At 45.4% G+C, this 261,718-nt stretch overlaps 2 protein-coding genes across 3 annotated transcripts in view; both read right to left on the reverse strand.

Moving 5' to 3' along the window:
- Positions 1–81,370: 81,370 nt before the first annotated feature.
- On the reverse strand, positions 81,371–243,590 carry ahr1b (aryl hydrocarbon receptor 1b). The gene is made up of 11 exons (XM_060827514.1): positions 243,439–243,590; positions 242,073–242,260; positions 150,029–150,144; positions 135,912–136,001; positions 126,389–126,512; positions 121,951–122,081; positions 112,819–113,021; positions 108,428–108,537; positions 90,538–90,679; positions 87,330–88,722; positions 81,371–81,636 (listed from the first exon to the last, which is right to left on the reverse strand). Exons 1-11 carry the CDS (start codon positions 243,477–243,479, stop codon positions 81,463–81,465), a joined length of 2,712 nt encoding a protein of 903 aa, XP_060683497.1. The 5' UTR covers positions 243,480–243,590; the 3' UTR covers positions 81,371–81,462.
- Positions 243,591–254,569: 10,979 nt separating this feature from the next.
- ahr2 (aryl hydrocarbon receptor 2) overlaps positions 254,570–261,718 on the reverse strand; it is a 148,670-nt gene continuing 141,521 nt past the window's right edge. For both annotated transcript variants that reach the window (XM_060827515.1, XM_060827516.1), the window contains 2 exons: positions 261,032–261,718; positions 254,570–254,657 (listed from right to left, as the gene is read on the reverse strand). The exon at positions 261,032–261,718 is cut by the window's right edge and continues 1,072 nt beyond it. In XM_060827515.1, the coding sequence (XP_060683498.1) occupies positions 261,047–261,718 (672 nt within the window). In that variant the 3' untranslated portion in view covers positions 254,570–254,657; positions 261,032–261,046. The remainder of the gene's footprint in view (positions 254,658–261,031) is intronic.

The following is a 261,718-nucleotide window of genomic DNA, read 5'->3' on the forward strand; positions in this document are numbered from 1 at the left end:
TTTGACTCTAGGATAAAGCTAAGAATTTTGTTGCTGAATATGGTCCAAGCATGTCAGTAATGATCAATTCAGGGGTTGGGGGTTTCCTTAGATGCAGAGAAAGCATTTGACCGGGTGGAATGGCCTTATCTCTTTTATGTCTTAGAGCGGTTTGGGTTGGGTGGGGTCTTTGCTCGGTGGGTGGAGGTTTTATATCGCCACCCTCTGGCCACGGTCATCACCAATAGGGTGAAGTCTGGGAACTTTAGGATTGGTCGGGGTAGTTGTCATGGCTGCCCCCTCTCACCGTTGTTGTTTACATTGGTGACAGAGCCGCTGGCAGAGGCCATTTGTCAGAACATCCACATAACCGCTCCACAAGTGGGATTGAGGGCACACAAGATTACACTGTATGCAGACGATGTCTTTCTGTTTTCATCAAACCTGATCACCTTCTTACCCCAACGTATTAATTCATTTGGGGCTATTTCAAGATCTAAAGATCAACTTCACAAAGCGGCACAATGGCACAGTGGTTAGCACTGTTACCTCACAGTGTCAGAGACCTGGGTTCAATTCCCACTTTGGGTGACTGTCTGTTGGAGTTTGCACAATTTCCCCATGTCTGTGTGGGTTTCCTCTGGGTGCTCCAGTTTCCTCCCACAGTCCAAAAGATGTGCAGGTTAGGTGAATTGGCCATGCTAAATTGCCTGTAGTGTTAGGTGTAGGAGAATGGGTCCGGGTGGGTTGCTCTTCGGAGGGTTGGTGTGGACTTGTTAGGCTGAAGGGCCTGCTTCCACACTGTAAGTAATCTAATCAAAATCGGAGGCTATGCGTTTGGGGAACCTCAAGGAAGTGTCAGGTTGAAGGTGGCCCTAAGTTCCCATGTAAGTGGTCACAGGCGGGTTTCCGATACCTAGGCATTGTATTACCCCTATGCTTGATCAGTTATTTCAGACTAACTTTGCTCACTTGCTCAACAATATTGGGCGGGATCTTAGAGATGGGAGGCTGTTCCAATTTCATGGCTGGGCTGAATAGCCCTCATTAAGATGAATGTCCTTCCTTGTTTGCTTTATCCCATGCGTATGCTCCCTACAATGTTTCCCAGGTCAACGCTGCGGAGTTTATGGGTTGGTTTATTTCCTTCACCTCGCATCATGGACCCCTCATCAAACTTACTAAAAATTGCCGTTGCCTCAAGAATGGGGAGGAGTTGATTTCCCAGACATCAGGAGGTATCAATTGAGTTCTCTGCTGTCCTTTGTGTGCGATTGGGCAAGTAACGATCTGAACTCAATATGGCTGGATATCGAGACCTCCCAGGCAAAGTGTCCTCTTATTAATCTATTGTTCACGGATAAGATGAGGACAGTTATGGATCACTGCCAGAACCCCATTGTCATTAGTACGGTCAACGCATGGAGGGCGAGGAGTCAGAGTGAGGGTTGTTTATCCAAGACTTCGCCACTTAGTCCCATAGTTGGTAAGCTGGGGTTCCAAACAGGGATGGTGGACTCAGGGTTCAAATTATTGCCAGTGAGAGGAGCTTCCAGTTTTGGGAAACTTGTTTGAGGGGGAGGTTATGATGTCTTTTGAGCAACTGAGCAGCAAATATGGGTTGCCCAGCAGAGATCTTTTCTGTTTTTTTTTCAGGTTAGGGATTTCATCCAGAAGAAGATTACACTTCTCACTAAGCCCTTATAAGCCCGATACTGAGAGGTTGTTGCTACGTTCCACAAGCACCCACTCGGTCAGTGCCTTCTATCGCCTGCTGGGTGGCAGGGCCTGGCAGGATATTAACCGGTTATGCGAGGTTTGGGAGCAAGAGCTAGGAGCGGAGATCTCTTTTGATACTTGTGAGAACGTGTGAAAGATCTCAATCTGTAATAGGACATGCACTACGCAGTTAAAACTTCTGCACAGGGCTCATCTGGCACCAGACCGTCTGGTGAAGTTTAAAAAAGGGCACCTTCAGTGTGCCCCAAATGTAAAATAAATGTAGGTACTTTTACCCAATGCTTCTGGACATGCCACAGGCTCTGTCTTTATTGGAGTGCTGTGGCGGGAGAGATAGGGAGGGTATTGAGGACCGAAGTTAAAGTAGACACGATATCTCTCTTCCTATGTCTAGTAAATTTATTATCTTTAGATGGGCATGGGAAGAAACTATTTAATATTCTTGCATATTGTGGACAGAAGAATATTCTGATGAACTGGGTGTCTGAGAACCCGCAGGGCTTGCTGGGATGGCAGAAATTAATTATGGAGCACATTCCCTTGGACTTTTTTACAGACATGGTGCACCACACAACAGACCATTTTTTTAGAGGACATACAGTCATAGAGATGTACAGCATGGAAACAGATCCTTCAGTCCAACCTGTCCAAGCTGACCAGATATCCCAACCCAATCTAGTCCCACTGCCAGCAGCTGGCCCATATCCGTCCAAACCCTTCCTATTCATACACCCATCCAGATGCCTCTTAAATATTGCTAGTGTACCAGCCTCCATCACTTCCTCTGGCAGCTCATTCCATACACATACCATCCTCTGTGTGAAAAAAATGCCCCATAGGTCTCTTTTATATCTTTCCCCTCTCACCCTAAACCTATGCCCTCTAGTTCTGGACTCCCCAACCCCAGGAAAAAAAACTGTGTCTACTTACCCTATCCATGCCCCTCATAATTTTGTAAACCTCTATAAGGTCACCTCTCAACCTCCGACGCTCCAGGGAAAACAGCCCCAGCCTGTTCAGCCTCTCCCTGTAGCTCAAATCCACCAACCCTGGCAACATCCTTGTAAATCTTTTCTGAACCCTTTCAAGTTTCACAACATTGTTCCGATCAGAAGGAGACCAGAATTGCACGCAATATTCCAACAGTGACCTAATCAATGTCCTGCTCAGTCGCAACATGACCTCCCAACTCCTGTACTCAATACTCTGACCAATAAAGGAAAGCATACCAAACGCCTTCTTCACTATCCTATCTACCTGCAACTCCATTTTCAAGGAGCTATGAACCTGCACTCCAAGGTCTCTTTGTTCAGCAACACTCCCTCGGACCTTACCATTAAGTGTATAAGTCCTGCTAAGATTTGCTTTCTCAAAATGCAGCACCTCGCATTCATCTTAATTAAACTCCATCTGCCCCTTCTCAGTCTATTGGCCCATCTGGTCAAGATCCTGTTGTAATCTGAGGTAACCCTCTTTGCTGTCCACTACACCTCCAATTTTGGTGTCATCTGCAAACTTACTAACTGTACCTCTTATGCTCGCATCCAAATCATTTATATGAATGACAAAAAGTAGAGGGCCCAGCACCGATCCTTGTGGCACTCCACTGGTCACAGGCCTCCAGTCTGAAAATCAACCTTCCACCACCACCCTCTGTCTTCTACCTTTCAGCCAGTTCTCCCTGTATTCCGTGAGATCTAACCTTGCTCACCAGTCTCCCATGGGGAACCTTGTCAAACGCCTTACTGAAGTCCATATAGATCACATCTACTGCTCTGCCCTCATCAATCTTCTTTGTTACTTCATCAAAAAACTCAATCAAGTTTGTGAGACATGATTTCCCACACACAAAGCCATGTTGACTATCTCTAATCAGTCCTTACCTTTCCAAATACATGTACATCCTGTCCCTCAGGATTCTCTCCAACAACTTGCCCACCACCGACGTCAGGCTCACTGCTCTATAGTTCCCTGGCTTGTCTTACCACCCTCCTTAAACAGTGACACCACGTTAGCCAACCTCCAGTCTTCCGGCACCTCACCTGTGACTATCGATGATACAAATAACTCAGCAAGAGGCCCAGAAATCACTTCTCTAGCTTCCCACAGAGTTCTAGGGTACACCTGATCAGGTCCTGGGGATTTATCCACCTTTACCTGTTTCAAGACTTCCAGCACTTCCTCCTCTGTAATCTGGACATTTTGCAAGATGTCACCACCTATTTCCCTGCAGTCTATATCTTCCAAAGCCTTTTCCAGTAAATACTGATGCAAAATACTCATTTAGTATCTCCCCCATTTTCTGTGACTCCACATAAAGGCCGCCTTGCTGATCTTTGAGGGGCCCTATTCTCTCCCTAGTTACCCTTTTGTCCTTAACGTATTTGTAAAAATCTTTTGGATTCTCCTTAATTCTATTTGCCAAAGCCATCTCATGTCACTTTTTTTTCCCTCCTGATTTCCCTCTTAAGTATACCTCCTAGTTCCTTTATACACTTCTAAGGAGTCAACTGATCTATCCTGCAGCCCTTTTTGAGTTATTTGGACACAGATCTGTCTGCTATCTTAACTAGGGCGTTCGTTTGACCAGGACGGTTAGGTTTGATGAGCCCTGGGCCCTGAAGGGGGGACTCCTGAGTTAATGCAGGTATACATACAACGCTCCCATTCTTTTGTTTGGTGACTTTGTACCGAGCATTGCTACTTTTTATGTTCTTGAGTGTTCTTTTGTTTTTATTAGTCACTTATTTATTGGTGTTGTTTTGCACAGTGTTAGGTTTTGTTTTGTATTATAGAGGAGGTCAGTAGTTAGTAGACAGTAGTTTTATTGTAATTTGCGTTTTTTTATTATACTAGTATTTGTTATTTGTTATATTTTCAAAAACTTTATATTTTTGTAAAGTTAAAAAAAAATTTCTTGCTAATAAATATATTAACAAAAAAAGGAATTGAATAATTACTTGGAGGAGAAATAAAAATGCAGAAAAATGGGACCAACGGGATTGCGCTTGGAAAGAGCCATTGGAGACATGATGAGCCAAATGGTCTCCTTCTGTTCTGTGATACGGTTCTACATAAACCAACTTGACCTACCCAACTTGACATAAACTGGTGACCTTCAGCAAATACTCAGGCTGGGATGTTGAACACTTACCAGACATCCTCAAGCGTACCTGTCAGCCAACCTCAGGAATGGAATAAAGTGCCACGCTCATATTAAAAACTGGGCACGTTTGGCACCATGCCAAATTAGAATTTGCACAGAATACTTCCTCAGAGCTGTCACTCCTGCGTGTCAGTGTGATGATGTGCAGTCATTAAGGATGCAGCATGTATGTAAGTGATCAGCAAGAGGTTATGTTATCATTGCGAATAATACCTGTACAGTCTTCCCAAAGAAATGTCAACACGTTGCAGTATTGACTTTACTTTATTAACCTGCATTGAGGCAAGAGACAGCACCTTACACACAACCCTATTCCCTGTTCAGTTTAGTAGTGTTTACACAAAGTCATAGATTTCTAGTATGGTTACGTGACAGAAAGATGCCATTTGGCGTGATGTATCTCTGTTGGCTCTCTGAAGGAGCAATTCACCCAGAGCCACACACTCACCTTCTCTCCATAATCCCTGCATATTCTTCTTTTTCTTTTCCATCTTCAGATAATAACTCATACCCTCTAAAATGCCTGGATTGAACCTGCCTGCACCACATTCCCAGGCAGTGCATTCCTGACTTTTAATACTTGCTAAAAATGTTTTTTCCTTGTTTGGCTTTTGCATCGTTTGCCGATTACTTTTAGACTGTGCCCTCTAGTTCTGGAGCCTTCCATTGATGGCAATGTTTCCTCCCTATCTACTCTGTCCAGATGTCTCATGGTTTTGGAAAGCTCTGTCAAATCTCCTTTCCCAGGAAAACAGTCCCAATTTCTGCAATCTGACTACCTGATGTTTCCTATCCTTAGGAACATTCTCATGAGTCTTTTCCTCTCTAACACCATCAATCCTTAAAGGTAATGCCCAGAAAAAGATACAGTAGTTCAGTTGAGGTTAAGCCAATATTTTACACTTCCTTGCCTTTTTATTTTAATTCCTTAAGTTACAACAGTAGGCTTTAATCCCTAGTCTGTTAACATGGTGCATCACTTTCAATGAGTTCTGCCTATATACATCCTAATTTTTCTGTTCCTGCATCCTACTTGCATCTAATTCTTCATTTCAAATTGGCTTGCTTCATTATTTTTGTATTAAATCCCATCTGCCTCTTGTCTGCCCTTTCCATCAGACTGCGTCTTCTGAAGTTCTATACTATCATCTTCATGGTCCCCAGTTCTTCAAGGTTTTATATTATCCCCAGGCTTTGGATTGGTGGTCTGTGCGCAGTCATAGTCGTAATTTAGCAAACATGGCAGCCTCCTGTTGTAATCAAAGCCACCCCTCCCCCAACTATTATAATGAGTTAAAAATCACACAACACCAGGATACAGTCCAACAGGTTTATTTGGAAGTACTAGCTTTCAGAGCACATCTCTTTCAACAGGTAGCTGTGGAATAGGATCAGAGTCTTATGATCTTGTTCCACAACTACCTGATGAAGGAGCAGCGCTCTGAACCCTCGAGCAGCTGTCTGTGTGGAGTTGTCACATTCTCCCCGTGTCTGTGTGGGTTTCCTTCTGGTGCTCTGGTTTCCTTCCACAATCCAAAGATGTGCTGGTTAAGCGAATTGGCCATGTTAAATTGCCCATAGTGTTCAGTGCATTAGCCAGGGGTAAATGTAGGGGAATGGATCTGGGTGCATTACTCTTCAGAGGGTCAGTGTGGACTTGGTGGGCCAAAGGGCCTGTTTCCACACTGTAGGGAGTCTATGGTAAACCTGTTGGACTATAACCTGGTGTTGTGTGATTTTTAACTTTGTCCACCTAGTCCAACACCTGCACCTCCACATCATATCATAATGAGGTAACAACCAGATAATTTGTTATTAGCTAGTAATGTTGGCTAAGGGATAAATATTAGCCCATTATTGGAAAGAACTCCAATACTTTGCTGAACATTTCCACTGGATCTGTTACACTTATCGAGAAGTCTGACAGGGCCTTTTTTTTTGGTTTCTTCCGATAGATAACACATTCAATGCAGTGCTCCACTGCAGTGCGTAGGCTATGTGTAAAAAAACTGTCTGAGGTTAAACTTAAGTCCACAAGCATTTAGCTCCGAGGTACAAGTGTTAGCCACTGAACAGACATCTGCAGGTGCTCCCTTGAAGGAAAACTCTGCATTTGAGGATGTAAGCTGCTGTTACTTTTGGTGAACCCTATCAATTTGATGAGACATTGGGCAAGGATGGAAAGATAAAAAAAAGGGAATGATAGGAAGATTTAAAAACTATAACTATAACCAGGATCGGCAAGCTGAGATTTGGGGCACTGTACAGAATGATTGAAGCCTTTTGTCTCGGCTCAAGATTGTTAGTTAGGTCAAATGCCAAATGGAAAACTGGTGTGTGAAACCTTCTTACTGAAGGATTAAGACTGTATCATAGCCACTGGAATTTTGTAATAAACTCTGCATATTTTCAACTAATAATGCCTTTCTTTGAAGTTCAATCCTTAATTCTGAACTAAAATGAAATGAAGAGTGCAAATACTCATCAGAATCAAAGGCCGATATATACTCTTTTACACAGATTGATCTTTATTGAATGCTTTGCGACAGGAAAACCGAGGATTTTAATTACTCTCTCACCCTCTGAGCAATAACTGGTTTTGTTCAGGCATGATTTTGTTAGTGTCTAACCACACTGCAGACACTGGGAAACAAAGGGCTTTTATCAAAATTTGTAATCATAACACGTCCTGCCACCTGCTAAAGTACATCGAGTTTTCTGGCACCAACTCCTCATTGCTTCACCTCTCACCAATACCAGCAGCGGAAACAACAGATCAGCATTTGACTAAACTGAAACCTTGGAGATGTTCATGAGAGTCCGCAGATTGAATTCTTTAAATATATTTCCTTTCAGCAGCAGTAACTCTTGTTGAAGGCATAATACATCATTTTTCACTTTGAATTGTGACTCTTCAGGAAAACTGCACAATGTTTGATGAGACAAGATCTATACATCACAATTACCTCAATCGCTTCATTGGCATTTTTTTTAAGTGAGATTAACATTATCATATAAGATAATGCTCTTTAAAACTCCTGAGTATTACAACATCTTTGAACTGAATAAAAACAATAATCTTGTGAAGAGTCAGATTTAGGGTAAAAAATGAGGTCTGCAGATGCTGGAGATCACAGTTGAAAATGTGTTGCTGGTTAAAGCACAGCAGGTCAGGCAGCATCCAAGGAATAGGAAATTCGATGTTTCGGGCATAAGCCCTTCATCAGGAATGAGGAGAGGGTGCCAGGCAGGTTAAGATAAAAGGTAGGGAGGAGGGACTTGGGGGAGGGGCGATGGAGATGTGATAGGTGGAAGGAGGTCAAGGTGAGGGTGATAGGCCGGAGTGGGGTGGGGGCGGAGAGGTTAGGAAGAAGATTGCAGGTTAGGAGGGCGGTGCTGAGTTGAGGGAACCGACTGAGACAAGGTGGGGGGAGGGGGAATGAGGAAACTGGAGAAATCCGAGTTCATCCCTTGTGGTTGGAGGGTTCCCAGGCAGGAGATGAGGCATTCTTCCTCCAACCGTCGTGTTGTTATGTTCTGCCGGTGGAGGAGTCCAAGGACCTGCATGTCCTCGGTGGAGTGGGAGGGAGAGTTAAAGTGTTGAGCCACGGGGTGGTTGGGTTGGTTGGTCCAGGCGTCCCTGAGGTGTTCTCTGAAGCGTTCCGCAAGTAAGCGGCCTGTCTCCCCAATGTAGAGGCGGCCACATCGGGTGCAGCGGATGCAATAGATGATGTGTGTGGAGGTACAGGTGAACTTGTGGCGGATATGGAAGGATCCCTTGGGGCCTTGGAGGGATGTGAGGGAGGAGGTGTGGGCGCAAGTTTTACATTTCCTGCGGTTGCAGGGGAAGGTGCCGGGAGTGGAGGTTGGGTTAGTGGGGGGTGTGGACCTGACGAGGGAGTCACGAAGGGAGTGGTCTTTGCGGAACGCTGATAGGGGAGGGGAGGGAAATATATCCCTGGTGGTGGGGTCCGTTTGGAGGTGGCGGAAATGACGGCGGATGATACGCTGTATACGGAGGTTGGTGGGGTGATAGGTAAGAACCAGTGGGGTTCTGTCTTGGTGGCGGTTGGAGGGGCGGGGCTCAAGGGCGGAGGAGTGGGAAGTGGAGGAGATGCGGTGGAGGGCATCGTCGATCACGTTTGGGGGGAATCTGCGGTCCTTGAAGAAGGAGGCCATCTGGGCTGTGCGGTATTGGAACTGGTCCTCCTGGGAGCAGATGCGGCGGAGACGAAGGAATTGGGAATATGGGATGGAGTTTTTACAGGGGGCAGGGTGGGAGGAGGTGTAGTCCAGATAGCTGTGGGAGTCAGTCGGTTTATAGTAGATGTCTGTGTTGAGTCGGTCGCCTGAGATAGACATGGAAAGTTCTAGGAAGGGGAGGGAGGAGTCTGAGACAGTCCAGGTGAATTTGAGGTCAGGATGGAAGGTGTTAGTAAAGTTGATGAACTGTTCAACCTCCTTGTGGGAGCACGAGGCAGCGCCGATACAGTCATTGATGTAGAGGAGGAAAAGGTGGGGGGTGGTGCCAGTGTAGTTGCGGAAGATGGACTGTTCCACATATCCTACGAAGAGACAGGCATAGCTGGGGCCCATGCGGGTGCCCATGGCAACTCCTTTAGTTTGGAGGAAGTGGGAGGATTGAAAAGAGAAGTTATTCAGGGTGAGGACCAGTTCAGTCAGTCGAAGGAGGGTGTCAGTGGAAGGGTACTGGTTGGTGCGGCGGGAAAGGAAGAAGCGGAGGGCTTTGAGTCCTTCGTGATGGGGGATGGAGGTGTACAGGGACTGGATGTCCATCGTGAAAATAAGGCGTTGGGGACCGGGGAAGCGAAAATCCTGGAGGAGGTGGAGGGCGTGGGTGATGTCCCGAACGTAGGTGGGGAGTTCTTGGACTAAAGGGGACGGAACTGTGTCAAGGTATACGGAGATGAGTTCGGTGGGGCAGGAGCAGGCTGAGACAATGGGTCGGCCGGGGCAGGCAGGTTTGTGGATTTTGGGCAGGAGGTAGAAACGGGCGGTGCGGGGTTGTGGGACTATGAGGTTGGAGGCGGTGGATGGGAGATCCCCTGAGGTGATGAGGTTATGGATGGTCTGGGAGATGATGGTTTGGTGGTGGGAGGTGGGGTCGTGGTCGAGAGGACGATAAGAGGAGGTGTCCGCGAGCTGGCGTTTGGCCTCAGCGGTATAAAGGTCGGTGCGCCAAACTACTACCACGCCTCCCTTGTCTGTTTATACATCCCGTGCTGGCCTCTTAACCGCCCTCGATCTGTTTATGCACCCCGTGCTGGCCTCTTACCCGCCCTCGATCTGTTTATACACCCCGTGCTGGCCTCTTACCCGCCCTCGATCTGTTTATACCCCATCCACCTGGACACCCCGTGCTGGCCTCTTACCCACCCTCGATCTATTTATAGCCAACTGCCGCCGCGACATTAACCGACTCAACCTGTCCACCCCTCTTACCCACTCCAACCTCTCACCCTCAGAACGTGCAGCCCTCCACTCCCTCCGCTCCAATCCCAACCTCACCATCAAACCGGCAGACAAGGGAGGTGCGGTAGTAGTTTGGCGCACCGACCTTTATACCGCTCCATCCCATATTCCCAATTCCTTCGTCTCCGCCGCATCTGCTCCCAGGAGGACCAGTTCCAACACCGCACAGCCCAGATGGCCTCCTTCTTCAAGGACCGCAGATTCCCCCCAAACGTGATTGACGATGCCCTCCACCACATCTCCTCCACTTCCCGCTCCTCCACCCTTGAGTCCCGCCCCTCCAACCGCCACCAAGACAGAACCCCACTGGTTCTTACCTATCACCCCACCAACCTCCGTATACAGCGTATCATCCGCCGTCATTTCCGCCACCTCCAAACGGACCCCACCACCAGGGATATATTTCCCTCCCCTCCCCTATCAGCGTTCCGCAAAGACCACTCCCTTCGTGACTCCCTCGTCAGGTCCACACCCCCCACTAACCCAACCTCCACTCCCGGCACCTTCCCCTGCAACCGCAGGAAATGTAAAACTTGCGCCCACACCTCCTCCCTCACATCCCTCCAAGGCCCCAAGGGATCCTTCCATATCCGCCACAAGTTCACCTGTACCTCCACACACATCATCTATTGCATCCGCTGCACCCGATGTGGCCTCCTCTACATTGGGGAGACAGGCCGCTTACTTGCGGAACGCTTCAGAGAACACCTCAGGGACGCCCGGACCAACCAACCCAACCACCCCGTGGCTCAACACTTTAACTCTCCCTCCCGCTCCACCGAGGACATGCAGGTCCTTGGACTCCTCCACCGGCAAAACATAACAACACGACGGTTGGAGGAAGAACGCCTCATCTTCCGCCTGGGAACCCTCCAACCACAAGGGATGAACTCGGATTTCTCCAGTTTCCTCATTTCCCCTCCCCCCACCTTGTCTCAGTCGGTTCCCTCAACTCAGCACCGCCCTCCTAACCTGCAATCTTCTTCCTAACCTCTCCGCCCCCACCCCACTCCGGCCTATCACCCTCACCTTGACCTCCTTCCACCTATCACATCTCCATCGCCCCTCCCCCAAGTCCCTCCTCCCTACCTTTTATCTTAACCTGCCTGGCACCCTCTCCTCATTCCTGATGAAGGGCTTATGCCCGAAACGTCGAATTTCCTATTCCTTGGATGCTGCCTGACCTGCTGTGCTTTAACCAGCAACACATTTTCAAGAGTCAGATTTACCAGAGGGACACAGAATACAGGCAAGCTTAACAAGGTATTGGCAATAATTAAACATTGTTCAACAGATTCTCAGGCTATGCATAGTAGTCAGGACATTTCCACAGATCTAAACATATAGGAACCATTCTGAGGCAGAAGCAGCCCTGGTATTATTAGAAAACAGCCAATTGTATTCAAAAAGATTTTCCTTAGATTGAGGGTTCAGTCAATGAGTAGCTTTTTTGATATTTTGCACAGATTGCATTGTTAGGAAATAGAATAGTTTTCTACTTAAGCCACCTGTTGAGTGTATCAAGCACGCCATACATGACATATCACAGCTGGGGTGTTGAACAGGCTGCCTTCAGCTACATACTAACAATATACCCCGGTTTCACTCAATGAAAAACACCCTTATTACATCGAAGCAACATTTCTATTCCTATGTCAGCTATTCGCATGACCTTGCTTTCACTGAGTGGCAATTTACTATAAATTAAGTTATGGGTTAACTGCAATGTAATGAGCTCACACCCTGTTGGAACTAGTCAGTAGCTATTTCATAGCTATAGGAGAATAAAGGATTTGATTGTGATAAACTGGGATTAATTTGAAACCATACCCCATCAATGACCGGCAATGTTCCAGGTCATTGGAACATTACAGTCCCCAGTAAAAGTGGATCATCGTATGGTTGGAGCATTGCAAAATGGCTGCCAAAAGGGAAACTCAAACAGCCAAGAATGTCCCTTTGCACGTTGCAGTTTGAACATTTAACTCTGGCCATTGGGAATGATCTCTTGTGACAGAAAATGTACAATGCACACATTTCACAATGTATCCATGATCATCCAATACATGCACTCATGCAGAAAATGAGGAAAATAAGTTACTGCACTTAAAACTTCTTTCCTCTCTATCTGGGTTCTCTTAATCCAGTATCTTTGTGAACTCTACCCACTCCTCTGAGATGTAATTATTATTGCAATATTAGGGGTGGCTAGTTTCTCCATGTTGCTGATGTGTTAACAAGTGTGGTTTCTTGTTTTCTGCTTTTTTCCAACAGAGCACTGCTATCGAAGTAAAATATATCTACAGTGTTTGTCAGATCAGAAATCACTCAAAGACTGGAATTTGATGGTATAAAACCATAATATCATTTCAGTATAATGTCCAACACTAGTATTCCCAGTAAATTTCTTTTTCACTGATGTTGAAGTCTGCACACATGATCTAGTGTTGAGGAAAGCAGGGAACTGTAAAGCATTAGAGCTTCGACATGATGAGAACAGGTTATTGAGAGTTAGGCCTGGCCAAAATCAGCAAGTAAAATTGTTTTCAGTGGGCTGGCTTGGAATGAGTTGGAGCAGTTTTAATTCTGTTCCCTGTGGACGCGAATTCACACTGAAAAGATGTCCTTTGTTTCAATTCAGTTGATATAACACTCTTGTTCCAAGAGGCTACAGGGCTGAAACAGTTGGAACTCATTTGCACAAATAGACGTTTTTATTCCCTCACAGTCAGCTTGACTGAGACCTCAGTCCCAAAGGTCTAAAGACAGCATATTAACAACAGCACCTTCACACCTGGGATCCTCTCATTCTCAAAATGCAGGAACAGCCAGCAATTTTTTTGAATAACAGCCAGGATTGGAGTTTAATTATTTTTTACAATTAGAGTTCCAGTCATGTCTCAAGCAAAGCCACCTCAGGATGGAGCCTATACTGAATTTTAGATCTGGCTTGTTTTCAGACCAGGTGGATCAGGCCACACTGTGTCACAAGGCGGCACAATGGCTCAGTGGTTAGCACTGCTGCCTCACACCACCAGGGACCTGGGTTTGATTCCAGCCTCGGGCGACGGTCTGTATGGAGTTTGCACATTCTTCCTTTCCCGCCGTACCAACTAGTACCCTTCCACTGACACCCTCCTTCAACTGGCTGAACTGGTCCTCACCCTAAACAATTTCTCTTTCCAATCCTCCCACTTCCTCCAAGCCAAACGAGTTGCCATGGGCAACCGGATGGGTCCCAGCAATGCCTGCCTCTTCGTAGGATATGTGGAACAGTCCATCTTCCGCAGCTACACTGGCACCACCCCCCCAACTTTTCCTCCGCTATTCAGCCACATTCTCCCTGTGTCTGTGTGGGTTTCCTCCGGGTGCTCTGGTTTCCTCCCACAATCCAAAGATGTGCAGGTTAGGTGAATTGGCCATGCTAAATTGCCGATAGTGTTCAGGGATGTGTAGGTTAGGTGCATGAGTCAGGGGCAAATGTAGGGGATTATTCTCTATTCACAGTTCTCTATTTCCACATTCGTAGAATCCTTACAGTGTGTAAACGGGCCCTTCAGCCCACCAAGTCCACACCAACCCTCCGAAGAGCAACCCACCCAGACTCCGACCTTATCATCCTATATTTACCCCTGGGTAATGCACCGAAGCCGGTTTCCACACTGCAAGGATTCTATGATTTAATCGGATGGATTCGATGAATGTGGGAATAGAGAACAGTGTAAGAGGCAGAGAAAACAACGAACCTAGAGCCGCACCCTACCAATGCAATACATGGCTGAATGGTCCAGGTTTATACCTGTTTTACTTGATGCATGTCCTGTTTTAAACATGTCCAGCTTTTGAACAATTCTGTCATTTGGAGAGCTGGAATTGAGGTATTGGTTCTTTGCAAGAATTAAGGCTACAGTGGAAACAATCATGGTCAGAGTGCACAAACCATCACAGCATGCAATCCTAGGCTAACAGGCAAGGGCCACAAACTATTGGGAAGGCTAATAGAACGATAGCCTTTACCGCAAGAGGAGTTAAATACTAAAATAATAGTGTTACTTCACTAAATAAGTGAAATCTAACAGGGTAGATGAAGATTAAACGATCTCCACTGTTTGGGGATTCTACAATAACGGGATCTAAGAATTCAGACCAGATTGCTCAGGAGAGATGTTAGGAAGCATTTTTACACCAAGAGTGGTAAATGCTTGGAATGCTCTTCCACAAACAACTAACCTAGAGCCGCACTCTACCAGTGCAATATATGGCTGAATGGTCCAGTTATATGCTGAAAATGTGTTGCTGGAAAAGCGCAGCAGGTCAGGCAGCATCCAAGAACAGGAAATTCGACGTTTCGGGCATAAGCCCTTCCTGATGAAGGGCTTATGCCCGAAACGTCGAATTTCCTGTTCTTGGATGCTGCCTGACCTGCTGCGCTTTTCCAGCAACACCTTTTCAGCTCTGATCTCCAGCATCTGCAGACCTCACTTTCTCCTGGTCCAGTTTTACGTTTAACGCTCTTCAGTTGTTAATCTTACATCTGAATCAGATATATTTTTGTTAAGCAAAGGTTTAACGGGAAATGAGCCAGAGGCAGGTCTGTGACTTTCGGCCTCAGATCAGCCATGATCATATTGAATGGTAGAGTGGGCTTGAGGGGCTGAATGGAGTCAAGGGTGTGGTGCTGGAAAAGCACAGCAGGTCAGGCAGCATCCGAGGAGGCAGGAGAGTCGATGTTTCAGACAAAAACCCTCCATCAGGAAGGGACTGAATGACCTACATCTGTTCCTATGTTCCTAATTGTCCAGGAGCTTGTTTAGACTGCACGTGGAGTACTGCGTGGTTTTGGTATCTTCATCTCAGGCAAGGGATAATTACGATAGAGGGAATCCAACAAGGATTCTGCAGACTTGTTCCTATGAGAGAGATTGAGCAAAATGGGCCTGTATCCTCCAAAGATTTGGAGAATGAGTGGTGACTTTATTGAAACTGATGAAATACTTAAAGGGATAGACAGAGTAGATGCAGGTAAGACATCTCCCCTGTTTGGAGAGTTTAAACTCAGGGGACACAATTCAAAGATACCACGTGGCTGTGTAAAAGTGTATGTACCAACAGCAATTCTATCCTGATGCATCACAGCTTCGTTCAGCAACTGCACTGCCCAGGATCAGAAGAAAGTTGTGAACACAGTGAGTCATCTATGAATTGTGAACACAGTGAGTGCACTGTGAGTTGTGAACATAGTGAGTGCACTGAGTTGTGAACACAGTGAGTGATCTGTGAGTTGTGAACACAGTGACAGCATTGAGTTGTGAACACAGGGCGTGCAGAGTTGTGAACACAGTGAGTGAATTGTGAGTTGTGAACACTGAGTTGTGAACACAGTGAGTGCACTGTGAGCTGTGAACACTGAGTACACTGAGCTGTGAACACTGAGTGCACTGTGAGTTGTGAACATAGTGAGTGCAGAGTTGTGAACACAGTGAGTGAATTGTGAGTTGTGAACACTGAGTTGTGAACACAGTGAGTGCACTGCGAGCTGTGAACACTGAGTACACTGAGTTGTGAACACTGAGTGCACTGTGAGTTGTGAACACAGTGAGAGCATTGTGAGTTGTGAACACTGAGTTGTGAACACAGTGAGTACATGCAAGTTGTGAACAGTGAGTACATGCGAGTTGTGAACACAGTGAGTGATCTGTGAGTTGTGAACACATTGAGTACACTGAGTTGTGAACACAGTGAGTGATCTGAGTTGAGAACACTAGGTAAAAACAATGACTGCAGATGCTGGAAACCAGATTCTGGATCAGTGGTGTTGGAAGAGCACAGCAGTTCAGGCAGCATCCAAAGTGCAGTGAAATTGACGTTTCGGGCAAAAGTCCTTCATCAGGAATAAAGGCAGTGAGCTGGAAGCATGGAGAGATAAGCTAGGGGGGGGGTGGGGTGGGGAGAGAGTAGCATAGAGCATAATGGGTGAGTTGGGGAGGAGAGGAAGATGATAGGTCAGGAAGGAGAGGGTGGAGTGGATAGGTGGAAAAGAAGACAGGCAGGTTGGACCAGTCCGGACAAGTCATGGGGAGAGTGCTGAACTGGAAGTTTGAAACTAGGATGAGGTGGGGGAAGGGGAAATGAGGAAGCTGTTGAAGTCCACATTGATGCCCTGGGGTTGAAGTGTTCCGAGGCGGAAGATGAGGTGTTCTTCCTCCAGGCGTCTGGTGGTGAGGGAGCGGTGGTGAAGGAGGCCCAGGACCTCCATGTCCTCGGCAGAGTGGGAGGGGGAGTTGAAATGTTGGGCCACGGGGCGGTGTGGTTGATTGGTGTGGGTGCCCTGGAGATGTTCCCTAAAGCGCTCTGCTAGGAGGCATCCAGTCTCCCCAATGTAGAGGAGACCGCTTCGGGAGCAATGGATACAATAAATGATATTAGTGGATGTGCAGGTAAAACTTTGATGGATGTGGAAGGCTCCTTTAGGGCCTTGGATAGAGGTGAGGGAGGAGGTGTGAGCACAGGTTTTACAGTTCCTGCGGTGGCAGGGGAAAGTGGCAGGATGGGAGGGTGGGTCGTGGGGGGGGGGCGTGGACCTGACCAGGTAGTCACAGAGGGAACAGTCTTTGCGGAAGGCGGGAAGGGGTGGGGAGGCAAATCTATCCCTGGTGGTGGGGTCTTTTTGGAGGTGGCAGAAATGTCAGCGGATAATTTGGTTTATGTGAAGGTTGGTAGGGTGGAAGGTGAGCACCAGGGGCGTTCTGTCCTTGTTACGGTTGGAGGGATGTGGTCTGAGGGCGAAGGTGCGGGATGTGGACGAGATGCGTTGGAGGGCATGTTTAACCATGTGGGAAGCGAAATTGCAGTCTCTAAAGAAGGAGGGCATCTGGTGTGTTCTATGGTGGAACTGGTCCTCCTGGGAGCAGACACGGTGGAGGCGGAGGAATTGGGAATACAGGATGGCATTTTTGCAAGAGATAGGGTGGAAAGAGGTGTAATCCAGGTAGCTGTGGGAGTCGGTGGGTTTGTAAAAAAATGTCAGTGTCAAGTCGGTCATCATTCATGGAGATGGAGAGGTCCAGGAAGGGGAGGGAGGTGTCAGAGATGGTCCAGGTAAATTTAAGGTCAGGGTGGAATGTGTTGGTGAAGTTGATGAATTGCTCAACCTCCTCGCGGGAGCACGAGGTGGCGCCAATGCAGTCATCAATGTAGTGGAGGAAGAGGTGGGGAGTGGTGCCAGTGTAATTACGGAAGATCAACTGTTCTGTGTAGCCAACAAAGAGACAGGCATAGCTGGGGCCCATACGTGTGCCCATGGCTACCCCTTTGGTCTGGAAGAAGTGGGAGGATTCAAAGGAGAAATTGTTAAGGGCGAGGACCAGTTCGGCCAAACGAATGAGAGTGTCGGTGGAAGGGTACTGTTAGGGACGTCTGGAGAGGAAAAAACGGAGGGCTTGGAGGCTCTGGTCATGGTGGATGGAGGTGTAGAGGGATTGGATATCCATGGTGAAGATGAGGCGTTGGGGGCCGGGGAAACGGAAGTCTTGGAGGAGGTGGAGGGCATGGGTGGTGTCTCGAACATATGTGGGGAGTTCCTGGACTAGGGGGATAGGACAGTGTTGAGGTAGGTAGAGATGAGTTCAGTGGGGCAGGAGCATGCTGAGACAATGGGTCGGCCAGGGTGGTCAGGCTTGTGGATCTTGGGAAGGAGGTAGAACCGGTCAGTGCGTGGTTCCCGGACTGAGATTGGAAGCTGTGGGTGGGAGATCTCCTGAGGTGATGAGGTTCTGTATGGTCTGGGAGATGATGGTTTGGTGATGGGGGGGTGGGGTCATGGTCTAGGAGGCAGTAGGAAGAGGTGTCCTCGAGTTGGCATTTAGCTTCAGCGGTGTAGAGGTCAGTGCGCCAGACTACCACTGCGCCCCCTTTATCCACTGGTCTGATGGTGAGGTTGGGATTGGAGCAGAGGGATTGGAGGGCTGCGCGTTGTGAGGGTGAGAGGTTGGAGTGGGGGAGGGGAGTAGACAGGTTGAGGCGGTTAATGTCCCAGCGGCAGTTGGAAATGAAGAGGTTGAGGGCAGATAGTAGGCCAGCGCGGGGTGTCCAGGTGGATGCAGTGTGTTGGAGGTGGGCGAAGGGGTCCTCGGAAGGTGGGCGGGAATCCTGATTGTGAAAGTAAGCTCGGAGGCGGAGGTGACGGAAGAATTGTTCGACGTCACGGCATGTATTAAATTCATTGATGCGTGGACGGAGGGGGATGAACGTGAGTCCTTTGCTGAGGACTGATCGTTCATCCTCAGTGAGGGGGCGGTCTGGAGGGATGGTGAAAACTCGACAGGGCTGGGAGCTGGGATCTGATGTGGGTGTGGAGCTGGGAGTGGGGTCGGAGCCAGTATCTGGAGTGGGTGTGATGAGTTGAGAACACAGTGAGTACACTGAGTTGTGAACACAGTGAGTGATCTGTGAGTTGTGAACACAGTGAGTGATCTGTGAGTTCACTGAGTTGTGAACACAGTAGATGCACTGAGTTGTGAACACAGTCAGTGCAGTGTGAGTTGTGAACACAGTCAGTGCAGTGAGCTGTGAACACAGTGAGTACACCGTGTTGTGAACACTGTGTGCACTGAGTTGTGAACAGTGAGTGCACTGAATTGTGAACACAGAGCATTGAGTTGTGAACACAGTGAGTGATCAGAGTTGTGAACACAGTGAGTGCACTGTGAGTTGTGAACACAGTGAGTGCACTGTGAGTTGTGAACACAGTGAGCGATCTGAGTTGTGAACACAGTGAGTGCACTGAGTTGTGAACACTAAGTGAACTGTGAGTTGTGAACAGTGAGTGCACGGAATTGTGAACACAGTGCGTGCACTGAGAGTTGGGAACACAGTGAGTGCACTGGGAGTTGGGAACACAGTAGGTGCACTGGGAGTTGTGAACAGTGAGTGCACTGAATTATGAACACAGTGAGAGTATTGTGAGTTGTGAACACAGTGAGTGCACTGAGTTGTGAACACAGTGAGTGCACTGTGAGTTTTGAACACAGTGAGTGATCTGTGTGTTGTGAACACAGTGAGTGCAATGTGAGTTGTGAACACAGTGAGTGCATGCGAGTTGTGAACACTGAGTGCATGCGAGTTGTGAACACAGTGAGTGCATGTGAGTTATGAACACAGTGAGTGATCTGTGAGTTATGGACATAGTGAGTGAACTGTGAGTTGTGAACACTGAGTGCACTGAGAGATAGGAACACGGTGAGTACACTGAGTTGTGAACACAGGGAGTGCACCAAGTTGTGAACACAGTGAGTGCAAGCGAGTTTTGAACACAGTGAGTGATCTGTGTGTTGTGAACACAGTGCATGAACTGTGAGTTGTGAACACAGTGAGTGCACTGTGAGCTGTGAACACAGTGAGTACATGTGAGTTGTGAACACAGTGAGTGATCTGTGAGTTGTGAACACAGTGAGTACACTGTCAGCTGTGAATACAGTGAGTACATGCGAGTTGTGAACACAGTGAGTGCACTGTGAGTTGTGGACATAGTGAGTGAACACAGTGAGTGCGCTATGAGTTGTGAACACTGAGTACACTGAGTTGTGAACACTGAATGCACTGTGAGTTATGAACACAGTGAGTGATCTGTGAGTTGTGGACATAGTGAGTGAACTGTGAGTTGTGAACACTGAGTACACTATGAGTTGTGAACACTGAGTACACTATGAGTTGTGAACACAGTGAGTGCACTGTGAGCTGTGAACACAGTGAGTACATGTGAGTTGTGAACACAGTGAGTGCACTGTGAGTTGTGGACATAGTGAGTGAACTGTGAGTTGTGAACACAGTGAGTGCACTATGAGTTGTGAACACAGTGAGTACATGTGAGATGTGAATTCAGTGAGTGATCTGAGTTCTGAGCACAGTGAGTACACTGAATTGAGAACACAGTAATTGCACTGTGAGATATGAACACGATGAGTACACTAAGTTGTGAACACAGTGAGTGCACTGTGAGTTGTGAACAGTGAGTGCACTGTGAGTTGTGAGCACAGTGAGTATACTGTGAGATAGGAACACGATGAGTACACTAAGTTGTGAACACAGTGAGTACACTGTGAGTTGTGAACACAGTGAGTGCACTATGAGTTGTGAGCACAGTGAGTACACTGTGAGTTGTGAACACAGTGAGTGCACTGTGAGATAGGAACACGATGAGTACACTAAGTTGTGAACACAGTGAGTGATCTGTGAGTTGTGAACACAGCCCAGTCCACCACACAAGCCATTGATTCCTATTACACTTCTCGCTGCCTCAACATCATCAAAGACCCCTCTCTTCCAACCCCTCTCTTATAATCTCTTCCAACCTCTTCTGTCAGGCAGAAGATGCAACAGCTTAAACACATTAACCAATAGATTCAAGTGCAGCTTCTTCCCCGCTGATTTTAAACTTCTGAACGGAGGTCCCAAATGTTAAATTTAATGTTGATCTCACTCTTTATGCACCTTCTCTACAGCTGTTACATTGTATTCCTCACTCTGTTCTATTACCCTAACACACTTTGTATGGTATGATCTACCCGTACTGCACACAAAACAAAATGGTACACGTGAGAATGATAAATCTAATCAAATCAAATCAAACCTGATATGGTCTCCATGGGGACCTCTTGGCTCAGTTAGCTGAATGGCCAGTGTGGGTCAGATTGGGGCCACGAATTTTGTTTCTGATCAGAGGTGACTTCGGGACCTGTCTCCTTTCCTACTAATAGCGGCAATTGTGGTGCTGTGGATTAGTCCTACCTTCAGGCAGGGAATTAAAGGAGGAGGAACAATCTCTAACATAGCTGCAACAAATGAGGCTGTTCAAATGATGGCCCTTCCTCATAGCCAAGCTGCTTAACCTGTGTCAGAATAAGCTGACCAATCAATAATGGACACCGAAATCCGGATCTGATCAGTTATCAATTAAATACTGCATCGTATGCCATGATTTTAGATTTGGAGCAGACAGAAATCATTCAGAATATCCATTATACTAAAAGGAAAACCTGTTATAGGAAATTACATTTCTGCCCAGCCGTAAGACCCATGGGCACAGTACAGTTGCAATCTGGACTAGCCATCCATCGGCCTGGGGTAATGATCCAGATAGGTGAACACAAATCCCACCAAGGCTGGTGGAGAATTTAAGTTGTTAAATAAGTAAACCTCACATTAAAGAGCTACTCTCTTCTATGATTCAAAGTTTTTGAACCTATTTTGCCCACTAACACGAAGGAAATCTGCCATCTTTAGCTGTTCTGTATTTGAGCCAGTTGAGAGAAGGTTTACAAACTGATACCAGGAATGGACAAAGTGTAGCAGTTGGTCAGACAGGGTTGTCCCATCATACGGTGCTAAAACATATGAGCTCCTCACGATCCTGTATCTAAGAGCCGCATGTTGAGTTGCCCTATGGCCAATATCAGTTTGAAGGGCATCTAATACCGACCCCATGTTGCCGTACTGAAGAAGTCCATTCAACCCATCATGTCAGCACTGGCTCTTCAAACCAGCACCACTTCTTAACACTGATTTCCTGCTTTTCTGCCTTACCCTTACACTCCTTCTCTATCCAAGTAATCACCTAATACATTCAAGAATGCACACACATGACAATTTTCTTATACGTTTAATTTTAAAAAGAATAGATGTTAATTTTTTCTCAATGGATGTGGTCCTCCCAGGGCCTGAATGATGTGGGCTGTGACAAGAAATGTGGGAAAAACAGGTGGGATGACACAATGGGCCTTTTCAATGGACAGACTAAAAGGTTGCATTTTCCAACATAAGTCCTGGACTTTGAGAGGAAATTTTCACTTGTGAGCTGCGAACGGCCTATAATCATTGATTATCACTCATCACACTCAACACTGCCTCATCTCACTTTATTACATGCAGGCTCCCAGCTGCCGGATAGAGACGGGATGCTGAGACCTCCCAACCTGAAAGTCTGAGGGGTGTACCACATCACTCCAGCATATTTCCTCCAGACTCCAGTTTTGGATTCAGGCTGCCGACATGTCAGGCCACTCTCCACTGTCAGTGCCTGCAATGCACAACACATCCAGGGACAATGGCATCCAAAGTACACTAACCTCACCACATCAACATGGCATGCCTCTGATCAACTGACAGTCCACTTCTGCACACTTGTGCTGGGAGAAGCACTGGTCCCTCTCATTGGAATGCTGTTGCCAGGGCACTGTGTGCTATGCCAGGCACCTTGCTTATGGACAGGATCAGGCTGCATCTCAGACTTGCTTCCTAGCTCCCTTCAATCACACTCACTTTGAGCCTCAGTGGATGCCCACAGGCTTTCTCTGCTTTGTCCCCTCAGGCTGAATGTTTGAAGTCCAACAGTATTTCTGCCTTGCCTCGCAGTCCAGGCAGAAAGCTAGGCAGCTTGTCAACATCGTCAGCAGTCACCAGTCAAGAGGAAGGCAATTTCTACACGGTAACATGCTACTTCAATGCAGCCACATGGGCATCAATCATGGTCATGTCTCGAAGTTGTAGGATTGTGGGGGAGGGGAATCTAGTTCTCAGTCAGGTTCAGGGGACCTGCTGTAAACCAGGGGTTTCCTCACAGTTAGTCAGTGCCGCTGTATGTCAGGGGTTTCCCCACAGTCAAAGGGCTTCGTACAATGTCAATTCAAGGCATGCACACAGTCGGCTGCTCCTTGAGATGATCAGGGACAGAATGCTCTCCTCATAGCAGGATGAGGAGCCTGACTGTCAGGCAGCCCAACACCCATCTTGGTTCTATCTGCCCGTCTGTTGGCTGGCTGCCCCTGGAATGATTGTAAGGTGGGGGGGGTGGAATATGGAGAAGAAAGTGCCGGGCATTGCTGTTAGTGCTGGTGCCAGTGCAGAAAAGGTGGTGAGGTTGGGAAGAGCAGAGGGCATGAAAGGTTGGTGGTGTCTGGGGGTTGGGAGTGGCTCAGGAGGGATGTTGCAGATGACAGTGAGGGGGGTATAGCATGAGCCTTGGTGGGAGGTGGGTGCAGTAGATAAAGTGAGTGTCAGGTACCAGAGAGGAGGTAGTAACCACTGCTGATATTCACCCAGGCATCAAACTCACTACACTCACATCAGCAGATACATGGGAACACCAGGACCCTAATGTTCCCCTCCAAACCACTCACCATCCTGAAATGGCAATATCTCACTATTCCTTCGCTGGTGCTGGGTCAATATCCTGCAGTAACACTGTGATTGTACCTATCGCACACAGATTATAGCAATTCAAGAAGGCAGCTCCCCACCACCTTCTCAAGAGTAAATCGGGATGGGAAATAAGTGTTGAGCTTAGCAGTGTCACTCACATGCCACGATTTAATTTTAAAAAACAATGCAAAATAAACAAGATCACCTGAACCAAGAGTAGCATTTTAATCAAGAGGCATTGATTCTGGCAATCAAGCAACATGTGAACACACACTCATCTCGAATTATCAAGTTTAGCGTCAATTAATACAGACACAGAAATGTACAAAGTAGCTTGTATATCAAGGAACTGCGTTTTGCAGCACAGAGGAGATGGACCAGTGACTGTAGAACTGTAGAAAGCTGTCTCTCTCCCCTCTACCCTCCCCTCCCCACACCCTCCCCCACCCCACCCCGCCCCCACCTCTCCCTCTCAAAGGACAACATGCAGGGGTGTCGATATTGGACTGAGGTAGCGGACATGTTAAAAATGACACAACACCATGTAACATTTTATAAATTCCTACTTTAAAGAAATAGAACCAGTCTGACTCAAGATGAGGACACAGACATACTCTAACCTCATACCTTGAATGCACTGTCTGAGCTGAGATGTCACCTTTAAAGTCTTATAAAACTTTAAATTATCTCGAGAATGAGACTTAAAAGAAGTTCTGGGATTTACATATTATTGAACCGAAATCTGCAACCCATTCTAAAAGATGAAAGACTTAGCAAAATTCTAGGTTTGTTCAATACATCATTTCAGTTGCATGACTGTAATTTTTTGTTATAAATTCTGTGTAATATGATCCTGCTCCACAGCCACCTGATGAAGGAGCAGCGCTCCGAAAGCTAGTGCTTCCAAATAAACCTGTTGGACTATAACCTGGTGTTGTGTGATTTTCAGCTTCCTCAAAGGATAAGATGTGAGGGTGCCAGTGTTGGACTGGGATGGACAAACTCAGAAGTCACACAACACCAGTTTATAGTCCAACAGGTTTATTTGAAATCACAAGCTTTCAGAGCACTGCTCCTTCATTAGGTGAAGTGGAGAAAAGTCATAGACACAGAATTTATATGCAGAGATATAACAGCAAGCTCATTTAAGTTAATTAAGAGCATTGAATGATAAGTACAAATAGTGAGAGGAATGTCAACAGGTCTCTGTAGGTGATCAAAAGTATTAGATGGTGTGAGTAAAGTGCCAACAGCTGAATAGCAAGTGAAGGGATGACTTAGGATCTGATTAACTGAGGCAGAGAGATAATTACAAAAAGTCAAAAACAAGCTGGTGATAGAGACAAACCAAATGGTTGGAATAACAGTGGCATGACAAGGGTCCAACCACAATAACAAGTAATCCAAAACTGTACAAACCATTCATAACATATTATCAAGGTGATGGTGTCAAATTAGAACAGTAAGGAAGATTTTACATAGAACAGTGTGGTGGGGTTACAGTAGTGCATCATGAACCCAAGATCACAGGTGAGGCCATCCTCATGGGTACGGAACTTGGCTGATGTAAAAGCTTCTTTATTGTTCTGTTCTGAAGGGTCTGTCATTTTTATAAATTTGGAGCATATCTACATGAGGATAACCGCTCCAGAATTCTCTCCCTACACCTCTCTGCACATTACCTTCTTAGCAAAACTCTTTCATTTACCTCTCTCACCAAGCTTTTGGTTATGTGACCCAATATCTCCTGATGCGGATCACTATCAAATGTCTTTTTGACAATGCTCCTGTGAAACACACTGGAACGTTTGATTACATTACGTTAAAATTGCTGTATAACTCCAAATTGTTGTTTAATGGAATACAGTGTTGGCGTTGCTGACTTTTCAGTATTCAGTTCCACTTATGGAACAAGAGAGCTAACTCCTTCTTTACTATGGATTAGAAAAGCGATTAGGAAGGCATGTGATAGGCTTAGGCTGAAGACTTGAAGTTGCACAATGCTCAATATTTTAATGACTCACAAAAGGTCTCCTATTCTAGCAAATAGTCTAGTCAACCTGATGGGGACTGTGGCCAGTACAAATCCACAATGTTGAGAACCATCATAGGTGGCTCAGTGGCTAGCACTGCTGCCTCAGAGCACCAGGGTCCCAGGTTCAATTCCAGCCTCAGGTGACCGTCAGTGTGGAGTTTGCACATTCTCCCCATATCTATGTGGCTTTCCTCTGGGTACTCTGATTTCCTCCCACAGTCCAAAGATGTGCAGTTCAGGTGAACTGGCCATGCTAAATTGTCCATAGTGTTAGGTGCATTAGTCAGAGGGAAATGGGCCTGTGTGGGTTACCCTTCATAGGGTCAGTGTGGGCTTGTTGGGAATGTAGGGAATGGAATCTAATCTAATCATCACTCCACGTTTATTTATCCTGACTAAACTACTGAAATGAGAAACAACTGAAGCTTTTGTTAAATATCAATCTGAGATTTTTCACATCTCAGGCAGGGGTCTGGTGTTGGGCAGCCCTTGAGAGATACCTGGCTGAATTTGATCACTGTTCAAAATTCCAAATTTTGAATTTGATGGAGACACTGAGGTTCTTGGATTTCGAAGGAGCCATCCATTCCCCCTTGTGTAACTCCTCTCACATCTAACCACTGAACTCTCTTTGTCTGGAGCACCAGCACAATAACAGCTGTGCAATCTTTCTGAGGTATCAAATGCAGAATCCTGGTGAAGTGCCAGATTTCTGGAATAAAACTTCCCCAGGCACCTGGGCAGCAGTCTTATGTCAGACTCGTTTATCTTCAAAAGAACCAACATGAACCTTGCTAGCAGTTTGGCTGAAAATCTATTTCATGGAGATGAAAATTGAAGACAATCTCGGAGTGTCTCAACAGCTTGGAAAACCTCTTAAGACTGCCCCAGAAAGAAAGAGAAATAGCTGCTCTTGCTGTTGTTTACTGTCAGAACAAACAGGTTGATTAGAAAACACTCAGAAGGGGAAGTTATCCTTCACAGAGCTCTCATTCTGACAATAGTAGGTGTAGGCTCCTCAGACCCGCTCTCCCTGAAGGGGTGAATGTTCTGGCTGACAGACAGCAGCATATTTCAGGACGGTTCCGAGACTGAGGGAAGGCCGTACAAGTTCTCAGCCATGACCCTGGAGGTCCGGGGAAGGAGGGACGCCCCGTACCCACAGCAAGGATCCCACCACCCTCTGGTCTCTCTCTCTCTTTCCTGGTGCCGCTCTGCCTGGCCTGATACCCTCCTCCCGATCCTCATCCACAACATGCGGAATCCTCAGCAAAGTGCCCACAATGATGCATTCCGCTCCCTTCCTCCATTCTCAAAAATTGTATTTTCGCCTGGCAGGTATTGGACAGTGTTTAAAGAGCTGTGTTACTTTAAGAGCTTGATATACTAACAAGACTCATTGGGTGCAGGGGTGGGGGTGTTAGTTTATCACCATGACAATGTGATAGGCCTGAGACTCCGGAGATAAAGTGAGTGATGGAACAGTTAGATAAATGTGTTGGGTGCAATTGGGGTTGCAGGGGGCAGGGGAGATCAAAGCTAATGGGAGTTGATGGCGAAGGCTATCAAGATGGGAATATGAAGGTTTAATGGAGTCATATGATTCAAATAGCAAATGTGCAATGCAGATTATAATGGCTGCCACCACAGCCAAATGGATGGGCTAAACGCTATCTTCTTTGGTGGGGGCGGGGGTAACCTTTGTACAATATGTGGCCCTTCAAAAGGTCATAGCATTAAACAGACACCTTAGAGTACAGATGAAAGACCTAAATGCTGGATGTGAAACTGAGGCATGAACCTTCTGGGTGGAAGCCAGATCCTGGTCCCAAACACTCCCGACCACGTGCAGCATTCAGCAATCAGTCCCACTAATGGCTGTGATGCACAAGCAATGCACTGTGGCCTGGAAGGATTGAACCTCATTGACAAAATAGCAAGTGCTTTTCAACATCCTATGGCCTGCTCGTTTCTGGCACGGGTAGTACAGTGGCTCAATGGTTAGCACTGCTCCCTCACAGCGCCACGGACTCTGTTTCGATTCTACCCTCGGGCAACCGTCCGTGTGAAGCTTGCACATTCTCCCCATGTCTGCGTGGGTCTCCTCTGGGTACTCCCATAGTCCAAAGATGTGCATTGGCTAGGTGTTAGGTGGATTGGCTATGCTAACTTCCCATATTGTCCAGGAGGTGCAGGCTAGATGGATTGTCTGTGGGTATTAGGGGAGGAGAGTGTGTTTACGTGAGATGCTATTTGGGGGGTTAATGCAAACTTGATGGGCTGAATGGCCTGCTTTTTCACTGTAGGGATTCAATGATTCCTGCATTGCTGGGTGTTCCTCTGGCCTGTAGTTCCTGCACAGACCCAAGAAGCAACCTTGGACCAGGCTGGTAGGGTGCTGATCGTGTAGCCTCCCCTACCAATCGAGAGGGAAGAAGATGGCTCTCGTCTGCAGCATCACCTCCAGGCTGTCAATTTTCCTCTGCCTGCCATCTCCAGGGATCATTCACGCAGACCGTACTGACAGAGCTCGACCTGATTCACAAGCTCGGTTTAAACATGGCGCCAGCACTGGGAATCCTGGGAGGGCCCAGCAATGGTGAGTGCATACACCTGTGACAAAAGGGACAATGCAAAGAGTGGGGCAAAATGTGCAGAGGTCACGAGGCAAGTTGTAGAACGGCATTGTGAGAAATCTCACTGGGCCTCAAAAGGAGAGAGACCTTCCATGAGGTTTTACAGGATCGACACTTAGAGAAAATTTGGCCCAAACAGCTTTGAACACAGACAGAAAGCTCCGCCAGTGAAAATAAAAACCATGGACTCATTTGAACTGAAGTACTTAGTTTGTTGGACATTTCTTCTTTGGAATTATACAACAGAGTTATTGTTTCTTAAAATCAAAGCACTCCAATGAAAAATGACAAACTAAAAAATACTATTTCCTCTTCCAGACCTTCAAACTCATTTTTTTAATCTTCTATGTTAATCTCTTGACAGTTACATCAAAGGCCATTAGGCAAAGCCAAAGTGAATGAGAATTGTAAGTCTCCTCCGAGCCTGTAACAAGAGAAGATTCTAGCAGAATTCAATCAGTTCCATAAGTCAGCAGGCCAGAGCTGGTCAGCACTTTATCATTTTCCATTCAATTGCACCAGAATCCATCAACGGTAAACATTTGTAAAACTCCTTGTCCCACGGATTTGCAAGTCGAGTTTGGGAGTGCAGGAGTGTACGCTTTAGCTCGTGTGGAAAGAAATATTGCATCTCTCAATGGGACAACTAACTCAGCAATTGACAGCAGCTTGAACTCATGAGATCTGACAGCAGAGTGCTTCATACACCGTCTCAGGAAGCCAATTATAGGAAAAGTGTCTGTTTGCATTGCCAATTCATCCCCGCCAGCTAGGGCAGTGAACAGGGCTCTTGATTCAATGTCTGCATTAGAGTGTGACGATGCATCAACTCCTTCCTGCTCAGTCAGGTGAAAGATCAGCAGCAGCACAGACTGGCAGCAGCACCTCCGAACCATCGACATCCTCGAATGGAGCTTATAAAGATACTGTCTTTTATTGATTGTTACCTGTGTATTTCTGGACCATCTCAGCACTTGAGAGCTCGTGGCTTGCTTATTGCGGACGCTGTTCTAGGTTTTAGGGCTTGGATTAGTGTGCTTAATATCTTGTGCCTTCCACTTTCTTTCCTTTCAGTCCTGCCCCATCACAAAGTAAGCTTGTCACAACTCAATATTAGCCACGATGATAAATAAACTGACAGCATGTCTTATCCGCTGAGTATCTCTGCTTACTCAATTACTCAGCAGCTCCTCATTGGTGTATCAAACAGCACTGACAATTATATTTGTTAGACATTTTTCTAGTGAGCGCTCAGTACATCATAGATTCTGCATGACCCCAAATGTCGCGCTCACAGTTCAATTTAGCTTTCAAAACAGAAGTGGATAATTATCTGAAGAGAAACAAATTTGCAAGGTGTCATGTTCACAGAATCATAGAATCCCTACAATATAGAAACAGGCCATTTGGCCCAACGTGTCCACACTGAATAGCATCCCACCCAGATCCCCTCACCCAACCTTGTGTTTCCCATGGCAAACCTACCTAGCCAACACATCCCTGAACACTGTGGGGCAATTTAGCCTGGCCAATCAGTCTAACCTGCACATCTTTGGACTGTGGGAGGAAACTGGAGCACCCAGAGAAAACCCAAGCAGACACAGGCAGAATGTGCAAACACCACACAGTCACCCAAAGGTGGAATCAAATAATTATAGGCTGATAATCAATCACTCATTGATTAACTCTGGTGATTACTTTATCAAAATCAATAAAAAAAATTAGAAGTCAGAAAATCCAGTTCAGAAAAGATTTACAAGGATGTTGCCAGAGTTGGAGGATTTGAGCTATGGGGAGAGGCTGAATAGGCTAGGGCTATTTTCCCTGGAATGTTGGAGGCTGAGGGGTGATCTTATAGAGGTTTATAAAATCATAAGGGGCATGGATAGGGTAAATAGACAAAGTCTTTTCCCTGAGGTGGAGGAGTCCAGAACTAGAAGGCATTGGTTTAGGGTGAGAAGGGAAAGATATAAAACAGACCTAAGGGGCAACTTTTGCATGCAAAGGGTGGTGTGTGGATGGACTGAGCTGCTTGAGGAAGTGTTGGAGGCTGGTACAATTACAATATTTAAGAGGCATTTGGATGGGTATATGAATAGGAAGGGTTTGGAGGGATATGGGTCGGGTGCTGGCAGGTGGGACTAGATTGGGTTGGGATATTTGTTCAGCATGGACGGGTTGGACTGAAGGGTCTGTCTCTGTACTGTACATCTCTATGAGTTTCTCGTTCCAAAAGGGAGTGGTGCTATTTTCAAGAACAAGTGAGTGTCTATAAAGTATAGGTAATTTGATAGCATGTCCAGATCTTGTGACGGCGATTTTGTCTGGAGGTGCTGTCACTGAATCCTTACATTGCAGGAAAAGGCTTTTCATTCCATTGAGAATCGGCATCAACCCTCCATAGGGTATCCCACCCAGACCCCACCGTATCCCCATAACCATGCATTCAACATGACCCATCCACCTAACCTGCGCATCTTTCGGCTGTGGGAGGAAACCAAAAGAAACTCATGCAAGCACAGGGAGAATATACAAACTCCACACAGACCATTATCCAAGGGTTCTTGGTGCTCTGAGGCAGCATTGCTAACTAGTGAGCCACCATGCCACCCCAGGTTGAATGCCCAGAGACATCAGTAATATTGGAGTGGTGCTGGAAAAGCACAGCAGGTCAGGCAGCATCCGAGGAGCAGGAAAATCGACATTGGAATGGCACGTTGGAACTGGAGTAAGGTGGGGGAGGGGAAATGAGGAAACTGGTGAAGTCCAGTGAAATGCCACAATGCGCAGACTGATTCTAATCTAAAAAACAAATTTACAGAATCTTACATGGATTCATGCAGTTTTTGAGCAAAGTAAAATGTAATTCTGCAACTACAAATTCACCCTACAAACTTGTGTGTGTTTAGATTAGAATCAGTCTGACCATTGTGACACAGACAGTCTCACACAGGGCAGCTCACACCTTCGATACATTATCTGGGCCGACATGACACCAATTGTTAAAGTTCACTTGAGAATGCAACTTCTTAAAAAAGTTTTGTGATTTACATATGAAAGAACTGAAACCACCATGATCATTCTAAAAGATGAGAGACTTAACAAACAATCCCGGGCTTTTTCAATCTATAATTTCAGTTACATCACACTGTAAACTTTTGCTATAAATTCTGTGTCACACAATCTTATACTCCACAACCACCTGATGAAGGAGCAGCGCTCCGAAAGCTAGTGCTTCCTGTTGGACTATAACATGGTGTTATGTGATTTTTAAACTCAGTTCAGAGCGTGTTCTTGTCACCGTTGCTGATTGTTATCATGTAACTTCTGTGGAATCCTAAACACTAACCTATTATCCCTCTTGTAATTTTGGCAGTTCTGCAACCACACTTAAACATGCTTAAATCAGCTGCTGTAGTTCTGCAAGTTGATCTTGAGCTTCCAAAAGAACCCTTAAGTACAATTCAGTAAATTGGTACACACTGGCCTACGCAAAATGAGCTTCACTGGTGATGGAACAGTTGCACTCAGAAATATGGCTCTCAAATATAACATTACAGCATAAGATCTTGTTTGGTCTGTCCAAGGTTGAGGATTCGATCTTTGACTAAACGATACATTTAGCTAGACCAGTGAACCTTGGGCAATGTGGAGAAGAAGTCCTGTAATTAATATTTCTCATGAGTGTCCTGGATGGCTTACTAATAATCTGCAGGCCATGGCCTATAATGATCTCCACGTGAATGCCGAATGAACTATAAATGGAGCTGACAGTTGTGCTTAACATGTTGTGCCACTGACAAAGGATGGGGTACTTGGGAAAGATTTCAGCAATGACCATGTGGTCATTTCCATGGACAGGAAAAGGGTCAGATGCCAATTTGGAACACAGATGAGAAGGGACCCCTGCAGTATCAACAATTTGCTGCATTTAGTTGACACACGCTCTTTTCATGTTCTTATTCATTCACAGGGTATGGCTGTCGCTGGCTAGGTAAAGGAGTGCACGCACCCTCCAACGGGGGATAAAGACTCAGGAGTCTGGCAGGATTCAGGCAAGCTGCCAACCTTTATTCAAGCAGTAACCCATTTTTGCAGGGAGAGGGCCGAAGGATCTTCACTAATTCTGGCCTCAACATACGAACACAATTATTCCCTTAATCTTTGGCTCAGATTGGACGCAAGACCAATGACACTCACTGATTTTTACAGGGAAATACAAAACTCTTATACATTTTGCGTTATAATAATCAAATACAGTGTAGTCACTGTCCTTCCCCCTTAATTCCATACATCCAATCCTGTAAAATACCTAATCAATGACAGGCATCCATATGGACAACCCCAGGTTCCCATGATCTGTGTGTTTAACAGACATTGTAATCGCTGGGCCTTGGGATCTTTCTATGCATCCTATCAATTCACATTCCAAAGTTGCTAGTACTCTTTCTATGGGTCACCCCTACACTAGGCCAGCCTCTATGGACCATCCCTAATTGCCCAGAAGGCAGCTAAGAGTCAATCACATCGTTATGGGCGTGGGATCATGTCAGTCAGTTCAGGTTAGAACAGCAGAGTTCCTTCTCTACCAGACTTTAGTGAATCTGACTAGGTTTGTATACCAATAGGCAGTGCGGATATGGCTCCCCTTACACCTGCTTTTTATTCAAATTGCAGTGAGATTCGAATCCACATTACTGGAATATTAATCAGGGGCTCTGGATTGTGAGATTACCACTACATCACCACCGTCCCTTGCAGTTCTGAACAAGATGTCAATGTTGGTACCTTATAAACAAGGTCAGAGGCAAGATGTGGAACGATGGTTTAATGCAGGAGTTGTTGCAATGTGGAGTGCACTACCCCATGATGGGTGACAGAAGGAGATTCAAATGCAGTTTACAATAGGGAATTGTTCAACTTAGTTGCAGTGAAACAAATCGGAGAGCTCTTCTGAAGAGCCAGCATAGATATGATGGGCCAACTAACCTCCTCATCTTCTGTACAATCGTACGGCTCCACAGGTTATAACCATGAAGCTCTTCAGTTTTCATACCTATAAATAGTGTGATTGCATTGCCCGAAGCCGTTCTTAAACTGCAAATGGATAAATAACAGCACACAATCTGGGACAGAAAACCCAGGCATAGGGGAGCCAAAGGTACCATCTCCTGAGGGAATCCTGAAACCAGTTAAGAGCTTGCCATTACTGTTTGTGTGATTGTTGCAGAAGTCAAAACACAATAAAAACGTCCACCTCCACAATGCTGTCTACACAGTTGAAAGCTTTTACTAATAACAACTTGGCTCAGCCATCCCCTTCGGCATCAAAATTATATATATATATTTACACAAATATTTAGTTTCCCCAGCATTTTCATTCTTGCTGAAACAGCAAGCATTCCAGACTTTAACACTATTGCACTTTCTCTCTGGCTATCTGTGTCTGCCCTCAATGCACCAAACTCAAATGGAAATATCCCCTTGGCAGCTGGTGCCAACATTAATTCAGTCAGCTCAGATCTTGCAGCTGTGCTTAAAAAGGAAGGTGTCACAAAAAGCAATCTTCTTTGTATTTTGATTCTCCAATCATTCTTCCCTCTCTTTCTTGATCCCCTGTCTTAAGGGCTCCATCCCATGCACAATATTGAATTGCACTGGCGCCCCTCGAACATGTCAGCCAGTTGACCAGACTGTGTCAGTAGCCAAGCTGCTGGCTTTTGCTTCTTGATAGCAACACTGATAGTTAATCTGAATCCTTTCTTAAGGGATTTGATGGTTTTCCTCACTCTTTGTATTGCTCTAGTGCTGGTAATGAGGTGAGTGGGGGAAGGACCACAGTGGCTGAAACATCGCAGGGCAACATGGTCACATGGACACACTGCTCCTGGTAAGGCCAGCGATGTGGGCAGACCCATGGGATTTCTCAGGATGCATTCTATGAATAGAGTTATTATTTGATTCTCCTGGTGTTGAAAACCTCAGTGAAGCATTAAAATACTGCATCCTCTGAGACACTGAGGATGTCATCTATTTCAGGTAGAAAGGAGTCTGTGGTGTAAAGGGTAGACAGAATTACGGTGAATATATGAATACCACCTAGCCCATGCTCCTCCCAAGTTTCCTCTTCTGAATCTATCATCTGCTATTCCCTTCTGCCTTGTATGTTAGTCTAGTTGCCTTATATGTTTGCTATTCACATTATCTGCATCCTGTGGGAGAGAGTTCAATATTCTCACCACACTCGGCAGAATCGAATTCCAGATTGATTTTCCCTGTTGCCATCATGTATTTATGGCCCCTACCTATGCTCTTCCACAGAAATGGAAACATACACAGCCTTCATCCAATCTATCAAAATCTTTCACAATTTTAAAAATTTCTGTTGGGTCACCCTTCAGCCTCCTCTTTTTAATTCTGTTGTATTTCTGGTTGTATTGGCAGGTCGCACAGATCAAGTCATGTAAATTCAACTTACTTGAAAATCTTGTACAGGTTTACCAGCTCAGATTATAACTTGCAGTCATAGATAACTGTGTCCATTATGCTACTAGAATGCTTCTGCTGGTCTGCTGCATGGTAGCTGGTCATGTGGTTTCATCCTGGTCCTTAGCTCATTTGCATGCCCAGTCTTAAAGCAATAATACATTTCCTGATCAGTATATCCTGGAAGTCTTGAAAAGTTTCTTGGAAATCATTTTTGTCCCTTCTCCAGTATCTCTACTTTTTGTTATAGTATGACAAGAATTGTATGAGACTTTGGCTTGTCACCCTGCCCATGCTCCTCATGATTTTATAAACTTCTATAAATACCCCTCTCAGCATCCATTGTTCCAGAGGCTGAATAGGCTGGGGCTGTTTTCCCTGGAACATCGGAGGCTGTGGGGTGACCTCATTGAGGTTTATAAAATCAGGAAGGGCATGGATTGGGTGGATAGCCAAGGTCTTTTCCCTTGGGTGGTGGAGTTCAAAACTAGAGGACATAGGTTTAAGGTGAGAGGGAAAAGATTTAAAAGGGACCTCAGGGGCAACTGTTTCATGCAAAGGGTGGTGTGTGGATGGAACAAGCTGCCAGAGAAAGTCGTGGAAGCTGGTACAATGACAGCATTTAAAAGGTAGCCATGATGTGGAGGAAGCAGTGTTGGACAAAGGTGGACAAGGTCATAGGTCAGATAACACCAGGTTATAAGAAGTCAGAGCATTGCCCCTTCGTCAGGTGGAGAGAAAAGCACGCAAACACAGAATTTATAATCAGAGAAATCAATGAGCAGAGAGATCAAAAGATCAGACAAATGGTGTTAATAGAGTCAATAGGCCAAATAATAGGAGTCTCTGCAGGTGATCAAGAGCGTCAGATGGTGTGAGTAAAGTGTCAACAGCTGAATAACAAACGAAGGGATGACCTATAATCCAATTAGATGAGGCAGAGAGATAATTACAAAAATTAAAAATAAGGTGGTGCTGGAGACAAACTAAATGACTGGAATAACATGATAGGTATAAGAATTGCATGTCAAGGGTCTAACCAAAGTAATAAGTAATGCAAAGCTGTACAAGCTAAATAGAGAGATCACAATAATTTGTTAAGGTGATGGTATCAAAACAGGACAGTAAGGATGGTATATTAGCAAGACCATGCAGATGCCAAGACAATGGGTGAATGGACACCGCGCAACGATCTCCAGGCAGGAGTGATCCCTCCCAGTCGGGGAACACTTCAGTGGTCAAGGACATTCAGCCTCTGACCTTTGGGTAAGCCTCCTCCAAGGCGGCCTTCGAGATACACAACAACGCAGAGTTGCTGAGCAGAATCTGACAGCCAAGTTCCATACCCATGAAGACGGCCTCAACCGTGATCTTAGGTTCCTGCAGCACTACATGTGACCCCACCACACTGTTCTGGATCTGTAGCATCTTCCTTACTAACCTGCTTTGACACCATCACCCTGATAACTTACTATTATCTCTGTACCATAATTAGTTTGTACAGTTTTGGATTATGCATTACTTTAGTTCGATTCTCAGCATGCAACTCTTATGTTATTCCAGCCGTTTGGTTTGTGTCCAGCATTATCTTCTAATTAGGTCCCTGTTAAATCTTTCCCCTCTCAACTTAAATGTATGCCCTCTAGTTTTGGACCCTCCTATCCTGGGAAAAAGACATTGTCTATTCACCCTATTCATTCCCCTCTTGATTTTATAAACCCCATAAGGTCATCCCTCAGCCTGTGACGACTCCAGGGAAAACAGCCCCAGCCTATTCAGCCTCTCCCTATAGCTCAAACCCTCCAGGCATTTGGAAATTCATTTACTTAGCTTGAGTGATATACGTCACAGCAGTGAGAGCAGGCAAACAATTGAATCCTGAGGAAATGAGTGCACTGTTGTCAACAGCGCAATATTATGGCTTATTGGGAAGTGGGAAAGAGAGAGGAAGAGGAGGAGGAGGAAATATGTGGAGGAAGGGGAAAAAAACAGGAAGGATGGAAGAAAGGGAACAGCAGTGGGGAAGAAGAACTGGCTTTGTTTAAGAATCCAAAAGAATTGTGAACAAGGTTATTTGAGGCTATGGATCAGACTAGAGCTTGTGGTTAAAATCTCCCTGTGGTTCGTTCAGCCACGAAATTCAATCATTCTGATCAAGTAAGTGTTGAAACCACAAAAATAATGATCATGGAAACCATTGGATTGTTGGCCGAGGTTTCAAAGAAATCTAATATTTTTTAAAAAATGTTGTTTGCTGTGCCAGGAGGAGTTGAGTGTGTTTCTCAGGGCTCTGCGGATGAACTGTGAGCTGCTTTTGTCTCTTCTCTCCTCCGAGGCCAGTGTTTAAGATTCCACTAGGCCTTGCTTCTAGCCTGCCAGCTCAGGGTGGAATCTGGTTAAAATTTCCCACCAACCGGACTCCTGGCTGCAGTGGGCCTTCCCATGTGAGCTGATGACTCACCCAAGCCATTCCTGAATTCTAAGTGGAAGAAACGGCTGTCCCCAAGTTTAAACACAGCAACTCCTGGCCTGGAAGAAGAGACTCTAAACATTTTGCTGCAAGGTGAAGGGGCAGCGGGAGTGCTCTCAGCAGGAAACCGCTCTCCGCTCCCCCCTCCCCCACTCCCTTCACCCCCAGTCCCCCCCACCCCCTCTGTAATCCAGATGCACCAGACTTCCCATTTTGATCAAGAATGGCTGGAATGGAAATAAAGCCATTAAAATAGGCCAGATCTTCACTGCCCCCTCTGTGTGGGCAGCCTCACTCACACAGCCTCACCCCCCAGGATGTGGAGGTGCCGGTGTTGGACTGGGGCGGACAAAGTTAAAAATCACACAACACCAGATTATAATCCAACAGGTCTATTTGGAAGCATTAGCTTTTGTAGCGCTGCTCCTTCATCAGTTGCTGCATCATCAGTTACCTCAATCCCGGGACTCCTTCCCTAAACCCCACCCTCCCCACCCCCACCTTGTGACCTCTCACTCTTCAGTACTCCTCAGTCCCAACCTCTGAGCCCATGCTTTCTGTTGTTTGTCCCAATGGCTCTGTATATGGCTCGCTGCCAAATCTTTTTGGCACGGTTTCCGTGAAGCACCTTGGGAAGGCTCCTTCTGTGAAAGGTGCTATATAAATGCAGGCTATTGTTCCCTGCTCGCTAGCGTCCACCACTGAACCCTGGAACATCTACCCACGTCAAGTTGGAGAAAAAAATAAGCTGGACTGCTTTTGCACTGAATCCATTCCCCCTCCGTGCCAACACTCCAAATCTAAGGGCAGTGGAACATTTGCATATGTTCAGTGCACAGTTTCTGCACAGCAACTTTCATTCAGCACGTGGCCTGACCCACGTGAACTGTGGACTTCACCACTTTCCTCATTTCCCCTCCCCCAACCTCACCCCAGTTCCAACCTTCCAGCTCTTGCCCTGTCCCATCTGTCCATCTTCCTTCCCACCTATCCACTCCATTCTTCTCTCCGACCTATCACCTTTACCCCTTCGCCCGTCCACCTGTTTCATTGTCAGCTACCTCCCCGCCTTGCCCCACCCCCCCCTCCCATTTATCTCTCCACCTTCCTCCCCCCCCAACCAGGCTCCACTGCCTCATTCCTGATGAACGGCTTTTGCCCGAAATGTCGATTTTCCTGCTCCCCGGCCTGACCTGCAGTGCTTTTCCAGCACCACTCTAGTCTTGGCCCCATGTTGAACTCAGCCTTTCAATCTTAACAGGCACCTCCACCGCACCGATTTACAGGAGGTGGGTCATCTGCTCGGCAGTTAGGGTCGTGCAATGCAAGCTGTCTGAGCCAGCGATATCCACATTGCGGGTATGCATTTCATGTATAACCTGTTGCATTGACTTGGCTAAGTATGTCTGACAGTCTTCTACAACCAGTTAGGCTATTAACAGGCAACTTCTTTTGCAAAGGCCTGGATTGCAAAATGTCCGAGTTATAAAAATGCATAATATAAAGACGTGAAATTAATTGAGGGAAATAACTAATGGGCTCTCTTAAATATAGCAAGGATTGAACCAGGTTTAGGTGGAATGGCATTGTGCATCATCTATCAGCTTAGACATGCCTTCGACACAGCTAACCATCAAAACAACTGTCGACTTGCAACAAGTCACTTGTTTAAAACAGTGGCAACACTCCAATTGCTGTCAATGTTACTTACTCATCTCCGGTCTGTCACAAACACCTAGCAACTGACAGCCCAGCAAATTAAATTGCATGTCAATTTAATAAGTATGTGATTATTAAACAGCATTGAGCCTGTATCTTGCTGAGATGCATTGGTCTGCTGTGTCAACAGTGCTCCAAATAATTCTGTGGGTTAAGAAGCTTAGGGGTTTATGTAGGGTTTAAGGATTTGATGATACTATAATGTATAACACTCATAGTCCAGCATATTGCCACAATAAAGGAGTCAGACAGAACAGGGAACATCTTTAAAGGTGCTGGATATATGGGGATCATGCCAATGATTAATGCTGCTTTGATGAGGTGAAGGAAAAGAACTGAGTAAATACTTGTGCAGGGCAGGAACTGAAGGCTACAGGGATAACTGTTGACAGCAATATATAACTATATGATGAAGTACAATATTTCCTGAGCTTTCAACTGGAACATAATTGGACAGGGCTCAACCACACTGACTGCAAGAGTGGAACAATAGCTTCGAATTCCAATTTCTTCTGTGGGATGTGAAGCAAGGAAATGTTTCACAGAGCTTTCCGCTGGTTGGATTAGAAGGATGAGGAAGAGGTCATGGCGGAGCAGCCATCAAGTGGTCACAGGATGGAACTGCCCTATGGTTGACACGTTCTGTGTAAACTACAGTCACGTCTTTGGGAAAAATTAAACAAGAGCAAGTATGTTTGCTTTCCCCCCCACTGGTTTTGTTTTAGCCTAGGAGCCTGAGGTTATTGTAGGTCAGTGGGAATTATAACGTTCTATAAAAGAAACAGAGATGGCAAGGGCACCAGCTAGAATGAAAGAATTTTACATTTGTAAGTCCAGCAATTTCAACAGTTGGCACCGATCTCGGATGAACCAGGAGACCTCCTTTGCATCTTGTGAGCGCCTGGACCATCCATGACACACCCACCAAAGGACATCTGACTTTCAACCCATTCTAAGCCCTCTTCGCTAGCCTCTGGATTCCAACCTCCCCCCCTTCACCAATCTCAGGGTCGAATTCTCACCTCCAAACTAATGCTACTCCAACTGTTATATAGCTGCTGGACAGCCAGTGGGATGATGGGTTGGGCTTTCCCCCGCCTAATATGATAGTCAGAGGAATTCATGGGCAGGGCCTCTTGCACTCCATTGCTCAGTCCTTTATTTTAACATCACAGCCTAACAAAAATAGTTTATGCTTGGCTTTTCATAGAACCCCCACAGAGTGGAAACAGGCCCTTTGGCCCAACAAGTTCACACTGACCCTCCAAAGAGTACCCCAGCCAAACCCATCCCACTACCCTATTACTCAACATTTACTCCTGACTAATGCACCTAACATACACATCCTTGAACACTATGAGACAATTTCCCATGGCCAGTTCACCTGACTTACACATCTTTGAATTTTGGGATGAAACCCACGCAGACATGTGGCGAATGTGCAAACTCCACACAGAAAGTTGCCCAACGTTGGAATTGAACCCAGGTCCCTTGGCATTATGAGGCAGCAGTGCTAACCACATGAGCCACCATACCACCCCATATCACATTTACATTGAGATAATACCAATGGCTTTCAAAGGGAGTGAGGTCCAGAGTTCCATCATGTGTCGAAGTGCTTCTTAACATCTTCCTTGAATGGTTCAGGACTCTCTCACCGGAGGAAATAATTACACTGCATCAGCCCAACCAAATCGTTTAATCATCTTAATCACTTCAATTATATCATCCCTTAATCTTCTCGGTTGCCTCACAATTTCATCGATTTCACCCCAGTGTCATTCTGGTGACCCTGTGCTGCCCCTCGCTAAGGGCAAAATACCATTGCCAGATGAACACTTCCATCCCTTCATAATATTGCACTCCTATGATAAAGGTTTAATTATTTCATGTAGTGATCCACAGGTTTGAGTGATTTACGTATGTAAACCCACCCGCTCTCCTGTTATTCCTGGCCCCTCCCCATGTATTGATACGCTGAAGTGGGTGACTTTACCCTTCCCTAGGATGAACTGCATCGCTGGCTTGCCTCTTCCATCAGTGTTCCTTTACAACAGTCTGCAGCAGTCCTCTGAGTGTCAGAGACCTTCAGCAGAAACAGTCATGTACTCACCGGTTTGTGACCCCGTGTCTAATTGAGAGTCCCCGTCGAGGCTGCCACACGCAATAAAGTTTAAAGCATTGCTTCAGTGTTTGATTGTCTGGGAGATTTCTTACAAAGTAACCACATTAAAGCTAGCCTGTGGTGATTTTCCCCACAACACCACCAAACTGCAAAAAGGTGACCTTGCAGTTGAAGGGACATGGATGTAATTGCAACTGTTTATTCAGGGTAAAAATTTGAACTTTGGACTCTCACCTCATCAAGTCATCACACTTTGTCTTAGTGTCATCACTTCAAGGAGGAGAAGACCATGCCCTTGGAGTTTGTGGTAGGGGCAACAGATGATGGCTTCAGTCTTCCTGGTGATTTTCTGGACTGATCCACGACTTGGGAAATTGGTTGTCAAACATTGAAGACGTGAAGGAAGAGTTAAAGAGAGGGAGAGCACTATGGGTCTTCTGCATTCACCCAAACACTGACTCCCATGTTGATAGATATCATCTCCTCACGGAGATGTGTAAGAAATTGGGCTAAGGAGGATGTCCTAGATGATGATGAAATGTGGGACGAGAATCAGACAATGAGGTTCTAGCTCTAGTCTCTGAGGACAGAACCAAGCAAGGGTGGTTCAACAGGATTCTTCAAGAAGTTTCTTCAAGAATACTCAAGGAGTTAAGAAATAAAACCTTTGTGAACATAGTGTCTCAAAACTCCAGATGCAGTGGCCAAATGAAGGACAAGCAAAACGCGGAGCCCATCCATCCTTCCAGTTCAACCATAATTCAACAAGACAGTACATAAAAAATCTATTATGATATTTATTCACCGATACTGTAGGGAACGTTTTATTTCTTTTTATAGTCTCCCTCTTGTTCCCAATAAATTGACTAAGTATTAATTTGTGCTGTTTTTACAAACTCTGTGCTCACCGAAGTGAAAGGTGTTTTGTCCATTTTGAGTACTGAGTGCTTGCTGACTAGGAAAGAATTTCTCTTCTGCAGTAATGTCCTTCACACCCGAATTCAGAAAGCCTTGCAGTGTGTGATATTTCTCCATTCCCCACATTAGTCATCCTGAAGTCTCTCTCTCAGAAAGCCTAGTAACTTCACATCCAATCCCATTCTCTCCAGGGGCAAGAGTCACCTTGGTTTGACTAGGCCTAGAATACTGGAAGACCATAAGACATAGGAGCAGAAATTAGGCCATTCAGCCCATAGAGTCTGCTCCACCATTCAAAGTTTCTCAACCCCATTTTCCTGCTTTCTCCCCATAACCCTTGATCCCCTTGACAATCAAGAATCTATCTACCTTAGCCTTAAATATACATGGAGTCCATGTACATTGATTCCTGAAGGTTGCCACCCAGGTTGATAGTTCTGTTAAGAAGGCATACGGTGTGTTAGGTTTTATTGATAGAGGGAGTGAATTGCAGATCCATAATGTCATGCTGCAGCTATACAAAACGCTAGTGCGCCACACTTGTAATATTGTGTAAAATTCTGGTCGCCTCATTACAGGAAGGATATGGAAGCATTGGAAAAGGTGCAGAGGAGATTTACCAGGACGTTGCCTGGTCTGGAGGGAAGGTCTTATGAGGAAAGGCTGAGAGACTTGGGTCTGTTCTCAGTGGAAAGAAGAAGGCTAGAGACATACAAGATAAACAGAGGATTAGATAGGGTAGACAGTGAAAGTCCTTTTCCAAGATGATGATGTCAGCTTTTGTGAGGAGGCATAACTACAAATTGAGGGGTGATAGATTTAAGACAGATGTCAGAGGCAGGTTCTTTACTCAGAGAGTGGTAAGGACGTGGAATACCCTGCCTGCTAATGTAGTCAACTCAGCCACAGTAGGGAGATTTAAACAATCCTTGGATGAGCATATGGATGATGAGAGGACAGTGTAAGGGGATGAGCTGAGAATAGCTCACAGGCCAGCACAACATCAGGGGCCGAAGGGCCTGTCCTGCGCTGTATTGTTCTATGTTCTTTGTTCCTAACTACTGACTCAACCTGCAAATACCTTGAGAGAATTCTGAACAAGAACTCCCATGTCTCTTTGCACTTCAGACTTCTGAATTTTCTCCTGATATAGAATATAGTCCATGCCTGTATTCTTCCCACTAAAGTGCATAGCCTCACACTGTCCCCGCTGTACTTCATCTGCCACTTTTCTGCCCACTCTTCCAACCTGTCCAAATCCTTCTGCAGCCACCCCTCCTCCTCACTCTGTCCCTCCACCTATCTTTGTATACCTGAAAATGGAGCCAGAATGCCCTTTGTTCCTTCACCTCGATCATTCATGGGTAAGAAGCAGCTGAGGAAGGGGTTACTGGCTTTGGAGTGGAGCATGATTGGAAGGTACAGTGACCTTGAACCTCTGGCCCCACACACTGCAGGTTCCCTCACCCCATATCTCCTAATGGAGACTGATCATTGCAGGTAGTAATAACTCCATTTTCATGGGAGTACTAGATGGACAAACTTGGCTTCTTTCCAATGAGCATTTCCTGAGCTTCTAAAGTGGATCAATTGTGTATGTGAGTGACTGATGAGTGTGTGTGTCTGTGTGTGTGTGTGTCAGTGTGTGTGTGTGGGTGTGTCTGTGTGTCTGTTGTCTGTGTGTGAGTGTCCGTGTGCGTGGCTGTGTGTGTGTCAGTGTGTGTGTCTTTGTGCGTGTCTGTGTGTGTCTGTGTGTGTGTTTGTGTGTGTGGCTGTGTATGTGTCTATGTGTGTGTCTGTATGTGTGCGAGTCTGTGTGTGCGTGTCTGTGTGTGTGTGTCAGTGTGTGTGTGTGTGTCTGTGTGCGTGTCTGTGTGTGTCAGTGTGTGTATGTGTGTGTGTCTGTGTGTGTGTGTCTGTGTGTGTATGTGTGTCTGTTTGTCTGTGTGTGTGTATGTGTGTGTCAGTGTGTGTGTCTCTGTGTGTGTCAGTGTCTGTTTGTCTGTGTGCGTGTGTATGTGTGTCTGTGTGTGTGTATGTGTGTGTATATGTGTGTCTGTTTGTCTGTGTGTGTGTATGTGTGTCTGTGTGCGTGTGTGCATGTGTGCGTGTGTGTTTATGTGTCTGTTTGTCTGTGTGTGTGTCTGTTTGTGTGTGTGTATCTGTGTGTGTGTGTATGTGTGTCTGTTTGTCTGTGTGTGTGTCTGTCTGTCTGTGTGTGTCTGTTTGTATGTGTGCGTGTGGCTGTGTGTGTGTATGTGTGTCCATGTGTTTGTGTGTGTGTCTGCGTGTGTCTGTTTGTTTGTCTGTGTGTATGTCTGTGTGTCTGTGTGTGTGTCTGTGTGTGTGTATGTGTGTCTTTGTGTGTGTGCGTGTATGTGTGTCTGTGTATGTGTATGTCTGTGTTTGTGTATGTGTGTCTGTATGTGTGTATGTGTGTGCGTGCGTGTATGTGTGCCTGTGTGTGTATATGTGTGTGTGTCCTTGTGTGTGTGTATGTGTGTGTGTATGTGTGTCTGTGTGTGTATGTGTGTCTGTTTGTCTGTGTGTGTCAGTGTGTGTGCGTGTGTCTGTTTGTCTGAGTGTGTATATGTGTCTGTTTGTCTGTGTGTGTCAGTGTGTGTGCGTGTGTCTGTTTGTCTGAGTGTGTGTATGTGTGTCTGTGTGTGTGTATGTGTGTCTGTGTGTGTGTCTGTTTGTGTGTGTTTGTGTGAGTGTGTGCATGTGTCTGTTTGTCTGTGTGTGTGGGTGTGTGTGTGTTTGTCTGTGTGTTTGTGTGTGTGTGTCTGTTTGTCTGTGTGTGTTCGTGTGTGTTGTATGTGTGTCTGTGTCTGTGTGTGTGTATGTGTCTGTGTCTGTGTGTGTGTATGTGTGTTGTGTGTGTGTATGTGTGTGCGTGTATGTGTGTCTCTGTGTGTGTGTATGTGTGTGTTTGTGTCTGTGTGTCTGTGTGTGTCTGTTTGTATGTGTGTGTGTGGCTGTGTGTGTGTATGTGTGTCTATGTGTTTGTGTGTGTGTCTGTGTGTGTCTGTTTGTTTGTCTGTGTGTATGTGTGTGTGTCTGTGTGTGTGTGTCTGTGTGTGTGTATGTGTGTCTTTGTGTGTGTGCGTGTATGTGTGCCTGTGTATGTGTATGTCTGTGTTTGTGTATGTGTGTCTGTATGTGTGTATGTGTGTGCGTGCATGTATGTGTGTCTGTGTGCGTGTGTGTCTGTGTGTGTATGTGTGTGTGTCTGTGTGTGAGTGTGTATGTGTGTGTGTGTGTCTGTGTGTGTATGTGTGTCTGTTTGTCTGTGTGTGTCAGTGTGTGTGCATGTGTCTGTTTGTCTGAGTGTGTATATGTGTCTGTTTGTCTGTGTGTGTCAGTGTGTGTGCGTGTGTCTGTTTGTCTGAGTGTGTATAAGTGTCTGTTTGTCTGTGTGTGTCAGCGTGTGTGCGTGCGTCTGTTTGTCTGAGTGTGTGTATGTGTGTCTGTGTGTGTGTGTCTGTTTGTGTGTGTTTGTGTGAGTGTGTGCATGTGACTGTTTGTCTGTGTGTGTGTTTGTCTGTGTGTGTCTGTTTGTCTGTGTGTGTTTGTGTGTGTTGTATGTGTGTCTGTGTCTGTGTGTGTGCGTCTGTGTCTGTGTGTGTATGTGTGTTGTGTGTGTGTATGTGTGTCTCTGTGTGTGTGTGTGCGTGTATGTGTGTCTCTGTGTGTGTGTATGTGTGTGTGTTTGTGTCTGTGTGTTTGTGTGTGTCCGTTTGTGTGTGTTTGTGTGAGTGTGTGCATGTGTCTGTTTGTGTGCTTGTGTCTGTTTGTGTGTGTGTGTGTCTGTGTGTGTCTGTTTGTTTGTCTGTGTGTATGTCTGTGTGTCTGTGTGTGTGTATGTGTGTCTTTGTGTGTGTGCGTGTATGTGTGCCTGTGTATGTATATGTCTGTGTTTGTGTATGTGTGTCTGTATGTGTGTATGTGTGTGCGTGCGTGTATGTGCGTCTGTGTGTGTATATGTGTGTGTGTGAGTGTGTATGTGTGTGTGTATGTCTGTGTGTTTGTGTGTGTGTGTATGTGTGTCTGTGTGTATGTGTGTCTGTTTGTCTGTGTGTGTCAGTGTGTGTGCGTGCGTCTGTTTGTCTGAGTGTGTGTATGTGTGTCTGTGTGTATGTGTCTGTTTGTGTGTGTTTGTGTGAGTGTGTGCATGTGTCTGTTTGTCTGTGTGTGTGGGTGTGTGTGTGTTTGTCTGTGTGTTTGTGTGCTTGTGTCTGTTTGTCTGAGTGTGTGTATGTGTCTGTGTCTGTGTGTGTGTATGTGTGTTGTGTGTGTGTGTATGTGTGTGCGTGTATGTGTGTCTCTGTGTGTGTGTATGTGTGTGTATGTGTGTCTGTGTGTGTGTGTATGTGTGTCTCTGTGTGTGTATATGTGTGTGTGTTTGTGTCTTGTGTGTTTGTGTGTGTCTGTTTGTGTGTGTTTGTGTGAGTGTGTGCATGTGTCTGTTTGTGTGCTTGTGTCTGTTTGTCTGTATGTGTATGTGTCTGTTTGTGTGTTTATCTGTGTGTCTGTCTGTCTGTTTGTCTGTGTGTGTTTGTGTGTGTATGTGTGTGTGTTTGTGTCTGTGTGTTTGTGTGTGTCTGTGTGTGTTTGTGTGAGTGTGTGAATGTGTCTGTTTGTGTGCTTGTGTCTGTTTGTCTGTGTATGTGTCTTTTGTGTGTTTGTCTGTGTGTGTGTGTCTGTCTGTTTGTCTGTGTGTGTGTGATGGGGGGGGGGGGGGGGTGGTATTTGTCTACAGGTTCCAAGCAATTGTCACTCCTGCCCCATGACCTTTTAATAGTTTCAGTCAGCTCTCCCACCGCTCCTGTAAAACCAGAGAGGGCCCCCGAGAGACTTCAAAGTCGTAGCAGGGTGCTGTAACTGAGTTGGGATGTCAAGTTGCTGTGTAAATATCAGAGACCAGCTGGAATCAAAGCAGCAGCTGAGAGCAATGTTATGATTTAAATGAGGTGTGAAAAGGGCAGACAGTAGATATCATTGTGGACACCAACTGGCCGTGAGGGAGGATTTTAAGATCTAGCAGTTGGAGATAAGATTTGGAATGGGGGCCATTTAATATAAGAGCTAGGAATTATGATATTTTTGTTGCGATTTTGACAGGACTGAGTTGTTCAATACCCATGGATGTATGGATACCCATGGATTCCTCTGATGAAGGGCTTATGCCCGAAACATCGATTCTCCTGCTCCCTGGCTGCTGCCTGACCTGCTGTGCTTTTCCAGCACCACACTCTCAACTCTGATCTCCAGCATCTGGAGTCCTCACTTTCTCCATGGATACATACACGGTTAGAAACAAAAAAACTGCAGATGCTGAAATCCAAAGAAGAAAACAGGAGGCTGGAAGAACACAGTGACTCAGGCAGCATCAGGAGGTGGAGAAGTCAATGTTTTGGATATTAGACTTTCTTCAACATCTCCACCTCCTGATGCTGCCTGGCTCACTGTGCTCTTCCAGCCCTCTGTTTGTCTACCCATGGGTATAAGTTGTGTAGGAGTACAATACTGCAGAGGCTGGAATCTGTACTAAAAACACCAAATGCTGGAGATCACAGCGGGTCAGGCAGCATCCATGGAGAGAGAGCAAGCTGACCTTTCGAGTCCAGGTAGGCTGTGCAGTGCGTTCCCTTTTCTCTACTGAATGCAGCGAGTTGTGCTGGGACAAGCATTCATAAATGAACCCTCAGAAATTCTGGCTTAGTGGTTAATACCGCTGCCTCATAGGTCCCAGGTTCGATTCCAGCCTCGGGTGACTGTCTGTGTTGAGTTTGCACATTCTCCCCGTGTCTGCGGGGGTTTCCTCTGGGTGCTCTGGTTACCTTCCACACACCAAAGATGTGCAGGTCAGGTAAATTGGCCATGCTAAATTGCCCATAGTGTTAGGTGCATTAGTCAGAGGGAAATGGGTCTGGGTGGGTTATTCTTCAGAGAGTCAGTGTGGACTTGTTGGGTCAAAGGGCCTGTTTCCACACTGTAGGGAATCTAAAAAAGAAATAGTTTCACCTTCATGATTCGTCTTCTTGTGTGTATGAGGCAATTATTGCCAGCAGGCAAGCTGACCAATAGGAACCTCCCTGCTCACATTGATAAGTTTATTTCCTGGGACAGCTCATGCAGATAGCTCCAGGAGGTCAGTTTTGTGGAGCCGCTGAGTTCCCACCATGGTTCAGACCTGGCCTATCAGCAACAAACTGCTGACCAAGCCGAGGGATTGACCGGAAGCAGGGTGTCCATGATTTGAATTGACTCCTTGCCTCCATTTGAGAGCAACAGCTCCAAATCCTGCCCCACCGCTGGGTACCTTCCTTGGTGGTGGCACAGGATTGTGTCCTCTTCCCCACACTTTACAAGCCTCCCCTCCTCCCAGTCTCCCACCATAAGGAAGGGAAAAGTCTGCCCATCCGTGGCACAGATTCTTAGAGGACTCTGAGCAATGTCTTCTGGGATGGGAGAATGACAAGTTGGCTGTGATCTTTTCTGACATCAGGAGCAACTCATTGCATGTTCAAGTGGATAGATACTCACTAGAGAGCATCAAGTTGCCTATTAATGGCTAATATTGATTGTCATCAGCTTCATTAACAGCAAATCTTGCCTCATTACTCTGTACCTTCTTCTCCTACCATCCCACCACGAGGAAGCTAAGTATTGACATTTCCCAACATGAAAGTTGGAGTCGGTACCTGGGGACATCAGCTCACATGTGACCCCCAAGTCTGCCATCTTGGATACCAGGCAGTCCCAAACCCCTCCGTCTATATATGCCTGGGCTCCCCTCCCCCTCCCTAGTCCTGACAAAGGGTTTACCACCTGACTTTCCTGCTCCTCGGATGCAGTCTGACCTGTTGTGCTTTTCCAGCCTCACCATCTATTGACTCTGGGCCTTCCAGCATCTGCCATCCTTGCTGTTTCCAAGCCCCACCTCAAGGCATGCTCCAGGTCACCGGCTGCAGGCACACCTCCTTGTCTCGGCCTTTTTTTTCACGTTGTCCTTCCCACAGTGGGCGCTACCAGACTCAGGCATTCTGTCTGTCTTGCCTCACACAGATACAAAGCCAGGTTTGTATCTGTGTGATCAGTCATGGTTGTGAGCAGTCTTCAGTTATGTTCAGGGAGGCAGCTTTTAGGGATGGGATCCTGGTACAGTTGGTCAAGGTACAGCCCAGAGGCTTGGCCACTGTCATTCAGTCACCTGGGCTTAGCACCCTCTCCTCAAAGGTGAAGGGGGAAAGATTTAAAAGGGAAATAAGGGGCAATGTTTTCATGCAGACGGTGGCACGTGTATGGAATGAGCTGCCAGAGGAAGTGGTGGAAGCTGGTACAATTACAACATTGAAAAGGCATCTGGATGGGTAAATGAATGGGAAGGGTTTGGAGGGATATGGGCCAAATGTTGGCAAATGAGACTAGATTAGGTTAGGATATCTGGTCGACATTGACTAGAAGGGTGCGTTTCCATGCTGTACATTTCTATGACTCTATGAGTGGAGAAAGTCATTGACTCTATTCGTTTACTACGGGGCATTCTTCCACATGCAGGTCAGGCAACATCTGAGGAGCAGGGGGATTGACATTTCGGGCAAAATTCTCCTGCTCCTCGGATGCTGCCTGACCTGCTGTGCTTTTCCAGCACCACACTCTGGACTCTAATCTCCAGCATCTGCAGTCCTCACTGTCGCATATTCCTCCAGATGCTGAGACTGCTCTGAGCTGAGTGACAGCCTCGGATCAAACTTGCCACATCTGCTGGCATGGCCATCTCCTGTAAGTCTTGTGGGAAGAAGGATACCCCTGCTCTACACCACTCTGTCCACAAGGACATGCCCAGAAAACAGGGGGTGTTAGTATCCCATTCTCTATCCTGCCCACCATGAGCTATGGACTGATAGTCCTTTACCAGGTGCGGCTCAGATGTCAAGGATGCTGAGTTCTACCAGGCTCTGCTGTGGTGGGTTTGCGTGAATAACACAAGAATATTAGCTCGGCCTCGCGGAGAGGAACCCTCCTTGAAATTTGCCAGAATTGACAGTTACCCAAGTAGTTGTTAGGTTCAGCCCAACGTATCCAAACCGTAAATCATCGTCTGCCCAACACACTGGGGGGCAACACAGACACTGCAGGTAATTGTGTCAGACAACAATCACACAATTACAACACTCCACACTCCACAGCTGGTGACCATGTGATATCGCATGACCACTCTCACAATTCACCAGGACATCCCTGGTCCTCACCAGCAATTTGGGTCAATTGGCAGGAACCACATACGGCAGCTGTGGACCACAAGTGTTTCCAAGGGTGCACAGCTGACCTTTAAGGATGGAGATGGACCCAGGAATCCTGGGAGGTCCGGGCAGTGGGAAGTACTTCCACCTGTGACAAGTTCGAGAATACAAGTGGGACAACATAGTGGGGTGGTGTATAAGTTACTTTGACAAGTTTGGGAAAATAAAGTGAGAAAACTTGCTAAGACTCATGGAGAGAAACTCGCTGTGAAATGCAACCAAATTAGCGTCTAAGCGATTTTCATTCACAATGAGTTGGTTATTATTTGGACTTTAGTATTTAATATTGTTATTTATGGGTTTTTGTAAGTAACAGTATAGTGATAATGTTCAGACCATAATAAATAGGACCTGGAGTAGGTTATTCAGCTCTTCGGGACTGCTCCAACATTCAACATTCACCACATCCACTAGCCTGTCCTTAACCATTAACCATTGGTTTGTAGTCCGTCCATCCATCCATCCACCTATTTATCTATCTATCTCAATCTTAAATATACAAAGGACTCTTCTCACACAGCTCTCTGTGGCAATGCTCACAATTCTCTGAGAGAAGAACTTCCTCCTCATCTCAGCCTTAAATTGGTGACCCTTTATTCTGACAGTATGGGCCTCTGGTCCTAGACTGTCTCATGAGGGGGGACATCCTCTCACTACTTAGCGTGTCAAGCCCCTTAAGAATTCTATATATTTCAATGAGATCACCTCTCCTACTTCCAAACTCCAGTGAGTACAGTCCCAGCCCTGATTAGTCTTTGCTTATAATGCAATCACACAACACCAGGTTATAGTCCAACAGGTTTATTTGAAATCACAAGCTTCACTTCCTTCCTCCAACTCAATAACATTTTGTGCAAACAGTTGCTGTCCCAGCACTGATCCCTGTCGAACCCCACTGGTGCACGTTGCCAACCTGAAAAAGAACCACTCGCTGTCTCTCACTTATTAACCAATTCTCTATCCACACCAATATACTACCTCCAACACCATGGGCTGGTAACTTATGACTGAGCCTTTTGTGAAGTACTTTGTTGAACACCTTCTGTAAGTCCAAATACAACACACCTACTGGTTCCCCTCTATCCACTCTGGTTGAGACTTACTCAAAAAACTCTAAAAATTAGTCAAACATGATTTCCTTTTCATGAAGCCATGCTAACTCTGCTTGATTAGATTATGATTTTCCAAGCGTTCTGCTATTACTTCCTTCATAGTTGATTCTGATACTTTTCCAACAATAGCCACCCAACTTTTGCTTCCCCACCATTTTCAGATAGGGGTGTAGCATTGGCAGTTTTCCAATCCTCCAGCTCTTCTCCAGAATCCAAGAATGTTTGAAAAATTTCAACTAATACGTCAAATATCTGCATAGATACTTCTTTGTGGACCCTAGATCCAAGCTGTCAGTGTCAGGGGACTTATTTATACTTTAGCTTCATTAGTTTACTACTGCTCTATTGATGGTAATGGTACTTAATTCTTCACCAGTGTTCTTTGGTATTAGTGGGGTGCTCAAAGCATCTTCCACCATAAAGTCTGCTGCAAAATATCTGTTATACTTCTCTGCCATTTCATTATCCCCATAAGTATCTCCCCAGATTCATTATTGGGCTATTAACCTCATGCTATAATTCCATCCTGCTAGCTGGGACTTTAAATTTAGTAAATAAATGATAAAATAAATGAGAAATTAAGAAGTTACATTCCCGTACTGATGATCACAAAAAATGCCTATTTGTCATAAAATCCTGTTTGGTTCACCATTGCCCTTTAGGGAAGGATATCTGCTAACCCTGTCCTCTTTAACCTAGATTTGACTCCACACACAGGCCACAGTAATGTGCTGATTCTTCACAGCTCCCTGAAATCATCTCGCAAGATGCCCAGCGACTGAAAGTCGGTCAACAATGGTAATAAGGACTGGGCGTACTTGTGACACTCACAGCCTGCCAATAGCTTGAAAAGGAGGATTCCCTACTGTTCTTCACTAAAATATGGAGGAGGGGACCAGAAAACCTGCTCATGAAGCTCAGCAAATGTCTTTTGTGAATGAACAGCAAGGGGATTTGGAAAAATAACAAGCCACCTCTCCTGTCATGAGTGTCTAATAGCAACATTGATGGCAGTGCTCCTTGGATGTTATTTAGATATTCGCAATATTTGGGCATCAGTTTGGCGATACTCTGATGTTGGGGAAATTTGTACCATTTTGAAGATCGCTTTTTCTCTCTCTGGCAGCAAACAGCAGAAGGTTGGCGAGCAACTCGATGAAGGTCCTCAAGATGTAGTGGTAGTGTCTCTACCTCTGAGCCAGAAGACATGGGTTCAAGTCCCAGTTGAGTCAGCAGTGTTCCATAACATACCTGATCGAGCTGATTGTAAAAATACAATGAATATCCTTCAGCTCTGGAAATATCATGCTGTCCGGGAAGAAGAAATGAAAAGAAAATCAGTCAGAAAACTGAGTGTATCTTTGGGTGGCACTCTTGTGATAGTGACAGTGATAGTGTTCCCACTTGGGATCACGTCCCATCTGCTCCAGAGGTGTATCATAACATCTCTGAGCAAGTCTGTTAGGAGACACCTCGTTGGAAAGAAACCAATGACTGAAGATACAAAAAAGTAGTGGTTGAAAACAAATACAAATATCAGTTAAAGCAGCAAGTCAGGCTTATACATTGTCTGAGAGATATTGATTAAGAGCATCTGTAAATTCCTTGCATTCACTGTGCCCAGACTCTAGCCAACATTCAATTCAATCTTCAGTATTTAACTTCCTTTGGTATTGCAGCAATTTGCCAAGTATATAACCTTCTGCACTGCTGTTTACTTTCCATGCACCTCAATAAATATTTGTACCAGCTGACACCAATGTTTAACCAGTGTGTGTACAGCAGAATTATTACTGATCTAAGGGCCTTAAGACACCTCTCTGCTTTGCAAGGTATTGTAAATGACGAGGAAGCCAGAGGGGCCAACTAGCAGCTAAAGCAAGGCATGTTTTCAGTCAAATCAAGACCCTGTGAACTGACCATGTTGGCTACTTTGCCAATTCCACACAGACTGAGCCCTTGCCTCTGCTGAGAAACATGCTTCGGGGACTTGATTGGACCAACGCCAGTCCAGCTCAGCAAACAGCCGCCTGGAGACAGGTTGGAAGCAAACCAACCAGTTTCTCGAAATTCAACACTCAAAACACATGAAAACCTCCTCAGGGTCCTCAGATCCCGTCGGAATTTTTTTTTACAAGCTGCAAGTTTGACAACCAACAGTAAAGAGTGTTGTGCTGATACAAACACTTAGAAAAATTAATCCTTCCAAATATCAAACTGTCAGCCTTTCCCCCTTTTTATCTCTATAACAACAACTTGCACCATGAGCAGTATTAATAGCCCAATTGCCATCTCATACTTGTAGGAATAAATAGACACCTTTAAAAAGCATCAAAAGAGCAGTCTGGGAATTATTAGCACTGGTTTATCTCTGTTCTGCTCACGCACAGAAACCTGGCAACCATCAGGTTTCAGAGCCCCTCGAGGCAGGCTATTGCACAATCCCCATGACTGAGGATGCACTTGCCTGACACAGAATGTACAATCTCACTTCCCGAAATGCCAAGAATTCAGGATGAGGTCATCAACAGCCGAGATTTATAAATCACAGCTGGTGAGAATGGGTTAAGGTGGATCTTCACCCATTAAACCGACTTAGCATCGCAGAGCACTGCACTCCTGCTAGGAGTGCTCTCCTACTGGGCTCCAGGACTGAGCGATGTGTGGATGCTCATTCCACATCATTGTTGATGGCCCTGTCTCTACCAGTCTTTCCAGTGCATCAGTTACTCTGCACCATTTGTGATCATTTAACTTCCAGTTGTTAACTAGCCAGAGTATTGACTGGTTTACCATTCTGAGAGGATAACATTTCATACCTGGCTAACTCACCTCCCTCTGCATGTTGTGTTGAGGTCTGGCTATTCATTTCTTTACACGTCGAGGTCATACATATGGTTTTTAGGTCTTGTGATGTTACAGTCTGGGGAGAGGTCATGTCCTTGAGAGTTCGCCCCAGCCCAATCAGGACATTGACAATTGTATCGATTGAGCTAACCAGGTTGCGAAGTGGAAGTGGTCTGGGTTTCAGATTCCTTCATTACTGAAGCATCCTGCACTTCATTCAGACCCCAGCCGTGCTCTTCAGGTCATTGCCCTGCTGTGTTGGAGCTGTTCATTGCTGGTTGGGCTTTTCCAAGTTGCTCTGATCAAGTTAACTATGATGACCGCTCCATTCTGTATACAATGGTGCTCACATGTCCATATTGTTGAGAAAGCACGCACCACAGACACACAGACATGCACGTGCGCACACAAACACACTATATATACATACACACACACACTATATATACATACACACACACTATACATACATACACACACTATATATATGCACACACTATATATACATACACACACTATACATACACACACTATATATACACACACTGTATATACACACACACTATACACACACACTATACACACACACTATATACACACACTATATATACATACATACTATATATACATACACACACTATATATACGCACACTCTCTCTCTCTATATATATATATATATACACACATACACACACTGTATATACATACACACACTATATACACACACTATATATACACACTATATATGCACACACTATATACACAGACACACACTATATATACGTACACACTATATACACACTATATATACATACACACTATATACACATACTATATATACACACACACTATATATACACACACTATATATGCATACACACTATATATACATACACACTATATACACACACTATATATACATACACTCTACGTACACACACTATATACACACACACTATATATACATACACACACTATATACACACACACTATATATACATACACACAAACTATATACACACACACTATATACACACACTATAAATACACACACGCGCTATATATACACACACTATATATACACACACTATATATACACACACCATATATACACACACTGTATATACATACACACATTACATATACATACACACACTATATATACACACACACTTTATATATATACACACACTATATAGACATACACACACTATATATATATACATAAACACACACTATATATACATACACACACACACCCTGTTTTACTATCTGATTAAAAGTCCAGTTAACCACCACTGAGATTTTATCCAAACCTGGATTGCCAACCCATATTCCCTAATATATGAAACTGATGCAGCTTTAAGTATACAATTCAGGCATGCACAGGAGCGGGGCCTTCACTTGTCTAAAGGCATGATTTGTTCTTCAGTACAACATTGGAACAGGAGTAGCCATCAGCCCCTCAAGCCTGTTCCGTCATTCAGGAAGGTCATAGCTTATCAGTGGCCTAACTCCATATACCTGTCTTTGGTCCATATCCCTTAATAGGTTTGTTTAATATTAAACTATCTCTGTCAGAATTAAAACTAACAACTGATCTAGCATCCATAGCTGTTTCGGGGGACAGTTCCAAATATCTACCACACTTTTTGTGCTTCCTAACATCTCTCCTGAGAGGTCTGGTCCTAATTTTCATACTATGTCCTCTAGCTCTAGAATCCCCAACAAGAGGAAATAGTCAATCTTCAACTGCTCTGCCTTTTCCTGTTAATACCATATGGGTGGCATGGTGGCACAGTGGTTAGCACTGCTGCCTCACAGTGCCAGAGACCCGGGTTCAATTCCCGCCTCAGGCAACTCTCTGTGTGGAGTTTGCACATTCTCCCCGTGACTGCGTGGGTTTCCTCCGGGTGCTCTGGTTTCCTCCCACAGTGCAAAAATGTGCAGGTTAGGTGGATTGGCCATGCTAAATTGCCCGTAGTGTCAGGTGAAGGGTTAAATGTAGGGGAATGGGTCTGGGTGGGTTGCGGGTCGGTGTGGACTTTCACACTGTAAGTAATGTAATCTAATCTAAAACCATGAAGACTTTAATCAGATCACCCCTTAACTGTCTAAACTAATTTAAATAATCTCTCCTGATGACTTAACCCCTCATGTCCAGGTATCGTTCAAGACCAATGTAATCCTTTCCAAAGTGTGTTGAAATGCCCCAAATCCCAGCTGGTACGGAGAGAGCACAGTTACAGGCAAGTGTTTCATTGCTGCAGTGCTGGAATGATCCATCAACAACTTTCCAAACAGTTGGAACTCGGCGAGTTGTCACATCGGAGACAGTCAACCAATGTATTTGAGGAAGGAGACCTGGTGAGTTGAGATCAGAAGGTCTGAATTCTGACGGCTAATAATTTCTGAATCTGAGCTTGCGGCTGAGTAATATTAAAAGCGTGCATCAAAGGGCTCAGCTCATAATACTACAGCCCATGCCCTAACTCACACCAAGTTCAGCTCATCCATGGCCCCTGCACTTGTTAACTCTGAGTTTAACAGTTTTGGTCTCTTTGTTTGAAAAAAGTATTTGCTTTAGAGGTAGTTCAGAGAATTTGTGGGTTACATTCCTGGGATGAAGTGCTGGCCTTATAAGGAATATTTGAACAGCTTGGGTCTACATTCATTGGAATGAAGAAGAATGACGGATGATGTGAGGTCCTGAGGGAGCTTGAGGGGGTGGATACCTGGAAGATATTTCGTTTTGTGGCCCACATAGGTGGGGAGAATGTTTTTCCAACAGGGTGTTACTGGTCTCTGTATTCTGCTCTCCAGAACCAGAGGAGGTGAGGTCATTGAATTTAGGGGGTTACAACATAGTTTGATATATTTCTGACAGCCAGGAAGGGTCGAGGATTATGAGAGGGACTGACAAGATACTGGAGCTGAGACCACAGCCAGATCTTCTTGAATGGTAAAGCAGGCTTAAGAGACCGACTGTACCGCTTTCAGAGATACCCATGATCCTCCTGTGCTTCTGCATCCCAGATTGTAATCACTTCATTTCTCTAGCTGTGCCATCAGAGGTCAATAAGTCAGCGGTCACAAGGCAGAGCAAGTTGGGTCACAAGGCCCCAAGGCTGCAGAGGTAGCTGGGGAGTGCAGATTCAGGCTTGACATGCCCTTTCTGTTTGCTGGGCCACTTACGAAGGAAATGAGTCTGGACTCCTATTTCCATCATAAACCACTGTATAATCTTATAACGTTTCCCCCATCTCTCCTGCCTCACTCTGTGGTCATGCTAAATATCAAGCTTTAAGATGGAGTCACAGTTGGAAGGCAGCAATGGCCCTTTCATGTTCCCAAAGCCTCCCTCTCTCCTCCTGCTGTGACCAAGGCACCAAGTGACCTCATCTAATAGCTTCTTGTCATGTGGTGTCAAATTTTGTCTGCAGGGAGTGAACATTGCAAGAAGTGTCAATTGTGCAAGACCTTAGCTGGGAATGTGAAGCCAACAAGAAGGTTAGTAAGTAACATGCATCGTTGGCATCCAGTGTCTCTAACACACGCTGCCAGCAGTGAACAGCTGTCCTGCCACATATCTGGGGACCTATGTTCAAGTTTGCAGCACTTAATCCTCGGTAATTCTGTCACATGAACATTCCCCATTTTCCATGGTTCTATAATGGCAGCTCAATCTTCACTTGCTTGGGCCATAAGACCATAACAAATATGACCAGAATTTTGCCATATGGCCCATCCCATCAAGTCTGTTCCGCCATTTGATAATGGCTGATACGTTTCTCAACCTCATTCCCCTGCCTTCTCCCTATACCCTTTAATCCTATGACTAATCAATAACTTATCTATCTCTGTCTTAATTACACGGAATGACATTGACTCAAGGAGGCCATTTGGTCCATCGTACCTGCACTGGCTCTATTATCCAGTGGCAATCTCTTGTCTTTTCCTGTATCCCTGCACACCATTACTATCCAAATAACCAAACATTGCCCTCTCGAACGCCTCAAATGGAATGGCCCAGTAAAGAGTTCCGTTCACTGACAATTCAGGGCAGCAAATGAGCCCTTGCTAGCAAATCCCATGAAAAAAAATTGCATTCACAAAAGATCCAGGAGCTGAAACCCGCATTTTTCCAAGTGATTGAAATTCAGGTCACCACATTCCTTATACCAAGCTTCTGGTGGAGGGGGGTGTACCGGAAACAAACACACAAAATATAATCGGTCAGTTGTCTATTACATACATCAGTTGCTCACATCATCATATTTAGGAGTATAGCTCAGTTGGCTGGATGGTTGTTTGGAATACCAACAATTTTGGTTCAACTCCCATCACTAGCTGACATAACCACGAAGGACTCTCCTTCTCAACATCTCCCATTGCTTGAGGTACAGTAACCCTCAGATTGTATATCTTCATCAGTTCTCTCTCTCTCTCTCTCTCTCTCTCTTTAGACCATGGCAATACAATTGCCCAAATTTAGGATCATTCCAATTAATTTTTTTTGCATTTTTTTCTGGAATGAACACATGTCAGTTTAACCACTTACAATGTAACTTATTTAACATAAGTCATATAAAAAAAGTAGAACATTTTATGGTCTAATGAATGGCCTCAAGACATTTGAACTTGCTTAAGATCAACTAAGTTTTTCTTTGTTGTAATGCAGGAGACCTGGCAGATCCCTGAAAGAGTCATAAATAAATCACAAGTCCATTCGTTTTTGGTTTTGATGGATTAATCTTGGCTGGGGCATTTGACATTTTCTTGCAAAGCTAGATTTCACACGACATAGTCTGAATGCTTTAGTAAATTTTCTACAATGAGGCAGTTATGGAGTGCTTCCCAGTGTGTCATGTTAATGTTTGGTCATCAGCACGGAGGGCAGAACCAAAGTGTTGTGCTTTCATCTGCAATCTACACAACACTAATGAAGAAAGGCATCGTATTCTTACAGAACCTTTCAGCTCTTCAAGATATCCCAAAGCACTTGACAGCTATTGGATTATTGATGATATTGTTACACAATATTGTTATATAAACTAATGCAACACATTGTAACAGAGCAAGATCCCATAAGCAGCAACTGAGATTAATTAACATTTGTGCAGACTGAATGCTCATCAGGAGAGGTCCCTTATCTGCCTTAAATGGAAAGCATCCTCTCAGTAAGCAGGTGGTGCCTTGGTTAAACATGCCAGCTGAAGGACAATAGCTTCAACAGTGCAGCACTCTGAGTTGCAGCTTCACTGGATTGACACCCAAACGTTCTGCCTTCTTAGTCAGAGTAGAGAGTGATCCCAGTGAAGATACTGCATTGGTAATGAGTGCTGTCCTAATGTATTATGGCATCATCGCATAAAGCCAATTTAAAGTGCTTTCATCAACAATTAGTACAGCACCACTCTATCCTATCAGTAGCAGTTCTGTACTATAAATAACCAGTGAAGATAATGAAGAATCAAAGCTTGGTTTCATGGTAAAGCCAAGGAGAAAACCTGCATTTCAAAAAAACCTCATGAAAGGAAGATGGACTCATGCTGCAGCTGTATTCACTTCGAACAGTACAGCAAGCATATACCAATGAATCTCAACATAACCCCTACTGGCTGGCTGTGAGCAATAGCCTTAATGGCAAACAGACAACAGAACCACTAACAAATACCTATCGTGAAACATCACCTTGTCTCTGACAACAATTAGCCTCCCTGACAGGGCAAATGAAATGTTTCAGCTCAATGTTTTTCATCCCTTTGTAAATGCACAGGATAAACACTAACATATTAAAAAACAGAAGAGGTGCCAAATGACCATGACAGATAAAGTTATCACTGTGGCAAAAAGGATTTGCAACTAACACACAAACCAAATACACCCTTGTTTAAATAAACAACCCATGCACTGATTTTCAATAAAAGTGAGGTTTCCAAATATAATGAATTTAAAATCTACAACAAACAAACATGTGTTCAAACAACAAATAAAGCTGAGAATGATACCAGAGCCATAAATTATAACTATCAGGAAAGATAGAACAGGCTGGGGATCTTTTCTGTAGAATTGAGAAGGCTGAGGAATGACCTGATACAGGTCTGTAAAATTATGAAGGGTTCATTAAGCTAGATGTAGAAAAGAGGCTTTCAGTTGAGGAGGGGTCAGAAACTGGGGTTCACAATGATGAGGTATTCAGGATCATCAATACTTATAGAGTCATAGAGATGTACAGCATGGAAATAGATCCTTTGGTCCAACATGTCCATGCTGACCAGATATCCCAACCCAATCTAGTCCCACCTGCCAGCACCCGGCCCATATCCTTCCAAACCATTCCTATTCATATACCCATCCAAATGCCTCTTAAATGTTGCAATTGTACCAGCCTCCACCACTTCCTCTGGTACCTCATTCCATACACATGCCACCCTCTGTGTGCAAACGTTGCCCCTTATGTCTCTTTTATATCTTTCTCCTCTCACCCTAAACCTATTCCCTCTAGTTCTGGACTCCCAGACCACAGGGAAAAGACTTTGCCTATTTACCCTATCCATTCCGCTCATAATTTTGTAAGCCTCGATAAGGTCACCCCTCAGCCATTGCAATGCAGGAGAAACTGATTAAGCCAGAGCAGTTAAAATGCTTGACCCACTACCACAAAAAACAGTTGAGGCAAATTGTAGAGACGTCTTTAAAGGGAATCTGGATAAATATATGAAGGAGAAAGGAATTGATGACTAGCTATTGAGTTAACCAACGGGGAGTGGGAGGAGGATTGTTGGGGGAATAAAATAGTTGGATGAAATAGCCTGTTGCTGTGCTGTAGATTTTATGTAATTCGATGGAATGAGTTTAGTTACTCCATGATAGAAAATTATAATAAACTTTAAAAAATGTAGATATATATACTAAGCCTCAAAAAGGCTATAAGATCATTTGTTTGTTAACGGTTACATGACAGTACATAACCCAAACATTGCTTAAAAAGAGATGACTTGCCAAAGCATTTGATCCTGCACTCATCAGGATGAATTCGAGAATCCCGAATTGCAAACAATCACAACAATATACATAAGAAAAAAGGTATGGATTACTAGCGCACTCAGAAATGTTTGTCAAGTGTTGCCTTATCATAGAGTCACATCTAATAAGAGGTGTTTTGTTTTGCACTTTCCGGGTGCGGGCTGACTGAGTATAGTCTGACCTCTGCCGATATCAAATAACTGAAGGAACATGTTGGCTTGATTCAATCAGCGAGTCAGTGGAACATGCAGCCTACATGTCTTGCAGCGTGCTATACAAAAACATACACACCAATGTTGCTGAATTGTACATTCATTTGTTTTGTTTCAAATCCACAACCTATGAATAATATACATACATGTTTTACACAACTCATACACACTAATTCATTCATTTTTATTTGTCGTTATTCATCAATCGCCACATTTGTTGCCATTTTCTAATTGCCCACTGTGTTTTCCTAACTATTTATCTACAGATGGTCACACTGGTACAATGAAGCACTGGTCTATGGATCTTTCAGTCCCAACTGGAAAACGAAATATTTTGCATCTGGTTCACTGGAAATGGCTGGGAAGCCTTGATCCCTTCAGTGTGGATTCACAGCTCAAATCCAAACCCCAGCCAATAGTCACCTTGCATCACCACTGTGTATCCACCCAGGCTTTCCCCGTACTGCACAGGAGTTGGTACCTCACCCTAGAGGATGAAGGATGAGATGGGGATGGGGGAAGCTGGGTAAGGAGAATTTAAAAAGCTGCATGTGCAGTGATGGCTTTTCAGTGTGAGTCCACGAGATGATGATGGATTGACGGTATGGGATCACAAGTCTAAGGAGAGAGTGGGAAAGAGATCTCCTGGACAAGACACTCTGAGTAGATGTGGAGCTACTTATTGGGTATGTATAACGTCTGTAAATAAAACGTTCTCATCAGGATGAACACAGACTGCAGAAAAATCAGTTAAAAGGCCATCAGCTCCCCCCATACCAGCCCAAACAGATGACAAAATGCAGCACAAAGCAAGGGTTTGATTAAAAAACATGTGCTGCATGTTTAAATTGTAAATTGTTTAGCACCTTGCTTTTCTTATTCAGAGCTTTGAATAGAGGAGTTAGAATGTTATGTTGAGGTTGTACAGGACATTGGTGAGGTCTCTCTGCTACTCTGTGCAGTTCTGGTTGCCCTGTTATAGGAAGGATATTATTAAATTGGAGAAGGTTTTGAGGTGATTTACCAGGATGTTGCTGGGAATGGAAGGTTTGAGTTATAAGGAAGGCTGGATAGGCTGGGACTTTAACTAGAGGATGGAAGGTTGAGGGGTGACCTTAAAGAGGTTTATAAAATCATGTGGGCTATAGAAAAGGTGTACGGCAGATGTCCTTTCCCCAGGATGGGGAATTTCAAGACTGGGGGGGGGAGGGGTACTTTTAAGGTGGGAGGAGAAAGATTTTAAAAAGACACAAGAGCAATTCTTTTAGACAGAGAGTGGTTCATGTGTGGAATGAACTTCCAGAGCAAGTTACAATGCTTAAAAGGCATTTAGAAAAGGACATGAACAAGAAATATTTGGCAGGATGGGGCCAAGTACAGGCAGATGGGAGTAGTTTAGTTTGGAATTATGTTCGGCACAGACTGGTTGGATGGAGGGTCTGTTTCTGTGTTCTATGTTTCAATGGTTTATGAGCATTAACCACCTGCTAATCATGCCATGTGACATTGAAACTCAGTTTCTTTCTCCATCCTTAAGTGAGATAAGGTAAACAAAGGTAAAGTTGCCTTGGTCTTACTTTTAGAGAGAGAAACAGGATGAGAGTTACCATGTCTCAGATGAGGGGAGAGGTTGAGAAGGAGAGTCCTTCATGGTAATCTCAGCCAGTGTGGGAATTGAACCCATGCTGTTAGGGTTACAAACCAGCCAATGGAACTAAGCAAGCCCCTAGCTGCCTCCATAGATAGAGAGCAATGCAAAGTGTCCCACTGTCTCAGTGGACAACCTATGTGTACTCACACTCATGTGCAGGTCAATGCCTTGTGCCCTGGCAATAGCCATTATGTCTTTAAATTACACTGATAACATCAGCATTCAGCCATCACAAGAACCAACTGGTGGTGACTGGACAACCAGGGCTAGCCAATGGTGACTCCAGTGCACAGTGCAAACGCATTGCCACACCATGTGTAACCATTAGAGGTTCGGGCAGTATGCCATTGGCTGGAACACTCCGGAGAAGTCTCACTGTACTCTCCAGAGGCCAGCACAAATCGTCAGCTCTGTCATGGTCTGCACAAGACTCACCATCATGAGGACATGCACCTCAAATATAACAAGCTGCTGCAGTGCAAGAGAGGTGAAGGAAAAGGAGGAGGAGGAAGAAGGGAGGCAACCATCATCTCTTCTAGGAGAGCCCATCCACCTTGAGTATCACTGAGAATAACCACAACTCCCAACCCAAAAGCAGACCCAAACCCAACCTTCCTTCCAGTAGTGACCAGCACATGTCCTCCAGGCTGAAATATAAGCAGAACAAATATTCCAAACCAACTTTATCAATAAAACCATCTGATATTCCATATGGAAACCAACTAACCACCTGTATGCTCATCCTTGTACCTTTGCTTGTCCCGGCTTTCCCACACAGTGCTACAGTGGGGATGATGGGAAGATGGTTGACATTCAGTGAGGAAGGCTGCAGATGGCCTTGGAGGACAAACTCTGCCATCTGAACATGCAATGCCCACCAGCTGGATGGACTGCTACCACAATCCTTACCTTTGGACTGGGTTGACTTGGTCCAAAGTGGCAGCACGTTGAGAGATCATGTCTTCAATCTGAACTCGCACCGCAGAACTCAGACACTAGGCAACCACAGCTTGTGGTGCAATGGAAGCTGAGAGCTCAGCCGATGGTCGCTCCAATCAAAATATACCACCCCTCCACCAGGCAGACCCGGAGCCTGGCTTCAAGTAGTGTAGGATAACCTGAATTTGCTCTAGCCTCTCACAGCTTTGGACTCTCTCCCTCTCCCACCCTAATCTTCTCTTCAGGAGTGCAGCCGCCCAATATCCAGGAGTGATGGTGGTGTAAGTGGAAATGTTCCTGAACTTCCAGTCTAGAATCAGTACCTATACCAATGTCCTGGGTTTGAATCCCACCATGGTGGATTCTGAAATTCATCAAATTCAATCAAACCTGGAACTAAATGAAAGCTGGTCTAATGGAAGCCATTACTAAATGTCATAAAATTCCATCTGGTTCATAAGATAAAGGGGCAGAATTAGTCTGTTCAGCCCATCGAGTCTGTTCTGACATTCGATCATGGCTGATAAGTTCCCAACCCCCATTTTCCTGTCTTCTCCCTATATCCCTTCAACCCATTACTAATGAAAAATCTGTCTAGTTCCTCCTTAAACTTACCCACTGTCCCAGCACCCACCGCATTTTGGGGTAATGAATTCCGCAGATTCACAACCCTTTGGGAGAAGTAGCTTCTCTTTAACCGTTTTAAATTTTCTACACCTTATCCTAAGGTTATGACCTCTCATCCCAGAATGCCTCACAAGAGGAAACATCTGCTCCACGTCCATTTTATCCATATATTTTGTCATCTTGGATACCTCAATTTGATTTCCACTCATTCTTCTAAATTCTTCACTGATGTGCTCTTGGGAAGAAATTCTGCCATCCTTACCTGATCTGGCCTACACCCATGGCTATGTGGTTGGCACTTATCTGCCCTCTGAAATGGCCCAGCAACCCACTCATTTGAAGAGCAAATAGGGTCGGGCTATAAGTGCTGGCCCAGCCCACTGAAGCCCATACCCAATGCATGAATTAAAAGTGTGGCTCACCACACGTATACAAAGTTTATGTTCTGCCTGGAAGAGATTTTAGAAAGTGGTTCAGTGTGTACCCCAACAACCTCTTCCCCTCCCCACCTAAACCAGTGCTTTGGGCCTAATCCAATATCCCCCCCACATTTGAAAACTACTTGTTCTCTTCGTAGAGGTCAAAACATTTCATTTGGCTATAAATGATGCATTCTAAACAGACTGCAGCACATTGTTGGCAGAAAGAAAAAGTAGATGCCACATCACATTCATTTCTTATTTTTAAATGAATCTGGAAAGGAGTTTATTGAGGTCATTTGGGTGTTTTTCTTTGGCACACAGAGCTAGCACAGGCTGCAGCCTGGCCCAGACTAGATTAGATTAGACTTACAGTGTGGAAACAGGCCCTTCGGCCCAACAAGTCCACACCGACCCGCCGAAGCGCAACCCACCCATACCCCTACATTTACCCCTTACCTAACACTACGGGCAATTTAGCTTGGCCAATTCACCTGACCCGCACATCTTTGTGACTGTGGGAGGAAACCGGAGCACCCGGAGGAAACCCACGCAGACACAGGGAGAACGTGCAAACTCCACACAGTCAGTCGCCTGAGTCGGGAATTGAACCTGGGTCTACAGGCGCTGTGAGGCAGCAGTGCTAACCACTGTGCCACCGTGCCGCCCACTACCTGACTTAAAGACCAGATCCATAACAGCACAGTGAACTGAACTGTGGCCTTAACATCAGCCACTTGCCTTCAGGAGAGGGGGAAGGGAGGCACTCAGCCTCCTGCAGGTTAATGCATTTTTAAAAAGTAGATGATTTCATTTTAAATCGCAGTGGACATTACTGAGGTTAAAGCAGGCACGTGATTAATTTATGAGTGAGCTCATGGCTAAATGATGCATAACGTTGAAAATGAGGTAAGCTATTTTGCCTTGGAGTTTATGCAGTGACTTGACCCAACCTGGAAATCAGACAGCTTTGTTTATTTAGCTGTGCGAGCAATAATGCATTGCATAATCAAAACTGTGGTGCTGCACAGAGCAGGGCGAATGCACTTACCAACAAACGACATGGCCAACAAAGAAAGTCAATCAATATTTCAACATCTCACCCAGAATATGTTCATCTTGCCTCCATTTTCAATTTTCTGTCAGCAGATAAAATACTGGCTACAGAGAGTGCATTTGCTAATAAAATACACAGGACTACTGCTTACTAGCATCTGATGTAGTTTAATGCTGTATTTTATCTGTGACACAGAAATCAACTAGGATTTTCCCTTCTGACCTACATTCATGTGAGAGGAACTGGTTTAGCTATCATAGGAACACAGTGTCACAGGACGTGGGCCATTCAGGTAGTTGGGCCTCTTTTCTGATTAAATTATACTGAGTCTGATCGAACTGGATGACGGCTGAGCTGCTTTCCATTGATTGAAAAACCTATTGATCCTTACACAAGAGCAAGGGTCACTTAAAAGAGGCATCGAAAGGTTTCAAACAAGTTTGCAATCATACTTGTTAAGGATATAAGGTGAGGATGGAAAATGGATCGCTGGAATGTTTTCCATTCATTCACAAGGTGTGGGTGTCACCACTTGGGCCAGCATTTACTGCCCATCCCTAGCTGCATCCCTTGAGAAGGTGAGTTGCAGCTTGCACTGCTGCAGTCCATTTGGTGCAGGTAGATGCACAGTCCCACTAAGGACGAGTTCCCAGGATTTTAACCCAGCAACAGTGAAGGATCAATGATATATTTAACTCAAGGCGGTGAATGGCTTGGAGGGGAACTTGAAGGTGGCAGTGACCCCATGTATCTGCTGCCCTACATGTTCTGGGTGGGAGTGATTGTGGGTTTGGAAGGTGTTGTATAAGGATCTTTGGTGAATTTCTGGACTGCATCTTGCAGATAATACACACTGCTGCATCAATGGGAGAGTCAAAGACATAGAGATGTACAACATGGAAACAGACCCTTTGGTCCAACCCGTCCATGCCGACCAGATATCCCAACCCAATCTAGTCCCACCTGCCAGCACCCGGCCCATATCCCTCCAAACCCTCCTATTCATATACCCATCCAAATGCCTCTTAAATGTTGCAATTATACCAGCCTCCACCAGATCCTCTGACGGCTCATTCCATACACGTATCACCCTCTGCGTGAAAACTTTGTCCCATAGGTCTCTTTTATATCTTTCCCCTCTCACCCTAACCTATGCCCTCTAGTTCTGGACTCCCCCACTCCATAATTTTGTAAACCTCTAGACGATCACCCCTCAGCCTCCAACGCTCCAGGGACAACAGCCCCAGCCTGTTCAACCTCTCCCTATAGCTCAAATCCTCCAACCCTGGCAACATCCTTGTAAATCTTTTCTGAACCCTTTCAGGTTTCACGACATCCTTCCGATAGGAAGGAGACCTGAATTGCACGCAATATTCCAACAGTGGCCTCACCAATATCCTGTACAGCCGCAACATGACCTCCCAACTCCTGTACTCAATATTCTAACCAATAAAGGAAAACATACCAAACGCCTTCTTCACTATCCTACCTACCTGCGACTCTATTTTCAAGGAGCTATGAACCTGTATTCCAAGGTCTCTTTGTTCAGCCACACTCCCTAGGACTTTACCATTAAGTGTATAAGTCCTGCTAAGATTTGCTTTCTCAAAATGCAGCACCTCACATTTACCTGAATTAAACTCCATCTGCCACTTCTCAGCCCATTGACACATCTGGTCCAGATCCTGTTGTAATCTGAGGTAACCCTCTTTGCTGTCCACTACACCTCCAATTTTGGTGTCATCTGCAAACTTACTAACTGTACCTCTTATGCTCGCATCCAAATCATTTATATAAATGACAAAAAGTAGAGAACCCAGCACCAATCCTTGTGGCACTCCACTGGTCACAGGCCTCCAGTCTGAAAAGCAACCTTCCACCACCACACTCGGTTTTCTACCTTTGAGCCAGTTCTGCATCCAAATGGCTAGTTCTCCCTGTATTCCGTGAGATCTAACCTTGCTAATCAATCTCCCATGGGGGACCTTGTCAAATGCCTTACTGAAGTCCATATAGATCACATCTACTGCTCTGCCCTCATCAATCTTCTTTGTTACTTCTTCAAAAAACTCAATCAAGTTTGTGAGGCATGATTTCCCATGCACAAAGCCATGTTGACTATTCCTAATTAGTCCTTGCCTTTCCAAATACATGTAGATCCTGTCCCTTAGTATTCCCTCCAACAACTTGCCCACCACTGAGGTCAGGCTCACTGGTCTATAGTTCCCTCGCTTGTCTTTACCGCCCTTCTTAAACAGTGGCATCACGTTTGCCAACCTCCAGTCTTCCGGCACCTCACCTGTGACTATGGATGATACAAATATCTCAGCAAGAGGCCCAGCAATCACTTCTCCAGCTTCCCACAGAGTTCTCGGGTACACCTGATCAGGTCCTGGGGATTTATCCACCTTTATCAGTTTCAAGACATCCAGCACTTCCTCCTCTGTAATCTGGACATTTTGCAAGGTGTCACCATCTATTTCTCTGCAGTCTATATCTTCCATGTCCTTTTCCACAGTAAATACTGATGCAAAATATTCATTTAGTATCTCCCCCATTTTCTGTGGCTCCACACAAAGGCCACCTTGCTGATCTTTGAGGGGCCCTATTCTCTCCCTCGTTACCTTTTTGTCCTTAATATATTTGTAAAAACCCTTTGGATTCTCCATAATTCTATCTGCCAATGCTATCTCATGTCCCCATTTTGCCCTCCTGATTTCCCTCTTAAGTATACTCCTATTTCCTTTATACTCTTCTAAGGATTCACTCAATCTATCCTGTCTATACCTGACATATGCTTCCTTCTTTTACTTAGAGGGAGTGAATGTTTGTGGAATGATATTGGAGGTCGTGTGGCATGATAGGTCACATCCCTGCCTCTGGGTTCAAGTCCCGCTCCATAAGCAAGGAAAGAGTATTCATACATCACCATCATTAGTCATTGCTTTGGATGACATTTTGCCCGTCACATCATTGCTGGGCAGGAGATTGTTTTGATCAGTTGGCTAGATGGCTGCTGTAGGTCAGTTGGGTGCCAACAACTGGAGTGGATCTGACTTTTGTACCCTACCTGTGGAGGTCAGAGGGCAGCGATCCGGCCTGGTTTTGCAGATCATATCGGTATTGGTGACCCTGAAATGACTGTATGTTGTTGTAACGGCCCACTTGAGAGAAGGAGATGCACCATCACTCACCTGGGTTGGTATACATGGGATTCCAGACCCACAACAATGCATTGGCATCTTAACTGCCCCTTGAAATGACCAAACAAGCCCTTCAGTCAGCGCACAGAAAAGTTCTTGTAATTTCACAAATGTGGCTCACCCCTAATTAAGGATGGGATGGGCGACTAATGGGCAATTATCCTATGATACCTACATCCATATCAAATAAAACAAAGAGCAGACAATGAAGATGCCAGTTCACCATTTCAGCAGAGGTTTCATTATTCTGCCTATGACTATATCCAACAGGCTACCCTAATGTTTCTCGATTTCAGACATAAATGTGCTTGCTGTGTCTTTACAGCAGCTAGTGCTTCTAGTTCAGATTTCCTGCGAAATGTTCCCTGCCTAGTGTAGAGCTCCCTCCATAGCAAGAACAGCTATTTAATCTTTAACCTCAGGCAGGGTAGCAGTGGGAGGCACTGACAGCATGGTGATCTGCCTCAGAATGGATAAACTCATGTCAGTGTTTCGCAAGCACTTCCACAATACCTTCAAGCTCATCTGCATCGCTCTTGAGAACACTGAGATTAAATTACAAGTTAACACCGCGATTTCCACTCAGTTTGTCTAACAGGACAGCAAGGCTGGCAGGCAAAACACAAAAAATGAAAGCAAAGATACTGCGGGGTGTTGGAAATCTGAAATAAAAGGATTCAAGCACCTAGGGTGTTGGAAATGGAGTTAATATTTCAGGTCACTGGCCCTTCGTCAGAATTGACAGAAGTTGGGAATACGAGCAACTTTAAGCAATTGTGAGATGGAAGGATGGGAAAAAACAACTTACATTTGTATAATAGTCATGATTTGGAGATGCCAGTGTTGGACTGGGGTGTACAAAGTTAAAAATCACACAACACCAGGTTATAGTCCAACAGGTTTAATTGGAAGCACACTAGCTTTCGGAGCGACGCTCCTTCATCAGGTGATAGTGGAGGGCTCAATCCTGTACATTTGTATAGCACTTTTAATGTAATAAAACATCCCAAGGCTCTTCACAGGGACATCATGAAACAAATTATGATACCAAGCCACATAAAGGGAGATTAGTTGAGATGCCCAAAAGCTTGATTATGAAGGTTGTGCGGTAGACAGATGGCAGAGGTGGTATAGGTCAGGCAATGTTACGGAGATGAGAAAAACTAGGTTTAGCAATGGCATGGGTAGGAGGCCAGAAGTTCATCTTGGAGTCAACTTTTGAAGGGTAGATGTGGATGTAATGTAGGTAGTAGCCACAGAACCCGAAACAGAACACGTCCCAGTCCTACACCTGAGGACCAACTGCATATCCCACTGCTTGTCGTCTGTGATATTTACAGAGTCCCATCTTATACTGGACAAATGTTGCATAGGAGGCTCCCAAAATTACGAAGCAGCAATTACCTGACCAGTTCCACTGTTTTACTTCGAAACAATGAGGTAAATGGAACCTGATTAGGACACTTTTCCAGTTATACTTTGTGTGGGTGATGTGCAGGGAGATTCCTTAACTCATTAAACTTCAATTCTTCACCTCAGGTGTAAAGCTCCTTCTTCCATTCACATCAGGAGCATGGTTCAATCCAAACTAATTCGGTTGGAATACTAATCAAATCTCACCTCACTAAGACATCAGCCAAGCCGGCAGACGCTTAGTCGTTGCAGATCGTTGCATCTGACATCGGGTCACACTTTCTACAATTTTATAATGCTCAAAGTCAGTCTTGTCTTAATCTCATCAAATATTGTTTCACTTGCATTGACCTTGCTGTCTCCTCTTGTTCATGAGGATGGATATAGCTGCGCTGAGGTTTCTATCAGTACCAAAAACAAGTACCCCTAGTGATATCCTGAAACAATATCCTGACTCAAGCAAAAACCGAAAGAACTGCAGATACTGTAAATCAGAAACAAAAACAGAAGTTGCTGGGAGAAGTTCAGCAGCTCTTGCAGCATCTGTGAAGAGAAATCAGAGTTAACATTTCAGACCCTTCAGTACAGGAAGGGTCACTGGACCTGAAATGTTAATACTGATTTCTCTTCACAGATGCTGCCAGACCTGCTGAGCTTTTCCAGCAACTTCTGTTTGTTCCAAGCATTTACCTTCTCTGAGGAGAAAATGGGGTCTGCAGATGCTGGAGATCAGAGCTGAAAATGTGTAGCTGGAAAAGCACAGCAGGTCAGGCAGCATCCAAAGAACAGGAGATTCAACGTTTCGGGCACAAGCCCCCGAAACGTCGAATCTCCTGCTCCTTGGATGCTGCCTGACCTGTTGCGCTTTTCCAGCAACACATTTTCAGCATTTACCTTCTCTGCTCAGGTAAGGAATTCAATGTCTTTGAAATCTTTTTCATTGGCGCAAACTTTGAACAAATGTCGTTCTCTCAACAGAGAGGGCAACGTGCACAGGGCCAGCTCAACTGGAGATCTTTTGAACCTCAAAACACTTACTGAATCGGGGACTTGTATTTATACGGCACCATTCACACAACAACGTCTCAGATTGCCTTACGAGTTGACAGAAATTGTAAAACAGAAGAGAGGATGTTGAAGAAACAAGTTCAAAGAGAGTAGATTAAGGGCTGTTAAGAGCAGTGGCAAAAAGGCAGTGTTGCTTCGGGACAGAGTTCCAAAAAACAGGAAGACTGGCCTGGCAGCAATGCAGATGGACAATAACCAGGTTGATACTTTCTGGGAAGTGCAGATGGACAATAATCCAGGAGAAAATGCATAGGATTTGCAAATATTATGATAGTGATATTTACACTTGATGCATTACTGAATTGGGAAGTCATTAAAGGTCAGCATCAAGACAATGATGGGTCTCTCAACAAATAGTGACCCTGTCGCAAATACATGTGGTAAGAATCTGTTATTAATTTACTGTAAATTGAAAAAAAGTGCTTTATGTATAAAGAAGATTATGTATACTTGGATTTAACTGAAAAACACAAGAAAAACTGAGTGATAATATATTAAAGTAATCCATATTAAAGTTAAAGTAATGGAAGTAAAATGAAGGTATTGCAGTGCAACTCAGTTGAATGTGTGGCCTGTATTATATGGGAAGCCATGGACCCGACTGGTAACCTAGGAGCAAGTAAGGCCTGCAGATACTGGAGACTCAGAGTCCAAAAGTGTGGTGCTGGAAAACACTGCAGGTCAAGCAAGATCAGAGGAGCAGGAGAGTCACGTTTCGCACATCCACCCACCTCAGCTACTGTGTCCGTTGCTCTCAATGTGGTCTCCTCTACATTGGAGACAGGATGCCAACACGCGGAACGTTTCAGGGAACATCTTTGGGACACATGCACCAAACAACCTCATTGCCCTGTGGCTGAACACTTCAACTCCCCCTCCCACACTCTCAAGGACATGCAAGTCCTGGATCTCTTCCGCCACAAAATCCAAGCTACCCAACGATTGGAGGAAGAACGCCTCATCTTCTGCCTTGGGTCCCTCCAATCTCAAGGCATCAACATTGACTTCACCAGTTTCCTAATCTCCCCTCCCTCCACCCCAATCCTAGAACCAACCCTCCAACTTGACACCATTCTCTTGGCCTGTCCTACCTGTCCATCTTCCTTCCCACCTATCCGCTCTACCGTCCCCACTGACCTATCACAATAACTCCCCATTTGCATCCACCTATCGTCTTCCCAGCTACCCTAACCCCAGTCCCACTGCCCCATCTCTCAGCCACCTTCCCCCTTCATATTCCTGAAGAAGGGCTTATGGCCGAAGCATTGACTCTCCTGCTCCTCGGATGCTGCTTGACCTGCTGTGCTTTTCCAGCGCCACACTTTGCCACTCCCATGGGTAATCTGGACAATCACATGAAATGCTGCCAGCCACAGAAACTTGAGCTCTTGTTTTGGAGCTCAAACTGAGGCCAGAGTTGCTGGGGTGCATCTGGAAGGCTAAGAGTTACATAGATAGCACATGATGTGGAGGTGCCAGTGTTGCACTTGGGTGGACAAAGTTAAAAATCACACAACACCAGGTTATAGTCCAACAGGTTTAATTGGAAACACTATTTTTCGGAGCGCTGCTCCTTCATCAGGTGGTTGTGGAGTATTACAATCTTATGCCTCCGAAAGCTAGTGCTTCCAAATAAACCTGTTGGACTATGGTTAGCACATTCAGGGAGCTGGTCAAACCTTAGCTAAAGGACCTGGAGGCCGAATGGAAATGGATGGGAGCCAGACAGACCAAGAGAAAACGGCCAGGTAGTGCACGAGTCCCCTGGGGTCTCAATTACAAATCGAGCTTCTATTGTGGATGCTGGTGAGGGGGCAGGGGACTGTCCTCAGTGTCATGCTTGAGACATCACGAGCAGTTTGGCTTAACTGGACGGGGTAATAAAACAGTCATAGGGATAGGAAACTCAATAGCTATTGGAATAGGCAGGCATTTCTGTTGCAGTAGATGACTTCAGAGTGGCCTGTTGCCTTGCTGGTGCAAGGTTGAGAATGCAATGGCAGCGCAAGTAAACCTCCAGTATGGTCACCACTGTAAGGTGCTGTACTCTATCGATACGAGAGTTGGCTTCTGAAGAAAGAGGGTGACAGAAGAATCAGAGGATGATAGCAGCTTGTGAAATGTGGGTGTGGCTGAAGATGCTGAGAAATCAGCCGAGTGGACAGGAAAATCAGTAAATGGGTTAGGTCAAGAGTTGGAGCTCAACAGGGAAGATAACCAAATATGGACTCTGAAAAGAAAAAAAAACTCAACAGCCTATTCCTGGCAACAAGTGAAGGTGGAATTCAGAGTAAAAACAGTTGGGTGAATGACATTGAGGTGTGCACTGAGGGAGGGCGTGAAGAAAGCAGAGGAGAGGCAAGAGGATGGCAGTAGCCACACTGAGACCATGGTGAAAACTAATGAACAGAGAGACTGTATGGACAGATAATGTGACAAAAGAAACAAAGGAGACTGGAGGAATGTAGAGAGTTCAGTGAGTTGTCAAACTAAAGGAGACTATAGAAATAGTGAGGACAGTCAATGGCTTTTAGTGTTCCTTCATTGAGTGGCCTTGACTTAAACCCTAATTCCAAACGTCTTCACATTTTAACAGAAACAATTCACATCGCATTTTCTCATATTCAAACATTGGCCACCAAGTAGCATGAGCTTAATGGTTGGTCTTTCCAGTATAGAGTCATAGAGATGTACAGCACGAAACAGACCCTTCGGTCCAATTTGTCCATGCCGACCAGATATCCCAACCCAATCTAGTCCTACCTGCCAGCACCCAGCTCATATCCCTCCAAACCCTTCCTATTCATATACCCATCCTCTTAAATGTTGCAATTGTACCAGCCTCCACCACTTCCTCTGGCAGCTCATTCCAAACACGTACCACCCTCTGTGTGAAAAAGTTGCCCCTTCGGTCTCTTTTATATCTTTTCCCTCTCACCCTAAACCTATGCCCTCTAGTTCTGGACTCCCCAACCCCAGGGAAAAGACTTTGCCTATTTCCCCTATCCATGCCCCTCATAACTTTGTAAACCTCTATGAGGTAACTCCTCAGCCTCCGACGCTCCAGGGAAAACAGCCCCAGCCTGTTCAGCCTCTCCCTATAGCTCAGATCCTCCAACCCTGGCAACATCTTTGTCAATCTTTTCTGAACCCTTTCAAGTTTCACAACATCTTTCTGATTGGAAGGAGACCAGTAGATTAGAACTGAGGACAAAATCTTATTTGAATGGAACGTTAGTTGAATTGAACTTGTCTTTCCTCTTCCTTAAGCCGACTGAACAAATTAATTTGCTGAAGCTCTATCAGAGCAGACAGAATATGAAGGGAGTTGCTGTTAACTGGAGTTGCTGATGGCTATTGCAGTAATCAATTGTGTGTAGATTGCTGTGATTGTTTGTACTCTATACACCATCTGTTGTTGTCAATGTATTATTGAAAAGCTGGTCTCTTTGAACAGGGCAGGCCTTTTTGCTTCAGGGTTGACAGCTAGGAATTAAAGCACTTAGTTCTTGCGCATAGGAACACACAGGCTTCAACATACGCAGAAGAAAAGGCAAGAATCTTTCCACCAGATTCAAGAAAAAAATCCAGACAACTGACCAACATTAGCTAGGTTAATTTGTGCTTATTAATCTGTCATCTTTTCATTTCCTCCTCTCCCACTCTTAACACTAGTAAGGTGGTGGTGCAGTGGCATTGTCACTGGGCGAGAGCTCAGAGCCCAATACTCAGAGGATGCCAGTTCAAATCCCACCATGAATGATGCCAATGGAAATCTAAAGTCTGTTCTGTAATTGGGTGCAGAAGGGAACACTGTTCCAATATTTTGATACACGTTGTTAGACGTGTGAACGGTCCAGAGTAAAGCTCCCTTGGCTTTCAAGACTGGACTAACAAAGTTGGTCATCATAGCAAAGGATTTGCCTCTCAGAAGTTGAGTCCAGTGTGTTGCTCTGAATCAATAGCATCTCTTCACGCCTTGAGGTGCCTCCTTGTGAATTATTCTTCACCCTACAGGCTTGTGATTGATGCCATTTGTACTTTGTTTGTTCACATAACATACACCACAGTCAGTCAGATTCTTGAGTCAGATATCTCCAGTTTATTTACAACACTAACCATTTACAAAAGCTATGGAATTGTGGATTGGCACATAGTCTGGGTTCCAAACTTACTGTTGTCACTGTACATATACACATATAGGGTTGATTGACTCCGCTGATTCAATGACACAGATAGAGCGACTGAAAGGGATGGTGGTCACTTTATACTGCAATATCACATATTGAGATGTCATGTTGCTGTCTTAGATGTACAGGCCTGACTGATCTGAAATCTAGAACACGCCAATGATAGATCATGAAAAATGCACTTTGCATTCATATGTTACACTCTGAGGTGTTTTGCACATACAAGCTTCCAAGTGCTGCATTGACTGTAAGGAAAATAATTGTTAAAGTATCAAGTAAAATTCTAAAGTAACAGAATTGTATTTTGGTGTAGTGCAGGATAATGTCTGCATGTTCAACGTTTCCCCCATGTCTACAACTTATTCCTTCTTGTAAATGCAGGTGGATGCTGGAGTATAATTTGGAAATCCTCACTACCTCACTACACTATGGGAATTCTTCACAGAAATCTAAACAACAATGGAATGTGTCTAATCCTGTACTCACTGGACACCTAAACATGTTCTTTTCAGGAACAATTGCTGGAATGTTTCCAAGTTGACACAACAGATAAGAAGGAAATATATTTTCTATTTGTTTCAGGTACTACACAAACAAGCAACTCTATCTAGCAGTGTCCTTCAACAAGTTTGAATGATTTCTTAAATGCCTGTGCCCAGCACTTCACTTCGAGAGTTTAGCGTAGACTGAGTCCAAAGTAAGGTCAAACACTGTAGTAGTCACAAATACAACTATGCAACACACGCAGATGAATCTTGTAAATAATAAATCAGATTAAACAACTGAGGAAAATACAAACCAGTGGAAAACCCTGAAAGATTCTTGTGTATGAATAATATTCCAAGGTTTTTACACAAAGTCTTTATTATTCAGGATAAAGATTACATTTCGACAGGCAATCAACTGGCACATACAGATTGTGATCATCCAACAAATTGGATTTGTCTCATAAAAAAAGCGACAATAAATCTTGCCAAGCATTAACACATAATCGTAAAACAAAAATGTGTACAAATCTAAATTCTGTTCAACAAATATTCCATTCAACAAATTCAGAAAGCTTGATGCATAAATTAAATAATATAAATAAATGTCAAGCTTTCTATTTCTGACAGCAGATGCTCCAAAGTGTTAACAAGTTAGATTCTACATTAAGATTACACAACAGTTAGTCATACTATTTAACATCAGCATTGTACAGTAAAAAAAGTCACATCATACTAACCAACTGACCTACATTTGTGACCAGAAAAAGTTTCAACAAAGCAGTGCTTCAAGGTGTGCTCAATGCAAATCTAGAAATCACATATTACACTACTTACAATCGTATAGACTCTATATTTATGCTGAAAGTTAGAATTCACTATTGATTGTCAGTGCACTTAATTCCTCTACTGATTGTTTTCACTTAGGAAGAACTGAAATTAGTTTTTTTTTCTTCTCTATTCTTCTGTATTGTTTTCTTTTCCTTACCTAGGAGATTCCTGACTTACACCGACAAGTCACTCCCATAACCATCCAAGCAGGGATTCCTCACACATGATTCCAATATTTTGAAGAGTCCCCAGCTTTCATCATTGCACATCAGCAGCTATTCCTCCTGCCATTTGGCCCACAAGCACTGGAACTCCCTTCAAACCCCTCTTCTTCCCTCTCCTCTGTTCTGAGCATTCGTAAAACCTGATTGTGTTTTGGGTCATCTATCCCATTGTCTCCTCAGATGGCTCACTGTCAAATTTTGTGTCTTAGCACTTTGGGACAATTCACCAGTTTAAAGGTGCTGTATAAATAGGAGTTGCTCTCATCAATCCAGTCCAGGCATATCTGATGCTTCTTCTTATGAAGGGCCCATCTGTTGAGCCTGTTCTTTTGTGAACACAAGGTTCACATAGATGCACAGGAAGACTCACAGCTTGACTATCAGGTAAAGGAGTTCCTGCCAATCTTCTGTGTCCAACAGTGCTAAGGTGGAGAGGCTAATTAGTCTGGTTGAAATCTGTTTACCCAGCATGCTCTGTGAGGTGGTGGGGGGAAACAAAAATGGTGGCTGGTGAACATTGAAACCTGAAGACTGGTCCTTTGAAAACTTTTTTATGCTGCAAGTAGGAGTTAGAACCTGGGGATTGATCCTGGCACTTTCACAGAATCTCTACAGTGTGGAAACAGGCCATTCGGCCCAATAAGTCCACACCAACTCTCCAAGGTGCGTCCCACTCAGATTCCACCCTCTGCCATTATTCCTGTAATCCTACAGTTTCCCTGGCTAGCCCACACATCCCTGCAGACAATGGGCAATTTAGCCTGGCTGATCCACCCAACCTGCTTATCTTTGGAATGTGGGAGGGAACGAAGGCATCCAAAGGAAACCCACAGGGACACCATGCAAATTTCACAGTCACCCAAGGTCGGGGTTGAACCCGGGTCCCTGGCGCTGTGAGGCAGCAGTGCTGACCAGTGAGCCACCGTGCCACACCAGAATTTCCTGAATCATTCAGTTACAAATTTCCCCTGGAATCTGATGGTAGTGTGGCAGTATCACTTCTGTGGCTGCAGGCCTGCATATGAAAGAGCACCAACTTTTAAACACACCTCTATGCTGATGAGGCGATTATCTTTCCTCTCCTTCTAAAAATGAAGTACTTTTTATCACTGCTTTGAACCTTCAAATAGTAGTAAAGTTTCCATTGGTCAAGTCAACACTCTCCTAAGTAATTAAAATATCATCTCTTGGATAGTCTCACAAACACAACCAGAAAAAAAGATCACATAGCCTATAAATAGCTGCAGTTACTTTTCCATTTACTTAATTTGTGGTGAAAATATTGGAAATGGGGTAAAATGACTGTATTGAAAACACTCGAGGATGTATTCAACCAGAGTTAGCAGTCCCAGTGTCAAATCCAAACAAGGTAGGAGCCTCTGAAGCTAAAAATGTCACAAATTCTCATTGCTTTACTTGAGCAGTAACAGGATTTAAAACAAAAGAAAAAAAATCCCACTTCCCAAAAGTGATGCCCATTTTGCAAGTAAACACCCTGACCTTTTTGCTAGATTGCTTTCAGACTTTGTTAAAGAAAAAGTGGATCTGACAATGCCAAGAGAAACATTTCTGGAATTTTTCTCATGGGGTTAGGACAGGACAGTGCTGAGGCAATTCAATGAGGCTTTGTAGGGGAGGCCATAAACGGTTTTTTGTGTGTTTTATCCTTCATCACCTCCGTAACTATTGATGGAGTGGCCCCTCAATGTAATGAAACTTAGAGATATTAGCGACCCTATACCACCTAACACAAGCAAATGTGGATCCTTCACTTTGATGTGCGCGAACATAGTTCACTCAATCTGAATATTGGTTCAATGGAAAGATGTGACCTATGGTCCACTTCATAAGAGTGGTTTAGCCATACAGCAAAAGCAACCTGGATTTCTCTGGGGTAGAGGTAGGAGTATGGGGATCCTACACCTATGCCCTCGAGTTCTGGACTCTTCCACCTCAGGGAAAAGGCCTACAGCACAGTAAAGGCCCTTCAGCTTATTGAGTCTGCATCAACCTTACTACCAGTAAAGATGCGTCAATCCCAATTTCCTGCACTTGTCCTGAATGCTTGAATATTTTGATATTCCAAGAGCTTATCTAAATATTTGTTTAAGTTTTTTTTTTCTGGGGCCTCCAGCAAGGATTCTACTCAGGGTTTGTGAGTACCCAGTGATGGTGAGCTGATGGCTTGTGGAGGTGGCCTCTTCATCTGTAAAGGCCTGCGAATGCCCCACCCACCCACCAATAGGCAGCTGGGCTGCCTGATGATCACATACTTTGTAACAAGAGGACAGGGCCGTCAATATGTCTGCCGCTCCTTTTAGAAACATAATTCATCTCGATCTCAAACGTGTTTATACAACTTTTCATCGAACATTTCACTGTGGGGAAAAGTTTATTTCAACCTTTTGTCTCCGCGTGTTTCATCTCCATCAACTTCAATCAATTCCCTTTTCCTTTTCAAGACAAACAGGCAATTCCTTGGATGCATCCAGACTCTCATGATTTGGCCACTTCCCCACCTTTCTTTAGGAGAGGAGGCCATTCAGTCCCTTGAGCCTGTTTCACAATCAATTAGATCAGCATGCTCCTTCCATCTAATCCCACTGCTTCTCTAAGCCTCCAATCTTTGCCTCATAAAAATGCTCAGTTTGAAAAACTGCAGTTTTGAATTTTTTCTTAATTGACTTCCACCCTCACAAAAACTGCTTGTGGAATGAAGAGTGTGTATCAATACGTTTCTCTTCCACTTTGTGTCAAGAATTGCTTCCGGACATTGTCCCTGAAGAAGCTGGCTTTAATTTCAGGTTAGAACCTCTTCTTTTGGATTCTCCCACCCGAGGAAATAGTTTTACACATCTATAGACACAGCCAACTCCTTTAACCATTTTAAACCCTTCCATTACATCAGCCTTCGGCTTGTATACTCAAGGGAATATAAGCCTAGTCTGAGTGGCCTGTGCATGTAATTTAACCCTTTTAGCACCAGTATCACTGGTGAATCTGCATAGCCCCCCCCCAAGGCTAATGTATCCACCTTAAGGTATTGTGCCAAGAACTGAACACCATTTCTCCAGATGTGGTGCAACTAGAGTTTTATCCCAAATATTGCAACTTCAGCTCTGAGAACGTCTTCTCAAAGCTCAAAGGGCCCAAGTTACAGAATTGTCCTTGTACAGCAGGTTCCTTTCCCGAAGCAGGACATTTTGAGAAAGAATGAGATAAAGCTCGCTGCGCCAAAGGACTCATGTTGGTTGGGGTTTAAATACTGCTTTGATGGGTCATTTGCAACCTTTGTTCTGTCAATCCTGAGGCATGATGGTTCTGATGTGACTGCACTGAAATACCAGCGGAGAATCTTTGTCTGTCTTGGTGGAATTCCCCTTTGTTTCCCAATAACTTGTTTAACAAAGGTGTGCACTGAGGCACCATTTCGCAGTCACTCAGCCCAGCTATTTCACCGCAGCTCACGGGTGCAATTCCTCATGTATCTCGCTGCGGGAAATATTGAGCAGATGCCACACATTCATGGGCTGGTTAATGGTCCGGAATGGCAATGCTGTGGAATCCCAGATTCCTGTGCCTTTGTGCAACACAACACAGCCCAGCTTTTCGATGTCTCTGACTAATTCCAATCATTGAGAGAGGAGGTGATACAACGGGGGCAGTAGATCAGAATAACGTAAGCTATTGGCCTTCATAATTAACACTCTAGGAGCACTTTAGTCCACACATCTTTAACAAAACAAAAACACTGGTTTGTAAACCCACCCCTCCCATCCCCATAACCCACCCTGAGAAGACCAAGCAGGCATTGTTTCAAAAAGTGAACATGCCTTGTCTTAAACAGGAAAGCCTCCATCTTGTTGCGAATCTGTGTCCTGGTGCTAATCTTGAGCTGACCTCCCAGTTGGGTGTCCCTGAAGGTAATAGCCAGCTGCAGAGGGGTTTTGATGAATGCCCATACCGGGTTGCAGTCTGTCTGAGGGCACTGTACTCCCATTGGGATGGTCGCAACCAAATGCCAGCTCTCCACTGTCCAAATGGCAGCTGCTGTCCACCTAGGAACACGGTGAGAGAAAGCAGAAAGACAAGGGATTAGCGTGAATTACGGATATGAGCTTGCAATTGGAGCAACCCAGAAGGTGCCAGGCGCCACGGGAAGGCTGTTCTCGGAGCTGGAAGTGGGCTTCTCATTCTCTTGTAAACGCTGTATTCAGTCCCCACCTCCAAGAGAGCCACACCCTGTCATCCAACTGCTGGCACCTTCCTGTTGTCACCTTTGAGGCCAGTCTTCATGTGCTGTAGGGTAGATAAGAAATCTATTCAATGATTGGCACCATCAAGAAGGCCAATCCCCACCTTACCTGAAACAAGAACAGGAGTTGCTGGAAAGACTCAGCAGGTCTGGCAGCATTAGTGGAGAGAAAACAGAGTTAACGTTTCACATTCCATGACCCTTCCTCACAGCTGACGGTAGAATCAATCATCATAGAATCCCTACAGTTTGGAAACAGGCTATTAGGCCCAACAAGTTCACACCGACCCTCCAATGTGCATCTCACCCAGACCCATTCCCTACCCGATTGATCTATATTTAGCCTTGATCAACACACCTAGCCTACACATCCACGAGCACCATGGGCAATTTAGCAAGGCCAATTCACTTAACATGCACATCTTTGAACTGTCAGAGGAAACTGGAGCACCCAGATGAAACCCACACAGACACAGGGAGAATGTGCAAACACCACACAGTCGCCAGAGGCTGGAATCGAACCTGGGTCCGGGCGCTGTGAGGCAACAGTGCTAACCACTGAGCCACCGAAACACAGGCAAGTGGGACGAATTAAGATTGGAAAACTTGGTCATCATGGTCAAGTTGGACGCTAAGAGTCTGTTTTTGTGCTGTAGTCCTCCAGATGCAGGACCTTGATGAGACTGTATCTGGAGTATTGCACTAAATTTTGGTCTCTTTATCTGTAGAAAGATACAGCTGATTTAAAGGAAGGGCAACCATGCTTCACTAGAATGATTCCGGGGATGAGATTTTTTTTCTGACGACAGACTGAGTAAACCTGGCCTATACTCACTAATTTTTCAGAAGATCAAAAAAATGATCTAACAGAAACATGTGAGATCCTTCAGCAGCATGTCAGGGATGGGTGCCGAGAGGATCTTTTCCATTGGCTGGGGGACCTAGAAAACAAGAGCATAGTTTCAGGACAAGGACATTAGTCATTTGAGTTGATGAGTGATCTCTTCACTCAGAGAACTGTGAATCTTTTGAAATCAATAGTGCTTGACAGATTCTTAGGCACTAAGGGAATCCAGTGATCTGGGTATGAAGATGGTGTTCTAGCAAAAAAGGAGCTTTAATACTGTAAGACATAGGAGCAGAAATTGGGCCACTCGGCCCATTGAGTCTGTTCTGCCATTCATCCACAACATTACTGTATGCCAAAGCAGGCTTTTGTGGGGCTGAATGGGCTACAGGAGGCCCTATTTCATACCTTTTGTTTCTTTATTTAGCTTTACTTGCTGGACACAAATTTCTGATCTTAGCCACAAGTAGACAAGTAAGCACAGTTAGCATTGTTCCTCAACGGAGTTTGTCTGGGGACTTAGTAATGGAAAATTAGGGCCCTGAAGATGAATTGAGCAGATATTTTGCCTCAATCTTCACTGTAGAAGCCAACAACATCTCTGAAATAATCATGAGTCTGAAGGCGAAAGAAAGAGAGGAACTTAAAGCAGTTGGAATCACCAGGCAGAAAGGAGACTGACAGAATTATTAAAACTGCTAAAATAATAAGTCCCCATATCCTGATGGACTTCAACCACAGGTTTTAAAAGTAGCTGCTCAGACCGCAGATGCATTCGTTTGCATTTTCCAAAGTTCGCTCAATTCCGAAATGGTTCTGCCAGATTGGAAAACTGGGAATGTGACTTTTCTATTCAATGCATAAAAACACAGGGCCCATAGTGGGACTCTTGCTTCTCTGATTTGTCTGCGGGGACAATTTTCAAGTCTGCAAATGAGACAAAACTTGGAAGGGTTGTAAATTGTGAGATGGACGGTCTGGATCTCCACAAGGTGGAGTGGACAGATAGGTGGCAGACGTGGTGAAATGCACAGAAGCATGATGCACTCTGGTCAGAGAAAATTGGAACAAGAGAAAAGAGGGGTAAAATTCTAAAAGGGGTGCAGGAGCAGAGGGAGCAGGTTATACATGGGCACAGATCATTGAAGGTGGCAGAAGTGGAGAGAGCAGCAAATAAGCCATATAGTGGCCTCAGCTTTACTAATGGTGGGTAGAGTACAAGAAATGGGAGGTGATGTGGAATTTGTATGAAGCACCTGATAGAGCTGGAGTACTGCATACAGCTCTGGGTGTCACATTGTAGAAGAGACGTGAATGCATTGGAGAGAGTAGAGAAGTAAATTCCTAGAATGGTTCCAGGAATGATGAAATTTAGCTTTGAGGATAGACTGAGGAAGTTGGGAGTGTTCTCCCTGGAGAGAGGAGGTCTGCTTGAGGTTTGGACAAGCGAGAGCAGGCAGACTAGGGTAGGCAAAGCTTATTACGCAAGAACAAGAGGATATAAATTTAAAGTGAGGTGCACACAAAGCAAGTGTTAGCTGAGAAAAAAACATCAACATACAGTGAGTTGTCAGGGCTTGGACTACAATGTCGGGAAATGGTGGGACAGGGCAGGTTCAATCGAGGCGTTCAAGAGAGTACTGGATAGTTATTTGAATAGGGATGGCGTGCAGAGCTAGGAGGAAAAGGCAAGAGATAGACACTTTGGACTGAGTGTCATCCTTCTGCACTGTAATAATTCTGCGATTCTGTGAACATATTTAAAGTCAGGTCAGATAGATCCTTGACCAACAAGGGAGTCGGAGTCGGAGGGGACTGGATGCAGCAAAATGGTGTTGAGGCTGCAATCCAATCAGCTACAATCTTCTTCAGCGGTGAAGCAGGCTCACGGAGCTAAACACTGAGTGATTTCTCCCTAATGCCACAAGTATATGAGCAACCCGAAGCAGTCCGCTTATCTGTTCTCTTGTTAACTCTAGCCTGTTAACCCTCTGATCTATCTGCGTTCTCGTCCCATGTGGAACATGGACCCATGAGTCATCTCACCCTGTACCTCCCCCCCACTAGAGGCATCATAGAACATAGAATACGGTGGCACAGTGGTTAGCACTGCTGCCTCACAGCGCCAAAGACCCGGGTTCAATTCCCGCCTCAGGCGACTGACTGTGGAGTTTGCACATTCTCCCAGAGTCTGCGTGGGTTCCTCCCACAGTCTAAAGATGTGCAGATTAGGTGAATTGGCTATGCTAAATTGCCCATAGTGTTAGGTGAAGGGGTAAATGTAGGCGTATGGGTGGATTGCGCTTCAGCGGGTCGGTGTGAACTTGTTGGGCCGAAGGGCCTGTTTCCACACTGTAAGTAATCTAATCTAATTACAGCGCAGTACAGGCCCTTCTGCCCTTGATGTTGCGCCGCCCTGTCACACTAATCTGAAGCCCATCCCACCCACACTGTTCTGTGTACGTCCATACGACTTAAATTTGGCGAATCTACTACTGTTTCAGGCAAAGCATTCCATACCCTTGCTACTCTCCGAGTAAAGAAAATCCTCCGACATCTGTCTTATACCTATCTCCCCTCACTTTAAAGTTGTGTCCCCTCGTGTTTGCCGTCCCCATACTTGGAAAAAGGCTCTCCCTGTCCACCCTATCTAACCCTCTGATTATTTTGCATGTCTCTATTAAGTTGCCTCTCAACCTTCTTCTCTCTAACGAGAACAGCCTCAAGGCCATCAACCTTTCCTCGTAAGACATTCCTTCCATACCAGACAACATCCTAGTAAATCTACTCTGCACCCTTTCCAAAGCTTTCACATCCTTCTTATAATGTGGTGACCAGAACTGTACACAATATTCCAAGTGTGGCCGTACCAGAGCTTTTTACAGCAGCAGCATAACCTCCTGGTTCCGGAACTCAATCCCTCTACTAATAAAGGCCAAAACACTGTATGCCTTCTTAACAACCCTGTCAATCTGGGAGGCAACTTTCAGGGATCTGTGTACGTGGACACCGAGATCTCTCTGCTCATCTGCACTCCCAAGAATCTTACCATTAGCCCAGTACTTTGCATTCCGATTACTCCGTCCAAAGTGAATCACCACACACTTGTCCACATTAAACTCCATTTTCCACCTCTCAGCCCAGCTCTGCATCCTATCTATGTCTCTCTGCAACTTACGACATCTTTTGTCACTATCCACAACTCCACCGACCTTAGTGTCGTCTGCAACTTTACTAACTCACCCCCTTCTATACCCTCATCCAGGTCATTTATAAAAATGATGAACAGCTGTGGACCCAACACCGACCCTTGCGGTACGCCGCTAGTAACTGGACACAAAGATGAACATGTTCCATCAACAACAACCCTCTGTTTTCTTTCAGCAAGCCAATTACTGATCCAAACTGCTATGTCTCCCACAATCCCATTCCTCCGCATTTTGTATAATAGCCTACTGTGGGGAAACTTATTGAATGCCTTGCTGAAATCCATATACACCACATCAACCGGTTTACTCTCATCTACCTGTTTGGTCACTTTGTCAAAAAAGTCAATAAGATTCGTTAGGCATGACCTAACCTTCACAAAACCGTGCTGACTGTCCCTAATCAAACTATTCTTTTCTAGATGGTTATAAATCCTCTCTCTTATAACCTTTTCCAACACTTTACCAACAACTGAAGTGAGACTCACTGGTCTGTAATTACCAGGGTTGTCTCTACTACCCTTTTTGAACAGGGGAACCACATTTGCTATCCCCCAGTCCTCAGGCACTATTCCTGTAGACAATGGTGATTTGAAGATCAATGCCAAAGGCTCAGCAATCTCTTCCCTTGCTTCCCAGAGGATAGATCCCATCCGGCCCAGGGGACCTGTCTATTTTCACACTCTGCAGTATTTCTAATACCTCTTCCTTGTGAACCTCAATCTCTTCTAGTCTAGATGCAAGTATCTCTGTATCTTCCTCGCCAACATTTTCCTTTTCTATAGTGAACACAGTCGAAGAATATTTATTTCGTGCTTCCCCTATCTCCTCTGACTCCACACACAACTTCCCACTATCATCCTTGATTGGCCCTAATTTAACTCTCCTCACTCTTTTATTTCTGACATACCTATGAAAAGTCTTAGGGTTAACCCTGATCCTATCCACCAACAACTTCTCATGTCTCCTCCTGGCTCTTCTGAGCTCTCTTTAGGTCTTTCCTGACTTCCTTGTAACCCTCAAGCACCCTAACTGAGTTTTCACATTTTGCCCTAACATAAGCCTTCTTCTTCTTCTTGACCAGGGATTCCACTTCCTTAGTAAACCACGGCTCACGCATTCTATATCTTCCTCCCTCCCTGACAGGTACATACTTATCTGGGACACACAGGAGCTTTTCCTTGAATAAGCTCCACATTTTTGATGTGCTCATCCCCTGCAGTTTCCTTCCCCATTCTACGCTTCCTAAATCTTTCCTAATTGCATCGTAATTTCCCTTCCCCCAGCTGTAACTCTTGCTCGGTGGAGTACACCTATCCCTTTCCATCACGAAAGTAAACCTGACAGAATTGTGATCGCTGTCTCCAAAGTGTATCATGTTCCTTTTCAAACAAACTTATGTCAATAGGATTGCAAGCCAAGTACAGATTGGAGTTAGGTTACCTTGTGGGGATTGTCCTGAGGTCTAGAAGCTGGGAAACATCCATAAGGATCCACTGTGAGCGTGTGTTGCTCTGGACACAGGTCCACGAATGGGTTGCTGGAAGGATTTAGTGGCTGATACTGGCAGAGAGGTATCTCCTGAGCCTGCGGCTTCTCTGGGAAGGTACTATATGTGGACGATGTGGCAAGGAAGCTATGGTAATGGCCATCGTCGCCTGTTCCGTCATTCATCGTGAACTCCATACAAGGTGCCCCAGTCACGTGGGAATCTGTGCTGGGAGTGATCCCACTTGGACACGTAGACAGCAGCTGCTGATAGGAAGTCAGGCCCTGACCGTAACCAAGAATATGGTCCAGTTTGTCCTCCACTGGTTGATCAACTGCCGACTGGCGATGGTAATCCAACAACTGGGTGTTAGCCGGGCTATGGGAGAGCAAGGGCAGCTGTTGGTGGGGTTTTGGATGCGTGTGCAGATGCCCCTTCAGCTGCTGACGGCTGGGTCCCTCCTGGCTCACCTGAGGCTGCCCGTCACTGGCTGCGAAACACTGAGCCAAGGCCTGGTCGCTCTGGTGGGTCAGCAGCAGGAGGTCTTGCTGCTGCGTTATCGGGGGGTTATTGGATTGGAGGGAGTGCTGTTGTCGATGGAAATGCTGGGGGGGATACGGGGCCTCGTCGCCAAGGGCTTTGCGCGAATATGTCAAAGGGTTTGCGGGCGCAGCCTGGGAAAAGCCAGGAGTCGGGAAGGGTCGCTGGGCTCCGGGCAGCTCCTGGTCGTTCTTACTCACAATCGAGTGGTGGACGTAGGACAGAATTTCCCCGTTTGTCCAGGCGTCGCTCAGCGGCGGGATGTGTCCCGGATCCGTGTCCAACGTCACCGTCTTCTCGTCGAACAGGAGGAGCTGCAGCTCGTCTGCGCCAAGCCCGAGGTTTGCCAATGCGTTGAACAACTCGTTGTTCAGACAACCGTCCTCACCAGGCGGCTCGAGGAAGTCCAACGTGGACAGCAGGGGGTCGAGGTGCCCGGCGTTAACCCCCTGCTGGCTCACCTCGCCGGCGTCACCCGCAAGCCACTGCCAGTCGCCTCCAGCTGTGCCGATGGGCTCGCTGCCCTGGGGGTGCCTGGGATCTGGCGCAGGATGGCAGACGTACACGGACTCATCCTGGCACATCATGGCGCCCAGAAGGGAGCTGGGGTCCACGTTCCTCTGCCCCTTCTTGGACCTGCCAGTGGAGTCCCTCCTGCCCCTGCCGCCTCTCCCTTTGGCAACCCCAGGGTCAGAGGGCTCACCCGGGACGGAGCAGGCAGCCTGGTAGAGCAGCGCCTCTCCCGTGGCGAAGGTGAACGGTAGGTGGAGGGAGCGTTTCCGGAGCTCCTCCCCTCCTTCTTCATCTCTGCAGAGCGAGACCAAAATCAGTCACTTTGCCGTCGTAGATAAATATCACAGTGGCACTACCCCACCCCCACCTCCCAACTGCCCTGGGGCTTCAGGTGGAGGGATTGGTTTCATATTTCTCTCGGGGCATTGTGGTGCATGTGGAATTCTCTTGCCCAGCAAGCCAGGGCAACATGGAGGGCTGGGCCATCGGGTACTGTTAAGGTGAGTCAGAGAGGTTCTTGATTTTTTAACAAGGCACTCAAAGGGTGCCGGGGTAAGTGGAGCTGATCCATCATAACCTTTTCAAATGGTGGAGGGGTGCAAAGGTCTTTTCCTGCTCCTGATGTGTGTGCTCGGCCATATTTGGAAAACGACAAGGCAAGAGCTCCAGCTAAATAAACTTGGTAACCCGGGGATTATTGCAAGTCGCTTCAGTGCCCCTGACATGGTGGGGCGAGATCATAGCTGAGATTCATTCCCCACACCCCACCTCAGGAGAGCTCATCTGTGCTCCTTCCAGGACTGGTACAATGACAACATTGAAAAGGCATCCGGACAGGTTCATGATTAGAAATGGTTTAGCTGGATACGTTAGTAGATTAGTTTAGGATATCTGGTCGGCATGGACGAGTTGGACCGAAGGGTCTCTCTCCTTGCTATACATCGCTCTCACTCTAATGGCTTATTATCTGTGTTTCCATGAGGAAAGAAGTGACCATTTGCAAAGACGCTGAGCATGTCCTCAGCTGATAACCTCGCATCAGTTCAGCTTTGTGGAAGGCAAGCACCTGACAGCAAAAGGAATGTTCTTCAAGTCATCCACTGAGCATTCTCAGGGCTAGGGAAGAAGGAGGGGACAATAAGGGATGTGACACACCAAGAGCAGGGTGCTTCCCTGTATCAGGGTAGGGTTCTACCGGATCCTACGACCCTCTTTCCAGGAATTCCTCGCTATTTTCGGGACAGATTTCCACCCTCATGAGGGAGCCCACCACTGTAAAGGAGGGAATTCTAACCTGATCAGTAGAGGCAACATGGGACAGATGATAGTCATCCAGAGATAGCAGCCTTTCCGCAGCTAAGTGTGTAGGGTTGACTGCATGTTACAAACCCCACCCCCCCCAACTCTTCCATTAGGGGAACAACGTAGCTAAATGCACTGGGGAATCTGGACCCTGCATCTTTGAACTTCCCCACTCTTACCCGGCATATGGGATAGTAACGAGCAACGGCAACCAGACTGGGGAAGGGTGGTGGTGGAGTTGCATTTTCTGTAAAGAGCTAGGAACTGTATGTGGTGTCAGTGTTCCGTGGGGCCAGATTCATGACTGCACTGGAGTGTCAGTTTCTGTGTCGCACAACACCAGCCGAAGTCATCTAGCCAGCCCGTATGGCAAGTTACAATGTAACTAAGGGCTCTCATCTCGCCACACCTAGGAGTGTGATAATTTCAAATGTTTCATGAGCCAAGACTCCCTCACTCAGGGAGACTGGAACATGGAGGAGAAATCCCTCCCTCAGCCTGCAAACAAAATAAAAAACGAAATCTTCCATCGGGCACAGACTACAATAAAAGTTTCCGGAAAGCTTTATAATCCAGGGCCCCTCAGTCTCCGTGACACTGGGTGTTTTCACAGCTTTAATCAACCCCTTAGGCCATCTACTCGCAAAGGATTTGAACATGGGCAGTGCACTCACTGCTCGACATTAAAAGTAGGAGGGAATCATGTCATTTCAAAACTAGAGAAGGAGAGTACAATGCTGAAAACAAACAGCATCAAAGGAAAGGCGACAGAGATGGATTGAACAACCTTACAGTCAGATCACTCACACCAGGGGCCTCTGTGTCGCGATGATATAATCTGGCCTCCCATTTTTGTACACCAGCCTCGCATTTGCTTGAACCCAGGCCCATCGGTTGTCCTTAGTGAGCAGTCGGAAGACGGTCAGGCCACTCTCTCCTGTTTTAATCACTGAAACCCAAACAGAAGCAAATGTGAGCTCAGCCATTCTGGCCAAATGACCCTTAATAGGCAGGATACCGTGATAATCACTCCTCACCATTCAGGCCTGCAAGGTCATGATTTAATCCTTGCTGCATTCAGATTCCTGGACAAGGCACTCTTTGCTCACATGCTACTGACCCTAGATTCAGAGGGTAAAAAATGAGGTCTGCAGATGCTGGAGATCACAGCTGCAAATGTGTTGCTGGTCAAAGCACAGCAGGCCAGGCAGCATCTCAGGAATAGAGATTCAGAGGGGTCAGGGAGCGGTCAATAAAACAGGCTTAGTTCAGAAATACGCCCACCATAAATGGGGAGTTGTGTTGAGAATGTATCAACGATGGAGTGGACTGGAATGGCTATGGCAATCCTACAATTTTGAGCGCTCCATTGGCTGGTAAATCTCCCTTTGATACTAATTTCTAATCAACTGACATCTAAATATTCCAAACATCTGAATAGAAGGCGGGGACCAAAATCAAAATATTTTTCGCAATGAAACAAAACCAAGAATGATCAGGTAAGTTTGATTTGATGGGAACAAAGAACAAAACCTTTGATGAAATTAGAAAAGGGAAGAAGCGAGTCTAAAAATATGTAGAAGTCTTTTGACAAGTTATTGTTGCAATCGCACTTCAATGCATTACAGGCAGAGATTGGAAACCTTGAGGTAAAGTCGAGCCAACCTTGACTCGAAGAGATTCACGGAGGGTTTCCTGTGAATTTCCTGCAGTTTTCTGGAGCTCATCTTGTTATGAGTGCACTGTACCACCATGACGCTGCGATTGGGAACTGAGAAAGAATTTCTCAAAGCACAAAGGTGGAACAGGTAAAACTTCATTACAAATAGAAGCTCACATTCATAACTGTGTGCACTTCTACAACATCATCCGTCTAACCGATTATCAGTCTAACCTGTCCTTAGCACCACACCATGTTTCAGGCCTGTCTAAGGGAGGGCTACTGTTTCCCTAATGCCCAGCATGCCATCTTCACATTTGTCAGTGTGGAAGGCTCTCGAATGGCTGAAAACATTATATTTAATTGAAGAACAGGTCAAAAAGCGAAGAAGACCGACAATGAGAAAAACTGCATTTGCTTCTGGCGATATATAGGGCCCACTTACATTTGCAACGCGAACAAATTTACAGTCAATGTGTAAATACTGCATCCAGCTCACATTGGCAGGAGCTGGATGTCAGTTAACTGGCTTGTTGCATCTGATGCTGCACTGCTCTTTCAGGCTGGAGGTGATGCTCCCCCTGTGCAATGACCTTATCTTCCTCTTTGGAAGATCGGTGAGATGCAGTGTTTCGGATGTGGGTTTGCTCACTGAGCTGGAAGGCTCAGCAAGCAAACCTACATCCAGAACCTCAATCTGAGCTACAAATCTTCTCAAAACTCGTAAATGCAGTGTTTTGTTGAACAGCCTGCCAGCGCCTATCAGTGTAACGTTGAGATAGCATCGTGCTTCCCACCTACCTGTCCACCCTCTTACCTGACAACTGCTGACTGCCATGGCAAGTTACCTAGCTTTCTGGCTGCACTGAACAGGAAGCCCAGGACTGAGATACCGTGAGCATTTAAGATCTGGCTGAGGGATCAAAGCACAGAAAGGCAGCAGCCTTACGGTGAGAGGTGCCAGTGCATTGCAAACGTGGACACTGCCAATCTCTGTGGAGGGGAGGGGAGGGGAGGGAAACACCTTTGCCTGCTGCCCACAGAGTGTGTCCTGAGATGTTGATTCACGGTCTCCAAGATGAAGCCCAGAGGAGCAATCGGCAACCCGGAATTGCTCCGAATTTTACCTCAGGAATTCCAATCACCTGGTTTCCCTCCAGTGGTGGAAGAATGGGAGCCTCCATATTAACGAGGGTGGATAAGGTAGCAATAAGGGTAATAACGGTGATAATCCACTCGCCTGTCACTATCCAGGATCTCGACTCAATGTCCCAACTCCTCTCCTCAAAGGACTGAGCAATGAAGACAAGTTTGCCAAATGCCTTTGTAACCAACCTGTCTATATGTGACACAAATTTTGAAAAATTATGTACCTGAGCTAGGTACCCTGGAATTTACAAAACTACCAAGGCCTGGCCATTAATTGTATAAGCCCTACTCTGGTTTGTTGTTCCAAAATATAATACCTCACATTTATCAAGATTGAACTCCATCTGGCATTTTTCAGGCCATTGGCCCATTTGATCAAGATTCCTTTGTAATCTTAGAAAACCTTCTTTCATTGTGGTGTCACCTGCAAACTTACTAACCATGCCTCTATGTTGTCATCCAAATAATTTATATAAATGATGAACAAAAGAGGACCCAGAACTAATCCCTGTGGAAAACCGCTGGTCACAGGTGCCCAGTCCAAAAAGCAACTCTCCACCATTACTCGCCGTCTCCTGCCGTGAAGCCAATTATGTATCCAATTCATTCTGAATCCAATGTAACCTAACGTTACTAATTAGTCTACCATGTAAAATCTTGTTGAAGGCTTTACTGACATCCAAATAAACATTTACTGCACTGCTATCACCAATCCTTTTCATAATTTCCTCAAAACACTCAATCAGTGTAAACTCAATGGGCCGAAGGGCCTTTTCTGCACTGTATGAATCAATGAATCAAAATTTGATATGATTGGATATTTTCCTCAAGGGTGCGGGCTTGATGAAACTCAGACTAATCAATTTGGCAACTTTGTGATCTGAATAAAACTAGGAAGCGATGTTGGAGAAAATGCTATACTATGCCAAACCAAGGAAGATTGGCCATTGATGAATGTCTGCTGTTCACTAAGATAGTGAGGCAAAACTAAATAATAGTGTATCTCTCCTGCTGCTGTTATGGACCAACACTGAGGAGGGATGTTACACTGCGAGGAGTGAACTTGCCGTCTGGATTGGAAGCTCACCGAGGACATAGCTAAGCTTGTGGATAACTAATGTCCAACTCAGAAAGGTTGATAGATTTATTATGAAATTTAACTGGGCGAATGCACAGTTACTTGTGTTGAGGATATGATACCAGAAGCAGCAGCACTAAGACAGATCTGGTTGAAGTTTTAGAGAACCATAGCCTTCAATCTGACACCAGTAAACTGCTTCAGACAGTGCATCAGATTCCTTTCCTCAAATCCTTCTCCACACAAGGGGACTCAATATGAATATCACGTAGGAGGAATTCCAAAGTAAAATGGTTGGGGCTGACAAAGGGAAAATGCTTCCAGGTGGAGGCTGCTCACCTCTCTCCCACAGAGCAGGTTCAGGCACGAACTGTAGTTTTCCATCTGAGGAGCCCAACTGAGTCAGAGCTGTCCTTCTGGATATGCAGTGCAAGGCAGAAAATTCCAATTACAATCATAGGATCCCTACAGTGTGGAAGCAGGCCATTCAGCCCATCAGGCCCGCACCGACCCTCCGAAGTGCATCCCGCCCAGACCCACCTCCTTACCTTACCCCTGTAACCCTGCATTTCCCATGGCTAATCCGGCTAATCTACACATCCCTGAATACTATGGGTAATTTAGTGTGGCTGATCCACCTAACCTGCACAATCTTTGGATTGTGGGGGGAAGCTGGAGCACCCAGAGGAAACCCTCGCAGTCAAGTGGAGAATACACAAACTCCACACAGACAGTCGTCCGAGGGTGAATCAATGTTGCAGCCTCTCACAGGGTGGAGCCGTTCTCTCAACCAAATTTTCTCATTCTCCAGTCATCAATCTTACAGACTCAGCATGGTTGACAGAGTTAGTGCAGGACCTAGAATAATTTTACATTGCTGAAAAGAGACACATTTCATCCCGGCAAATTTGCAAGAATGACAGGTTTCAGTCAATTGTAGTAATTTACACTGCAAGGAAAAAGGGGGAACCAGCACAATGAGTCAGACTCTGGCAATTCAATGATGTGAGAACAGGAAACCACATCATACCACGGCCCATCCGCAGCATTTCAGTGACACTTTGCTGTGAGCAGGAGCTGTGGGCGCTGATAGAAGAATGATTTGTGGAGTGGCAGGGATAGCCTTGTTGTTTCAGCTCAGTGCTGACATTCCGACATATTGCAGTATGCAGCTGGCTTTGCACTCTGCCACTGGGTAATACCACCCTGCTTTCAGTGTATTCCCACATTGAAAGACTGAGCAGACTTGGGGACTTTTCACCACAAAAGAAGGGAGCGACTAATACGGAGTTCAAAAATTATGAAGAGATTTGCGAAAGTCCGCATGGAGATGATTTGGCAGTGATGGTGGGCAGGTTGCGGGGGGTTGTGGAATGTGTAAGTATGTAACTGGGTAGGTAGGAAATTAAAACTTAAGGCCCTAAATATGAAATAGTCATTAATAAATCCAAGAAAGAAGAACATTGGGGTGGCTCAGTGGTTAGCACTGCTGCCTCACAGCGCCAGGGACCCAGGTTCAATTCTGCTCTCAGGTGAGTGTGTGTGCGTGTGGAGTTTGTACATTCTCCCAGTGTGTGCACGGGTGTCCTCCAAGTGCTCTGGTTTCCTCCCACAATCCAAAGATGCGCAGGTTAGTTGAATTGACCACACTAACTTGCCCACGATGTCTAGGGATGTGTAGGTTAGGTAGGATTATAGGGTGGACCTGGGTTGGATGCTCTTCAGAGTGTTGGTGTGGATTTGATGGGTCAAATGGCTTGCTTCCATACTGTAGGGATTCTGGTTTAGTTATAGAATAGCGAGTGTGTGAATGCTTCTACCACAGGGAGTGGCTGAGGTGAACAGTATCAGGGCATTTCAGGAGATGTTAGGTAAATACTGGAGAAAGGAGGGATATTCGGGTGTTGTGAATTTAGGCAGGAGGATAGAGTCTCATCTTGGCCACAGATGATGTTATGGGCTGGTTAGGGTGAAAACCTAGGCAAACGTGAGGACTGCAGATGCTGGAAACCAGAGTTTAGATCAGAGTGGTGCTGGAAAAGCACAGCAGGTCAGGCAGCATCCGAGGGGCAGAAAAATCGACGTTTCAGGCAAAAGCCCTTCATCAGGAATAGAGGCAGGAAGCCTCTATTGGGGTGAAAACCTGCCAGAACAGTACATTATAATTTCCATCATCTTGCTGGCATTAGCTAAATGGGGCTAGGCAACAACAGAAAAAAACCATCAGAAAACATTTGGACAGCCAGGGTCAGGAGAGATTTTCTTTGGTTGCTATGTCTTTACATCATCATAAACAGAGCAGCAAGATTACATGTTTTGGCTATTTAAAGGCAAGTTAAAAGCTTAATAATTAAAGTTTCCAGTAAGTTTCCAGGAGTCTGACCCCTCCCTTAAATCGTTCCATGGATAACACGTGTCGGAACCAGAAAGGCTGATATTCTTAACTAGAGCTGGGTGATTTCATAGCTTACTGCTTTCAGAATGCTATGTCAGGAAAAGCAGAAGTAAATCAGATTACAAAAGAAAAACTGCAATTGGTTCCATAGTGGTAGAATTCAACCTGATATTCTAGCAAAACCTCAAATACAGGCTTATGGAAGTCTGTTCGTTTAATATACACTAAGTACCAAGATTCAAGGCAATTAGAGAAAGAACAAACAACAAGTTATGAAAACAGAAAATGTCAAAGAATAGTGATTATAAGTATAAAGTATGATTAGTAGGTTTCAACCTATGATTGAAAATGGCCTCAAACTTAAAATTCTTATCCCTGTTTTCAAATTGCCTCCCTGTGCACCCTTCTCTATATCTATAATTTTCTCCAGCCCCACATTCCTCCGAGATACCTACACTGTAATCCTGGCCTTTTCAGCATCCTCACTTCTCATCACTTGATTACTGGTGGCTGTGCCTTCAGTGTCATGGGCCCCATATGTGGGAATTTGCTCCTGACACCTTCCCATCTCTCCCTCTCTCCCTTGAAGGCAGCACTGTTGCACAGTAGTTAGCCCTGCTGTGTCTCAGCGCCAGGGACCTGGGTTTAATTCCAGTCTGTGTGGAGTTTGCACATTCTTCCTGCGTCTGCGCAGCTTTTCACTGGGTGCTCCGGTTTCCTCCCACTGTATCAAGATGTGCAGGTTTGGTGGATTGGCCATAAGAAATTGCCCATAGTGTCCAGGGATGTATAGGCTGAGTGAATTAGCCATGGGAAATGCAGGGATAGAGTCGGTGGGTGGGTCTGAGAGGAATGCTTTTCCAGAGGGTTGGTATGAGCTGAATGGTCTGCTTCCACACTGGAAGAATTCTATGATTTAAGATAGTCCTTAAAACCTAGAGATCTGGGTGTTCTTGTACACCAGTCAATGAAGGCAAGCATGCAGGTACAGCAGGTAGTGAAGAAGGCTAATAGCATGCTGGCCTTCATAACAAGAGGGATTGAGTATAGAAGCAAAGAAGTGCTTCTGCAGCTGTACAGGGTCCTGGTGAGACTACACCTGGAGTACTGTGTGCAGTTCTGGCCACCAAATTTGAGGAAAGACATTCTGGCTATTGAGGGAGTGCAGCGTAGGTTCACGAGGTGAATTCCTGGAATGGAGGGATTACCTTACACTGAAAGACTGAAGTGACTGGGCTTGTATACCCTTGAGTTTAGAAGACTGAGAGGGGATATGATTGAGACATATAAGATTATGAAAGGATTGGACACTCTGGCAGCAGAAAACATGTTTCCGCTGATGGGTGAGTGCCAAACCAGAGGACACAGCTTAAAAATACGGGGTAGACCATTTAGGGCAGAGATGAGGAGAAACTTCTTCACCCACAGAGTGGTGACTGTGTGGAATGCTCTGCCCCAGAGGGCAGTGGAGGCCCAGTCTCTGGATTCATTTAAGAAAGAGTTGGATAGAGCTCTCAAAGATAGTAGAATCAAGGGTTATGGAGATAAGGCAGGAAGCGGATACTGATTAGGAATGATCAGCCATGATCATATTGAATGGCGGTGCAGGCTCGAAGGGCTGAATGGCCTACTCCTGCACCTATTGTCTATTGTCTACCCCTTCAACCAAGCTTTTGATCAGATGCCCTGATGTCACATTGTGTGGCTTTTACAGCTGCACCATAGAAGGTAAACTGTCCGGGTGCATGATGGCCTGGGACAGCAACTGCTCTGCCCAGGACGGTAAGAAACTACAGAAGGTTGTGTGCATGGCCCTGACCATCAAGAAGCCAACCTTCCAACCACGGACTCCATTTACACTTTGTGTTGCAGTAGAAAGGCTGCCAACATCATCAAAACCCCCAGTAATGCTTTCCTAAAGCTTCTTCCATCAGGCAGAAGATACAGAACTTTGGATGCACGCACCAGTGGGTTCAAGAAGAGCTTCTTCCTGACCGTTATTACACTGATGAATGGACTGTCTAACTTCAAATAATGTTTTCTTGCCTCGTGCATGTACCCCGCAGTGTAACCTGTATGCCTCAATCTGTCCAAGACTTTTTCACTCAGTGATCGTAAGTCCTTGCTGACTATGACTGAGTGTATTGTTTGCAAACAAAACTTTTCACTCTACATGTGACAATAAGTCAAGTCGAAGCAAATATTGTTTTGATTCCACTCCTGCGAAGCATCCTGGGGTGTTAAAAGTGCCATATCAATCCAAGTTGTTGTTATATACATTGTAGCATGTATAATCGCCTAGGTTCCTAAAGTGGAAGAACTGACACATCCAAAACCACAAATGTGACCAGATGTTAAATCCACCCATTACATCACACCCAGCTGCACATTGAAGTGGCTTGGATGAAACCATTACTGGGCCTAATTTCGGTGAAAATGTTATTTTCCATTAATTATTTGAAATTGGGGTTTGCATTAATTTTGTGCTGCGCAGCTTCCCCACATCTATCTTCCTCGATTATTTCCCCTAATGTTGACAAAGGATCCACACATGAAATGCTAACTCCTTGGTTCTGTGCACACTGACTGCCTGATGGTTCCCAATATTTCCAGTTCCTGTTCCATAAGCCACGATACTCGGGCAATCCAATTTTCCTCACTCAGTCTTAGTAGAAAGTGCTATAGGTATGTCAGCATGTAAATTGTTTTCGTAGTATAGGCCAATCAGCCCAGAAATGGGAGTTGACTTGTATGTCGAGTATAAAAGTCGGCGTGGTTAATTGGTGCTCGGCAGTCTGAAATGTCATCAGCATCTGATACGGAAAAGAGCTTCTGTCCTTTGCTTATCTTTTACTCCTAAGTTATACTGAGAAATAAACCCTCTCTCTGTTGGGTGATAGGTTGAGTTTGACTTCCAATGTGAGTTGTAGGCTGAAAAAGAGGGCAGTGTAATTTACACACCCAGTGTAGGCAAAACCATGGCTTCTGAAGTCAGAAAATGGGGACATCTTAGCTGACTGTTCTGTAGCATTTGTTGTGATAAGCAATGACCGATCCTGGGTCACCCTTCTTCACTGCAGCTTACACGACCTTTTTTGTTTCCAATCCTCCAAGAACTGAATGATCAAATTCACCTTCAAAATCATGTCAAAACTGACATCTTGCCTGAAAGCATGGACTCACACCAGGGTACAGTTCATTCAGGGTTTGGGTGTTCGCTGGTACCTCCCATGAATTACTGCTCATATCTAACACTGAACCCTTGTATTCAACAGTGTGAGGCCTTGTTTGCAAGCAGAAAGCCACATTCATACACTGTAGCAAGGATCAGCAATTGGGATCTACAGGACTGTCATAATCCCCAGAGACTTGCTGCTGGAGGGCTGACGATATAGGTGGCACAATTAACCTCCATCAGTCCACAGTACACAGCAGGAGCTAAACCTTCAAGCTACAGAGCAACATCATATTTCAGATCTTGCCATCAGAGTCATCTCCTCCCAAGTCTTGATCAATTGGGCCAAAGGACTGAGGAATGGTCGACAGACTTTAATTCGGAGTTGGACCGAAAGGTCTATTTCCATGTTGTATGACTCTATGACTCTGTAGATCAGGTTACAGCTATTTTAACTTTGGCTTAACCATATATCTTAACTTCAATATTAAAAAAACTTCTGCCATGTACAAGTCAGTCTTAAGAAGATTAGGTATTGCATTTTGGCAGAACAAAGAAAGGCTGGACTAATACAGTTAATGGTAGCGCTCTGGGTAGTGTTGCTGAACAGAAAGACCTAGGGGTTCAGGTACGTAATTCTTTGAAATTTGCCTCACAGGTAGGCAGGGTGCTTAAGAAGGCATTTAGTGCACTTGCCCTCATTGCTCATGCTCAGACTATTGAGAGTTGGGAAGTCATGTTGCGTTTGTACAGGATGTTGGTAAGACCAGTTTTGGTGCACTGTGTCCAATTCTGGTTGCCCTGCTATAAGAAGGAAATCATGAAATTGGAGAGGGCCCATAAAAGATTTCCCAGGATGTTGTCGGGAATGAAAAGTTTAGTTAAACGGGGAGGCTGGGACTTTTATCATGGAACGTAGGAGGTTAAGAGGGTGACCTTAGAGAGGTTTATAAAATCATGACGGGCACAGCTAAGGTGATAGAAAAGGTCATTCCCCATGGTGGGGGAGTTCAAAATTTGGGACCATATTTTAAGGTAAGAGGAGAAAGACTTAAAAGAGACCTGAGAATGATTCGCAAGTGGAATAAACTGCCAAAGGAAGTGGTTGATGCAGGTATAGTTACAACATTTAAAGGACTTTTGGATAAGTACACAAAGAGGAACGGTTCAGAGGGATAAGGACCAAATGCAAACAAGTGGGATTAGTTTAGGATGGGAAACTTGGACAGCATGGACGGGTTGGACCGAAAGGTCTATTTCCATGCTGTATGATTCTATGACTCTGTAAATCAGGTTTTATGTACAGCTGTTTTAACTTTGGCTTAACTATATATCTTAACTTCAATATTAAGACAACTTCTGCCATGTACAAGTCAGTCTTAAGAAGATTAGGTACACAGTAGAAGAATGTGGAATTTGATGCCAGAGAACAGTTGAGGTGAATAGTATTGACGCGTTAATGGATTGATGTGGGAGCAAGGAATAAAAATATAGAATGAGATGGAGTCAGGATGGAGTGGGGGGATGCTTATACGGAACTTAAAGACCTGAATGGGCCATTTATCCCGAACGGTCCTTAATTTCGGTGTAACTGTAATAAACCTCACCCTAACTATGAATAAGTCAGATTGTACATTTGTGCCAGATGCATGTCGTTTTATAGAGCAGGCCCACTCACTCCAACCACCGAGTTAAGTCTGGACCAAACTCACTCGGAGGAGATAACAACCTAGTGGTATAGTGGCTGGATTGTTAACCCAGAGACCCAAGCAATGTTCTGAGGATCCAGGTTTGAATCCCACCACGGCAGATGGTGGAATGTGAATTCAATAAAAATCTAGAATTAAGAGCTTAATGGAGACCATTAATTCATTCTTTATTGTCTGGAAAAGCCCATCTGGTTCACTGATATCCTTTAGGGAAGGGAAGCGCTGTCCTTATCTGGTCTAGCCTACACCTGACTCCAAACCCACAGCAATGTGCTTGACCCTTAACTGCCCTCTGGGTAATTAGGGACTAGGCCGAGCCAGTGACACCCTCATCCTGTAAATGAATAAAAAGGGTTCCTTCCGTCCAGCTTAGGATGGACTTAAAACACAGGACTCGGGCATCCTGAGGCTGTGATCCCACCACTGGGATGAGAGGCAAGGCTGGGTGTCCAGCAATGGTGGGTGGGACTCAGACTGATTGTGAAGGCAGCTCAGTTGCCCCTGTCCAGTCAAAGGGAATGGGTGGACTTCCAATTCCATACGGAGTGTAGGTGGCCAACTGGCTTGACAGCTCAGCTCTGAAGAGTGCTTGTATGACCAGAAATCAACGCAGTTATCAGTGTATCACTGCAGAAGAGAAAACATTCCAGGTTTGATGTCACGAGGAATTAAGGGCTACAGGGAGAATGCGGGTAAGTGGAGTTGAAATGCCCATCAGCCATGATTGAATGGCGGAGTGGACTCGATGGGCCGAATGGCCTTACTTCCACTCCTATGTCTTATGGTCTTATGGCCACAAGCCTGTACCTCGGGCAAACCTGGCTGCAGAGGGAGTATTAAATTCAGGGAGGCAATGATTAGATTAGGTTAGATTACTTGCAGTGTGGTAACAGGCCCTTCGGCCCAACAAGTCCACACCAACCAGCCGAAGTACAACCCATCCAAACCCATTCCCCTACATTTACCCCTTCACCTAACACTACGGGCAATTTAGCATGGCCATTTCATCTAACCTGCACATTTTTGGACTGTGGGAGGAAACCAGAGCACCCGGAGGAAACCCATGCAGACACGGGGAGAACATGCAAACTCCACACATTCAGTCGCCTGAGGTGGGAATTGAACTCGGGTCTCTGGCGCTGTGAGGCAGCAGTGCTAACCACTGTGTCACCATGCCGCCCCCAAATGATGGCTGATTCCTCGCCCCCTGCCCCCCGATCCCTCCCACCTTCACCCCAGCTCTGGTCCCATGAGGCCTGCTCAGTTCATCAGGTTTTGGTCATATCTGGTAGGAGTTGTCAGCTTGGAAAATCTCAGACAGATGTGAATGCGTTGGTGTTTTTAAGTTGGTCTAATTGGCTTTCTGGCTGCTGCCAGGCAATTAACCACCAACACACTCCCCCCTCCCCCCACCCCACTCCCTTCAATCTGACCTCGATGAAAAATAACTGGAGGCTGAGTCATGCCAGGAGATCGGCAGGCCATCTGGGAGCAGGGTCAGCCTTCTCTGCTCCTCCCTCTGTATCCCAACAGAAAGGTGCCTCAACAGACAATGTGCTTGCTCAGGGTCAACATTTGCTACCCAGGATTTAGCTGGAATGCAGGAGAGTAGAGAGAATGTGTGCCAACAAAAGCACACAGCTTCCCGTAAATCCCTGCGGCTGATTTATTCGGCTGGATTGCAAACAGGTTTTCAGGTTAGGGACTGGGTAGTGTAATAGCCAAGTAGATGGAAAGGAATGGAAGCTGAATTTTTATTTCTTTTCATAAATGGCAGGCTATTGTTTTCATCGTTCTGGGTCTCGGTCTGTCTCGCTGACTATATGCAGCTGTTTTCTATTTAGATTAGATTAGATTTCCTACAGTATGGAAACAGGCCCTTCGGCCCAACAAGTCCACACCAACCCTCTGAAGAGTAACCCACCCAGGTCGATTTCCCCTACCCTATATTCACCCCTGACTAATGCACCTAACACGATGGGCAATTGAGTTCACAAAACCTGCACAGCTTTGGACTGCGGGGAAGAAACCGGAGCACCCGGAGGAAACCCATGCAGACACGGGGAGAATGTGCAAACTCCACACAGGCAGTTGCCCGAGGCTGGAATGTTGTTTGCTCATTTTCTGTGGCAGTATTTAACAACAGTAAACTTTAAATGTTGCTCCCCCACCTCCCCCCCCCCCCTCAAGGACCATCCCCAGATGTCAAGCCTTCACTGAGCTGTGGAGTGGGCTCAATGGCTTCGTCCCCAAGCCTAGAGCTGAACTATTGACAATGGGAGCAAACAGTAGATTTACTAGCATTCATCCAATCCCACACAGCTTAGCTTTTTGACAGTGACATTGTCCACCTTTGGGATTTAGATTAAACATGATGGTGCTACAGAACTTGGGGCCAGGCACAAATCAACATACTCTTTTCTCTGGCTTGAGTTGACACTAAGAAAAAACAAGTTAGAATCTTGTTGTGGGGGGAGGGAGGGTGGTTTCCAGGGTTGGGGTCCTAATAGAATGGAATGTTTTGGCCATGTCTCTCATCCCCGTGGTAGGATCAGAGCCTCAGGATAAAAGTTTAACCTGTTCATGCCCAGTACCTGGGTTTTAAGTACGTCCCAAACCAGAAGGGAAGGAGTCAGAAGTCACACGATGCCCGGTTCTCATCCAACAGATTTATTTAAAATCACAAGCTTTCAAAGCGCTGCCCCTTCATCAGGTGAAGTCACTGCCGACTCTGTCCATCATCAGCACCTCCACACAGAGGGAAGCAAGCCTCTTTGCCTGATAGCTACGAACACTTTTAAGGTGAAATGAGTTTGGTCCAGTCTTAACACAGTAGCTGGACTGAGTGGGCCTGCTCCATAAAACGACATAAATGTACAATCTGACTTATTCATAGGTAGGGTGAGGTTTATTGCAATTACACTGAAATTAAGAACCATTTGGGAAAAGCGGCTCATTCTGGTCATAATGTTCCATACAAGCATCACCCTCCTCCATCCTGACTTCATCTCACCCTATCCTTTTATTCCTTCATCCCACATATCCACCATCCCGTAGCCACATCAATAGCATTCACCTCAACTGCTCTCTGGTAGCACATTTCACACTCTGAACACTCTCCGATGAAAGAAATTTCTCCTGCATTCATTATTGCATTTATGAGTGACTCCCTTTCTTTTATGACCTATAATCTCCTTGCCGGTGGAATGACATTCTCTGTGTCTCCCCAGTCAAATAATTTAAAACCCACTATTATATTCACACCCCACCCACCATAGTTTTGTCTTCTCTGCTGAAAAAAAGTCTCAGCCTGGTCTACTGTTCCCGGTGGCTACAGCTTGAGTGGCAATGTGTCATTGAACTGAGATAGAGAGAGCTTTAATTCCCCTCTGAACTAATACACTTCCTCTCTATACCTGCCCTGAGAGTGCTAACTGAATGGTGTAAAGTGAAAGTTACCCTGGATTAAAGCTCACAGTGCTGATCATCGACACTGACTTCACAAGAACTACAAAAAAAACGTCCTGGTCTGCCAAGACGAGGAGGAGGAGAAAAACGGTATAAAATCCATTTAATCAAGCAGCTTTGCCTCTAATGACAACTTGCATTGAAACAGTGATTTAAGCAAAGACAGACCAACCTGTTTCACTTGATGTGTAATCACAGAAAACCAAAGCTGAAGAAGAGAGATAGTAGAAGCGAATGATCAAAAATGTAGTCAGAGATAGGTTTGAATGTGAAGAGCTGGAGAGGAATGCGTATAGAAGGAGGAAATGCAAGAACAAAGGGGAGATGGCTAAGGCACCACTGGTACAAAGGCAACCGGGAGATTGACAGACTGTCAGAATCAGAGGGCTCAGAGATTTCAGGAAGCTGTTGAGGTGGAGCTGGGGAAAGCAAGGGCATGGAGGGATTCAAACATCAGATTAGGAATTTCAGGTTTGAGGGAGGCAACGTAGGTTAGGAAGAAGAAGAATGAAAAGTGATCAAGGCTGGATGTGAAGGGGGATACACAGGCAGAGGTTTGGATGAGCTGAAGTTCACGGAAGATGCAGAACAGAGGTCTGGCAGGAGTTCATTGCAACATTTGAGACTGGTAATGGCAAAGGATAGATGAGATATTGAAAAGAAAACGGTTTGACCCTGTGGCAGAGATGGATCCTGGGGCGGAGATGGACATGTGATGGAGTGGGGAGTAGGTGTTCTTCATAATGAGAAGGGCTTGGACTCAGAAGGCCAGTGTGGGGATGAACTGGCTGACAGGGTTGCAACATTTCTGGTTCAGGATGTGGAGACTGGAATTGGTAACCACAGAGTTTTTGTTCAAGAGTAGGGGAGGTGAGAGCATGGTACCAAGGAGCCTAGCAATACAAGAATCAATGAATATCAGGGGTCAAACTCGGGGTCACACCTGGCACATAGGAAGATGGTTGTGGTTGTTGGAGGTCAGTCATTTCAGCTCCAGGACATCTCGACAGGAGTTCCCCTGTGTACTGTCCTGGGCCTAACCACCTTCAGCTGCTTCATCAATGACCTTCCCTCCATCACATTCCGACCTCTCAGACATTAAACAAGGCTGCACCCATATGGATCAAATCTGGACAACATCCAGGGTGTGGGTTGTTAAGTTGCAAATGACATTCATGCTACACGTTACCAGGCAATGCCTCTCAAACAAGTGAAAATCTAATAATTCCCCTAATCTAATAATTCAAATAAACATTCAATAGGATTACTATCCCTGAATCTCCTACATCCAACATCCTGGGGGTTACCATTGACCAGAAACTGAACTGGACTACCTCCATAAGTAGGATAAAGTGAGGACTGCAGAAGGTCAGAGTCAAAAGGTGTGGCGTTGGAAAAGCACAGCAGGTCAGGCAGCGTCCAAGGAGGAGAGTCGATGTTTCAGGCATAAGCCCTTCATCACAATGGCCACAACAGCAGGTCAGGCAAATGGAATCCTGGAGTAAGTCACCCACCATCACTCATCTCCTGACTCCTCAAAGCCACTATCTACAAGGCAGAAGTCAAAAGGGTGATGGAATACCCCCCAATTGTCTGGATGGGTGCAGCTCCAACAACACTCAAGAAGCTTGACGCCATCCGGGACAAAGCAACCTGGCTTGACTGAGATGTTCCCGGGCTGACCAATTCCACCATAGAAAACCCTAAATGGCCTCCTTCTTCAAAGACCACAATGTCCCCCCAACGTGGTCGATGATGCCCTCCAGCACATCTCCTCCACTTCCTGCACCTCCACCCTTGAACCCCACCCCTCACAATGCAACAAGGACAGAACCCCACCCCCTCTGGTCCTTACCTTCCATCCCACCATCCTCCGCCAGCTATAAATGGACCCCGCCATAAGGGATATATTTCCCTCCTCACCCCTATCAGAGTGCCGGAGAGACCATACCCTCTGTGACTTCCTTGTCAGATCCACGCCCCCCACCAGCCCTCACCCCACTCCGAGCACATTCCCCTGCCACCACAGGAAGTGCAAAACCTGCACCCCCCCAACTATGCCCCCCACCTCCATCCAAGGCCCCAAAGGATCCTTCCACATCCATCAGAAATTTAACTGTACCTCCACAGAGGTCATCTACTGTATCTGTTGCACCCGATGTGGTCTCCTCTACATCAGGGAGACAGGACATGAACTTGCAGATCATATCAGAGAACGTCTCTGGGACACCCGCATCCACCAACCCCACTGCCCTGTAGCTGAATACTTCAACTCCCCCTCCCACATCACCAAGGACATGCAGGTCTTGGGCATCCTCCATCGCCAAACCCTAACCACCTGAGTCCTGGAGGAAGGACGGCTCATCTTCCACCTTGGGACCCTGCAACCACATGGGATTAATGTGCATTTTACCAATTTCCTCATTTCCCCTTCTCCCACATTATCACAGTTCCAGGCCTCCAACTTGGCACCGCCCTCTTGACCCGACCATCGTCTTTCCCATCTATCCGCTACACCCTCCACTCCAACCCATCATCCTCCATCTACCTATCACATTCCCAGCTTCCCCCCCATCCCAATCCCCTCCCATTTATCTCTCAGTCCCCTTGATCCACAAGCCTCATTCCTGATGAAGGGCTTATGCCCGAAACGTCGATTTTCCTGCTCCTCGGATGTTGCCTGAACTGCTGCGCTTTTCCAGCACCAGACTCTCAACTGAGACCATAGCCGACAACTTCAACACGACTTCTTCTATCACCAATGTACCATCCATAAAAGGCACTTCAGCAACTCCCCAAGGTTCCTTGGACAGCACTTCCAAACCACAACATCTACCATCCAGAAGGCCAAGGGCAGCAGATGCTTGGGAAAAACCACTTTTGCAAGTTCCCCTTCAAGACTCAATTCTGAACTAAGAACCAGGTGGCTTCCTCTCAGAGGAGAAAGTGAGGACTGCAGATGCTGGAGATCAGAGCTGAAAAATGTGTTGCTGGAAAAGTGCAGCAAGTCTGGCAGCATCCAAGGAGCAGGAGAATCCTGCACCTATGGGGTGCAGGATTCTCCTGCTCCTTGGATGGTGCCTGACTGATTCTTCTGCTCCTTGGATGCTGCCTGACCTGCTATGCTTTTCCAGCCATTTCCAGCTTCCTCTCAGAATAAAGGACTGGCTGTTTCAACTGAGATGAGGAGAGATTTCTTCACTCAAATGCTTATAAATCTTTGGAATGCTCTACCCCAGAGACCTGTCGCTGTTCAGTCATAGTGGATATCCAAGACTGAGATGAATTAAGGGATTTAGGATAGTGCAAGAAGGTGGAGTTGATGTGGAATAACAGCCATAATTCTGTAGAAGGAGGAGCAGTCTCCACTGGTCAGATAGTTGACTCCAGCTCTTATGTTCTTAAGTCAGTGGGGGCAGGAATGTTAGAGCTCATCTGTTACACAGTGTAACTTCCTCATCCCTTGATTCAAGGAAGATGTTTACTCAGGGCTGTGGGTTTCTGCCACAGGCCAAATCTTAACCCGTCTATTCCAGTGATTCTTGTGCTTTGCTGCCAAAACAAAACTCAGATCTGGCCACAGTTGATCAGCTAATCGTTCAGAGGCTGCAGGGTTACCGTTCCAGAGCTGAGATGGAGGATCAGGCTGTGTGGCTCTCTCTGACCAGTGCAGGCACAAGGGACCAAATGACCTCCTTTTGTCCTGCATATTTTGAAAATGGAGGACATTAAGCATACAATCTGGGTTGGACATTTAATACAAACCCCATTTGTCTGTGGGGTCCATGCAGGAAGTGTTACCCACAGAATGTTGAACATTTCTCAAGCATCTACTCCTTCTCATGGACACGAATATAGAATTTATTTTTAACTTCACTGAACATTTCACCAACAGGGTACCAGCAAGTGTATCTTCCTCAGAACTAGGCCTGTGTAGAAGCTAGCAAAGCTGAAAGGGCCCCTCTGTGTTTTGATACTAGACATAGAGAAGCACTACAACACATGGAGAATACACCACATGTAGTAAAGACGGAGGCAGCAGTGGGATTTATAGGGTACTTACTCCGGACATGATTTTCTGCACAGTGAAGCATATCTGCCGCGTGAATAAACTGGTATCCAGTTCCTCGAGCCCGGAGCTCAGCCTCCGTATATCCGAGAACAATCTTCCCCCTGGCACAGAGAGGAAATGGTTAAGCAACGCAGACAGAAACCTGGGAAGCAACATGACTCTGCAAAACAACTTTGTCCCCTTTGAGATGCTGGGTAGTGAACAACTTTCCCACTGGTGAGAAAACCTCCAACAGAAATTGGCTCAAATCTGCAAGGGGCAAACCCTCAGTTAAGGGGTGGAGGGATTCAATGGAACAAGAGGCCCCCTGAATTAAATAGTTGGCTTGGAATTATTCAGCATTCGTAAGTTATAGCGAAGCTGGTTAGTTCAGTTGGCTGAATACATAGTTTGCAACATAGAGTGATGCTAACAGTGTGGCTTCAATTCCTGCTCCGGGCTACCATGAAGGGTTCTTCAGATAGGGAGCTGACAGTCTAGTGGTAGTATTGCTGGACTGTTAATCCAGAGACCCGGGTTCAAATCCCTGACAGTGGATGGTGGAGCTTTGATCCAAGTTTAAAAAATGTGGAATTAGAGTCAAATGATGACCATGAATCCATTATTGATTGTCAGGAAAAACCCATCTGGCTTACTAATGTCTTTAGGGAAGGAAACTCTGCTGTCCTTACCTGGTCTGTCCTACGTGTGACTCCAGACTCACAGACATGTGTTTGGCTCTTAACTGCTCTCCTGGAAATTAGGGATGGGCAATAAATGCTGGCCCAGCCAGTGATGCCCTGATTCCATAAATAAATAAGAAAAACCCTTGCTTCCCAACCCCTTCCCTTGCCTGAGGTATAGTGACCTTTGGATTGAGAGCAGTCCCACAGTCCTCTGGGACAAAGGGGACTTTAGCCTCACTGCAAAATGATCTGAGCATCCATGGTCTTGGCAAGGGGAGAGTAAATGAGAGCTCAAGGCTGCTTTGCTTGTGAGCTTTGACAGCTCCCCACCCCTCCAAAAGCCTTAACCTTCCCCTCGAAATGTGTCTCTGTCCAAAAGACGCCACAGGTCCAAACAAAATCTGTTTGCCAGTCACTGCTGAAACTCAAACACAAAGAGAATGGATGGAGCTATTATCTAAGAGTCAGTCAATTTGGGGAATTAAGAGAAATTCTGGCTGAAAGAAAAGGCAAGGATGAATGGGTCTCCCATCAGGAATGTGACTGTCAGCATCAATTGAACAAACCAGTTGGTTTGTCCCGATTGGACAATACCAGCCCTATTTCACCAACAAGAACTATTACTCAAAAAAAAAAGCTATTTCCCTCTTACAATCTATAACCGTGACCTTGTCAATGGCTTCCAGCGACATCTTATTTCCATTCATAACACAGGATGTAGATTACTGATCAGCAAAGCAGGCTGCACATTAACTCAAGTGCCTGATAAGGATGCTACTGAGCTGTGTCAAAACACTTCCGATTATTCAAGCTGCAGTACAGGATATCGACTGGATTGAAAATAACCTAACCCGTGCATTGTTGTAAAAGCAATTTTACAATAATACAAATCATTGTAAAAGCAAACCAATTTTCTGTTACCAGTCGATAATAACACCTAATATTAATCTTCGCAAATGAAATAGCTACTGCCTGAACTGAACTAAACTTCTACGTGAAGTGGAAATACCATGAGCACATTGAAGTGAGCGACTGGAGATTGGAATCATAACCTGGACTTCATGTGACTTTAGCATTTTCCACCGAGTTAGCTACTCTCCTTAGACGCAGGATTCCAGTCACTAACTGGAGGGCCACGTGATTCTCTTTGTAAATTCTCAAGTAAATTTGATATTGTTTAGTGTGGAAGCAGGAGATTGTTTTAAGAAACTTCAGCATTGACGGTATGTTGGCCATGACCTCAATATTCTCAGGTTTTGTAGCAGAGGCCCAGCTATAAAGGGGTGAGCAAGCAGGCAGTCCATTGTGTCCCACTTCATGATAAATGATGAATGAAGGCAGAGCTATCAGCATACCCCCACAGCTTTCAGAACATCAATACTCCTGTGAGTAACCACAGGGTTTAGCTGAATCACATAACCTCATCCTGATCCCAATCCTGACCCCGAGACTTCGGCAGGTCTTCAGGATGATGGAGTGAGACTTCAGACTTCCAGCTCCATGCCATAATGCAACCGAATCAGAGTCCATTCAAGTGACAAATGAAATTAACACATCACCATACATCTCAACTGGCTGATAAACACCCATCTTTACACATCCTGACTTATATGTGATTCCAGGCACACACCCGCATAGTTAACTCTTAACTGCCCTCTGACAGTAGTCCAGTAAACCAATCAGCAATATCACCACCAGATAACTAGCAGTGGGCCTAGCACCAGGCTAACCAGCATCACAGAATTATTATGACCATTCAGGCCATCGGGCTCTATTAACAAGTGCCAATCTCCTGCTTTTTCCCATTGTTATCAGAAAATCCATCCAGTGTTACCCTGAATGTCTCAATTGAACCGACCTGCACTATGTTTCCAGGCACTGCATTCCTACTTGCGGAACGTTTCAGAGAACACCTCTGAGACACCCGGACCAACCAACCCAACCACCCCGTGGCTCAACACTTCAACTTTCCCTCCCACTCCACCAAGGACATGCAGATCCTTGGACTCCTCCATCGCCAGACCATAGCAACACGACGGCTGGAGGAAGAGCGCCTCATCTTCCGCTGAGGAACCCTCCAACCACAAGGGAGGAACTCAGATTTTTCCAGTTTCCTCATTTCCCTTCCCCCCCACCTTGTCTCAGTCAAATCCCTCGAACTCAGCACTGCCTTCCTAACCTGCAGTCTTCCTCCTGATCTCTCTGCCCCCACCTCCACTCCAGCATATCACCCTCACCTTGACCTCCTTCCACCTATCGCATTTCCAACGCCCCTCCCCCAAGTCCCTCCTCCCTACCTTTTATCTTAGCCTGCTTGGCACACTCTCCTCATTCCTGAAGAAGGGCTCATGCCCAAAACGTCAATGCTCCTGCTCTTTGGATGCTGCCTGACCTGCTGCACTTTTCCAGCAACACATTTTCAGCTCTGATCTCCAGCATCTGCAGTCCTCATTTTCTCCTCTTTCCTATAATATCCAAAAAAGAGAAAATGCTGAAAAATCTCAGCAAGTCTGGCAGCATCTGTAAGGAGAGAATTAGACTCGAAACGTCAGCTCTTTTCTCTCCTCACAGATGCTGCCAGACCTGCTGAGATTTTCCAGCATTTTCTCTTTTTTGGTTTCAGATTCCAGCATCCACATTAATTTGCTTTTTTTTCGATAATATGATGTCCACAACTGTACATAATACTCCAGCCGAGGTCTAACAAATGCCTTGTACAAATTCAACGTCACCTCCGAGCTCATGTACTCTGACCTTATTAATAAAGCTGAGAATGCTGCATGCTTTATTTACTGCTCTGTCTGTCTCACCAGCAATAATCTGTGCACATAGACACCCAGGTCCCTCTGCTCCTGAATCCCTTTTATATTGTGTTTCAGTGTTCTTCCAACCAAAGTGCACCACCTCACACTTCTTTATATTAAACCTCATTTGTCAACTATCCGCCCACACTAACCAACTTACCAATATCTTTTTGGAGTTCCACACTGTCCTGTCACAGCTTAGAATTCTTCCAATTCTAATTCTTCTAAAATCTTGAAAATTGTCCCCCTGCACACCAAGATCCAGATCATTAACCTTTATTGAGAAAAGCAAGGGTCCCAATGCCGACCCCTGGGAAACTTCACCACCAACCTTCCTCAAGCCCAAGAAATACCTACTGGCCATTAATCTCTATTGCCAACCACTGAGCCGATTTTACATCCACGTTACTACTGACTCTTTTATACCAGGAACTGTGTAAGGAGGTCAGTTAGCTCAGTTGGTTGGATAGCTGATTTGCAATGTAGAGTGAACATAACAGTGTGGGATCAATTCCCATTCCAGCTCAGGTTACTATGAAGGACAGTCCTAGGTTAAATCATTACCAGTCATGTCTCTTGTGAGAGGGCAGCCCTAGAGTCTGATAAGACAATGTTGATTTTAGCATGACCTACAACTTTCATCACAAGTCTGTTGCGAGGCACTGTATCAAATGGCCTTCTTGAAATCCATGTATACTATGTGATAAGCCATTAAACCCTTGCCAGTACCTCTTCAAATAACTCCATCCTTGAAACTATGAAAAATAAGAGTGGCATCACTGACATAGATTTACAAACAAATGGCACAAAGGAAATTCTGGACCATTTCATCAACGGGAGACTATTTTTGGCAATACAAGTCAAGCACCCAAAGTCTAAAGGTGGTTCTTTGCCTTTGTTCCCAGTTCCTTACTTGGCATCGCAGGCGAGTGGTGTGAAGTCTAGCTTGTGCTTGGTCCTGAAGATCATGTTCCTGGTCCGAATCTCCAGGATGGACGGAGGCTGGAGAGGTGTTGCCACGGCGAACAGAGCCAGCTGAGGGGGGATAGGAGTACCATCCTCCGCTTTCTTGTTCTGCCCGTGTAGGAACTTCAGCCGGCCCTGAAAGTTCAGAGCCTGGTAAGAAAAATAAAAACATCCACCAGAAAGAATAAATCTTCAAATTGAACTGCAAATAATGAAATTGCTGAGCATTTGAACACCGCTTCTGAATCTGCAGCCTTTTAAGAAATATGTTCAAGGTGAGGAGAGGGTGTTTTGCTTATTGACTATTTTTAGAAATCATAGAATCCCTGGTGTGGAAACAAGCCAATTGGCCCAACAAGTGCTCATCAACCTTCCGAAGAATATCCCACCCAGGCCCATTCCCATACCTTATTAGTCTACGCTTCCCCTGACTAATGCACCTAACCTACACTTCCCTGAACACTATGTGTAATTTAGCATGGCCAATTCACCTAACCTGCACATCTTTGGACTGTGGGAGGAAACCAGAGCGCCCGGAGGAAACCTACACAGACACACAGAGACTGTGCAAACTCCACATAAACTGTCGCCCAAGGCTGGAATTAAACCCGGGTACCTGGCGCTGTGAGGCAGCAGTGTTAACCACAGGAAATGGAGAAAACACAACCTTCAAAAGCAAGTGCATGCTTCCCAGTAAAAGGAATGAAAAGAAAAAGAGGAACATCAAAAATAAAGGCCTCACACACTCATGGGTTCTGAGAACATAAGGTGACCATTTGGCCCTTTGAGTCCATCCTGCTGTTTAATAAAATTACGGCTGATTTGATTATGGCTTAATGCCACTTTCCTCCACATTTCCCACAACATGCAACTCCCTTGTTTTTCAAAAATCCGTCTATGGCAGCTTTACTAATATTCGATGATTCAGGCTACAATGCCATTGTAAATTTCAAAGACCAATATTGCTCTGAAAGAAGAAACTCATTGCCGTCTCAGCTATGCAACTGTTTATTCTGAAACTGTTCCTCCAGCTTTAGGTTCTCTATAAGAAGAGAAACATTATCTCAGCATCTCGCTGTTTAGCCCCTTCAGTATGATTCAATAAGAGCACCTCTCTAAACCCCAGGAAATACAGAATCAGACTGCCCTGACAATTAAATTTTTTTAGCCAGTAAATCTCTTTAAGCTGACTCCAATGTAAGTATTTTCTTCCTTTCATTAGGAGACTAAAACTATTGAAGTATTCGAGATGCAGTCTCAACAATGCTTTGCATAGTGGTTTCCATATTTTTACACTCAATACTCCTTGCAATAAAAGGGTAATTTTTCATTTGCCTTCCTAATTAATGGCTGCACCTACATGCTAACCCTTTGTGTTTCATGATTAAGGACAACTATATCCCTCTGCAGCTCAGCATTCTGCAGTCTCTCTCCTTGGAAATAATATACTGCTTTTCAATTCATCTTACCCACAGTTCACAGTTTTCCTCACTATATTCCAGCTGGCAAGTGTTTGCACACTCACTAAACCAATCTATGACCCTTTGCAGACTTCTTGGGTCTTCCTCACAATTATGTTCCCACTTCGCTTGGTATCCACAGCAAATCTGTCTACAGGACCCCCAATCTCTTCCTCCAAGGCGGTAACGTAGATTGTAAACAGCTGAAACTCCAGTACTAAGCCTTCTAAAACCAAACTAGTCACAGTTTGATGATCTGGAAATGGCCAGTTATCCTGACTCTCCCAGACAAACGCAAAGTGCTCCAGATGCTGGATATCTGAAACATCTGGACTCTTCTCTTTCGTGTACTTCGACAGTAGGAGGTAGCACATCAATGTGATAGACATTTCAGAACGGGTAGATATAGATAGTTACCACTCTGTTACCACTGGAATAGCCATTTACCGAAGGTTACTCGGACAGAAAGGAACTGCTAAAATCAACACAGGAAACATACTGTTTCAATACTATTGGATATCGAAGAGAAAGACAGATACCATAATTGTTTAAATTTAAGTCCACTTTTCACAATGATGCCCAACAGACAATGGGGGCTTTCTAACAATCTCTAAGCTCCAGAGACAATGATCTCACTAGCTCATCTGCTGCAAGTCGCCCCAGGAATAAACACAATGTTATGTGACCTGAGTGGCATCACTGAGAGTTCAAATGCCTTTCAGCAGGGGAAATGTCATTGCAAATCCATCAGCAGAGGTCAGCAATGATTAACCACAGTAATTGCAGAACTCCCACTGTAACTCTCAGATGGAATGTAAGAATGCAGGAAATAGGAGCTGTAATAAGCCACTCTGCTTCTGGAGCCTACTTCATCATTTAACAAGATCATGGCTGATCTTCTACCTTAACTCTCCCTCCTCACTCTATCCCCATCATCCCTGGATTCCCTTAGAATCCAAAACTAAACCAACAGCTATTTTTAACAAAGCCAATGATTGAGCATTCACTGATCTCCAGAACCGAGAGTTCTACAGAGAGTCATGGAGATGTACAGCATGGAAACTGACCCTCGACCCAACTCACCCATGCCGACTAGATATCCTGACCTAATCTCGTCCCAGTTGCTAGCACTTGACCTATTTCCATCTAAACCCTTCCTATTCATATACCCATCCGGATGCCTTTTAAATGCTGTAATTGTACCAGCTTCCACCATTTCCTCTGGCAGCTCATTCCATACACGTACCACCCTCTTTTTTTAATAGATATTTTTATTGAAAAAGAAAATTTTTAAGATTTTTTACAAAATTACAAAAACAATACACTAATCTAATCTAATCTAATCTAGTGTATTATTCCACTTTGCAATATAATAACGACACCAATATGAGGTTTAAAAAGCCTAACTTCTAATCTATTCTACAAAAAAACCAAAACATAAAAAAAAATCATACATTACTGACAATAAACAAAAGGAGAAAAGACAACAAATAAGTAAATAAATAACTAAATACATATTCAAAATAGATTTATATCAAGTCATAACAAAACCCATATTTATACGGGATTCCTCCTCTCAGAACCAGCCGGAACCATTACCACAGCTAAGCAAAGGCCCTGAACAATATATCTGTGTCAATGTAGTTCAAAACGGGCTGCCATGTTCTATAAAATAACTCCTTTTTCTGGTGCACTATATTTGTAAGGAAGTTAAGGGGGATATATTCCAATACTATCCTGTGCCAGTTTGAAAGCCTGGGGAACCTTCAGATACCCAATTCACTAAAATATTTTTCCTCGCACAAAAGCAAAGGATAGTGGATAATTTCCTCCTGTATACATCCAAAGAGGGGAAATTTGAGGAGTGCAAGAGTAGAGACACTGGGTCCAACCCAATCTCTGTACCCAAAATCTTTGTCAAGGCATTCGCTACTCTATCCCAATGCCTGCGGATCTTATGGCATGTCCACAGGCAAAGCGTGAGAGTGCAGACTTCGATTTTGCAGTTAGGACACATTGGGGACGTTCCTGCCTTGAACTTTGCGAGTCATTCAGGTGCCATGTGAGCCCTGTGAAGTATCTTCAATTGAGTAGGCTGAGTTCTGTTACAGGCATTGGGATAGAGTAGCGAATGCCTTGACAAAGAAAAATATTTTAGTGAATTGGGTATCTGAAGGTTCCCCAGGTGTTGGGAGGCCTCCCCTTACTTGCAGAAGCTGCAGCTTTTTAATTTGATAGGGACTGTCTATGACTCTAAATAAAGGAGCTGAGCCAGCCGTAGAGCTTACACAGCGCCTGTCTCGGTAGCATCAAGGGGAGCATTCTCACAGGATATAGAAGAAAAGGTAGAATATTCATTTTAACTAGGGCTTTTCGAGCTAGCCAAGATATCGGGAGATCCTCCCAGCATTGAGCATCCTGTCTTATTTTCTCGAATATGTGTGTACAATTGGCTTTATACAGCTGACCAAATGCCGAAGTAATAAAGATATCGAAGTACAGAAAATCTTCTCGAGACCACATAAAGGGAAAACAAGATCCATACGGAAAATTGGATATCCTGGCAAGTTCTCCCAACAGCATGGCCTCTGATTTCACAAAATTGATTTTGTAGCCTGAGAACATATCAAATAAATTGACCAGATGAATTAGGCGGGGCACAGATGGCAAAGGATCACTTAAGAAAAGGAGCATATTATCCACATAGAGAGTAATTTTGTGCTTGCCCGATCTAACCTCCAGAGCCATTATGTAAGGGTCAGTTTGTATAGCTTCCGCTCACGGCTCAATCACTCGCGTAAATAATAATGCTGAGAGAGGACATCCCTGGTGACAGCCTCTGCCAATGTTAAAGCTATCCAAACTTAAACCACTGCTTTGGGATCACTATATAATACTGAAACCCATTTAGTAAAGACTTCTCCAACACCAAACTGTTCCAACGTATAAAAGAGATAATAGACAATAGGTGCAGGAGTAGGCCATTCTACCCGATCGAATGCCTTCTCTGCATCTAGGGAGACAACTGATCCCGGTACCGCTCCCTGCTGGCAGGCTTGTGTTATATTTAAGAAACTTCTAATGTTATTAGTTGATCTGCGACCCTGGTCCTTTTTTATAATGAATGATAAAACCCTCTCCACTGTTAATGCTAACATTATTGAAAGAATTTTAAAATCCACATTTAACAAGGATATCGGTCTGTACGAAGAGCAGCCATCTGGGGCCTTTCCCTTCTTAAGAATGAGAGAAATATTTGCTTCTCTCAGAGAAGGCGGGAGGCAGTCCTGACTATGTGAATAATTATACATATTTATAAGTGGCCTGACCAATTCCCCTATAAAGTCTTTATAGAACTCAGCCTGGAATCCGTCTGGTCAGGGCGTTTTGTCACTCTGAAGCTGCCTAACAGCCTCCTGTACTTCCTGGATTGTCAGGGGGCCATTCAAGAGCGACATCTGCTCAGAGGTTAGGCCTGGGAGGGCCAGATTTTTAAAGAAAGACTCCATCTTCCACGTTCTATTCTCACAGTCCTGCGACTCATACAATTCAAAATAGAACTTTCTAAAGGCTGCATTGATCTTTTTATGATTACAAGTCAGGGTACCAGCACTCTCTCTAGTAGACGTAATGGCTTGGGGAGCCTTTTTCTTTCTGGCAAGGCTTGTCACCATGTTCAAATAGTGTCTGCATTGCGAATAATATCTCCCTCTTTGCTGTTTGAGTAAGTGCAGTATTCAAAGTTGCCCTAAGGGCTGTGATCTGCTGTAGCTTAGTAATGGACGGCCTATTGGCATATGCAGTTTCAGCTGCCTTCAGGTGAGCCTTGAGCAGATGCTGGTGCTCTCCATTTTGTCTTTTCCGGGTCGCAGAATATGAGATAACCAAGCCTCGCGAGTAATCCTTACCAGTCTTCCACATCGACAAAGGGTTACTGGCCGTGCCTGAGTTGATATCTCAGAAGGTTTTAAATTCCTGTGAAAAATATTTTATGAACTTGCTATCCTTCAAGAGGAAAGGGTCCATATGCCAATATCAGGAACTTATCTCATCATCACTAGTCTTAACCTCCATATATACTGCAGTATGGTCAGAAATAGTTATATTACCCATTTTACAGGACAGTATCGAGTTCAAAAGGATCAAGGGGACAAAACACATGTCGATTCTGGTAAGGCACTTGTGTGGGTTAGAATAAAAAGGAAAGTCTCTACCCTCAGGATAAAGACACCTCCACACATCTACCAGCCCCAGCTCCCTATTCAGCTCCACCCAACTTCCTAGATCTCAAAGGTATGCCCTCAGAACTCCTAGGTATCCTGTCTGTCTCTGGGTCAATTATACAATTAAAATCACCCCCTACAACTGTATGACGGACCCCGAAAGCCAACAACTTAGAGAACACTTCCATTACAAATTTAAAAGGGTGTGCCGGAGGGCAATAACGATTCAAAATCCCGTATTCCTCTCCATTTATTAGGGCTTTAATCAATATGTACCATCTAGACTCATCTTTTATCTGGCTTAGCATTTGGAAGGGAAGATTATTCTGGATAAGAATGGCTATTCCCCTACTTTTTGAGCTGAAAGCTGAAAAGAACACCTCGCCAAACCCATCCTGTTGTACCTTTGAGTGCTCCTTATCAAGTAGATGTGTCTCCTGTAAAAAAGGTACAACAACCCTTTCTTTTTTAAGACTTAGTAATATCTTTTTCCTTTTGATTGGCGAGTGGCTCCCCTTGACATTCCAGGTGCACCACCTAAACGAATGGCTAGCCATGATCGTCCCGAAACCCCCCAGGAGGAAGAACCCCAGCCAAAAGACATTGAATAAAGACCAAAAACAATTCACATATGAAAAAACTCTTTAAAACAGTTAAATCAAAACAACTCAGATTCTGGATTCACCGCTCCAGAGCCTGGACCTGACCCACAGATAACTCAGCAGCAGACCAGCAGACTCCAAGGCCGCAGCCCGTTGCTCCACTCCCCCACCCCCCCCCCCGACTGTCAGGGGGGGTCCTGTCTGCTGCGAACTGTGAGAGCCTTTGCCCTTAGTCATTCTAAAAAGCACAAACTGTTAAAGTTTGATGCAAATAGGCCAAGGGTGGTGGGCAAAAACTGCTTTAAGTAATTTAGCAGGTGAGGTGAGGGTGGGCACCCCACTTTGCCTGAGTCTTGGGCAGAACTCTGCAGACTCACACCTACTGGGTCGCCACCATTTTGTATCTCCCTTAGGTCTCTTTTATTTCTTTCCCCTGTCACTCTAAACCTATGCCCTCTAGTTCTGAACTCCCCACCTCAGGGAGAAGATCTTCTCTATTTACCCTATCCATGCCTCTCATGATTTTATAAACCTCTATAAGGTCACCCCTCAGCCTCCAATGCTCCAGGGAAAACAGCCCTAGCCTATTCAACTTCTCTCTATAACACAAGCCCTGCAATGCTGGCAACATCCTTGTAAGTCTTTTCTGAACCCTTTCAAGCTTCTGAATGAAGAACTTTCTCATCATCTCAGTCCGAAGCAGACGACACCCTTATCATCTCTGCTGTTGAAGGGACAATGATTTTGCCACCCTTTGTTACTCTAGGAACCATACACCTCAGACATCAACAGAACGATTTCAACAAAACAGATAACGGGTTTGTTGAAAATTGTGGTGCTGGAAAAGCACAGCAGGTCAGGCAACATCCGAGGAGCAGGAGAGTCGATGTTTCGGGCATAAGCCATTCATGAGGACCATTTCTTTGATGTCTGAGGAGCCTCAACAGTCTCATGCAATGCCATCTCACAAATAAACTTATTTTATTTCGATCACAAAAACTGTGATGCGAACCACAAGGTGCTGTGTGAGAAAAGGCAAGTGTGGTGTTTAAAGAGACATGTTGATCAAGAAACCAAGGACAACTCTCTGCTGTTAAAACATAGAAACTAGGAGTAGGAGTAGCTCATTCAGCCCTGTGCACCTTCTCCACTACTCAATATGATCATGGTTGATCCTCTTTTGCAATGTCTTATTTCCCCCTTTCTCCCCATACCTCTTGATGCCTTTCAAATCTAAAAATTCATCTCTTTCTTGAAAATATCCAGTGACCTGACCACCACAGCCTTCTGTGGAAGTGAAATCTACAGGTTCACTATCCTCTGAGTGGAAAAACGTTTCCTCATCTCAGTCCTAAATCTGTATCCTGAGACTGCCCCCTGGTCCCAGATTCTACAGCCAGGGAGAATGTGCTCAGCATTTTTAATCTGTCAGCCCTGTTAGAATTTTATATGTTTCAATCAGATCCCATCTCATCCTTCTGACTACTAGTGAATACACGCACAGTTGAACCAATCTCTCCTCGTCGGACAGTCCTGTCAAGCCCCTTATCAGCCTCATGACCCCTCCCCACCCCCCGCTGCACTCCCTCTGTGGCAAGTATATCCTTTCTCAGGTAGAAGACCCAAAATTGCACAGAGTACATCAGATGTGGTTCCACCAAGGCCCTGTACAACTGCAGCAAGACATCCCTACTTCTGAATGCAAATCCCCCTCACAATGAAGGCCAATATACTATTTGTCTTTCCAATCGCCCATCTACTTTCATTGGCTGCAGTACATGGACACCCAGATACCTTCGTACATCCACACTTCGCAAAATATCACCTTTTAAATAATAATCTTCCTTTCTGTTTTCCATACCAAAGGATATAACTTCACATTTCACCATATCTGCCATGTGTTTGACATTCATTCGACTTGTCAAAATCAGCTTGAAGCCTCTTCACACCCTTCTCACAATTCACAATCCCCACAGCAAATTTGGAAATGTTGCATTTGGTTCCTTGATCCAGGTCATTTATTTATATCATGAATAGCTAGGGTCCAAATACTAATCCTTGCGGTATCCCACTACTCAATGCCTGCCATTCTCTGTTTCCTGCCTGTCGACAAATTCAGGACGTATGTCAATGTATTATCCACTATCCCATGTACTTTATTTTGCCCACTAACCTCTGATCAGTGGCCTTCTGAAAATTGACTACTTATCCTATCTGCCTCTTCAAAAAAACACTTCTTTAAACCGTACTAGAGGATTGTTAATGATCAGATGCAACAGTACCACAGGCAAACTGGACCTCAGTTCACCGCCTGACTGAGGTTTGACTGCACTATACTGAAATACCAAACGTAGTCATGGATTCAAGTGCTGAAATGCAGTTTAATTACCCCCATTGCTCACTGATCCAAGAAGAGAGCACTTAATGCAGTCAAAACAAACTGGTTTAGTGCTTCAATTCCGTGACCTTTCAATGCTCTACAGACACTGTGAGACCTGTTTAGTATTTCCAGTATTCATTGTATGTTGCTTTTGTATGACAAACTGGAACTGCTAAAAAGACAAAAGCAAGTAAAAAGAGACAAAATATACTGGAAACAACGTGTGGGTTTTAAGAACTGAAGAATAGATTCCATTATTTCACTTGACTGTTTGGCTTCAGAGATTCTGTAAAAATATATTCAAATCACTTACTTTCTGCTGAAGTTGCATTTAGCAAAAGCCTTTCTAGCGAGTGAGAACACAAACATAAAACCAGTCACTACCATGTTAAATAATTGAAATCAGTAACCTACCAAGAAACCAGATGAATTATCCAACAAACAGCGAAACCTACAGACAAAATTTCTCTCGAGAAATGACGTGTGTTCTGGTGGTAATTGTTCAGGGTTGTAGCAAATTACAGCTGTTGAGGTAGCTTTCTCACCTGAAAACAATGTTGGAAAACAAAGAACAAATTAAACTGCCACATTAATGACACAGAGGCATGGCTGGAGGATGACACAAACTGCGGCCCGAACATTGCAGGACATGCCATTTAGAGAGGATGGGAAGCTAGGAAAATGTTACAGGGGCCAGGGCAGGGATGGCTATGCTAATTAATGATAGTCTCAGCACAATACAGAAAGATGATCGAAGTTCAGGACACCAGGTTGGAGAAGCTGTTTGGTTAGAGTTGAGACATTACACTGTCACGCTATTGCTTCTGGAGGTATTGTACAGGCTCCTTCACAGTAACTATGTGGTAGGATGGAGTTAAACACAAGAAATAGTGGGAGCCTGTCAGAAAGGCACAGCAATTATCATGGGGATTTTCATCTACATGTAGACTAGATAAACCAGACGAACAAAACAAGCCTCAGACAAGTTCAGAAAACACTTTGGAGATATTTTCTTAGAACTGCACATTCTGGAACCAACCAAAGAGCAGACCATAACAGACCTGGTATTGTCCAATGTAATAGGATTAATGAATAGCGAAGACACTCTGAGGGAGCAACAATCACAATGTGGCTGAATTTTACATTCAGTTTGAGAGACAGCATATTGGATCCAAAGTTAATATTTTAAACTTAAGTAAGAACTTGTATAAGTGCAAGGAAGTCGAGCTAGCTCAGTTAACTGGCATGTTGGATTAGAGGTTAGTACAGCAGACACAAACAGCGGACATTGAAGGGGGGCATTTCAGATTACATACGATAGAGACATTCCACTGACTAAGAAAAATTCCAAGGAGAGGACTCACCATTGATGGTTAGCACAAAAAAAGGTGAAATCTAATATTAAACTCAAAGAAAAAGAACTTAATTGTTCAAATGTTGATGGTGATGAGCTGGTTCAGGACTGATGGACTCTCTTCAAGCTATATCTTTCTGTTTTTTCCATTATTCTTAAATTATTCAAAATGGCACCCTATCATGGCGACAAATGAACGCTTTTCACTCTATTTTATTGTATTCTTACTGTAAAATACACGTGACGATAAAATCAAAATCAGGTAGCTGACAGATCATAGGAATGGGCAGAATATGCTTTAAAAAACAAAATTTGGCTAACAGATTATTAACTTGGAGAAAAAAAAATGACAAGTGAAAGACATTGGAAATATAAAAAAAAGATAGCTGCAGTTAGTACAGATATATTAAAAAGAGTGAACAAATTGAGAGTCCGATAGAAAGTGAATCCAGGGAATTAATGATGGAAAACAAAATGTTGGCAGGTGAACAGGTATTTTGCATTTTCTTCCCTGGAGAGGATACAAGTAAATCCCCAAGATGGGTAGGAGGAACTCAAAAGTTAGTCACCAGGGAAGTGTTACTGAGCAAACTGATGGAGCGGTGGGCTGCCAACTCCTCGGGATCCTGATGGATTTCACCCTAGTTTCTTAAAAGACGTAGGCAATGAAATAATTATATACTGATATTAATTTTACAAAGTTTTGTAGGTTCAGGGGAGGTTCCATCACATTGAACAACAACAAATGTAGCTCTTTTACTCCATATGGGAGCGAGACAGAAAGCAGAAAATGACAGGCTAGTTAGGTAAACATTGATGATGTCGAAGTTGTCAGAAAGGCAAAAACACGGAACCTGTTATTCAAGACAATAAATGAGGGCACTTAGAAAAATTCAAAGTAATCAGGCAGCGTGAGCAGGATTTCGTAAACTGAAAGTAATAACTAAACAAGTTTTTGGAATCTGTGAAGAAGTAATACAAACTCTGGATAAAGGGAAATTAGTGGTCGTATTGTGCTTACATTTTGAGAATGCATTGGTAAAGGTGCTCCGTTGGAAGTTATTGTGGGAAATAAAGGCTCATAATGAAAAGGGGTGCAGTGATAGAAATTCTCTAATTAACCTGCTCAGGGATGTTATAACACACCTCTGGAGCAGATGAGATTTGTGCCTGGGTCTCTGAGCTCAGAGGTAGGGACACTACCACTGCACCAGAAGAACCTTTAAACTTGCAGGGATGGAAGAATAGTGTGCTTATCAATAACAGACCGCAGACAGAAGGAGGCATTTTTGAATAGCAATTTGCAATGCATGGTGTTGCACTGTAATTAGCCCATGGCTACTACTCCTGAGAAGAGCAGGTGTGAGCATCAGGTAGATGTTAGAACTGGGTTTTGGTCTTCCCACAATGAAATAGGCCACTGACAAAATGCCACCAAGTCTTGTCGCTCTCCACTGAGGCACTGAAATGTTCCCACTACTAACTGGGATGTGGTGGAACTGCAGAGGTTAGAGATATGACCCTTTAGTTGTGGAATCACTTAGCTCTGCTTATGGCAGGCTGCTTCCATTGTTGAGCTTGTAACTTTACCAGGTTGACACTTTGGCTTGACAGTAATGCTTTATAAACCCAAACCTGAATGCTGTCCAGGTCTTGCTGAGGGAAGATACAGACTAACTGCCTTTTACTTTAGTAAATTTGTCTGGCCAATTCAACTTTTGGGAAAAGGTCCAAATATCAAAATCAATGGCTAATTTTCCCTCACCCAGTAAACCTTTTTGCTCGCATCTTAATGATATTTAATTGAAAGATGTGCAAATGTGTTATGACATGGGGTAAACCCTCCTGCTTAATTTAAACCAGCAACACAGAAACGATTTCTCCCGTGCAGTAATCTGTGAAAATCTGAGAGGCCAAGAGCTATTTAAAGTAAAAACTAACAACTTTATTTCTTTAAGTATAACACAGAAAAATTAACAACTATTTACAATGCCTTCCTCTAACTTTAATTTTTACTTTCCCTTCTATAATAATTGTCTGATAAAACCCCCGATTAAGATTTACTGAAAAATTCAAATTTTAAAACCAGCCAGCAGTTAAATCTTCTCATTATATCTTCCTCTGTAGAGTTGCTCTCCTGGTCTGTGTTGACGCTTTTCTCTGTGCAATCTCCTTCCCTTGACAGGTACCTCTCAGAGAGTTCTGACTCGCAGCCTACATCTGTTGGCCTTTTGGCAGTCCTCCCTCAACTGTTCAATTTTTCCCAGTCTTATACCCCCAAAGCATCGGATTGTGTCAGTGGCATTTAATATTGTCAATTTACTAAACTCAAACTTGAATGGAGTTTGATATTTTTTGGGAGTATAATTTAAACTGATTGGCCTAACACAAATTTGTTTTTTTCTCCAGGCAACCAGCTACCTTAGCTGCTGGACCAAAAGGTTACATTATATCTTTTTGGAACTCTTGATGCTGTGAGGTAGTTCTGCTTGCTTTTAACTTTTTTAAAGGCACAGTACACTTTGCACCTTCATAACACATTGACATTGACCTTGCATGCAGAATGTTTCTAATTGTGACACACTGACAGGTGACAGCATTTTGAGTGATAAAAGGGCACATCCATTTGTTTTAAACAATGGTTCATCAGCAAGGTGAGATAATAACATGGAAGCATTTTAAGGGTTAAATATTTGTTGAAATTACTAATTCCCCAGAAGCCCATTCCTTACAAATATATCAGTGAGACAGAAAATGCAGCAGTTATAACATTTTACCACAAGTACAAACATTTCATGTTAGTTTTTCCTATTATTTAATCTTATCCCACCCTCCCCTGATTTACTCCACCTTCACTGATTCTGTTCAGTTCCTTGTGCTGGTTCGGTGGCTGTATTGCTCAACCAATATTCGACAGCCAAGACTCCTATTACTGAAGCACTGAGTTCAAGTCCAATCATCGCTGATTAAGAATTCGGAAAGGAGTTTACATCAAAATCTGGGAATTACAAGGTGGCATTGATAAAAGTGGCCATGAAACTGTCAGATTGCCGACACACCCCAACCGATTCCGTGATGGCATTTTGGGATGGGATGGGACATCTGCAGATCCACTCACCTGGTCAATGTGAGATCAATCCCACACCAAGTTGGGAGGATTGTCTCAGGCCCCCCTGAAGTGGATTATTAAGCCATTTCGCTTCAGGAGAAAGTCCATTCAAAATGGACAATAAACACCAGCATTACCCTATATCCAAAGACTGAACCTTTAAAAATTATTGACATTCCCTTCTCATTTGTTCTAACTCATCCCACCTCGATCCTCTGCTCCTCCCCAAAGCTCTTAGCACTAAAACCACAGCATTGACTAATTTCCATTTTGTTAGCTTATCTTCAACTTTCTAACCTTGATCCCATTTTGCAACATGAGTCTCAACTGCCTTAGAGAGGGTCTTAAAAGATGGAAGAAATGGGTGAGAGGAAAGGTTCTCCACTTGCCTGTTAGAGCATCCCCTGCTTTGCTGATGCTGGGAGGGTTCAATGCCCAGTGGAGATTTCGGCGTATTTCCTGCTGGTCTTCTGTATGAATCAGCTCATACACACTTTGGTGCATGACATCAGTCTGACAATAGAAAATACATCAAATCCTTCAGATTCACCAAACAGATTTGGCACTGAGTCATTATTAAATGTTAGAAAAAAGGGGCAGTAGATAATTTGGCACCTCAGACCTGTTCAGCCATTCAGTAAGCTCATGCCTGACCTTCGATGTTAACTTCATCTTCCTGTCTGATCCCTGTGCCCCTTAATTCCCTTACTGCTCAAACATCTGCAATTCTCCATTTTAACTATACTCAATGGCTGAGCATTCACAGCTCGTAAGGCTAGAGAATTCCAAAAGAAATTTGTCTCTATCTCAGTCCAAAATGGCTACCCTCTCACCTTAGCCTGAGATTGTGACTGCAAGTTCTAGATTCTCCAGCCAGGAGAAACAGCCTCTTGGTACTTAATCTTGAAGAATTTTATACACTTCAATGAGATCACCACTCACACTTGCAAGATCCAAAGAGTATGGGGCCCATCAAACCCTCATCATAGGATAGCCCTCCCATCCCAAGAATCAAACCACTCCCTTCTCAATGCCCAGATGGCCCACATTACAAAGTTGCTCAAAATACTTTCACCCTGGAAAGGAGCCTGGAGAGCCACAGATACTTTCATGAACTCCACACCATGTACACACAACGTAATGGTATCTTTTTGAAACAATTTACATTCTGAGGCTGTTAAACAAGGAGGAATGGTTTGCTAACACTGTCCAAAATATTTGTAACACCCTCCATTTCAACTCAGCAAGTACCCTAACTCAGCAATCTGAATCCAATTATTTGTCAGTGAAATCCTTTGGATTAACAATAATGGGAATTCCTAAGATGTTTGAGTAGGCATGTGATGGGTGCCCTATTTAATGGGAAAACAGTTTAAGTGGACTTTGATCTCTCTTTTCCTGTGGCATGTGTACAACCACCATATTCTAATACATATGGCAAATAAAAATAACAGCAAACTTTTCCACTCGGATGCTATTTTCAGGGGAAATTTGAGCTCATTGAATCCAACAGTGCAGAAACAGGCCCTTTGGCCCAACACCAACCCTCTGAAGGGTAATGAAGGGCTCTGGCCCGAAACGTCGAATTTCCTGTTCCTTGGATGCTGCCTGACCTGCTGTGCTTTAACCAGCAACACATTTTCAGCTCTGAAGGGTAACCCAACTAAACCCATTCCCCTATATTTACCCCTGACTAATGCACCTACCCGACACATCCTGAATACGATGGGCAATTTAACATGGCCAATTCACCTAACCTGCACATCTTTGGACTGTGGGAGGAAACCCACTCAGACACAGGGAGAATGTGCAAACTCCACACTGACAGTCGCCCGAGGCTGGAATTGAACCTGAGCCCCTGGCGTGGTAAGGCAGCAGTGCTAACCACTGTGCCACTGTGCCATCCCCAAAGTAGGGATTCTACATTCTACTGGAATCAGGTCTTTACAAACATGAAGGAAAATTAAGGTTAAACAAGGCACAAAGGTATCGAGTTAAAGCCGAAAGATCAAACCTCATTAAAGCTACTTCTCACTCTCTCTATGAGGTGTCTTTTTAACAAAGGGGCCCTTTGCTCCAGGGAGGTTCTGCATGACAGCTTCAGCCCCTGCTCAGGCACTACCCGAGCTCCCCTGCTCAGGAACTACCCGAGCTCCCCTGATCAGGCACTACCCGAGCTCCCCTGATCAGGCACTACCCGAGCTCCCCTGCTCAGGCACTACCCGAGCTCCCCCTACTCAGGAACTACCCGAGCTCCCCTGCTCAGGAACTACCCGAGCTCCCCTGCTCAGGCACTACCCAAGCCCCCCTGATCAGGCACTACCCGAGCTCCCCTGATCAGGCACTACCCGAGCTCCCCTGATCAGGCACTACCCGAGCCCCCCTGATCAGGCACTACCCGAGCTCCCCTGCACAGGCACTACCCGAGCTCCTCCTACTCAGGAACTACCCGAGCTCCCCTGCACAGGCACTACCCAAGCTCCCCTGCACAGGCACTACCCAAGCTCCCCTGCACAGGCACTACCCGAGCTCCCCCTGCTCAGGCACTACCTGAGCTCCCCCTGATCAGGCACTACCCGAGCCCCCCTGCTCAGGAACTACCCGAGCTCCCCTGCTCAGGCACTACCCGAGCTCCCCTGATCAGGCACTACCCGAGCTCCCTTGATCAGGCACTACCCGAGCTCTCAAGCTCCCCTGCTTGGGCACTGCTCAGGCTTCCCTGCTTAAGCAGAGCTTGATCCCCCCTGCTCGGGGACTGCTTGAGTTCCTCTGCTGATGTAGTACTCGTGCTCCCCTGCTTGGGTACTGCTCGAGCACCCCTGCTCAGGGATTGCTCGAGTTGCCTTTCTCAGGGACTGCTTGAATTCCCTTGCTTAGGCACTACTCGTGCTCCCCTGCTCGGGCGCTGCTCGAGCTCCCCTGCTCGGTGCCCTCTGACACAGTCACCACCTGCTGTTGGAGGTCCTGTTACACCGTTACAAAGGCATGGAATTCCTGCAGCCTCAAACACTGCTGGGGGAGTGAACCCCCATCCACCCGCATTAAAAACTCCACCCCACGTCATCGGGACAAGTTCTTCAGCAGATTCAGAACAGGATGAACAGCCTTGTTCTCTTTTCTCCACGGGGTAAAAGATCTGATGGTGCCCTTTAAAATTATGACTGACTGGATACAGAGAGAAGGGATCAATTCGAAATGAAGAAGATTGCTTGAGGCCACCAACATAAAACCGGCACCAAGATGCCCAGTAAGAAATAAATTATTTTCCCAGAGAGCAATAAAAAGGTGAACCTCACTACCATAGTGAGTTTTCAAACTTAATAGAACAGAGGCATTTAAGGGGAAACGAAACAAGCACATAAGGGAGAAGGATTCGAGGATTATTTATGATGATAGATTTAGATGAGGAAAGATGGAAGGGGGGCCGACAGAACCAACACTAGCACTGAATGGTTGGGCCAAATGGCCTATCACGGTACTGCATACTCTATATATTCCTACGTAATAATCAGGTTGGGCTATTGATGCCTAAAATCCATATACTGACAGCGTGAATATTATCCCAACACTGTTTGGGTTTTGTAGGGTGCAAAAGAACCTTCAAAGGTTAAAGATTGAAAACAGAGTGAAATCCCTTCATACCACCACAATAATTTAATGAGAAGAAAAATAATGGCAATTGCTTCCTCCTGGGATTAATTAACCTAGCAACCGATCAATCCTGAAGCCTATACTGCTCTTCAGTGGAATCGTGGCAGCCAGTGTTGCACTCTTGGATGCACTGTATTACAGATGAGTTAATAAACTGAGGCCTTGCCTGCCCTGCTCAGGTAGACATAGAACATTGCAGGGCACATTCTTCCTGATCAGTACTTATCACTCAATCAACATCGCAAATTATCTGTTGGCATTATCATCTGCTGTTTTGTAGAAGCTTGCTGTACACAAACCTGTTCCTGCTTTACAACCGTTGAGATACTTCAAAAGTTCATCATTGGTTGTAAAGAGCTTTTTGAAGTCCAGAGATCGCTACAGCAATGTGAGTCTGTCTTTCACTGTGTTGACTGTGAGCACTGTCAGCATCAACATGGACAGAATAAGCAGGAAGTGCCACTCCTCAGCCAGGTTCACCATTTCATTGCAAAATGCAGTACCTCAGGGAGACTGCTGGCTTGGTTTTTATCCCACTCGCTTTGAGGGGCTTGCAAAATAAGGTTGAAGATCCTGGGGCTGGAAGAGTCAGAGGACCGGAGGGATGTGTGCACCAGAATGACCTTTAATCATTCTGATTTTCCATAATCACAAAAGGGGGTAGGTGAGGGTGAGCTTTTGAAAAGAAGTCCAGCTGCTGAGACAGTGAGTGTGAATTCAGTCATACAGCTGTACAGCATTGAAACAGACCCTTCGTCCAACCAGTCCATGATAACCATAATCCCTAACTAAACTAATCCCATCTGCCCGTGCTTGGCCCATATCCCTCCAAACATTTCCTATTCATGTACTTATCCAAATGTCGAGTCCACAAGTGTAGAGAAAATTTCACAACAACAAACCAAGGACCATTAGATTCAGAAGTCTAATGGCATGCTCAGCAAAGAGACCTTGGAGTGCAGGTTCATAGCTCCTTGAAAGTAGAGTCGCAGGTCGATAGGATAGTGAAGAAGGCATTTGGTATACTTTCCTTTATTGGTCAGAGTACTGAGTACAGGAGTTGGGAGGTCATGTTGCAGCTGTACAAGACATTGGTTAGGCCACTGTTGGAATATCGCATGCAATTCTGGTCTCCTTCCTATTGGAAGGATGTTGTGAAACTTGAAAGAGTTCAGAAAAGATTTACAAGGATGTTGCCTGGGTTGGAGGATTTGAGCTATAGGAAGAGGCTGAATAGGCTGGGGCTGTTTTCCCTGGAGCATTGGAGGCTGAGGGGTGACCTTATAGAGGTTTATAAAATCATGAGGGACATGGATAGGATAAATAGACAAGGGTTTTTCCTTGGGGTTGGGGAGTCCAGAACTAGAGGGCACAGGTTTAGGGTGAGAGGAGAAAGATATAAAAGAGACCTAAGGGGTAACTTCTTCATGTAGAGAGTGGTACGTGTATGGAATGAGCTGCCAGCGGAAGATTAGAAGCTGGTACAATTACAACATTTAAAAGGTATCTGGATGGATATATGAATAGGAAGGACTTAGAGTGATATGGGCCGGGTGCTGGCAAATGGGACTAGATTAGGTTAGGGTATCTGGTCGGCATGGACGAAGGGTCTGTTTCCGTGCTGTACATCTCCATGACATTATTTTACAATAATGTTACTTCGTAAAAATGTGTTCACGAGTTGTGGGTGGCTCTGTCTAGGCCACCATCTATTGCCGATCCCTCATTGCCTGATGATAGTTAAGAGTCAATCACTATGAGTCTGAAAACACATCTAAGCCAGACCAGGTAAGGATGGCAGATTTCCTTCCCTAAAGGATATTAATGACAAAATGAGGTTTTGCAACAATGAGAGTTGTCAGATCGTTGCTGTTCGGCAAGCATTTTATCCAGATTTGTTTTTATTTAATGTATTCAAATTCCACCATCTGCCATGGGGGGAGTCATGTCCTCAGAATCTTAGCCTGGGGTTCCAGATGACTAGACAAGTTAGTTTAAAAGGATTCCACCACCTCCCTTTAATGCAATTTGTTACAAAAAGCTCTGCTTCTTGTTTATGTGAACCATATGTAGAGCCACAAAATGATGAGCCTGATTTATACAGTCATACAGCATAGAAACAGACCCTTCAGTCCAACTCGTCCATGCCAACCAGATATCCTAACCTAATCTAGTCCCATTTGCCAGCATTTGACCCATATCTCTCTAAACCCTTCCTATTCATATACCTATCCCGATGCCTTTTAGGTGTTTTAATTGTACCAGCCTCCACCACTTCCTCTGACATCTCATTTCATACACTCTACACCCTCTTCATGAGAAAGCTACCCCCCCCCCCCACCCTCAGGTCACTTTTAAATCTTTCCCCTCTCACCTTAAAACTTATGCCCTCTAGTTTTGGATTTCCCCCACCCTTGCTTATTTACCCTACCCACGCTCCTCATGATTTTGTAAACCTCCATCAGGTCACCCCTCAGCCTCTGACGCCACACCCCAGGTTTTCTATCCCTGATGTTTGTTAAGGATTTTGAGGTAACACAACTTTCCCGAGGCACTGGTGAGATTTACCGGAGAGGTTTAAACTATCCATGTCATTCATCAAAGTAAGAGCCCCTGAAACGAGGATGCAGTGACCAGACATTCAAAAGTCAAGTCCTGATAGGCTTGAGCGAGCAGGTTTCTGGTAATTGACATGTCAGGCAACCAATGGCAAAAGTTTGGGGGGGGGGGAAGAAGGGGTGTGGGAGGGGTAGGAAGAAGTTGAGGGTCAGAGTTCATGGAATGACATCTCCTGGAGTGTGCACAGCCCGAGTTTGGGACCCTATCTATCCCCTATAATTGATGACAAGTGGCAGTGAACTGGACAGAATGCGGACTGAAGACAATGGCCGGGTGGCAGGGGCAGGTTCTGGGGTCTTGTGCCTGTGTGCATCAACACAGAGTGGAAGGAAGCGAGGGAGGGGGTTTGAAGCAGAGGTAACTTTATGTGGCATTTCTATCCATGAGATATCTTCCACTACAACAGTTACACAGTCGGCATCCGGGAGACAGTCAGATCGTTCATCATTTCAGTTTCACATGAAGGAAAACGTTGGTGTTGAAGTGAAATACTAAGCCCAATAACAGGATGTGACCATGGAGAAGTTTACAGAGTGGCACATTGGAACAAATACAGGCAAAAACATCAAGGTAAAAAGTTTAAAGTGTTAAGAAACGCAAAGTAATTTCAGCTCGCGTCCCTGTCAATGGGTGCACTCAGAGCTCCTTTGAACAATAAACTATAGATCAACAGCAAATACATCTGTGTCATGTTCCTGCCAGCGTGCAAACTTCATCATGATGGACTGAAACTTAAAGATCAAGTGAATATACCTCATACCAAACATGGTCAGCTTACCCAGATCCTAAACCACTTAACTGGCTAAGAACCAGAGCTTTGCCTGCATTTAGCTTCTGCGTTGTAGCTAATTTTTTTAACCATTGAATAGAACCCACTTGTCTTTTAACAACAAGATTCAAATCCTTCAATGTCAAGCTGAACAACAGACTTCCTGTGCCTGACCTATTTGTACTTGTCAGTTAGTGGGTGCAACAGAGACATGAATTGTTAATCGCCTCTCTACTCTTGCCTTTCATGGAACGTGAACATGTACTATGCATTATCGTGACCAAACTAACTGGATATTTTACTCCTGCTTGTTGATTCTACTCTTTAAAAGGATATAGCTGTCTCCACAATCCCTGACATGTCTGCACATTTGGAGTGTGGACGAACCCTTAGCCTCCAGAAGAAATTGGCGAATTCTTAAATTGGATCAAACGACATATCAGCAAGATTTTGCAATATTTGGGGCATGACATTGAGAGCAGATCCCCTTTCTTAGCGAATTTGAAAATGTAATGAAGTCAGACCTTTTGTCGTAAAGTATCATCGCTGGTCCTTTGAAAATTCCTTTTTTTTATTTCAAAGTGATTTCTTGCTGGTGTGGTAAGCATTAACGATGCAGACGCACAACTAATTGGACTGCACCATCAGATTAAACTGATGTATCCAAGAAATAACTCCGTTGGCAGTTCAGGTGTAATTACACTTGCCTGGACGTATGTTCGAGAATAAAGGATCCACTCAGTGAAAGGCTTCCTTGCTGGAACCCAACTCAATCTGGCCTCAAACACAGAGAGCCACGATGAGCCCTAACAATGTGGACAATGAGGCAGCTGCAGGAGCTTCTCTGGGGTCGTAAAGCCCCAGCTATAAGACATGTCCAGCTGGATTAGCCTGGTCAGTAGCTACCCGTAGCCCTGAAGCCCCAGTGTTGAGCAGTGGCCTTCCCAACAGCAGTACTCCCCCCAACCTCTCCCTCCGAACATCAAAAATCATTGCTCTTCCTGGCTAAAGACTGACTTTTGCCTTTTGAGTCAGTTCTTGTCCTACTCTGGATGAAGGCAAGACACAGGGCCTAAAATGCTCTCTCCAAGATGTTAGCCTGAGGGGAAGTCCTAATGTGCTGCAGCAAGGCAAAGGGAATGATGGGTAGCAAAACAATGGAGCTTTCACCACATGACTTGCCCCATTCTCTACCCACTGAGCTTTTAGATATGAATTTTTAGATCTAAAAGGCAACGACATGCATACAGAGATAGCAGGAAAAGAGCATTGAAACTGAAGGTCAGTCATGATCAGATTGAATGACAAAACAGGCTCAAAGAGCCGACTGGTCTCCTCGCTTTGAGCTTCTATTAGATGTCTAACACATCCATCCTGGTGATGCACTGCCTCCTATCACCAACTGGAAAACAAAAAGACTCCTTTGCCAATTCAGTGCTGCTTGACTGCCTTTCCTTCCCCATTTACAATAGTTATAAACATAGCACAGAGAAATTTTCAAAAAAAAACAAATGCCAGAGAGAACTCCTTTCTTAACGGGCCTTTGACTTTTCTTCAGGGCTGCATAATCTAGCGTCCTGGGAATTGGGTCTTCAAATATCACAGACTCCAGGTCAATCCTGGAGGGTTGTCAACACTAAAGGGAACCTCACCAGTAAACAATCTCAGTTTGCTTAAAGAGTTTCCAGGGGTAATTCGAGAAACACAGCAGACGTTCATTCCAAAGAAAAGAAACAGACTAAGGGGGGATGAGGCAACCATGGCTGACAAGGAAAAACAGGGACGGTACAAAAGCAAAAGAAAAGGAAAAGATGAAGATTAACAGGAAGGCAAAGGATTGGGAAGCCAGATGCACTATACCCCAGAGTTCTGAAGGAGATCATAGAATCCCTACAGTGTGAAAGCAGGCCATTGAGCCCATCAAGTACGCACTTACTCTCCAGATAGCATCCCACTCTGACCCACCACCCCTGCCCTCGAACCCTGCATTTTCTTTGGTTAATCCACCTAACCTGCACATCCCTGGACAGCATGGGGCAATTTCCCATGGCCAATCTACCTAACCTGCACATCTTTGGACTTTGGGAGGAAACCGGAGCACCCGGAGAAAAGACACACAGACACAAGAAGAATGTGCAAACCCCCCACACACATACCACCTCAGGCTGCCTGCTCCCCCGCTCCGTCCCCATTCACCTACTCCCACCATCCCTCCTTCACACTCACACACACACACACCGTCTCAGGCTCCCTGCTCCCACTCTTGCCACAGGCCGTGCATGACACTACCCAGAATTTGTGTGGCGTGGACATTACTTGCCACTTGTCAGCCCAAGCCTGGATATCATCTCTCTCTTGTTACACTTGAACATGAATTACTTTAGTCCAGGACTCAAAGGTATTCTTCTTTAAAGTCTGTGAGGTTACCCACCTCAACTGACCTCCCTCTTTAAGTTAAAAGGTTGAGGGGTGACCTTATCGAGGCTTATAAAACTTTGAGGGGCATGCATGGAGCAAATAGATAAGGTCTTTTCCCCACAGTAGAGGAGTCCAAAACTAGAGGACATAGATTTATGGTGAGAGGGAAAAGATTTAAAAGGGATCTAAGGAGTAACCTTTTAAGGCAGAGGATGGTGTGCGTATAGAATGAGCTGCCAGAGGAAGTGGGAGAGGCTGGTACAATTACAGCATTTAAAAGGCATCCGGATGGGTATATGAAAGGTTTAGAGGGATATACGCCAAGTGCTGGCAAATGGGACTAGATTAATTTAGGATATCTGGTTGGCATGGACAAGTTGGAGCAAAGGGTCTGTTACATGCTGTACATCTCTAAGGCTCAATAACAGAAGTTTCTGTGATTTTTATTTACTGACCTGGTGAAAGCCCAGATAATCCTGAATTGTATGGGAAACATAGAAAATAAGTCCGTCTGCTGTGATGACCAGGACAAACCCATTCAGAGCCTGGAAGAAAAAGCAATATGGAAATTAATACTAGTCACCAATGCAATGTGAGAGTGAAAATCCAGGTAACACGTCAGAAGGTGCACATTAATCAATGGTTTGAACAATACAAATGAAAACCTTGAGAGTACAGCAGATTCAGCAACTGCATTATGTCAATCTGAGATATTTCCTTAACATTGGTAAACCCTCCATCAGTGTTGGATTTAGACAATGGGTCTGGTGTACTCTGGGTAGCTGAATCACTTAATCTAAAAGACAGTATTTGCAAGCCAGCAGTTTAATGTAAATCTTTGATTAATCCACTTATTTTTATTCAATGCTGGTCATTAGGGATTCGTAATACAGTATAATATCACATGGGTGGATTGCAAAGTCAAAGTAGAAACTGAATGAGGTGAGGAGAAGAGGACACGAGCTATGGGCAAGAGACTAACACTAAGGACCACGGATAATAACCTGTACAAAAGAGTGCACAAGGATTACTTGATCACTGGGAGCAAAGCAAGAACAGAGCAAAAGCTGATTAATCAACTGAACCGAAATCCTTACATGACACCAATCCCTGAGTTTGATTCCTGATTTTGTAATTAACCAGTGCCTGAAGCTACCCTCATAGGGAGGGAATGATTACAGCCAATCCTGCAGAAAGGAGTGGCACAGTAGCTATCACTGCTACCTCACTGCACCAGGGACCTGGGTTCAATCCCAGCCTTGGGTGACTGTCTGTGTGAAGTTTGCATGTTCTTTGTGTGGGCTTCATCCCACAGTCCAAAGATGTGCAGATTAGGTGGACTGGTTGTGCTATAGTGCCCAGGGATGTACAGGCTAGGTGGATGAGCCATGGTAAGTGGAGGGTTACAGAGATAGGGTAAGAATGTGGGTTAGGGTGGGATACTTTTGAGACTTGATATGGGCTTAATGGCCTGCTTTCACACTGTAACAGGTTCTATGTTTCTGTGACTTAATTTTGGCATCTACGTGCTTGACATAATCTGTGGTTTTGATCAAAACCAACAGCCTGGTGATGCATTGAGAGTTTTTGATGCATTTTTAATTGAGAGTTTTTGTTTGCTGGTTTAGAAACATAAAGACTGAAAATGTGTTGCTGGTTAAAGCACAGCAGGTTAGGCAGCATCCAATGAACAGGAAATTCGACGTTTCGGGCCAGAGCCCTTCATCCTGATGAAGGGCTCTGGCCCGAAACGTCAAATTTCCTGTTCCTTGGATGCTGCCTAACCTGCTGTGCTTTAACCAGCAACACATTTTCAGCTGTGATCTCCAGCATCTGCAGACCTCATTTTTTACCCTTAGAAACATAAAGACCCACAATTATACGATCGCCATTTCAGAGATGTACAGACAGGTCACTTAGGTTCCAATTTAACAATTAACTTTAAACCATGACTAGTAACTTCAACACAGGGACCAAAACATGTGTCTTCCTATAAGATTCTTAAAAGACAGAACGGAGTGGATGCTGGGGGGATGACTTCCTTGGTGGAGAGTCACAAATTAGGCTCACACTCTGAGGATAAATGGATGGTCATTTAGGGCTAAGGCAAATATTGTCTGAGGGTCTGAAAAGGTTAATTTTTTTGAAAAGTGTGAATTATGTCATACACTGTGAGGATGTCAGACATCACACAGAAAATAGATCTTGCGTAGATTCCTAGAGAAACAGATATGATTCAGTGATACATATGTAGTTTGCAATAACTACTAGCTGTTAACTTTATTTGGTATCTCTACCAGCTACACGCAGGAGGTAGAATGCCTCCATCCTGAACCTGTACAACAGCATGGAGAAATTTCCTGACTCAGAGAGTTTGGGCGGCACGGTGGCACAGCGCCTGAGACCCGGGTTCAATTCCCGACTCAGGCGACTGACTGTGTGGAGTTTGCACGTTCTCCCCTTGTCTGTGTGGGTTTCCTCCGGGTGCTCCGGTTTCCTCCCACAGTCCAAAGATGTGCAGGTCAGGTGAATTGGCCAAGCTAAATTGCCCGTAGTGTTAGGCAAGGGGTAAATGTAGGGGTATGGGTGGGTTGCGTGTCGGTGTGGACTTGTTGGGCCGAAGGGCCTGTTTCCACACTGTAAGTAATCTAATCTAAAAAGTGTTTTGAGTTGTCTCTCCCATGGGACTTTGAAAGCACTTCTGCTGAGTATCTTCAAGAATAGAATTTAAAGATTTTTGAATAGTAAGGAAATCAAGGAATACAAAAATAGTGCCCCAAATGTATGTTGTGATGATGCTACTCCTTTGACAAGGTTATGTTGTCCTTGGTTTCTTTTTCAGAGGGGTCATAAAAGCAGAAGCATTGATATGTCTGGGTTTATTTACATGAAGAAGCTTTTAAGTATTTTTCTAAAACACTTGTACAATGAAAGGGAGTGACCAGTTCTCCCAGCTCAGCTTTCCTCTGGTTTGTTTTGTTTGCAGCTGCTGGTCAGGTTTTAGCCGGGAACCCAGAGAAGCTCCTGATCCGAAGAAGCAGCTCCATGCTGATCCTCTCTCTCCCTCTGACATCTCTTCTGTAAGAATCTGTGTTTGATTTTACCTTTTTTTTCCCAAGGGGGTATTGATGGGATGTTGCAAGCATTTGGAACAGCATCATCAAGTTGTGTTTTTGTGTCGATTGGATTTTCAGATAGGTTATGTTATTCCATATTCTGTTCTCTTTTGTTCTCTTGTAAATAAATTCTGTTTTGTTTAAAGCTAAGTGGTTGAGCCAGCTGCATCACCATTGGAATATTGACTCTACATCTGCTTAAAACAACTAGAAAAGTTAGGTCTGGGCGACCTTCTTAAAATGTTTTGAGGGGGTCTGGCCTGGTCCATAACAATGTTCATATAATTTTGTACAAGTAAGAGATGCCTTTGGTTTGTTTAGATAGAGTCCAATCTGATGTTTGTTTGTTTCCTTGATATGCTACCAAACTGCATTTGTTACCAACTATATTTTTATGAACAAAATATATGAGGAATAAAGAAAAGCCAGGTAATATTTTGAAGAGATAATATTTACATGCATTTGATGCACCAGGGGGGTCCAATAATTGAACAGATCCCCATTTAACTTCAACAGGAAGACCTCAGTCTTTCCCCACTGTGCCATGGCAACAGTCACTCCGAGTTTTAGTGTGTCCTTCAGCACGTATAGTCTTGTTCAAGTATGAGATGCCTTTGGCTTGTTTAGATAGAGTCAAACTTCATGGCTTGTTTGTTTCCTTGATATGCTACTGCACAGAACCAAACTGCATTTGCGACCAAATATATTCATTTTAAAAATCTTTATATATATATGTTTGAAATTTTAAAAAGGCAATATTTTGGAGAGACTCGATAAAATACACTGCAGTCCTTTCTTTTCATTCATTCTTAACAGTCCATGAATCATAATGAGCTCCTGAGTTCCTCAGTACTGGCTCCCAAGGATTAACTCAGTGAATGTCAAGCACGGAGAGACCACTGTGAGGTCCAATGAATAAACACCAAACAATATAACAGACACATAGACCTGGACCCCATATACAAACCACTACAGCTGAAACTGACACCCGGAAACGGCAAGAAGATCCATCAACAGACACATCAACCTGGACCCCACATACAAACTAATACAGCTGAAACTGACACCCGGAAGCGGCAAGAACAAACCACTATAAATACCGGAAGAAACATCAAAGCAGCGCTTCACAGGAAGCTCCAATAGCACTGATGATGTTCCCTAGCCAGGGAACGAAACGTTTGCAGCAAAAACTTCCAGCTCGGCGAACAGAACCACAACACCAAACAATACCTTAACTCGGTGCTTTTCAAACCCAAGCAGAAAGTATTGGAAATACTCAACAGGACAGACATTAAGTGAGGAGAGAGAAAGAGAGCTAACATTTTAGGTCTATGACCTTTCCTCAAAGAACAGGAGGACACAAATATTTTTAGCTGAAGTCCCCATTTCCAAATTCATTTGTATTCTTGCACATTTCATTTACATTACAACAATCAACAACAAGAGCTTAGCTCTGAAGAAGGGGCACTGGACCCGACATGTTAACTCTGAATTGTCTCCACGCTGCTCGACCTGTTGACCTTTATTTAAGCAATTTCTATCTTTTGTTTCTGATTCTGCAGTTCCTTTAGCTTTCTGATTAAATCATCATGATATTTAATATTCAGCAAGGACCTGGAAAAGAGCTCATTATTTTGACATCCTAGATCTGAGTTTAAAATGCTTCCAAAATCTTTCCTCCCTGGAACAAGGCTGACTTCATTTCACAATCAATGCCAACCTAGGTATTGGTAGGTCAATGGTAATCTTCTGCTGCCCTCAGTATCTCCTGTGACCACCTCTCCCATGTATCATGGATGGACTCTGTTAATTGGATCCAGAGCTACAGGTGTTAATATGAAACTAGATGCATAACCTTTCCATAAAAGTTGCTTTATTTACACAACCTGTATCTGCCTCCCACCTTCTAACACCCAATGCCCAGAAGTCATTCCTCATACAAAAATGATTTCTATTCAATCTGTTCAGCCTTTGTGTTGCACACTTCTGTGGCAGGTCAGACTTGAACACAGACTAGCTAGCCTAGAGGCAGGGACAGTACTCTGTGCCATAGGTAATTACCTTGTGCTCAGGGTATGTAATCAATTAATGCCTTACACATCCTTAACCAGGATAATGTACTCATGCCAGCAGGGCTTTTATGGTGCGGTCTTAATTTCCTTATCTCTGGGTTAGAGGATCCAGGAACAGGTTTCATCTGCCCTAGACGTGTGACATAACGGCTGATTAAAAATACTGTATCTATTTAACATGCCAGTATTTCAATCCATTCACACTGCCCAACTCAAAGTGGCCACCAGTGCTTGCTATTTAACACTTCACCATTTGAAACACCATTCCACCCAGAGGAAGCTGAGTCTCAGACCAGTTCGGTACTGGCTTCTGTCAGCTACTAGCCAGACTTTGCTGCCTTAGTTTAGCACCATAATAACATGTAAGCATCATTGCTATATCGTTGCTTAATTAACAACAGCAGCTCCACTTGCAATGCATTGGTTGTTTGTAGCAGTTAGGGCTGTTCGGAGGTAGCGACGTATTCTTCGATCGTATTAATTCATAGCAGACTAGTTGGGAACACTTTCTCCTCTAACTACAGATAATGTAAGTTCAAACAACATTGAGTTTGTGGTGGTACTGACAGCATACTGTGTTGTTGGCTTCAGATGACAGAAAGAACCAGATATCTATAGCACCTTTCATGGCGACTGGCTATTTGGAAGCCAATGGAGTATACTTTGAAGCATAGTCACTGGTATAATGTGATAATGCCCAGATCATTTTTTTTGTGATATCGATTGTGGGTTAAATGGTGCCCAAACCACCAAAGAGAAGCCCCCTCTGCCCCTCTTCACAGTGACGTCTTTTACATCCATGTGCGAGGGTAGTTGGAATGTCAGTTTAATATCTTATCGAAAGGACAGCAGCTTTAGCAGTGCAACGCTTCCTCAATGCTACACTCAAACATCAGCCTGGACGAGGGGTTCACATCTCAGAATAGGTTAAATCCACAGCCTTCTGACTCAGAGTTGAGAATCCTACTGACTGAACCAGGGCAGCACACCGAACAGTGAGCCCAATAAAACTGGACATTAAAAGATCCCAGGGCATTATGTGAGGGTCAGAGAATTTCCCTGGGGCTTCTGGTCAACATTGTAAAGCTAACAACAATCTGCATGACAGTGCATTTATCTTTTTGTCTTAGGGTGAATTGAACATCAGAATCATGCCCAAAATAGGTGTCATTATGCTTCAAAAAAATCCACTGCACGACAAAGAGGTTTTTTTGATGTTTCTGAGACCTGTGATAAAACCCAATAAGAAATGCCCCATTGTAGCTCTACCACTTACACACTATGGGACTTACTTTGTGCGAAACAAGGTGTGGGCCAAATGGCAATACCTGTTGAGCTGATCTTCTGATCTTTGTGCCCACTGAGTGCTGGCTGTTGATTCACTGTCTCACTGCATATAGGGATCATGCAACCCAATCTCTCCCATGGGAGAAAGGAGCCACTACTGACTGCATTTGGACAAATGCTTGCTGATCTAATGGGGTGAGGCTCACATTTCATCCCAGAAATCCACGCAAGTGACAGTGCAGTCCACCAGGAATGGCTGTGGGCATGAGCAATGCACATGGTCTCAAAATGTATCTCACCCAAAGACTCTCAGGCACAGCGTAAAATTGACCGACGGTGGAATAGTAAATAAGCAGCATCTGTACCCTTTAATTCTTCCCGCCTCTAAAAATAATGTGACAGGGTAAATGTGGAAAGGTTGCTTCCCCTTGTTGTACAGTTGGGCAGAATGGAGAATAAAGAGCCGAACATTTAAGAGAGTGATGAGGAGGGTTTTTTTGTCTTAGGGGTTTGTGAAGTCTGTTGAGGCCGGATCTTTTAAGCATATTCAAGGCTTTTTAATCAAATCTTAAGGTCATACAGTCATAGAGATCTTCAACACAGAGAAAGGCCCTTCAGCCCATCATGTCCCATCAGTTAAAAACAACCACCTGACTATTCTAATCCCATTTTCCAGCACATTGCCCATAGCCTTGCATACGTTGGCATTACAAGTGCACTTCTAAACATTTCTTATATGTTATGAGGGATTCTGCCTCTACTACCCTTATGAGCAGTGAATTCCAGATTCCCACCACCCTCTGGGTGAAAAGTGCTTTCCTCACATAAGCCTTACTTTAAATCCATGTCCCTAGACATTGATCCCTACATCAGGGGCAAAGTTTTTTCCTGTCTACCTTTCCAATCTTTAAGAGAATCGAGGGCTTTGGGGAAAAGGCAGGAAAATTGAGTTGTGAACTATCAGGTCGGCGATGATCTCATTGAATAGTGGTGCGGACTCAATGGGCAGACTTCTGCTCCTACATCTTAGAGTCTTTTGACAGCCTTTGCTAAGAGTAGGATTCCCTGGCTGCTACTCCTGTCTTCAACCTCACCAAGATAACCACCCTCCATGTCTCAACCAGAGGTACGGCCACAGAATATGCCTTCATATAAACCCAATGTCAAACACAATGGCAGGAAGGGGGAGTGGAGGGAGAGGTAGAGTAAAGGTGGGGAATTTGGTAGCACAGAGATTTTGCTGCAGAGCTACAACTTCACAAGCCTACATCAATAGTGCAGAGCATGGGAGTTCAAACCTCCCCGTGGTAGCTTGAGAAAGTCTTCCTTTGAAACATGGGAAATAAAATATTGGTACAGGAACATGAAATGATAATTAGCTAACTGGCTTATTAAAATAACATCATTATGGCGGCAGATGCCAAATACAATAATGCTATAAATCAAACATAATCATTATTCATAACATTAGTTATAGATAATTGCAATAAAAATAAAGTATAAGCTAATGAAAACATTGCATAATTATAAACAGTACAAAAAAAATAATTTATTAGAATTGACATAAAGTCAAAGCTTTAGATCTTTAGGGCTGGGACACAAGAAATCAACCTTAGAAAAGGGATAGCAATTTATACAGCATGTGAAGAGGGTGTGGACTGGTTAGATTGTGGTTGGCACAAGGGTGGTTAGCTATCAATCTTTGTTAGCTGCTGAACCCATTGTTGTTACCCAGGTCTAGACTACACGCAACTCTCAAGACCAATGCCAACATGATCATCCCTCACCAGTTCTACGAAGTGGCCTAGAAAACGATTTAACTGGATTGAACTACTACACCGCTCCAAGGACAAGAATACAACAATTGGCTCTCCTCATTACTCCTCATCTCTACTGTAGCTAAGACGGTGGTGAGTAGATCTCTAAGTCAGAGTCTGACTCAAGTCCCACTCCAGAGATTTTATCACAACAATCTAGGCTGCCACTCGAGTGCAGGACTGAGGAGGTGCTGCATAGTTGGAGGTGCTGTACAGTTAGATGGGATGTGAAATCAATGCTCTCTCTGTGGGTGAATACAAAGATCCCTTGGGCTTATTTTGAAGAAGAGCAGGATGGGGGCAGTCCCCTGATGCGCTGCCAGATATATTTATCCTTCAAACAGCATCACAATATCAGAGGACTGGGTCATTACCATCATTGCCATTCATGGGACTTTGCTGTATGTACATCGGCTGCAAGATTCCAACTCTGCAACATTTCACAAATCCTTCACTAGTTGGAAAAGTGCTTTACGATGTCCCAGGTTGTGTCAGGTGCGAAGCAACATTGCACGTTTTCTTTTCTGCTAGCCTGGGGAGCGATGGTTGCAAGGGGAGCAGCAAGAGGGGACATTCATGCTTTGACAACTGCTCTCTGAGAGCAGCCAGTGACTGAATGTTGGGCCTTTCTGAAACCACACCAGATGAGAATTGATCAATTGAGGTTTAGTGTTTGGGTGGTAGCGCGTGGGGAAAGTTTCAACACCAGATGTCACCACCGCTGTAAAACTGTGTCCTTCTGGTCTGTAAACACACACGGGTGGTTCTGACTTTCTGACATTACAAAAGCTGGAAATCTGTGAGTCACAAAGCTCTCTGACATATGAGGGTCCCACGCACTGGCAAAAGAATCTCTTTCATCCCGAGCTGCTCGCTGGCGCAAAGTTCAATCGTTAAGAATTCTTACAGTAAAGAGAACACAGTTTTGCAAAAGCTGAACTCGTGGAGAGGAAGAAATAATGGAACAATATTTTTCCAAGCACAATGCCAAAACTGACAAGTCGAATCTTTTTCTCTTGCTGCCAAGTTCACCCCCACTGCTATTATGTTAAAGCAAAACTTAATGGAATGGGTTCCCATGTGTTTGGTTAGTGTATATTGAAAACACATTATATCTGAGATTGTTACTTGGTTCACATTTTTCCTCAACAAATATTAAGTCGTTATTCTAATTTTCTCCCGTTGGCAAAAGGTAGGTCTCCTCCATAAAACAAAAACTCATCAGCGACTTTAATACGTTGAAGACAAGTGTAATTCCCTTCATGATTCGAATTCTCACTATCTCCGCCATCTCACAGTCTCTCTCACCTCCTCCAGACCATCAACACTATGGGGGCTCAATGCACCTCCAATTCTGGCCCCTTATACATCCCTGATTTTAATCACTTGCTCATTGGTGGCGGAGCCTTCCCCTGCCTCAGTCCCAAGCAATGTAATTCTTTCCCGAAATGTCTCAATCTTCTTTACCTTCTGTTTTTCCTTTCTAGCACACCCTAAAATACTTCCCAAAGTTTGGTCAGAGGCCAGTTGCAGTTGCACTATAAAACACATAACCTATCATACAATACCATTTCATACAATCTTAGATACTTCAATGCTACCAGCAAAACTAACGTCATTTACAAGATACCATGCAAGAATTGTAAACAACACTGCATCAGACAAACTAGCAGGAAACTTGCCACTAGGATACATGAACATCAACTAGCCACCAAATGACTCGACGCACAATCACAGACAAAGGACGACACCACTTTGACTGGGTCAACACCCACATCCTAGACAGGCGAAACAAAGACACGCACAAGAAGTCTTAGAAGCGTGGCATTCTAACCAGAACTCCATCAATAAGCACATCGATTTAGATCCTATCTACTTTCTCTTGGAAAAAAAGAACCGGAAATGACATCACCCATCTTAAGAAACCAAGGCCTATAAATAGAGAGGTGGGACATACCACCAGCACTTCACCGGAGACTCTCACTGATGATGTTACTTAGTCATGGTGACGAAATGTCTGAAAACAAACTTTCCAGCTCGGTGAGCTAATTTACACATTTATACTTCAATATTAACACATGGTATATGGGGCAATGCCATGCTGTACTGTATCATATCATACTGTAGAGTACCAGTCCATACCATACCATACAATATCCTGAAATACCATGCTAATAGGTACAGTTCAATATCATTCGATACATGCAGTGCCATACCATACACTTTAATGGCATATTATACCATTCAGTATGGCATCAAACAGCACCATACCATACATACACTCTCATAGTGTTCCACACAGTGTAATACTTACTTGTATATTCACCCACTGGGCTAACTGAATCATGATGCTCCATTTCAGTATAAGTCCAGTTAACCCTCCAGCATCTAACACCATTCAGTCTCTTTTATGTTATGAACAGAAGCTGTAGAACGTTAAAAAAAAGAACATTTTTGTCCTTTTTAATCAGAGAATGAAGCAGCAGGAAGGACATTTGCAATGATTTGAAGTTCACTTCCTTCCAATTCAAGATGTTTGAGGCTTTTTTGGCACGTTTCTGACAGCTTTTGCTCCGTCAGAACATCGATCAAAAGCTGATGGCTTTTCGGTCGCAACTTGTGAAATGACAGCCACAGAGACACGGTCATGGGCACTGTCCCTGAGCTGAACCCTATTCCAATCAGAAAAATGAGCTAAAATTCACGTATTGCGAATGCTGCATCAGCAACTTTTCATATCGGCTTCTGCCAGCTGCCCACCTTACCTGAGATGGGGAGGTTGTCACTTCAAGGCTTAACAGTGTAGAGGCAGGAGGAAGATTCCTCCAGTTGGGACCGGGGGTGGGGGTGGAATCGAGAACCAAGGGGATGCAGACTGAGAAGAAGAGGTCAGTCATTTCAGACTGAGCGGAGGAGGAATTTCCTCAATCGGCGGGTGGCAATCTCTGGAATTCCCTGCAGCAGGGGGCTGTGGAAGCTCACTTATTGAATATACATAAGCCTCATATTAACAAATGGCTACATGAGGAAATCAAAGGATAATGTAGGGGAAAGAGGTATTGAGGCAGAAGATGAACCATGACCTCATTAAATACTGGAGTGTACTCAAAGTCTGATTGGCTTACTCCTGGTTCTTTAACTCTTTACCCAGAGTAGTGAGAAATTTTGGAACCCATGTCCACAGGGAATTATTTTCGGTGATTTGCACATTTTCACTCCAGAGATGCCAAATAAACACAAACGCATGAGGAGAACAGAAGGTTATGTTGAAAGGGTGACATGAAATAGGAGCAGGAGAAGATTCCTGTGGAGAAAGAATGAACTGTTTCTGTGCTATAAAGCAAGCAACAGATAATACGAAGACTAAAGTTCACCGAAAATGCAAGTCTACTGACGTGGAGTAGAGTGTTAAATAGGGTTTCATATTCATCGATAAAGATGATCAGAGCAGATGCTGCATTGAGTTATCACAGTGACTTCCCAACTCCTCCACTTGTTGCCTGGTGATTCATTAGCTGCAGGAGGAGGGGCAGACAGTCTTTCAGTTCCACACTGCCTGGAATACCTTAAAATAATCCCCAGCCACACAGATGTCCTGGACTTGATTAAATCTAACAGTATTTACGCAATTGAAGAATCACAGTTCTGCAGATGTGTTGGTCCCACAGGCGTCTAATGTGGTCAGTTTGAGGAGAGTGGGAGAATTCCCCAACTTCACACCATCAGCTTTGGATTTCCTGCAACTCAGAATTGATTGACGGTTCAGCTTTCAGTAATAGGTAGGTAGTATGAAAAGGAAAATTCACTGGTGGAGTTGATGCCAGAATTGAAAGAGGTTTTCATGCTCTCGTCTAAGAAAATTCAAACTAATTTTCAAAGCACTCTTCAGGGTCTGGATATCCCAGTCAGGCAGGAAGGAGTGACATGCAGGACCTTCATTCTGAAAGCTGCCCCAGCAATGCACACATCCCAAGGAAAAATAAAATTATACAACAGGCCACAGACGTTATTTGGGCATTTGAGCAACCACTCAAAGCTATAAGAGACTACAGAGAGAGACAGTGGGCAGGGTAAGGACACATACACTCCCTCACCCTCCACTAACTATAACTGCCTGGTTAAAAACATGCAGCTGTATTCATTTGCTATTTGGGGTGTGTTCAAGGTGACACCTTTTTGTATGTAGAAGTGTATCACTTATTCTGAAAAACAGCTTTGCTGCTAACCTATGCTAACGTGTGCCAACATAAGTACAGCGGTGTCTAAGAAATGAATGATTCCCTGTGTGTTGTGCCTTTAAACTTAATGCAGAGAATGAACATGTATGCTCCAAAAGCCAAAGTATTTCAACCAAGTATCAAAAGGTAGCATTTGAGAGAATCTTTGATCAAATCTTCCCCCATCTCCAAATTCACGTTGAGTGAGGGCTTCACATTCCATCCATGGGCATGTACGGACACTTGAGCACATGTGCAATTCACAATTAAATACATCTGCCTGCACAATACATTAGAATACCTCCAAATGATCTATGACCACAGTGACAAACAAACGTAAGGATGATTAATTAATCATTTACAAGTAGCTAATGTCCTTCCTCCAGCCCCTTGAGGGGGCAAGCATCCCAGAAGATGACAGTTTCAGGTATACCTGCTGCAATTTACTGGGCAAGGCTTTTAAAATTTGAGATTGACAGTGCGGTGTTTGCAAGACAATGGTCTTGGGCCGCAGTGCAGTGGATTCTACTTCACTCTCTCAACTGAAAGAAGGAGAATCGCTGTGGTGTCTTTTGTTCGTTAAAATCCTTTTAGTTTTTAGCTGTTTTTCAATTAGAAATCCTTTCAGTCATTTTTTAGCTTGCATGCGTCAATGAGTTTTTCATGTGTGGCATCGATGTCTTTCTTCCTTCTCCAGGGCACCCCTATTGGCTGCTATTTTTCCCGTTTTTCAGTAGATTTATTCTTCAATATCCTCCCTGAGATTGGCATTGAGGACTTCACCTTCATTAGGAAGAAGCAGGAATTGTAATGTTAAAGGTGTTGTCAGCTCCTGTCTCATTTTGACAGAAATAATTGAGCTAAGAGTTTAGTGTATGCAACCACCCACAGCAAAGAAACTCAGAAACTGATTTCTTTAATAGTTATGTGCCATGCTGTGTTTGATCACCTTTTCCTGTTGCTTTTGGTTTGCTGACAAAATGAGGTCAAGTTCATTGCTCTGTCCCTCCAAAACATTGAATCCACCCTCCTCCCCACCCCCAATACCTCAACTTGTGATTGCTTCATATCTTGGCTTGAATGAAGCTTTACAAGGAATGGAGGATGAAAGGTAGGCAGCCCGGAGACTCAATCACATTGCCAGTGCTTAAAGGCTGGTGTAGCTGCCTGTTCTCTTGATATCTGGTCTCCATTGCAACTTTAAATGACTGCCTTACTTCATGGAATCCCTACAGTGTGTAATCAGGCCATTTGGCCAAAGGAGTCCATACTGGCCCTCCACAGAGTATCCCACCTGGACCCGGCCCTATCCCTGTAACCCTGCGTTCCCCAGGGGTGATCCACCTAGCCTGCCCAGCCCTGGACACAATGGGGCAATAAAGCACGGACAATCCATCTAGCCTGCACATCTTGGGACTGTGGGAGGAAACCAGAGCACCCGAGGGAAACCCACACAGACACGGGGAGAATATACAAGCTCTAGACAGACAGAAACTAGCTGCCCTTGTGAAGGTGATGGCGAGCTGTTTTCTTGAACTGCTGCGGTCCGCTTGGTGTAGCTAGACCCACAACTCCATTGGGGGGGGGGGGGAGCCTCAGGATTTTGATCCTGATCTTCAGCTGCTTCTGTCAAGAAAAGACAGTTCAACGGTTGAGTGGCGGTGTAAGTGTGGTGGAGCTTTGTCTCAAACGCTGAGGGTCACTCAGGCTCTCTGATGATCCTGTTGGCAGGTCCTCTTAACTGGCTAAATTTACAACTGCCAGAGTTAATCATGTCTTAAGTTAACCCAATGCCAGACTCCACTTGTACTGCTGCCAACTTCTTCCATTATATCTACTTATCTTCCATTGGAAACTCAGCTTTTTTGTTTTGCATTCTGCAAATAACCAGAGCATAAAAAACTTGCTGAAAAATTCTTTTAGTTTCACGCTATGGTGACCTTTACAATCAGAGTTCTTTTATTAAGGTTTATTCTCCTTAATACATGGGGAACTAAATGATGGAGTGGTGCATATCTCAGCATTAACTGGGCCATACCAGCTATCTAGCCTAAAGCACTGACCTGTAATAAAAGCTCTCCCTCTGGCAGGACACCGTCCGCCAATCCCAACACTTTCCTGTTGCCATGGTTACCGCTTCCATCGGCGATCTTGTTACAGCTGTGGTTCTTCAAGGCAACTGAAATGAAGCACAGTAATGGGTTTAACACAACCATAATATTTACAGAAACACTGCTGCGCACGTCAAAACCTTTCAGTCCATTGGCGCTCACACACCATGCAGTTGGCTATGAGTGACAGCAATGCCTACGCCTTCTCCCAGGGATTATACCAAAATCCATAAACATGTTCATGACAACATCAGCTCAAAGGGGGCCACATGGGTATGCTGTATCGTGGGATATGGAGTACGCAGGAGATACACTATACAAAATTGGCGGTAGGCGATGCACTTCTCTGCCTGAGTTAAACATAATCAAAATTAAGTGGGAAGATTGATAATTGGCAACAGCACCCTCTGCCATTATACGACCGATCACTCACTTTACCTTATTCACAGTATGAGGTTTCCTGTAGATAGTGGATGCACTGGTTATGATTTTCCAAAATTCCCTAGATTCTGGAACTGTCTTAGTCAATGGAAAGTAGGAAAATGAATCCCTACGCCTTAACAAAAGCAGCGAGAGAGAGAGAACAGGGAACTACAGGCCAGTTAGCCTGTCACAATCATTGAGAAAGTGCTAGAATCTATCAGTAAGAAAGATTTAACAATACACTTAAAAAAAACCATGAAAAGTGATAGTCACGTTACTTCATGGAAGGGAAATGATGTTTGCTGAAGACACGGAGGTTTTTTGAGGATGTAAACAGTGGGGTTGATGAAGGGGAATCAGTAGTTGTCATATACTTGGATTTCGAAAAGGTAAAAACTCAGGTGCCACACAAAAGATTAACAGGGAAGGTAAAGACTCATGGAATAGGGGTATTGGATTAACCTGGTTAGAGGATTAGTGAACTGACAGGAAACAAAGCATAGGCATGAATAAGACATGTTCAAATTGGCACACAATGACACATGAAATTCTGGAAGGATCAATGCTGGGACTTCAACAATTTACAATCTACACTGATGATTTAGATGAAGAGATAGAGAGTAATGTATCTAAGTCTGCTAAGCTACAAAGCTAAGTCAAAGGTAAGATGTGAGTAGAGCACAGAGATGCAAATACAGACAGATAGGTTAAGTGAGCAGGCAGAATAAATGGAAGATAGAGCATAATGCGGCAGGAATTTGAAGCTATTGACTTTTATCATCAGAATAGAAAAATAGAATATCTATACCATGCTTGAACATTTAACTTATAAGTGTTGATGTTGATGTTCAGAGAGACTTGGGTGCACGAGGTGTGCAGATATGCCAAGCAATTCAGAAGGCCAGAGTCAATAAAGCATGGCACTGGAAAAAGCACAGCAGGTCAGGCAGCATCTGAGGGGCAAGACAGCCAGGGTCCTGATGAAGAGTCAAGCCCAAAACTTCGACTCTCTTACTCCTCAGATGTTGTCTTTTCCAGCACCACACTTCATCGACTCTGACTTCTCCAGCATCTGCAGTCCTCACTATCTCCTAATTCAGAAGCCCATAAAACCAAATGATAAAGGAGCAGGATTAGGCCATTCGGCCTATTGAGTCTGTTCTGCCATTCGATCATGGTTGATATATTCCTCAACCCCATTTTCCTGCCCTCTCCCTGTAACCAGTGATCCCTTACCAATCAAGGACCTATCTATCTCTGTCTTAAATAAACTGAACGATTTGACCTCCAGAGATTCACCACCCTCTGGTTGAGGAAATTCTCCTCATCTCAGTTTTGAAGGATTGTCCCTTCAATCTGAAGCTGTACCCTTGCATCCTAGTTTCTTCTATAGAGGAAACATCTTCTCAATGTCCAATCTATCCAAGCCTCTCAGTATTCTGCTTTGTTAGTTATCCTTTGCTGTTTTTTTAAAGGCTTCCAAATCCTCTGGCTTCTAAATAATCTTCACCATATTATATGCTTTTTCTTCTGCTTTTATGCTGTCCCTGACTTCCCTTGTCAGCCATGGTTGTCTTATCCTCCCTTCGTTTGCTTCTTCCTCCTTAGAATGAATTTCTACTGTGCCTCCTGAATTACCCCCCGAGAAACCCCTGCCCCTGCTGTTCTAGCATCTTCCCTGCTCGGCTCCCCCTCCAATCAATTCTGGCCGGCTCCTCCCTCAAGTCTTTGTGGTCACTTCTACTCAGTTGTAATACCAATACATCGGATTTCAATTTCTCCCTCTCAAGCTGCAGGACGAATTCTATCATATAATGGCCACTGCCCCCAGAGATTCCTTCACCTTAAGCTCCCTAATCAAGTCTGCCTTGTTACACATCACCAAATCCAGAATTCCCTGTTCCCTAGTAGGATCCACCATAAACTACGCCAATAAGCCACTTTGTAGATACATCACAAATTCCATTTCTTGAGATCCACTACCAACATGATTTCCCAGGTTCCCCAGTACATTGAAGTTCCCCATAATTATGCCTTTCTTACCTGCCTTTTCTACCTCCTGATTTATTTTCTCCCCTATACCCTGACTACTATTAGGAGGCCTGTACACAATTCCTATCAGAGCCAGTTTTCCCTTTGCAGTCACTCAACTTTACACACATAGGTTCTACGTTTTCTGACTCCACGTCACTTCTTGCTATCGACTTAATATTGTTTCTTCCTAACAATGTCACCTTGCCCCCTCTGGCCACCTGCCTGTCCTTTCTATAGGACACGTGTCTTTGGTTATTTAGTTCCCAGCCCAGATCTCCTTGCAGCCATGTCTCCATGATACCCATAACATCGTACCTACCAATTTCAATCTGCTCATTGTTTTGTATACTGTATGCATTTAAGTACAACACCTTCAGTCCTGCATTAACTGCACCACCCCTTCTCATAGTTGTCACCTCATTTGCTGCGCCCAAAATTAGATTCCTGACCCTTTCCATACTCTTTGTCCTGTTACTTATTCTGGAAACATTAATAACCTCTGCTGAGCCCTCGCCAAATTCAATATTTTACATAATTTTCCTAAAGTCAGGCCCACTATTTAGTCTAAAGTCCTATCCACAGCCCTAGTTATGGTCCCAGCATGATTCAGGTAGAGACTTTCCCAACAGAAAAGCTCCCTCCTTCCCCAGTACTGGTGCCAAAGTCCCATGAATTCAAATCTGTTTCTTTCCCATCAACCTTAGAGCTAAATGTTTCCCTCTTTAATCTGGTTAACCCTGTGTCAGTTTGCTGGGGCTCAGTTTTAATCCAGAGATTACCATCTTTTTAGTTCAGCTTTTTAATTTAGCCCCTAGCTGCTCCTATTCCTTCAGCACAATCTCCTTCCTCTTTCTACCTACATCATTGGTATCCACATGGGCCACGTCAACTAGATCTTCCCCCTCCGATTCCAGGTTCCTCTGCAGCCCAGATGAAATATCCTGAACCTGGGCACCATGCAGATAATACAAACTTTCAAACTCTCAATCTCGGCCACAGACAACTGTGTTTATTCCCCTTACAATACTATCCCTGATCATAATTATATTTCACTCTTCTCCCACTCTTGAATGTGTACATTAATAACCTCGGCTGAGTCCATGCTATGGTCAGTTTATTCACCCTCCCCACAGTCGCCACTCTATTCCACACAGACAGCAAGAATCTCATATGTGTTAGACAGGCTCAAAGGCTGAGATTCCTTCAGCACTGCCATCTGATTTCCTCTACTTGCCTTGCTTGTAGTCATATCCTCCCGTCCCTGACCACCGACTGAATTTGAGGTAAGTAATCTAAGGGATGAGGCAGCCTCCTGAAACACACCATCCAGACAACCCTCCCCCTCCCTGATGTGTGGCAGCGTCTAAGCTCAGACTCCAGCTCATTGACTCTAAGCTCAGACTCCAGCTCATTGACTCTGAGCTGGAGTTCCTCGAGCAATCAACACTTGCTACAGATGGGATCACTATGAACCACAGTGGGGTTCACCAGCTCCCACATCATGCAGGAACAACACATCACCTAGCCACATCTCTATTTTAATTACTTGGTTCTTAATTTGATTTTGAACAATTTCGTACTGGAAATTTTAGTTTGTAGCTAGTAAATATTTTCCTTATTTACCTTTAATTGGTAAATAGCCTATAAAAGTCAAATTAGTTGCTATCACCAACCAATGAATCTACGGTCTTTCGTGCTGGGCCCCTGATCCTGAGCTTCAGTTTATCCTGATATAAAAACCTTACAAACCATGAGCCCAATATAAAGCAAGGAAAATGCACCTCTTCTCCTCTGCACTGAATTCCCACACTGTCTCCAAATTTCCCAAACTATACACTCACTCTGGCTGTGATCAAGACAAATGGCATACAGTCAGAGAGTCACAGAGATGTCCAGCACGGAAACAGACCCTTCGGTCCAACCCATTCACGCCGACCAGATATCCCAAACTAATCCAGTCCCATTTCCCAGCACTTGGCCCATATCATTCTAAACTCTTCCTATTCACATACCATGTTGGCCTTCATTGTAGGATACTTGAAATAAGGAAATAAGGAAGGTTCACTCGATTGGTCCCTGGGAGGAGAGGGTTTGTCACATGATGAGCGAGTTGAGTAACTCAGCTGTACAATTCCTGGAGTTTAGACGAATAGGAGGTGATCTCATTGAAACATAGAGAATTCCAAAGGAACTTGACAGGGTAGATACTGACATGTTGCTTTGTTGCATTGACTAGGGAATGTAGTTCATGCAGACACAGCCTCCTGAGAAAGGATCCAGTATTTCAGACTGAAGTGAGGAGAAACTTGTTCATTTAAATGGGTGTGAATGCTTGGAATTCTTCACCCCAGATGTGCCATTGTTGATGTGCCATATCTAACGCTGACACAGACAGATTTTTTGATCTCAAGCAGAAAGGAGAGTTGGAGCCCGAGGATCGTCAAGATCATGGTGAATGATGCACCAGGCTGGACTGGCAAGGGGTTCTGCTCCTGCTCCTATTTCTTACATTCTTGTATTCTGGTATGACAAAATAACCAATCCATTCTACAAACAAAAGTTTACTAATTCATTATGAATGGTTCTCAGAGGGAATGTGGGGATTTAGATCGGAGTACTGCTGGAAAAGCACAGTAGGTCAGGCAGCATCTGAGGAGCAGGAAAATCTCAGAGGGATTGTGCCCGATTGGAGGTCGATTGAACTGGCGAACAAGCTCTACATAGTGACTGGGACAATGGTGTGATTCCAGAGAGTGACAATGATGCTAACATGATCTGCTGGGCACGTATTACTGAGCACAATTATCTGCTGCTTATCCATTACTCAAGCAGCAGTATAACAATTGTCTGCAAAACTGATAGTTGGAGAGATGTGTCTGAGTTGGACTTAGTGAAGCTGCTGATTTCTGCTCCTTACGGCTAGATTTGTAGATTTTGCAGACAAACTGACTTCCAAATCCAATAAATTTAAAATATAAGCAACTTGTTTCTTATATGATTTGGAGATGTCGGTGTTGGACTGTGGTGTACAAAGTTAAAAATCACACAACACCAGATTATAGTCCAACAGGTTTAATTGGAAGCACTAGCACTGATGAAGGAGCAGCGCTCCGAACGCTAGTGCTTCCAAATAAACCTGCTGCACTATAACCTGGTGTGTGTGATTTTTAACTTTGTTTCTTATATATAGATTATTCTCCGATTTTGCAGTCATTTTCCAAGGAGTTTGGGAATTTAGGATTTAAGGGACAGCTTGTCAAGTATTTTCACCCGAAAGATAGAACATGGTAGACCCTGGAAAACTGCAACTAAGTAAATCTGAAATCAATCTGTAGGTTGAGTAGCAACTGACAAGGGTGAAACAGATTTAATAGTGCCGGGTTCAGACAATTGACCATTGACCTGAAATAATAAGATTATGTTGTTTCTCTTCAGTAATGTTTCTCTTGACATGACCACAGTTCAGAAGTTTGAAGTACTATCACCATTTTTAACTTGTAATTAAAAATTTAAAACAGGGCTAATACAGGCAAAAACACTTGCAGATAAATTAATTGGCTCTCTAGAGAGAGAGAGAGAGAGAGAGAGCTCCATGGAATGTCACACTTAAAGACAGGAAGAAAACTTGCAATAATAATCCTTCAAAAGAGGAGGAAGAGAGAAAGTGCACTCTCTTGTGTCCCAAAGGTGATCTGACCATTGAAATCTCTGAGCCCTTGCTCACGACACTTTGTAAGTGGACAATAATGTACTCCAGCGCAGAGAAGGGATGATCGGGAAGGGTGGATGAGCATGAGGCTTGGTGAGAAGGTTGGGATTTTGGGAGGAGCCTTGAAAGGGGTTTCAGGGATTTACAGAAGAAATTCCACCAGCTGAATGACCTCTATTGTAAAGGCTGCCCAACCTCAGTAATCCAGTTTGTATCCGATTAACAAATTCCAAGAAAGCAATCTTCCTTCCGTCAGTTGTTCATTGCTATTTCCCAACTGAGCAAGCCTGTACTGATTGAACCCTGATGGCAATGAAGCATTTGTTGATTATTTGACCAATCCAATTTGAATTCAAGGGGTACCATGCTGAAAAGTCCAACAGGCTGTCTACCAATTGCCCAGAATTCAGATTGTGTTCATCCAATAAGATTGCCTGTTAAGTAATAAAATTTCTGCCAAACCATTCATATCTGTCCTTCCCATTCTCTATAGGCACCATCTAAAACTTTACACAGCTAATAGGACCTCTAGAAATGTTATGGAGGCTGTAACACAGCAAAATGTTTACTGACAAAAGACATTCAAAATGCAGATCACAAAAGTACTTCAGCTCAGAGGGCTGGAACAGACAGACATTTAATGGTGAAATGACCTGTATTCTGTTGTACAAAGCACTGAAAGGCATAGGGATCACAGGAGGAAACAGAACTCCTGAAACCTATGAAAGAAAGTGAAACTGCTCTGAACGGATGGGAAGATGCAAAAGAATTGATGATCGATCCTAACCCTAACTATCCAGCCCCTTCCTGTTCCCTAATCCCACATCTGACCAATCCGACTTCACCTGCACATCACTGGCTGCAATCTGTTCTGCTGTATATTATCCTGATTTTTTTGTGTACACTCTGCGATGTTGCCAAACCCGACATACATGTCTGCAAAAAAAGCATTTTCTCTTGTATGCCAGTACTACTAGGGAAGGGTGAAAGTGAATCTAACTGTCATTAATGATTTAAACTGTGACCCTCCCCCCTTTCCTCCCTGCACACTGTGCTATGCCTTCATGTCTTAATAGCTTCAGATTTGCTTGGTTTCTCTGTCATCTCTTTCCAGTTGGTCCCCTCCTACTCTCCAGTTGGTAATGTGTTGCCAAGTTCCAGCACACCATGCAAGGCCCTTTTCTTCAATGTGACAGTTTAGGCATTATCCCTCTCAGTCCACTTCCTGCTTTGCTGGCAAGACAGACCACAACAAGATTCTGCCCCGGGGTTTCCTTCCCAAGGAGCTGACATCCTTTCGTTTTGAGAAAACTGTAAACTCTACAGCAACAGAATGTCAGAGGTGGTGTCTCCTTGCTACACCCTTCCTTCTCAGAGAACTTTCCACTGATCAGAGTTAGTGTGAACCAACAATTAAACCAAATGAAATCATTGAAGGCTATCCAATTTGTTGCTTTTCTCTTAGAGGGTGTATTGGCAGAGTGAGTATGTTACTGAACTAGAAATCCAGAGGCCTGGTAATCCAAGATGGAGGACGGGAAAAATTTCTGGCTGTAACAGGCTGCTCCTTTTTTGAGGTATTTTAGGTGTTGGAGGTGATTTCCTCGAATTCCAGGAGCAGCAATTGCATTGTTTTGGAACTTTGGAGAAAGAAAAAGTCAAAATAACAGCACCTCTCCATTTGCCAAAAGGTGCAAGGAAGGAGCGAAGGACTGCTGAGAAGGCGAGTATAACAGTTTAAAAAACTTATCTCAGACACCGGGGCCTCCATTTGCCAAGAGGTGCGAGGTAGAAGCAGAGGACTGCTGAATATAAAACATTTTTTTGAACAGAGCGGCGAGGAGAGAGGGCAGAGAGAAACGAGGGCTGCTGGGAAGTTTTTAAGTGGGTGAGATCTAAGCCTGAGACCCGACACCGTAGGGCCTTCCTCCCACCCACCTCCTCTGACCTTACTAAAAGTCTGTAAACTCGGTAAGTTTTCAGGTTTCTCACTTTTTTTTCTTCTCTTCCCTTGTTTAGCTCTGTGAGGGCTTTCAGAGTAGCAAAATACGGAGGTTGGTGCAGTTGCATGTTCCTCCTGCAGAATGTGGCAGGTGAGAGACACTTCACATGTCTCTGCCGACTACATCTGCAGGAAGTGCACCCAACTCCAGCTCCTTGAAAACCAAGTTCGGGAACTGGAGCTGGAGCTGGATGAACTACGGATCATCAGGAAGACTGAGAGGGAAAATTGAGAGGATGTACAGGGAGGTGGTCACTCCCCAGACACAGGATAAGGACAGCTGGGTTACTGTCAGGGGGAGGAAAGGGAGCTGGCGATCAGAGCAGGGATCCCTTGAAACCATTCCCCTCAGCAATAAGTATACCACTTTGGATACTGCTGGTGAGGACGACCTACCAGGGGAAAGCCATAGTTGTCAGGTCTCTGGTACTGAGCCTGGCACTGTGACTCAGAAGGGAAGGGGGGAAAATAGAAAAGCTCTAGTGGTTGGAGACTCAATAAATGGATTGACAGGAAATTTTGTGGTCAGGATCAGGACTCCCGGAAGGTATGTTGCCTCCCTGGTGCCAGGGTCCGGGATGTCACCGATCAGGTTTACAAGTTTCTGAAGGGGGAGGGGGAGCAGCCAGAAATCATGGTATATATTGGCACCAATGATATAGCCAGGAAAGGGACTGAGGATCTGAACAGTGACTACAGAGAGTCAGGTTGGAAGGTGAAGAGCAGGATGGGTAGAGTAGTGATATCAGGTTTGCTACCGGAGCCACGAGATAGTGAGATGAGAAACAGTCAGCGAATGCAGCTTAACATGTGGCTGTGAGGCTGGGGAAGGAGGGAGGGCTTCAGATACCTAGACCATTGGGATGCCTTCTGGGAAAGGTGGGACCTGTACGTGAAGGATGGGTTGCACCTGAGCTAGAGGGGCACAAATGTCCTGGGTTGGAGATTTGCTCGTGTGATTCAGGAGGGTTTAAACTAGTTTGGCAGGAGGGTGGGAATCAGAGCCACATATTGAGAGGGGGCCGTTGCAGATGGGGCAGTGACAGGATGTAGTGAATCTATTGGGAAGGTTTCTTAGGCGATGAAACAAAGGGATCGGTTAAAGTGCGTCTGCTTTAACACAAGGAGTGTCAGAAATAAGAGTGACGAACTTAGAGCATGGATCAATACTTGGGGCTACGATGATGTGGACATAACAGAGATGTGGGTTTCACAGGGGCAGGAATGGTTGCTTGATATTCCAGGGTTTAGAATGCTTAAAAAGGACAGTGAGGTTGGAAAAAGAGGAAGGGATGTAGCATTGCTAATCAGACAGGGCATCACAGCTACAGAAATGAAAGTTGTTGAGGAAGGTTTGTCTCCTGAGTCAGTATGTGTGGACATTAGGAACAGCAAGGGAGCAGTCACCTCATTAGGGGTCTTCTACAGACCTCCTAATAGCAGTAGAGAGATTGAAGAACACATAGTTGGCTGTTGCGAATGATGCACAAGTTTGTCCCTCTGAGACAGGTAGGAAGGAGTAAGATTAAGGATGATGAGAACAGAGGAGCTTCTCGTCGAAAGGAAGAAGGCAGCTTACGTAAGGTGGAGGAAGCAAGGATCTAGAACAGCTTTAGAGGATTACAGGCTAGCAAGAAAGGAGCTTAGAAATGGACTGAGAAGAGCCAGGAGGGGGCACGAAAAAGGCTTGGCAAGAAGGATTCGGGAGAACCCAAAGGCATTTTACTCAAACGTAAGGAATAAGAGAATGATCAGGGAGAAGGTAGGGCCGATCAGGGATAACGTAGGAAACTTATGCGTGGAATCTGAGCAGATAGGGGAAGCCCTAAATGAGTTTTTTGCTTCAGTTTTGACTACGGAAAGGGACCTTGTTGTGAATGAGAACTTTGAGGAGTTACAATACAGGCTTGACCAGATCATGATTGATGAAGTTGATGTGCTGGAAATTTTGGAAAACATTAAGATTGATAAGTCCATAGGACCAGACCAGATTTATCCTAGGCTGCTCTGGGAAGCGAGGAAGGAGGTTGTTAAGCTGCTGGCAAAGATCTTTGCCTCCTCACTCTCCACAGGAGTCATACCGAGGATTGGAAGGAGGCGAATGTTGCTCCTCTTTTCAAGAAGGGTAACAGGGAAATCCCTGGCAATTACAGACCAGTCTTACTTCTGTGGTCAGCAAAACTTTGGAAAGGATTCTGAGGGATAGGATTTATGACTATTTGGCAAAGCATACCATGATTAAAGGCAGTCAGCATGGCTTTGTGAGGGGCAGGTCATGCCTCACAAATCTCTGAGTTCTTTGAGGAGGTGACAAAACAAGTCAATGAAGGTTGAGCAGTGAATGTGGTATATATGGACTTCAGCAAGCATTCAATAAGGTTCCCCATGGTAGGCTCATTCATAAAGTCAGGAAGTATGGGATACAGGAGATTTGGCAATCTGGATTCAGAACTGGCTGGCTGACAGAAGGCAGAGAGTGGTTGTAGATGGAAAGCATTCTGCCTGGAGGTCAGTTTTTTAGATTAGATTACTTACTGTGTGGAAACAGGCCCTTCGATCCAACAAGTCCACACCAACTCGCCGAAGCGCACCCACCCAGACCCATTCCCCTACATTTACCCCTAACACTACGGGCAATTTAGCATGGCCAACGCACCTGACCTGAACATTTTTGGACTGTGGGAGGAAACCAGAGCACCCGGAGGAAACCCACACAGACATGGGGAGAATGTGCAAACTCCACACAGTCAGTCGCCTGAAGCGGGAACTGAACCCGGGTCTCTGGCGCGGTGAGGCAGCAGTGCTGACCACTGTGCCACCGTGCCATTTTGAGTGGGGTCCCGCAGAGCTCTGTTCTTGGGTCTCCGCTCTTTGTAGTTTTTATAAATGACTTGGATGAGGAGGTTGGGGGGTGGGTTCGTAAATTTGCAGATGACACAAAGGTTGGAGGTGCCGTTGATAGTATCGAGAGCTATTGCAGGCTGCAGCGTGACATAGACAGGATGCAGAGCTGGGCTGAGAAATGGCAGATGGTATTCAACCTGGATAAATGCGAAGTGATGCATTTTGGAAGGTTGAACTTGAATGCTGAATATAGGATTAAAGACAGGATTCTTGGCAGTGTGGAGGAACAGAGAGCGGAAGCCAGTCAAACAGTCAGAGCAAGCAGGGACAAGGTAGGACTAATAAATTAAACTACATTTATTTCAATGCAAAGGGCTTAACAGGGAAGGCAGATGAACTCAGAACATGGTTAGGAACATGGGACTGGGATATCCTAGCAATTACAGAAATTTGGGTCAGGGATGGACAGAACTGGCTGCTTACTGTTCCAGGATACAAATGCTACAGGAAGGACAGAAAGGGAGGCAAGAGAAGAGGGGATTGGTGTTTTCGATAAGGGATAGCATTACAACGTACTGAGGGAGGAGATTCCCGGAAATACATTCAGGGAGGTTATTTGGGTGGAACTGAGAAATAAGAAAGGGATGATCACCTTATTGGGATTGTATATAGACCTACTAATAGTCAGAAGGAAATTGAGAAACAAACTTGTAAGGAGATCCCAGTTACCTGGACGAATATTAGGGTGGTTATGCTGGGGGATTTTAACTTTCCAAACATATACTAGGACTGCGATAGTGTTAAAGGTTTAGATGGAGAGGAATTTGTTAAGTGTGTACAAGAACATTTTCTGATTTAGTATGTGGATGTACCTACGAGAAAAGGTGCAAAACTAGACCTATACTTGGGGAATAAGGCAGGGCAGGTGGCTGAGATGTCAGTGGGGGAAACACTTTGGGGCCAGCGACCATAATTCTATTAGTTTTAAAATAGTGATGGAAAAGGATAGACCAGATCTAAAAGTGGAAGTTCTAAATTGGAGAAACTATAATTTTGATGGTATTAGGCGAGAACTTTCAAAAGATGATTGGGCGCAGATGTTCGCAGGTAAAGAGACGGCTGGAAAATGGGAAGCCTTCAAAAATGAGATAACGAGAGTTCAAAGAAAGTATATTCCTGTCAGGGTGAAAGGGAAGGCTGGTAGGTATAGGGAATGCTGGATGACTAAAGAAATTGAGGGTTTGGTTAAGATAAAGAAGAAAGTTATGTCAGGTATAGACAGGATAGATCGAGTGAATCCTTAGAAGAGTATAAAGGCAGTAGGAGTATACTTAAGAGGGAAATTAGGAGGGCAGAAAGGGGACATGAGATAGCTTTGGCAAATCGAATTAAGGAGAATCCAAAGAGTTTTTACAAATATATTAAGGACAAAAGGGTAACTAGGGAGAGAATAGGGCCCCTCAAAGATCAGCAAGGCGGCCTTTGTGGAGCCACAGAAAATGGGGGAGATACTAAATGAGTATTTTGCATGAGTATTTACTGTGGAAAAGGATATGGAAGATATAGAATGTAGGGAAATAGATGGTGACATCTTGCAAAATGTCCATATTACAGAGGAGGAAGTGCTGGATGTCTTGAAACGCATACAAATGGAGTAATCCCCAGAACCTGATCAGGTGTTCCCTGGAACTCTGTGGAAAGCTAGAGAAGTGATTGCTGTGCCTCTTGCTGACATATTTATATCATCGATAGTCACACGTGAGGTGCCGGAAGACTGGAGGTTGGCTAATGCGGTGCCACTGTTTAAGAAGGGTGGAAAGGACAAGCCAGGGAACTATAGACCAGTGAGTCTGAAGTCGGTGGTGGGCAAGTTGCTGGAGGGAATCCTGAGGTACAGGATATACATGTATTTGGATAGGCAAGGACTGATTAGGGATAGTCAACAAGGCTTCGTGCATGGGAAATCATGTCTCACAAACTTGATTGAGTTTTTTGAAGAAGTAACAAAGAGGATTGATGAGGGCAGATTGGTAGATATGATCAATATGGACTTCAGTAAGGCGTAGGACAAGGTTCCCCATGGGAGACTGGATAGCAAGGTTAGATCTCATGGAATACAGGGAGAACTAGCCTTTTGGATACAGAACTGGCTTAAGGGTAGAAGACAGAAGGTGGTGGAGGAGGGTTGTTTTTCAGACTGGAGGCCTGTGACCAGTGGAGTGCCACAAGGATCGGTGCTGGGTTCACTACTGTCCTTCACTTACATAAATGATTTGGATGTGAGCATAAGAGGTACAGTTAGTAAGTTTGCAGATGATACCAAAATTGGAGGTGTAGTGGACAGCAAAGAGGGTTATTTCAGATTATAACAAGATCTTGATCAGATGGGCCAATGGGCAGATGAAGTTTAATTAATATGAATGTGAGGTGCTGCATTTTTGGAAAACAAATCTTAGCAGGACATATACACTTAATGGTAAGGTCCTAGGGAGTGTTGCTGAATAAAGATACCTTGGAGTGCAGGTTCATAGGTCCTTGAAAGTGGAGTCGCAGGTAGATAGGATAGTGAAGAAGGTGTTTGATATGCTTTCCTTTATTGGTCAGAGTATTGAGTACAGGAGTTGGGAGGTCATGTTGCAGCTGTACAGGATATTGGTTAGGCCACTGTTGGAATATTGCGTGCAATTCTGGTCTCCTTCCTATCGGAATGATGTTGTGAAAATTGAAAGGGTTCAGAAAAGGAAGTTGCTAGGGTTGGAGGATTTGAGCTATAGGGAGAGGCTGAACAGGCTGGAGCTGTTTTCCCTAAAGCATCGGAGGCTAAGGGGTGACCTTATAGAGGTTTACAAAATCTTGAGGGGCATGGATAGGATAAATAAGTCTTTTCCCTGGGATGGGAAGTCCAGAGCTGGAGGGCATAGGTTTAGGGTGAGAGGGGAAAGATATAAAAGAGACCTAAGGGGCAACTTTTTCACGCAGAGGGTGGTATGTGTATGGAATAAGGTGGCAGAGGAAACATTTAAAAGGCATCTGGATTGGTATATGAATTGGAAGGATTTAGAGGGATGTGGGCCAGGTGCTGGCAGGTGGGAGTAGATTGGGTTGTGATATCTGATCGGCATGGACGAGTTGGACCTAAGGGTCTGTTTCCATGCTGTACATTTCTATGACTCGATGCACAATATGCATAATAAGCTCATCTCTGTTATAATGACTAGGAGAAAGTGAGGACTGAAGATGCTGGAGATCAGAATTGAGAGTGGGCGCTGAAAAAGCACAGCAGGTCAGGCAGCATCCGAGCAGCAGGAGAGTCAATTCTGATGAAGGGCTTATGCCCGAAACATCAACTCACCTACTCCTCGGATGCTGCCTGACCTGCTGTGCTTTTCCAGCATCACACTTTTTGACTCTGATTACGGTGATCACAGAACTACTGGACCTCCATAAAAATGCCCTGCCGGGAGGAACAACCGATTTGTATTACTTCAGACCAACAGCAACATAGTTGTCTCGCTAATGCCCTCCAAAAGGGTCGAGGAAGGCAATGTGTGGTATTTAAAGCAGCTGCTAACCACCCATTTCTCAAGGGCAATTACTGATGGGTCGTAAGCTTTTGTCTGGCCAGTGGCGCCCACATCTCCATCATTGTGTCAATAAAGACCAAACCAAAGATTAATTTTTGGCCACTTAAGCCCTTCCTACTGCTGACACCTGCCACACCGAATCAATTGACAACAGACCCGAAACATGCCAGAATGCTGCGAGTACAAAAGGCACAGCTTTCACTTGTCCACAATAAGGCCTCCGACCCGAAACGTCAATTTTCCTGCTCCTCGGATCCAGCCTGACCTGCTGTGCTTTTCCAGCAACACACTCTTAACACACTCTATTGTACATAACACATGCCATATTCCTGTTATATCCCTGATGATTGCTGACAGCTGCAGGATAGGTTAGTTGGATTGAGAATACCAGACTGTGTGCTACAGGAAGTTACACTTAAACAAGATCACACCTCATTTGTTCTGTCTCCTCTCCCAAAGGTGCTGATTCAAAGACGGATACACTCCCAAAGGTGCTGATTCCAGCATGGATGCAGTCCCTTAGGTGTTGATATCCCAGCAGAAATATTAGGTCCAACAAAAACATGTCATTGATTCATGATCCACTTTCACAGACACGATATAACTACCAACCAAGCCATTGGAAGAGCGCTATTTGTGCTTTAGTTGCTGGATCCTAATCATAGAGGGCACAATATCATCATAATCCTCAGCGACTGGAGAGGTGCCCTCAGAAACTTAATGTCAGGATGAAACGTCCATAGCTCATTTCATGAGCATGTTAGGTAAGGAGAGAATTGAGCTAAGTTGCATTTCTCCCCAAACGAAGAATACCTTGCTGACATTGTCTAGCTTCACGGGGTGGATCCCTGTGTGGTTTGAACTAATGGCAATCTTTGCCATCACCTCCCCTAGATGTGACACTGTGGGCTGCTTTGCTAGTTTCTGCATCACTGCATAGTTTCATGGGATCATCCCTGGGATTCGCCAAGAGATGGCAGGGCTGTAGCCAAGCAATAGCTTTCTCAGGAATTCTGCCAATGAAACCTGTTCCAGAAACATGTCAACAGGCCTCTATGGAAATGAGAACTGCTGAGGCTGGAGATCAGAGTCGAAAGGTATGACACTGGAAAAAGCGCAGGTCGGGCAGCATCCGAGGAGTAGGAGAGTCGATGTTTTGGGCATAAGCCCTTCATCAGGAATGTAGCTGTAAATAGCTAATTAAACCCTTCAAGGGGTCTTAATTAATGGCACCCTCCAGCCGTTGGACGGACTAGCCTTCAAGCCATTGACTAGCCTGTGGAACAGTGAATAGCTCTGAGCAGCAGCTACTGGAACTGGAGGCGCCATTCAATGGGCATGGTAATGCTCTACCGGATGGCCACAATCACAGCAGTGTCCATTACTGCAGGGGGAGAAATCACATTCGTCTCTTCTGGATCAGTTAGAGCCAGAGACTCGGAAATGGAGACCCTCACTCCCGCTGCAAACTTTCAGCAGCACCCGATAGTGCGGCTACTCCATTTTCTGCTAGATTATTGAGTCGCCTTCATTGAACGGGGTTCCCGAGGGAGCCACTGGATTGAGCACCCCCCTCCAAAACCGCTCACAGTCGCAGGTTCCTGAGCGCATTTCATCATCACAGTGGGGTCAGGACATGGGGAACGTACCATCCTGCTCATGGAGCCAACCAATCTCGGGGAGACATCTCTGGAACTTTTCACCTCAGGAGAAAAAAAGATGAACTGATGCAATCAAAAGGTTTTCTTCTATTATTTATGGCAGGTAGAAGAGGCCTGCCTGGATTGATTAGCCCTTTAGACCTCCATTTTAAGGGGACATCACTTTCAGTAAACATTTTCTCTGAAACCACCCTGCTATTGGCATTGGGTTACATAGCACAGCAACATTTCCCTCTTTTGGAGCATCAAAGTAACTAAGCTGACACTTATTTCTCCTCAAACGCTAATGACAGATGTGGTGTCTCCACCTTTCATTGCAATTGTGGTGTGTGTGTGTGTGTAACGGTTGGCATCCTGAAGGAACGGCCTGATTGTGAATACTTCAGGGAAAAGCCGACCCAGGCAGAACTGAGCTCCTAGCCCCTCGGGACTAGGAGAAAGTAGACAGCGGGTGCATTGGGCATGTGCTCCTGCTCATGACCAGTGCCTCCTGCTGGCCAAGTTCATTTCTGGCAGTTCACTAAAGCTGCAAATGTGTTGCTGGTCAAAGCACAGCAGGTTAGGCAGCATCTCAGGAATAGAGAATTCGACGTTTCGAGCATAAGCCCTTCATCAGGAATAAGAGAGAGAGAGCCAAGCAGGCTGAGATAAAAGGTAGGGAGGAGGGACTAGGGGGAGGGGCGATGGAGGTGGGATAGGTGGAAGGAGGTCAAGGTGAGGGTGATAGGCCGGAGTGGGGTGGGGGCGGAGAGGTCAGGAAGAGGATTGCAGGTTAGGAGGGCGGTGCTGAAGAGCTTCTGTGCAGAGGAGATGACCTGGGGGGTGCAGTGAGAGAGGGACTCACTGAAATCCTTGTAGAGGGAGGAAGAGAGCTTCTTCAAGGAAGGCATCCTTGTAAGAGGATTCGCAGTAGGTTAAAATCTTCGAGTAAAAAATGAGGTCTGCAGATGCTGGAGATCACAGCTGCAAATGTGTTGCTGGTCAATTCACTAAAGCTCCCTCTCACAGCCCATCGCTGAAGAGCAACTGGGACACCCTTTCGACCGTCAGTGGCTGTGCTACTGCACAGAGGAAAAGCTGACACTTTCAGAAGGAGGGAGACACACTGGGGACCAGGCTTGGGGGTTAGAGTAGGGGGAAGGGAACAGGGTCGCAGAATGAGAGAGAAAAAAAGAATTCTTTGAAGTCGGCGACTTGGCAGTAAACACCCCTCAGCAGCAATTCTCTGGATCGAAAAAAAATAGAAGGGTGAACTTTCATCAGTGAAATGTCTTCCTGGGACACCTCACTATAAATAGCAGCTTCCAGTCCATCAGTCCATGTACTCAGCAGACACTGTCATAACAAATCTCTTCAACCAGCTTAAGACAAGCTGCAGGACTGATAATGGTATTCTGCTCTCCTCATTCCACTCAGTGTCAGCCCATCCTGTCTGGCTCTTCTGTTCGCATCTGTCTCTCAGAAGCAGACAAAGCCGTCTGGGGAGTGGTCACTGACCTTTGCGATACTGCAGTCCATGTAGCGTGTCATGGTGAAAGGCACTGAAGAATCCAGCCTCTGTTTAGAATGTGTAACTGCTTTGCAAAAAGACTTTTTCACCCCCAGCAGACAACTGGAGACTGGAATCTTACCCTCCAACCCCTTTGACCCGGGTTCAGCTGCTTTTGTTTCGTTCTAATACTTGTTAGGAAAATAGCATGCTGCTGCGACTTCTTGTGGAAGAAATTTCTCTCCTTCACCACCGCCATCTCAAGGGTGTTTAGCAACGGGCAATAAATTCTGGCTCAGCTCAGGTCCTAGAAACCAACCAGAAGCGTCTGAAGTTGCTGATGACACAAGTTTTGGGGGGAGAAGTAGGTTGTGAGGAGGAATTTAAGGATTCTACAAAAAGGTGGGGAAAGAGCTGGCAAATGGAGCATAGTGTTGGAGAGTGTGTGAAGAAGCATAAAAAAAGCAAATTCTCACAAAGGTAGAAGATTACAGAGCTCAGATGCCAGGAGATCTTGGTGCGCTAGTTCATGAATTATTAAAAGTTAGTATACAGGTACAGCAAGTAATTAGGAAAGCTAATAGAATGCTACTTCTACAAAGAAAGGATTTGCCTCAGTTACATAAGGGCACGGTATACGGAGTATTGTCCAAATTATTGGTCTGCTTATTTAAGGAAAGATGTGAATGCATGGGAGTCAGTTCAGCGAGGTTTAATGCCTGCAGTTGGTGTGTTGTGTTTTGGGCAAAGATTTCTGTCTGACAGAGTTGAGGAGAGTCAGACATAACGTGCTGAAGCATACAAGGTCCTCAATAGGGCGGATGAGAAGAGGAGAAATGTGAACCAGGAATTGCTGCCAATAACAAAGGGTTGCACAGAGACCAGGTAAAATGTTGCTCTCTCAAAGGGCCAGGAGTCTTTTGTACACAAAGCGGTCATGGAAGCAGAGTTCTTGTGCATGTTTGAGGCAGAAGTGGATAGGATCTTCTTAAACAAGGAGGTGAAAGTTCATCAGAGATCAACAGGAATGCAGAGTTGAAGATACGCTCAGATCCGCCATGAGTTTATTAAATGACTAGAGCTTGGACCACCTATTTTCCCAATCCTTGTAACCTGGAGAATTCTTCCAATTGAGGACTAACCTATGACACTGAGTAGCAATAACATACCATGAACTCATTGCTGCAAAACAGTGTAATGAACTGAAAGGAGAAGTTCTGAGGCATGCCTTAGGTGTCACCCCCATTATGATAATGTCATATGAATTGGGAAGTGAAATAGACACTAGTATCCAATCTCCAAGACATGTTTTACTTACACAGGGAAAGTTCTCCACACAGTTTCAGCTCTCCCAGAGTGAACTGGAAGCCTGGCACATCTGTTCATATCTGTCAGCCAGGGCTCCCTGATTTGGGCTGTTAACCTGGTCCAGTAATGGAACTCGTATCCTATGAGGTCCATCTGGCTGACCTTGTTACAATCACAACAGGAAGGAGAACAACTCAGGATCTCAAACGGATAAGACCTATTAACTGGGTTATCCTCATAGTCTCTGTAACAATGTCTATCGCTTTAATGTAACCTATCCTGATTTACCATTATGCAATAAACTACATCTTGTCTATGACAAGGGTCTCTTCTCTTTCAACTACAATGCAGTTTGCTTCCAACACACTAAAATAAAGCAGCTCCCAAAAGCACCATCCCAAAACTCGGAAAAAGGATAGCGACAACAAATTCACTCCTTGGAGCTTACAATATAATGGGCAGCAGTGAGGATTCAACATGCAAAACTGACTCATAAATGTGAGACTTAATTGGACATTACTGAGGCCTGAATAACATTCAATACATAGTGACTCCATACTCAGAGGCAGCCTGTGCTAGCAATAGCCCACAGATAGCAATTAGATCACCATTGTAAAATAGTGGTGATGGCTCACACATCAGTCTTCAAACAACATCTGCTGTTTGGGATTTTTAAGCTCTATCTAAGTACCTGGCCAGGGTAGTGTTATAAAACCAGGGAAGCAACAAACAAAGTTGCATTTTACATCCACCACCCTTCCGAGTAATCTCCTCTGATAATCTTTACCTGGCTGCTTATTTGTACATGAGTTAAATCCTTTACAAACCGTTAAACAAATTAGGTGCTGCTGCAGGTGGACTGTGCCTCTCATCCACCTCAATATCAGGGTCAAGACTTCTCCAAAGATGCCATTGGGCAGACGGAAATTGTATGTGTTGGAAATCAAACTCAGTGGCACATCAGAGGAACTAAACACATTCTCTTACACCTGCTACAAGGAATATAAAGCTGATACTTCACAGTTCGCTCACCCCAGTATCAGTACATTCTCTATGCTTGCGGTTTGATCTACAGACCCTTGAATTAGATTGCACCCTTAATCCATTAACTAATTCTATTAAAGGTAAACTCTCTACATCTAAAACACAAAAGAACTGCTGAACAATGTTTTATAAAGACAGGATCTGTTTGATCCTGCAGAGTGTCCAAAAAGCAGACTTCAGATGAGCTAATACAGGTTAAAGCTGCAAATGTGTTGCTGGTCAAAGCACAGCAGGCCAGGCAGCATCTCAGGAATAGAGAATTCGACGTTTCGAGCATAAGCCCTTCATCAGATTAAAGTTCATTTTTCAAGAAAATCCCTGACAAAAACAGGACTGAACGCACTTGCACGAAAAATATATAGATTGAAGTCAGCACATACCTGAAAGCTTTAAAGTCATTGACAATGATGATCTCTAACAATTTAAGAAAAGTAACAAGTGCTTAAGCTACTGAAGGTTCTCGTCTTGTGTGCATGTGCTTCAGTAGACTGCAGGAGCATCTATGGTCTATTGAGACAGGAGGTGGGAGGTCATGTTGCAGCTGTCCATGACATTGGTTAGGCCACTGTTGGAATATTGCATGCAATTCTGGTCTCCTTCCTATCAGAAAGATGTTGTGAAACTTGAAAGGGTTCAGAAAAGATTTACAAGGATGTTGCCAGGGTTGGAGGATTTGAGCTATAGAGAGAGGCTGAACAGACTGGGGCTGTTTTCCCTGGAGGTTTGGAGGGTGAGGGGTGACCTTATAGAGATTTACAAAATTATGAGGGGCATGGATAGGGTAAATAGATAAAGTCTTTTCCCTGGGGTCAGGGAGTCCAGAACTAGAGGGCATAGGTTTAGGGTGAGAGGGGAAAGATATAAAAGAGACCTAAGGGACAACTTTTTCACACAGAGGGTGGTACGTGTATGGAATGAGCTGCCAGAGGATGTGGTGGAGGCTGGTACAATTGCAACATTTAAAAGGCATTTGGATGGGTATATGAATAGGAAAGGTTTGGAGGGATATGGGCTGGATGCTGGCAGGTGGGAATAGTTTGGGTTGGGATATCTGGTCGGCATAGATGGGTTGGACCAAAGGGTCTGTTTCCATGCTGTACATCTCTATGACTATGATTCTATGACTAATCATAGACTCCCCAAATGTGGAAGCAGGCCATTCAGTCCATCAAGTCCACGGGCCATCTGAGGGGTATCCCACCCAAATGCAACACCCTTCCCTATCTCTGGGAACACTGCATTGCTCATGGCTAACCCACCCAAGTGGTGGGGAGCTGTACTACCCCCACGTCTGGGCCAGAAAGTCAATGTTCAAGTCCCATTGGCCCTGGACGTGCTCTATCACACGACCCAACAGGTTGATTCAAACAACCACACTCCAATACATGTAGCCGCACAGACAACTCTAGATTTTGCGGTTTAGCACCTTTACCATGCTGTTCACCTCAGTTAGTAGGACAGCGGCCCTGGCCTCTTGGGAAAGGGCAAGTGTGGTGGGGTGGGGTGGGGTGGGGTGGGGGTGGGGGGGAGGTGGCTGTAGGGACAAACAGCGGCCCAGGGAGCCACCCACTGCTGCTGAAAAATGGAGCATCCCGCAGACATGAGCTGAGGCCATCAAACCCGCTGGGTGGGCACTCGATGCTAAAGATCAGGCGCTCACTCGGGCGAAGCTAGAAGCAGTGTCATTGCGTGGGAACAGAGTGAAGTATGGAAATAAAAACAAAGCAGAATCCTACCATTGCTACAGCCACAACTGCACACACAGTTTCAATCCCAACCTTATTCAGTTGTGACACTTGAGGTCAGTATGTGTTACATTTGAGGTTTCAGATTCTGTCTGCGTTACAGGTGAAGCCAACATTCCTTGCACTGAAGTGTTTCAACCACTACTTTCAAGCACTGAACAGGGAGACAGAAAGATTTAAGAGAGACCTGTCTTCACTGGACAGAGTGCATCCATATTAAATAATGCAACAATACATTTTGCAGCATCAGGGAATCTGGAGACCTGATTATTTTGAAAGAAAAAAGTGCTAACGTTACTTGAGTGCATATTCCCTAAGGTCCTCTGGAATGATGGTGATTTTAATTCTAATCTCAGAAGGCTACAGTGTATTTTTCCTCCATAATCCAATCACCTGATAGCCCCACACTGAGAATTTAGTGCAGTATTTAATGACTAATTATAGCCCTTTCACCTCAGAATCATAAGGTCATGGATTCATGTCCAACAGTACAGACGTCAGCACACAATCTCGACTGCTATCCCAGTGTTGGGCTGAGGGAGTGCGGCACTGTCAGAGGTGCTGCCTTTTGAGACAGACCCTCATCCTAAGCTGTGGTTGTCCACTGAAGATCCCACAAACACCACTCTGAAGATCAGGGAGGGTTTATTCCCTGTACAACTGTTTGAAGAATGAATATCAATCAAGGCAGTGATCTGGTGACTATCACAGAGCTGTTTGTCAGATCTGCCTGTGTGTAAATTGGCTGCCACATTTCCTACATTGGAAAAGGGACTACACTTCAGAATGACTTAATTAGCTATAATTCTGGGACAGCCTGAAAAAGGCACTTTATAAATGCAGGTTCTTTCTCTGCATGAACATGTAAACATAACGGAGATCTCTTACACTGTGTGCTGACTGACCTTCTATCTCTGGCAGTTTATAATAGTTTTATTAAGATTGATCATTAATACAGTTCACTGGCCTACGGGACATAACACAATCTGACAACACGACAGAGTTCGACTGACGTCAATAACACAGGGTGTACACCGTGTCTAACTGTGCATGAGGATGTAGCATTGACATTAAGACGCACATGCAGAAGCAGGAGCTGTTTCAGAGATTGTATGAGGATCGGTAACTAACCAATCACTAGTTCTCTGATGCTGTGATCACACACAGATCGTACGAAGTTTCAGGAGCAGATTTAATATTGCTAAAACGAATTTGTAATCACCAATATTTATTTAAAGGCTGTTAGCTAGTTGGTCTTTAAGAAAAGGCAAAAAGTGAACCTGGCTTTTTGATTTTGATCTTAACTTTACCTTCTCAGACTAACCCTTTTTCCTCTTTTTATAGAAAACAAAAGGTGTTTCTTAAATTCATTTTTAGAGTTTGGTTATAGCTCTCACTACTGTGCTCTATTCCCTCCACTGTGAAATATGTCACCCAAAGCTGCTGTTCTTAGCTGGACATGACTCCACTCCTGGATTAGTGGTGCTGGAAGAGCACAGCCGTTCAGGCAGCATCCAACGAGCAGCGAAATCAACGTTTCGGGCAAAAGCTCTTCATCAGGAATAAAGACAGTGAGCCTGGAGCGTGGAGAGATAAGCTAGAGGAGGGTGGGGGTGGGGAGAAAATAGCATAGAGTACAATAGGTGAGTGGGGAAGGGGATGAAGGTGATAGGTCAGGGAGGAGAGGGTGGAGTGGATAGGTGGAAAAGGAGCTAGGCAGGTAGGACAAGTCCGGACAACTCATGGGGACAGTGCTGAGCTGGAAGTTTGGAACTAGGGTGAGGTGGGGGAAGGGGAAATGAGGAAACTGCTGAAGTCCACATTGATGCCCTGGGGTTGAAGTGTTCCGAGGCGGAAGATGAGATGTTCTTCCTCCAGGCATCAGGTAGCGAGGGAGCGGCAATGAAGGAGGCCCAGGACCTCCATGTCCTCGGCAGAGTGGGAGGGGGAGTTGAAATATTAGGCCACATGACTCCACTCCCACATTAACAGAACTGATGCCTGACTGCCTACCATTAACCAAAATGGCGAGGGACTGACAATAAATGCAAGACAGTAAAAATCTTGCAAAGGGATATGCACCTCCCCAAAAATATGCTAAAAAAAAGGTCATGAAGTTTCTCAGTTAATTGCACCACAAAATCTTGTGCCTATAAACCAGGCCTACATTAACAATTCTTAGAGGCTGAGAGAGAGACGACTCTCAGCTTAGGACCTGCATGATGCTACTTATGAAAGGTCAGCCCACAGGAGTGAGGACTAGGGGAGGCAGAGGTGCAAGGGCTGTAAAAGAGAGGTGGCCTGCCCAGAAATCTGCATTCCTGTGGCTCAAAAGCATCCACAGCTACTTCTCCGCTGTTAGGATGATCGACAGTTGCTAAAGGAAATAGACACACGTTCATTGCTTGAAATCTTTAAGATCCATCTTCAGATCATGTTCATTTATAAAATCCGCACAGTGCAGAAAGAGGCCGGTCAGCTCATCGAGTTTGCACTGGCCCTCTGAAGAACATCCCATCCCACCCTGTAACCCCAAATCTCCCAGAGTTAATCCACAAACAACTACAGTCAATTTAGCACGGCCAATCCATCTAACCTTCACATCTTTGGACTGTGGAAGGAAACCAGAGCACCTGGAGGAAACCCACACAGTGGAAAATGTGCAAACTCCACACAGACAGGGTTGTGGAATCATCCCTGGCACTGTGAGGCATCAGTGCTAACCACTGATCACAATCAGCACTATCATCTCAGCAGCACATGCAGACACTACGTATATAGAAATGATGGTGGGATACAGATAAGAGTCCGACATAATGAAAGCAGAAGCAGTAGAACCTGTTGGGTTTCCGTCGCTGTTGAAGGTGGCTTGTACTGGAGGGTGTGGCTACTTCTCCAAACATCTTCATCGCATGCATCTAGTCTCTGCATGTCCCAGCACGACTGACAGCCCACAGAGATAAAGAGATAAGTCCCACTGTCAACCCAGAGTAGGGACTGAGGACATGTCAGCCATCAGCAGAATGATCCAGTGCTGTCATTCTGAGGCAATGTGCAGCCCCATAGTGCAGATGGAAATTTAAATCACCTTTTTGGCTTCCATTTTCCATCCAAACCAGGCATTGCATTCCCCTCTATAATGGTGGCAGACAGTCAGTTCGGTTTTCAGTTGACTCGGTGAGTGCCTGATCAAGATATGGCAGTCATTCTGTCCATGGAGTTTGCAATGCATTCATCAGACAAATGGTGCAATTGAGTCTTTGCCCCCTCCTCTCAACCTGTGCGGTACCTGGATGAATTTGCTTTTCTCCATTTACCAGGCTTGGTCAATATGAGCAGCTCCCGGAGGTAAAGACTGAGGTTACTTGCTACTGCTTAGTGATTAGGTACAGATGCATTGGTTGAGTTGTCTCTTTACAAGCTGTAGTGGCCCCTGATGTTCGTCCAGCTGAGATCCACCAGCTCAGCAGCAGTCAAACTCTGGGCCAGCTCCACACCACCACGAATAGGGGTCTGACCGATCAAACATTTCGCCAAAACTGTTTCCCAGTCAACTCCATTCAAGCTCAATGTTTTCCAAACCTGTGTTAACTCCCCCTCTGTCTCATCTGCCTGCGTCTCAAACAAAAACAATCCCAAATCCAAAGCTCTGATTCCATGGATATATTTTTCCTGGGGAGAATGTTCTTTAACATGACACACAGAGCTCCACGATCTTCATCTTCAATTGTTACCGCCGTTATGGTTCTATCAGGTCAGTAACCATTAGCAAGAGGCTCAATCTTAGACCATCATTAGCCACCAACAAAAAACAGTTGGAGGAAAATCAGTAGCTTTGTTTTACTTCCCTTGGGAGAGACAAAACAAGTGCTATGAAGATGAAGGAAGCCCCATCTGTTTGTACAAGTCACCAAGGGGATTGTTTGATTGCTTAATAGCTAATAATACCAAGTAAACTCAATTTATTTGAACAATATGCTACTGGTGCATGTGGTTTTAGCCAGAATGAAAACAAAGATGGCCCATTAATGTGTAGGTTTTATGTGATGGTTGAATAGGTTTTACATGTATAATTGATGATGTGACAGCTGACTGGCTGTTGGATTGAAGGCGTGTGTACAGAGGCAGTGGGATTGCTCAGAATGTTAAAGCAAAGAGGGCGTCAGGCACTGTCAGCAGTTTCTGTTCCATGCGCCATTAATTGTGAACAGAATCAAACACACCAAGGATGCTGCTGAATCTAAACACAAGGACATCCTATCAGGCTCAGGTGAGTAATGTTAAATCGAGGGGAGCATTGACCCAGCTCCACCAGCTGATGCACTGGAGAAGAGGGAGATAGTGAAAATGAAGTATATTTGTGGAAACAATCCCAGTCACTTATTTTCAGTGGTTTGACAGATAAGGGAAGTGCTAGATCATTTCAATTCTGGACAATTCTTGTGGTGTCAGCATATGTAGCTATGTATCTCCCACATACATGTGATAAGGTGCCACACGGGAGGCTGCTGAGCAAGGTGAGGGCCCATGGTGTTCGAGGTGAGCTACTGGGATGGATTGAGGATTGGCTGTCTGACAGAAGGCAGAGAGTTGGGATAAAAGGTTCTTTTTCGGAATGGCAGCCGGTGACAAGCAGTGTCCCGCAGGGTTCAGTGTTGGGGCCACAGCTGTTCACATTATATATTAATGATCTGGATGAAGGGACTGGGGGCATTCTAGCAAAGTTTGCCAATGATACGAAGTTAGGTGGACAGGCAGGTAGTACTGAGGAAGTGGGGAGGCTGCAGAAGGATCTAGACAGTTTGGGAGAGTGGTCCAGGAAATGGCTGATGGAATTCAATGTGAGCAAATGTGAGTTCTTGCACTTTGGAAAAAAGAATAAAAGCATGGAATACTTTCTAAACAGTGAGAAAATTCATAAAGCCAAAGTACAAAGGGATCTGAGAATGCTAGTCGAGGATTCTTTAAAAGTAAACATGCAGGTTGAGTCCGTGATTAAGAAAGCAAATGCAATGTTGTCATTTATCTCAAGAGGGTTGGAATATAAAAGCACTCTTGTGCTACTGAGACTTTATAAAGCTCTGGTTAGGCCCCATTTGGAGTACTGTGTCCAGTTTTGGTCCCCACACCTCAGGAAGGACATACTGGCACTGGGGCGTGTCCAGCGGAGATTCACACGGATGATCCCTGGAATGGCAGGTCTAACATACGAGGAACGGCTGAGGATCCTGGGATTGTATTCACTGGAGTTTAGAAGATTAAGGGGAGATTTAATAGAAATTTACAAGATAATACATGGCTTGGAAAGGGTGGACGCTAGGAAATTGTTTCCGTTAGGCAAGGAGACTAGGGCCTGTGGACACAGCCTTAGAATTAGAGGGGGTCAATTCAGAACAGAAATGCGGAGACATTTCTTCAGCCAGAGAATGGTGGGCCTGTGGAATTCATTGCCGCAGAGTGCAGTGGAGGCCGGGACTCTAAATATCTTCAAAGCAGAGATTGATAAATTCTTGATGTCACGAGGAATTAAGGGCTACGGGGAGAATGCGGGTAAGTGGAGTTGAAATGCCCATCAGCCATGATTGAATGGCGGAGTGGACTCGATGGGCCGAATGGCCTTACTTCCACTCCTATGTCTTATGGTCTTATGTACACACACACACACACCTCTAGCTACAGTTCCATTGACCCATTCTTCACATGTGAACTCAGACAGTGATTGCTGGTAACCTACTGAGGAATCTTGGGGTGCTTGTCCATATATCCCTGAAGGTGGCAGGACAGGTTGATAGGGTGATTAAGGCAGCATGCAAAACACTTGGCTTTATTACCCGTGGAGAAAGTGAGGACTGCAGATGCTGGAGATCAGAGCTGAAAAATGTGTTGCTGGAAAAGCGCAGCAGGTCAGGCAGCATCCAAGGAGCAGGAGAATCAACGTTTCGGGCATAAGCCCTTCTTCAGGAATGAGGAGGGTGTGCCAAGCAGGCTAAGATAAAAGGTAGGGAGGAGGGATTTGGGGGAGGGGCGTTGGGAATGCGATAGGTGGAAGAAGGTAAAGTTGAGGGTGATAGGCTGGAGAGGGGGTGGGGGTGGAGAGGTCAGGAAGAAGATTGCAGGTCAAGAAAGCAGTGCTAAGTCCGGGGGGGGGGGGGGGGCGGACTGAGAAAGCTGGAGAAATCTGCATTCCCTCCTCATTCCTGAAGAAGGGCTTATGCCCAAAATGTCAATTCTCCTAGTCCTTGGATGCTGCCTGACCTGCTGTGCTTTTATTACCTGTGACACAGTTTATAACAGCAGGGAGATTATGTTGGAGCTGTGCGAAACTCTGGTGAGGTTGCACTGGAGGGAGTGCAGTGGAGACTCACCAGGATGTGAATGGGATGGAGAAGTTTAGCTATGAAGAGAGGTTGGATCAGCTCAGGTTGTTTCCTTTAGAGAACAGAAGGCTAAGTGGGGATCCGATTGAGATGTATAAGATTGCGAGGGGCACGGATAAGAGAAAGTAGTTGTTCCCCTTAGTTGAAGGGTCAATAACAAGCGGGCATAATTTTAAGGTGAAAGGCAGGAGGCTTAGAGGGGATTTGAGGAAAAATGGTTTCACTCAGAGGGTGTTAGAAATATGGAATGTACTGTCAGGGAGGGTAGGTGAGGTGGGAAACCTTAAAACCTTCAAAAAGTACTTGGATGGATGAGCACTTGAAGTGTCATAACATTCAAGGCTATGAGCCAAGTGTTGGAAAGTAGACCTGGTGTAGATTGATAGTAGATTTTGTTGGTGCAGACTCAATGGGGTGGAAGGCCTGTTCTGTACAGTACAATTCAAACTGATCAACCAAGGATTGAATCAGCAAAGACCGATCAAACCAAACAGCCCAAATGTCACCACATATTTTGGTGTCAAACTTTGTTTGCAAGCCCCTGTGAAGCACCCTGGGACTTACTAGACCAAAAGGTGCCATGTAAGTGCAAGTGCTGCAACTCACTGCACCCACCAGTGTACCCTTCCCACCTAGTGATCAGGAGCACTGTGACTAGTTATAACTCCACCATCACTGATCTGAGTTTTTTTTTAAAATTAAGTCTCAATAATAATACCTTGACAAAGAGAGGGCAAACCTGAGATACCAGCAGGTGGCTTACAAAGTCTTTTTCCCCAATCCATTTTCTGTGCTCTTTTCTGTATCACTCAGCAGTCAGCAGGCTTAACCTTTGGGTCCTGGCAATCTAACAGCAAGTGTCCACATTCGAGTCCTCTGCCTCTCAGAATATGGCTTCCAGTGGCTAATTGGACGGCAGACTCTGATTAACATTACGGTGAACATTATGCAGACCAGTAAACATCACTGAGGGAATGGAATGTCAAGCACAAGGTTGTAAAAGGATTAGAGAACAAACAGAGCCCCATTCACAGCCAGACGTAATCCACCAGCACAGCCCAACACTTAATGCTCTCATCGAAACAAGTGTGACTGCACAAATTGAGGAACACATATCGCTGAAGCGACCTGGTGTTAAGCATTCATAACTCCAGTAGCTTAAAACATTCAAGTTCAGTTTAACTTCTCTCTGCACCCTTGCCCATTGTGAACCTCCACGCTGAACGTGGTCTCTTAGTCACAGGAAAACGAAAGGCAGTTTCTCCTCTCTTCCCCTCCTGCTGTGAAGTGTTGAGTCTTTTTTTTATTTCAAAAAATATACTTTATTCATAAAATAATTTGATGGTCTGTTCAGTTGGTCATGCCATACATATGTAAACATTTACATACAGAGATGAGAATTTATCATTTTTATATACAGGTCTGTACATTTTTCAAACATATGCCCATATATTTAGCTGAGGTGCCAGCAGAGCCCAAATGACTGCGTGGGCCCCCTGTTCTTCTTTAGACAGGCAGATGTTACACGGTGGTCTTTCCCCACCGCGCCTTGGCGGCAGTTGCCCCAAGCTTCAGTGCGTCCCTCAACACGTAGTCCTGGACCTTGTAATGTGCCAGTCTGCAACACTCAGTCGGGGTCAACTCCTTCAGCTGAAAGATCAACAGGTTTCGGACCACCCAGAGAGCGTCCTTCACTGAGTTGATGATCCTCCAGGCACGTTGATGTTCGTTTCGGTGTGCATCCCGGGGAACAGGCCATAGAGCATGGAGTCCCGCGTCACGGCACTGCTTGGGACAAACCTCGACAAACACTACTACGTTCCTCTCCAGACGTCTTCTGCATAGGCACATTCTAGAAGGAGGTGTGTGACAGTCTCGTCCCCCCACAGCCGCTTCGAGGGCAGCGTGCGGTGCGGCTGAGAGTCCAGGCGTGCATAAAGGATCTCACAGGCAGAGTACACCCACCCAGGCCATGTAATATCTAGTCTATGGGTTTATTACCTCTTGTAATGAGTATTTCCAGTGTGAGTAAAGATGTTTCTTTCGATTGTGTGTGAATTCTCTCCTATGTTGAAGATAGCGTGGAAGCCGATTGTGTGGGTGGGTAGCAGGAGAGCTTTACGGCACAAACGGTGAAGCCAATAGGATGTATTTCTGCTTCCCTTGGCCCACAAGCAGTGCTTTGCAGGTCCAGCTGTTCTCCCCTTGCTTCAGCTCCTAGATTCTCAGGGACTTGGAAAATCACCAAGCTCAATCTGAAGCAGGTGAAAGTTGAAGCATAAAGCCATTGGACGCACTGAAGAACAAATGGGTTTGGAAGAGGCCCGTCCAAATGCCACCTCTGTTAAAACTCGGAGGGAGCGGTTTGGAGTTGGTTGAGGGCTGGTGCGGCATCTTTTTAACAACCCTCTCACTTCCCACCTCTGGGCTAGGATTATAAATATCCTCCTTACTGTCTCATCATGCTACTGCCTGTGAGATCCTTTATGCACGCCCGGACTCAACTGAATGGGCATTGGGCTAGTACAGATCTACCCATTAAAGTGGAGGTGTCTTTCCAATTGTGAAGTGCACTCTTGTATGAGAATAGGTGGAGGAGTCTGACAATGCTTGACAACTCCAGGAGTTCAGAATAAAAAAAATCCCTCAGCTTGATGCGCTCTTAAACATAGCAATGCAAGTTAACAAGCCCAGCAAACAGAAAGGCAGAAAATGTGCATAGAACTAACACAGAACCTTGGTTAGATCACACTCTGTGTACAATGTGAAGTTCTGGGCTCCATAACACACAACAGACAAAGATGAACTGAAGAAAGCATAGCAAAAAATCTACAAGGATGATACCAGAACTGTACAGCTATTGAGAAAGATCAAACAAGTTGTGACTCTTTTCCGTAGAAACGTGAGGACTGAAGGGTGACATTAGAGAGATTTTTCGCATCAGTTTGTTCATGTTAGTGTGGAGAAAATGTTTTCACTTGTATTGGAGACCAGAACCAGGGGGTTATAAATGTACACTAGTCAGTAATAAATCTGATTGGGAATTCTGGGCAAATACCCTTAGCTAGATAGTGGTGAGAATGCCGAATTCACCCATAGCGAACAACTAGGACAAACAGTCCAAATTTACAGAAGGCGGAAGTAGACAGGTATGTGAAGGTGGAAGGAAGACAGTGATAAGTTGAGAGAGAACAAGGAAGGTCCTGAGAAGCATAAATTCTACATCACCGTATTGTCGGCAGCCTATTAGTGTGCTGTAATATTTTAAGCATTACCAAATAATTCCTTTTCCTCAATTCTTTTAAGAGAACAAAATACATCACATATATTTACTTTGTCTGCAGCAATTAACGGCTGGAGTTACCACTCACTCATCTATTGACAACAGTTCAGCTGGATTAATTCTTTGGGAACAGGCAATGCGCACTCAGAAGGAGTTATAACTTTAGCTACTCTCCTTGTCAGAAGACATTTACTCACCATCAACTAACAGAGGCACCTAGCTACTAAACAGGCATCAATTGTTTGAACCTTCCTGTATCAGGATGCTTGCTCAGTAAGTACGGGGATGGTCCTTTCAAATCATGCGTTTGTTGAGGGGATTGGGAGGAAAGAATTGGAGACAGAACTCAATGCTACAGCACAAGGGGATTAACACTAGTAAAAATACCTTCAATTTATAGTACTGTTTATGAATGGTATCCTGGAACAATACTTTGTGGGACCAACTGGATGTAGAGTTATTTCAAATCTAATACGAGCCAGGTTTCATTTGCTTTCTCATAGTCATAGATCCTCTGGGGAAAAGGGATAATAATGCAAATGAATTTCTCAAGAAGACAGACAGCAATATACTCTAGTTCCAAAGAGAGTGTTCACCAAAGCGCACTACGTAGGCTCGAGGGGAATCTTTGGCAGGTATTCAGACCAATATTAGCTGCTGGTTTACACCAAGGAACAGGACACCAAAGAGAAAGAATACTTCAGTCTGACAGAACGCAGACAGGATGGATATAAATGAGGGAATCCATCTCAACTCACAAATCTGAAATTCCCTCTATCGTAACGTCAGGACATTTCTCGAATGATACTGGAGCTACTGCTGGAGGTCCACAGAAACTTCCTGAATATCATCTGTAGGAAAGGTTTTGAAAAAAACATCACTTTTCAACCATGTGAGCCTGCGTTTCATTTTCCCTTCTTTGCCCCAAAGGCAGGGCTAACCCCCAGTATCACGACCTCTCCACTGGGGGAGACGGGGGAGGGGGCCTGAAGCTGAAACGATCTGATACACACTGACCATCCAGCAAGCTGAGCCACCTGAATGGGTATGGTGGTGTGGAGGGGGGCGGGGGGCGGGAAATGGATGACCCTGTTTCAGTGGTCTGCTAGACCCAGGACTTTACTGGCAGCATATAGCTAATAGGTTCTGCTGGGTTTCTTGCCCCTTGAAAGAACAACTGCCAGCCAATCAAAGGGCTGGCATCTCAGCAGCGCCACAGGCAGCAGTGGTCACTGCTGGTATTCCACCGGCTGAGTGAGGTCTTAAGGTGACTGGGGCTCGTCAATCAGGCAGTGGAAGTGGTTGCTGAGAGCAGGAGGTGCTGTTGCCATGGATGGTGTGGTGGGTTGGAATTGGGCATTTCTACTGGAGTTGGGAGGGTGGGGGAGCATGGAGTGGCATGGTGGCTCAGTGGTTAGCACTGCTGCCTCATGGCATCAGGGATCTGGGTCCAATTCCAGCCTTGAATGACTGTCTGTGTGGAGTTGGCACATTCTCCCCGTGTTTGCGTAGCTTTCCTCTGGTGTTCCAGTTTCCTTCCACAATCCAAAGATGTGCAGGTCAGGTGGGTTGGCCATGGAAACTTGCCATAGCATTCAGGGATGTGTAGGTAAGGTGGATTAGCCATGGGAAATGCAGATATAGAGTAGGTCTCAGTGGTCTGCAGAGAGTCAGTGTGGTCTTGTTGGGATGAATGGCCTTTATCCACACTGTAAGGATTCTATGAAAGATCTATGAGCAAGGGGGTGTGGCCTCTTCATGGGACAAAGAGTTCCCAAAAAGGAGAATCTGACACTGTATCAATATGGAGGGGCCCAGACTTGTTTGTACTCCCTCCTCTTGGGGCAGAGGGCCACTCGAGTCATACAGCATGGAAACAGACCCTATGGTTCAACCAGTCTATGCCAAACATAATCCAAAATTAAACTAGTTCCACCTATCTGCTCCTGGCCCACATCCCTCCAAACCTTTCCTTTTCATGTACTTAGCCAAATGTTATTTAAGCAAAACGTAGAGCTGGGAAGTGGTCCTTAATTTGCCATGGAAGTGGCTCAAGTAGACTCTATATGAGTGGCCATCCACCATCTTCCCCACTCATGGAGAGACGGAAGAGCAGAACAATGACGATAGGCCTAGACTCCTCACACCAGGTCACCACACCCACAAAATACCCCACCTCCCAGCTTGATCCCAGACCACGGGTAAAATCTAACAGCTGCTTCCACAAAATTTCCTTCCAGTCTAACCTATGGATGTTACAGACTGTCTTTTAGTTCTTCTCTACATCAACTCCAACAGATTACATTAGATTCCCTACAGTGTGAAACAGGCTCTTCGGCCCAACAAGTCCATACCGACCCTCCAAAGAGTAACCCTCCCACATCCATTTCCCTCTGACTGATGCATCTAACACTGTGGACAATTTAACATGGCCAATTCACCTGACCTGCACATCTTTGGACTGTGGGAGGAAACCGGAGCACCCAGAGGAAGCCCACCCAGACACGGGGAGAATGTGCAAACTCCATACAGACTATCACCCAAGGCTGGAATTCAACCTGGGACCCTGGTGCTGTGAGGCAGCAGTGATCAATGGTTTCCATTCTGTCTTGGATGACAGTAACATGTGAATGACTGGTGTGCTTGACATTTTCTTTAGTATCATTTATTTTAACATTTGGAATTTAAACTGGTAGCATTTGGTTGGTTTCCGTGAAGAGGTTCAATGAATGACTCAAGAGTGTGGTGCTAGAAAAGCACAGCAGGTCAGGCAGCATTTCAGGAGCAGGAGAGTTGATGTTTCAGGCATAAACCCTTCATCAGGCTTATGCCTGAAATGTCGATTCTCCTGCTATTCGGATGCTGCCTGACTGGCTGTGCTTTTCCAGCACCACACTCCTGAATTTGATCTCCAGCATCTGCAGTCCTCACTTCCACCTCAATGAATGACTCACCAATATTTTTGGAGCTATGATTCTTTTAAGCTGATGTGAAACAGGGAGTCTTGGGTGATAATGAAGAATTGTTTGCATTGGGAGAGTTTTATAAGTGTAAAGATTATAAAGAAGATGAGCTTGTTTTCAGTTTGGAAGTATCAAGAATTGTTTTTTCATTTTGTTTCGGGAAAAACCCATAGCTTGGAAAGCTCGTGATTCAATATGCAGATATGTTGGTTGAAATTCGATGTATCAAACAGTTACTCCTAGAAAAAGGAGGAAGTTCAGAAAAGTTAGAAAATATGTTAACTCTGTGTAAGAATTTTAGTTTCAAAGTTCCAGACCAGAGCAACTGGCTAGAATTGGAGGACTGGAGATGTTGGAGATCAGAGTTGAGAGTGTGGTGCTGGAAAAGCACAGCAGGTCAGGCAGCATCCGAGCAGCAGGAGAGTTGACATTTTGGGCGGCACGGTGGTTCAGTGGTTAGCACTGCTGCCTCACAGCACCAGGGATCCGGGTTCAATTCCCACCTCAGGCAACCGTCAGTGTGGAGTTTGCATATTCTTCCCATGTCTGCATGGATTTCCTCCGGGTGCTCCGGTTTCCTCCCACAGTCTAAGGATGCGCAGGTTAGGTGAATTGGCCATGCTAAATTGCCCGTAGTGTTAGGTGCATTAGTCAGGGGTGAATGTTGGGGGATGGGTCTGGGTGGGTTGCTCTTCAGAGAGTCGGTGTGAACTTGTTGGGCCGAAGGGCCTGTTTCCACACTGTAGGGAATCTAATCTAATCTAATCCTGAAGAGGTTATTCGAAGCTGAGAAAGTCTAAGCTCAGTTGTGCATGCATAATAAAGAAAAAAACTATCAAACTATCAAGACCAGGAATTGAAGCAAACGGCTAAATTAAATCCATTGATGTGACATGGATGCAAACTCTCTGGTGTTTGAGTACTGTAACGTGACAGTGTTGGGATAGATGGAATTATATTTTAACCGTTGTATTAAAATCTTACATATTGGGATGTATGTGAATAGCCTTATTTATTCTTTTTCCATCTTTTCTTAAAAGTAATAGACTGCTGTTTCATTGTCAGAACCAAATCTGCATTGTGTTTCAGTAAAAGACCACCATGCTAAATAAATTAAAAATAAATTATGAACTAATGAGCCAGATTTCAGTCTGGGATCTGAATTGCTTAGTCATTATATAACCTGGGATCCCACCAAATAGGACAGAGCTCTCAAGGAGCAATCTGGACTAATTATTGAAAGGTTTTAGCTTCATATCCTAACACTTGTGCAAGATAGATTCAGGAGGATTGATCAAGATTCCTCAAGTTGGCTGCAGTGATTTGGCATCTCTCTTCAAACACCCAAGACCCCAGTGTCTGGGGTTCAATCCCCACATCAGGATGTCAGCACTGATATTCCGAGACAAAATCCGAGACTAATCCTCTTTAAGGATTTAGACTGAGGTTCATCTTAACAGCTTTCCCAGTCCCTAATTAAGATTCACCCATCACCAGAATGCAGGCCAAAAAAACTAACATACATTGTGGGATCATACTTTGTACAAAGTGACTGCACATCAATATTTAACAAGGCACAGAAGTCCATCAAGTCCACACTGGCTTCGCACACTGACATTTTTCTGAAGAATGTGTTTTATAAAGTGTCAGATGTCGATGGCACACTGAGTCAGGAATATTTTATTACCCGACACAATGTTTGAGAATCAGTGGACAGCCTTCCAAATACCATATGCTGTTATAGTTAAAGACCAATTTCCCTTCAGATTTTACCTCACTCCTAAAGAAGCCAAATCCTTCTGATATTCAATTGTTCCTAAATCAGCTTTCCCTGAGCCCAGCAGTTGTTAAATGAACTGTGATGGACTTTGTTATTACGTATGACTTATTTGATTAACGTAGGCGCCACAGTGGGGCGACTTATAAAACTTTTCACTATTTTTCATTTAGATGTACACACGACAATAAGTTTCTATTCTATTCTATTCTATTCTATTCTGGGAGGTATGAGTAAACTTCCTGAATTTCAACTTCTGGAACATTCATCAGCTCTAAGTGTTGGTCACCAGGGCATCGGCCAAACAGGCCCCAATTCAATCCATTGCTTTAACCTGGAAAGGCTGCTGGTGTACAGTGAGGGGTGCCCTTGGCAGTTTTCTGCTCCTCTTCCTGTCGTAACAGCCAGAACCACATGGCCGGAGTGGGCCACCATCTGACCTGTGTGCCTCTGATTCAGAGTGGGGCCATGCCGATATTCCACGTTCAACCACCAGGGGCATTTGCACATCCACTCGCTAGCCTCTTCCAATAAAACTGGAATAGTGCAAGGACAGCACCTGCCGGGCTGAAGCAGTGGGTGGGAGAACTGTCAAGCCGGGTCAAATTACATTTGCCTCAAACCTTTACTGGCTGTGATTTAATATTCTACCTTTCATGACCTCAAGACATCCCAAAGAGTTTTACAGAAGTTCCAAAACGTTGTCTTTCAAGCCGCAATGTAGGGAAGTGGCCATAAGTTTTACGCGTGACAACATTGAATGAAAATTGATGGGCCCCAGCAGGATTTCCACCACGTTCTCTTGTACCTAGGTCAACAGATGGCGCCAGCGGACAACAAGCAGGTAGAGAGAGATAACGAGACCTACATTGGCTCCATGGCAACAAAACAATAGATTAAATGACTCAGCAATTTCCTCACCCCCATTCTGCGCAGACCTGAATGTCTACACTGAGCTAGAGATAGCAACCCTGACCTGTGACCAACCAACCTTGCCAACCTATGCCAAACCAATGCCCATCCCTGTCCTCCTTCCTCCGGACCTGCCTGGCTTGCCAAACCATCTCAGGAATGGGGTGGAAAGAAAAAAAGCCCTGGAAAAAACGATTAGGCTTCATAGCCTTCCCTTGGCAGGAGAGGTTCTCTCACTGCTAAGCACGCAATGGGGCTGCCAGTTATTGAGTTTTGGAGTAATTCTGCAGCTAATTTCCTACAAAGAAATGGTGCTCGGCCAAAATAAACCAGCCCATTGTTTGAAAAAGAAAATCTGAGCGTAGATAATACCAAAGCTTTTTTGGATTTGCGGTTACATACCAGTGAGGTTTCTGGCACACTCCCAAGAAACTGCTCCTTGCAACATAGCCCGGCACTTAAGGTGGTTCCACACTGTTAAAATGAACAAGCCTGAGAGACTCTCAATAACAAATCTGATGATATGTTCAGGACAGAGCCGCAGGCTGACATTCAACTTTGAACGGTTAACAACCAGTCAAAGCAAATTGGAAAGAAACCCAGGTGGTGGGAGATGGGGCTGGCTCGCTGGTCGGGAATAGCAGCTGGCTTGCTGGTCGGGAATAGTGGCTGGCTTGCTGGGCGGGAATAGCGGCTGGCTTGCTGGGCGGGAATAGCGGCTGGCTTGGAAGAATCAAATTCAGTGGAGAAACACGCTTTCCAGAAAATCATTCCCAGGTGCCAACTAAGCTCCCACTGAGGCTGGTGGGGATTCTCGCTGGTGGGCACTGGCCGAACACGAAACAATTTGCCTGTGGGGTGAACCATTCTAACTAAGAGTTAGACCAGGAGCATTGAAAACGCACAGAAATGCAGCAACTATAGCCTGCTCAACTGAAGAATGCTCAAGAATGAGACTTGGCTGTTGCCACTCGAAGTTGTTGAAGCTACGCTAGTGTTGGGAGTTAGTCGATTAGCCACTTGGAGGCTCCTTTCCCTGACCTTCAGTCCAATCTGAGTCAAGGACAGTGCAGTGGCTGAGTGATTAGCACCACCTCCTTACAGTGCCAGGGACCTGGGTTCAGCTTCGGGTGACAGTTTGTGTGGAGTTTGCATGCTATCCTTGTGTCTGCGTGAGTTTCCACGGAGTGCTCTAGTTGCCTCCCACAGTCTAAAGGTGTGCAGGTTAGGTGGATTGGCCATGCTAAATTACCCATAGTGTCCATGTAAGTGCAGGCTAGGTGGGGTAGCCATAGGAAATGCAGGGTTATGGGGATTGGGTTCAGATGGTATATTCTTTGGAGAGTTGGTGATGGGCTGAAAAGCCCTCTTTCTCCATGGTAGGGATTCTAAGTCAACTTTACATTATGCTGGAGTGCTCTTTTGCCTCTGAGACTTTAGTCATACCAAGGTAAAAACAATGACTGCAGATGCTGGAAACCAAATTCTGGATCAGCGGTGCTGGAAGAGCACAGCAGTTCAGGCAGCATCCAACGAGCAGTGAAATTGACGTTTCGGGCAAAAGCCCTTCATCAGGAATAAAGGCAGTGAGCTGGAAGCATGGAGAGATAAGCTAGAGGAGGGTGGGGGTGGAGAGAGAGTAGCATAGAGTACAATGGGTGAGTGGGGGAGGAGATTAAGGTGATAGGTCAGGAAGGAGAGGGTGGAGTGGATAGGTGGAAAAGGAGCTAGGCAGGTCAGACAAGTCCAGACAAGTCATGGGGACAGTGCTGAGCTGGAAGTTTGGAACTAGGGTGAGGTGGGGGAAGGGGCAATGAGGAAGCTGTTGAAGTCCACATTGATGCCCTGGGGTTGAAGTGTTCCGAGGCGGAAGATGAGGCGTTCTTACTCCAGGCGTCTGGTGGTGAGGGAGCGGCGGTGAAGGAGGCCCAGGACCTCCATGTCCTCGGCAGAGTGGGAGGGGGAATTGAAATGTTGGGCCACAAGGCAGTGTAGTTGATTGGTGCGGGTGTCTCGGAGATGTTCCCTAAAGCGCTCTGCTAGGAGGTGCCCAGTCTCCCCAATGTAGAGGAGATCGCACCGGGAGCAACAGATACAATAAATGATATTAGTGGATGTACAGGTAAAACTTTGATGGATGTGGAAGGCTCCTTTAGGGCCTTGGATAGAGGTGAGGGAGGAGGTGTGGGCACAGGTTTTACAGTCCCTGTGGTGGCAGGGGAAACTGCCAGGATGGGAGGGTGGGTTGTAGGGAGGCGTGGACCTGACCAGGTAGTCACGGAGGGAACGGACGTTGCGGAAGGCGGAAAGGGGTGGGGAGGGAAATATATCCCTGGTGGTGGGGTCTTTTTGGAGGTGTCGGAAATGTCGGCTGATGATTTGGTTTATGCGAAGGTTGGTAGGGTGGAAGGTGAGCATCAGGGGCATTCTGTCCTTGTTATGGTTGGAGGGGTGTGGTCTGAGGGCGGAGGTGCGGGATGTGGACGAGATGCGTTGGAGGGCATCTTTAACCACATGGGAAGGGAAATTGCGGTCTCTAAAGAAGGAGGCCATCTGGTGTGTTCTATGGTGGAACTGGTCCTCCTGGGAGCAGATACAGTGGAGGCGGAGGAATTGGGAATACGGGATGGCATTTTTGCAAGAGATAGGGTGGGAAGAGGTGAAATCCAGGTAGCTGTGGGAGTCAGTGGGTTTGTAAAAAATGTCAGTGTCAAGTCAGTCGTCATTAATGGAGATGGAGAGGTCCAGGAAGGGGAGGGAGGTGTCAGAGATGGTCCAGGTAAATTTAAGGTCAGGGTGGAATGTGTTGGTGAAGTTGATGAATTGCTCAACCTCCTCGTGGGAGCACTAGGTGGCGCCACTGCAGTCATCAATGTAGCGGAGGAAGAGGTGGGGAGTGGTGCCAGTGTAATTACGGAAGATCAACTGTTCTATGTAGCCAACAAAGAGACAGGCATACGTGTCATACGTGTGCCCAAGGCTACCCTTTTGGTCTGGAGGAAGTGGGAGGATTCAAAGGAGAAATTGTTAAGGGTGAGGACCAGTTCGGCCAAACGAATGAGAGTGTCGGTGGAAGGGTACTGTTGGAGACGTCTGGAGAGGAAAAAACGGAGGGCTAGGAGGCCCTGGTCATGGTGGATGGAGGTGTAGAGGGATTGGATATCCATGGTGAAGCTGAGGCGTTGGGGGCCGGGGAAACGAAAGTCTTGGAGGAGGTGGAGGGCATGGGTGGTGTCTCGAGCATATGTGGGGAGTTCCTGGACTAGGGGGGAAAGGACAGTGTCGAGGTAGGTAGAGATGAGTTCAGTGGGGCAGGAGCATGCTGAGACAATGGGTCGGCCAGGGTGGTCAGGCTTGTGAATCTTGGGAAGGAGGTAGAACCGGGCAGTGCGGGGTTCTCAGACTATGAGGTTGGAAGCTGTGGGTGGGAGATCTCCTGAGGTGATGAGGTTCTGTATGGTCTGGAAGATGATGGTTTGGTGATGGGGGGTGGGGTCATGGTCGAGGAGGCGGTAGGAAGAGGTGTCCTCGAGTTGGCATTTAGCTTCAGCGGTGTAGAGGTCAGTGCGCAAGACTACCACTGCACCCCCTTTATCCACTGGCTTAATGGTGAGGTTGGGATTGGAGCAGAGGGATTGGAGGGCTGCGCGTTGTGAGGGTGAGAGGTTGGAGTGGGGGAGGGAGGTAGACAGGTTGAGGCAGTTAATGTCCCAGCGGCAGTTGGAAATGAAGAGGTCGAGGGCAGGTAATAGGCCAGCGCGGGGTGTCCAGGTGGATGCAGTGTGTTGGAGGTGGGCGAAGGGGTCCTCGGAAGGTGGGCGGGAATCCTGATTGTGAAAGTAAATTCGGAGGCGGAGGTGAAGGAAGAATTGTTCGACGTCACGGCGTGTATTAAATTCATTGATGCGTGGACGGAGGGGGATGAAGGTGAGTCCTTTGCTGAGGACTGATCGTTCATCCTCAGTGAGGGGGAGACCTGGAGGGATGGTGAAAACTCGGCAGGGCTGGGAGCTGGGATCTGGTGTGGGTGTGGAGCTGGGACTGGGGTCGGAGCCAGTACCTGGAGTGGGTGTGATGGTGGGGGGAATGGGAGTGGAGTCATGACCAGGGGTAGTGTGCCCCTCAGGGTTCTGGGGGGTGGGGATAGTGACAGTGGGGTCTGTGGGGGGCGTGCCAGCAGACTGCAGGTGAGTGGCGCTGGTGGTGGCAGAAGTGGTGGCAGACACGGCAGTAGGGGTGGCAGAAGTCACTGAGCGTGTGCCATCAGCAATGATGTGAGGGGCGGAAGTGGTTGTGGGAGTGGCCATGATGGGGGCGGAAGTGACATCATCAATCAGCGTGCGGGTGGTAGCTGCTACTCTCTCTCCACTCCCACCCCCCTCTAGCTTATCTCTCCACACTTCCAGCTCACTGCCTTTATTCCTGATGAAGGGCTTTTGCCCGAAACGTTGATTTCGCTGCTCGTTGGATGCTGCCTGAACTGCTGTGCTCTTCCAGCACCACTGATCCGGAATCTAGTCATGCCAAGTCTATCAGGGTGAAAAACCCCGCCTAGGGAGAACGTTTCTCGCCAATCCGCTGACTAAGCCGGTGATAGGAATGCTGAGGCCCATCCTTAGACACCTCAGTTCAGTTAAGGAGCCCAGGGAGGGGTGGAGGATTCAATCAGGTCATGGTTTCAGCTTCTTCCACATGAGGGCAGGGTCAGTCCTGCCATCAGTGCCGGGCCCTGTGCCCACTCATTAGCAGGGCTGAGAGAACGCCACTCAGGTGATGCGGCATAGGTTCTGGGGAATGGGTCAGTCCGTTCCCTCGCTGCAAAACATTCCCAGCCGCAAACTCCGGGGACACTTGCTTCGCTGTTTAAATCCAACTTGGTTACCCATCTTCTCGACAGGACTTTGCGTGATTTCCTGCTCGATAACTGAGCAGACAGGAAACTGGAGCATTCGCCAGGGACGCTATCTCGGAGGGCAGCTGAGAGAGACATACACAATCTAATCCCAGGAGACTGGCTGTGGATTAGCAAATTCCTGGAAATTGCATAATTAGTAAAACAAAACTACCCACTGGGAATAGGATTAACTCTCACAGAGCCAGTGAATGATTGGCACGTGTAGCGGGAGGTTCCTTGCCTGATAATTCGGCGTGGGCTCCCAGTAGGAACCACTTTCAGCATCAGAAATTGCAGCAAAGTTCCCACTGAAAGTTTACTGACTCAATAAACTCAGTCCTCACAACTCTCTGCATATGCATCCTAACATCGGCCCACGCCCCCTGGTCAGGGTGTGACCGATTCGAATCACTCAGATTCCACGTTCAATTGAACCACCACCCCCCCCCCCATCTGCTTCTCCCAGTTATTAACCACACGGTTCCATGCTCCGAGTCGGATTTGTATGGGATCGTCTGGAAACCGATGAGAGGCGATGGCCTTGCAACAACTGCGACTAGATAAATATTCCAGAAAGCCTGGGAATGTTCTGGGGAACCAGGCTTTGGATCACAGCAGGGCAACAGAAATCTGAATCAAGAGTTTAATGAAGACATGAAATCGTTGTCGTTTGTCAGAAAAACATACCTGCCTCACTAATGTCTACCGGGGGGAAGGAAATGATCGTCCTTACCTGGGCCTGACCCACACATAGACTCCAATATGGTTCACCCTCTGAAATGGCCCAGCAAGCCTCTCAGCTATATCAACAACGAGAAAGGAAAAATAGAAATGAAACCGGGCAGACCATCTGGCATCGACTAAGGCACTGGAAAAGACAACGGCAAACACAGCCCTGCTGATTGCATAAAACCCTCCTCGCTAATATCTGGGAGTTCAGGCCAAAATTGGGAGAGCAGTCTCATAGACCAGTCAAGCAACAGCCTGACACATGAAATCATACCTTACAGAGAATGTCCCAAACACCACCCTCACCATCGCTGGTTATGTCCTGTCCCACAGTAGGACAGGCCCAGCAGAGGTGGTGGTGGCAGAGTGGTATATGGTCGGGAGGGAGTTGCCCTTGGAGTCATCAATGTTGACGTTGGACCCCATGGAGTCTTGTGGTTTCAGCTGAAACACAGGGCAAGGAGACCTCCTGCTGATTACCATGTACCAGTCTCTCTCAGCTGAGGCATCAGTACTCCTCCATGTTGAACAACACTTTGAGGAAGCACTGAAGGTTGGGCATTTCAATGTCCAAGTGTGACGCAGCAGCAGCATGATTGATCAAGCTGGTCGGGTCCTAAAGGAAACAGCAGCTAGACTGGGTCTGCAGCAGGCGGTGAGGAAACCAACAAGAGGGAAATACATACTTGATCTCATCCTTCGTGGAAGAGTGTGGTGCTAGAAAAGCACAGCAGGTCAGCAGCTTCCAAGGAGCAAGAGAGTCGACGTTTCGGGCATAAGTCCTTCGTCAGGAATCGATTCCTGATGAAGGGCTTATGACTGAAACAGGTTGATCCTCCTGCTCCTCGGATGCTGCCTGACCAGCTGTGCTTTTCCAGCACCACACTCTTCGACTCTGAGCTCCTCACTTTCTCCTAGTTGACCTCACCCTCACCCAATCTGCCAGCTGCAGATGCATCTGTCCATCTGTAACAGTGACCACCACACAGTCCTTGTGAAGACCAAGTGCCATCTTCACATTGAGAATACCCTCCATCATGTTATGTGGCACTATCACTGAGATAAATGGGACAGACTCAAAAGTGACCATCCATGAGGCACTGTGGGCCATCAACCGTAGCAGAATTGTACTCTGGCACAGTCTGTAACCTCAATGGCCCAGCATATCCCTCACTCCACCATTACCATTGGGGGAGGAGAGGAGAGGGGCGGAAAAGATGGCTAAAGAGAAGGTAAAGATGGAAAGGGGTGGAACAAATGGTGACTGACAGGGGGGTAGATGAACTGGGGTGTAAAAGAGAGCTGAGAGAGAGGGACAGGCAGGGGAGGAGGGAGAGGAAAAAAACCCAGTAATAGGGTGAAGGCCAGAGAGCAGGTGGAGAAAGGAAAGAGAGAGCGAGAGATGATGGGAGGAGATAGAGAGGGAGATTAAGGGAGAGAGAGAGAGAGAGGGGTAGACAACCTTTAGGGAGAGAAAGAGAGAGGGTGCAGAGTGAAAGAGGGCTTTGGAGGGAGGGGGACGAAAAGAGTTTGTTTGAGAGGGTGTGTAAAGAGAGACAGAGAAGGAGGGCACAGAGAGACGGAAAATGGAAAGGTTGGCAGAGAAATGGTCAAAGAATTGAGAAAGAGATGTGGTGATGAAAGACTGGGCACAGTTGAAAGGGTAAAGATAAGAGAGATGAAGGGGGGGAGAAGAGCAGTTGGGGATGGGAGAAGGAGTTAGACAGAGGAAAACAGAAACAGAATGGTCAGAAAGGTCATGTTCCTTTCTGCATTGGACCTGTCATAAGAACGTCATCTTGTCAGAGTACCCCAATAGGAGGGACAATATGAGATGGTGAGCACCAGAAATCATCTATCCTGGCAGAACTGAAATGCTAGTGAAATCAGTCACCAATTTTGCAATGAGCCACCACGTGGTAGAGGGAAGTAACTGTGATTATAAGGCTGGAGGGTTTTCACTGTCACCTAATTCCAGGATTAGCCATCTTCACACAGCTTTCCTGCTCTGACTCTTCAGGATAAGTGCTCTATCACTTAGGATTCGGGTGGGGAAGAATTTCTTCACTCAATTGGTTATGAACTCTCTATCACTGAGCATTGTGAAAGTCCCAGTCTTGACAATATTAGAGGCCGGGATGGACAGATTTGTGTTCCTTCAGGGTATCAAAGGATATGGGCTGGAAATTAGAATTGAGACGGGAGAGCAACCGCTGGAGGACAGAGCAAACAAGTTTGAAGGGTGGACTGATCTGACCCTAATCACATTTCTGACGAGTGGGTGAAAGTCTTGGATATATCAACACAGTGCACACCATGTGGGAATTCACAATCCTCCGCTGGAAGGGAATGGAAGGATGCGATTGGTGTCTCATGCAAGAGATCGTGATTTTACAATAAGAATTACAAACCTGAGAAAGAAATGCTGCAAAACGGCTGGCTACTTCATAACTTATGGAAGCTTCTCCCCGTCCCATTCCAGCCAAAATTCACTTACTCACATTCTTCACAGGAGACGGATACACCTTTCCCTCTTCACGTCTTGATAACCCCATCAATATTACAGGACTTACCTCCTCTGGTGCTTAGAAGAGTCAGAGGATTACCTTATTGGAACATAAAGGATTCTGAGAGGATCTGACAGGATTTAGACGTTAAGTGGCTGCTTTTCTCGGGATCGAGAGTCTAAAACTCAGGAAAAGGACTGAGTCACTGAAGACAGAGATGAAGAGAAATATCTTCACTCTGAGTGGCTTAGATGCTCTGTCACCGATTTGCGTCTCCCCTGAGAATGAGAGGTTTGTTGGTAAGGAATCAAGGGATATTGCAAATGGGACCTGAGGTAGATGTTCGGCCATGATAAGAACATAACAACATAAGAACTAGGAGCAGTAGGCCGTCTGGCCCATCGAGCCTGCTCCGCCATTCAATAAGATCCTGGCTGATCTTTTCATGGACTCAGCTCTACTTACCCCCATTTTCACCATATCCCTTAATTCCTTTATTTTTCAAAGAAGTACCTACATTAGCTTTAAAAGTAAATACTGAAATAGCATCAACTACTTCCCTGAGCAAGGAATTCCATAGATTCACAACTCTCTGGGTGAAGAAGTTCTTCTCAGTTCAGTTCGAAACGTGCTCCCTCTAACCTTGAGGCCATGCCCTCTTGTCCTAGTCTCACCAACTTTTGGAAACATTCTATTTCTACTTTATCGATTCCCTTCATAATTTAATATGTTTCTCTGAGATTCCCCCCTCATTCTTCTAAATTCCAATGAATATAATCCCAGTCCACTCAGTCTCTCCTCATAAACCAACACCCTCTACTCCGCAATCAATCTAGTGAACCTCCTCTGTACCCCGTCCAGTGTCAGTACATCCCTTCTCAAGTAAGGAGACCAAACTGCATGCAGTATCCCAGATCTGGCCTCACCAGCACCCTATTCTGCTGCAACATAACCTCCCTGCTTTTAAACTCAATCCCTTTAGCAATGGAGGACAAAATTCCATTTGCCTTCCTAATGACCTGTTGAACCTGCAGACCAACCCTCTGTGATTCATGCACAAGGACACCCAGATCCCTCTGCACAGTAGCGTGTTGCAAAAAAATAAAAAATAAAATAAATTTTAAAAATTTTTACCATTTAAGTAATAATCTATTTTGCGGTTGCTCCTAGTAAAATGAGTGACTTCAAATGTATTAATATTGTATTTCACCTGCCTGACCTTTGCCCACTCACTCAAAGTATCCTCTGCAAAGTTTCACAGTCCTCTGCACACTTTGCCCTGCCACTCATCTTAGTGTCATCTGCAAACTTTGACACCATACACATGATCCCCAACTCCAAATCACTGATGAGAATTCTGAATAATTGCAATCCCAACACCGATCCCTGAGGCACACCACTAGTTGCTGATTGTCAGCCGGAATAGCAGTCATTTATCCCCACTCTTTGCTTCCTGTCAGTCAACCAATCCTTTATCCACGCTAATACTCTACTCCTAACACCAGGCATCCTTATCTTATGCAGCAGCCTCATGTGCCGGAGGCTGTCAAAGACCTTTGGAAATCTAGGTACACCACATCCACTGGGGCCCCGTTGTCCATCTTGATCATAATAACTTCACAGAATGCCAAAAGATTTGTGAAGCAAGACCTGCCCTTCATGAACCCATACTACATCTGTACAATGGGTCAATTTATTTCAAGATGCCCTACTATTTCTTCCTTGATAATAGACTCAAGCATCTTCCCCACTGCAGAGGTTAAGCTCACTGATCTATAATTCCCCGTCTACTTCCCTTTTTAAACAGTGGCATACACTTGCTATTTCCCAAACTGCTGGGACTGCCCCAGAGTACAGTGAATTTTAGAAAATTACCATCAGGCCACCTGCTATTTCTCCCACCATCCCTTTTAGTACCCTGGGATGCATTCCATCAGAGCCAGGAGACTTATCTATCCTTAGCTCCATTAGCTTACCCAACACCAGCTCTTCCGTAGTAATAACTGTTTCCAGGTCCTCACCTACCTTTGTTTCTTTGTCACTTAGTAGCGTGTTATTAATCTTCCACCACTGTGAAGACTGATGCAAAGTACCTGTTCAATGCCTCAGCCATTCCATCATATCCCATAACTAACTGCCTCGCCTCATCCTCTAAAGGACAAACATTTACTTTAGCCACTCTTCTCCTTCATTCTATACATTTATAGAAACTTTTGCTATCTGTCCTTATATTCGGTGCTAGTTTTTTCTCATTCTCTATCTTACTTTTCTTCATTGCTCTTTCTGTGGCTTTCTGTTGACCTTTAAAGCTTTCCCAATCTTTTAGAACCCTGCTGTTTTTGGCCACTTTGTACGCCTTCTCTTTCACTCTGAAAGCCTGCCTTATTTCCTTAGACACTCACAGCAGATTATCTCTCCTCGTCCAATCCTTCCTTCTCACTGGAATATACTTTTGCTGAGCACTTCGAAAAATTTCTTAGAAAGTCCTTCACTGCTCATCTACTGTCACGCCACAAAGTCTCTGTTTCCAGTCTACTTTAGCCTGGTCCTCCCTCATTCTATCATAATCCCCCTTATTCAAGCCCAGGACCCTGGTGTTGGATTATATTTTCACACTGTCCAGCTCTTTTTAAAATTCAACCATACTGCAATCACTTCTTTCAAGAGAAGGATCTTTGAAAATAGCAGAGCAGCCTTTGAAAAGGCGAATAATCTACTCCTGCTCCGGTTTCATACAACGCTGGCCCTGGCATCATCCAAAGCACAACCAAGGTTCCACTTGATCACTGTCTTTCTTGTTACAAAATGGTACACTATGTAGAGACACAGCAGCCACAGACAAACAAATCCAAATGCATCCAACCCCTAATCCTGAAGGACACAAAGGTCGTGTATCATGCTGGGCATTTGCGCATAAGAATCCAGTGTGACTGTCCCACCCGTCTCCTACTGTGAGCTGTGTATGAGACCAGTCCCCATCTCACTGTGCAGCTTGTCCTTTCTCACGGAGACACTGATTAATCTGCACAGCTATGCGGTCAGGGATTGCCATGAAAAGTCTATCCTAGGCACGGCACCAACCCTTACAGCTAGTCATGAGGGAAATGTAAAGCCAGGGGTAAAAAATGCAAAGGATCAAATCCCATCAGGGCATCGATCAGGGCACTGTGCAGGGGTGCAAGCTGAATGATGGAGCCACTCACTTGGTCACTCCCTCTCTGGTGCCAATTCACCATCATCTTTTCCATACCGTACGACTAGAAGAAATATGTTTAGGCTGCTTGGCCCCTCAAACATCATCCACCATTCAATATGGCTGACCTGACATCTCTCACGCCCACCTTACTGCCCTTTCTCCGTCACTCTTGATTGCTCAAGGCACCAATTGAGATCCCCTCCATCTCAAACACCCCAGTACCCCCTCGATGGTATTAGCACGTTTCGTCCAATCCTGTGTGAGACTGACACAGCACAACGCCTGACACTGTGACAGGACTTCCCCTACTCTGCTCACAGATTGGCTGGAGTTCAGTCGTCTCAGTTCCAGGGCACCGCTGCAAGAGATTCTTTGGGGTTGGACATGAGAGGGGAAAGCGAGGGGTGGAAACGACAGGTGAAGAGAGGGGAAAGGGGATGGAGAGGACGACCCAGAAACTGCTGCTGCACTGGGGACAAATGCTTTGGAAATCTCTGACTCTGTCTTTTCCTTAACTTGACACAGATTGACAGGAAAGGTCACAAATCAGACCGTCCAATACGAAATAATGTAAACTTATTTTTCAGTCCAGCACCCTCAGATTAAATAGCTCTATTGGTTCAAATAGAGCCCATCACAAACAACACACAGACATTGTATAGCTCAGGTCTGTGAAGACAGCTTCCAGTACTATTCCCAAGGTACCCATGAAATGCTCAGCCTTCAAGGCCAACCCAATCCCATCATGCAGCTTGGACTGTGCTTTCTAATTTTAACACATAAGCTTCAGATGGGGTGTTAACCGCACACTTCACTCTTAAAACATGATGCTGGCCTAGGTTGCCAAGCCCAGTTTCGGAAAATACTCATCAATTGAAAGAAGGACAGCAGCGAGGGAGGACACATCGTATTTCACGGTATCGGAGTTCTACTCTCAAGACTCTTGATTTTTCACTCAGGTTGGCATACAGCGCCATGCAGAGAGGAGGTGGTGAGGCAGGCTCAGTTTTCAGCGCCTCACTGTGGCACGCCCACAACATCGCACTTCCTGTGTCACAGGATTGTCGAGCAACACACTCATTTACTAAAGGGAACACTGTCACAGTGCTCTGAACTGGGTGGGGGGTTGGTGGTGGTGGTGCTGGGGAAGATGATCGTGAAGGAAAGTAGATGGAAATGCAAGATGGAGGGGTCTGGTTGCATAGCATTCCTATGTCTGACCCAACACTCTTAATCAAGCATCGAAGCAGCTGACGTGTCTGTTGCACTGTTATGAATCTCAGTTAGAAAGGGTATCCAAAAAAGTTCCAAGCGATTCCACCTTGAACTGAACAGCACAGCTCATTAAGACTGGACAGCACCCAGCAATTCACCCAAGGAGGGAGGAGATCTCGCCAACCCGAGGTGAATCCCGCAACGCCACAGGCTACACACACACACACCAAGAAACCAGGCCGGACTGAGCAAGTGTGCACTAGTATAAACTAGCAGCTCAAGCTTTACATTAAAATCTGTGAGTGGAGATCAGACCATTCATTAACTTGATGCAATCCACAAAGAGCCCGGGAAACAGTCCTCCCCATTCCTTGCTGCATATTAATGCTCAGATCAGCTGGAAAAATCCGAATCCAAGTTAGAAGCTTCAAGCTCCCCTGGTGGATTTGAGCACTGTAGCTAGGTCAGGCTGAGGGACCGCTGCATTGTTAGATGGGGAAGCCGAAAATAGTGGAAAATCTCAGCGGGTCTGGCAGCATCCATGGAGAGAGAAAATGAGCGGACATCTCAAGTCCAACATCGCTGTTCTTCAGGATTCCACAGACAAATCCTGGTGCAGAACCAAAATAACAATATTCACCAGCCACTGGAAGCTGACAAAAAGCTATCAGAAGGAACAGCTATTTTGCCCCTGTACCAAAATCCAGCGTAGCACTCCTCTCTGGCCCCCTCAGACATCGCCGTTTCAGCCTGTGTTCCTACTGACTGCAGTGGCAAACCTTTTATAGAGAGCTAGTGACTCACACTCAATTCATGGAACCATAGCTGACTTCCCAGTCCCCACCTTAAATCTTCTCCTCTTCCCCAGAAGGAATAAATACCTCCTGATAACGAACGGTTATACTGCCAAGTATAACTGTGGTATGATGGGTGATGCATTGATCCACTAAGCCACCAGATCATCATCAAACACAGCCCTCCACTGGAATGTGATTTTTCCATCTATGTCAGTCCTCCATTTTACCATCACTTTTGACAGGAAATGAAACTTGAGTGTGCAAATCTCACTCCCCCAAATGCCTCTACAGCAGCCCACTGTGCAAACCAACACCTGGAACCCTGGACAAAGAGCCCCAGTGGGAAACACCAGGCTGGGGATTTTATTTTGTCACCAACTTCGGAGCAAAGCAACATGTTGTTAAGATGCAGAAATACAAAAACGCGAGAGCTTGCCCAGCTGGGTGCTCATAAAACAGCATATCACTGCTTCAAGAGATTGCTCTCTGTTCTGTGAAAGAAAGAGACAGAGGCACCCTACCTATATCAGGAGTCTGACTACAAACGGCACAGATTCAACTGTACTTTCCATATCACAGATATTAACTGGGTACCTGCACTGCCAGACTGAAAGACTGGCATACCGGTTAGAACCCAAACCCCCACCATGTGGATTGTAAACAAGGGAAAAGCCAGTTTAAAACCATTGTTATTACAGTTTAAGGGGGTTGGGAGTGTGGGAGAAAGCAATGGCCCCGGGATACTAGATGTTCAGAAAGTTGTAACAATATGTCACATTAATTTTCATTACGTGTTGCTGGAACTGCTGGAAGAAGCTGTTCAGAAGCAGATGCTTCAGGGAGAGGTGGCGCCAGTCACTAGAATGTTAAACTCTGGACAACTCTCCTCATTCACAACGTCACCAGAGCAGAACACCATGACGTGCAGGATTTATCCTTATTCTAAAAGGTGGCAAAGAAGCATTAATGCGTCCGAGAATTCCCCTTTTGTGGCAGTTGAGGTTATACCTCAATTCTAATGACTATTTCCCTCCCACTTTCCCTAATGAAGACACAGTGGTGGGCAACGGGGGAATTTATCTCCACAGACACAGTGACGTTGCGACAATGCCACTGAACCAGTAATCCTGAGGACCATGCTATGGAGATACAGGTCCAAATCCTACCGCAACAATGAGTGACATTTAGATTCAGTTAATAAACCTGGAATGCAAACCTGGGCTCAGTAATAGTGACCATAATGACCACCATAATGTAAAAAGCCATTCGGCTCACTAGTATTCTTTATGGTATATCACAGGCAGAATTCATACACTCACTTACGTTTCTAAATTAATTCTAGGGAAGTGAGCAGTGGTGACTGGGCCAGCAATTACTGAGAGCTCCTCAGTTGCTATTGAGAAGGTAGTAGTAAGTACCTCCTTGAACTGCTCCAGCCCATTTGGTGAAGGTATCTCCACAATGCCACTGCTGAGGGGATTTCAGGATTCTGACTCAGCAACAGTGAAGGAACGGCGATATATTTCTACGTCAGGATGATGGAGGGGAATTTCAGACGGTGATGCTCCCATGTAGCAGCAATCATTGGTTTGAGAGGTGCTGTCGAAGGAACCTCGGTGAATTTCTGCAGTGTGTCTTGTAGATAGTGCACGCTTTTGTTCCAAGCATCGGTGGTGGAGGGAGTGGATGTTTGTGGATGTGGCGTCAGTCAAGCAGGCTGCTTTGTCCTGGATGGTGTCAAGCTTCTTGAGTGTCTTGGAGCTGCACCCATCCAGGCCAGTGGGGACTATACCATGACACTCTTGACTTGCACCTTGTAGATGGTGGAGGGGCTTTGGGGAGTCAGGAAGTGAGTTACTTGCTGCAGTACTCCTAGTCTCTGACCCGCTCTTGTCACCACAGGGAAGTATATGGAGAGTCCAATTCAGTATCTGGTTAATGGTAAGCCCCAGGACTTTGACAGTGGGAGATTCAGTGATGGTAACTCCATTGAATGTGTTAAAGGACCAGGCCAGACCTCGTCAAAGTATTTTAAGAATCTAGCCTGGATCCTAACTTATCTTATTTTAAAGGCAGATGTGAAAGGGATATTCCAGTTGGTCAAACCACTCGGCTTTAAGCAAAACAGAATTTATTTAAACACTACAGCTGAAACACAAACAAAAGGAAACAGAATTTAGAATAGCTTAACTACTGGAAAACTGACCCGACACAACAACTCAACTAAGGACCGTTCCAATCAGTAATATCCCGTAAGCACACCCAGTGGCCAAAAGGTAAATTGAAACACAGATTCTTACAGGCAGGAGGGAACAACTTCCACAGAGAGATTTCAAACAGAAAGTCAGTCAGGAATCATTTGCTGAAGTTTGGAACCTTACCTGGACTCCAGCATCTTCTGACTGCCACAGCTAAACCAAACCGGAACAAACCTGAACTGGGAGAACCGGCCACTACCCCGCCATTGTTAAAGAGGCTTTTCCCCAGACCCCTCAGCACCTCTGCCTTTACAACCTCTCAAAAAAAAAATGAAGGGCAAAACAACCATGTTAAAGTGACAGCATTGTTACAAATGTCAGGGTGTGATGGTGAGATGCTGTCCTATTGGCATTTGTGTGGTCCGACTGACTGGGCCCCTGATGTCTCCACTGACCCTTTGAAAATTACAAGCTCTCTCAGAGACAATGGGATCCTGAGATGACTTTCCCAGGAGGGTGATTTTCAAATCCTATTTCCACATCCCAATTCCAAAGCTCCTTCAAAATTCGGCAATGAATGAATCCGGTGTTGCTGCCCCAGAGAAGTGTCCTCACTTCCAGCACCAGGTTCCCTCCTGCCTTGGATTTATCTTGCTTCGTCTTAAAATACTGTACATCTATACAACACTCCCTATGGTGGTGAGCCCCGCATTCCCACGCACACTGCACAAAGACATTTCTCTTGAATGTCTTGTTGGTTTTATTAGTGGCTATTTCATATGGCTCACTTGTTTTCAAACTTTGCCAAACTTTTCAGCGAAAATGATCAAAGCATATGGGGAGAAAGCAGGATCAGGGAAATGGGTTGGACGATCAGTCATGATTGTATTGAATAGTGCAGCAGGCGTGAAGGGCTGAATTCCCACTCCTGCTGCTAGTTTCTATGTTTACCCTATAAAATACATTCAGAATTTCAAAAACCCCGATCAGATCAAAAACCCTTGGCCCTCAGGTTTCTCAAGACATGAGCCCCAGCCTGTTCAGCCTCTCATGGTAGCGACAAGTTGGGCCGAAGCTACATTATCGAAGTGATATACAAGATACTTGACGCATCACCTACTCAATCCTTTCCCTGACCCTGGGAGTTCTCAGGAAACAGTGCAGGGGTGGGGTCTTTACTCTGGTTTAAACCAGCAGAATGGGCATTGGAGAGATTACTGGCTGTGTGGAAGAGTCAGTTATAACCAAGTTTGGAAATTAAACGCAGTTAGTTTTGGTGTTCTGTTCCATAATGAAATTAGGAGAGAAATGAGGCAAAAGTTGCAGATTTTTAAAATAAATAATTGCATTCACTTCCATGTTTCCATGCAAGCAAATGAAGAACATCATGAATTCAGGATATATACTGATGAGCTGCCAGGGAGAGTTGAGGCTTGAACATTGTAAGACCTACACAGTGGCAGTCCATTGACTAACCCAGAGAAGCATGGTGACGGTGTACTATTACCCTCCCACAACAGGAGGATGGACGTTAAACAAGGAAAGATGCAAAGGCTGACCCAGTGAATTGCTTCAAACAGGAGCAATTTGCAGAGCTGTCACCTCAATGAGATGTGCCGACTGCTAAAGCTGCCAGATTGCAGAAGGTTACAGCTCTGCTGAAGGACTAACCGAGCACGGGTACTTCACTCCACCGCTTCCCCACCCCCCCCCCCCACCCCACCCCACCCCACCCCGTGATCGGCCAATCTACACCACTGCCAGATCTCACTATCCCAGCATTCTCCAACACAATCATCAGACCATCACCAATACAGGCTCTCTGTCTTCAAACATGCAAGAATTTAGCCATTTGAAAATCTGGTACTGCACAGCGCACAGTCAGGCAGCACAGTCAGGCAGCACAGTCAGGCAGCACAGTCAGAGTGCACAGTCAGAGTGCACAGAGTGCACAGGCAGGCAGCACAGTCAGAGTGCACAGTCAGGCGGCACAGTCAGAGTGCACAGTCAGGCGGCACAGTCAGAGTGCACAGGCAGGCAGCACAGTCAGGCGGCACAGTCAGGCGGCACAGTCAGAGCACACAGTCGGATAGCAAAGTCGGAGCACATAGTCGGCACACACAGTCAGAGTGCAGTCAGAACGCATAGTCAGACAGCACAGAGCACAGACAGAGCGTGCAGTCAGAGAGCGCAATCGGACCGCACAGTTGGACAGCTCAGAGCGCACAGTCGGAGCGCACAGTCAGAGCAAACAGTCAGACTGCGCAGCCGGACAGCATGGTCAGAGCTCAGAGTCAGACAGCGCAGTCAGACAGCACAGTCATAGAAAACAGTCGGAGCGCACACTCAGAGCGCACACTCAGACAACGCAGTCAGAAAGCACAGTCAGAGCACATGGTCGGACCGCACAGGGGACACGCAGTGTCTCAGAGTACACACAATATTAATGCCAGCCCAGAGGGCCAGTATAAAACTAGATGTAAATTTTTGTCCTGCATATACATTTATTTAAAAATTGCAAAATTACATAGCTGCACTGAAAATGTCCCAGCAGTCTCTCTATATTTTTTTTTTCTTTTTTTTGCCAGGTTAATTTTTTTGTTTTTTTTTTAACCCCCACACTACCGCCTAACTGCGGTAGTGCTTATTTTTATCCCCAGCACCCATGGTGTGTGTGTGCAGGTGTGAGACACAGTGAGAGACACAAAGTGTACAAATCTTTATTCAATTTCCACCACCAGGAAAAGTAGGAAAACACCCGAGTGGCCTGTGACAAGCAGTGCCCTTCACATCAAAGGGCAATGCTGTGTGATCAAAACAGTGAAGGAGAGGGCAGGGACTAAATCAAAATAGAGTTGGAGGGGGAAATGATGCACTCCACTCCCTGCGGCGCCCACCTCTCCCTGAACAACTCCAGGGTGTTGGTGGACACCGCGTGCTCCTTCTCCAAGGACACCCGGGCCCTAACGTAACCGCGGAAGAGGGGCAGGCAGTCGGCCCTAACGACCCCCTCCACGGCCCGCTGCCTGGACCTGTTTATGGCCAGTTTGGCCAGGCCCAGGAAGCAGTCTCTATATATAGTGCATTCTCAGTTCTAATCTAAATCATGCCCATCAACCATCTATTTAAACGGTGTAATTAACATAATTGACATGTAGATTTAGGGAGGGCAGAGGCAAGTCACAGAGAACACAAACAAACCACAAAGTGCACAGACGACTCACGCAGCACAGACACAGGCTGACAGAGGGCACACAAAAGATCACAGAGGGCTCAAACAGGATTCCAAACTTCTATTCCACATGGAATTAATTCCCTTTGTCAGTGAGGATTTGAATCTGATGATCCCCATCACTGACTCCCTTTGCTGCTTTAATCCATCCCATTTAAATCTTTGAGGAAACCCTCCAATCAAGCATCTGCACTCTGCAAACATCAACCAACCCGACCATCCATTTTAATTCCACTTCCCACTCCCCTGACGACATTTCCATCCTTGGCCTCCTCCACCCTGCGGGCACTCTGCCTCTATTCCTGATGAAGGGCTTTTGCCCGAAACGTCGATTTTCCTGCTCCTCGGATGCTGCCTGACCTGATGTGCTTTTCCAGCACCACTCTAATCTAGAATCTGGTTTCCAGCATCTGCAGTCCTTGTTTTTACCCACTGTCACAGTGAGACCAAATGCAGACTGGAGGAACACCACCTGATATTTCAGCTCAGGAGCTTACAGCCCAATGGTCTCAATACTGACTTCACCAACTTCAAACTCCTTTCACCCCCAGCCTTATGCCATATTCAGCTCCTCGCCTCCCTGCCCTGACCTAACCTGTCCATCTTGCTACTCATCTATCCACTCCACCCTTCCCACTGACCAATCACAATAACCTCCTACCTGTATCCGCCTATCACCATCCCACTTACGCTTCCCCCCCAGTCCCACCCCCTTCCCTCTATTTACTTTTGGGCTTCCCATCCCCTTAAGTATTGACGAAGGATTTTGGTCTGAAATGCTGACTTTCCTGCGCTTCAGATGTTGTCTGACCTGCTGTGCTTTTCCAACTCCACTCTTCCTTCCAGCATCCATAGTCTTTACTGTCTCCGACCCTTCAATCACCTAAATGGTTGCTGTGGCAATAGACTCAATCCCTCACTTCAATGTCTTTCACCCCTCTATGCGAGACATTGACTTCTAAGAGTGCTTCACAAGGGACTAATTTGGTTCTGGCAGGAGATTTGAATCAAAACAATCTTTTAAAGCCCATTTGAGTATATCTGTGCAAACCTAACCCTACTCTCACCATAGCCCAGCATCTGAATGGCTCATAAATGGGACTAGAGTCCCTCTCTCTCCTAACCTTCTTGGTATCCTCCTCATTGTCATTCAGTGTCTAAGAAATGCTTCCCACGTCTGTCTCACACAACCTCAAGCCTGTGACCATTCATCCTGTTGTAAAGCCACAAAGATCATGGCGTTCTTTATAGTCCACCCCAGCACCCACGTCGCAAAGCGGAACAACTTCCAATTTTCTGAAAATGTGGGCCATCTAAGAAGAGTTGGGAATCTGCAGAATGGAAGAAGTTGAACACCTCACCTATAAAACCAATGAAAGGTTCACTTTTAACCAAAGCTTCCAACAAAGCTCAATACAGGTAATTCGAGAGTTTCTGATTTGGATTTCGATCTGCAACACTTTCAGTAATCTTATTGCCCAGTCTCTGATGTTGGATTTGGGACAATTTAAAGACTCTTCCCTTCTTGATTACAGTACTCCCGTTGCTAAAATCCGAAGGAATTACATTCCTTCCCGACTTAAAGAAATGCAATTACTCAATGGAGGGAGGATAAAGGCAAATCATCAAATCTGAAGCAGGAAGCATAGACATTGACCTGTGTGTGTGTTTGTGTGTATGTGCACATGCATGTGTGCGCATTGGTTGTGCATGTGTATGTATGTGTGCATGCATGTGTGTGTGCATGTGTGTACGTGTGTGAGAGAAAAACAGTGTGTGCGTGCATGTGTATGAGACAGAGTGTGCGTGCATGTGTGAGAATGCGTGCATTTATATATGAGAAAGAGTGTTTGCATGTGTGAGTGCGTGAGACAGAGAGAGTGTGTGCTGTGTGTGTGTGTGTATGTGTGTGAGAGAGTATGCATGCATATGTGTGACAGAGAGAGTGTGTGCACAGGCATGTGTGGGTATGTATGAGACAGAGAATATGAGTGTACAAGACAGAGTGTGTGTGGTGGGGGGGGTGAGACAGAGAGTGTGTGAGTGCATGCACATGTGTGTGTTTGTGTGTTCACACATACTTAGGACGTTTGTACTAACAGAGGTACAAGCCTCCACCAATGAGGCAATAAAAAAATTGCACGTAGGCATTTTCCAGACAAGTACTTGAACACTGCCCTCATGGTGCCAGGAATTGCTGAACCACTACTTTATATTCTTTCATGGGAAGCGAGCACCACTGATAAAGCCAGAATTTGTAGCCCATCCCTCAAGGCAATGGAGGACATAGTGGTGAGCTGCCTTCTTGAACTCTGGCAGTCTTTTAAGTGTAAGTACACCCAGCGTGCTGTTAGGAAGGAAGTTCCAAGATTTTAACCTGGTGACAGCAAGAAACTGTGATGTAGTCCCAAGCCAAGGTGATGTGTGGCTTGGAGGGGAGTGTACTGACAGTGATATCCCCACGTGCCTACTGCCCCTGTCCTAGTAAGTGTCAGAGGTTGGAGGGTGTTGGTGAACTTGGTTTCATAGATGCCATCTCGTAGATGGCACATGCTCATGCCCCTGTCACCACTCCAGCCATGAAGGAGGTGAACATTGAAGGTGGAGGTCATGGTGCCAACCTAGTGGGCTGCTTTGTCCTGGATTTTGTTGTGCTGTTTGCGACCATCGGGGTGAGTGGGGATTATCCCATCACACTCCGGACATGCGCCTTGCTGCTGGCGGGAGGACAATCAGGAATAATTCCCTCTCAGCGGCACGGCCACTCAATCGCATATGGACGTTCAGTTCCGGAAGCTGCTGCTGCGCCTGGATCTCAGCGATCCACACAGTGGCAGGAAAATGGGTCGGAAGGTGAGTCACTCCCTGCCAATTCCCCAGCCTCTGAGCTCCTCCAAACATCCCGACAAAACACCTTAGCATTTCCACATCGGGCCACTGCACAGGCTGGGAAGTGAGATGGCGGAATTTGAATTCAATTAAAGATAAAGAATCCAGAAGCAAGGGTCTAATGATGACCGTGAATCCATTATCGATTGTTGGAAAAACCCAGCTGGTTCACAAATGTCCTTTAGGGAAGGAAACTGCCATCCTTACCTGGTCAGGCCTACATGTGACTCCAGACCCACAGCAAGGTGGTCGATTCCTAACTGCCCTCTGCGCAATTAGGGATGGGCAATAAATGCTGACTGGCCTGTGAGTGAATAACTCTGATCAAATGAGTCATCAAAGAGATGGAACTTTAAAAGAGGGTTCGGGAGGTGAGGGTAGAGGTTGTAAGGCAGGGAGATTTATCAGACTGGATTCGCAAGTGTGAAAGCAAAGCAGCTGAAGAACGCAAAAGCACTTGCAACAATATCAGCAGCAGGCCGTTCTTTTACTCACTACAGACTCTGGCTCTGAGTGGGGTACGCTGAACTCAGCAGCTTTCGAAGACTGCAGGAGGAAGAATGAGATCCTGGAAGGGAGCGAGACCGACAAGGGAGTCTTACACATATTGGTTAATCACCATTCCCTACCAACCCCTCACTGGGATAACTCAACTTCCTTCTCAAAACAGCAGCTTCGAATCATTAAAAATTGAACGATTCTCCACAGCAGACAGATGTCAGTGCCTCCAACTGCGGGGGAGACTGAAGTTCCATCACCAGCCAACAGAGTTTCCAGCTTAATGCTTACCATGTGGAGTCATCATGACACCAATACCTTTCTGCTGCTATCTTTGAACCCGGGAGGTGGGTTGGCGTTCAAAGGTGGCATCTTTCCCATTAATCAGCACTGACAAGATGTTGACAGGAGGAGAGCGTGGCAAGTTACTGAATCTTTTGGCAGGAGAGAGTTCGATTAGTATACCGCCAGAGTTCAAAATATTTTGCTCCTTCACAACTGCAGCTGCATCTCTCCTGACTTTCATCCACTTGCCTCGTAGCTGTCAGCTTCAATAATTCAGGTGAATATTACCTGTCTATGGTTTTGAGTTACCTCATCAGCTATGACAACAAACCCATTCTATCAGCCACCTCCCAGCAGACACCATTTCTGTCTGATGTTGAACACACATGTCAAGGCAAAACAATGACGGTCTGAAACATTAACATTCTGCCTATGCCAATCTCACCCCTGCCCTCGATGGGTGATCTCTGGCACACTGTGAGACCCTAGTCCGGAACACCTGCCCACAATATCCTCGTAATATTGCTGGAAGGGAAATTATCTTCAGATCTCTACTGATGTTCATCCAGCTCCCTCACACTTGCTGAATTGGTGATTTCTCAAAACCAAACCTCTTCTTACTGACAGTATGCACGTTAATCATTCTGTCAGGACAGTAACTCACAGCCAACATTCCCTGTTGATGACACTATCTCTCAGTTGTAAACCAGCCCTTGTGTTGCTAAGTACTAAGGCATCCACTCAGTTGGACACTAGATGTTAAACCAAAACAATCAGAACCGTGGATTCTTGGCAACTGACTTTCGGAGATATGATGACAGCACTCTTATTTCGAGCACACTGGTCTATGCATATAATATTCAACAAAACAGCCTCTTAATCACCCGCGCTCAGGTAATCAACACATCATTGGAAGCCGCAGTAGGGACAAAAAACATGCAAACTCTAATACAGACTGCACATTATCTCAATTCGATTTAGGCTATCAAGAATATTCACAGAACATTTTACCCTAAAGAGAGGCATGCTGTTGAAACTTTTTCTGTCCTCTGAAACAAGCATTTCAAAATTTCAAACTGTTGCAACAATTTATTCTACAGGAGAGAAGATCTATGAATTTTCACGCTGGTGAGATGCTTGGTATGCAGATTGGACATTCCAGCTGGTCAGAGTAGGCAAAGCCCATACCTTGCTCATCCAACTTGCAAAAGCCTGACATAAAGTACCTCCTGTTAGATGTGATTCTGTGGTTGGACAGCTTTTGTCAAACAACCCCAAACAGCTACACTAACAACCAATTGAAGATAATCAGCCGTGCTTGTAAATTGGCTCATTTCCATTTGTTAAAAGTAACATACGTTCTTGACAGGAACTGGTACGTCACAATTAAAAGGAATATGTTCATGCCGTGCTGTCTTTCTGAATAAGCTGGTGTCTTGGAGAGATGGCTCCTTGAGGCTCCCCATTACATTCTCTTTGGCAGTGCTTCAACCAATCAAAGTCAAGTTGCCAACCAATGAGCACTCTTTCCCCCTGCAGCATAAATTATTGCAATTCTTTAGATTTTAGCAACTCTTGCACTTGTTCTGGTAGGCGCAAGATAATAAGTCTCGGGAGCACGTTGCTCTTTTCTGAGTTAATCAGATTTGAGACTGGTCAATTTTAGGCGGCCAATTTAATTCCGATTGCTGTAAATTATATACCTAATTGCTCATCAAAAGCAGCCACTATGCTTTTCCTGGAAATAGTTCTTTGTCTTTCTGAGTGAGGAACAGCAATGTCTCTGTAGACTGAGTCACAGGCTCTGCGGAAACCCTGGGTTCACCCCACATCTTGTCTGATGGACTATGAAAGCCTATTATGTTACTGACTGATGACCTTCCATATGAGTGAAAATCTTCACTGTTTCAAGCTCAGTGGGATTGAAGGATCGATTTATCTAGCAAAAAGATCAGAATATATGTTTCATCGCGAAGGCGCGGTGGCTCAGTGGTTAACGTTGCTCCCTCACAGCACCAGGGACTCAGATTCCATTCAACCCTTGAGGAACCATCTGTGTGGAGTTTGCTCATTCTCCCCTCCCTGGGTGAGTTCCCTCCAGGTGCTCCAACAGTCCAACGTTGTGTAGACTAGGTGGATTAGCCATTTGAAATGCAGGGTTAAAGGGGTAGGGTAGGGGGCTGGGTCTGAGTGGGATGCCCTTTGGAAGGTCGGTGTGGACTCGATGGGCTAAATAGCCTGTTCTATGCTGTAGGGAGTCTATGAAATCATTCTATGATGATCGTGAGAAGGCGGAATGGTAAGGGGAGTAACCTAGGTGGTTTTGAGAAGATACTGGATAAGCACATAATGATGAAGAGGTGCTGGGAGGAGGCTTTTGTGCAACATAAACATCAGTATTGGACCAAATGACTCATTTCTGTGCTGCAGACTTCAAGCCTCAAACATTGGATTCTCAAACAATAATGTCAGAACCTAAATGCTCATTACCTGATGAGGAAACGGATGTCAGTCAACCAAGTATGAGTACAATTCACACCATGGTCAAACAATCCACTCTCTGGGGTCATACACTCAGGAGTAAGGCAGTGATGCAGTGAGACACTGAGGTGGTGAGACAGGGAGGCAGTGGGGCAGTAAGACAGTGAAGCAGTGGGGCAGTGATGCAGTGAGACAGTGATGCAGTGAGACAGTGATGCAGTGAGATAGTGAAGTAGTGGGACAGTTGGACAGCAAGACAGTGAGGCAGCAGGGCAGCGAGGCAGTGGGGTAGCGAGACAGTGGGGCAATGAGACAGTGGGGCAGCGAGACAGTGGGGCAGCGAGACAGTGGGGCAGTGGGACAGTGAGAAAGTGAGGTAGTGAGGCAGTGAGACAGAGAAACAGAGACAGAGAGACAGTGTGGCAGTGTGAGGGTGGGGCAGTGGGACGATGAGACAGTGCAATAGTGAGGCAGTCAGACAGACAGTGAAACAGTGAGACAGTGGGATGGTGAGGCAGTGATGCAGTGATGCAGTGGGACACTGAGTCAGTGAGGCAGTGGCACAGTGAGGCAGTGATGCACTGGTACAGTGAGGCAGGCAGTAAGACAGGGAGACAGTGAGAGAGTGAGGGAATGGGTCAGTGAGACAGTGGGACTGAGACTTAATGTGACAGTGAGGCATCATGAAAGTGAGGCAGTGTGACAATGGGGTGGTGAGGCAGTGGGACTATGAGACAGTGATGCAGTGGGAGAGTGATATAATGGGACAGTGAGGTGGTAAGGCAGTGAGGCAGTGGGACAGTGAGACAGTGAGACAGTGGGACAGTGATATAATAGCACAGTAAGGCAGTAAGGTGAGACGATGCGACAGTGAAACGATGGGGCAGTGGGGCGGTGAGGCAGTGAGGCAATGGGGCAGTGGGGAAATGGGGAAATGGGGAAATGGGGCAGTGGGACAGTGGGACAGTGAGGCAGTGGGACAGTGATGCAGTGGGTCAGTGATGCAGTGGGTCAGTGATGCAGTGGGTCAGTGATGCAGTGGGTCAGTGATGCAGTGGGTCAGTGGGACAGTGAGGCAGTGGGACAGTGGGACAGTGAGGCGATGTGACAGTGAGGCAGTGGGGCAGTGAGGCAGTGGGACAGTGAGGCGATGTGACAGTGAGGCAGTGGGGCAGTGAGACAGTGAGACAGTGAGGCGATGTGACAGTGAGGCAGTGGGTCAGTGGGACAGTGGGACAGTGAGGCAGTGGGGCAGTGAGACAGTGGGACAGTGAGGCAGTGGGACAGTGATGCAGTGGGTCAGTGGGACAGTGAGGCAGTGGGACAGTGAGGCAGTGGGACAGTGATGCAGTGGGTCAGTGGGACAGTGAGGCAGTGGGACAGTGGGACAGTGAGGCGATGTGACAGTGAGGCAGTGGGGCAGTGAGACAGTGAGACAGTGAGGCGATGTGACAGTGAGGCAGTGGGGCAGTGAGACAGTGGGACAGTGAGGCAGTGGGACAGTGATGCAGTGGGTCAGTGGGACAGTGAGGCAGTGGGACAGTGAGGCAGTGGGACAGTGAGGCGATGTGACAGTGAGGCAGTGGGGCAGTGAGACAGTGAGACAGTGAGGCGATGTGACAGTGAGGCAGTGGGACAGTGAGACAGTGGGACAGTGAGGCAGTGGGACAGTGAGGCAGTGGGACAGTGATGCAGTGGGTCAGTGGGACAGTGAGGCAGTGGGACAGTGAGGCGATGTGACAGTGAGGCAGTGGGACAGTGAGGCAGTGGGACAGTGAGGCAGTGGGACAGTGATGCAGTGGGTCAGTGGGACAGTGAGGCAGTGGGACAGTGAGGCAGTGGGACAGTGAGGCAGTGGGACAGTGAGGCAGTGGGACAGTGAGGCAATGGGACAGTGAGGCGATGGGGCAGTGAGACAGTGAGACAGTGAGGCGATGGGGCAGTGAGGCGGTGGGACAGTGAGGCGGTGGGACAGTGAGGCGATGGGGCAGTGAGACAGTGGGACAGTGAGACGGTGGGGCAGTGAGACGGTGGGACAGTGAGACGGTGGGGCAGTGAGACGGTGGGGCAGTGAGACGGTGGGACAGTGAGGCGATGCGACAGTGAGGCGGTGGGACAGTGAGGCGATGGGGCAGTGAGACGGTGGGGCAGTGAGACGGTGGGGCAGTGAGACGGTGGGACAGTGAGACGGTGGGGCAGTGAGACGGTGGGGCAGTGAGACGGTGGGACAGTGAGGCGATGCGACAGTGAGGCGGTGGGACAGTGAGGCGATGGGGCAGTGAGACGGTGGGGCAGTGAGACGGTGGGGCAGTGAGACGGTGGGACAGTGAGGCGATGCGACAGTGAGGCGATGCGACAGTGAGGCGGTGGGACAGTGAGGCGATGGGGCAGTGAGACGGTGGGGCAGTGAGACGGTGGGGCAGTGAGACGGTGGGACAGTGAGGCGATGCGACAGTGAGGCGGTGGGACAGTGAGGCGATGGGGCAGTGAGGCGATGGGGCAGTGAGACGGTGGGGCAGTGAGACGGTGGGGCAGTGAGACGGTGGGACAGTGAGGCGGTGGGACAGTGAGGCGGTGGGACAGTGAGGCGATGGGGCAGTGAGGCGATGGGGCAGTGAGACGGTGGGGCAGTGAGACGGTGGGGCAGTGAGACGGTGGGACAGTGAGGCGATGGGGCAGTGAGGCGATGGGGCAGTGAGGCGATGGGGCAGTGAGACGGTGGGGCAGTGAGACGGTGGGGCAGTGAGACGGTGGGACAGTGAGGCGATGGGGCAGTGAGGCGATGGGGCAGTGAGACGGTGGGGCAGTGAGACGGTGGGACAGTGAGGCGATGGGGCAGTGAGGCGATGGGGCAGTGAGACGGTGGGGCAGTGAGACGGTGGGGCAGTGAGATGATGTGACAGTGAAGCAGTGGGGTGGTGGAGCAGTGGGACGGTGGGGCAGTAAGATAGTGAAGTAGTGGGACAGTTGGACAGCGAGACAGTTGGACAGCAAGACAGTGGGGCAGCGAGACAGTGGGGCAGCGAGACAGTGGGGCAGCGAGACAGTGGGGCAGTGAGGTAGTGAGGCAGTGAGACAGAGAGACAGTGTGGCAGTGTGACAATGGAGCAGTGGGGCAGTGGGACGATGAGACAGTGTAATAGTGAGGCAGTCAGACAGTGAAATAGTGAGACAGTGGGATGGTGAGGCAGTGATGCAGTAGGACACTGAGTCAGTGAGGCAGTGGCACAGTGAGGCAGTGATGCACTGGTACAGTGAGGCAGGCAGTACGGCAGGGAGACAGTGAGAGAGCGAGGGAGTGGGTTAGTGAGACAGTGGGACAGAGAGGCAATGTGACAGTGAGGCATTGTGAAAGTGAGGCAGTGTGACAGTGGGGTGGTGAGGCAGTGGGATTGTGAGACAGTGATGCAGTGGGACAGTGAGGTGATAAGGCAGTGAGGTAGTGAGGCAGTGGGACAGTGAGACAGAGATGCAGTGGGACAGTGGTATGATGGCACAGTAAGGCAGTGATGCAGTGGAACAGTGAGACAGTGGGGCAGTGGGACAGTGGGGCAGTGGGACAGTGAGGCAGTGGAGCAGTGAGACAGTGATGCAGTGGAACAATGGTATAATGGCACAGTAAAGCAGTGATGCAGTGGAACAGTGAGACAGTGAGACAGTGGGACAGTGGGACATTGTGGCAGTGGGACAGTAAGGCAGTGAGGCAGTGGGACAGTGAAGCAGTGGGGCAGTGGAGCAGTGAGGTGATGCGACAGTGAGGCAGTGCGGCAGTGGGAAAGTGAGGCGGTGGGACAGTGAGGCAGTGAGGTAGTGGGGCAGTGGGGCAGTGAGGCGGTGGGACAGTGAGGCGGTGGGACAGTGAGGCAGTGAGGTAGTGGGGCAGTGGGACAGTGAGGCGGTGGGACAGTGAGGCAGTGAGGTAGTGGGGCAGTGGGACAGTGAGGCGGTGGGACAGTGAGGCGGTGGGACAGTGAGGCGGTGAGGTAGTGGGGCAGTGGGACAGTGAGAAAATGCGACAGTGAGGCAGTGGGGCAGTGAGACAGTGGGGCAGTGAGGCAATGGGGCAGAGGGGCAGTGAGAAAATGCGACAGTGAGGCAGTGGGGCAGTGAGGTAGTGGGGCAGTGGGGCAGTGAGGCGGTGGGACAGTGAGGCAGTGAGGTAGTGGGGCGGTGGGACAGTGAGGCGGTGGGACAGTGAGGCGGTGGGACAGTGAGGCAGTGAGGAAGTGGGGCAGTGGGACAGTGAGGCGGTGGGACAGTGAGGCGGTGGGACAGTGAGGCAGTGAGGTAGTGGGGCAGTGGGACAGTGGGGCAGTGAGGTAGTGGGGCAGTGGGACAGTGAGAAAATGCGACAGTGAGGCAGTGGGGCAGTGAGGCAGTGGGGCAGAGGGGCAGTGAGGCGGTGGGGCGGTGGGGCAGTGGGCGGTGGGGCAGTGGGGCAGTGAGGCGGTGAGACGATGGGGTGGTGAGGCGGTGAGGCAGTGGGACGTTGAGGCTGTGGGACGGTGAGGCAATGGGACGGTGAGGCAATGGGACGGTGAGGCAGTGGGACAGTGGGGCAGTGGGACAGTGGGACAGTGGGACAGTGGGGCAGTGGGACAGTGGGACAGTGGGGCAGTGGGACAGTGGGACAGTGAGACAGTGGGACAGTGGGACAGTGGGACAGTGAGACAGCGGGACAGTGGGACAGCGGGACAGTGGGACAGTGGAATGGTGGGGCGGTGGGACAGTAGGACAGTGGGGCAGTGGGACAGTGATGCAGTGGGACAGTAGGACAATGATGCAGTGGGACAGTAGGACAGTGATGCAGTGGGGCAGTGATGCAGTGGGGCAGTGATGCAGTGGGACAGTAGGACAGTGATGCAGTGGGGCAGTGGGACAGTGATGCAGTGGGGCAGTGATGCAGTGGGACAGTGAGGCAGTGGGACAGTGAGGCAGTGGGACAGTGAGGCAGTGATGCAGTGGGACAGTAGGACACTGATGCAGTGGGACAGTGATGCAGTGGGGCAGTGATGCAGTGGGACAGTGATGCAGTGGGGCAGTGGGACAGTGAGGCAGTGGGGCAGTGATGCAGTGGGACAGTGAGGCAGTGGGGCAGTGATGCAGTGGGACAGTGATGCAGTGGGACAGTGGGGCAGTGGGGCAGTGAGACAGTGGGACAGTGTGACAGTGGGGCAGAGGGACAGTAGGACAGTGATACAGTGGGGCAGTGAGGCAGAGGGGCAGTGGGGCAGTGAAGACAGTGTGACAGTGGGGCAGAGGGACAGTGGGACAGTGGAACAATGGGACGGTGGGGCGGTGGAGTGGTGGGACAGTAGGACAGTGGGGCAGTGAGACAGTGGGACAGTGATGCAGTGGGACAGTGATGCAGTGGGACAGTAGGACACTGATGCAGTGGGACAGTAGGACAGTGATGCAGTGGGGCAGTGATGCAGTGGGGCAGTGATGCAGTGGGGCAGTGAGGCAGTGGGACAGTGAGGCAGTGGGACAGTGAGGCAGTGGGACAGTGGGACAGTGAGGCAGTGGGACAGTAGGACAGTGAGGCAGTGGGACAGTGAGGCAGTGGGACAGTGAGGCAGTAGGACAGTGATGCACTGGGACAGTAGGACAGTGATGCAGTGGGACAGTAGGACAGTGATGCAGTGGGACAGTGGGGCAGTGGGACAGTGATGCAGTGGGACAGTGGGGCAGTGGGACAGTGAGACAGTGGGACAGTGGGGCAGAGGGACAGTGGGGCAGAGGGACAGTGGGACACTGATACAGTGGGGCAGTGAGGCAGAGGGGCAGAGGGGCAGTGGGACAATGGGGCAGTGGGGCGGTGAGACAGTGAGACAGTGGGGCAGAGGGACAGTGGGACATTGGAACAGTGGGACAGCGGGGCGGTGGGCTGGTGGGACAGTAGGACAGTGGGGAATGGGGCAGTGGGGCAGTGGGACAGTGGGACAGTGATGCAGTGGGACAGTGATGCAGTGGGACAGTGATGCAGTGGGACAGTGGGGCAGTGGGACAGTGATGCAGTGGGACAGTGATGCAGTGGGACAGTAGGACAGTGATACAGTGGGACAGTGATGCAGTGGGACAGTAGGACAGTGATGCAGTGGGACAGTGATGCAGTGGGACAGTAGGACAGTGATGCAGTGCCAGTCAAGAACTACATTCCAATCAGGATGAAATGGATTGAAGGGATTGGGAAGTGGCTGTGAAGGGAGGGAAGAGAAATAAACATCCAGGTTATTCAGAATGTCCCATCTTTTGTGTCTATTCTGAAATTAATCTATGAACCCATTGCCCGCGTTAAACATTGGATACACTAACATCAAAATTAATCCAGAAAGTTCCAGTGAAAAATATGACAAACCACAAAGTTGCTTTATGTTTTGAACATTAGCCACCCTGAGAATCGAATAAACCGCGTGTAACAACAATGCATCTGTGTAGGAGCATCAGACTTTGTCACCTCAGCATCTGAAACACCTCAGGACGGCCGAATGCAATGAGCATGCCACTGAAGCTTCCAGTCCAGGCAGGCGACATCAAACTGCACAAACCTCCATCGTGGGGAGAGACCTTCCTCCGAAGTCAGAGCTCTGACAGCACAGTCTGGTCAAGGGGAGCTGCATGGACAGCTGTGCAAACAGCCAAAGCTGCCTTCGCACGTCAAGCACAGTATTTGTCCCTCTCACAGGAGAGCCAGGCAGGAGAGGGAAATCCTTCACAGTTCGGATTCCTTCTCGTGCAGCATCTGGACTCACTTACCAAACAAAATTATAACGGCGGCGAAACTGTCAAGAACATTAAAACTAATAGTCGGTTGAATTACACCTCAAACTGATTCCTTTGAAATCCTATGCTCATAATTGTACTTTAATCACTTTTAATCTTTCAAAGGCACAAAATGCAATGTTTTGGAGGGGGAAGAAGCCATTGAGGACCTGGGATTTCCATCTTGAATAGTTCCCACTGGGTATCTTTCACTGAAGTGGCAATGATTGATGCCAACGAAAGATAATGACAAATGATATAAAGAATCAAAGCAGTTGAGACTAACCGTTTGGAATATTCTTCCTGATACTGGGTATTGTTGACTGTGAGAAGAATTCAAGGCATTAACCTGTCTTCCTGATGTTCCAACAGTAATGTTCTAAATCTCAGTGCTCACTCAAACACTCCAAGCCCAGATAGTAACACTCACCGTCCACCAGATTCAGAACCTAATGATTGACTATTCAATGCAGATTAATCAAGATGCAGGAGATACACATTCATCCTTTGAAATCTTCAGCATCATTTTTACCTCTTAATCCAAACAAACAGTTACGAGGAACAATGTTCATTCTTACTTATGGGGTGATGAGGTGTTTTCACGTACAAGTTTGGTTTTCAGACCATGGTGTTCCGTTTACAAATAAAACCTACATTTCAGCTTCTGTCTGTATTTAACCAAGATAGAAAACTTTAGAATAATGCAGAAACACTTATATTTCAAACATTTGTCATATATTGAAGAAGAAAAAGAGGCAAATGGGTGAAGGAGTGATGGACATGGACAATAGTTGAGGCAGTGCCAGTACAGGTAAGGGAGCTACAGATACACAGTACTAGTGACAGAGCGATAGAGAACAGTACAGGTAAGGGAGCTACAGATACAGAGCACTAGTGACAGAGCAATAGATAACAATACAGGTTAGGGAGCTACAGATACAGAACACGAGTCGAAAGAGCGATAGATAACAGTACAGGTCACAGAGCTACGGATATACAGTACTAGTAACAGAGCGATAGATAACAGTACAGGTGAGGGAGATACAGCTACAGAGTACTCATAACAGAGCGTTGGATAACAGTACAGGTACGGGAGTGACAGATACAGAGTACTAGTGACAGAGCGAGAGGTAACATTACAGGTGAGAGAGCTACAGATACAGAGTACGAGTGACAGTGCGATAGATAACAGTACAGGCGAGAGAGTGAAGGATACACAGTACTAGTAACAGAACGATAGATAACAGTACAGGTGAGGGAGCGACAGATACAGAGTACTAATAACAGAGCGTTGGATAACAGTACAGGTACAGGAGCGACAGATGCAGAGTACTAGTGACAGAGAGATAGATAACAGCATGGTAAGGGAGCTACAGATACAGAGTATGAGTGACACAGCGATAGATAACAGTACAGGTGAGGAAGCTACAGATACAGAGTACTAGTGACAGAGCGATAGATAACAGTACAGGTACGGGAGCTACAGATACAGAGTACTAGTGACAGAGAGATAGATAACAGCATGGTAAGGGAGCTACAGATACAGTGTACTAGTGACAGAGCGATAGATAACAGTACAGGTGAGGGAGCTACAAATACAGAGTACGAATAACAGAGCGATGGATAACAGTACAGGTACGGGAACTACAGATACAGAGTACTAGTGACAGAGCGATAGATAACAGTAAGGGAGTTACGGATACACAGTACTCGTGACAGTGCGATAGATAACAGTACAGGTGAGGGAGCTACGGATACAGATTACTAGTTTCAGAGCGATAGATAACAATACAGTAAGGGAGCAACGGATACAGAGTACTAGTGACAGAGCGATAGATAACAGTAAGGGAGCTACAGATACACAGTACTCGTGACAGTGAGATAGATAACAGTACAGGTGAGGGAGCAATGGATACAGAGATTTAGTGACAGAGCGATAGATAACACTGAGGTAATGGTGCGACAGATACAGAATACTAGTGACAGAGCGATGGATAACAGTACAGGTAAGGGAGTGACAGATACAGAGTACCAGTCACAGAGCGATAGATAACAGTACAGGTAAGGGAGCAACAGATACAGAGCACTAGTGACAGAGCGATAGACAACAATACAGGTGAGGGAGCTACGGATACACAGTACTAGTAACAGAGCGATAGATAACAGTACAGGTACAGGAGCGACAGATACAGAGTACTAGTGACAGAGCGACAGATAACAATACAGGTGAGGGAGCTACAAATACAGAGTACGAATAACAGAGCGTTGGATAACAGTACAGGTGAAGGAGCAACAGACACAGTGTACTAGTGACAGAGGGATAGATAATAGTACAGGTGAGGGAGCTACAGATATAGAGCAGGAGTGACAGTGCGATAGATAACAGTAAGGGAGCTACAGATACACAGTACTTGTGACAGTGCGATAGATAACAGTACAGGTGAGGGAGCAACGGATACAAAGTACTAGTGACAGAGCGATAGATAACAGTTAGGGAGCTACAGATACACAGTACTCGTGACAGTGAGATAGATAACAGTACAGGTGAGGGAGCAATGGATACAGAGATTTAGTGACAGAGCGATAGATAACACTGAGGTAATGGTGCGACAGATACAGAATACTAGTGACAGAGCGATATATAACAGTACAGGTAAGGGAGTGACAGATACAGAGTACCAGTCACAGAGCGGTAGATAACAGTACAGGTGAGGGAGCTACAGATACAGAGTACTCCTGACAGACCGATATATAACAGTACAGGTAAGGGAGCAACAGATACAGAGCACTAGTGACAGAGCGATAGATAACAGTAAGGGAGCGACAGATACACAGTACTCGTGACAGTGAGATAGATAACAGTACAGGTGAGGGAGCTACAGATACACAGTACTTGTGACAGTGCGATAGATAACAGTACAGGTGAGGGAGCAACGGATACAAAGTACTAGTGACAGAGCGATAGATAACAGTAAGGGAGCTACAGATACACAGTACTCGTGACAGTGAGATAGATAACAGTACAGGTGAGGGAGCAATGGATACAGAGTTTTAGTGACAGAGCGATAGATAACACTGAGGTAATGGTGCGACAGATACAGAATACTAGTGACAGAGCGATGGATAACAGTACAGGTGAGGGAGCTACGGATACACAGTACTAGTAACAGAGCAATAGATAACAGTACAGGTACAGGAGCGACAGATACAGAGTACTAGTGACAGAGCGACAGATAACAATACAGGTGAGGGAGCTACAAATACAGAGTACGAATAACAGAGCGTTGGATAACAGTACAGGTGAAGGAGCAACAGACACAGTGTACTAGTGACAGAGGGATAGATAATAGTACAGGTGAGGGAGCTACAGATATACAGCACGAGTGACAGAGCGATAGATAACAGTAAGGGAGCTACAGATACACAGTACTCGTGACAGTGAGATAGGTAACAGTACAGGTGAGGGAGCTACGGATACAGAATACTAGTTTCAGAGCGATGGATAACAGTACAGGTGAGGGAGCTACAGATACAGAGTACTAATAACAGAGCATTGGATAACAGTACAGGTACGGGAGCGACAGATGCAGAGAACTAGTGACAGAGCGATAGATTAACAGTACAGGTAAGTGAGCTACAGATACAGAGTACTAGTGACAGAGAGAGATAGATAACAGCATGGTAAGGGAGCTACAGATACAGAGTATGAGTGACAGACCGATAGATAACAGTACAGATGAGGAAGCCACAGATACAGAGTACTAGTTTCAAAGCGACATAGCAGCACAGGTGAGGGAGCTACGAATAAGAGCACTAACAACAGAGTGATAGATAACAGTACAGGGGAGCGAGCGACAGACAAGACTTCAGATAAGGGAGTAATACATACAGAGTACTAATGACAGAGCGATAGATAACAGTGAGGTAATGGTGCAACAGATACAGAAAACTAGTGACAGAGCGATGGATAACAGTACAGGTAAAGGAGCTAAAGATACAGAGTACTAGTGATAGAGCGATACATAACAGTACAGGTGAGGGAGCTACAGATACAGAGTACTCGTGACAGAGCGATAGATAACAATATAGGTGAGGGAGTTACGGATACACAGTACTAGTAACAGAGCAATAGATAACGGTACCGGTAAGGGAGCGACAGATACAGAGTACTAGTCACAGAGCGATAGATAACAGTACAGGCGAGAGAGCTACGGATACAGAGTACTAGTAACACAGCGATAGATAACAGTACAGGTGAAGGAGCTACAGATACAGAGTACGAGTGACAGAGAGAAAAATAGTACAGGTGAGGGAACTACAGATACAGAGCACTAGTGACAGAGCGATAGATAACAATACAGGTGAGGGAGCTATGGATACACAGTACTAGTAACAGAGCGATAGATAACAGTACAGGTAAGGGAGCGACAGAAACAGAGTACTAGTCACAAAGCGATAGATAACAGTACAGGCGAGAGAGCTACGGATACAGAGTACTAGTAACAGAGCGGTAGACAACAGCACAGGTACGGGAGCGACAGATACAGAGTACTAGTGACAGGGAGATAGATAACAGCATGGTAAGGGAGCTACAGATACAGAGTATGAGTGACAGAGCGATAGATGACAGTACAGGTGAGGGAGCTACAGATACAGAGTACTAATTACAGAGCAATAGATAGCAGTACAGGTGAGGGAGCTACGGATACAGAGTACGAGTGACAGAGAGGAAAATAGTACAGGTGAGGGAACTACAGATACAGAGCACTAGTGACAGAGCGATAGATAACAATACAGGTGAGGGAGCTACAGATACAGAGTACTAATAACAGAGTGTTGGATAACAGTACAGGTATGGGAGCGACAGATGCAGAATACTAGTGACAGAGCGATAGATTAACAGCACAGGTAAGTGAGCTAAAGATACAGAATACTAGTGACAGAGAGATAGGTAACAGCATGGTAAGGGAGCTACAGATACAGAGTATGAGTGACAGAGCGATAGATAACGGTACAGGTGAGGGAGCTACAGATACAGAATACTAATAACAGAGCGATAGATAACAGTACAGGTGAGGGAGCTACGGATACACAGTACTAGTAACAGAGCGATAGATAACGGTACAGGTAAGGGAGCTACGGATACAGAGTACTAGTGACAGAGCGATAGATAACAGTACAGGTAAATGAGCTACAGATACAAGGTACGAGTGACAGAGCGATAGATAACAGTACAGGTGAGGGAGCTACGGATACACAGTACTAGTAACAGAGCGATAGATAACAGTACAGGTAAGGGAGCTACTGATACAGAGTGCTAGTCACAGAGCAATAGATAACAGTCAAGTAAGGGAGCTGCAGATATACAGTACTCGTGACTGTACAGGTGAGGGAATTACAGATTCAGAGTACTTGTGACAGAGCGACAGATAAAAGTATAGGTGAGGGAGCTACAGATACATAGTACTCCTGACAGACCGATATATAACAGTACAGGGAAGGGAGCTACGGATACAGTGTACTCATGACAGAGCGATAGATAGCAGTACAGGTGAAGGAGCGACAGATACAGAGTACTAGTCACAGAGCAAGAGATAACAGTACAGGCGAGAGAGCTACGGATACAGAGTACTAGTAACAGAGCGGTAGATAACAGTACAGGTACGGGAGCGACAGATACAGAGTACGAGTGACAGACAGAAAAATAATAGTACAGGTGAGGGACCTACAGATACAGAGTACTAATAACAGAGTGTTGGATAACAGTACAGGTGAGGGAGCTACAGATACATAGTACTCCTGACTGACCGATACATAACAGTACAGGCAAGGGAGCAACAGATACAGAGCACTAGGGACAGAGCGATAGATAACAATACAGGTGAGGGAGCTACAGATACAGAGTACTAATAACAGAGTGTTGGACAACAGTACAGGTACGGGAGCGACAGATACAGAGTACTAGTGATAAAGCGATTGATGAACAGTACAGGTAAGTGAGCTACAGATACAGAGTACCAGTGACAGAGCGATAGATAACAGTATAGGTGAGGGAGCTACAGACACATAGTACTCCTGACAGACCGATATATAATAGTACAGGTAAGGGAGCTACAGATACAGAGTACTAGTCACAGAGCGATAGATAACAGTACAGGTGAGGTAGCTATGGATACAGAGTTCGAGTGACAGAGTGATAGACAACAGTACAGGTGAGGGAGCTACGGATACAGAGTACTCGTGACAGAGCGATAGATTACAGTACAGGTAAGGGAGCTACACATACAGAGTACTAGTGATAGAGCGATAGATAACAGTACAGGTGAGGGAGCTACGGATACACAGTACGAATGACAGAGTGAAAGATAACAGTACAGATGAGGGAGCTACAGATACAGAGTACTAGGGACAGAGCGATAGATAACATTACAGGTGAGGGAGCAACAGATACAGAGTACTAATAACAGAGCGATAGACAACAGTACAGATGCAGGAACTTCGGATACAGAGTACGAGTGACAGAGCGGTAGATAACAGGACAGGAGAGGGAGCTACGAACACAGAGTACTCGTGACAGAGCAATAGATTACAGTACAGGTGAGGGAGCTACACATAACAGAATACTAGTGACAGAGCGATAGATAACAGAACAAGTGAGGGAGCAACGGATACAGCGTATTTGTGACACAGCGATAGATAACAGTGCAGTAAGGGAGCGATGGATACAGAGTACTGGAGACAGAGTGATAGATAACAAAATAGGTGATGGAGCCATAGATACAGAGTATTAATAACAGAGCATTGGATAATAGTACAGGTACGGGAGCGACAGATACAGAGTACTAGTGACAGAGCGATAGATTAACAGTACAGGTAACTGAGCTACTGATACAGAGTACCAGTGACAGAGCGATAGATAACAGTACAAGTGAGGGAGCTACAGATACAGAATACTAGTGACAGAGCGATAGATTAACAGCACAGGTAAGTGAGCTAAAGATACAGAATACTAGTGACAGAGAGATAGGTAACAGCATGGTAAGGGAGCTACAGATACAGAGTATGAGTGACAGAGTGATAGATAACGGTACAGGTGAGGGAGCTACAGATACAGAATACTAATAACAGAGCGATAGATAACAGTACAGGTGAGGGAGCTACGGATACAGACTACTTGTGGCAGAGCGATAGATAACTGTACAGGTAAGGGAATAACGGATACAGAGTACTAGTGACAGAGCGATAGACAACAGTACAGGAGAGGGAATAATGGATACAGATTACTAGAGTCAGAGCGATAGATAACAGTACAGGTGAGGGAGCTACAGATACAGAATACTAGCGACAGAGTGAAAGATAACAGTACAGGTAAGGGAGTAATGGATACAGAGTACTAGTGACAGAGCCACAGATAAGTGTACAGGAGAGGCAACTGTGGATTCAGAGTATTAGTGACAGAGCGACAGATAACAGTACAGGTGAGGGAGCAATGGATATAGCGTCCTAGTGACAGAGCGATAGATAACAGGACAGATGAGGCAGCTATGCATACACAGTACTAGTGACAGTACGATACATAACAGTCCAGGTGAGGAAGCGACGGAAACAGTCTACTAGTGGCAGAGCGATAGATAACAGTACAGGTGAGGGAGCGACAGATACAGTGTACGAGTGACAGAGCGACAGATAACTACAGGAGAGGGAACTACGGATTCAGAGTACCAGTGACTGAACGACAGATATCTATACAGGTGGTGGAGCTACAGATACAGAGAACTAGTGACAGAGCGAAAGTTAACAGTACAGGTAAGGGAGCCACAGATACAGTGTACTAGTGACAGAGCGATAGATAACAGTACAGGTGAGGGAGCTACGGATACAGAGTACTAGTGACAGAGCGAAAGTTAACAGTACAGGTAAGGGAGCCACAGATACAGTGTACTAGTGACAGAGCGACAGACAACAGTACAGGTAAAGGAGCTACGGATACAGAGTACTAGTGACTGAGCGATAGATAACAGTACAGGTGAGGAAGCTACGGATACAGAGTACTCGCGACAGAGTGATAGATAACAGTACAGGTGAGGGAGCTATGGATATAGCGTCCTAGTGACAGAGTGATAGATAAGTGTACAGGTGAAGGAGCTATGCATACACAGTACTAGTGGCAGCGCGATAGATAACAGTACAGGTAAGGGAATAATGGATACAGAGCACAAGTGACAGAACGATAGATAACAGTTCAGGTGAGGGATCTACAGATACAGTGTCCTAGTGACAGAGTGACAGATAACTGTACAGGTAAAGGAGCTACGGATACAGAGTACTAGTGACAGAACGATAGATAACAGTTCAGATAATGGAGCTACAGATACAGATATTAGTGACAGAATGATAGATAACAGTGCAGGTGAGGGATCTACAGATATAGTGTACTCGACAGATAACTGTACAGGTGAGAGAACTACGGATTCAGAGTACTAGTGACAGAGCGATAGATAACAGTACAGATAAGGGAGCTACAGATACAGAGTACAAGCGACAGAGCGAAAGATGAAAGTATAGGTAAGGCAGCTACAGATACAGAGTACTCAGGACAGAGCCAAAGATAACAGTACAGGTACAGGAGCGACAGATACAGAGTACTCACGACAGAGCGATAGATAACAGTACAGATAATGGAACTACAGACACAGAGTTCCAGTGGCAGAGCGATAGATAACAGTACAGGTAAGGGAGCTACGGATACAGAGTACTAGAGACAGAGCAACAGATAACTCTACAGGAGAGGGAACTACGTATTCAGAGAACTAGTGACAGAGCAAAAGATAACAGTATAGGTGAGGGAGTCACAGATACAGAGTACTAGCGACAGAGCGAAAGATAACAGTACAAGTGAGGGAGCTACGGATACAAAGTTCTACTGACAGAGCGATAGATAACAGTACAGGTAAGGGAGCTATGCATACACTGTGCTAGTGACAGTGCGATAGATAACATTACAGGTGAGGGAGCGGCGGATACTGTCTACTAGTGGCAGAGCAATAGATAACAGTACAGATAAGGGAGCTACAGATACAGAGTACAAGCGACAGAGCGAAAGATAAAAGCATAGGTAAGGGAGCTACAGATACAGAGTACTCGTGACAGAGCGAAATATAACAGTACACGTAAGGGAATAATGGATACAGAGCACAAGTGACAGAGCGATAGATAACAGTTCAGGTGAGGGATCTACAGATACAGTGTCCTAGTGACAGAGTGACAGATAACTGTACAGGGAAAGGAGCTACGGATACAGAGTACTAGTGACAGAACGATAGATAACAGTTCAGATAATGGAGCTACAGATGCAGAATACTAGTGACAGAACGATAGATAACAGTAGAGGTGAGGGAGCTACAGATACAGAGTACGAGTGACAGAGTGAAAGATAAAAGAGCAGGTGAGGGAGCTGCAGACAAAGAGTACTAGTGAGAGCGATAAATAACAGTAAGGTAAGGGAGCTACACTTACACAGTACTAGTGACAGAGCGATCGATTACAGTAAGTTAAGGGAGCTACAGGTACAGAGCACTAGTGACAGAGCGATAGATAACAGTACAGGTAAGGGTGCTACAGGTACGGAGTACGACTGACAGAGCAACAGATAACTGTACAGGTGAGGGAACTGTAGATTCAGAGCACTCGTAACAGAGCGATAGATAACAGTACAGATGAGGGAGCTACGGATACAGAATACTAGTGACAGAGCAATAGACAACAGTACAGGTGAGGGAGCTATGCATACACCGTGCTAGTGACAGTGCGATAGATAACAGTACAGGTAAAGGAATAATGGATACCGAGTACTAGAGACAGAGCAACAGATAACTCTACAGGAGAGGGAACTACGTATTCAGAGTACTAGTGACAGAGCGACAGATATCTATACAGAGAACTAGTGACAGAGCAAAAGATAACAGTATAGGTGAGGGAGTCACAGATACAGAGTACTAGCGACAGAGCGAAAGATAACAGTACAAGTGAGGGAGCTATGGATACAAAGTTCTACTGACAGAGCGATAGATAACAGTACAGGTAAGGGAGCTATGCATAGACTGTGCTAGTGACAGTGCGATAGATAACATTACAGGTGAGGGAGCTGCGGATACTGTCTACTAGTGGCCGAGCGATAGACAACAGTATACGTAAGGTAATAATGGATACAGAGTACTAGTGACAGAGCGATAGATAACAGTACAAATAAGGGAGCTACAGATACAGAGTACAAGCGACAGAGCGAAAGATAAAAGCATAGGTAAGGGAGCTACAGATACAGAGTACTCGTGACAGAGCGAAATATAACAGTACACGTAAGGGAATAATGGATACAGAGCACAAGCGACAGAGCGATAGATAACAGTTCAGGTGAGGGATCTACAGATACAGTGTCCTAGTGACAGAGTGACAGATAACTGTACAGGGAAAGGAGCTACGGATACAGAGTGCTAGTGACAGAACGATAGATAATGGAGCTACAGACACAGAATACTAGTGAAAAAACGATAGATAACAGTAGAGGTGAGGGAGCTACAGATACAGAGTACGAGTGACAGAGTGAAAGATAAAAGAGCAGGTGAGGGAGCTGCAGACAAAGAGTACTAGTGAGAGCGATAAATAACAGTAAGGTAAGGGAGCTACACTTACACAGTACTAGTGACAGAGCGATCGATTACAGTTCAGGTGAGGGTGCTACAGGTACGGAGTACGACTGACAGAGCAACAGATAACTGTACAGGTGAGGGAACTACAGATTCAGAGCACTCGTAACAGAGCGATAGATAACAGTACAGATGAGTGAGCTACGGATACAGAATACTAGTAACAGAGCAATAGACAACAGTACAGGTGAGGGAGCTATGCATACACTGTGCTAGTGACAGTGCGATAGATAACAGTACAGGTAAAGGAATAATGGATACCGAGTACTAGAGACAGAGCAACAGATAACTCTACAGGAGAGGGAACTACGTATTCAGAGTACTAGTGACAGAGCGACAAATATCTATACAGAGAACTAGTGACAGAGCAAAAGATAACAGTATAGGTGAGGGAGTCACAGATACAGAGTACTAGCGACAGAGCGAAAGATAACAGTACAAGTGAGGGAGCTACGGATACAAAGCTCTACTGACAGAGCGATAGATAACAGTACAGGTAAGGGAGCTATGCATACACTGTGCTAGTGACAGTGCGATAGATAACATTACAGGTGAGGGAGCTGCGGATACTGTCTACTAGTGACAGAGCGATAGATAACAGTACAAATAAGGGAGCTACAGATACAGAGTACAAGCGACAGAGCGAAAGATAAAAGCATAGGTAAGGGAGCTACAGATACAGAGTACTCGTGACAGAGCGAAATATAACAGTACACGTAAGGGAACAATGGATACAGAGCACAAGTGACAGAGCGATAGATAACAGTTCAGGTGAGGGATCTACAGATACAGTGTCCTAGTGACAGAGTGACAGATAACTGTACAGGGAAAGAAGCTACGGATACAGAGTACTAGTGACAGAACGATAGATAATGGAGCTACAGACACAGAATACTAGTGAAAGAACGATAGATAACAGTAGAGGTGAGGGAGCTACAGATACAGAGTACGAGTGACAGAGCGAAAGATAAAAGAGCAGGTGAGGGAGCTGCAGACAAAGAGTACTAGTGACAGAGCGATAAATAACAGTAAGGTAAGGGAGCTACACTTACACAGTACTAGTGACAGAGCGATCGATTACAGTAAGTTAAGGGAGCTACAGATACAGAGCACTAGTGACAGAGCGATAGATAACAGTACAGGTAAGGGAGCTACAGATACGGAGTACGACTGACAGAGCAACAGATAACTGTACAGGTGAGGGAACTACGGATTCAGAGCACTCGTAACAGAGCGATAGATAACAGTACAGATGAGGGAGCTACAGATACAGAGTACTTGTGACAGAGCGATAGATAACAGCACAGGTAAAGGAATAATGGATACCGAGTACGAGTGACAGAGTGATAGATAACAGTATAGGTGAGGGATCTACAGATACAGTGTACTAGTGACAGAGTGACAGATAACTGTTCAGGTGAGGGATCTACGGATTCAGAGTACTAGTGACAGAGCGATAGATAACAGTACAAGTGAGGGAGCTATGGATTCAGCGTACTAGTGACAGAGCGATAGATAACAGTACAGGTAAAGGAGCTACGGATACAGAGTACTCGCGGCAGAGCGAGAGATAACACGACAGGTGAGGGAGCTACAGATACAAAGAACTAGTGACAGAACGATAGATAGCAGTAGAGGTGAGGGAGCTACATACACAGAGTTCTAGTTTCAAAGCGACAAATAACAGTCCAGGTGAGGGAGCTGCAGATACAGAGTACTAGCGACTGAGCGAAAGATAACTGTACAGGTGAGGGAGCTACAGATACAGAGTACTCGTGACAGAACGATACATAACAGTCCAGGTGAGGGAGGTACAGATACAGAGTAATAGTGACAGAACAATAGATAACAGTAGCACGGTGGCACAGTGGTTAGCACTGCTGCCTCACAGCGCCTGTAGACCCGGGTTCAATTCCCGACTCAGGCGACTGACTGTGTGGAGTTTGCACGTTCTCCCCGTGTCTGCGTGGGTTTCCTCCGGGTGCTCCGGTTTCCTCCCACAGTCACAAAGATGTGCGGGTCAGGTGAATTGGCCAAGCTAAATTGCCCGTAGTGTTAGGTAAGGGGTAAATGTAGGGGTATGGGTGGGTTGCGCTTCGGCGGGTCGGTGTGGACTTGTTGGGCCGAAGGGCCTGTTTCCACACTGTAAGTCTAATCTAGAGGTGAGGGAGCTACAGATACAGAGTACGAGTGACAGAGCGAAAGATAAAAGTACAGGTGAGGGAGCTACAGACACAGTACTAGTGACAGAGCGATCGATTACAGTAAGTTAAGGGAGCTGCAGGTACAGAGCACTAGTGACAGAGCGATAGATAACAGTACAGGTAAGGGAGCTACAGATACGGAGTACGACTGACAGAGCAACAGATAACTGTACAGGTGAGGGAAGGGAACTACAGATTCAGAGCACTCGTAACAGAGTGATAGATAACAGTACAGATGAGGGAGCTACGGATACAGAATACTAGTGACAGAGCAATAGATGACAGAGCGATAGATAACATTACAGGTGAGGGAGCTGCAGGTACAGAGTACTTGTGACAGAGCGATAGATAACAGCACAGGTGGGGGAATAATGGATACAGAGTACTAGTGACAGAGCGATAGATAACAGTACAGGTGAGGGAGCTACAGATACAGTGCACTAGTGACAGAGCGACAGATAACTGTACAGGTGTGGGAACTACGGATTCAGAGTGCTACTGACAGAGCGACAGATAACTGTACAGATGAGGGAGCTACAGGTACAGAGTACTAGTGACAGAGCGATAGATAACAGTGCAAGTAAAGGAGCTACTGATGCAGAGTACTCACAACAGAGCGATAGATAACAGTACAGATAATAGAGCTACAGACACAGAGTTCTAGTGACAGAGCGATAGATAACAGTACAGGTGAAGGAGCTACGGATACAGAGTACTCGCGACAGAGCGAGAGATAACACGACAGGTGAGGGAGCTACAGATACAACGTACGAGTGACAGAGCGATGTATAACAGTACAGGTCAGGGAGCTAAAGACACAGAATAGTAGTGACAGAATGATAGATAGCAGTAGAGGTGAGGGAGCTACATATACAGAGTTCTAGTTTCAGAGCGATAGATAACAGTCCAGGTGAGGGAGCTACAGATACAGCGTACTAGTGATAGAGCGATAGATAATAGTACAGGTAAGGAAATAATGGATACAGAGTACTTGTGACAGAGCGATAGATAACAGTACAGGTGAGGGAGCTACAGATACAGGGTACTAGCGACAGAGCGAAAGATAAGAGTACAGGTGAGGGAACTGTGGATTCAGAGTACTCGGAACAGAGCGACAGATAATGTACAGGTAAGGGAACTACGGATTCAGAGTACTAATGACAGAGCGATAGATAATAGTACAGGTGAGCGAGCTACGGATACAGAGTACTAGTGACAGTGCGATAGATAACTATACATGTAAGGGAGCTACAGATACAGAGTATTAATGACACAGCGATAGATATCAGTACAGGTGAGGAAGCTACGGATTCAGTGTACTATTGACAGAGCAATAGTTAACAGTACGGGTAAGGGAGCTCCGGCTACAGAGTCCTAGTTTCAGAGCAAGAGATAACAGTACAGGTGAGGGAGCTACAGACACAAAGTACTAGTAACAGAGCGATAGATAACAGTACAGGTGAGGGAGCTATGGATACAGAGTACTAGTGACAGAGCGAAAGATAACAGTACAGGTGAGGGAGTTACTGATACAGAGTACTCGCGACAGAGTGAAAGATAACAGTACAGGTGAGGGAATAATGGATACAGAGCACAAGTGACAGAGCAATAGATAACAGTACAGGTGAGGGAGCTACAGGAACAGAGTAATAGTGACGGAGCGACTGATAACTGTACAGGTGAGGGAACTACAGATTCAGAGTACTAGTAATAGAGCGATAGATAACAGTACAGGTGAGGGAGCTATGGATACAGCGTACTAGTGACAGAGCGATAGATAACAGTACAGGTGAGGGAGCTACAGATTCAGACTACTAGTGGCAGAGCGATAGATAACAGTACAGGTAAGGGAGCTACAGATACACAGACCTAGTGACAGAGCGATAGATAGTAGTACCAGTGAGGGAGCCAGAGATACCGAGTACTAGTGACAGAGCGAAAGATAACAGTACAGGTGAGGGAGCTACAGATACAGAGTACTAGTAACAGAGCGATAGATAACAGTACAGGTAAAGGAGCTACAAACACAGAGTACTAGTGACAGAACGATAGATAACAGTAGAGGTGAGGGAGCTACAGATACAGAGTTTGAGTGACAGAACGATAGATAACAGTCCAGGTGAGGGAGCTACAGATACAGCGTACTAGTGAGAGAGCGATAGATAACAGTACGGGTAAGGGAATAATGGATACAGAGTACTTGTGACAGAGCGATAGATAATAGTACAGGTAAGTGAGCTACAGATACAGAGTATTAATGATAACAGTACAGGTGAGGGAGTCACAGGTGCAGAGTACTAGTGACAGAGCAGTAGATAACAGTACAGGTAAGGGAGCTAAGGATACAGAGTACTAGTGACAGTTGTAATGCTACCTCTTATCAAAAACCCCACTCCCCCTCCTCTCTTGCCTCCCTTTCTGTCTTTCCTGTAGCATTTGTATCCTGGAACATTAATTTGCCAGTCCTGTCCATCCCTGAGCCATGTTTCTGTAATTGCTATGATATCCCAGTCCCATGTTCCTAAGCATGCCCTGAGTTAGACCATAAAACCATTAGACATAGGAGAGGAAGTAAGGCCATTCGGCCCATCGAGTCCACTCCGCCATTCAATCATGGCTGTTGGGCATTTCAACTCCACTAACCCACATTCTCCCCGTAGCCCTTAATTCCTCGAGACATCAAGAATCTATCAATCTCTGTTAGGCCTCTTGCATTGAAATAAATGCAGTTTAATTTATTAGTCCTACCTTGTCCTGCCTGCCCTGACTGTTTGACTCACTTCTGTTCTCAACTGTACCAGTCTCAGATTGTGATTTGATTTGATTTCTCATTGTCACATGTACCATGCTACAGTGAAAAGTATTGTTTTGAATGTTTAGTAGATAAGTCATACCTTACATAAGCTCTTCAGGGTAATGAAAGATAATGCAGAATATGATGTTACAGCCTTCCAGGAATGTACATAAAAAGGGATTAAAAACTGACTGCAAGAACACTGGTCTGTGACCATTACTGCCTGGACATCCTACAGGATGGACTAAAGTGCTCTAAGTGCTCAATCATTTTAAACGCCTCTGCACTACAGGTAAAACAAAAGGGAGACTCTCTCTGAATGTTGGAATTTAATCCTTGACAAACAGAATCAGAATGACAGCATTTTCACTGCCCTGTTAAACCAAGAATCTCGAAATTGATTGCTGAACTCTCAACCATTTGACTCTGCGTTTCTACGCTGCATTACTATTTCTTCTCAAGTTTAGTAATTCACACATTTTGTTAGCTTAAGAAACCTGACAAAACGGTCTCCTCTTAAAATATAAGAGCATTTAGGTCAGAGAGAAAAGTATCCATGAGCTAAGGGGTCTTTCTTTAATGAAAGTTGTGGTGACCAACTGAGAGAGTGGGCAAAGAGGAAGTTGTACATTACTGATTAACATTCAGGATAATGATCAGGAGTATCCATCTGGAACCAGAACAAATTGGGGTATATTACTCAGGATATAGTTGGAACACAATTAAACAGCAAATATGATTTTGCACTCTGAGTAGCAGTGAAGAGACAAAATCTTAAATATGATCAATACCGTAATGGCTCAGTGTCTCCAGGGTCCCTCTCGAGTCATACAGCATGGAAATAGGTTTTTTGGTCCAACCAGTCCATGCTGAACATAATCCCAAAATAAACTAGTCCCGCCTGCCTGAGTTTGGCCCATATCCCTCCAAACATTTCTTAATCCGTGTACTTATCCAAATGTCTTTTAAACGTTGTAACAGTACCCGCATCCACCACTTCCTCAGGAAGTTCACTCTACATACAGAGTAATTTTATAGTTTTGCCATTGTCTGCAGTACCTGAAGTCGCAATCCTGACTGTTTCTTTGCACTCTGTCCTGTTGCTTATTTGGTTTCTCCTGAGGCTTCCCCCGCGTCCCCATGAAAGACGAAAACATGAGAATGCATTTCCAGTCGGAGGTGCTGAAGTATTTAAGCCACCCTAACTCAGTGACACAGGATTGGCCAATGAGACGGGCTTGATCGGGGATAAGTTATAAGTAACAGTTTTGAAGTATCCATGGCCGAGGAATCGTAGATGAGCAAAGAGGTTTTGAGGATTAAGTTCACAAAATAAAATTCAGATCCAAGGTACAAAAGTGCTGATCGAATACTGACGAAAGAGGATTGGGTTGAAAGCATATAAAGAAAGGTTTGACATCCACATCAAGGTTTGAGAATTTCAAGAAGTAATCAGCATAAAAGTAGGCCACTTAACCCCAACGGCTCATGCTGAGGTTTCTATTCCACGTAACTTTCTCTGACCTCTCTCGAGCTCATCTTTCTATTTCTTTCTCCCTCATGCATTTATCTACCTTGACCATAAAATAATTTATCCTGTTCACTTCAATGCTTCATATGGCCGACAGTTCATGTTCTCACTGCTCTGACTATCTAATTAGGCTCAGTGGTTAGCACTGCTGTCTCACAGCGCCAGGGACCTGGGTTCAATTCCACCCTCAAGTGACTGTCTGCTCGGAGTTTGCACATTCTCCCCCCGTATCTGCAAGGGTTTCTGCCCGGTGCTGCGGCTTCCTCACGCAGTCCAAAGATTAGGTGGATTGGCCATGCTAAATTGCCCATAGCATCCAGGGATGTGTAGGCTAAGCCGATTGGTCGTGGGCAGGCGCAGAGCTGTAGGGACAGGGTGGGATGCTCTTCAGAAGGTCGGTGTGGACTTGTTGGGTTGAATGGCTTGTATCCACACAGTGGGGATTCTAACACCAAGAGTAACATGAGCTCTTCCTTTCATTTCTGACATCCAGCTCCAAAGATTGAAGGATTTCTGCTCATATTGAAGATTACAGATGAGAAATGCAACAGGCTTGGGTGCCCATTGGATAAGGGTGCACCAAAAGCCAGGTACTTGCATGGATTCTGATCTGCTGTAGCAATATCTCTCCTACAGTGGAGCATTTCAATGTGCATCTTGAAGCTGTGCAATGTCAGTCCATCAGTGCCTGATCTGTTGCCAAAAAGAGACTGCGATATCAGTTACCATGCAGCACCTTTAAGGGTAAAACACTTAATCCTGAAATCTATTACTGTGTGCCAAAAGTACAGAGTGGGAGGCAAGAATGCTTTGAAAACACCACAGAATTGATCCCTTCCTCACCAGAAACCAAATTTGTTTTTAGAACTTTACCACACAAAGCAATTCACACTGCTCAGTGTACTTTGTTGCTCAGTGACTGGACACCAATGAACAGCCATCATTGATGATCTGGTAATCATAAAGAAATAAAATAACTTTACATCATCCTAACTTACATTGGGACTCAGTTGATAGCAGTCTTCTCTCTGAGTAAAAAGGTTGTAAGTTCCAGACCTACTCCAAACTCATTCTTAGGAGGTGACATTTTTAGATTACATTAATCATTGACTCTTCAGCTGGGATGTAACAGTTTCCAGGCCAATCTTCTGAAGACAGCCACATGGCCCAGTGGCTAGCACTGCTGCTGCCTCACAGGGACTATAGTTTGATTCCAGCCTTGAGTGATTGCCTGTGTGGAGTTTGTGCATTCTCTTCATGTCTGTGTGGGTTTCCTCCTACAGTCCAAAGGTATGCAGGTTAGGTGGGTCGGCCATGCTAAATTGTTCATAATTTCCAGGGATGTGCAGTCTAAGTGGACTGGTCATAGGAAATGCAAAGTTACAGGGATAGGGGAGGGGATGGTTCTGGTTGGGATGCTCTTCAGAGAGTAGGCGTGGACTCAATGGGATGAATGGCGTGCTTCCACACTGTAGGGATTCTACGCATTCCTCAACTTCCAACCCACTATCCTGGTCAAACAATGTCCCTCAACCAACATCTGTCAGAGGCAAATCAATGAGAGGGAATCAAAAGCAAGATTCCATGGGCCTAGTATAAACATGTCCAAGCAAGAAAAGGGATGATACTATCTAATTGGGAGCCTCCTGGCTATACAGAAGCATACAACTTAATATGAGGCAGAAAAATAGAACTTATGACAAATTCAAGTAATTGCTGAGCGTAGTACAAGGGTGAAATGAAAATAGGAATTGGGAAAACAAAGACAGGACATGAAAAAATACAGTGTAGCAAAATTAAGGAAAATCCAAAGATTTTTATCGAAACATGAAGAGCGAGAGGATGACTAAGGAAAGGGTTGGGCCTATCAGAGGCCTATCTGCACGTGGATGCAGAAGGTGTGGGAAAAACTCTATGGAGTATTTTGCCACATCCTTGACACAGGAGAAGGATGATGTAGACTCTAGGGCATCAAAGAGGTAAGTTTGAATAAGTATTACAAAGGAGGAGAGAGAAGTAAAGGTACAGAGAGATATATGGAAGGAATTCCTGAGTTTAATGCCAAGCTGATCATACCCAGTCAATGACAAGTGACGCAAACAATTTGAGCACTGGGGAAATGTAGAGCCCAGAGAGCTGCACGGTTAGATGAGGTTACAGGGACCGGCAGTGAATGAGGCCATAGAAGGATTTTAAAATTAGGTCAACAATGTTAATGCTGAGATATTATCAAACCAGGTAGGTGAGCAAGTACAAGGATGATGGGCGAATGGGCCTTGATTGCAAATTGGATGTGGTCAATGGAGATTTCAATGAGTTCAGAGTTATGGAGGATGACCTGCATGGCGATAGAATAGTTCACAATTACGTTCTCCCTGGGAGAGTTCACAAGTTAGGATGTGATTCTCAGGAAATCACTACGAGCTAGAAATAGGTCTGTGGTGAACATATGAGCTTTGAAATGTTTTCCACTTCTTCAACAGACTCCATCATGCAAGGTTGTCAAAGTTACTCCAAGACATCCAATTCACAACATGCTTGAAACTTTTATTCTGACTCGTTAACATGTAATTGTCAAAGTCACTGAAAATTGAATGGGACTAATTCTGTTTTCAGTTCATGGGCTTCCTGGATTTATGCAAGTGTTTTGGAGACTGCAATCAATGGTGGCATCTGTTTTTCTACGGACAGAGAAAAATAGTGGCTGTGTCAAAAAAGCAAAAGGAGTTTTACTCTATATAGTCCAATTCCCAGTTTTCAGGGGTAATTAAGCAAAATGTCACTCTCATTACCTTGCATTCCAGGACTTCTGTCACCATCTTCACAATTGAATTCAATCACTTGCCAGATTTGGTGGTTTTGAGCTTTACGGAGAGGTTGAATAGGCTGGGGCTGTTCTCCCTGGAGTGTTGGAGGCTGAGAGATGACCTTATAGAGATTTATAAAATCATGAGGGGCATGGATAGGGTAAAATGACAAGGTCTTTTCCCCTGGAATGGGGGAGTCCAGAACTAGAGGGCATAGGTTTAGGGTGAGAGGAGTAAAATATAAGAGAGACCAAAGGGGCAACTTTTTCATGCACAGGGTGGTACGTGTATGGAATGAGCTGCCAGAGGAAGTGGTGGAGGCTGGTACAATTGCAACATTTAAAAGGCATCTGGATGAGTATATGAATAGGAAGGATTTAGAGAGATATGGGCCGGGTGATGGCAGGTGGGATTAGATTGGGTTGGGATGTTGGTTGGCATGGATGAGTTAGACCAAAGGGTATGTTTCCATGCTGTACATCTCTATGACTCTTGCTTAAAAGGGAATCAGGTATCTATAGGATGCTGAGGAAATAATGCATCAGCTTTCATGATACAGGAGAAACAGCCTGACGTTTGCATGGGAGGTGTTATGCAAACAAAGGCAAAAACCTGGCGTGGGGACATAAGGAATAATGGGCACCTAATTCATTCACAGGGCCTGGGCATTGCTGGCTTGGACCAGCATTTACCGCCTAATTGCATACAGGGCAGTTTAAGGTGCAAACCCATCGCTGTAGGTCTGGAGTCAGGTGTCAATCTGACCAGGTGAAGATTTCTTTCCCTAAAGAACATTAGTCTGATGGATTTTTCCAACAATCGCCAGTTGTTGCGTGGTCACCATTAGGTGAGCTTTCATTCCAGACTTTTTTTTACATTGAATTCAAATGTCACCACCTGCACTGGCCTGAGATTCTGGTTTACTAATCAAGTGGCAATGCCACTACACCACCATCTTGCCAATGATATGTGCCTTGGTATACGTATTAAAACATCATTCAGTTTGGCATCCTTGTGGCGCTCTGCTGTGTGTAGGTTTATCTCCAGCTGCTCAGTGCACCATTTATTTTAGAAATAACACAAGCGATGATCCCACCTCTTTGAAAAACGCTGCAGTTAACAACAAATAAGAAAAAAATGGTCTTCTTCTCATGTTCATAAACATTTAAAGAGTTATTTTAATAGTTTGCCCCACTGCATCAGACCCTGCTCTCCACCCAAGCACTCCCCACACCACCTGCCACAGTACACGTTTTATTTCGGCTTGTTTTTAATTCTGCCTTTTGTCTGCTAAGATGGCACCGGAGAGTGGCAACTTTGTACACTTTTCATGGAACACCTGTATTCTTGAACTTGGGTACAGGTGACAAGAAAATCTAAATCTAAATGTAACTAACAAGACTTTTTGACCACCAACACAAGACTGCCATAGATTATTGGTAAGACCCATTATTTAAACACCATGGTGGATAGGTTGTGGTTTTAAAATCTCTCACAGTCTTAACAAGCCCGGTGTTTTCTTCATTTTCTCAATCGTTTGTACCTCAGATTTGCACCTAAGTATTTTGTACCTAAGATGGTGGGTGCTGTGTATTGATGACATTGAACACATTTCACTGTACTCCTAATCTTTTGTAACCTGAGTACACGTGGCAATAAACCTAATCCTAATTCTAAAAGAGGGATCCCACATTCCAAAGGGATCCAGGATGAGAAGCAAACTGAAGACTTCTTTTCACCCCGTTCAGAATTTCCTTTCGCTCTCAATATCTCCGAAAACATGGAAGAACAGACAACGCTGCTTGAGCCCCCTCCCTAGTCTGCTGTCTTACACAGACAATCGAAAAGAAAAAGGTTCCCGACTGTAGACTGTTTCACTTCCATCCATTTTATAAATTCTTTAAATAGTGCTTGTCTAAATTATTAACGCTGCCATAGGGGAGAAAAAACCCTGCAGTGCGCCAGCTGAACTGAAATGAAACATCAAGGCAAGCTCGTAAATGTATTTTTGCCAGCATTCGTTCGATTTAGGCTGAGAGGGGCTTTACTCCATGATCTCTGCTCCACTCAACGTTCAGTTACAGAATAATTCCAAGTGATAAACTGATTTCCAGCTGGCAAATTAGCTTTGCCCAGGTATTTTAACGCGATTGGTATATTCTCCATAAATATTTAAACAAACTGTGGATTTGTTCTTTAGCATTAGTGAAAGTGACAAGCAATTATAAATAGTTGTCCATTTTTACGCTGCAGCAGTGAATGAATGAAAGAATAGCACGTTTCAGCTCGACTGGACAAGAATGTCAAATCAAATCAAGCTTGCCGCTAGATCACGATAAAAAGAAATAATAAACGTCAATATATAGTCTAAACAGAGTTGACCTCCTTCTTTGATCAGCTCATCGCTCGCTGTTTTGAGAACCAAACGTGGTAGAAAGAAATTAAGAAAAGGTCAGATTTCTCTCAAATGCAGTTCCTGTCTCATCACCACTGAAATAAAATCTCAAATTATTAACCAGCTCAACAACAATTTTGAAAAACAAAATCGAAACTTATTTGTCTGTCCAAAGAAAGATATAATGATTCTTTTAGAGGCATTGCAGCCTTTCCAAAGGATGGCCTAATTTATCCACTAGTGTCTATTTCAGATGGAAAAGCACTGGTGAGACAAAGAGTGAAAGGAAGGACTTGCAGTTGTAGAGTGCATTTCAAAACCACAGGGCATCCCTAAGCTGATGGGAGTTTTGAAGTATAGTCATTATCATATTGCACATTCACCGTCACTACTGCTGGAATTTTTATTTACTTATTTTTCTAATTTTATTTCCTTAAAAATTTGTTCGTAAGAATCTTATCTGCGTACCTTTGGAGCTAAGATGATGACCTAGTATGGCAGCTTGTAAACTTTTCACTGTACTCATTTGACATGACAATAAATCTAACTCATTACATGTGTAGGCATTTGTGTGCACCGTCTTCCTCTAGCTCTGGCTAGACAATGCATCACAAAGGCAGCAAGAGTCATCTCGTGGCCCTGGTAAGCTGACCTAACCTCTCCCCATCCCCTCCCCACAAAACATATCGCCCCCGTCCCACTCTCAGCCATGGTCTAAACTCACCCCGGAAGAAAGTTTTGGATCGCATGTAGCTGACACTGAGACGGAGGATGGAGAGTTTATCCAAGCTCGAGGTCACGTCTTCGGTGAAAGGTAGCAGGCCAGCCAGGCGATCCAGTTCACAGTTTAACCTGTCGCGGTGCCTCTTGGAAGGATTGGATTTGACCCCATCGGCCAACACTGGCTTCACTCTGAAAGTAAGCAGAATACCGCAAATCAATGTACAAGTATTACACAGACTGACGGCTACTTCTGTGCAAGTGTGTGAGGCCCGCACTAGCACAGGGTGGTCAAATGCCATGTCATGGGTTTGCATCAACTCTCCACATGCCAGTTTACAGCAAACCTCTTTCCACAATTTATCTTAAATGCACTCATGCCATTTTCATTAATTCCAAAGTCCCAGCTTCCACTAACCTAAAATCTCACAATGTGTATGAACCCTAATGTCACTGTTTCAACCAACCCCAAGATCAGTTTTCATTAGGCCCAATATCATAGTTTATATTGGTTAGGGAACTCACATTGCTGTTCTGGAACATATCCCAGGATATGTGCACCATAACAGTAAAAAAAATGGAGATTTAGTGTCAAGCCAGGATAGCGTGCAGCTTGGGGAGCATTTTGCTGTCTTTATCCATCGAGATGGTGCAGATGGTGAATTTAGAAGGTGATGTCAAAGGAGCCTTCATGAGTTGCTACAGTGTATACCCAGCTGTCACTGTACATTGGGGATGGAGGAGTGAATGATAAAGGTGGGTGGGATGGTACAAGTCAAGTATGCTGCTGTGTCCTGGATGGTGTCAAGCTTCTTGGATTTTGTTGGAACTGCACCCATCCAGGCAAGTGGGAAGTATTCCATCTCCCTCCTGGTTAGTGCCTTATAAACTGTGGATAGGCTTTGGGAAATCAGTAGGTGAGTTACTCAATGCATTATAATCCCTGTGTACCAATTTGTATTGTAACCCCACTATCCCAATTTGCATCAATCCCAGTGCCCTGGTATACACTAACCCCAGAGTCAGAGAAAACATTAACTTCATTGTTTGCACTAACCCAAGTAACCCAATTTGGATTATAAACCCAGTGTTCCAGTTTGCATTAATCCCAGTAAGCTAGTTCGCATTAACACCAGAGTTCACGTTTATATTATTAGTCAGTTCGTCTTAATAGCACAGTGCTCCTTGTTTGCATTAATCCCAGTATCCCAGTCAGCATTAACAGTGAACCAGTGCTCCAGTTTGGATGAATTATCCAGTGCTGCAGTATGCATTCATCCCAATGTTGCTCTTGTCTGAACCCTACACCCCAGTTTGCACTAACTCTGATGCTCCGCTCTCCTTCCCTCTTTGCCCGGGCTTGTACTCACGTCCTCTGCACCGGTTTCCTCCGCTTCCTACCCGGGTACATGTCGATGTGCAGCCGCCCCGCGGAGCCTCCCTCACTCTCACAGCCGCATCAATGCAACACGAAGGCGGACTGTATGCCCTCACCCTCCCGGGGCTGCAGTCGCGGAGATACCCTTCCAACTCTCCGTGCCCGGATCTGAAGGTCGGGGGCGCGAATCGTGCACGCGCCCGCCAGTGCGCGGGAATGTGAGTGGACCAGCGATAACCGCTCGGGTGAGCGCGCCTCCGATATCTCAGCCTCTCCTGTATCACTGCCTATCCTGGCCCCTTCCCCAGCATCTCTCTGACCCACTGGGTAGCTCCCTGGGAAACTTTTATCTCCCTCTGCCTTTACCTTTGTTTTTCTTCCTTCTGTGATCAGGGAAAGCTGCTATGTATAAGATACGCTGTAAAAATGATGTCTGGTAACGTGCTCTGAGCACGATGTACTCTGAGATGCATGTTCTCTGTTGTAGAGATTGGAACCGGGGCTAGGGGGATCTTACTGACTCTGCCATCCCTGTGTGGGGACTTATTAACCCGGGCTAATCGGGGAGCCCTGGCTGACAGACATAAACAGGACATTCAGAGGGTGTCCTCATTTCCAGGGAGTGGCTCTGAGGTGGTGGGCAGAGAGAGTTCATGTTTTGAGCCCAGTGACCTTCGTCAGAACACTGGACTCGAAATATTAATTCTGTTTCTCTCTACACAGATGCTGCCAGACCTCCTTGATTTCTCCAGCAATTCCAATTTTTCCTTCCAGATTTTTTCCAGCAACTACAGTTCGTTGTTTTACTTTACACTCAAAAACGTTATTGACTGTTACTGGGATTGTTAACCTGGGCTAATCAGGGAACCCTGGCTGACAGATGTAAACAGGACATGCAGAGAGTCTCCTAATTTCTAGGTCTGACTGATGATGAGCTGGTGATCAGAGCCCACGTACTGTGCACATGTAAATAAAGGGCCATTTGGTGAAGGGACACCGGTCTGTGTGCAGTTATTTCATCTGTGCAGAGGTTTCTTTTTCTGTTTAAGTTGTTGTCTGTGTAACATGTTCTCTGTTTCCAATGTTCTCTGTTAAGTTGTTCTCTGTGCAGGATGTTTCTGTGCAAGGTGTTCTCCATTTAGACTGTATTCTACAGAGTGGGACAACATTGTAAGGTATCTTCTGTGTGAGGTGTTCTCTGCATGAGACATTCTTTGTGTAGAGTGCACCTTAGACAGGGGACCTGTAGAGTAAGTACAATACTGTGCATGATGGATGTGTTTACCCAGTTGTTATGGGTATCCATCAACCCAACTTCTGTTTCTGCCTGATTTCACCAAGTTTTGGATACTGGCCAGAGCAAGCCAATTGAGAGTTTTGATGATTAAAAGTTCACTGCCATCTCATTTATGAAGAATCTATAAAAGTGATGGGGTTTTACATTTTGAAGTTAAATTCATGACCAATCCCTTATAGTTACAGGCAAAAGGCAGTGGGAGCAGAGTGATGTTTGTGCCATGAGGTATTGGATAAATACCTGAGGATCAGGGACACTCGGAGCGGGACTGAGGTCAGTCAGACCAGGACTGAGGTCAGTCAGACCAGGACTGGGGTCAGTCAAAGTGGTACTGGGTACAATCAGAGCGGGGCTGGGGTCAGTCAGAGACAGACTGGGGACATCAGAGCGGGGCTGGGGTGAGTCAGAGCGGGACTGACGTCAGACAGAGCGGGACTGGGGTCAGTCAGAGCGGGACGTGGGTCAGTCAATGCAGAACTGGGGACAGTCAGAGCAGGACTGAGGACAGTCAGAGCAGGACTGGGGTCAGTCAGAGTGGAACTGGAGACCGTCAGAGCGGGACGAGGGTCAGTCAGAGTGGGACTGGGGTCAGTCAGTGCGGGACTGAGGACAGCCAGACCAGGACGAGGATCAGCCAGACCGGGACTGGGGACAGTCAGTGCGGGACGAGGGTCAGTCAGAGCGGGACTGAGGCCAGTCAGTGCGGGACTGAGGACAGTCAGTGCAGGACGAGGGTCAGTCAGAGCGGGACTGGCGTCAGTCAGTGCGGGACGAGGGTCAGTCAGAGCGGGACTGGCGTCAGTCAGTGCGGGACGAGGGTCAGTCAGGGTGGGCCGAGGGTCAGTCAGAGCAGGATTGAGAACAGTCAGAGCGGGACTAGGGTCAATCAGAGCGGGATTAAGGTCAGCCAGACCGGGATGAGGGTCAGTCAGAGTGGGACTGGGGTCAGTCAGAGCGGGACTGAGGACAGTCAGAGCAGGAGGAGGGTCAGTCAGAGCAGGAGGAGGGTCAGTCAGAGCGGGTCTGAGGACAGTCAGAGTGGACCGAGGGTCAGTCAGAGCGGGACTGGGGACAGTCAGAGCGGGACTAGGGTCAGTCAGAGCGGGACTGGGGTCGGTCAGAGCAGGACTGGGGACAGTCAGAGTGGGGCTGAGGTCAGTCAGAGCGGGACTAGGGACAGTCAGAGCGGGACTGGGGACAGTCAGAGTGGGGCTGAGGTCAGTCAGAGCGGGACTAGGGACAGTCAGAGCGGGACTGGGGTCGGTCAGAGTGGGCCTGGGGCCAATCAGAACGGGACTGGGGTCAGTCAGAGCAGGACTGAGGACAGACAGAGCAGGACTGGCGTCAGTCAGTGCGGGACTAGGGTCAGTCAGAGCGGGACTGGGGACAGTCAGAGCAGGGATGGGGAAAGTCAGATTGGGACTGGGGACAGTCAGAGCGGGACTGGGGCCAATCAGAGCGGGACTGGGGCCAATCAGAGTGGGACTGAGGACAGTCAGAGCAGGACTGGGGACAGTCACAATGCGACTGGGGTCAGTCAGAGCAGGATGGGGACAGTTACAGCAGGACTGGGGACAGTCAGAGCGGACCTGGTGTCAGTCAGTGTGGGATTGGGTCAGTCATAGCCAGGCTGGGGACTGTCAGAGCGGGATTGGGGACAGGCAGAGCGGGGCTGGCGACTGTCAGAGAGGGACTGGGGACAGGCAGAGTGGGACTCAGGTCATTCAGAGCGGGACTCGGGTCGGTCAGAGAGGGACTGGGGTCGGTCAGAGCGGGACTGGGGTTGGTCAGAGCAGGCTGGGACCGGTCAGAGCGGACTGGGGTTCAGTCAGAGCGGGACTGTGGTCAGTCAGAGAGGGACTGGAGTCGGTCAGAGAGGGACTGGGGTGAATCAGAGCGGGATTGTGCTCAGTCATAGCCGAACTGGGGTCAGTTAGAGCTGGACTGGGACTGGGATCAGTTCGGATGGGACTGGGCACAGTCCAAGCAGGACTGGGGTAAATCAGAGCAGGACTGGGCTCAGTCAGTGCGGGACTGATATCAGGCAGAGTGAGATTGGAGTCAGTCAGAGCGGGCCTGGGGACAGTGAGAGCGGAACTGGGGTCAGTCAGATGGAACTGGGCACAGTCTGAGCGGGACTGGGGTAAATCAGAGTGGGACTGCAGTCATGCAGGGCGTGACTGAGGTCAAACAGAGTGAGATTGGGCTCATTCAGAGCTGGACTGGGGTCAGTCAGACTGGAATCAAGGACTGTCAAAGTGGGGTTGGGGTCAATCAGAGCGGGACTGGGGTCAGTCAATGGTGGTAGATTTGTCATCACTTCCGGAGCTAACGTGACATAGCTTTTGCTGCTCAGGAACCAGATCTCGAGAGTAAGTGAGTGAGTCATGTCAGGAGAGTGGCAGTGTAAAATGTACTTACGTTCATCGTTATACTTTCTCAGGAATGCAAAGTGAAAGGGAGAGGTCTGATTTTGGTGAGTAGTGGGTGTTATTGTGTCATTGGTTCCTCATTTATTGTGTATGTTGATCCGGTTCAAAGTGGAAGGAGAACCTATCTCCATGGAATGTGGGACACTTCCAGGATCCATTCGGTCTATATACTTTAGGAACAGCTGTAGTTCCTGAGTTGCTGCCTGAAGCTGTGGATGGACTCCTTGGAGTATCCATGAGTTTGAGAATGTCAGAATGCCGATGGCACATCACCAGTAAGGGCTAAAGAGACAGAGAGGAGTTGTGTGACCAGCAGGAAGGTGAGGGAGCATGGGTACGCAGTGCAGGAGTCCCCTGTGGTCATTCCCCCTCTCCTTCAAGTTAACTGTGTTGGATAATGTCGTAGTGAGGGCAGGGGGTGGGGGGTGATGCGTAGTGGTGGTTTCTCAGGGAAAACTAGCATGAGCCAAATCAATGGCACCACCACTGGCTCTGTTATACAGCAGTGATGGAAAACTGTCTAGTCAGGGGCATGGATAGGCATTTCCGTAGTTGTAAGCAACACTCTAGGATGCCTCCTTGGTGCCAGGGTCAAGAATGTCTCTGAGCAGGCACAGGATATTCTGAAAGGGGGAGGGTGAGCAGCCAGAGGTTGTGGTCCATACTGTTGCCACCGATGTCAGTAGAGAGAAAGATGAGCTCCTGCGAAGAGTGTTCAGAGAGTTTGGTAAGAAGTTGAAAGACAGGACCTCTATGTTATCACCTCAAGATTATTCCCTGTGCCATTAGCTAGTGAGGCTGGTAAGAGGAAGATAATGCAGTTGAATGTGTGTCTGAAGAACTGGTGTAGGAGGGAGGGATTCAGATATCTGGATCATTAGGATCTCTTCCAGGGCAGACAGGACCTGTACATGAGGACAAGGTGCACCTAAACTGGAGGGACACTAATATTCTGGCAGGGAGGTTTGATAGTCCTATTTGGGAGGGTTCAACCTACTATTGCAGAGGGTGGAAACCAGAGCGGTAGGTCAGCAAGTGGAGTAATTAATGACATAAGGTAAATCAAGTCATCTACCAGGAGGAACAGGCAGGGCCATGATTGTGACAATGGCAGGACTAGCTGTTTTAAGTGTAATTATTTTAATGCAAGGAGTACAACAGGTAAGGCAGATAAGCTCAGAGCCTGGGTTAGTACATGGGATTGTGATGTGGTAGCCACAATAGAAACATGGTTGAGTGAAGGGGCAGGACTGACAGCTCAAAGTCCCAGGGTTTTGGTGTTTCAGGCACGTGAGAGAGGGTAAAAAAAGGCTGGAGGTGTTGCATTACTGATCAAGGAGAATGTCACAGCTACACTTTGAAGGGACATCCTGGAGGGCTCATCCAGTGAGGCCAAATGAACTCCGGAATAAGAAAGGTGCAATCACTATTTTGGGATAGTACTATAGGCCTCTCAACAACCAATGGAAACCAAAGGAACAAATATGTAAAAACAGCCTTGTGGTAGTGGATGACTTTAATTTCCCCAATATTCACTAAGGACTCCCTTCCTGTGAGAGGATTAGATGGGGCAGAATTGGATTAAGTGCATCCAGGATGGGTTCATAAAACAATATGTAGATAATCTATAGTGTAGGGACCATATTTAACTTGTATTGGGAATGAGTCTGGCCAGGTGACCAAAGTTTCAGTGGGGGAGAATTTTGGGAAGTGATCGAAATTCCATAGGCTTTAAGAAAGTTGGGAAAAGATAAGACTGGTCCTCAGGTGAAGGGTAATTGGGGAAAGGCTAATTTGAACAGTATTAGGCAGGAACTGGAGAAATTAGACTGGGGACAATTGTTTGAAGCTAAATCCACATCTGACATGTGGAGTGTTGAAAGGCCAGATGATCAGAGTTCAAGAGCAACAGGTTCCTGTGAGGATGAAAGATAAGGTTGGAAAGGTCAGGAATTTGGAGGACGAGAAATATTTAGATTAGATTAGATTACTTAGATTAGATTAGATTACTTACAGTGTGGAAACAGGCCCTTCGGCCCTACAAGTCCACACTGACCCGCCGAAGCGCAACCCACCCATAACCCTACATTTACCCCTTACCTAACACTACGGGCAATTTAGCATGGCCGATTCACCTGATCTGCACATCTTTGGACTGTGGGAGGAAACCCACGCAGACACAGGGAGAACGTGCAAACTCCACACAGTCAGTCGCCTGAGGCGGGAATTGAACCCGGGTCTCTGGCGCTGTGAGGCAGCAGTGCTAACCACTGTGCCACCGTGCCGCCCACAAGACACAAAGAAAGTTAGAAAGTTTAGATTAAAAAAAAAGGAAGCCTATGTGAGGTTTAGGAAACAAAAATCAAGGCCTTTGAAGAGTATTAAGGAAGCAGAAAAGAACTTAAAACTGAAATTAGGAGGGCTGAGACAGGTCATGAAATGTCCTTGGCAAGAAGGATTAAGGTGAATCCCAAAGCATTTTATACATGAATTAGGAAGAGAGTAACGAGGGAAAGAAGGCATGCAGTATGCTTGCTTTCATTGGTCAGGGCATTGAGTATAAGCGTTGGCAAGTCATGAGACATTTGGAATATTGTGAACAGGTCTGGTCCCCACACTATAGGAAGGATATAGAGCCTTTGGAGAGGGGCAGAAGAGGTTTACAAGGATAGTGCCTGGATTCGAGTGTATTAGCTGTAAGGAAAGATTAGATTAGATTCCCTACAGTGTGGAAACAGGCCCTTCAGCTCAACAAGTCCACAATGACCCTCTGAAGAGCAACGCACCCAGTCCCATTTCCCTTTGACTAATACACCAAACACTATGGGTTGTAAACTGAAAGTGAGCAGCTCTCATGTTTTATGTTAAGAACATAGAACAGTACAGTCCAGGAACAGGCCCTTTGGCCTACCATGTACGATGCCATTCTAAACTAATCACGTCTGCCTCCACGTTTCATATCCCTCTACTCTCTGCATGTTCATTGTCTGAATGCCTCTTAATCTTTGATTTCATCTCTGCTTTTATCACCACCCCTGGCATTGCTTTTCTGGCATCTACTGCCATCTGATTTAAAAAAAACTTCCCTTGCACATCATTAAACTTTCCCTTTCTCAATTTAAATCTACGTCCCTGCTATTCGACATGGCCACCCTGGAGAAGATACTCCAACCATCCACAACATTCAATTTTATACATTTCTATGAGGTCGCCCCTCAACCTTCAATGCTTGTAGTGAAATAATACAAGTTTGTCCAACCTCTTGGGACACTGCTGCCTCACAGCAACAGGGTCTCAGGTTCAATTCCAACCTTGGGTGACTGTTGTGTGGAGTTTGCACATTCTCCCCGTGTCTGTGTGGGTTCCCTTCGGGAGCTCCGGTTTCCTCCCACTATCCAAAGATGTGCAGTTTAGGTGAACTGGCCATGCTAAATTGCTCATAGTGTTCAGGGAGGTGAAATGCTTTAGTCAGGGGAAACAGAGTAGTGGGGGATTGGGTTACTCTTCAGAGGGTCAGTGTGGATTTGTTGGACCGAATGGCCTGTTTCCACACTGTCGGGACTCTAAAACACGAAAGGGTTCAGAAGAGATTTTACAAGGATGTTGGAGGGTTTGAGCAATAGGGAGAGGTTGAATAAGCTGGGGCTATTTTCCCTGGAGTACTGGAGGCTGAGGGGTGATGAAGGACATGGATAGGATAAACAGACAAGCTCTTTTCCCTGGGTTGGGTGAGTCCAGAACTAGAGGGCTTAGGTTTAGGGTGAGAGGAGATCATCACTAATAAATGTGATAAGGAATTCAGATGACCATCATTAACCAGAGAGAGGTGAGAATGTGAAAAATGTTACCACAGCCCATAATGAAAATGAATAAAATGGATACTTGGTTTTAAAAAGAAAAAAAATAGAATGAATACATTTAAAGTATTAACAAGTAGTTTGAAGTTTCTGATCTGTTCAGATTTGAAGCAGCAACTAGAAAAGGAAGAGTCCTGGATCTCAGCCAAGTTCCTCCATCAGCCTTTCACACTTGTCCTCAAACAAGTAGGGGATCTGTATCTCAACTCAGTAGCAATGTCACAGTGATCTCACACGTCTCATCTGTCACGACGACCTGACTAGCTTTGGTCACTCCATCTCTCTCTGCTTTTATTGGGCAGACCGTCAGTGAGGTAAAGATGAAAGTTGGTTTGCAGAGCCCTGCAGTAGTTACGAAACCACTCGTGAAACTTCCACAGCTTCTCCTCCCACCTCCGAATCGTAAGAGAATCAAAAGTAGGCCATTCATCCCTTCAATTCTGCTTCACCATTCAATAATCTTCCAGCTCAACTCCAGCTTCTCACAGCATGCCCAGATTCCAAAAACCCTTTAATACCCAAAAACCTATTGATTACATACACAATTGCTGAGCATTCACAACTCTCTGGGGTGGAGATTGCCAAAGATTGGCCACTACTTACCTTTTGCCTTCATTTTAGTCCTAAGTGGTGCAGCCCTTACAAATTCCAAACATAACCTGTACAGTAATGAATTAATCCTCCAGTATGTAAATGGTCAGCTATGTTAGTAATGATGGGAGTGGAAAGATCCTGAAGACAGCTGCTCATGAGTGAAAATAGGTCATAAACTGTTGAACTTAAAAAGATCTTAGACTCCAGCAAACGAAAGCAAAATACTGCGGATACAGGAAACAGAAACAAATACAGAGAAATGCTTGAGAAATGCATCAGGTCTGGCAGCATCTACGAAGACAGGAGTTAACATTTCAAGTTGGAAAACGTAGTGTCATATCGGACTCAGTTTCACTCTCCACAAAGGCCGAGCCTCTCCAGCAAATTCTGCTGTTTTTTTGAATTCTGATATCCAGCAATATTTCTTCAGTGATGCAGTGAGTCGAATCTCTTCCTACAAATAAACACCGATAACAAGCTAATGAGCCTCTTTCAGAAGAGATTCCTTTCAATCTTCATCTAAACTTGGCTGTTGGGAGTTACAATTCGTAGTAATTCTACAGAGGGCAGTCAATCTTGGGCATGTTCCCCTCAGAACTGAGCAGCTGAAAATGGTCACTGTGAATACTACCAAGACCAGGACACACTGGCATCTCAGCCCTACAGTCTGTTGCTACTCACCGCCCGGAAACCTGAGAGAAGACCTGCCAGGTATCGAAGTAATATTAGAGGGAAAACCAGTCCCTTATACTGTCATCCAGAAAATCAAAACACAATGAATTTCAGTCAGGCATTTGATAAGGTTCCCCATAGTAGGCAATTACACAAAATACAGAGGCATGGGATTGAGGGTGATTTGGATCAGAAATTGGCTAGCTGAACGACCACAGAGGGTGATGGTTGATGGGAAATATTCATCCTGGAGTTCAGTTAACTACTGGGGTGTCGCAAGGATCTGTTTTGGGTCCACTGTTGTTTTGTCATTTTTGTAAATGACCTGAATGTGGGCGTAGAAGGATGGGTTACTAAACTTGTGGACGACACTAAGGTCGGTAGAGTTGTGAATAGTGACGAAGGATGTTGCAGGTTACAGAGAGACATAGATAAGAAGCAGAGCTGGGCTGAGAGGTGGCAAATGGAGTTTAATGCAGAAAAGTGAGAGGTGATTCACTTTGGAAGGAGTAACGGGAATCCAGAGTACTGGGCTAATGGTTAAGATTCTTGGTAATGTAGATGAGCAGAAAGATCTCAATGTCCAGGTACATCAATCTTTGAAAGTTGCCAACCAGCTTGATAGGGTTTTAAGAAGGCATACGATGTGTTAGCTTTTACTGGTAGAGGGATTGAGTTTCAAAACCATGAGATCATGCTGCAGCTGTACAAAACTCTGGTGTGGCCACACTTGGAGTATTGCCAACAGTTCTAGTCACTACATCATAGGAAAGATGTGGAAGCTTTGGAAAGCGTTGAGAGAGAATTACTAGATTGTTGCCCGGTATGGAGGGAAGATCTTACGAGGAAGGGTGAGGGACTTGAGACTGTTTTCGTTAGAGAGAAGGTTGAGAGGTGACTTAATTGAGATATACAAGATATTTGAGGGGTGACAGATGTCAGAGGTAGTTTCTTTACTCAGAGTGTAATAGGGGTGTGGAACGCACTGCCTGTGACAGTAGTAGACTCACCAATTTGAAGGGCATTTTAATGGTCATTGGATAAACATATGGATGAAAATGGAATATAGTGTTGGATAGATAGGCTTCAGATTGGTTCCACTCGTCGATGCAACATGGAGGGCCAAAGGGCCCGTATTGTTTTAATGTTCTCTACAACATATTCAGAAAAGGAGCAGAGAAACACAAGCATAATTTAGAGAGGTTATGCTGATGAGTTACTTTAAACATCCAACAAGTGGGAGACATTCAATTTTTAAAAGTACTTGATATTCAAAGTTAAACACTGATTCATTCACATCAAATTCACTTAAAAAAGGGAGAAGAGTTTAATAATGGGTGGGGGGGGGGGGGTTGGGGAAGAGAGAAACAGAGGGTGACAGATGTATTTGTAATTTGTAAAGCAAAACGATACAATTTTTCAACAGCCAAATGTGTTTAGACATTTATAAAACTACATAACATAAATGAAAGACAGCAATATATCAAGTGGTTAAATACATTATACAGAAGAGCTGCAAAGGTACAACAGTGATGCAGCTGGTCAGGACAACAAATAGGCTCTGCATTGTGACTTTTTAATATTAAAACACACATTTTTCATATACTGTGTTATACACAAATCTCTCTTTTTTTAAAAGTATTGATTTAATACGTAAATAGCTTAAAAAGTTGAAATGTTTTTTTAAAAAACCTTTTAAAAAGAAAATATGTCCCAACTTCTGAAGATTCAGGGCATAACACCAAGTGAGTCACCTGTCCAATGCATAACTCCAGTTGCTCTGCAAACACATTGTAGGTTCTATTCTCCCTGGCACTAGCACCTCAGTCTCTGGGTATTCATGCTCCGTGGTGAATGCCTCTGTTTTTTTCAATGAATACTTTGTGATTTGTTAAAAATAAAATCCTCAGTAGAAGGCCGCCCTTGGGAAATATTCTCCTTCATTATAAGACTCCCAAACGCACAGAGCAGGAACAACGGCACAAAGTGTGCTTTTAGACTCTGATCTCCTCCAAAAGAGAAAATGGCTCATGATTATACCAGCAATGGTCGACACCATAAAAAGCACACTGCATTTTTATACAAAAATATAAACAAGTTAATATTTTGTACATAGAAAGTCGATCACCAAAGGCTTGCAGGTGGCAATTTGATGGTACTGGAGATACAAAAAGCACTAGTTTACAATGCACATCAATTATACACTTGTCTGTCTCAGGACTTCAGCACTTTTCACCAAACACTGTCAAAAGATCATGCACGATTGGGTCGAATAATTTACGGGTTTTGCTTGCCCAACACTCTTGGCAAACAAAGTCAACATGCTCAGTGTTCCACTTCCTCAGTTCGGAGCTTCTCCCTGTTGGATGAATCCAAAATGTTGTTATGAAGCTTTGAGGCAGCTGAAGGGTGACAAGTGTGTGAATAAGAAAGACTTTACAGTTCACACAAGATAAGGACAACATTGGTAAAAAGGACTTGAAATATGTGTGACATCTTAGTGCTTCTCTCAATAACGTGCGTTAGGAGCATCTATAAGTAGCTACCTTAGTGTGACTTAGCACTTTGTGCAACATACAATAGAGTGTCAGAGATGAATACTTCAGGGAGAGAAGGGCTGAAAGGTAAAGGAGTGTTTAGTTGCTATTGCTTGAATTTTCTCGGCTTCCAGAAATTGACTTTTTTTCCTCTACTACAGGAAAAGAAACTGAATATCTAGTGAGTGGTCAAGGTTTGTTCAATTCAAAGGCTCAATAGCAAGACACAAGTGGAAGAGGATAAAAGGTACAGACTGAGAGATCTACTGACATTGAGACTGCGGAGTAGTATCTAAGTCACAATGTGATGTGAGCGCAAGGAAAGCAGTGGATTGGTGAACATTTCTTGTCTTTTGAGTGAGTGTAAAATCGTCTTCAGTTTGTCCTTAAGTTAATAATCTCTTTTTCTTGTTTAAAAAATAAGTTTAGTGTAAAGATTGAAAATGTTTAAAAACTTACAATAGATTGGAAAGCGTGGGGGAATTCCTCAACTGTTATGATCTAGAGATACTAGAATAATTAATTAATAAATGAAATAATATGATAGTGCTGGCAGGATGGGTGATGTGTTGCTTCTGCAACATATGGGAGGGGCTGGACACCAGAACAAATAGGTCTGTAGTATGTTTTTTGCAACTAAAGGAGCTTTGAGTCAATGGTGAAGACTGGAATGAATGGTACCACATCAGAGAGGGAAAATGTTACCTGGACACCCTGCTTCTGGAAGTGGCCATACTCTTCAGATTTGTCCATTCAAATTTGACCCATGATCAGGACATGAGGTGAGGTCATTGTATGGGACCATGGGCCAATCAACCCATCTGCTCCAAGCTCGTGTTTACATTCCACCTGAACTTGGTCTCATTTTTTTTTGTCCCAATCTGAATGTACCTTAGTCGACCTCTATTCCATTCTCAATCAAACGCCTGCTTGTTTCTCCTTCAATGCATTTAGACTACAAACACTCCCTGCAGCAATGAGCTCCACATTCTCACCACCCTCAGGATAAAAAATGTTTCTCTTGAATTCCCAACTAGATTTCTTCTTAACTATCTATCTTATTAGCTGCATTTTGTTTTAAAAAAAGCCATGATTGTATGTAGACATCGCTGACGAGGTAAACATTTATTGCCCTTTGCTAACTGCCCTGGAAAAGGCGATAGTGAGCGGCCTTCTTAGACCACTGCAAACCATTTGTGTTGGTTGACGTAGAATAGTGAGTGGCTTGGAGAGGAACTTGCAGGTAGTGGTGTTCCCAAGTATCTGCTGTCCTTGCCTGTCGAGATGGAAGTGGTCATGGGGTTTAAAGATGCTGTATAAGGAGCCTTGGTGAATTTCTGAAGATGGTGCATTCTGCTGCTATTGTGGATGTTTGTGCATGTGTGGCCTTTCAAAGGAGCTGCTTTGCCCTGGCTGGTGTTAAGGTCTTTCAATGAAGTTTGGGCTACACTCATCCAAGCAAGAGAGAAATATTCCGTCAGACTCTTAACTTGTGCCCTGGACAGACTTTGTGAAGGCAGGAGTTCCTTGTCTTTGAGCTGTTCTTGAAGCCACAGCATTTATATGATTAGTCCAGTTAGTTTCTGGTCAATGCTAACATTCAGGATGTTGACAGTGGGGGATTCAGTGATGGCAACATCATTGAATATCAAGGAACGGTTGGCAGATTACCTCTTGTTGGAGAAGCCTGTGGCTTCTGTGGTATGAAGGTTGTCAGCCCAAAGCTGGATACTGTCAAGGTCTTGTCACACTCAGACATGGACTGCTTCGTATCTGAGGAGTGGCGAACGGTGCTGAACATTGCACAATTATCAGTGAATATTCCCACTTCTGACCTTATGCTGGAGGTCATTGATGGAAGTCATTGCTGGAACAGCTAAAGAAAGAAACCTCTAAGATTCATGCACGGCAGTAACTTCTGGAACTGGCAAGTCAGTGCTTCAGTAAGTGTGGGCATGACTTGTGAAGACCTGAGTAGCTTTGCCTTGCACAACAGATAGCTTAGACAGAATGTTGGTCTTCAAGACTATTGCTAGAATACTGGTCAGGGCTGCCTCCAACTTCTATTTGAAGATAATGCAGAGTGAATCTAATTGGCCGGAGACTGACATTTGTGATTTTTGGGAATGACAGCGTTAATGAAGGACCATAAAAGCACCCCAATGTAGCAGCGATGATAACATCATTGTACAATTCAGTTTGAAATGTGGAAGATGAATCTTGGATTAAGATTTTGAACTTTATAAAAAAAAAGGCAACGATTTAGACGTAAAAACTGAGACAGCTGAAGTGAAATGACATATTAGCCAAGAGACAGATCAGTAGAGAAGCAGTGCCAGAAATTTGAAAGGGATATTTCAGAATATTACAAGTATATTTCTACTGTTAAAAAAAATTCCAAGGAGAACACTCACTATCGGTGATTAAAGAAGTTAAGGAGGGCTGGAATTTTAGGAAAACACGTACAATTATGCAAAGGCATGGGGTAGGACAAATGGCCAGCTCAAATACAAAGAATGGCTGTGAATGGCTAAAAGGTTAATCTTGATAAAACAAATCGAAGCATGAAAAGCATTTAGCTAAAAATGCTAATACAGATTGCAAGAGTTTCTACTGGTCTGTAGAAACAGGAAAACAGTATGGAAAGTGAGTGCTCGTCTTCTAGAAAGAGAGAAAAGGGTGTTAATAGCAAATAATAAAATAAAAGGATTCAATAAATAATTTGCTTCTGTCTTCAGTACAAAGGATATGATGCTCATCCTCATAGTGCACGTAGATGAGGAAGTAAAAGGACAAGAGCACTTTGGTAAAATAATCATCACTGAGGAAACAGTATGGAACAAATGATAGGTCGTTAAATCTCTGGATCCCGATAGACTTCATCCTTGAATGTTAATGAGGGAGGTGATGCATTAGTGTTTATTTTTCAAAGTCTGAGAGATCCTGGAATGGTTCAATTAGACTGGAAAGTAGCGAATATAACCTGGATATTCAAGAGGAAAATCTAAAAGAGGCCAGTTAGCTTGCTTGGCACTTGGGAAAAACAATCCAAGGTGGTCAGGAAGTGTCACCATGGTCTTGTGAACAGGAAATTATGTTTAATCATTTGATTGGAATTCTTGGAACAAGAAACAAGCACCAGAGGTGAACAGTTCCCACGCATTTCCAAAAGGCATTTGACCAGATCGCACACAGAAAGCCATTGCGCAAAGTAGGAGGCTCATGGTGCAGGGGCTAACATATTCGCATGGATAGGCGATTGGTTGACTGGCAAAAAGCAGGCTGGGCAGAAAAGGGTGTGGCAGGATATGATGAGTAGGGTTTTGCAGAGGTCTGTGCTAGGCCCTCAAGTTTTCACAATTTATATCAATGACTCCAAGAGGGGACTGAAGGTATGGTGGCTAAATTTGCAAACAATAAGTTAGGCAGGAAAGTACATTGCAAAAATTACATAACAAATTTAAATTGGTTGGTCAAGAGAGTGGGCAAACATCGGGTAGATGGAGTATAAAGTGGGAAAATGTGTAGTTGTTCGCTTTGGCAAAGGGATAAACAGCAGGGTATTACTTAAACGATCAACAACTCCAGAACTCAAAGTGCAGAGGGATTCAGATGCAGGAGTATCAAAGGGTTAGTCTTGAGGTACAGAAATTGATGATGGCACCTAACAGAATGTCATCATTACAAGATGAAATGAATGTTTATGTAACGATGTTGTGCTTCAGTTACACAGGGTATTGATGGGACCACATCTTCAATACTGTGTGCAGTTTCATCTCCTTATTTTCTGGACAGATACAACTGTTTTAGATGGTAGATCAAAGGAGGTTTACTCGATAAATGCCTGGAATGAACTTACAAAGAAAGACTGGATAGGTTGGGCCTATTTCTACTGGAGTTTAGAAGAGTTAGAGATGATTTCATTGAAATTGATACGATCCTGAATGGTCTTGACAAAATGGATGTAGAAAAGATGCTCACTCTTGCCTTTGGGTCCAAAACGCATGGCACCATTTTAAATTTGCTGGGGTAGGGGGGTGTATTCAGTTTCTCTTAAGATTAGCGGTGAGTTCAAAGGTTGCACACAGAAGGCAACGGGGACGAGGTATTGGAATATTTTTTAAATGTGGAGGTAAACAGATTCAGCTGCAAATGTGTTGCTGGTCAAAGCACAGCAGGCCAGGCAGCATCTTCAGGTTAGGCAGTGAGAGGGGACATATGACAGTGTGGAAGCCAGAACACAAACAGATCAGTTATGAGCTTATTGAAAGGTAGTGCAGGCCTCAACACTTCACCGGCCTACTCGTGCTCCTAATTTTGTATGTTCATGGAGTTATGCTGTCCCCTATAAGAGGCAACATTTTTTCCATATGCACTCCATCAAAACTTCCACGAATTCAAAAGCCTCCATTCGGTCACCCGTCACCTCTTTTTAACAGAAAAAAGGGTTAGTCTTTCAATCCTTTTTGGATACGTACGTCATTCCTGTTTGTGTTACAGTTTTAATGTTGTGCAGCAAAAAACCGCTGCTCTCGTCAACGGATCAAAGATTTTTACTCATCGTCTGTACCACACTGAGGTGATAGTGCTGAGGCTCGAGTGTGGGGATGAAGGAGGGTGTGGGATAAAACCATTACAGTCAGCCGGGGCTCCTGCTCCCAGTTTTTGGAGATTGCATGTATGGGTGAACACAAGATCAAGTGTATTGGGAGGTTCATTTCTTTAACCTTTCAGATGTTACGGGCATCATTAGTAAGGTCAACATTTGTTGCCCATTCTTAATTTGCTCAGTGGCCCAGAGGAAGTGAATAACAGGTTCTCAACACTCAGACAGAGAAATTCTCCTCACCTCCGTCTAACACAGGAAACCTTTCCTTTTTAAACTGGTGTCGTTTTTGGTGCATCTTATTGGTGTTCTTTCTGAGCCACTCCGAGATCCTGCTGCCATGCCGACGCATGGACCTCCGTGTGCAGAGGTCACGGGCCCCACACCCACCTCGGATGGTCACGCAGTCGGGGGAAGGGAAGAAAATCTCAAGGGCAAGGGTGGGAAACCTTTCCTCATATGGATAACCCCCTCAACCCAGAAATCATCCTTCTTTGAACTGATTCCAATGCACTTGTATTCTTCTTTAAGTGAAGGGAACAAGATGGTACACAGCGGTCTCATCAATGCCCTGTACAAAAGCTAGTAAAACAGCTTGACTTTTGTATCCCAGTCTCTTTACAATAAAGGCCAACATTCCAAACACCTTGAATCCCACTGTATCTGCAATGATAAGCCCTATGTGATTCATGTTCCAGGATACCTAGGTGCCTCTGTACCTTGGTGTACCATAACCTCTCACCCTTTAATTAATACGCTGCTATTTGATTCCTTGATTATTGTTGCCCTTTACATAACATTCCCTTTTTTGGATTTATTTATACCAGAACTGCACCTCTTTCAACTATCTCCTCTCTCTCTCTCTCTGCAGCCCTCCAAATCCTGTGGACCAAAGCTTCACTGAGCAGAGTTGCTGCTGGTCCTGCTGGGTAGAAGTACCAGGGACAGGTATGAATCACGTGATTGGGTTCTCCTCACTGATCAAACTGGAGGTTAGGAATCTTTCTCCCAGCTGAAGAACATCAGTGGGAAATGATCACTGAGCCTGCCGCTGGAGCATGGAGTCATTGTCCTGTGCAGAGATGTCTTTGTGACCACCAAGCCAACATACAACCGAATTTTATAGCACATTTCTTTCTCCGCTGGATTCTAAGTTAGATACTGTAAGACACATGCATTGTAGTCAAATAGGTATCTGGAAGTTTACCTGGTATTCACCCGCCCCAGATAGACCTGAACCTCAATGTGAACAACACACGCCACATTAACCGTAGCTGTGACCAGGCTTCAGACCTCCTGTCAACGGAGCAAGGATCTGAGTCCCAGCAGAATCCAATGAGAGTTTACTGACTTGTAAAGCCATTTTGTTTCATAAAATGGCATATTTTAGGTCAAGCAACTTCATAATACATGAAGACACAAGCCCCATTTACCAAAATCTCTGTTCACACCTTCAAAGATCAGCCAATCAGTATACCACTCACATCCTTAAAATATTCCAACAACATTACAGCCTTAACATGATTGACAATGTATCTGCATGGGGTTAATTGTTTAATATGTATGGTTTACTGTCCATACAGTCCTCACCTTAAATTAATTGCTTCAATTCCAAGGTGCCTGACCTGCTGGAATTTGGCAGATAGAATTCTCGGTGAGCGGTAATGCGGAAAAGTTTGGCTCGAATTGACAGGCCAACTGATAAATGTTCAGTTCCCCATTGGGGACAGCTGAGGAGCCTATAGCAGAATGAACAGGGTCTTTCTCATAGTAACAGGTGGCCTGGAAGGGACTGTGGTTCTGCAATCCTTCTGTTTTACCGTAGGGAGGCAGAGGAGTGAGGGAGCTGCTGTCTGGAAACAGTGGATCAGTTCTGGGAGGAGGGGCCCGTCCCTCGTACTCACAGGGGGTGAACATGCAGCTGCTGTTGGTGCTGGGAGGCAGTCCCATCGCAAACTGGTTCACTGTGGTCCTGTGCTTGCTTGTGATGTTGCAGCTGTAAGGAAGCTGTCCGCTGCTGTTTTGGTTCAGATAACAAGCTGCAGAGCCCCTTTCCGGCAAGGCGTGTGTCAATCCACAAGATGGCTGCCGTATTTGAAAGCAGTCTTGCACTCTGTGCGACAGCATGGGATCTTGCTGTCCATTCTGCATCTGCGGCTGCCACTGTGGCTGAGGCACCTGCAGAGACTGCCCTTCCAGCTGGCCATTCAGACCAGAGTACGGTGGTTGATGTAGCACGGACTGCTGCAAGTTCCCCGGTACCGACATCTTCCCTGT

The sequence above is a fragment of the Hemiscyllium ocellatum genome, chromosome 7 (genome assembly GCF_020745735.1).
Source record: "Hemiscyllium ocellatum isolate sHemOce1 chromosome 7, sHemOce1.pat.X.cur, whole genome shotgun sequence".
In the NCBI taxonomy this organism is placed as follows: Eukaryota; Metazoa; Chordata; class Chondrichthyes; order Orectolobiformes; family Hemiscylliidae; genus Hemiscyllium; species Hemiscyllium ocellatum.

Coding starts and splice junctions, on each gene's coding strand:
- ahr1b (XM_060827514.1), bottom strand. CDS start 243,479: ATGTACCCGGGTAGGAAGCGGAGGAAACCGGTGCAGAGGAC. Junction 122,082..126,388: donor AGCAGGGGATGCTCTAACAG/GCAAGTGGAGAA, acceptor CATTGTTTTCAG/GTGAGAAAGCTACCTCAACA. Junction 88,723..90,537: donor GCGACACAGAGGCCCCTGGT/GTGAGTGATCTG, acceptor CTCGCTCTGCAG/AGATGAAGAAGGAGGGGAGG.